Source organism: Xenopus tropicalis, chromosome 1 (assembly GCF_000004195.4).
Source record: "Xenopus tropicalis strain Nigerian chromosome 1, UCB_Xtro_10.0, whole genome shotgun sequence".
Lineage (NCBI taxonomy): Eukaryota > Metazoa > Chordata > Amphibia > Anura > Pipidae > Xenopus > Xenopus tropicalis.
The window spans coordinates 181,846,976-182,135,333 of record NC_030677.2 but is presented as its reverse complement, the minus strand read 5'-3'; the positions used below and the strand labels follow the sequence as shown (position 1 = coordinate 182,135,333).

The 288,358-nt window shown below is 40.2% G+C and overlaps 6 protein-coding genes and 1 long non-coding RNA gene across 10 annotated transcripts in view; 3 read left to right on the top strand and 4 right to left on the bottom strand.

The window, feature by feature from the left end:
• The window catches only part of LOC100486206 (dihydrofolate reductase), a 9,829-nt gene extending 2,248 nt beyond the window's left edge, over nucleotides 1-7,581 (bottom strand). Inside the window, exons 1-4 of the mRNA XM_002942360.5 lie at nucleotides 7,209-7,581; nucleotides 4,714-4,763; nucleotides 2,737-2,842; nucleotides 1,506-1,632 (exon numbers count right to left, since the gene is read on the bottom strand). Of these exons, the coding sequence (XP_002942406.1) occupies nucleotides 1,506-1,632; nucleotides 2,737-2,842; nucleotides 4,714-4,763; nucleotides 7,209-7,300 (375 nt within the window). The 5' untranslated portion in view covers nucleotides 7,301-7,581. The remainder of the gene's footprint in view (nucleotides 1-1,505; nucleotides 1,633-2,736; nucleotides 2,843-4,713; nucleotides 4,764-7,208) is intronic.
• Nucleotides 7,582-7,679: 98 nt separating this feature from the next.
• On the top strand, nucleotides 7,680-77,489 carry msh3 (mutS homolog 3). 2 transcript variants are annotated; one of them, XM_002942361.5, is made up of 24 exons: nucleotides 7,680-7,826; nucleotides 10,108-10,225; nucleotides 11,056-11,249; nucleotides 15,494-15,691; nucleotides 16,394-16,510; nucleotides 19,763-19,880; nucleotides 21,150-21,295; nucleotides 26,381-26,547; nucleotides 29,291-29,406; nucleotides 32,299-32,413; nucleotides 34,038-34,122; nucleotides 38,965-39,074; nucleotides 39,617-39,749; nucleotides 41,403-41,590; nucleotides 42,917-43,085; nucleotides 46,938-47,002; nucleotides 51,059-51,175; nucleotides 53,523-53,630; nucleotides 54,365-54,479; nucleotides 63,216-63,373; nucleotides 70,005-70,191; nucleotides 72,117-72,243; nucleotides 73,873-74,047; nucleotides 75,576-77,489. In XM_002942361.5, the coding sequence occupies exons 1-24, from the start codon at nucleotides 7,701-7,703 to the stop codon at nucleotides 75,655-75,657; spliced, it is 3,234 nt and encodes a 1,077-aa protein (XP_002942407.2). In that variant the 5' UTR covers nucleotides 7,680-7,700; the 3' UTR covers nucleotides 75,658-77,489. The 2 variants fall into 2 exon arrangements, with proteins under 2 accessions (XP_002942407.2, XP_017946276.1); XM_018090787.2 differs by lacking the exons at nucleotides 72,117-72,243; nucleotides 73,873-74,047; nucleotides 75,576-77,489 and adding an exon at nucleotides 65,860-65,998 and having other exon boundaries at nucleotides 70,005-70,094.
• An 8,018-nt stretch (nucleotides 77,490-85,507) lies between these two features.
• LOC116407697 lies at nucleotides 85,508-92,667 on the bottom strand. The gene is made up of 3 exons (XR_004220505.1): nucleotides 92,232-92,667; nucleotides 90,580-90,654; nucleotides 85,508-89,113 (listed from the first exon to the last, which is right to left on the bottom strand). It is a non-coding gene; the product is annotated as an uncharacterized LOC116407697 (long non-coding RNA).
• Nucleotides 92,668-100,734: 8,067 nt separating this feature from the next.
• Nucleotides 100,735-224,167, top strand: rasgrf2 (Ras protein specific guanine nucleotide releasing factor 2). Of its 2 annotated transcripts, none has more exons than XM_031893539.1 (27): nucleotides 100,735-101,923; nucleotides 157,286-157,392; nucleotides 160,933-161,080; nucleotides 164,516-164,605; nucleotides 165,245-165,498; nucleotides 170,239-170,318; nucleotides 173,482-173,675; nucleotides 173,974-174,083; nucleotides 179,230-179,348; nucleotides 180,236-180,396; nucleotides 182,349-182,415; nucleotides 184,279-184,415; nucleotides 184,915-184,997; nucleotides 186,059-186,259; nucleotides 186,638-187,011; nucleotides 188,584-188,712; nucleotides 191,470-191,562; nucleotides 194,350-194,456; nucleotides 201,197-201,309; nucleotides 202,054-202,114; nucleotides 202,646-202,749; nucleotides 204,161-204,245; nucleotides 205,065-205,262; nucleotides 211,260-211,339; nucleotides 213,211-213,328; nucleotides 221,738-221,806; nucleotides 223,335-224,167. In XM_031893539.1, the coding sequence occupies exons 1-27, from the start codon at nucleotides 101,648-101,650 to the stop codon at nucleotides 223,425-223,427; spliced, it is 3,651 nt and encodes a 1,216-aa protein (XP_031749399.1). In that variant the 5' UTR covers nucleotides 100,735-101,647; the 3' UTR covers nucleotides 223,428-224,167. The 2 variants fall into 2 exon arrangements, with proteins under 2 accessions (XP_031749399.1, XP_002942408.2); XM_002942362.5 differs by having other exon boundaries at nucleotides 100,736-101,923; nucleotides 186,011-186,259.
• Nucleotides 224,168-251,304: 27,137 nt separating this feature from the next.
• On the top strand, nucleotides 251,305-255,680 carry avd (avidin). The gene is given in 4 exon segments (NM_001112934.1): nucleotides 251,305-251,402; nucleotides 251,789-251,990; nucleotides 252,521-252,641; nucleotides 255,422-255,680. Coding segments are annotated over 4 exon segments (447 nt in total). The 5' UTR covers nucleotides 251,305-251,333; the 3' UTR covers nucleotides 255,477-255,680.
• Nucleotides 255,681-256,534: 854 nt separating this feature from the next.
• Nucleotides 256,535-261,175, bottom strand: zcchc9 (zinc finger CCHC-type containing 9). Its single transcript, NM_001011465.1, is given in 5 exon segments — nucleotides 256,535-257,122; nucleotides 258,682-258,750; nucleotides 259,461-259,553; nucleotides 260,174-260,324; nucleotides 260,842-261,175. Coding segments are annotated over 5 exon segments (741 nt in total). The 5' UTR covers nucleotides 261,154-261,175; the 3' UTR covers nucleotides 256,535-257,006.
• Nucleotides 261,176-263,880: 2,705 nt separating this feature from the next.
• On the bottom strand, nucleotides 263,881-284,366 carry acot12 (acyl-CoA thioesterase 12). Of its 2 annotated transcripts, none has more exons than XM_012957014.2 (15): nucleotides 283,310-284,366; nucleotides 282,480-282,549; nucleotides 277,620-277,680; nucleotides 276,623-276,724; nucleotides 274,089-274,224; nucleotides 273,274-273,430; nucleotides 273,020-273,139; nucleotides 271,690-271,840; nucleotides 269,504-269,559; nucleotides 268,431-268,494; nucleotides 267,601-267,684; nucleotides 266,514-266,647; nucleotides 265,420-265,548; nucleotides 264,756-264,882; nucleotides 263,881-264,261 (listed from the first exon to the last, which is right to left on the bottom strand). In XM_012957014.2, exons 1-15 carry the CDS (start codon nucleotides 283,515-283,517, stop codon nucleotides 264,118-264,120), a joined length of 1,743 nt encoding a protein of 580 aa, XP_012812468.1. In that variant the 5' UTR covers nucleotides 283,518-284,366; the 3' UTR covers nucleotides 263,881-264,117.
• Between the last annotated feature and the right edge of the window lie 3,992 nt (nucleotides 284,367-288,358).

The following is a 288,358-nucleotide window of genomic DNA, read 5'->3' as shown; positions in this document are numbered from 1 at the left end:
CCGATGGTAAGGCACTGTGCTACAGCAGGACAGTCACTTAGTAAAGGTGGGAATGGATGACCAAGTTCTACTGAGTACATACTCAGGCACCAACTGAAGACAGCTTTGGGATGAAGGAGGTATTTCCTAAGCACCACTAGAAACAGCTTTGGTCCCACCCTCATGGGTTGCTTTGGGAAGTCGCTATGGTGACTTTATCCCCAATATAAGCAACAAAAAGGTGTTCCCCTGCTTATGTTAAATCCTTTTTTTTTCACCTACATTGGGGAACACTGACCTTCCCTCACTGTCGTACTGTTGTTCTGGTTACATAATTATTTAAGCCTTATTTTGTGACATTTCTATCCTATATATACAGAATAGTGTGAGTGGGCCCCTGAGCTTTGACAGCAGCACAGAATATGGGCAGAGAATCAGCAGAAAGGAAGATGGGAAACTACTGGGGCATTTCTGGGAGCACAGATCTTCCCTGCTGTGGTTGCAGCAGTTTTACCCTATTTCCTTGTTAAAGAGGATCTATTGCAAAAATGTTGGCAGAAAAACTGTTTCTCTACATGAAGGATTTATGCCAAAGTCAGTTATTTTGTTAGATTTTGCTTGTGCTGGAGTCAATTATTTGAGTTAGCTCTAATAAACCTGCGAGGAAAGGGAGTCCCCCTAAAATACATATTGGGACTTCTGCATGAAGACAGGATGAAGAAAGACAGGTTGCTGGGAGTGGGACACTGAAGAGTAAATGCTTTAATTGATAACATTTAGAAAGTCTCATATTTCCATGAGACAATTTTTTGCAATAGTTCCCCTTTAAGCTTTAGGTTTCCTTTAATGACTTATTATGATACAGTTTCCATTGTAACCAGAAACACTGCAATGAAACAGACTCTAGCATTAAAAACAACATACCTGGGTCATTTAATAGATAAAGTAATGCACATAATAAAAAAAAAGCAGTGAACATTGACATTTTGTGTATTTGAACAGTGCAAGGATATCACATTTTTTTTCCAGTGTAAATATTAGACTCATGCAATATTAGCTCTATTAAATACAGTTTTGTCAGATTCGTAGTGCTGGGCTGTCCACCTATGGACCTAGGGGTGACCCACAAATGCTGTGGTTCTAGGTTAGCCCCAGGACTTTATAGGGGTCATTTACTTACAGATCAAAAGTGTGCAAAGAAAACATACTGATGCAATCACCATGTTTTCAACCCAAAATGCAGTGTTTTCCCCATAATTTCAGTGCCATTGTTGTCATGAGGAGACAGTGAGTCTGATGCAATTACCCATTTACATATAAAAAAAAGTACAAATATTTTGTATTGGGTAAACAACACAAAACAACACAAAAAGTGCCCACTCCACTCAATGAGGTTTTTTTAGGCCTACAATTGACTGTAGCAAACCAATGCAATATTTATAGTTACATGGGTTCAACTTCCAATCTCTAACAGTGAATACACTGTGAAAGTCTGAAACTTCCACTAGCATTTTAGATATATATACCTGGTAGAGCGAACTGCCACCAATAACCCAAACAAGGTCTACTTTGTCTTTTAATTCAGGATCTTCCAACAGATCTATAGCTTCAGCCAAACTTTTTGAAAGATAGTGAGCCCCAGTGGGTGGTTCCCTGAAAGAACAACAACAGAAAATACAATGTATTAAGTCCCAAGAGGTTATTAGATTATATTTATACAATTATACAGACATGGGATCGGTTATCTGGAAACCTGTTATACAAAAATCTCTGAGTTAAAGGAAGGCCATCTCCCATAGACTACATTTTATTTGAATTATTACATTTTTAAAAAAATATGTTATGTTTCTATGCTAAAACAATACCTTGTATTTGATCCCAACTAAAATATAATTAATCCTTATTAGAGGCAAAATGGCCAATTTGTTTAAAATATTTTTTGAGTAGACTTAAGGTATGGAGATCCAAAATACAGAAAGATTTTTTAATCAGAAAACCCTAGGTCCCAAGCATACTGGATAACAAGTCCCATACCTGTATAACATTTCTAACATCTGTGGTTAAAAAGACTAGATATTTGGGGTAAATGTAAAAATGTATCCAATGGTAGTTTTAGTTTATGTGTGAAGTTTGTAAACGTGTTACCTTTTTTTTAGTACAACATTATAGACAGCTGATGTTTTTAAATAAATGTATAAATAAATGTATTAGCTACTAAAATACTGTGGGAAAAAAGGAGTTTTTTAGCTATTAGAGGTAGCAGGAAGTAAAGCAGTAGAGATATGTAAGGTCAATGGCACATAGGTAATTTTTAGTATTTTGAGTAATGTGGTTTTAACCAGCCCCACAAGGATTGCCAAACAACCCCCACTGACTTTGTATGATTTTTCTGCAAGAGTTCCAGTGTAGTTAGAATATCAGAGTTTGGTAGTTCTAACCAAGGCAGTTTAGTTGAGAAGTAAACTGATTGTTGCCAAGTGATGAGACATGGAAATATTATCTTCAGCAGAAGTACATTTTGTGAATGATGGAGTCCATATATAGAAAGGCATTTGCTCCATCTGTTGCATTTAGGGACCCCCTTATCAATTCTGGAAGAAATATATGGGGCTTCTAGAACATCTAGAGAGCATGCAAACGGTGTGTCAATACCTGCCCATTAGGTATAAAAGGGCCAGGTGCCCAGATCATAAGCCTTTGTGTCACAGGCAGTAGATTATATCAATTGTGTTTTTGATAGGGTTATGGTATACTTACTTAAGCTCTTTGCTTAATACAATATTAATTCTTTCCTTCAAAGGTCTGTTCTTCTCTGGGATAGAAAACCATGTTTTTCTGCCCATTATTACTACATTCTTCTTATCTGTGTGAAGATACACCAATCTTATAAGTCAGTGCTGTAAGAGCCCCATCTACTGGCACTTGCGGATACTGCTCACCAAACAAATAATTAGATGTTAAATATTAAAAGTCCAAAAAATAAAATCTGAATTAAACAAATACTTTAAAGTGCAACTATCATGAAGCAGGGGAACTATCAGTGAAGCAGTGCACTGAAGCTACTTTACACATGCATTTGAGGGGAAAAGGGGTTAAAAGAGAGAGCAGGAGTTTTTCTGTATCAATATGGGAACAGAAGACCAATGCCGACTTTGCACATGCCTTTTGGGGAGGGGGTGGTTCAAAGGAAAAGCAGTAGTTTGTGTGTGTGTGTCTGTTGGGAAAGTCTTTAAAGCTACTGAACTAGAGATGCTGCAGAATAACAGATGCAGAAACCAGGACCGGTGATGTAACTAAATGGGCACAGGGAGTGGAACCTGCAGTTGGCCCTGCGGGACTAATTCACTAATAAAAAAATACATGTTATGAAATATGTATGCACAATATACATTTTGGGTTCTTCAAATACCAAATACTTTGGTAATCCTATGTACAATGGGCATCAAACTGGTGAAACAATTACTATTTAGGATGTTTTATCTTGGTACCTAATGACATGTGGTAAATACAAAGTAAAAGTTTTGAGAGTATTTTTCAGTATTTTTATAGAAACAGCTAAGTTCAGAAAAGCTTTGATGTTTGGTAAAATTACCCATTTTAAATTTAGCAGAATGTGTCCTTTTCAAAAACATGGTTTCTCAGGGTGAACCTACACATACGTCATAAATCTTCTTAAAACTATACACATCTGGTATTGGCACGTTCGAGAGACATAGGGCTTTCCAAATCAGTTGGATTCTTGTGCATTAAATAAAATGGTTTTTTTTGGGTAAAAATAGCAGTTTTTTTGATGGGAGTGTTCTGGTTTGGGGCTGCTTTGCTGCATCTGGGCCTGGACAGCTTGCTATCGTTCATGGAACAATGAATTCTGAAGAAAATGTCAAGACATCTGTCCATAAACTGGATCTCAAGAGGCAGTGGGTCATGCAGCGAAGCAATGATCCTATACAGACAAGTCATTCTACCATTCTAAGAATGGTTAAAGTAGAATAAAGTGAATGTTCTGGAATGGTCAAGTCAAAGTCCTGATCTCAATCCAATTGAAATGTTGTGGAAAGACCTAAGGTGAGCAGTTAATGTAAAGCAGTGATCCTCAAACAGTGACTCGCGAGCAACATGTTGCTCATCAACCCCTTGGATGTTGCTTCAAAGCAGGCGCTTATTTTTTAATTCTTGGTTAGAAGGCAAGCTTTGGTTGAATAAAACCCATGTGTACTAACAAACAATGCCTCCTGTAGGCTTCCAGTCAACATAGGGGGTTATCAAATAACCAGTCACAGCCCTTATTTGGTACCTCAGGTACATTTATCATGCTTGTGTTGCTCCCCAACTCTTTTTACATTTGAACGTAGCTCACGGGTAAAAAAGGTTGGGGACCCTTGATGTAAGGAAACCCACCAATATCCAAGAGCTGAAGCTGTTCTGTATGGAGGAATGGGCTAAAATTCCTCAAGTCGATGTGCAGGACTGATCAACAGTTACCGCAAACATTTAGTTGCAGTTATTGTTGCACAAGGATGGGGGAGTCACACCAAATACTGAGAGCATCATTCACTTACTTTTGCTACACGCAATAATTTTTGTTTCATTTGTTTTCTTCATCTGCTTTTAGGACTAAAAATCAGATGTTTTAAGTCACATTCATATAAAAATATAGATAATTTTAAAGGGTTTACAACTTTCAAGCACCATTGTATATATACATATAAATATATATAACTAAAACAAGCCTACCTTCAACAGTGGGTGTCATGGTGAGCCGCTGGAAATGTTTGAATTCATTCCTGCAATGAAAATAATGATAAAGACAAAGTAAAGACATAATGATTTCATCAAAAGGCTTGATAAGATAGCAAAGAGAAAGCAGAGACCTCAATTAAGGGCTCTGGCACACGGGGGAGATTAGTCGCCCGCGATAAAACTCCCTGTTCGCGGGCGACTAATCTCCCCGAGTTGCCTACCCCTGCCATCCCACCGGCGAACATGTAAGTCGCCGGCGGGATGGCAGACGCGGCGGCGCGATTTCGCGCAAATCGCCGAAAAAGACTCGCGAGTCTTTTTCGGCGATTCCCTGAAATTGCCCCGCCGCGTCTGCCATCCCGCCGGCGACTTACATGTTCGCCGGTGGGATGGCAGGGGTAGGCAACTCGGGGAGATTAGTTGCCCGCGAACAGGGAGTTTTATCGCGGGCGACTAATCTCCCCCGTGTGCCAGAGCCCTAAAAGTCTGTTGCAGCAATGAGTGATAAGGAACAGACCTGGAGATTTCTGTTTTTTGAGGGGGAAAAGGTGTTCTGCTGTTAAGGTCACCATACAGGGGACGATTGTAGCTGCCAATATCGGTCCTTTGGACAGATTCGCCAGCTTATCGGCCCGTGTAGGGGCAGAAACGATGGCCATACCCGACCAATATCTGGCCTGAAATTGGCCAGCTATTGGTCGGGCAGGTTAAAAGATTTAGTTGGATTGGGGACCGCATCGGCTGGTTGATGCGGTCCCCGAACCGACTGCCCTATTGCCGCCATTATAATTCGATCGTTTGGCCCCCAAGGTCAAACGATCGAATTAGCCTACATGTTCCCCGATATTGTCCACCTGTAGGCGAATCTTCACGTGTATGGGCACCTTTACACTACAGCTCCCTGTATCCCCTTAACAGCTGATGTTGAACGTTATAGTTGAACAAAATGGCATGATAGTCAGCACTGCTCCCTTACAGAGTTGGGGTCCAATTAGTTTGCATTTTTTCCCCATTGGTTTCTTCCCACACTACAAAACATCCAGGCTCCTGATAAAACTGACCCTAACATGTTTGTAAATATATGAAGCTTAGATTGTAAACTTCACTGGGGCAGGGACTGGTGGGAACTATGTTTAATGTCTGTAAAGGGCAGCGGAATATGTTGGTGCTACATAGCAGCTGAAGGGCCCCAGGATATAGAAACTATTACTTTTTATATGCATGTCACCCCCCTAAGTGATACCCAGGCAAATGCCCACTCTGTACTGATAGGAAAAACAGTTTTTATTCAGGCAGTTCCCTTGTCTGCAACTTGTTGCAAAGCCCTGATTTTCCAAACTGATATTAAGTGTTGCCCCTGGCTGCACACAGGAGGGTGGGTATAATGGCATGTGTGTGTGTGATGGCATGTGTGTGTATAATGGCGTGTGTGTGTATAATGGCGTGTGTGTGTATAATGGCGTGTGTGTGTATAATGGCGTGTGTGTGTATAATGGCGTGTGTGTGTATAATGGCGTGCGTGTGTATAATGGCGTGCGTGTGTATAATGGCATGCGTGTGTATAATGGCATGCGTGTGTATAATGGCATGCGTGTGTATAATGGCATGCGTGTGTATAATGGCATGCGTGTGTATAATGGCATGCGTGTGTATAATGGCATGTGTGTATAATGGCATGTGTGTGTATAATGGCATGCGTGTGTATAATGGCATGCGTGTGTATAATGGCATGCGTGTGTATAATGGCATGTGTGTATAATGGCATGTGTGTATAATGGCATGCGTGTGTATAATGGCATGCGTGTATAATGGCATGCGTGTATAATGGCATGCGTGTGTATAATGGCATGTGTGTATAATGGCATGTGTGTATAATGGCATGCGTGTGTATAATGGCATGCGTGTGTATAATGGCATGTGTGTATAATGGCATGTGTGTATAATGGCATGCGTGTGTATAATGGCATGCGTGTGTATAATGGCATGCGTGTGTATAATGGCATGTGTGTGTATAATGGCATGTGTGTATAATGGCATGTGTGTATAATGGCATGCGTGTGTATAATGGCATGCGTGTGTATAATGGCATGCGTGTGTATAATGGCATGTGTGTATAATGGCATGTGTGTATAATGGCATGTGTGTATAATGGCATGCGTGTGTATAATGGCATGCGTGTGTATAATGGCATGCGTGTGTATAATGGCATGTGTGTATAATGGCATGTGTGTATAATGGCATGTGTGTATAATGGCATGCGTGTGTATAATGGCATGCGTGTGTATAATGGCATGCGTGTGTATAATGGCATGCGTGTGTATAATGGCATGTGTGTGTATAATGGCATGTGTGTATAATGGCATGTGTGTATAATGGCATGTGTGTATAATGGCATGCGTGTGTATAATGGCATGTGTGTATAATGGCATGTGTGTATAATGGCATGTGTGTATAATGGCATGTGTGTGTATAATGGCATGTGTGTATACCTGAGGAGAGGCCATGGCAGGGATCCCTCTTTGCCAATGCCCTGGTTGGGAGGGCACACAGCGACTACGGCGTGAAGGAAGGGATTCCTCATTGCAGCCACCTCACAGCACGATGTCAGGGCCGTTCCCAGGCGGAGGCGCAGCAGGAGGGCAGGGCACTGGGAAACCAACGAGATTATGAGAATCTAAAGGAAGCCTTTTTTATTCGTCCCTATACACTCGATACATGGAGCTGATATCAAGTGGGACAACACGGCCTGCTGAAGAGATGGTTCAGTCCAAAGGTACCGCACTTTGCACCTCCCGCCCCGCCCCTTCCCTGTTTCACCGTTTTAGCGCGACTGCTACAGTCCCCTCCGCCGGGTTCCTGCTTAGACACGCCCCTTCTACCAGAGTCAGCCAATCGTTGACCAGATTGATGAGTTCTAGACTTTCTCAGGGATGTCATAACGAACCGCCGCTGCCCCTTGTGCTGTGGGTATTATAAGTGGGATGCGGCGTCTGAAGCAGGGCAGCCGGCAGGGCAGGGGCTCTTCCCAGCCGATGATTAGTAAATTCTTCAGGCCCAAGGAAGGGGATGGCAGCCAGCCATGTACAAGTTCAGCCTTCTTCCCAAAGGTGAGGGAGGATAAGGCGGGGTTAGGAGCTGTTGGCCAGAACTTTGGGGTCGCTTTAATGTAAAGCAGCTGCACCGTGTGTCCTGCGCCTCAGTAGCTCTGAGGTATATGGGATATACTGAGCCACATAGTGTATACCGCTTGCTATATATATATACACCTGAGGAATGCCCAGCTGGGGGAGTGGTTGGGGCATAATAGGGGCGTGGCCAAGATGCACCCAGAGCACAAAAGCGCAGGACTGGCATTTGTATATTGTTTATAGATGGTCTAATGGCTCTCTGTGATTGCTGCACAGATGGCAACCTGGTTAACTTGACCATGCCCATTCTATCAGGACTACTCTGTGTTTTACCTGATTCTGAGGATTTTTGTTTGTTTCATTGGGAGTGGGTGAGGTGGGTTAACTCCCCAAAATCCACGTTCCTATGAGTTGACATGTCTGAGTATATCTCTGGAGTAAATGATTCTTTAGTTGCTGAAAGTCGGAGCAGCCGTGTACAGGTATCGGACCCGTTATCCGGAAACCCATTATCCAGAAAGTTCCGAATTACGGAAAGGCCATCTCACATAGACTCCATTATAAGCAAATAATTCTAATTTTTAAAAATGATTTCCCTTTTCTCTGTAATAATATAACTGTACCTTGTAGTTGATCCCAACTAAGATATAATTAATTCTAATTGGAAGCAAAACAGTCCTATTGGGTTTATTTAATGTTTAAATGATCTTTTAGTAGGCTTAAGGTATGGAGATCCAAATTACGGAAAGATTCCTTATCTGGAAAACCTCAGGACTGGAGCATTCTGGATAATGAATCCCATACCTGTACAACATATTCTCAAGCTTGTCAAGCTACTGGCAATGGAACACAGGTGTTGGCATTACTTGTACCAGTAGTCCAATTGGCCACCATCTACAAGGCATGGCTTCATGTTGACTTAAATTGGCAGGGCCATGGAGCACCCCTTGCCAATATTCTTCTGAAACACACATTTTTTAAGATAAATAGGAAGTGACCATCAGCAAGTATGGGCTATTTATATGCTGTGGAAATATAAATCACATATGTATCATAAGCCTTATATTTACACTTTAGCACACAATTTTATATCCAGACTCTCATATTTACATAAACCCTAATTATGTTCTCTTGTTTTATTCACATTCTCAAATAAGGTTCTTAATTTCCAAAATAAAAAACTGTCGGTGAACTTTGTATAAAATACTTGCGAAAAAAAGCTCCTAGTTGTTGCTCTGTGCTGCAACCAAATACAATTGTAGAAATCCAAAAAATAGGAAAAAAGCTTCAGCAGGTTTGCTGCAAAAACATTTATAAGGTTCTTAATTTCCCTCTCATTTACTCTTGGCCTCCTGCTTTAACTTAAAGCAGTGTTATACAGCCATAGGTACAAGAATACTGGTATTGTATTGTCTTCACACCATACCTTACTCTAAATAACGTTAAAACTGTATTTCCAGGAGTGCCTAGAAGAGCACATTCAGATTTTTACCAAATATCATAATTGTTTTTCAGGTTGCCCTCCATAGGGTCAGATCTTTGCTTTAAGTTTTTAATTTGTAGTAGACTTTCCAACACTAATTGCTCATCCATTGCTATAGGTCACTAACATATATGATATTAAATAGAGTAAATAGGTAAAGAAAAGTGCACCTGTGACTGAGCATATGCAAAGCCTCTCTTACTGACCTAGGCGAGGCAACTAAGTGACTGTGATGAAGAATTGGTTTCAGTAAAGAAAGAACAAACCATTTAAGGGAAGATCTTTTTGCTGTGATTCTCTTCTCTCAGTGCCAGGTAGCTACAAGAGCCAGGGTAGGTTCTTCCTCTACTAAAAACCCTATTGCAAGTCCAGGGGGGGTCACATTAAAGAACTTAAGGACTATGGGTGGTAACTTTCCTGAGAGATGTGGCCCAATGGCATAGATGTCTTACATTTGCTTTTACTCCTGGTACTGGTTCAGTCCATTTGAATGAGAAATATGTAATGTGCCCATGCATTTAGCTGGTATCTTTCACTGTTGTTGGACTAAATATGACTCCGTTTCTAAAACTTAAAATATTTTGCTTCATGGCAACAAATTGTTGGTATTTAGTCTGGGATTTCTTGAACATTGCTATCTTCTTTAACCCGTACTATACTGGGATGACTATACTGTGGGATGACTGGGATATTTTCTGGATTATGCATCATAAGTTTAATAGGGAGAAGTATTTATTTTGGTAAGCAACACTGATTATTTTTGTTTATTTCTTTTAGCATTCTAGATGTAATTCGAGAGATGACTCTCCTCATAGTGAAGAACCAACTAAGAAGAGAGCAAAAAGTGGAGAAGGAAATGAATCCATAGCTAGCACTTCTACAGTAAGGGCTGCAGGTAAGTCAAGTTTTGGTGTATGATGACTTACCAGATAAGTCTTCCCCTAAGCAGTAGGGGGTCACTGACCCCCCCCCCCCCCTGCACTATGTAAATTCTGAGGCAGAAATCATCATTGAGATCAGTACAGCTTTAAGGGCTCTGGCACACGGGGAGATTAGTCGCCCGCAACAAATCTCCCTTGTCACGGGCGACTAATCTCCCCGAACTACAATCCCACCGGCGAACATGTAAGTCGCCGGTGGGATGGTACACGCTGCGCAGGCGATTTCGGCAAATCGCCGAATTTGCCTCGCGAGGCAACTTTGGCAATTTGCAGAAATCGCGCCGCCGTGTGTGCCATCCCACCGGCGACTTACATGTTCGCCGGTGGGATGGCAGGTGATGGCAACTCGGGGAGATTAGTCGCCCGCGAACAGGGAGTTTTGTCACAGGCGACTAATCTCCCCGTGTGCCAGAGACCTAAGTGATACTGTGCTTGGCTGATCACTCATCATTCATATGCAAACCAGAAATCCTATTGGTCGCCACATGAATGAGGACAGGTATAAGTAGTAGCTGATAAAGCTGTAATGACCTCACTGATAATTGTTTCCCACACTTAGTTTCTGCCTCTGCACAGTTATCTGGTAAGCATATACTTTGATTTTAAAGATCAAGACAAGAAGCTCTTTTTGTTGGACTTTTGTAATTGGAAAAGTGATTGTTTTGCAAGGTCCTTTGCAAAAAGTTGACATCCCCTTTAAAGACACCTTAAGACAGTACATTATTGTTGCCTTGGTCTCTGGTAAGAATGTCTATTACTTTACTGTCTGTTGTTTTTATTTCAGATCCAAATAAACCATTGATTTCTTCTCAAACTCTGCACAAACTGAAAGAGTTCTGCAGTGAAACGGGGCAATCAAACAGTAATGCCGTTTTTGAAAATATACCTGAATGCCTGCAGCCTTGGTCTAGTTTTAAAGATTTTGCCGGGAAACAGGAAATCACACCTGAAAATGGAGGTTCGCATTCTAGTTTTGGGGTACGTGAAAATCTTGGGTTCAATTGTAGCAGCAAGAATCATACTGTGGCATTAATGGGGGAGGTATTTGTTGTGAAAATCACCTCAGGCAGCAATGCCCAGAGAGTTACCAGGGTCAGCAAAAGCCCGTTCCTGATAAATTAAAGAGCTGAAACTTCAATTTTAATTTAAAGGGTTTTAAATACATTGAAAGGACACCTGTTACCCTAGGAAGTAATTCCAAACCCTTTTCTTTTTTTAACGATTGTTTTTATTAAATCAGCACTGGTACAAATGGTGGATTGATCCACAATCACAGCAAGCAAGCAGGCGCCATTCTGTGGACACTGTTATTAAAGAGATACTGACAACAGAAATGAAACCTTTTTTACATCTGTCATAACATTGTCTTTGCATGCTATTTATAATTTTGCCATAAAAGTATTTGTCCAAGCTTTTACATTCCCTATCTGATCCCCCATGTTCCTCTATGAGGGGGCGGCCATATTTGTCCAGCAGGAGGCCGTTAGCATTAGAAGCTGTAACTGACAAGCTGAGAAGGGACAGTCAGGCTGGCAAAACAGTCAGGTTTTGGGATTTCAAGTAATAAGTACTTACAAAAGCAGCCATATCAGCAAAAAAATGATCAACACGAACTATAGGCAACTTTTTATGTAGATTCATATTTTAAAAAGTTGTTTTTTCGTGTCAGTATCACTTTAAGGCAAGTTTTGTATCACCCCAAAATCTTGCATATGGGCCAGAATTGGGGACCTCATACTCATGCCCATACACAGGCTGTGCAATTATAGGTGGTGAGGCAGGAGAGTGAATGTGAGGAGTGACAAAATGGAAAGTAAAAGTAACTGCCTGCCCTATCTCTATGCCTGAGTCATAGAGGCAGGGCAGGCAATATATGATTGACAGCTTAGAATTTTAATACATTATGGATGATAGATATGGATGTTTTACTAAAAAAAAGAATTTGTGTTTCATGTTTAATTTGCAAAGGACTTTTGTTATACAGTTTTTATGTGCGGGTGACAGGTCCCTTATGAATACAAATTACTTTTGTCCTGCACTGGCAAAAGCTCTGTCTTTGCTTCAGAAACACTACTACATTTTATATAAATAAGCCACTGAAGTTGAAATTGGGCTATAGAGCATACCAATACGTACCAGATAAAAGATTTGTATTTTTAGAACCTACTGAGAGAGGTCATTTTTGTAGGATTAACTGATACGGTCTTTAAATTTAAAAGTGTATATTATTTTTATGGCATTACGGATGCTTTCATTACAATATTTTTTACTCCGTTTACACTCGCCTATACACCTATATGAAACATATTATTCAGAATGCACTGTACACATATATTGGCCTTCCTGCTATTCATTAATGCAACGTAAAGGAACAGTATCGCCAAAAAACATATTTGTATCAAAGTAATTAGAATATAATGTACTGCTGCCCTGCACTGCTGAAAGTTGTGTGTTGCCTTCCGAAACACTACTATAGTTTATATACAGTGCTTTGCTAAAGTATTCACCCTCCTTGGCATTTTTTATGTTTTGTTACATTCCAACCTGTAATTAAAGTGTTTCTTAATCTTATTTTATGCGATTGATCTTCACAAAATAGTCTAAGTTGGTGAAGTGAAATGAGAAAAATATATATAAAGAAAAAAATAAAAAACTGAAAATTGGCATCTGCATATGTATTCACCCCCTTTGCCATGAAGCCCCTAAAAAGTCCTGGTGCAACCAATTACCTTCAAAAGTCACATAATTAGTGAAATGAAGTCCACCTGTGTGCAATCTAAGTGTCAAATCTATGAGGATCCCCTGGAGCACCATCAAATCCATCATCTTCAAATGGAAAGAATATGGTACCACAACAAACTAGAGCTGGGCGGTATGACCAAAAATTTATATCACGGTATTTTTCAAAATTATATCGGTATCACGGTATTTGACGGTATATAAATAAAAAATAAATAATAAATATTGGTGGCCCCCCACCCCCCCCAACAACCCCAACAACAACCCCAACAACACCAACCCCCCCAACCCCAGCCACAACCCCCCCAGCCAGCCCCCCCAACCCCAGCCACAGCCCCCCCAACCCCCCAGCAGAACTTACCCAACTTGTGGTTCCTCCAGCTCCAGCGATGCGTCCTAGCGTCGTCGCGTGCGCGCTGACGTCACATGCGCGCCGACGTCACGTACGCACGGGCGCAACCCGGATGTGATTGGAGAAAAACAGCAGGAGGCGTGCATACCGGTATAGCGGTATGTTTAAAACTCATACCGTTTTTTTTTTTAAAAACCGGTATACCGGTTAAACCGGTATACCGCCCAGCACTACAACAAACCTGCCAAGAGAGAGCCGCCTTCCAAAATTCACAGACCAGGCAAGGAGGGCATTTATCATAGAGGCAGCACAGAGACCAAAGGTAAACCTAAAGGAGTTGCAGAGTTCCACAGCAGAGACTGGATTATCTGTCCATAGGACCACAATAAGCCATACACTACATAGAGCTGGGCTTTATGGAAGAGTGGCCAGAAAAACGCCATTACTTACCATTAAAAATAAGAAAGCAAGTTTTGAGTTTGCCATGGGGGTGTGTGGGCGACTCCCAAAATGTATGGAGGAAGGTGCTTTGATCAGATGGGACTAAAATGTAACTTTTCGGCCAAACCCAACACATCCCATCACCCCAAGAACACCATCGCCACAGTGTAAAATGGTGGTGGCAGCATCATGCTGTGGGGATGTTTTTCAGCAGCAGGGACTGGGAAACTGGTCCAAGTCGAGGGAAAGATGGATGGTGCTAAATACAGGTATATTCTTGAGCAAAACCTGTGTCAGTCTGCCTGTGATTTGAGACTGGGACGGAGGTTCACCTTCCAGCAGGACAATGAGCCGAAGCATACTGCTAAAGCAACACTTGAGTGGTTTAAGGGGAAACATTTAAATGTGTTGGAATGGCCTAGCCAAAGTCCAAACCTCAATCCAATTGAGAATCTGTGGTCAGACTTGAGGATTGCTGTTCACAAGTGAAAACCATCCAACATGGAGGAGCTGGAGCAGTTTTGCCTTGAGGAATGGGCAAATATCCCAGTGGCAAGCTCTAGAGACTTATCCAAAGCGACTTGCAGCTGTAATTGCCGCAAAAGATAGCTCTACAAAGTGACTTTGGGGGTTGGTGAACAGTTATGCACTCTGAAGTTTTCTGTTATTTTGTCGTATTTGTTGTTTTCTTCACAATAAAAAAAAAAAAGATACACCTTCAAAGTTGTAGGCTTGTTCTGTAAATGAAATGGTGCAAACTCTCAAAACAATACATTTTAATTCCAGGTTGTGAGGCAACAAAACAATGCCAAGGGGGTTGAAGCAAAGCGCTGTAAATAAGCTGCTGTGTCATCGTGGGAGTAGCTGTTAAAATTAAAATAGGGCTCAATGGTACAGGTTACATAGCAGATAACAGATAAGCTATGTAAAACACCATTGTTTTTTACAGAGCTTATCTAAACCTGTGTAACCTGTGCCTTTTCTCCTTTTTTCCAGCTTGAATGACTGCCCCCATGGCTACACAGCAGGGTATTTATATAAACTATAGTAGGGTTCCTGAAGCAAACACCAATTTTACCAGTGCAGGGCAACAGTACATTATATTTTAATTACTTTAAAACACTTTCAATTTTTTGGTGTTACTGTTTCTTTAAACATTTAAGCAATAAAAAGACAGCATTGTTTAGTTATCAAAATAAATTTATATGCTGAGTTGACATCAAGTACAAGTTCCTGCCTGCAAATCAGTGAAAAGGGATCCGGGGTGATAGACCTCATGTCTTTAGGACAAGTCTAACATTTTTGTACATTTCTTACTGCAGTGGGATATATAATAACTAGGGATGCACCAAATTCACTATTTTGGCATTTGGCTGAACCCCAAATTCTTCATGAAAGATTTGGCCAAATACTGAACGTAACCCTAACTTAAATTAGACCATTGAAGGGTTAAAGAGAACTGCGCACATAGAATGTGGCTAAAAATGTTCAATATGATGAAAAGCCATGTAATTTTAAAGTTTCAGATTCAGTTCGGCCAGGCACATGGGTGCGGCTGATTCCAAATCCTGTTGATAAAGGCAGAATCTTGGTTGAAACCTGAACTGAATCCTGGATTCCATGCATCCCTAATAATAACCATTTGGCACTATTTCTGAGAAACAACTGATGCCATTTTTTATTTTTACAGCTGGAAAATGTTAAAGGGAGATCTTCATCCTTGAAAAACAGTGAGAATCCAGGTGAAATGAAAATGCCCTGCCGCAGAACAAAAAGCATCTACACACCCCTGGAAGAGCAGTACATGGAAATAAAAAGCCACCATACGGATGCCATTTTATGTGTGGAATGTGGCTATAAATATCGATTCTTTGGAGAGGATGCAGAGGTTAGCCATCTTTTGCTTGTAAATTTTAATTGTCCATACAGGTTAAAAGCAACAACTGACATATATTATTTACTATACAAACCCCCAGCATTCTCTGACATACTGTAAAACCCGTGTATGTGTGCCCAACCTTTATTTTTCATGTTATGATTAAGTTGATTATGATTAATTCTCTGTGACGTTAATATAGGTTATGCCTTTGTCTCAGTTATTATGCTTACACAACTACAATTGTTCATCAGTCAGATACTGGATTTTGACAAGGATCTACTTTTTATATACATAAATATCTTGTTCTTTTATGTTATTCTATGTAACTTTCCAGTATATATAAATTACACATTTTCATTGGTCTTTAATTTTTTGTCAATTTCACTGCAATTGGTAGCTAGCACCATTGTCATATTCTTATAGCAAAAATCAGATATTGTATTGTAAGATCTTTTAGGCAGGGCCCTATTTACTTCTTGTATTGGTTGTGTTTTTGTTTGTAATCTGTAAGTTCAGTGTATATACCTGTTGTATGTACAGCGCTGTGGAATTTATTGGCGCTTTATAAATAGATGCTAATAATAATAATATACAGGTTCTTCAGCTACCAAGTGAAAACATGTCTAGGTTAATTATGATTATTGTCGCCTGATCTAAATATATTATTATAGCTCCTGAATCAAAAATATGATTTTTGTAATTTCTTGTTAGATTGCATCTCGGGAACTTAACATTTACTGTCATATGGACCACAATTTTATGACTGCAAGTATTCCTGCTCATCGTTTATTTGTTCATGTAAGAAGACTTGTTGCAAAGGGATATAAAGTAAGATTTATTCCATTTTTTAAGATTTCATTAAACATTTATGTAGTACTCATGTTTTTTTATTTTGATTATGTTGCAGAACAAGTTTAATTGCCTTCTATGAAAACAAGAGCAGAAACCTAGACTTTGAAATGGCAGACTTTGCTGAAGCATTTGATACAGTACCACATAGACGGTTATTGGTTAAATTAAGGAATATTGGCCTGGAACATAATATTTGTAGGGAACTAGCTGAAAGACCAGTGTTGTTAATGGAGTACCACAGGAGTCTGTCCTTGGTTCATTGCTTTTAACTTAATTATTAATGACCAGGAGGTGGTCATTGAAAGTACTAGCTCTGTTATTTCTGATTATGCTAAATAGTGCAAAAATGTACAGTTTCATGCAGGATTCCGCTACTTTGCACAGTGATTTGGTAAAAGTGGAGAACTGGGCAGCAAACTGGCACACATTAAGTAGTATTGTGTTGGGGGTATCCTTAAGTAAGAAAGATTTGGGTCTCTTTGTGGCTAACAGCATAGGGCAGGCAGAGTAAGGCACACACAGGCAGTATAGGGCAGGCAGAGTATGGCACACACAGGCAGCATAGGGCAGGCAGAGTATGGCACACACAGGCAGCATAGGGCAGGCAGCATGTGTGCCATACTTTGTATGCCCTATGCTGCCTGTGTGTGCCATACACAGAGGTGTGAACAATGTGTGGTTTACATTCTGAGCCTTGGGTGTGAACACTGCAGGGGGTAAACAGTGCAGAGATTAAAAGGTGTGAACAATACAGGGAAATAACAGCCTGAATCTGAGGTGTGAACCATGCAGGGTCCAGTTAATCTCAGTACTGATACCATTTAAATCTTACATAAAGGTAAGCCTTCAAAGCAGCCAGACAGGTGGGGGGCCACACAGAGGGGGGGGGGGGGTTGTGGGCTGCCAGTTGGACAGCACTGCTCTAGGTGATACACAGTCTAATTTATATATCCAACAGGCCTCTGTTTTGAGCAAAGCTTTATCAAAATCTTTCCCTTGGGCTCTAATAGGGATATACTCCATTGGCATACATCTAAAGGCAATTGAGCTATGCTTAGCTTCTGCTTAATTCTTAGCCACCAATTGTTGGCAGTATCTTGTTTTTTCTTTTTCCAGGTTCAATGCTGCCCTGATGCTTGTCTTATGCATCCCAGTATGTTCTTTGAGCTGTCTCACCATGTTACTGCAGCAAATTAGGCTGCAGGGGCATTTTATAATGTTCACCACATTTGTGGTGGTGCATGTCATTCTCTGCCTAATAGTATATGTCTTGTCAATACGTGGATGGGTAAAACTATTTTCCAAGATAAGACTGCTACACACAACACAACTGCGGCACTTTTAAACCCCAGGGCGTTTTTGAAATTTTACATATTTATCTACAGGATCTGAGGGACTCAGACTCTCCTTTAGTCTTCATCCTCTCCTGTGCCTAAATATATATATATTGAAGTCCGCACTCAGTCCTCTTCCCAACTTAGGGTGCACAGTCAAGTTGTAATTGTAGAAGAAAAAGACCAGCACCTCATTTCTCGTGAATAACGATTATGTTCGTATTTTACCATCGTGCTGCAAATTCCAACATTTTGGTCCCCCGGGGAACCTTTAACACACAGTGAATACCAAGTGTTTAAATAAGTACATATGTGCAGAAAAGGGCGCCAAAATGATGTCACAGAGCTGTGCATTCATCACTATCAGTCTCCAATATCCATTTCAACCACTAGATGTCACTATATTACCTTAATGGTTAAAATGTATATTGGAGACTGATAGTGATTTTTGCTGAGGAAATTGCTGCTCTAAACATTGCTAAATTGCTTATTTCATCAATCAGTATTCTGGTTGGTAAAAAATGGATAATATTTTGAATCAATAAATAATAAAATTCAAATAAAGGAAATTCAGTAACAAGGTATTCTTTACGAGGTACGGTACTATACACATGCTAGTGTTAATTTCTACGCTCTGGAGAATGCTGGGCAAACAAAACCATTGTTTATATAAATCATTGTTTAGATAATTAGAATAATAATAATACATTGTGTCTCTCTTGGATGGGGAAATAGTGTGTAAGGGTGTACGGAAACTTAGACTGAAAAAAATATTGACAATCAAGATGTTTTTGCTGAGGAAATTGCTGCTCTAAATGCTGCTAAATTGTTTATTTAATCAATCAGTATTCTGGTTAGTGAAAATAGATCACTAAATAATTTCAATAAATAATGAAATTCAAATAAAGGAAATTTAGTAACAAGGTATTCTTTACGAGGTACAGTAGTACACACATGCTAGCCTTAATTTCTACACTCTGGAGAATACTAGGCACACTCACCTCTGATTTAAAGGGGTTGTTCACCTTTGAGTTACTGTAACTTTTAGTATGATGTACAGAGTAATATTCTGAGACAATTTGCAATTGGTTTTCAGTATTTATTATTTGTAGTTATTTCATTTTCAATTTAGGGGCTCTCCAGTTTGGAGTTTCATCAGTTATTTGGTTACTAGGGTCAAAGTTAACTTAGCAACCAGGGAGTGGTTTAGATGAGAGACTGATATATAAACAGGAGAGGAACTGAATGAAAAGAAAAAGACGAAAAGTAACAACAACAATGAAATGTGGCCTCACAGAGCAATAGTTTCTGGCTATTTTAAAGCTTTTTTTTTTTAAAGGAGCAGTTCAGCATAAAAATGAAATAAAATAAAAATTGTTTTCAATATAGTTAGGCAAAAATCTATAAAGGCTGGAGTGAACAAATGTCTAACATAATAGCCAGAACACTACTTCTTCCTTTACAGCTGAAAGAACTGAGAACTGAAAGCAGGAAGTAGATTTCTGGCTATTATGTTAGACATCTGCTCACTCCAGCCTTTATAGATTAAAATTTTGCCCAAATAACTATATTACAAATATTTTTTTATTTTGCGCAGTCTATCCATTTTACCCAGTTTCATTTTAACACTGAAATGTTCCTTTAAAGAAGAAGGCAAATAATTCAAAAACTATAACAAATAAGTAATGAAGACCAATTGAAAAGTTGCTAACCACCCATTTAAGAACATTTCTTATATTTCATTTACTTTATGTTTCTAATCCAAAAAAGCTCTGTAGTGTGTATAGTACAGAGGGAAAGGGAGCTGTTTAGATTTGAATTCTATATTTATCCAGTAAGGGGCACTGCTGCATTTCATACTAAGACGCTAGCTTGTTTTCTCTTTCCCATGCAGGTTGGAGTTGTAAAGCAGACGGAGACTGCAGCACTGAAGGCAGCCGGGGAAAGCAAAAGTTCTTTGTTTACTAGGCAACTCACCGCACTATACACAAAGTCAACTCTCATTGGAGAAGATATCCTTTAAAATCTTCTCATTTAGTGTATTGATTGGATTTTATTTCTGTGGCAGTGTAGACTTCCTGCTACATTGTTATACTTTTTATAATTTATTATTAACTGCTTGCCACCCATGCCTATATGTATTACTAGTACAACCTATAGCTATGTAGAGTGTATACATAAGTACCAGTACAGCATATTCATAAGTACCAGTACAATGTACACATAAGTAGTCCCAGTAGGTACTTGGGTACCAATACAGTGCATACATAAGTTCCAGTACAGTGTATAAATATGTGCCAGAGGGTACTTGGGTACCAGTACAGTGCACACATAAGTAGTATCATTGGGTACTTGGGTAACAGTACAGCATATACACAAGGAGTACCAGTATGTATTTAGGTACCAGTACAATGTATACATAAGTAGTACCAGTACAGCATATACATATGTAGTACCAGTACAGCATATACTTAAGTAGTATCAGTGGGTATTTGGGTACAAATACAGCTTATAAAAAAGTAGTACCAGTACAGCGTATACATAAGGAGTTCCAGTGGGTACTTGGGTACAAGTATAGCATATACATAACTAGTACCAGTACAGTGTATACATAAGTACCAATGGCTACTTGGGTACCAGTACAGCGTATACATAAGGAGTACCAGTGGGTACTTGGGTACCAGTACAGCATATACACAAGGAGTACCAGTGGGTACTTTGGTACAAGTATAGCATATACATAAGTAGTACCAGTATAGTGTATACATAAGTACCAATGGCTACTTGGGTACCTATACAGCGTACATAAGTAGTACCAGTACAGCATATACATAAGTAGTACCAGTGGGTATTTGGGTACAAATACAGCGTATACATAAGTAGTACCAGTACTGCGTATACATAAGTAGTACCAGTGGGTACTTGGGTACCTGTATAGTGTATATGTAAGTAGTACCAGTACAGCTTAGACATAAATACCAGTGTTTTCATCTCATTTAATCTGTATTAGGTTGTTGCTGCAGATAGAATAATTATTGTTTCCCACTATTTTGTTTGACCTCCTGTTAACCAAAACCAAACGGAGCCATCCACGGCTCAGAAAATTATGTGGTTGCTAACTGGTTAATTAAATCATTCATTAGTAAAGCACTTTATGTACTATGGCAAAGCAAGAGAAAATGGACAGGAGTTTCACAAAGGCAATGCTTTAGAACTGATTGTCAAGGGTGCCCTTGAAATAAATTGTTTTTATTGCAAACAACTTCCTTAACATTTCCCAAATGTCAGCCCTTTGATAAATATAGATGACTCACTGGAGGTCGAATGTATAATGGCTGATGTCCCAAGCAGTTATCTTTTGTGCATCTTTGAAAATATTGACAGGACTAAAAATAAGAAGTCAGCAGACGCCGTCTTTGGACTGGTGGTAAGTCTCTTTCTTTTTCTTATGTGCTTAGTCCCTCAGGTACAAAAGCTGACTATTTGGAAGGTGTTCTCACTGGAAATGTTTCCGATTTTTCCGAACTAGTTACTGTGGCTGCACCAATTTTCTAATAGGACACAATTGTGGAACTTTTTGGAATTGTAGCCTGGAGATGTAGTTTATGGTCATTCTTCCAGCATTCTTTATTTCCCTGCTTTTGACTCATTGTCAGACATCCAGATCACTTGTACACGGGCAAAGTAAGGTGCCGCTCGGGGTCTGCTAATATGGCAGCTGCTATCTTAAACAGAGAGCTTCTAAGGCTGTTTACTCAGGTATGGTAAAGTATTCTACAGAATACGTATAGCATTCTAGCTTGCACTCTTGTTAATAAATATATTGGCAATAAACTACCTCAGTAGCGTCTTTGTTCAGTACCAAGTGCTGCCCCCTGGGATCATATTATTCACGGTGCACAGTTACATGTTAGATCACTTGAGCCAATGAATGCACACAGTTCTGCCTTTTGCTCCCACACTACTTCCTGTTAAAGTTAGAGCTGCATTGTTTCCTGTCAGGTGATTTCTGACATATCTATTCCAGTTTGGTAGATTCTTTAATATCACAATATTAGAGGAAGAACTAGCGGAACAAAACAAGGAAGCTAACACAGTCCAGTGTCCAGTTGTAGCTACAATAATTTGGGGGCTTAACTTACTTTATAAATGTAAGGCCTGTATAAATATTTTGCTATTTTCTGTGGGCATGGTTTTACCAAAACAGGTGTTTCGTGAAAATGTGGATTGTGTTAATATATCAGATATTTCTCTTTCTAGTCAGCCCTCCAACAGCAAAATATATGGCCCTACTTAGGCACCACTGACCTAAGCCGCGCCAGTGCTTTCATCTCTGCTGCTAGAATATTTTATTTGTGGACTAATATTGATTCCACTCGCTCATGTTTGGACTGTTCCTCTCACTCTCTGTGAAGGTGAAAATGATTGGAATCCATCTCAATTTAAAATACCTCTAGGGAGAATAATGAAGCATTTGGTTTACTTCAATTGCAACCTGGATACCCGAATTTCTGTCTCTCACTATTTAAGCACAGTGAGACTTACTTTAGTGCATTTCATATAACACACATAGTTTACCTACTGAAGAACCACAACAAGCTCTTTGTCAGTCTCTCCTATGGGACTTTGGGGGTGTTATAAATGCACATCATCTTGACCCAAACATAAAGCTAACCATCACAAAGTGGCAAAAGGATCTCTGCCTTTTATTGTAATCTGTTTATCAACCCAAATTAAACCGGCAGAGCAGACCACCAGATCTGTCCCCAATAAAATGTCTATGCAGCAATTCTTAAACAATATCCCTTGGGCGTCCAGTGTTTACATATGGTAGATGTGCTGTAGCCATAGCTATGGTAGCAGTGGAGGATGCACCTTGATTTTTTTCCTCTTTATGAAATAAATTATTTCCTTTCATGGTTTCTAAGTTCATCCTTCATCAGGTGTAATTATGAACCTGTAATGCAGTTCCTAAAAATACATAACCTTTTACCCGAAAGGTAAGGGTTACATTTCTTAATTAGACATCTCACCACTAGTTTCTGTAGGAACTCCAAATTTGACATGGACTAATTAATTAATTATTTATTTAGCACCATGGTTACAGCAAGAGGTAGCAAACATGGGCAGGGTTAATTGACTACTAGATACTATGCAAAGCTTATATCAGATGGTACTGTGTTGACATAGGAAAAAAATAAGAAAATGTATTTGAAGAAACCAAGAAAATAAGGGTCTCATTTACTAAATGACTGCAGCCCCGTCTAATGAAGTATGACATTTTCTTGTATCATCAAGTAATCAATGAAGTCATCAAATTCATTTTCTATAAACACCAACACTAACATATTCTGCATCACCTTAGTCTATGTCCCATTGGAGCTTACAATCTATAGTCCCTGTCCTTTTCACACAAACTATTTTTATCAGGAACCAATTAACCTTCTTTATATTTTTAGGTTGTGGGTGGAAACCAGGGAACCTAGAGGAAACCCACACAGGCTACTAAAAAAATGCTTGTTCTTCCAAATAAATGTTTTTGGAAAAGATTTTTTATAAAGCAAAAAGATGCAGGATTTATATTCAGTTGAATCCATAGGTTCTGAAACAAACTGCACGCCAGTGCCATTAATAATCTTGCACTGTATCCCCTGGAAATGAAGCCACCCTCACTGTGACAATGCTAACCTGCAACTTGTTTGCAATACACACATGCACAACTGGCATTTTGGAGTATCACATGCATATGTGGGGGGGTGAGACTTGGCACATGGCCGCAGAGCTGCTGGAATTAAAAAAAAAAAAACCTGTATCTTGGGGAAGAAATATTGATTTGCATGCAAATACTGCCCGTAGTAGAAATGGCCTGCTTGTTATTCTGTTTAGTGTCTACAAATATTAATGTTTTCCTTTTATAGCTTCATTCCACTCTCGAATAGAGAATATTTAACGCTGAATGTCTGCTGGAATGAACAATGCAATATTCCATATGTAAATTAAAGTTGCTCCTGGGATTGATTGTTTAACAGATGGATGTTAAAATGCAGATGCCCAGCATTTAGAGGGCTCGCACCCAAGGGATTGTTCTTGAGAAATCAGTCGCAGCAGAATTTCAAATGGAAGCTGGCATTAAACATAATGGTGCGCAGAGTTGCTTCATTAGATGGCATCTAGCTCTTTGGGTTTTTCTGTTCTGTTTGCCACAACTCAACTAAAGTTATTAGGCCTTAAGTATAACTGTCAGTAAAGGATGCTTGCCATATCTGCTAATAAATACACGTACATGTATATAGTGGGAAAATGGCCTGTTATATAGACGCACACATGCGTGTTCCAGCCCCCTACTTTGGTTTAGTTCAATATATTTATAACGATCAATGGCAAAGCACTCATGGCATTTGACACAATATTTATTGTTTCATTAAATTGCCATAAACATTGATGCATTTCAATCAACCGGGGAAGGTTGTCAGGATGTAAACCAGGAAGTCATATCACTTAAAAACCCACACACCAGAATTACCTATGCCCATAAATATTTAAAGTGCATTTTACCTACAAAAAAATTGTGTCAAAAGCACTAACACTGTAACATTTTAGACAATCAATATAAAAAATAATTCATATAAAAATACAAATGTATCTTTCATTGTTGTATCAATCTAAATAAGTGCAGCTTCTACCAAGTAGAGGCTAATTATATCCCCAGTGATACTACATATGTGCATGTGCTCTAGAAGTGAAGATAAAAAAAACCATGCTCCAAATAAAGGCCATACTAAACATAAAACATGATTAATAAGCATGGATCAATGCCATCATATTCTCACAAATCAAACAGAAAATTGTTTTATTTACAAAACTTTGTTTGAGAAGTTCCCATGAGTACAGTCCTGTGATTATGGTTTTTATACCAGTGCCCAGGCCATTGTTACCGTTTGTGGATGTGCAGCCATTGTGCTGTCTGTATATACATAGACTGCTACTCTAGTTGGCAATCGTCTGTCTAGAGCACATTGTACCAGACATCCAGGTCTTTGCCTAGGTGATTACTGGCAAACCTTACTCATGCCCTGCTCTACTTTCCTGGACAAAGGTTTCCCCTAGCACAGCTTTCATGTTAATGTGTGCAGCCTGTTGTAATGGTAGAAGCATACGCTTTGACATCAATAGTTGTGAGAGCTATCTGTAGACCCTGTGATGACATTTTGCAGTTATTAGAGACTGCAAAATGGTTTTTTTTCTACTTTTGGGCTGAACTTGTTGGGACAGTTTGCCCCAGGCAAGTTGGAAGATGTAAAACTGTTTGGGGATCTCTTTAACTTCGTTCCCAGACTCATAGGCATCAATAAACTTCCTTCTAAAGTCTTCAGAGAGCTCTTATAATCTAGACCTTGTGATTGCACACAAGTGTGTGTCTGCCAAATTTTGAATCTTAAAAACCTCAATTTTTTATTTTTATTTTTCACACTAAATAAATCTTGGAAATTGTATAAGAATGTATTGCTTGCGTTAGTACTATGTCCAGTCAGTCACATGTATGTGCAAACGGTGATACCACAATGGGTTTCCGTGTGGGTAATAGATGCACAACATTGCGCAATCCACCTTGTGGGGCCTTACCCTTAAAGGTGGCCATACATGTACCAATAACGATCTTTCCTGCGACAATTAGTCATTTGTTTCCCCCACTAACATTCAGGGCTGAATCGTCAGATATGGAGGTAGAAACAATCTTTTGACCCACCCGATTGATGAGACGGTTGATATCCGAAGCTTTTGCAGTATCGGTTGTCTCGTTGACCTGCCATACACGCACCGAATATTATGCGAAACTAGGAACAAAAGGTCATTGCAAATTTACCAGCAAGGCCCCTTAGCCACTATAAATACCAGCTGGGTGGCAACGCAGGGGGAATCCTGGAGCTTTTGCCACCTCAAAATGTGGTGATAGCTCCTGGGTTTCAACAGTGGCCAGCATGCACGTAAGTGCCAGAAGTAAAGCCTACCAGACAGCACAATTGTATGCCAGTCACGTCAAATGCTTTATGGTGAAAAACATGCTGATGGAATCAGAAATTGCACTTTGCAGTGACCTTGTATCTTTTAATTCCTTCTCCTATTAGATTGTAAGCTCTATAGGGCAGGGCCCTCTGTACCTTCTGTATCGATTAGTATTTTTATATAATCTGTGTGATGCATACAGCCCATTATTGTACAACACGTTGGAATACGTTTCACCTTTTTAAATACCTGTTAATAGGAACAATAAGTTAAAATAAGTATTCTATTTGGGTCGCAGTAATGACTAATAATCTGTGAAACGGAATATTTGCAGTGTGTGAGGTTTTGGAATAAACTAAGATGGCGTTCAATTTCTGGATAATAATGTTAGCACATGATTGTAGTTGGAACAGCCAGTGCACACTCTTGGGAAGTTTTTGAGAGTCTTTATTATTACTTGTATCTGGTATTACCCCATTGAGGTCTATCTTTTCTGTTATTTCTTGAGGCGGTCCAACCCTCCACAGGGGAAGTCATGTATGACCGTTTCCATGATACCAAATCCCGCACTGAGCTGGAGACAAGGATACTGAGACTGCAGCCGGTGGAAATCCTACTTCCCTCTGACATTTCCGATTGCACTGAAAGGCTCATCAGCAGTTTAACTTCTGCCAGGTAAAACAAACATCTAGACCAAAATAGAGGTTTGTTTTTTTTTTAGTCATAGTGAACTTGGTTTAAATTGACTATTTTTAAAGTACAATTACAGCAGAACCTTCAAACTATGCCATTTATTGTAGGCAATCCCATTATCCAGAAAGCTTCTAAATGCAGAAATGCAATTTCCTATATAGAGCCTTAATTTTTTTCTCTAATGATCAGACACAACCTGCTACTAAGTAGCAGATGATAATTAGGCTAGCATAAATTCATACTCATAGCAAAGCAGCTTTAAGGCAGATGGAACTTCAGATTCCTTAAAAGTTCCCAGGTCTCAAGCATTCCGGATTATATATCCCATACCTATACTTAATAAAATAAAAGCAAAATACAAATTTATCTCAGCATGCCACTGTCTACATTGTCCTAAAAATAATTTCAAGGTAACCTGTCCTTTTAAATGCCATATAAACTTGGCATTGATTCAAAAAAGGAAACTTACATTCAAAAAAATGATTTAATATATATTTGAAAGTAATATGTTCTGTTTATTTTTAAAATGATATATCTGCTTATTCTAGTTGCATAATGGAACATCTACCGTACATTTCCTCTTACCCTTGACTGCCAACAGTCTTCTGCTATATGCTCCCTGGGCTGTGTTTGGTCTTAGTGAGTGTGATCTCCTAGTAATCTCGCTGGGGTTTGATCCCACATATACTCAGGGGATGGCTAATCATTCTTCTTCTGGGGTTTGATCCCACATATGCTCAGGGGATGGCTAGTCATTCTTCTTCTGGGGTTTGATCCCACATATGCTCAGGGGATGGCTAATCATTCTTCTTCTGGGGTTTGATCGCACATATACTCAGGGGATGGCTAATCATTCTTCTTCTGGGGTTTGATCCCACATATGCTCAGGGGATGGCTAGTCATTCTTCTTCTGGGGTTTGGCTAGTCATTCTTCTTCTGGGGTTTGATCCCACATATGCTCAGGGGATGGCTAGTCATTCTTCTTCTGGGGTTTGATCCCACATATGCTCAGGGGATGGCTAATCATTCTTCTTCTGGGGTTTGATCGCACATATACTCAGGGGATGGCTAGTCATTCTTCTTCTGGGGTTTGATCCCACATATACTCAGGGGATGGCTAGTCATTCTTCTTCTGGGGTTTGGTCCCACATATACTCAGGGGATGGTGTGAGTACTTGAAATTTTTGTTATCAAGTGCACAGACTTTCAGCAATACATTTATCCAGGAAGGCAGGGTGGAGGAAAATTGCAAGACTTTGTAGATGACTGCTTACCTGCATTGGGCTGTGAATAAACAACATAATTTTCAGTTTCCGGGTACATAAAATCAGGGTTAAACTGTACGTGCCAATTGTAGGGTTACTTGCCAGCTGTATGATTAATAAAAGGGTTTTTTATTCATTTATTTTTAACCTGATTTTTTTTCAATAAATGAAATGGTAGTTTGCCTTTTCTCATTTTATTCGTGAAAATATAGGATTTCACCCTCTCATATTTTTTTCTGTCTTTTTTACAGTGGGTGTATATTCAAGGTTCTAGTGTAGGCTGGAGTATAATTAATGTGCTAAAATAAAAGTATAGGTTGCTATCACCATCATTTTAATTTAGGTGACAGTAATAGCTTGGTGGAAAGAGTTTAATATTTTAAAGCGAATTAAGCACTGAATTCAGTATTATCTCTGGCTTTTAGAATAACGTTTGGTCATTTTGTTTGTGTATATTTCAAGTATTGGACATCTTACATCTATTTTGAATGTTTGCCATAAATGGCTAGTATACTTCTGGATTTGTGGTTTCCCTGGTTATAGTTTTAAGGAGTAAATGTACTTTTAATGTACTTTATAGAGTGTTTGTTTCAGTTACAAAGTTATGGTTCTAGGAGCCAGAGATACTGTCTAGCCCCTTCAGCACCTCTCACTATAGAAAACTGCCCCTAGGGATGATTATGGGGCTGGCCACCTGAAGGAGTGGCAGAGGTGCTGGTGATGAAGGAACACTCATGGAGGGTGAAGGAACGCTCATGGAGGATGAAGGAACGCTCATGGAGGATGAAGGAACGCTCATGGAGGATGGAGGAACGCTCATGGAGGGCAAAGAGCAGAATTGGCAGGCAGGCAAAACTCAAGGTTAAAACAGGCAAAGTTTGGTACAAGCAACAGTGGCTCACAGGTGGGCAGAAGTCAATACCAGGAATCATAGAAAAACACAATGGAGTGTACAGGCATTGACTATGACACATGCCACTGACCGCTTAGAGATAACTGCGCAAAGAAACATGTCCGTGACAAATACTACTGCACTTGCGATAAACTGGATATTCTTTGTTGACTGTCACAATAGCCTAGAGTAGTGATCCTAGAGTATCATTGGCTTTGGGTAGACCCACAGTTACTGTTGCCTTGTGTAAGAATAGTAGTTATGGTAACAGTCCAGCCCAGCAGATCTTGAGGACTGGGCCTTTAAACTGCATTAGTTAAAGGGATGCTGTCATGATTTTTATGATGTACTTTTTATTTCTAAATGACACTGTTTACATAGCAAATAATTCCCTCTGCCATTTATTTTATTCTTCAACCAACAAATGTATTTTTTTAGCTGTAATATTGGTGTGTAGGCGCCATCTCAGTGCATTGTGCCTGAGTCTGAGCTTTCAGAAGGAGCCAGCGCTACACATTAGAACTGCTTTCAGGTAACCTATTGTTTCTCCTATTCCCTTGTATTCTAGTTTACGTGATGATGACCGAATACGAATCGAGAGAATGGACAAGAGCCATTTTGAATATAGCCAGGCTTTTCAGCTCATTAGTGAGTTTTATGGACAAGAACAACACATATCAGCAGGTAAAGTCCTATGATATTTCTCCTTATCAGTATTACATTTCTTTTTATTTATATATTATGTAATGGAAAAAATTGTCTATCACTTAATGAAAATTGGACACATCGCAATGTGTTGCAACTGGAACCAAGAATATTGGCCTAATTGGCTTCCCTTCAGCTGATGCAATGTGAGACTATGATACAGTGGAGGGGCATTTACAGAGATAAGTGGACTAAGATACAGTATAAGTCAGTAATACTCAACCATATGATCCTAGATTTTGCTGAGCTTTAACTGGCAGCATACACTAACTCATATTCAAGGGTCAGAACTAAACTCAGTGAGAAAATAGGCTATAAACCTTATGATTTGGGCTCCAGTCCAGTTAACACATAGGGGCCCATTTACTAAAGGTTGTGGTTTTTTTTCCCCACAATATGTTCAGTGCAAATGGCAATATTTGCTTTCCAACACTGTGTGAGACGGATACAGAAAGTGATCACAAAATGGTGGTGTTATTCTGTAGCCTTTATGTTGGTTGACAAATGATTTTTTGTGTATAAAGTTGGCTTACAATGTCCCACCATTATTTTTCATTCAAATGCATTATTATCCCATTCATTTGTATGAAAACCTAAGCTGTGACATACGCATTGGATGCTGTGTAAAGCCAAAACATCAAAACAAGTTTGCTCCATCTGTATATAAACTGCTCTGTATATCCCAGTATGTTTTGTTGTCACTGACACCAGTTTAACCTGTCTTTTATGGGGATATCGGTAGGGTGCTATGTCCATTGTATCACACACAGCTCTGACATGTACCAAAGCCATAGGCAGTTTTTCAGCATTTGTTTCCCCTTAAAGGAGTTGTTCACCTTTGAGATATCTTATGTATGTTATAGACTGCCTAGTTCTTAGTAACTTTTTTATACTTGAATTATTTGCCTTCTACCTCAAATGTGGGTCACTGACCCCGAGAGCCAAAAAAACTATTGCTCTGTGAGGCTTTAATTTTATTGTTACTGTTGCATTTTATAGTTTATCTTTCTATTTATTACTCCTATTCAGATTCTAGTCTCTCGTTCACACCACTGATTGGTTGCTGGGGAATTTTGGACCCTACCAACCAGATAGCTGTTGAAGTTCGAAACTGGAGAGCTGCAAACCAAAAAGCTTAATAATGAAACAATCACACATAATAAAAAACAAAGACTAATTGAAAATATCACTCTCACAGCTTTAACATAAACACAGGAAGGATATGTAATCATAGAACTAGATCCATCCTTATAAAAGCCATTTGGTAACATCAGTGATTTTCTGAATCCATAATTTTTTTAGCTTCTGGAACAGATTGTCAAGGAAATCTATTGAAGTATGTGAGTAAGGGCTATTTTTTTCCATATTGTGTAGAACAAATCTGTAGTTCTTACAAGGAAGTTATTCCCACACTGTATGATTTCTTTGTATGGTTTAGTCTTGGATTCTGTTGCACAAAAGCATTTATTAGGGGCTTAAGACACGCGCACGCGAGGACCGGTTGCTCTGCGCTGCTCGTCATGATGAGGTTATTCTTATTAAAAATCCAGTTTCTCATGTTTTATTTCTGCCTTTTCCTGCTTAATTACTCCCTCTGAGATTCTAATTCTCTTACAGGAAAATATCTGTAAGACTTATGAAATGGAAAACTGAGGCTCATTATTTGAAGATAAATCAAAGGGAAATTTAATTATGTAAATGTGAAAATTCAGTTCTAAATTTAGCTCCTACATTAGCCTTGCACTTAGCATCAAACTATGGAGGTTCAAGGATTGTGTAGTACCACCCTGGATAGAAAACATTGCCCTTGCCATGATCATCCAGGGCATACGCACAATAAGGTTTTTTTTTTTTCTCCACATACCAGCTTGTGCTCATTGAACCTGCTGGGCTCTGCTTGCAGTAATTGTGTATACAGTATGTATTTGTGTATTGCTCATACATCTATGTTCATATTCGCCATGGGTTACTGTTGCTCCCAATCCAGAGTCAGTGCTTCACTCAAGTTGTGTTCTCCTGCCTTCAGAGAATACATCTACCTGCCTGCACATTCTCAGTGCTTCCACCCAGCTCTGGTTGGGAACAGCCACAGACTGTCATCAGCTGCCCTTTTCCCCATCCAGCAGCATGTTGTTTTGCCTCTGGTTCTCTCCGCGTTACCAGGCATGAATCTGTTCATTATCAGAGAGGCAAGAGTGTAAAGGATCAATGATCTGAAGCCCTGTTGCATCTTTTTCCTTCTGCATCAAAACTTCAGCTTGTGTGGAATCCCTTTGGGAGCTGCTGTTGATAATGTCATCGCTAAGTAAATATGGCCTTGTGCTGTTTACTTTAACTTTGTGTATTTCTGCTGGTTCCTGGCTTCAGACCTGGTGCTTTTTGGGCTCTTTTAAGCTGGCCCTTACCTGTCCATGACTATATTGAGGATTTGACATGAGAACTTTTAGCTTAATATCTTCTCCTGACCACTGGTAAGTCTTGGGGCTTGGAGACAAGAAGTTATTGTTGGTAACTGTCTTCTCACTAATATATTATTTGTTTCTTGTTGCACCTCTGTCTGCTTTCTTCTTCTAGAAAAATGGCTACATTTAGGATGTAGCCATTTCTTGGATATCCGTGGATATTCCTTTATATCAGTCTTGATAGTAGGACTACTGAAGAGCTTTGAAAGAGGTGTCAAACAAAAAATAGTTTCTAAACTTTAGCTTTTTTGGGACCTGGATCTGCCCCTCCTTATACATGACAATTTCAATATACACAGCAGAAAGCAGCCCTGAACAGACCCTCCAAGTTTCATCAGATTGCTGCTTTTATTTATTTTTTCTTCAGATATACTAAACCTGCCTGTGTTTAATCAATACTAATTTTCAGGTTCTCAAAAGCTGACGGAAATCCTGACTTTCGATAAGTCTGTAATTTGTTCATTGGCGGCCACAATCAAATACCTCAAAGAATTTCATCTGGAAAAGATACTGTATAACTCAAGGTAAATGCACCACAGCCATATATATAACTGCCTAGATAAGATTATTTTTTATTTTTTTAGCAGAAATCTACAGTATTGCATCTCTGCATTCGGCACTGAATGCAGAGATGCAATACTGTAGATTTCTGCTAAAAAAATAAAAAATAATCTTATCTAGGCCTGAGTTGTGGAGCCATGAACATGTGCGCTATTCCTTTCAACTTTGCATTGATTATAGTTCAAAAGATCTGAGCTTTGCCTCTTTCCTTTTCTGATGTTGATGTGATCTGCCTGCTCCAGAAAGCAAAGGATCCCTCTTAGAAACAATAAAAAGAGGAAAGAGATGAGTGGAAGACACACGGTCTTTGTTCATTGCTCTGCTGTATAACAAAATAAAAGAAAAAAAAAAGAGACAGTGTTATGGCAATCTAGTAGCATTTTATCAAAAAGAGGATCCCAAATGGCTAGTTAAATAGGGCCAAAGTAATTGGGACACAGCCCCAGATTTAAAGGGAAAATCAAATAATGTACCAGTTGTATCCCAAACTTGAAAAAAAAATCAAAAAGAAAATCACATTTTTATTTGAAAATCCATATTAAAAACATATGCGAACCCCAAACTACGCTGCCTTGCGCGTTTCGTACCCCATTGGTACTTAGTCATAGGCAGTTCTCAGAACTGATTTTTTTGTCAAGTTTGGGATACAACTGGTACATTATGGCAATCTAGGGCTAATAACTGCCACACGTATATTTACTGTATACACCAGAAACCTGTTTTCCAAAAAGTTCTGAAGTTCCTAATTATGGAAAGAGCATCTCCCATAGACTACATTATGAGCAAATAATAGTCATTTTTAAAAATGATTTTCTGTAATAATAACAGTACCCTGTACTAAGATAATGTATCCTTACTGGAGGCAAAACAATCCTATTGGGTTTATTTAATGTTTAAATATTTTTTGGATATTCAAATTACAGAAACATTCCTTCTGGAACATCCCAGGTCCCAAGTGTTCTAGATAACATGTCCATACCTGTATGGGCAAAATAGGAATGTTTAGCTTATAAAAGTAAAAGCTAAAAATACAAAATATATTGCAGAGCTGCTTGATTCAGTTTGGTGATCCACGTAACCAAATACGTCAGGAAATCAGTTACTGGGGTTTGCTGCCCCATTCATCCTGTGGGTATTGGTGGTTGCACCAGTACACTTTTTAGTGTGGAAAATCAGTAACAGTATTGAATGGCTTAGTATATGGGGAGAGTTCAATAAAGTCAAAAGATTGAGGGATCATGCACTCAGATCCAGAGATTCATGGGTCAGACACATTAACCCCTTCCAGAGAAATAGCTGGACATGCTCTTACCAATTGGGTCAATTACCTAAAAGTTAGATACATTTTGTCAGTTACCTTACATCCCTCCATTAGCTGATGACTCCTTTTTCAGTTTTGAGAAGAGACAGATTCTTCCAGTCCTGTTATTATTGTTATTGTTTTTTAGGTTTGTTTGCATCAGAGGCTATCAGACTTAAGTTCAGAGTAGGGCCAACAATAAAGGCTCAAGGCAGGCTTAACTGTGTGATATCACTGTACTTATTATGATCTGCATTTACCCAAGCAAACTTCATTTTTTTCCATAGCAATTTCACCCAAATGTCCAGTAAAAATGAATGTTTACGGATGAATGGGACAACACTGAAGAATTTGGAGATCTTACAAAACCAGGTACGGTTGTTCCTTATAAAAGCTTTGTTTCATATTGCCTTGCTAATTAATAAACTTTATGTACGAATTGCCAACATTGTCCTCTGCTTTATACAAACTATTTTCTAATTAGATTACCCTAAAACACTGCATTTAAAGGGCTTGCTCGATATTTGGCCTCATGGAGAGCTAGGGTTAACTTTATTAAAATTAACGTAATGGACAGACTGTTTAATTAGTTTTAGGCATTCGTTTTACCGATACCCATAGATTACTGTAGAACCATTGTTAAGATCATAGGACTTCACACAGCAGTATGGTTGCCACCTTTCGGCTTTAGCAACTCCGGGCAGGAGGTGGGCGGTGACAGGGCGGGTGATGCTGGGAGCAGGGCCATGACATCAGGGGTGGGGGCTATAACATGGCCTAATATGGAAAACTGGACAGGCAGTTTTGACCCAGGAAGCCACCAGTCCAGGTCAAAACCAGACAGGTGACAACCCTACATTGGAGGAAACCCAATTGTGAAAGAAATTTTTCTCGCAATTAATCCAAACTCATAAACTAGCCTCATCATGCTCTGTATCAGATTAGACAGATCTAGTACATAGGCCAAGCTGATATGAAGATTACCCTGCTCTGCGCATTTGTTTGGCGAGGTTGACAGATAAGTGGATCATTCCCCAATATGCCCCCCATGAGGTGGGAGATATCGGGCTGATCCCTTGGGCCAATCGATCAGATAACAACAATGGCATATGCAAGTGGCCAAGTCGAGAAGTGCGATTCTATCTAAATATGGCCAAAAACACTAGACTGAGAAAATGCTCCTAACAAACCAATCCATTTGCCTTAAGTGTATAGTTATGTAGTTATAATGGAGTATTTGCTGTTAGGCACAAGCTTTCCTGATCCTGCTTTGGATCTGACTTCATAAGCCTCTTAGAAATGGCGTCACATTAGTAAGTTATCACTGTAATAACAGGGAAAGGCAAATCTATAATACAGTGTGAGCCTAACTCTCTCACTGCTCATGTTTATACATTGAGGCTTGGCTAGGAAGTTGTATTCATGGCACTCACATTCTTTTGTAGATTTAAAATAAGATTTTGTTTTTTGATGAGTAACTGCATTGTGGGAACAGGTTTAAAGCATAAGTCAGGCATGAGGTTATCTTCTGAATGGGCACAGCAGCCTTACAGGGTTAAACAGTGGATAATCTACATACACTGGAGAAAAGCATTAATGTCAGGGGAGAAGATATAAACATATCCCTAGGTATCCTAACCTAACTAATAGCACTATTGTCTGGGACTGATCATTACCTTGGAAACCACTCGCACAATGTGATTTATTAGAAGCATTGATTGAATTACAAAACAGTCCTTTAACAGGAATCGTTGTTATGGCAGTAGAATAGGTTTCAAATATCAAAGCCCTGGGCAGCTTTCTGTAAATGATTATTATTATCCGGAGAGGCCCATTTAGCAACATTCTCATTTTTGTGGTTTTTTAAAAACCATAACTTAACTCATTTCCACTAAAACCACGAATGTCTAGTCATTTATTAAAAAATATGAATTGAAAAAGCATGAACGGAATAAAAGGGAAACTACAAATTTTTCAGCGAATGGAGTGTACAAAAAATCTGAAAACCTCTTATACCGTGAAGCAAAAGAAGATCTTCCAGTTGGAAACAGGGCAGCTGCCCACTGACTTCTACATGGCCTTGACAGCTTTTAGATGGCAAAGTTTTGTATTAGTGGTTTTCATGGTTATTGACACTTAATAAATCACTAAAAATGAATGTTTTTTTTACACAAAAAAATCAACTTTTAGCTAAAAAAAACCTATGGAAAAAAAAAATGAAATACAAACGATTGTAAATGTCCCTCTTAGTGTTTGCAAATTCTTTGTATTCTGTGTATGACACAGAGCTCATTAGCCCCAGACATACTGCCCTAAGCCATCCCTAGCCCAGCATTGGTCAAACACGGCAGGGAGGTGTCTGAGTGTGAGAGATGGTTCTGCATGGAGGTGTCTGAGTGTGAGAGATGGTTCTGCATGGAGGTGTCTGAGTGTGAGAGATGGTTCTGCATGGAGGTGTCTGAGTGTGAGAGATGGTTCTGCATGGAGGTGTCTGAGTATGGGAGATGGTTCTGCATGGAGGTGTCTGAGTGTGAGAGATGGTTCTGCATGGAGGTGTCTGAGTGTGAGAGATGGTTCTACATGGAGGTGTCTGAATGTGGAGAGATGGTTCTGCATGGAGGTGTCTGAGTGTGAGAGATGGTTCTGCATGGAGGTGTCTGAGTGTGAGAGATGGTTCTACATGGAGGTGTCTGAATGTGGAGAGATGGTTCTGCATGGAGGTGTCTGAATGTGGAGAGATGGTTCTGCATGGAGGTGTCTGAGTGTGAGAGATGGTTCTGCATGGAGGTGTCTGAGTGTGAGAGATGGTTCTGCATGGAGGTGTCTGAGTGTGAGAGATGGTTCTGCATAGAGGTGTCTGAGTGTGGAGAGATGGTTCTGTTGGGCTGGAGGCAGCCACAACTTTTCTTTCCCATACTGCAGCTGAGAGGAGTTGATCCTGATAGTGCTGGGTGCTGCAAAGGGTCTGGGGGGTGGGCAAGGCACATTGTGGGCAAGTATATGAACCCTTTTCACTCATATAGTTCTAGGACTCATCTCTAACCACACAGCCTTAGCAGTGGTTCTATTTGTGTGTATTGCATTTATTTATAGGTGTGTGCAATGTTTTACAAAGATAAAACACAAGTGGAATGAGGTCCCAAAGATTTTATAATTTGTGTATTTCTTGGCATCGTGCAAGGCTACAAGGCAAAACTGTGCTATCCTACAGCAGTACAATCATAATGTTAGCTTGGACTGACCCAAAAGTTGTCTTGTGAATGCCCCTTCCATATGTAACCGCTTAGCCTTTTCTGTGCGGGGGTACTAAACCTTAGTACATAGAGCTCATTTTATAATGATGGCCAGATTTACTCTATTGCGGTAACCAGCTGCTACAAGTTATCAGTTGCAGGTAGAATGATTAAAGCAAGTCTCTGGATAGCGTGGATTAGTGAATAGGTGCATATTTGCTAGCGTTTGTAATAAGCCACGTTGCCAGCATTCACGGTTTGGAAGACATTATTGAGTACGTTGATAGCTGCCTATTTCAAAGTAGACAACCGCATCTTTCATAGCAAGTCAATCTATGAAATAATCCTCCTTGGTGTCTATTTTTAGAGGATTTACTGTTGCTTTTCCTTCCCATACACATCAGTGGAGTAAGATTACACTGTGTGACATTACCCTAAAGGCATTCTGATTTGAACATCTCCTTGAAATACAGGTGTTCATGTGCTGGAATAATAATAAGTTACGTGAATCACAGACTGGCCCAAAGCTATACTCTAAAGTGTCACCACATATAATTCTTCCAGCTCCAGCCATTGCCCCTGTCACACTGAATAAAACCCATAGCCGGGAAGTAATTGTGCAAAGCTTTCCGACAGAAACACAGGACTGCAGTAAAGCATCTGCCCAGCATGATATAGTATTGTTCAGGTATAGGATCTGTTATCACAGAATCATTGGGACCTGATGTTTTCTGGATAGGGGATCTTTCCATTTTTCTGCTAAAAACATTTCAGTACTACGTAAACCCAATGTAATCTTTTTGCCACCAATGCGGATTCATGCAGCTTAGTTACTATCAAGTACGAGGTACTGTTATACTATTACAGAAAAAAGGAAATCCATTTTAAAAAATCTTATTTGCTAAAAATGCATTCTATAGGAGATGGACTTTCCATTAAAGGAGAAGAAAATGCTAACTTACTGTTGGAAAAACTGCACCGGCCAGGGGTTATTTCAAGCGAGTGAGCCTGTTGGGATCCATATATAGAACATGTATAGAACATGTATAGAACTTCCATGTATAGAACATTAGCTGTAGAACCATTTGTGTTCAGGTTTCTATAAACATCCCATGGTTATTTCTCAGTGCTGTCATTGTAAGACACTTCTTGCTGACCTGACCTTTTCCTCTCCATCAGCTTTGCCTTTACTCATCCCATCCCATCTTCTGCCCCTGCTCACACAAGCACACATCTATGTGATGATAGCAATTGTGTTGCCTATCAATCATGGATTGGGGATTTGTTTGCTTGTGATACAGCATGGTGATATATTTAAACTAAAGCATTCTGTTTCATTGCCAGGAAAACACATGTGGGGTACAGCTTGGCAAATGATACTTTGTTAAACACAGATGTTAAGCATTTTGATAATGAATTCATACTGCTTTGTATAACCGGGTTTGCCAAAATATAGGAACCTACTAGGGTTATTTATCTGCATCACACTATATTAAAAGTAAAAATGGCAGAAAAGTGTGTTGGGGAACCAATCAATAGTTGGAATATGTGCTGACATTCAAGGTAATTGTTCATTAAATCTGATGTACCAGTGTTATATGGTACATACATATTGCCCTATAATCTGAGTAAGAGTGGGGTAAATGCTTGTATTACATGGATGAACCATATGAGCAGGCTGAGTATCCCATTTTCAGATTTTGGGCGGATAGGGATCAAGAAGTGCGTTACTTTCAATCAACTCTGTAAAATATATCATTAGGCTGCAGGCTACGCCTGAGTACCCCAATCCCGAGCCTGTCCTTAAGGGGCACACTCCTGGCACAGACAGCTGCTGGGTAACAGTACCAATAGATGGCAAACCAGGTAGCACATCAGCACTAAAGCAGAGCTATTCTCTGGGTGATGTTTTATTTATTTGTGTTATAGAATACCTTTTCACCTGTATGTTTTAAAAGCCCTTTTTTACTTTAATATGCAGACAGATTTGAAGACTAAAGGCAGCTTGATATGGGTGCTGGATCATACCAGAACGTGCTTTGGGAGAAGAAAGATAAAGCAATGGGTAACACAGCCACTGGTCAATACAAGGTATCCATTTCTTATTCTTGGCTTCTCAGCAAAATGATTGGAGTAAAACAATTCAGCTTGGCAGTCAATAATAAATACCCCCAGTCAATAATAAACACCCCCAAAAAATTATTTAATCTGTTTTGTCATTGATGTGAAGGGGTACTTTTCCTTTCATATTAATATGCAATAGCTTTGTGCTATAGAATAATAGTCTTTTTTAACTAAGGTGGGAGTTGGCATATTACAAGGATGCACTTTAATTTCCTTTTATTTAAAACATTTGAATAACTTTATTGTGAAAATGCAGCGATTCCCTACAGGTGACAAAGCACACCATGTGCCATCACCCTTAGGTCTCCAAAAGCAACCCTGACTGGCCAGGAGGGCATCCGAGTAATTTATATATTTTAGTAAGGTTCAGATTAAGTAATAATCCACATTGTGTATAGAAGACTTTATCTGTGTGTTTGTAAGTATGACCTCAAAAACACTAAATACACTAAAAATGACAAATCTGTTATTAAAATGTGTTTTCTGCATTTGTGTTTCTTCTCTTACAGGGAGATCAATGCCCGACTAGAGGCTGTATCAGAAGTCTTATTATCAGACAGTAGTGTCTTTACTCAGGTTCGCAGCCACCTCTCTAAACTGCCGGATTTGGAGAGGGGGGTTTGCAGTATTTATCACAAAAAGGTAAGCTTCTCTAGAATTATAAATGTACCAGGGGGTTCCAAGCATGGGAAGATAAGAGGGGCGGGTAAAGGGAAAAATGGAGAACTAGGACTACACTCTTCACATCTCCATACAGCCACATAAGGCTGATCAACGGTTGCATGTACCTGCAGCCGGTGCCACTGTGTCAGCCTGGGTGTAGGCAAATGGAGTGGATTTCGGCATTGAAACACAGAAGTATGCATTTTGGCGCTGAAATCCCTCTGTGTGCAGGCACATCCAAAAGCAGGTTTGCCCCCCCCCCCCCCCCTACTGTTAGTAGTTGGATATAATTAGCTCACAGTTAAAGCATATTGAATAAAAAAATACATATTTAGGCCGTGACAACATATTGATTTTTTGAAGGGAAAACAATTGCCTTACATTACTAACTATGGCCACATTTGCCCCCACAGCAGTAATCCTACTGTTAGCAAATAAGTTTAGATGTCCCTTTAGGATTTCAAGTGATTTATACAGATATTTAGAGTTAACCTTTTAACCTTTTTATGTTTGAACAAAAATTTCATTGATTTCTAATGATACTGCATTGCTGGATGGATACTATAGATCAGGGCGGCTCAGCTGGAGGCCCTGAGGCTGAATGTGGCACCTCCAAGGGATTTCTATGGCCCCAGTATGCTGAGATGCTTCATGGTCTCTGTTTAATGACATAATCATTTCGTTGTAGTTGGCCCTTGGACATGTGGACATAATTGGCCCATTGTTTGTAAAAAGTTTTTAATTTTTTTTCTGTAGATTGTGGCAAGTTATTAAGAAAGCTCAAGCTTCCAAAAAAATTTAACTAAGGAATATGGATGATTCACATATGCTCATAGCCAATCAAGGTTGGAGATCACAGGGCCATGACACACAGGGTGCTTTGTTGCCCAATGGAAACTTTTACATAGATTTGTGGCACATCAAGTTGTTTTAAGTTTAAGTAAAAGGGAGTCAGAAGTTGGATTTGAAGTACAATATAAGCTCAATGACTAAGGCTTGTGCTGAATATACTTTTTACATGTTTTAGTTATGAAATATCCATAGTTGTTGTTATTGCTGGCACTAAACAAGCTGATAAAACAAATTACCGGTCCACTGAGATGCTCCTGATAATCAGCTGCTCAAAGGCTGCTGCTTAGAGAAGAAGGGGTTTGTTTGTTAAAAAGTAGATAGGGAGCTCTGAACAAAGTGTCCTGTTTATAAAGGAAAGGGTGGGGGCTAAGTTTAGTAAGGATAACTCAACTTTCAAATTAGTTCTTTATTATGGCAGAAAAATAGGAAAATATTGATTTTCTTCAGTTAAAGCAATAGGCAGAATGTAATTTCAACACAAGTCCTATTTATTGTTTTCATTTTCAGCAAAAGTGTTTTTAGGTGTATGCTGTCCCTTTATAAAAAATAAAGAAATAAAGAAATAAAGATATACATACAAATCAAATACACATACTGTAGACTATATGTTATATTAGCAGTGCTGTGGGTGAGGTATATGCACCTTTGAACACACAGGCACCTTGAGACTGCAGCACAAAGAATAATATGTGAAGTGCCCCACTAAGGGACCAGCATACCCATAAAATGTACTCCCTTTATAGTGCTAATGTTGGCTTAAATAATGTCTTTTCTTTACAGTGCTCCACCCAGGAGTTCTTCCTGATAGTCAGCACTTTGTGCAACATATCCAACAACATGGAAGCACTGATTCCTGCTATAAAATCTCAAGTAAAATCCCCCTTGCTGCAAACAATTTTTGCTGAAATCCCCCAGATGCTGGAGCCAATGCACAAGTTTCTAAATGTGTTAAATGAAAGTGCTGCTAGGTAAGTTGTGTTCGCTTGTACAGGGGTGCAGCCTGACACGTGATTCCCATGTTCTTGTACAGGGGTGCAGCCTGACACATGATTGCCATGTTCTTGTACAGGGGTGCAGCCTGACACATGATTGCCATGTTCTTGTACAGGGGTGCAGCCTGACACATGATTGCCATGTTCTTGTACAGGGGTGCAGCCTGACACATGATTGCCATGTTCTTGTACAGGGGTGCAGCCTGACACATGATTGCCATGTTCTTGTACAGGGGTGCAGCCTGACACATGATTGCCATGTTCTTGTACAGGGGTGCAGCCTGACACGTGATTGCCATGTTCTTGTACTGGGGTGCAGCCTGACACGTGATTGCCATGTTCTTGTACAGGGGTGCAGCCTGACACATGATTGCCATGTTCTTGCACACTTGTACAGGGATGCAGCTTGACAAGTGATTGCCATGTTCTTGTACACTTTTACAGGGGTGCACCCTGACACGTGATTGCTTGACTATGCTAGATCACACTGTGCTGGGGGAATCGTGTTGTGGGAATTGTGCTGTGCTGAGGAACAGTCGCCAGTAGCGTTCCTGTGTGTCACATGGGAACACATGTATACAGTACATGGGTCACTTACTTACACAAGTGCAGTGTTCATATCGCCATGATTTTTCTCAAAATTCCAGCATCATGGCAACTGGGCGAAGCTTTGTGTTGGTTGCAACTGTGTCCACTGCTGAAAAACAAAAGCAGTGGTGGGAGCGTTGGTCCATTAATCTGGCTCACATTGCGGCAACATTTTTGTAGTGAGGATTGCACCACTTCCAGTGTTAGAATAGTATTAGCATGTGATTGTTTGGGAGCAAGCCTGTTACACTTATTGACACAACTCATTGTGGGAGCCCTGGATTACTCCAAGTTCAGGGTGGCAGTAGCTCCAGGGTTACCTTTTTTTATTACCGCATTTTTGTAATGAACAAACAGGCATTCAGCATAAAGAACACGTTTGCATCCATCTAAACTTAGGCACATTTGCACTTGAGTGTGTAAGTGACTACTGAAGGCAAGTTAAAACAGAGGACCCAGCAAAGCCCAGACCGCCATGATTTGGAGGTGAAGCAAATATTTGCTGTGGGGCCCTGTAAGTTATAGTTACATCACTGGACAACCCTGCCTACATTTTGATTTTGATTCATACTAGGGTTCATTTACTAAGGGCCTTAAGCGCACTATTGACATTGTTTAGTTCTGCATAGGGTTTTGCTATAGCGTAGGAAATAGCATGATTTTAGCTCTTTCTCTCCTCCTGAGCCAACCTAATATATTTTTTCCTTCTTATAGGACTGGAAATAAAACAGAATTATTTAAAGATCTGACTGATTTCCCGAAAATATCTGCGAGAAAGTTGGAGATTCAAGAGATGCTTCTAAAGTTAGAAGCGCATCTGGGAGACATCCGTAAAATATTAAAGAATCCTGCCGCATCCTATACATCTGTGTATGGACAGGAGGTATTAAACATGCCTTAATTAGGTGCCAGTGCTTTTGACCCTTGAATTATAAAGGCTTCAGTGCTTACATCAATAGAATAATGAAGTCTCATTAGGAATATTGTCTTAGATTTCCCAAGTCAGAGAAGTATCACGGTACATTAGTTAGTGCTGCATAAATGCACATGGATATTGTGTATCTCTAGCCATCACTGTTATTAGCTACATTAAAGGCTCACAAAAATATATTTGCATGCAAGCAGTTTCACATCAAAGGATAGAGTTTCGCTGGTGCTAGGATATAAATCTCATTATTTAGAGGGTACCTTATATGGACCCAGGAAAGCCGTTTTAATTGGTTAGTTCACCCTTTTCCTTCTTGACTAATCATACAACTGAATTATTGTATTGGTAGTCAGATCTGCAATCAAGACCCTATTTTATATAATGCCTTTCAATTCTGTGATAAACAGACCCAAGAAGAAAGAGAAAAGCACAACTGGGCAGGGCATTATGGGAAACAGAATCTTGCCAGAATTCTTACTGCTGGTTCCTAGTTCCGGCAGGTATGGCACAGTAAAAATTTTGTGGGTTGACCAAAACGTACCACCCTCCTACATACACACACACTTACTCATCTTCTGCAGCCCCTGTTCTGGGCAGTAGGAAAGGACTGACAGACACATTTATATGAATTGGAAACTTTCTTAGAATAACATTGTCCTTCATTTAGCAAAAAAGTTAATATTGGGTGGCCACGCCCTTAAAGGGGACCTTTACTTACACTAAATAAATTAATTAAATTTTTTCCCTTCAGCCTTGGAATTCGCAATCATGGCCAATGTAGCTAATGTTATTAAGTCAAGCTTTGCATTGTCCCAAAATCTTGTTTATGCTGCAGAATCTGGCACCTGATGCCCAGGCCCAGGCTACACAATTATTAGGTCATGAAGAAGGCGGGGGAATGGCAGGAGTGCAGTGACATCTAAGAAGTGCAGAATGAAAAGTGAAAGTAAGAGGCACAGAGGCAGGGCAGGCAATCTATGATTGACAGCTGAGATTTCCAGTACAAAAGGATTTGGGATTTATCTTTAAAGGAGAAGGAAAGGCTAATAAAGAGTTAATCTCAAGCTGCAGGCATACCTTCAGTTCTCTCAATAGTGCCCTTAAGTCTCCCCATATTTCTCCCGTTCAGAAGATCAGAAGCCAAACAGGAAGAAAAAATTCTGAGCTGTGTAAAGAAAGTTCCCATAATGCTTCACTCCTGCACCAAGACCAAGGGGTATATTTATCATGCTGTGTAAAAAGTGGAGTAAAACAACACCGGTGATGTTGTTTATAACAGCCAATCAGATGCTTTGCTTTGATTTTCTAACTGTTGAAATCTAATTGCTGATTGGTTGCCCTGGGCAACATCACTGGTAATGCTTCACTCCACTTTTCACACAGCATGATAAATATACCCCTTAGTGTACATGCTCAGTTAGTAAGACTATGAGGAAGCTTCCTGCTGATTGGCTCAGATCCACAATTCTAAGGGGGGGGGAGTGAGTTCTTAGCATTCTTCAGGGAGGGGGGAGCAGGAGAGAGGAGAGAGCTGTGTGTCTCTGGCACATGAATTACAGACACAACAAATCTTTTGACAGAGAAGTCAGTGCAGCGTTTCTGTGAGTGCTTATGGCTGTATTTACTGTATTACTTTCTGATAAAGCTTACTTAGTTTTTACCTTTCTTTCTCCTTTAATCTGAAAACAGCTTTTTATGTCCCCTTTAAATATTGATATTTACATAACTGTTGGTAAAAGGCCACTGCAGTCTCATCTTCTTTTTCCTTTTCATCATCTGTCTCCTTGAGCTGAAATATGAGAATTATGAGCCCGAGCTCTTTCTTTTCTTTTTTTGCATTTAAGAGGCAGTCCCAAAGGGCAGAAAATATTCTCTTTGTCTGCGGACACAGTTGCTGCTCTGAGAAAAAATGTCACTTGAATCCATTTTGATTTGGGACCGTGGCCTTTCTTCCTATGCTGGAGTGGTTACACTGTTGGAATAAGTAATGCAGCTCTCACTGAAGCCTGACCAGGCTGTCTGTACTAGAGCTTTATATGCTGAGGAGACCTGCGGGGTGCAGCTCTGAGTCCATCTGTTTGCGCTGGCTTCCTTTGCCCTTTATTCCTCATACAGATTTATTTATTTGTCTTGGACAAGTTTACAGAAATACTCTGATCCATGGCTGATATTAAAGTACTGAATGTGATGTTTCAGCACCTGATGTGTTTACATTCCCTATCTGATCCCCCATGTTCCTCTATGAGGGGGCTGCCATATTTGTGTAGCAGTAGGCAGTTAGCATTAGAAGCTGTAACTGACAGGCTGGGAAGGGACAGTCAGGTTGGCAGAACAGTCAGGTTTAGGGACTTTAAGTAACAATTACTCACAAAAGCAGAGCTATCAGCGGAAAACGATCAACATGACCTATAGGGAACTTTTTAATGTACATTAATATTTTAAAGAGTAGTTATTTAGTGTCAGTATCACTTTAAGGTGTGATATAATAACTATTTATAAACATATAAAGGGATGATATAATATTCTCTCTAATAGTTTATTCAACAGTAGGTGCTTCCAGCATACACCAGGGCACCAGAGGAAAGGGGGTTCCATCTTAATATTTAGCAAAAGGGGAGGGTGTACTGGCAGATACATTAGATTGCTTCAAGAAAGGGTTGAGTGCATTTTACCAAGTTACTGAAATCAATTCAAAGCTGATTTTTTTCTCCCTTTGAGGCAAATTAGAGAGGCTTCAGAAGGGGGTTTTGCCTTCCTCTGGATCAACTAGCAGTTAGGCAGGTTTCATATTGGCATAAAAGGTTGAATTTAACCTCATCTACTATGTTACTTAACGGGGCATAAATGACCGATGCAGTTGTGCTGAGCATGCTTCTAAGTGCTATAAATGTTATCCTTCACTAAACATTAAACAAATAGTTTGATAAAGCTCTATTCACTGTATGTCTGAGGAAAGATGGGCCTGCCTTGTCAGGAGCCTTGCTGTGTGCAAGCTGAAGCTGCTCATATAATTATTTAAGTGATGAGTGGACGTAAGATTGATTATTCCAATAAACAAAATAAAATCATGAAGTATTGATTAGACTGTACAGAAAGCAGATATTATCATTAGCAGTTACCAAAATACATGCCTGGAACCTAGGTTTGAAATTACCGCTATCCATGGGATGATGGTGCCTCTTCCATCCTGAAAGTGGTATGATATAGTGACATTGCCTAATGACCATATTGGGAGCCATTTACTGGATGGTTAGTAGAGCGGCTGTGCAGAGGTGCATACGTGCGCAGTGCTGCAGCCCATTGATCACATACATGCATCACCGGGGCTCATTAGCCGCCCCACTGTCCTGCTGTACCGGATCAATGCTGTTGCTGTCAGCTTATTGATTGCCAGTGGGGATTATTTTTTCAAGTAATGTCTAGTGCTTCATGGCGTGGTGTCACTAAGTTCCAGCTCCTGATATCCACTCTGCTCACTCACGGATAAGCTTTTGCCTTCACAGTGACGGAGCATTAAAGGCTTATATACAGTAGTGTCTTTCTTACAGCGTGCCCCTCCAAGACAATATGCCATTACTTTAATGGGATTATGTAATAAGGCACTAAGTTTGCCCAGGAGCAGTAACCCATAACAACCAATTAACGGTATTATTTACTGGTCACCTGTTTAAGGACAAACATCTGATTGGTTGCTATGGGTTACTGCTCCTGGGCAAAATGAGTGCCTTTTATTACATATGGGGGTGAGAGTCCAAAAGGAAAGGACATGTAATTATTTCAGTGTTTACAAATCTGCTTCTTTTTCAGTTTTTAATAGAAGTTAAAAATTCCTTGGGGTCTGTTGTACCACCTGACTGGATTACCGTAAGCAGGTAAGTTGTTCCCTCTTCCCATATCCTTCTAAATTAACAGTGCCCAAAGTTCAAGCTGTGCTTTTAATTGTGCAGCGTGTATTACAGGGGACATTTACCTTTACATTAACTTTTAGTATGTTATAGAATAGATGGACCAATTGTAAGCAATGTCTTCATTATTTATGTTGTTCGGTGTTTGAATTATTAGCTTTGCTATCCTATCTGCAAACAAACAATGGCTGAGGGGTTTTATTTTACTTGCTATTGCTTATCTTTCTTTTCAGGCACTTTCCCTTCAAATCTTTAAACCAAGGTTATACACTGAAAACAAATAGCTTACAGTCCTGTAAATGTTCTCACTGGTGCTCCATCCTCTGCTCCATGTAATCCAATTGGTAATTAGTTAGTGATGAGAGACTAAATGGACAAATGCAGATTTACTGCTATAATGCAACTTTATTGCAACCCACACAACATGTTTCTGGCATTACAGGCCCATTTTGTACCCGAAACATGCCGTGTGGGTTGCAATAAAATTGCACTATAGCAGTAAATCTGCATTTGTCCATTTAGTCTCTCATCACTAACTATCTCCCTTAGAATCTGCCATTCTAATGTCAAACTGCTGCCTGGTTGCTAGGGTAATTATACCCAATTGTTGCCTGGTTGCTAGGGTATTTACACCCAACTGTTCCTGGTTGATAAGGAAATTAAGCCCTAGCTACCAGATAACAGCTGATATCCCAGGACTATATTACGCTGTTCAGCATAGCTTATCTGATCTGTAGCTTTCTATGGGAGGATTTCATCATGTTTTGGGGCAGAATCGATAAGGTCAATCCTAGGTTAGTGCCCCAGTCGAGCAGGATTAATGGCATGTCACATAAGGAAATGCCAGTACTCTCTTCCCTTGTTTTCTTATCAACCATAACAGAACATGCAGCTCGTTTCTGAGATTCCTCATTTGCACTTTTCACTTCTGACCCAAGCTGCCATTTCTAACAGAAGCGGACCTGTATCGTGGCTCTAGTATGTTTAATGACAGATGTGGTGTCATTTTGCCAGAGCAGCATGTAAAATCTCCTTTCAGCAGTGCAAAGCAGATGGTTGCTGTTGGATTAAATGATACAGTTTCATTATCAGCTTCACAGCATTTTATCAGGCCGCTGCCACACTTGCCAAGCCCAGGCTCTGCTGCACTAATAGCCCGAGTGCCCAGTGTAGGGATCAGTGGCTGAAAGGAAACTTCCATAAAGCTTTTCTAGGTTTCAGCTGAAATATTACTGCTTACTGTATAATCACATTTTCCCTTTCGTCATAATGGTCACTTGCTCTTTGGGTCACGTATCTGTCCTGCAAACAGGTTTGGTTTAACTACAATAGAGCACCACTTTACTGGCTGGTAAGCAGCACATAGGGTGATTTTACCACCACTGCCTTCCATGGTGAACGCTCTGTCTCCCTGCTACAGCTATCACTCTTAATACCCTTGAATTACAATTGTCCTGTTGGTCACACTTGAAGCAGTGACAGACAGACCAGGGGGCCAGAACGCCAGTAATTTAGAAGGTTTTTGTTTGACTGCTCTTAAGATACTAATTGCAGATCTTGGATAGTGAACGCATATTATGGGTGCTGTGGTATGTTATAGAGTCATATCCCACCTTAAATATACAGGAATGGGGGCTTTCTGTAATTTGGATCTCTATACCTTTAGTCCAATAAAAATCATATAAACTTTTGATAAGCCCAATAGGGTTGTTCTGCTACCGGTATAGATCAGTGCCGCTTAGTTCCCATCAAGTACAAGGTGCTGTTTTATCACTACAGAGAAAAAGAAAACTGTTTTTAAAAAGTAGAATTATTTGCTTAAAATGGTCTCTATAAGAGATGGTCGTCCTGTAATTCTGACCTTTCTGGATAACGAGTTTCCGGATAAGGGATTACATATTTTATGTAAATTTTTGGAAATTATCAAGCAATTGCTCTTCTATTTAACCCCTTTCACTGCCAGTCGATTTGGTAACTTGCGGTACTTTCCTTGTTGAGACTTTTAGTTTCCCCAGGAAAACCATATATTGTTTTTTTTCCAGGACATCATAAGCTTTTGTGTAATTCCACTTCTGGAATTACACAAAATTTTCCTTAATATAAACACATATACCAGAAGCATAAATTGTTTTATGCACCTAAATACAACTGATTTAGAAATCACATGTCTCCTGAATGCGCCAATACCAATTATGTATCATTTTATGTAGAATTCTCACTTAAATAGGTCAAAAACTCCCAGCAGTAAACTACCAAATTTTTGAAAAATCGCTTCTATAGCATCTTATCTCCTACAGGTCATTATGTACTCATATAAAATACATAGGTTTATCAAAGCACATGGCACTTAGAGACCCCAAAATATAATTTGTGCATTCTGATTTCATGGCTTACATTTACTTAATTCATAAACCCAGGGGCAGTTTTACTGTATGTGGGGTAAAAACTGCAAAAAAGTAGGGTAATCCCTGAAACCATATATTTTTGGAAAAACACATTCAGACAAATCCAAAATGGCTGAATATTTCTTTCTACCCCTAATGGCAAAGTTTTCCTAAAGTAAGTGGTTTTTATGCCGTTTCTGAAAAACGCCTAAAAATGTTGCAATTTGCCTCATTTATCTCACAGAGTTTCTTACATACAAAGGCACATCACAGATAATGTGACCAGTTTGATGCCCAATATGCATAGATATACCAAAGCATATGATATGTACGGACCCCAGATCAACCCAGAAAACCATATATTCTCAGAAAGTACACATTCTGATGAATCCAACATGGGTAAAGATGCCTTTATATACCAAAGTGCCAATTTTATGACTTTTCTGAAAATCGGCTAAAAATTGTTGCAATTTTCCACATTTATGTCAGAATTTATTACATACAATGACACATTACCCTAAATATGAACGCCAGAGGTCTACAGTTTGATGCCCAATATGCAAAGATTTACCAAAGTATGTGATATGTACAGACCCCAAATGAAAAGAGGGCATATGGATTTCTCACCTGCCAAGCTTTTGCAAACAGAGCCCTATGACTGCATATAATGTGTCGTAAGACCCCCTAACTGTACAGAGACACCCAGAAACCATATATTTTTGTATAGTACACATTCTGACGAATTTAAAATACGTAAAGACGTCTTTCTACACCAAAGTACCAGACTGCAAAGCAGTAAGTATGCAATAAAACCACAAATATTGCACAAATAAATGAAATAACAAAAGAAGTCATACGGCAGCATAATTAGTGGTCAGAATACCACATCCAATAGTCACGCTGCCAAAATAAACCGTTTTAGGGGAAAAACAAAAGACAAAAGGGCAAAACGAATAAGTAAAAAATAAAGTGTTTGTGAGTGAGTGTGTACACACCTAAAAGTTGTGTAAAACTGTATATAAGCCTGAAAAAAGCTAAAAAAAATTAAATAAAAATATATGTGGGTGCTGTATGTGTGTGTAAATGTGCGTCAGAAGCCGCCTCTGCAGAGAGAAACCTCTATCTGCCCAAGAACGTATGGGGTAGGTGCTTGGTGGTTAAAGAGTTGAAGTAATAAAACGGCCTTTCTAGCTTGAAATTTGTGACTTGCATCATTGTTGGAAGGTGACTATTTGGGATGCACTAAAGATTCAGCTGAATGTTAAAGACAGAGATATATACCCTGATTCTCTCTCTGTATATAGATATATAGGTTGTGGAGCATATGGGTAGGTCAGTTGTTGGTTAGGGGGTCATAAAATGTCAAATACATGTTATGAAACACTTCTAATAAGAATTTTCTGTGCATTTCACCATAGTAACCCGGCTCTCTATTTATACAAAAAAAAAAAGAAGAGGATATCTGAATGAACAAAGCTTTAGCTTGGCCATAATGGAGCTCTCCTTTTTCTCTTTGCCACTAGTTTATTTCAAGGCTCAATGAGAATGAAAACAGCCTTCATCTAATTGTCTCCGGCGATTACATAACTGATTGCTTAGTAACCTTGATTTCTTGTGTTCTCTCCACTTCCTCTTACAGTACAAAAGCTGTCAGTCGCTTCCACTCTCCCTTTATTGTGGAAAATTACAGACATTTGAACCAGCTCCGGGAGAAGTTAGTCCTTGACTGCAACACTGAGTGGTTACATTTTCTTGAGTGAGTTCCTCAGTCACAGAATATTTCATTAGTATCTGCCGACATGCGCAGAGGTTTTCTCCATCATGTTCATATATGTTGTTATTGGCATGTGGCAACAGCACCCCGCCCACACCTGATATTTATTTACTTTTTAAAGGGGAAAAATACCCACTATGTTGACATGGGCTCATTCAATTGAGCTTATCGAAAAACTATCTGAACTGATAAAGATAAATATACAGGTAGGGGACCTTTTATCCAGAATTCTTGGAACCTTGGGTTTTCCGGATAAGAGATCCATCTGTAATTTTGATTTTCATACTTTATAAGTTTACAAAAAAAATCATATAAGCAGTAAAAGGCATTCTGTCATGATTTCTATGACATACTGGTACTTTTTATTTCTAAATTATACTGTTTACATAGCAAATAATTCACTCTACCATTTAAAATTTTATTCTTGAATCAACAAATGTATTTTTTAGCTGTAATATTGGTGTGTAGGCGCCATCTTATAAAGTCTGAGCTTTCAGAAGGAGCCACTGCTACACATTAGAACTGCTTTCAGGTAACCTACTGTTTAACCTACGCCAATGTAACTAAAGGAGTCCCAAGCCAGACTTGGATTTCTTACTATTGAGTGCTATTCTGATATCTACTGGGAGCTGCTATCTTGCTACCTTCCCATTGTTCTGCTGATTGGCTGCTGGGATTGGGGGGGATATCACTCCAACTTGCAGCTCAGCAGTAAAGTGTGACTGAAGTTTATCCGAGCACAGGTGACATGACTGTGGCACTTAACTTGCTGGCACTGTATAAAGAACTGATGATGGCTATTAATTCCAAACCAAATCCAAACCTTGACCTTAATTTACATATGCAAAGTGGGGGGGGCGGGAACTTAGCACCTTCCATTGTCCAGTAATCCAAAAGTCACCACTAACTGTATTAAATTAATTAAACCTATTGAACCGTTTCTGATACCTTCATTTGGATGTCAGCGCTCAAATATTGATGTTACATCAGACACTTTCCAAGTTCTAATAAAAATAAAATAAACACAAAATGAGCTGTATGTTTGCTTGCTGCTGTTTCATTATCATGAGCAGCAAACCTGAGAATCAATTAAAAGAGATTGATATGTATAAGAGCAGCGTGTAGCTGCCTGCACTCATTTACCCCATGCACTTTTATAAAGAGATACCCGCTGGTAGGGCTCCAGGCCATTTACTCCTTGATCTTCTAAATTCTAGTGAATTGGGAAGGAATCTGATTGTAATCAAAGCTACGATTAACTCTTTGTAGGGAGAGAATTTTTAGCATACGTGGCAAAAAACCAAAAGGATAGAAATGCTGTATTTTATATACTGTAACTTACTGCACCAGCCAAGCGGTTCAGCAGCCCCATAACAGTAACGATCCAGGTTCTTATATTTGGCCACAAGAGCTCCCTGTTTGTTAGCTGGAGTGTCTGTGACTCTGTGACAGTTTCCATTCTCTGGGCTTTGGTTGAGAAACTAAGAATGGAACTATTAGCAGAAAGTCACTGCCATGTAACATAAATCTGTTATAAATAACAATAAATTAGTTTTGTATTGTGAATGTCACAGTGTGTATATTCTGTATATGGAGTTTTGCTCCCTAAGCTCAGGTATTGACAGCAGCACAGAGCATGGGCAGGGAATCAGCAGAAAAGAAGATGGGGGGCTACTGGGGGCATCTTTGGGGGCACAGATCTTTCCTGCTAAAGGGCTGGGGTTGTCGTCTGTTGGTACAGAAGCCCATGTAACTTTCTTAAACTTGAGCTCTACAATAGTCTCCATTAGTAATAGCCACAGCAAATACAGTAAATGGGCATCTGCCCAGGGCGCAATAATGAGGGGGTGCCTAGCAGGTACCCTCTGCCTACCCCTAGTCCATGCTATCTTGCCCCCATGCACCCCTGGCAATGCCGCTGCGTGTGTGCACACAGAGGGAGGGTGTGGGGGCAAGGTGGGAGTGCCCGGCCAGCTTGGCCCACCTCTGGCAAATATATGGCAGCTTCAGCTGCTTTTTATAAATGTGAATTTGCAGAATGGAAACAATGCAGCTTGCTGTGTATTTAACAGAAAAAGGAATGCCAACTGCTTTATGCTGATGCTACATGGGGCAAATTCTTGGCCTGCATTTATCTGCCCCTACACTTGAAAAATCTGATAGTTGTGGCTGCCGCCAGAACCATTGGGTCGGCCTAGGTGCAGACACACTAAGCAGAATTCATTGCGAAACTGGCTGCACACGCATAGCATAGCATAGTTTGTTCCTTAGTGATGTGATTATGTGTTGTAATAATTACTTGCAAATTTTATTTCTAATTCATTTACAGTAAGTTTGGAGAAAATTACCACTCAGTGTGCAAATCCATAAACCATTTAGCAACTGCCGACTGCATTTTTTCTTTGGCTGAAGTGGCCAAACAAGATGGATACTGCAGGTAAGTAAGGCTTGTAGCTACTGAATGTATTACAAACATACCAATGTACCAATGTTACAGTGAAATGTGCAGCTGATACATTTATTTTGTAATATAAAACACAGGCTGCCATAAACCTTACACAGTTCCACAGATACAGATAAAAAGAACAGCAAAGGCATCTCCTAAAAAATATATTCATGTTAAGTTCAGTGTTCAGGGAACATACAGTATAACACAATAATGCTGTTATTCTCACAATAAAAAGCCATGAACATGCTGTGCAGAATAGTGAGTGGCATCTAAATCACCGAGGCAGTTATCAGTCCATTCTGGGTATACAGCAAGCATGTCGTATGGAATAGCTCCAGGCACGCCATAGTCATCCCAGTTGCAAGCTCTGCATTTCCAGCCTTTTGCTAAATACTTGCCTCCTTGCTACTTACAGTATGGTGCCCCCTGTGGCTCCTCAGTAGGATAAATGTGTAAATGATAGATGCGTTTGTCTCTCTGTTCTTCTATGATGTATGCACATAGAGTGGCCCAGAAGGAATCTGTGCCAAGACACCCCTTGGTCATATACCCATTATGATAACATCCGCATTGTACTTTACACTAACAGTACTTGGTTACTTAGCTGTAAATGGCAAGTAGGGAAGGAGCAATTCCATTGTAAGCAGGAATTCAGTGTGGGGAGTCGAGTGGAATTGTATCTTTATGAGAAGTCATATCACTGTTTATCTTTGTACTTCTAGGCCAGCTGTACACGACAGTGGAAGTGAAATAATTATTAAAAATGGCCGCCACCCTGTGATTGACTTGCTACTAGAAGAACAAAGTCAGTTTGTTCCGAACAGCACCAGTCTCATGGCAAGTAATCTGCATCATTTTAAACTTGATTTATTTGTATCTCCTGTGCCTCTGGCATTATTGTATTTAGGGGTGCCCAGACCCATTGCTTGTGCAATCTGAGAAACACCCAATCATTTCAACCATTTTTAAGAAAAAATGTTACATTCAGTTGTCCGGTTGGGCTGAACACTTGGGATTCGCCTATATCCAATTCCTGGGCTAAGTGATCACATTTGTTAAAATCCTGGATTGGGTGCATCCTTAATTGCAATCTCGTGTTCCAGACATGGAGACAGTTGTGTTTTTGGAGGTATAATGATGCAATTCCGAAAAAAATGTATTACTCTATGTACGGTGTTTTAATTGTGTGCACTTCTGCTCCCATTTTTGTACCAAACAATAGCAAATGAGCCCTATATTCTTGAAGCACCATATGGATGCTGTTAACAATTCATTTGTACAGTTTTAAAATATCATTATGTTGGGTTGAAAACCCCAACATACTGTTCTTCCACTTCTTCTTCTTATTATTCTTAGCGCCCCCCATTTTCTAAACGCTACTCCTCCTACAGTTTAGGGGTACAACACCCAAACTCCCCACACTTCTTCGCCCTATAGTGGAGCAGGTTGCTTTTGCTTTTCTAAGTGATCCCCTCCCCCGTCTTTTTGTGGCGCCGCTCCAAACACCCCCAATTTCCCACCCCCCAAACATGAATAACATAATAATGGGGTCACCCCGAATGAGACAAACTTTGCACATTTTGTCACTGCTTTCTGCCTTTCAGCCTTTCCTTCTCCTTTAATATTCCATGTGTAAGTTTTTTATAACCCAAGAATATTTTAATATACATAAAATACCTAAAACATCCTATTATCTACCACATTTCCCCTGTATAAGTTGCTTAAAATGGCATTTAAAAATTCTTCCGTTGCTGCTATGTGATAAAAGCTGCGCAGTCTATTTCCACTTTAAAGGAGAAGGAAAGGTTAAATCACTGGGGGGTTGATTCATGCCTCCCCCAGTGATTATATTTACTTATGCTGAGGGCACACTTGTGGGCTTATTTATCAATTTTCGAGTTTGTGATTTTTTTTTTGTGCTTTTCTACATCGAATAAACTCACATATCGAATGGTCGTTTATTTATTAAAAAAGAAAACTCGTTCAAATAAAAAACTTTAAGAACTTGGCTTGACTTTGCCTGTGACAACTCCCATTGACTTCTATAGAAATTTGCAAGCTTTTAAGTGGCAATTTTTAACATTTTTCTGCACAAAATACCAATACATGAGGGTAAGGAAGTAAAAGCAGAAAAGAGATTTCTCTGTGGTGCTCGCTGAAAAGTACCCCAGGGCGGTGCAGTTTTCTGCTCACAGGCGCTCCAACCCGGGGTATCCGGTAATAATTATAATTCATGGGTAGCAGGTCCTGTGATAGATGCACGTACCATCGGCCAAATGCTGGATTTCTAGTTTAATCTGTGTTTGTAACAGGCAACTTGACTTTAAACATCTACCAATATCTGGTCTTTGGGTAGCTCCTATGACAAACAAACTCTTCGTTTAACATCCATATAGTATATTGTACTTTAGCTTTGATAAAGGAAATATTAGTATGTTTCCTTACTCTGTGTATTTTCTATTTTATTTCTCTCTTCTTCCTTGCTATGGTAGATCTATTAGTTTTATGCTTTGTGGCTTTCTGTGTTCATTTGTTACATCTTCCTGTCCCATTCTCACCCTCTGACCTTCTGTGTGCCAGATATTGCCAGCAATGTAACAATGGTAAGGCTGGGGTTGAGCATGACTGAAGCTCACTTAAGGAGGCACATTGTGTGTGCTTGGCTGCAGGTGTACTGCTTATTTACCACCACTAAACTCCATAACTATTTCAGTGCTAAGACCTGACGTGTATTCTGGTACCTACTGGGTAATTTTAGTAGGTAAATACTGTGTGTGAATCAGTCCAGTGTCATTCATTCATACACTATAGAGTTTGTATTGTGCCCCTAGGTTCTGCAAGAATTAAACTCACCCACCCCTGGGCCAATACAAGGCAAAACTGGAAATGGCTTTTGGTACAGTGTGCACTCAGCAATGTAATTTCAGTACTTTGTCATCAATTTTGCCTCTGAATTAAAAGTTGGCTCTCAAATACAGCGCTGCGTATATATGTAGCACTATATAAATACAAATATACATACAAATACTGCTCTTAGAGACGGCAAAACAAACAGCACTCTGTATATAAAATATGGCATTTATTTTTAAAACTACCATGTAATGTCATTTTTAATTTTTATTATTTTACTTCCATTGTACAGGTATAGGACTTGTTATCCAGAATGCTTGGGACCAAGGGTATTCTGGATTAGGGGTCTCTCCATAATTTGGATCTTCATACCTTAAGTCTACTAAAAAATCAATAAAACATTAATTAAACCCAATAGGATTGTTTTGCATCCAGTAAGGATTCATTATATCTTAGTTGGGATTGAATACAAAGCCCTGTTTTATTTTTACAGAGAAAAAGGAAATCAATTTTAAAAATCTGAATTATTTGATTAAAATGGAGTCTATGGGAGACAGGCTTTCCGTAATTCGGAGCTTTCTGGATATCGGGTTTCAGGATAACGGATCCCATACCTGTATTCTTTTTTTTCTACGTTTGGGTTAAGACATGCTGGTTGTGTTACAGTCTTTGCTATTACTTTTCAGATCATTATGGATAGTTGTAGATTTTTCATTATCAGCAGTCCTGCCGGTACAATATGTGTGCCCGATACAAACAGTCCCCTTAAATAGCCTCCTGTCTCTGAGCCGGGCTTGCCAGTTGACAGCATTCACTATACTCTTTATGTGCTAAATATTGTCATTCCTTTCTTATAGCTATAATGGGCTAAATGGCAGTCATTTTTCAATTCGTCTGAGGATCCAAAATGATCCTTTTTATGCTAACTTTCAGACTGATGGACACGATCATTAGCCACCTTTAAGAAACACAGATAAAATCATTATCAATTAATGGATTGTGTCAGTTGTGTTACTTAGCTGTTCCTGTAAAGGAGTGAACTTGACTGTCAGTTATATGTTCTGCTTTAATAGCTGTATGAGTACAGAAGAAATCTGTTGCTATGGGGAACAGAATCCTCCATTTGAATGTCTCTTACAGTCACCTTACTGTTTTCTAAATATATAGTATTTTAGACGAGTTTGTCATTTAAATGTATATTATAATGGGACTTGTGTAAACAGAGTTTAGCTACAGTGTCTAGAGAATTGTCTCCAGGACTAATGGTCCAGCACAATGTCGGGCATCATCCGCTTAGTTCCTTCCAGATGACGGACTGGCCAACACCGTATAACATTCACATGCAGAAAGCCATTCTCACAGAGAAAACATGAAAATAGCAGAGATCTTTCCCTGACAGGCATAATGGTTCCAAAAAGGGGTTTTCTGCCCAGAATGGTTTAAATGGGCGTTATATCCCCTTGTTTAACATGAGTTTGATGAACAGGGCTTGTGATGAACATACCTTTTCCTACTGTTTTGTTTAAAGGAGAAGGAAAGGCTAAGTCACTTGGGGGTGCCAAAATGTTAGGCACCCCCAAGTGACTTAGAGCGCCTACCTTGTACCCCGGGCTGGTGCCCCTGTACGGAGGGAACAGCACCAGCCTGGGGTAGCTGCCGGCGCTTCCTCCTTCCTCCTCGCTTGCGCGCGCATGCGCAGTAGAGTGAAAAGCCAAACTTAAACATTAAAGTCGGCTTTTCACTCTACTGCGCATGCGCCGGCCGGCGGATTTCGCCGGTAGCGCGCAAAGGAAGGAGGAAGCGGTGTCTACAGGTGCCCCGGGCTGGTGCTGTTCCCTACGTACAGGGGCACCAGCCCGGGGTACAAGGTAGGCGTTCTAAGTCACTTGGGGGTGCCTAACATTTTGGCACCCCCAAGTGACTTAGCCTTTCCTTCTCCTTTAAAGGAACAGTAACACCAAAAAATTATTATAGTTTATATAAAAAAAGCTGCTGTGTAGCCATGGGGGCAGCCATTCAAACTGGAAAAAGGAAAAGGAGAAAAGGCACAGGTTACATAGCAGATAACAGATAAGCTGAGTAGACTAGTTTGAATGGCTGTCCCCATTGCTATTGCAGTACATTATATTTTAATTACTTTAAAACACTTTAATTGTTTGGCTTTAGTTTTCCTTTAAGTTTAACAGGGCAAACAGGAAAACTAAAGCTCCTCCATGTTTGGTCCTTGCAAGGTAGATTATTAGATCACCCTAAACCCCTTGCAGAATGGATTCTTGCCCATCTGTAAGCAAAACAGTCACAACAAAGAGTGACAGTAGCAGACACATCAACTTTCCCGATTTAGCCGGGAGTAAAATTATTTTGACCCTCTCCCCCTGGCCAACAGTCACCTTATATCGAATCTAAGCATCTACCTTGCATGGACTAAATACAGAGCCCCTTTAAGGTTCCAGTGACATATAGTAATAAACCAAAGAAACTAGCCACACTTACATGGTGGTGGCACAACGGCTCAGTGGTAGCACTGCCTCATTGCTGTGTTTATGTCCTGAGTTTGATTCAGACTTAGGGACTATCTGCAAAGGGGGTTGTACGGCCTCCTGTGTCTGAGGGGGGGTTTTGCTTTCCTCCCACACTTCAAAAAACCTATAGGCATAAATATATAGTTTTGAAATGTAATTTTATTTCAATAGGTTTTGGAGAGTTAATGCCTTTTTTTTTTTTTTTTTTTTACATTTTTTGAACTAGTTGGTATCCAGTTTTTTTTCACTTATCCTGTAAAAAAATGACAACTACTAGAAGATAATGGGTTTTTAAAGGAGAAGGAAAGGCTAATTAAGAGTTAATCTCAAGCTGCAGGCATACCTTCAGTTCTCTCAATAGTGCCCTTAAGTCTCCCCATATTTCACCTGTTCAGATGATCAGAAGCCAAACAGGAAGGAAAAAACTCTGAGCTGTGTAAAGAAAGTTCCCATAATGCCTCACTCCTGCACAGACACCCAGGCCAAATGAACATGCTCAGTTAGTAAGACTATGAGTCAGCTTCCTGCTGATTGGCTCAGATCCACATTCCTAAGGGGGGGAGGGAGTTCTTAGCATTCTTGAGGGAGGGGGGAGCAGGAGAGAGGGGAGAGCTGCGTGTCTCTGGCAGAGGAAAACAGACACAACAAATCTTATGACAGAGAAGTCAGTGCAGCGTTTCTGTGAGCGCTTATGGCTGTATTTACATAGACCTTTCTGATAAAGCTTACTTAGTTTTTACCTTTCTTTCTCCTTTAAAGTCAGAACAAATTTCAGTAAAAATTTGGTCAGAAAGTCTAGCCATGTACCCTATAAATAGGTAGGAAATGGTTCAGTTGGAAATGCACAGGTGCTCACAGGTCCCAGATGCAGTAAGAGAAAAGCAATGGTTATTGTAGAGTAAATGTCCCCTAGAAATAGGCAGTAGGAGCAGCTGAATATGAGAATTACTATAACATTAATGTTTGGTTGAAATAAGTGACAACACTGAACCAGGTTTGGTTTTCCCAGAAATATGCACCATAGCAACACTGTGGCTTTGAGGAAATCAGTAAATTTGCTTTTCTAATAGAATAGACTATTGTATGTCTAGTAATATTCCAAGACCCCATCTCAGATAACTCCAGATTAAAGGAGAACTAAACCCTAAAAGTGAACATGGCTAGAACTGCCACATTTATATACTGAATGTGAACTGAACTTACTGCGCCAGCGTTTCTACATAGCTGCTGAAATTGCAAACTGGAGAGTTACTAAACAAAAAGCTAAATAATTCAAAAAACAGAAATGATATAAAAATGAATATCAAATGCAAATTGTCTCAGAATAACACTCTCTACATTATAATAAAAGTCCATTTCAAGGGGAACTATCTCTTAGGTTAAAGATGTATTTGTATTTGTTAATATTCCTGTATTTTTATTCTTATAGCATCTTACATTTATGTAACCATTAAATGTAATATTGCATTCAAAACCTCTATGCTTGTTCTAATGCAGGAAGGCTATTCTCACGTTGCTCTTTTGCCTATGGCAAGAACTTATTGAAGAAAGCTACTTATCTAGTTTTCAAAAAAACAACAACAAATCAATAGTTATTCAATGAAATACTGTTGTTTTATCTCGAAGGTCAGTAAAGAAGCAGGGAGAACTGAGGCAAAGTGTATTGTGAAGCAAAGGCCAATCCAATCGATCAGCTGAGTTGTTATTACATTAGGGTGCACAGCTGCCCACGTTGTGCCTCTCAGTTAAAATGTAAAAAATACGTTTTTGATTGCAAACTCTTGTGTAATTCATTCTAGTTGGTAAATAAAATATATCTCCGTGTATGAAGTATGATACAATTCAGTACAGAAGTGGATGTATACATGTATTTGCCACATATCCAGGAGAGCTGCAATGACCTGTACTAACTACACGCCAGGCCTGGAACTCCTGCCGAGTGGGGACTGTATCTCAGGGGTCTTATTACGCTTTTTTTAACTGCAAGTTACCTTGTCATTCTAAGCCACTCAACAGCCACATACATTTTCATCTTTCTAATGCCATACACTAAGGGGCATATTTAATAATCCACGAATCCGAATCCCGAATGGGAAAAAATTTTCTTTGCCGTCGCATTTTTTTTGTATTTTGCACGATTTTTTCGTTGCTGTCACAACTTTATCGTATTTTGCGCAACTTTTTCGTCGCCGTCGAGATTTTTTCTTATTGAGTAATTGTAAACGGCGGAAAAACCAATCCGATTTTTTTCGCGACAGCGGCGAAAAAGTTGCGGAAAATATACAATAAAGTTGTAACGGCGACTAAAAAGTCGTGCAAAATACAAAACAATCGCAGCAACGAAAAAGTCGCAAAAATACTGATCATTACGAAAAAAAATGCATTCTGACGCTTTCGGACGTTCGTGGATTAGTAAATGTGCCCCTAAGAGGCCCATTCATAAAAGCATGAATTTCTGGTTGTTAAAAGCACAATTGGAAAAAAATTTGGAGTAACCACGATAATTTCTGATGTGCGGAAATGTCACAAAAATGCCATTCTCGGTCGTACGAAAATATTGTGGTTGCGATCCCAAAGTCACAAAATTTTCGGAACTGAACGATCGTAAACAGTGCGAAAACCTTTCTGGTTTTAAAACTTCAATGCATGATTTTGGAAGCCTCCCATAGGACTTAATGGCACTCTGCAGCTACAACCTAGCCCAAGGAAAGTCTCCCATAGGGCTCAATGGCACTCTGCAGCTACAACCCGGCCCAAGGAAAGTCTCCCATAGGGCTCAATGACACTCTGCAGCTCCAACCCGGCCCAAGGAAAGCCTCCCATAGGGCTCAATGGCACTCTGCAGCTCCAACCCGGCCCAAGGAAAGCCTCCCATAGGGCTCAATGGCACTCTGCAGCTCCAACCCGGCCCAAGGAAAGTCTCCCATAGGGCTCAATGGCACTCTGCAGCTCCAACCCGGCCCAAGGAAAGTCTCCCATAGGGCTCAATGGCACTCTGCAGCTCCAACCTGGCCCAAGGAAAGCCTCCCATAGGGCTCAATGGCACTCTGCAGCTCCAACCCGGCCCAAGGAAAGTCTCCCATAGGGCTCAATGGCACTCTGCAGCTCCAACCTGGCCCAAGGAAAGTCTCCCATAGGGCTCAATGGCACTCTGCAGCTCCAACCCGGCCCAAGGAAAGTCTCCCATAGGGCTCAATGGCACTCTGCAGCTCCAACCTGGCCCAAGGAAAGTCTCCCATAGGGCTCAATGGCACTCTGCAGCTCCAACCTGGCCCAAGGAAAGTCTCCCATAGGGCTCAATGGCACTCTGCAGCTCCAACCTGGCCCAAGGAAAGTCTCCCATAGGGCTCAATGGCACTCTGCAGCTCCAACCTGGCCCAAGGAAAGTCTCCCATAGGGCTCAATGGCACTCTGCAGCTCCAACCCGGCCCAAGGAAAGTCTCCCATAGGGCTCAATGGCACTCTGCAGCTCCAACCCGGCCCAAGGAGAGTCTCCCATAGGGCTCAATGGCACTCTGCAGCTCCAACCCGGCCCAAGGAAAGTCTCCCATAGGGCTCAATGGCACTCTGCAGCTCCAACCCGGCCCAAGGAGAGTCTCCCATAGGGCTCAATGGCACTCTGCAGCTCCAACCCGGCCCAAGGAAAGTCTCCCATAGGGCTCAATGGCACTCTGCAGCTCCAACCTGTCCCAAGGAAAGTCTCCCATAGGGCTCAATGGCACTCTGCAGCTCCAACCTGGCCCAAGGAAAGTCTCCCATAGGGCTCAATGACACTCTGCAGCTCCAACCTGGCCCAAGGAAAGTCTCCCATAGGGCTCAATGGCACTCTGCAGCTCCAACCTGGCCCAAGGAAAGTCTCCCATAGGGCTCAATGGCACTCTGCAGCTACAACCTGGCCAAAAGATAGTCATGATACCAAAGTTTGAATGAATTCCAAAATGGTCGCAGTCTTTGCGAAAAATACCACTTTTTCGGTGGAAGTTAACGAAAACCACAAAAAAGTTGTGAAATTTTAACGATCTTATCGTGGTCATTACGAAAAGTTCTATAAATTAGAAAAAATACAATTTTTTCTGAAATGAATGGGCCCCTAAATGTATTTAGTGCTTTCCTTTTCTCCATATCGACTTTAAATGTTTTAATTATTTCATAACAAGAAATTCTTTCACTGAAGTATTTTAAATTGACTTTCTCTCTTTAGGCAGACAAAGAAAGAGTGATGATAATCACAGGACCGAACATGGGGGGCAAAAGCTCCTACATCAAACAAGTTGCCCTCATTACTATTATGGCGCAGATTGGCTCATATGTTCCAGCGGAGGCGGTCACTGTTGGCATTGTGGATGGAATATTTACAAGGTATAAGAATAAGAACTCGGATAAATTAGATTACCCTACTCTTACTTATGTAAGATGGCCTGCCTGGAGAACCACAGGTTACCCAAGTTACCATCTCCTTATGAGCCACAGGTTATCTACTGGAGAGCCACATGTTACCATCTCCTGGAGAATCACAGGTTACCCATGTAACTATCTACTTAGCAGGCAAAGGTTACCATCTCCCAGAGGGCCACGGGTTACCATTTCCCAGATGCCCACAGGTTACCATCTCCTGAAAGGCCACAGGTTACCATTTCCCAGATGCCCACAGGTTACCATCTCCTGAAAGGCCACAGGTTACCATTTCCCAGATGCCCACAGGTTACCATCTCCTGAAAGGCCACAGGTTACCATTTTCCAGATGCCCACAGGTTACCATCTCCTGAAAGGGCACAGGTTACCATCTCCTGAAAGGCCACAGGTTACCATCTCCTATAGAACCCCGGATTGCCATCTCCCGGAGAACAAAGCTGTATCAGTTAGTACAGGCCTAGCAGACAAATATACTAATATGTGCTTTGAGTGATACTTTAGTCCAATGAATAATTTAGGAAGCACTGGGATATAAATAGCTGGAAATTAGTTTTTTTTTATTTATTTTTTCATTTTGTCTGATTGATTGGAACATTGACAAGCAAATGCCAATAGGGAATGCTAGCTAGATAGATGGTGATTTAGTGGGAGGTATAAGTGGCTAGAATAGAAACCCACTTTGTAGACCCCTTTGCTGTACCTTAAGCCATTTTGCTGTGACTTATAATTTAGGCTGGTAATCAGTAAATGTAGGTGCAAGAGGAGCACAGACCACACAGATTCTCTGCATAACTATTTCCTAGGAATATGATGGATGTCTGGTCTCTCTGAGTCCTTTATAAAGTGACACTAAGGACAGCACTCCCTTGCCCCCAGTGTGCTGCTCTCTTTGCCTTACAGTACTAATCTAGAGCAACAGACACAATGGCACAAAGGATACAGCAAGCAAATATTATATTAATGGTGTTTTAATAGCTACAATTGTGTGCACATGAGTGCACCTAGTGTTTGTGCCTAACAGCCCTGTAGCTGCTGCTCAGTGACTTTATTGTCTGTATCACTCATTTTCTGACAGTTTCACACACACATCTTAGTGAACCCATTCCCTCCCAAATCCTGTGTAACTGTAGAGGTGATCTGATGTTGATTATTATGTTTATAGACACAAACTGTGGTTTGTTATTTAATAAGCTAATAGTCTCATTTATCCACCTGCTAATTCTTAATGAAATATTACTGGGTGTCATCTTTGCATTTGAGTTGAAGGGGAGTTTGCTTGTTTTTCTTAAGATGTTTTGATGTAGAAATATGTTACCATTATCTTTCCTGTTTTGGGTATAAATCATGGGCAGTACCTAGCAGGTCCAGACTGAGATTCAAAATAGGCCCTGGCATCTTAAATACACAGAGGCCCAAGGTTTGTTTTCCTATATTTTTATGTTTCTTCCCTATTAATAACATTAGCACCAAGCTTTAAATGCCAAGTAAGTGGCAACTCTAGGCCCAAACAGCCCTCACAGGCCCACTAAATAGTGACTGACTATGGCATCTTACAGCAGCCCCTCTGGCATTTGCCTGAACCCACAGATTGCCAGTCCGGGCCCTGTACCTAGCTGTATGAACCATGCTTGCCCACCTACTCCTCTCTTCTCCAGCTTCCCTTAAACTATCAGGTTTGATTATAGTTAATTGCTTTTTATTCATTTCTTCATATATGTTACTTTTATAAGCATATGTTTGAGCCTTTTCTTCTGTGGTGTTTACTTATCACAATCAATACTGGAAATGAGTTCAAATCTCTGACACACTGGGTTTTGTAGTCAACATATTCTGTGCTATTTTCCCAAGGAAAAGGGGCCAAGACAAAACACTTAGAATTGTGTGAACAAGAGAAACACAAAAGGTTTTTAGCTTGTGGCACTTGCAAGAGATTGTAGCCTGAAGCTGCACACATCAGAGTTTTGATGCACAAATGACCTGTGTGTGCCAGAACTAAAACAATGCACAAAGACTTCCCCGAGAGATTATTGCTAAGCAAAGGCAAGCTAACAGCAATGTTCTCTGTATCATAAGGGCAATAGCACGCAGGGTGCTTGGTCCTTTGGCTCTTTGTAGTTGGGAGCATAAACCAGTCATTCCCCATTTACCTCCGACGGAAGTCACCTAAAGGTGGCCCAGTATAGTTCCAAAAAAGCCACTAAACTAAGAGTTTTTGAACATTTAGTACATTTAGCTATATTTGTGGAATCATGCCCATAATATCTTGCTCCCCTGTTGACAGATATATCTATAAAATATACCCTATAGCTGTTTCATATACCCTAACAGCAACCTGCATTTTTAAATTGGTGCTCTTGAATGCATTACAGACTGTAAAGGAGACAAGCCTTCAATATTAGAAGCATTATTTGTGTCATTTCCTCTACCTCCAGCCCAGGTCTCTCATCAGACAGGAGCAACATCAATAAAAAGAAAAAACAATCATTTCATCCCAGACTGTTTACAAAATGTGTTGGCTTCTTCTTGGCATAACGGATGGAATGGCGCGGGCAGGAAAGATTGTGAGCTTCTGTGAGTTAGAAGTTTATTTTAGCAGAACAGTGTTGTTAGTGCTGGTATAAACTGCTTGTGTTCTGCCACTAAAGGATAAACACTCATATTAAACACTTTAGATCAGGTTTAACCTTTCTACTGTGCAGGTATCACTTTTCTTTCAAATGGATGAGCTAAGGACAGTCGAGGCTACGCTAATAAAGATCATGAGCCTAATGGTTCTCCAGAGGGAATGCTGCAACATAAAACAAGCACAATACATTAGATTAGAAGGGCAAGTCCCCTGGCAGCTTTCAGCTGTTGGTAGTTGCAGGTCGGATTCCTCTCATGTATGTGCCAAAGATTACACAATATAATGTGCCCTTTCCAGATTAGCACTGTGCTATAAGATACATTTCTGGCTAAAGGAAATACTTAGAGTTACCTGTTAATTTGCTGCCATCTGAGGCAATGGTCCCCCCTCACCTTATTGCTTGCATTCCAGGGCCAAATGATCGGATCAACCTGATATCGCCAACTTCAGGCTAGGTACATCAGAAAAATACCCGCTCATTTGGTGACCTCTCTAAAGAAGCAGATCATTCAATGTATGGCCAGCTTTAGAGATTACTTTTTGTTTTTTTATAATGCACGTATGAAATCCCTTAACTGGAAACCCATTATCCAGAAAGCACCAAATTACAAGAAGGATATCTCCCCTAGAGTTGATTTTAAGCCAAAAATTCTCATTTTTAAAAATAATTTCCCTTTTCTCTGTAAAAAATAAAACAAGAGCTTGGAGTTGACGGTAACTAAGCTGCATGTGAGATTGGAGTTCACACAGAAAAACTCTTCATTCTATTTATTCCTATGGGATTTTTAGAAGCATATTTATCAATGAATGAACTCACCATTTGATAAATTACGCTTCTAAAAATCTCATAGGATAGGATCCTTTGCCTGTATATATAATGTGCTTCATTCCAATATAAATCAATTTATTCAGAAAAGTCTGAATTCATTCTAGACATTGTATAATATAAAGTACAGTAGGTTTATTCTGTGCTGTTTATGTTGCTGCAACTTTAAGAGCTACATTGGTTCTGCTCAAGAGCAAAACTACAATTCTCCACACAGATCTAACAGTGGAAATGAAAATAAATCCCTGCTTTACAGGTCTGGGAACCAATGATCCACGCACCTTGCAAAGGACAAGATAGTGAAAAGAAAATATAACAGAATTCTGTCCAGTTTTGTGTGTGCGGAGCTTTCAGCTTAAATCATTGGTTAGTAGGAAGCAATACATAACTGATATATTGGCTTGATGAGTTTCTTAAATCTTGTCGATACGAAAGGTAAATCAGTGAGTAATTTATATGCAAGAGCAAAGCCTGATAAGCGCAAGAAATAGCTGCTATAGCTAATAATATCTTATAGGGAGAAAATACAAGTATTTCATTGAAAGCTGTCAGGTGTTTGACAAGTGAGATAGAAATGACTTACCGGTACATTTCTCTTAAATATTCACGTGAACACATTCAGATATGTATGTGACTCTAGTATGGGTGTGTGTGTGTGTGTATATATATATATAAAAATAATAATCTCTTATCTGCAATCCCTTTATCCAGAAAGCTCTGAATTACAGGAAGGCCAGCTCCCATAGAGCCCATTTAAGCAAATATTTCCAATAAAAAAAAAAATAAACCAGAAATGTGGCTCTTCTAGTGCAGGGAGTGCAGTTGCGCTCTCTGCTTTAGTGATGTGCCCCCCCTAGACCCCCTGTGGGGTGTGTGTATACATGAATATATTTTATACATTTATGTCTGCCAGTTGAGTTAACATAGGCGGAACATAGCAGAGGCTAAGTAGGGGCTAAATACAGATGCCTTTGAGTCTTTTGCCTTCACAGCAATCTCCTTAATGTATTCTGCAGAGAGCAATTACTAGGAAAAGAATATAACATTGGCTGCATTTTGAAATGTTCGAGTTTGACCTAATCATTGCATCATTTTGTTCTGATTCTTGAATTATGATCAAATGAGTTCTCAGCAATTAGTACAGTGTATCCAAATATAATCCTGTCATTCTCCCCATGCCGACCTCAGGATGTGCATCTTTATTGTTCTACATGATAAGGAGTTAGTAACAGTTGGTTCTGTATAACAATCCTATACGCCTGAAGCCTACACATTCTCAGCCAGACGTCCCGTTGTACTGTATTGTATCCATGGTATGCATTGTGTAAAAGTGCATCTATGTGACAAATTCCAAAACCTTGTGTGGGAAGGATTTGTTGCAAGTTGTACATTGCCAAGTGGTTAATAGGGATTCCATGGTTGGTTAAGTAGCGAGCACAGGGGTAGGGAGGCAATTGATCGGTGGTAAAGACTTGGGCACCCTTATTTACTGGCCCGGCACAGCAGGCCTGACCACCTAACTTCACTACTGGCCCTTGTGCTACTGTGGGTGTTTTGAAGATCTGAGCACTGCAATGGGATTTCACATGAAATCAATGTATAAATTATGTGTATCCTAATAAAAGAATGTTACTGTTGCTAAGCTTGTACCTATAACTTGTAAGGGGAAGATGGAGTTGTTTAGCAATAGGATGTATTTACTTTTAATATAAATATGACTGATTTATTTAAAAAACACGGAGGGATATTGTTGTGGGCATATTGTAATCTATGTACTTGCAGATAACTAGATATATGTGCCAGTGAGATGTAGGGACTCTGTGTGAACTGACTGTGTTCCTTCCAACCCGTTCCCCCTTAGTGTAATTAGGGCTGCTATACAGCAACTCTGCCTTTTGCTTAAAAGAATTTGTTCACAATGGCTGAGAAAATAAACATGACACTGAGGGTTCATTTTCAGTTAATGAAAGCCATTTAGTACATGCAGCTTTCCCAATTTACATGAATATTTATCTGTGGAACAGAATTCTAGTTTAGCAAAGTTGAAGTCTAACCTTGTAGGATAAACAGCCAACATGCAGTAAAAAGGAGTGATTTGCTCCATTTGTCAGGCAACGATTCTTCAGAGGAGCTCATGGAACATGGCAACGGGGGCTGCAGCTGTGATTTCAGAGCAGTCTGGGGGTTTTGGCTGAACGGTGCCTTAGTAAATAGCCTCCGAGGTCTGTTAATGTCCTGCTGTATATTGCATACATATTTCAGATGAACCTGTAAGGCACAAAACTTATAGCAGCGATAAACCAACTGAGATCTGAGCAGTCATTTGAGGGGTTTTCAGTATCTGTAAATTTGTGGATGTTTGTACAATGATATTTTTCCATAATAACAATAATGGCTTTTATGGGGCTCTTAATTTGTATTTGTAGAAGTATAGGAGGCACACATGTTTCTACCCTATCTATTGAAACCACAAGTGTACCATCAGTGTTTCTGGGAGGCACTGGGCGTATGCAGCTCCTATTCCTACAGATTAGTGCTGTATGACTTATTACATCTAGCGTGCCATTCTCATACAGTGTGTTTGTGGGCCTGATTATGATAAAATGGCTGTCATATAATGAAGTCTGTGGAGCCCATAAGAATCCATTGGAGGGCCACATCTGGCCCCAGACCTGCTCTAGCTTATTGATTTGATGATGGCCTAATGTCTAGGGAGTATCCAGCACTACTGCAAACCACCGCTATTTCAGTGGCCTTTTTAAAACCGTAGGCCCCCTTATGAACCATACTGAGGATCACCCCATTTTCCATACATATTCATTAAAAGTACAGTGAGCACAGTGAGGTAGGTGGTGCCATCTTGCAGTGCTTGATGCGCTCTTCCGAGGGATCCTTGGGCCAGAAGCATTCACATTTGAAGCTGACCCAACCTGACTGGACCTGCACAACTCTCCTTTTTATGAATAACTACAGCGAATAGGGCAGTGGTGTGGCTCAGTAGGGGGGAAGCAGTCTATGGATAGGGCCCTGGCTTTTATTTTCCTTACACTCAAACACCAGCAGTGTCTTTGTTGCAAGCAATAATGTCAGATTCATTGATATAAGGACTCTTGTGTTGCTTTCAGGATGGGAGCTGCTGATAATATATACAAAGGACGAAGCACATTTATGGATGAACTATTGGACACAGCAGAAATATTAAAAAATGCAACCCCTCGGTCCCTTGTTATATTGGATGAACTGGGGCGCGGGACAAGCACGCATGATGGTATAGCGATTGCGTATTCTACACTTGAATATATTATAAAAAGCGTAAGTATTCGTTCTCTGAGTCTTGCTCTTATAAAGGAGCTAAATAGAAGAGATTTATTTATTTATTTATTTTTAAAGATTTTATTTTGCATTTTTAAATTTGAACAACATTAGAACAGTCCCTTTAAGTCGAGGAGTCGAGAGAAAAGAGAAAAAAGAAAGAAAGAGGAAAGTGAGCTGGGGGGGGGGGGTGTAAAGTGAGTGAGAGGACTACATTTGTACTGCCCTTTTTTAGCAACACAGTATCCTTTTGCTATTCAGAGTCAGTTAAGGTGGTGTGTTGGCCAGGAGCCATGCCCCCCATATGGCCTTGAATTTGTCTGGGCATCCGTGGGCTTGATACACCAGTTTCTGTTTTGGTAAAGAGTCATCAATAAGCTTTTTCCGGAAGTTCAGCGATGGTGGTCCTGTAGATTTCCAGTGTAATAATAGTGCCTTTTTGGCATAGTATAGAAGTTGTAAGTAGCATCATTTAGCTGGAGGTCTCAATTGTAGGGTTTCCAGTATGCCTAGTAACATAGACTGGGTGACAAAATATTGGAAAGTGCCAATGCTGACTCAGCGTAGCTAAGCACCTCTTGCCAAAATCCATTTATTACTGGGCATTCCCAAAAGACATGGTAAAAGGTCCCCACATCATTAAGACATTTAGGGCACAGATCAGAGGCCCCAGGATATATTCTTGCAACTCTTTGTGGGGTAAGATACACTCGATTCAGGAACTTAATCTGTACCTATCTATCTCTACTGGAGATGGTTATTTGGGGTACCTGCTTAAGGCATCTTTCCACATCTCTTCCTCTACATAGTTACATAGTTTTTACCAAGGCAGGTTGACGGAGATATCTCTCCAGTGTAGTTTCAGTAATTACTAGTGGCCTTATGGGGAATTGTGACATAAAATAACATGTTCGCTGGAAATTGATTCATCATTTTTTTTAATTAGAAAATAAATATTAAGCATTTGGTGTTTATCAATTCATTTTCCGAATATGGAAAGAAATTGTTTGACAATTGAATCCCTGTTTGCAGTAAGGATTAAAGATTTACAGCCCTTTATCAGACAAATACATGATCAAGGAAGGATCATATACCCCTTTCTACTACCTAGCCAACACACTGGCTTTATTTCTACTGGTGCCTTGCCTGCCCAGGGCCTAGCACTATTCATTATGCTAGTGTGCCCAGGTATTTCTTATATACGTTACTCTCACTATTAGTCTGAGCCTGGGATGGAGTCATGGCACCTCTCCTCAAAAAGGAAAGAAAACTGATAGGGGAACCATGATTTTATAGTAGAAAATAATTTTGTTCCAATACTTTTACACATAATTTTCCCAGTTCAGTCATTAAAAATACACTTTTTTTACAGTATGAATGGGGCACGAAACATTAACCCTTGTCCTAATAAATGAGTTTTTAACTCTATTTTTACTACTTTACCATTTTGTACTTTACGGGAACCCACACATGCAATCTTCCCCTATTGTTTCTCACATTACTCACCCACAGACTGGGGTGAATTGAAATGTATTACATTTATATTTTTTGGGCACTGGTCACCGCTCTCCTTTATCAGATGTTTGCCTTTATTGTTCTACCTGCAAGTAAACAAATCACTGATTGGTTGCTGTGGGTTACTGCCATACTTACTGGAGAGCAGAGTATGGAGGAAACACTTGGTTTAGGTTACAACTTTTGTTTTTTTAAATAAAATGCCACTGATTGGCGTCATCACAGCACAGTTACAGATGATTTTCAGACAAATGTGGTAAATATTCTCTTTATTAGAGCCATGAAGTAGCGTAGAAAGGTACTGGTGCTATGCCTTGTGTACATCTTCCCTCCTATGCTTTTGATATCCAATAGATTATCTTTAGTGACAATTAAAGTGGTCTATATTTATTATGTTCTGGTATATTCAGGTCACATCATTGACACTGTTTGTCACTCACTATCCGTCATTGTGTGAGTTGGAAAAGGCCTATGCTGAGCAAGTGGGAAACTATCACATGGCATTCTTTGTGGATGAAGAAGAGGACACGGACAGCGGTTTGTGTATTATAACTTTTCAAATTGCAAAGTCTACAAAATCTACTGAAAAGCAAATAATGTTACCTTGGGAAGTAAAATTAGTAAATGTATTTTTTTTCTTGAGTATACAGTTCCTTTTATAGCTTTCTAATCTTATCAAGCCTGCTGCCATAACAACACAGCTATACATGTTTGCCAATATTCTCTAAGGAAGAACCTTTAATTCTAAATGCCCATCTCTGCCTCCTCCTTTGGAAGGCATGTGAATGCAAGCCCCATCCAGATCACTCGGCAGGTATTTAGCCCTAGGTTGCCTACACACAGAGCACTGAACATTGTTTAGCATGGGTATGGGCATTAGGTCCCCCATTCTGGCCTATGCACCAGATTCTGGCAGGATGGAAAACTTAATACAAGTGTGAAAAAAATGGGGCCTGCCTGCTTACTGTGACTAATTGAAATAGTGTAAGTAAAGCTATTTTGCTTATCTTACATGATAGGAAAGGATTTGGAATTATTTCTTAGGGTGACAGGTGCCCTTTAAGGAAAATGTGCCTTGATTAATGCATATTTTTATGGTATACAGCACTTAGGGGCCAATTTAGGAACACTTGAGCCTTAGGACTCGAGCATTTGGATACTAAAACCACACGAGAGTTACCAAACTGTGTGCTTTCTTCATTCGAATACCACACTTCATGCACATCAGGTTTTTCTTTTGTACCAACAAATAAATACCAAGTTGGCAGGTTTTAGCAGAGTTTGGGAACTGTCACAGGGTTTTCTCTGAAGTACTCCATATGCGCAGGAGGATAGGACTGGTGCTAAGGTTCCACCTTCCTGGACCCTCTGGTGTGTTCAGGAGCCAGCTAATGTTATAAACGCACATTAGAAACCCATAGCAGTCAATCCGATGTGTATTTCAAACAGCTGACTAGTAAAGGGTGAGTAGTAGAGAGGGTGAGTCAAATTTTAAGGGGTTCAAATCTCTAAATATTTGTCATGGTCTGAATATATTTATATTCAGTCAAAGAAGGCTGGGCAATGTGTCTGTCATCTGAGACAACTGTGGAATTTTGGTGTTTCATCAGAGATTGTTTTTATTTTGATAGAGAATATTACCTCATGGTTTGGGAATAGTTACATACAAGACGGCAAGGACATAGAGTGGTATGTGCAGCAGAACGCTGTGTAAGATCTGCATTCCCATCTTTACTGGATATTTACATTAGGAGAAATAGGGTCAGAGCAACTAGAATTTTTAAAGATATAACTTACCCTTGTAATTATTTGCTTGAGTTATTGGAGTCAGGAAGACTTTTTAGAAGCCTTAAGACTAAATCAGATTGCTTTATTTTACACCATAGGTTTATACACTTTAATTCGGGCACTTACATCACTGCCCCATAGTTAAAAATACTATTGCTCTCTGGGCTTATAATTGTATTCTCATTACTTTACCACCTTTAAAGTCTAGTACATCTTTAGATCCGTATGACTTTACATCAAAAGTATTAGAGGTTACTTTTTTCTTTCTTTTATTTTGCCCGAAACCTACCAAGAGGCCTTTAGGTTTGCTTTGTAAAGAACTTAAGAATTATTCCCACAATAACTGTCAGTAATAATATTAACTATCTCCCTTTACAGGAGCTGAGAGCCTGCAGCAACCTCAGCACGTAACCTTTTTATACCAGATCACACAAGGGATCGCTGCTAGGAGCTACGGGTTAAATGTGGCTAAACTGGCAGATATTCCACACAGTGTCGTAACAAGGGCAGCTTGTAAATCTAAAGCTCTCGAGGAGCTGGTGGAAATGAAAAGGTAGGCACTATATACAGTATATTTATTTTACTAGTGTCAAAAACTTGTTCAAGACATCTCAGATCGTAGTATTTTAGTAAGATACATTATTGAGAAACAATGCTCCCAAATACAAACCAAGAAACGTGACTTGGTATCAGCAGCAGTTTCATTCACTATTCATATATTAATGTCGTCAACGTTCCTCTCTGTATTTCCAGACTTTGTCATGTTGTCACTGACCCACAAGAAGATCCGAAATAAAGATGTAGCCTGGGCAATAAAATGACCTACCTACGTGTATATTTGAGCCACTTGGTAGCCATTAAATGCACAAGTGCATGTTTGTAACTGCCAAAGGACTTTTTAAAAGGGAGCTGGGTTCCATATTTATGAAATAGGGAATATATTTAGTATAGGAGGTATTATGGCAGCATTGCTACTATTATAGTTCTTCTTGTAGTGTTCAAGGTGCCTGCTGCCCATTCTGTGCCCCACTGAGTCTAGCTGCCACTGAAGCAAAACAGGATCCTTCATGTGTTTTTAAGGCATTTTTTACTAAAGTGTGTTATATTTTTTTACTAAACATGTGTTATAGGCGCATTTATTCTCTGTGTTTCCATCTACTGCAAACTTTAAAATGTACCTATAGCAAGTCAGAACATGTTTGCAGGTCAAGAGGCAAACAGTAGCCATACAAATATATAAACCATTTCAGCCATAGAAAAAGCCAGCTATTACATGTAATTTACCATTAAGGCTCTGAATGTGCAGTAAATAACTAAACAAACCATTTAGCAGTGCCACGCACAAAGACATTTATTGGTTACTGATAATTCAAATAAGAAAATCAACAAAAGTTCCTACCAACATCAAAATCGAAAAGGTGCATTGTAGCGCCACATGGCCCCTATGCGCTGCAGTTCTTATGCATTTCACACCATTGGGCATAGGAGGAGGTGTGGCTTCCCAAAGTCATTTCCCTTATATACCCTTCAATTAGAATTATTCATAGAGTAGAGACCCAACATAGCCTGCATTAAGCACATTAATGATTCAGTTCTATAATATGTGCAATATAGTGCAGTAATTCTTAAACAATAAAATACCTACATAGTGAGCAAGCACCCATAAAATATACACCTGTACTGAAGCAAAATAATAAAGGCAGATAAATCACAGTACTTTATGTAACACAACCTGTATATATGTTATAATCCCCATGTATCTTTCCTGGATATCTACTTTTTTTCTCTCATACATTATATATATATTACTTATTACTTATTCCTTCACCCTTATACGGTGCATAGTAACCATAGCATGAAAGTGATCAGAATTTAAAAGCTAAAAAGCCAGTTGCAAAATGTTACTTTGTAAGAATCAAAGTTTAGACTCATGTTTTTTATTGTTACATTTCCCTTTGTGGTGTTGTAACAGCACAGTGTTTGAATGTAATGAAGCATTGTCATTAAGGTGCAAGTGTTAAACTGTAACAAGGAGTTTATTGCAAGCCTAAATAATGTGGTCCCAATTTTTTATTTTTCAGAAAGAAGCTGAAAGCATTTCAAAGCGCTTGGAATATCAACAGTTCCGAAGAATTAAAAGAGTGGTTGGAAATAATACAGTGAAGCATTATGTAATATAATATGCAGTATATACTGTTTGTGCAGAACTTGAGGATTGGATGGTAAAATTACTATATAATAGTGTTTGTGTGAGTGTGTGTGTGTATATATAGTGTATACAAGAGCCATGAATAGCCTTTAAATGATCCATATAAACGGTGCTTAGTGGTATAATTGGTGCTTACTGATGTTGTTTCTGTCACATGACTCACTTGTGTAATATAATAAATAATGTATCCCCTGTTGTAAAATATAAGGATATAAGAAGTCAACTCGGAACCTTTTAAATGGTCCGGGAAGTCTTTGGTGACTTATCCTTTACACAATAGAGACATCAGAAATGCTGACACTCACGTATACAAGATCAAGGAGCCGGGGTGCAGTTCCACAATGGTGTAAAAATCAACATTAGAAAGCACGTCTCCATTCCAGGTCTTATAAAGACCTTTAGATTGTATATGGGACTATCCAATTATTAATAGTTCAAAACCAAATTAGGCTTTTTTTGCCCCGTTACTGCATACAATAAAAAATTGCCTAAAATTTACTGGGCGGCCAGAAATGAAGAACTATGAATATTTAAAAGCACTCCGTAGCAATATGATAAGCCGCTTAAATTATTAAAAGAAATTCACCCACATTAGTCAGAGAAAATCAGATTCATTAAGAACTTGATCGTTCCCTCAGGCAGTGCCACACTCCTCCCGTGTCTGTCTGTAACAGCGCACTTCTCTCCTACTCAAGTCTCCTCCGGACCAGCGCCAACTCACTTCCTCCCGCGTGCGCTCCGCTGCGTAATACAAACTCCAAATGTGCACCAATATTTCTTAGAAAGTCTTATCAAATTAGAATCCTTGCAGCTACTATTTTTCAACATTGCTGGAGTGCTTCTAGTAACTCTCTGCAACGCATTTCGCCTCAAAAGGCTTTATCAAGACCTTTATAAGACCTGCTTTCTTCTATATTATTCTGTACAACATACATGCCGCAATAGGACATTTGAATAGGTCTGGTAAATTAATATAAGAATGGGTATGTATCTTTTGGATAGTCTATCGTGAAGTACATCCGAGTAGGGTTATAGAACTGAAGGTGAATAAGTGATTGTGTGCTGTAGGTCACTGAACTGATGCCCATTGGAAATGATAGGGTATAAGCCCTATATTACGTACTTACATTGTCCAACCAGCTGTCAGTAGTTGTTTGCTTAGATTCCGCCAGCCGAAGGTTAGGAGTTAAAGTTCAGGTTTCACATCCCTAATTATTTTATGAACCCCACCTGAATGGGGAAATGGGGCACCTGATTAATAAACTTATAATATCTAAAACTGTTACACAATAAAAGATGTCTCTGTCAGATTTTATTACTTATGGTTTTTTAATTATTGTAATTTTAGTTTAGCAACTCTCCACTGTACAGATATCTGGTCTCTAGGGACCAAATTACCTTAGTAACCAGTGAGTGGTTTTAATTAGAGGCTGGAATATGAATAGGAGAGGGTCTGAATAGAGACACATCTAAATTAAGAAACATAAGTAATAAAAAGTAACAATACAATTGTAGCCTTGCAGAACAATAGTTTTTGGGGGGGTCAGTGAAAAGTTGATTAGAACATATTAACTTAAAAGTGAGCCACCCCTTTAAAAAACTGGAATAGGGAGTCTCATAAAAATAATTGCTGGGTTTTATAGATTTGTTTTATTCAATTCAAAACTTTGAATGCAAAAAAATGATGAGTCTACAATTCATAAGGTATTGTAAATATATCCTTGTATTTGTATGAGTCCCATACGCTACCATCCTGTAATGAGCAATAAATTACATGGAGCAACAAGGTGTCTTGCTTTCCGTAGGTACTACTCACCCTGCGACTTCCAGTTATAAGAAGTCAGTCTCTCACAGAGTTTTCAACTTAAAGATGGATGATAAGGTCTCTAAATCCCGATGAGATGGCAAAGATTATAAAAACATAATACATATCCATGTATTAAGCTCTACAGTACATTTTGATAAATCTGCTCTTAAGTGTCTGCACCCCAGCAGTATGATGCATACAAAGGCGGAAATATGACTGATAAACCAGTATTGGCCAATACATGAGGCAAGGTATAATGTGCTGCATATTGTCGGGTCACTGCATGGCCCCCTGTATATTGGTTATAGTTAGCAGATAATGGCATGATTGCACAAAAGTGGAGCAGACAAAAGTGAAAGATCTGATCACGTTGAGCTGTGAATTTAATATAACAGGCACAAATTTGCTCCCAAGGGAAGATCCGATGCCTGTAATCCAGTTTATGGCAGTCAGACAGCTAATGCCCAGACAGACTCTGACTTATAATATAAGCACAGCTGAGAGGATGGGTCAGATCAACTTATTTTGTAAAGCGTTAAATTGAAACATTTATGACATCTATCTCAAGTCCTTGTCTTTTATTTGAATGACGTACTGAATAAAGGAGATTTGCCGTTGAACTCTTACTGGAAACCTGACCTGGGAGCAGCTGAGGAGCCCCATAGCACATTGTAGCTTCATAACAAATAAGTCACAAATACTTGGTGTTGACAATGGGTCACTGCATCATATCAAGTGCAAATCATGATGGCCTTCCCTTCCTGTATTAGTGATATGGGGACCTGATTCTGCTTGGGGGCCCATACCAACGACAAAGACTTCTCATTGCCTTCACATATAAGAAGAAGAGGACTCCAGTTACTGCTAATATACATTGCCTACGTGTGTAGTAAAAGCCCATAACACTAAGGGGCCCATTTACTTACTCACGAACGGGCCGAATGCGTCCGATTGCGGTTTTTTCGTAATGATCGGTATTTTGCGATTTTTTCGGAAAATTATCGCAACTTTTTCGTTACCAATACGATTTTTGCGGAAAAACGCGAGTTTTTCGTAGCCATTCTGAAAGTTGCGATTTTTTCGTAGCGTTAAAATTTGCGCAAAAAGTTGCGATTTTTTCGTAGTGTTAAAACTTGCACAAAACATCGCGCCTTTTAAGTTTTAACGCTACGAAAAAAGCGCAACTTTTCGCGCAAGTTTTAACGCTACGAAAAAATCGCAACTTTCGGAATGGCTACGAAAAACTCGCGTTTTTTAGTGCAAATCGTATTGGTAACGAAAAAGTCGCGATAATTTCCGAAATGTCGTAAAGGCGCCGAAAAAAATCGCAAAAAATACGAAAAAGTCGCAAAATGTTCATTTTCCAATCAGAATTTTTCCAATTCGGTCGGAATTCGTGTCTTAGTAAATCAGCCCCTAGGTAGACCCTAGAAAACTATATATTTTAAGTGCATATTGTGACAAATTCAAAATGGGTCGCATACTTGTGGGTTTGAGCCATAGAATAAGGAAGCCTGCTATACAGCATTAGATAGAATGCAACAAGTAACCGAAGTCGGACAATATCAAGTGTATCTGAATGGAACAGTGACTGCCCTGCTGATATACTTTGCTGATCTACATGCTGTAATAGCACCGGCATAGTGTTTCCGATAAAGAGCTAACAGGTAGATAATCATGTCTGTTCCCTGCCGGCTGCAGTTTTTACATAGAGTACAAAAGAAAATAGCCACCTACTGCATGTAATTCAAGGCCCTGAGTACACAATAGTGAATGAACATCAAATTAGTGGTGTCACATACAAACACATTTATTGCTTACAGATAATCTAATTTAATAAATCAAAATTGTACTTACCAAACAACATACAGGTGCATCCCAGTGTCTCAAGCTCTTCCCTCCTCTTGCCATTGGGCAATAATGCATAAGCATACCTTACAACTCTCCCGATTTTTGCAGGACAGTCCCTCTTTTAACAGCTCAGCCCACAGTCCTGGATTCTTTCTGAAAAGTCCCTCATTTCCCTTTGACCTCCTGCACTGAATGCTAAAAAAAAAAAAAACAATGTTTCTCAAACTTAATTAAATAAGTAGCTTTTGGCAGAGAGCCCAGAAAACCTAACAAGCTACACCTACAGTTGTAACTAATAAGCTAAACAGGTCTCTTGGGGGAACTGAGACTCGCAGCTTAAAGGGCAATTTCACCTTTTATAGCAAAACTGTAATAACACATAGAACAAAACCTCCATAAAACTTTAAATTATCTGCCAAATTTTATAAAATGGGAGTGGTATTTAGGGGGTGTGGTCGCAAAAATGGGTGTGGCAAAAAAAATTCACTGTGCTACGCACAACATTTCTTTTTCAAACATTGAGGTATGTGTAAGGATGATGGGGCATGGGGGCCACCTGGTACTTGGATGCACCCATATGTCCTTGGAATACACCATTTTCATTTATTACATTTGATTATCTGTAAGCAATAAGTATTTTTGTATGTGGCACCACTAATTTGATTGTTTATTGAATCTCCCATACTGTACCAAGCAATATGTTACAGAATAAAACCTAGCAATACAAACCAACAATTACCAGTAATGAAAACAAATCAAGCCTTAGTACTTTTGCAAATAAATCCCAGTTGTTATCGAAACTTTGAGTTGAAGTTGCAGGACTCTCACAAGCCTTTGGCCAGTCAGTTACTGATACACTTGCTGCTACAATTGCTGCTACACTTGCTGATACACTTGTTGCCACACTCGCTGATACATTCGCTGCTACATTCACTGCTACACTCGCTGATACACTTGCTGCTACACTTGCTGCTACACTTGCTGATACACTTGCTGATACACTTACTGATACACTTGCTGATACACTTGCTGCTACACTTGCTGCTACACTTGCTGCTACACTTACTGATACACTTGCTGATACACTTGCTGAACATCTAAATCCCCACGCCAAGCCTCTTTAACAGCAGATGTGTTACATGGAAAAGATTGATTTCCTAATAGAATATTAATGTATTTGCAGGATGCTTATCAGATAGGCACATATGGCAGTTTCAATCAGAGTATTGCTTTCTAAGAAGGATTTAAATGAAAAAAAAAGGATTAAATTGCAAAGTGTGCCATTTGTATTCGTTAAGACACCATAATGTGCTTATATCCTGGCATGGCTTGAACACAAACTGCAAAGAAGCATATTGATAAATATATGTTATAAGAAAGGAACTAAGGTCTCTCTGTAGAGTTCCTTAAGTCTCACAAATATTACTGTATTAGCTGTAAAAGCACAACTGGTGCCCATATCACAATAACAGTAGCACCATACATGTAAGGCCCGCGGCACAGGGCAGATTAGGGCTAAGCCACATGGTTTCCCAATATGAAACAGCAGGCCCAGTGCTTTCAGCCTTGCACAGGGTTCACCTTTTCACTCGGCACTATGGCATTGGGCACTATGTCACCATTCTGACTGCTTTTTTCGGGGATCCCTTGCAGCTGTCCAGGAAACTTTACTATACTGTGCAGGTACCGGCGCTGGACAATAGCAGAACAGAATGACCAGCACAATCCCCTCTATGTTTATTCAGTCACACACATAACTCAGGGGAGATCTCCAGACTGCACAGTGTTGTGCCGCTCATTCTGTGCTACTGCTGTAACTGGTGGGGTGCCAATCACACTAAACCAAGAACCAGACTGGAATTAATCATGGTAAACCTGGGTGGTTGCTCTCTCCTGTACCATTTCTGCATAAGGGATCTGTGGGTGCAGTGCTCAGCCCTGGGGTAAGTAAGGAATTGTATTCCCTATCACGTGCCTAACAAACCCCTGTGAATTTCACTTTCCTTTTAATTTCTCCACTATAATATGGTACAAATAAAACATCCGATGTACCATTGGCCTACAAACTGCTACACAGCACTAAAGCCTTGGGTAAACACTTGAACTTCATGGCCGCATCTGTTCCTTTAACCCCACTGATTTATAACTAACAGGCAGATTTATCAAAAAAAGATTTGGCGTTATTTTCTTTATTTGAGATAAAGTGCAAATATACACGCAAGTATTTTCTGAAACATGGAATAGTTAGGATTTATTAAAGAAAAAAAAAACTTAAATAGTGGCCAGAAAAACAAAGCAATTAAAAGCTGGCAAGTTTCTATAGAAGTCAACAGCAATTGTCTCCAACTGCTTTATTTACCCATTTAAAACATTCAAGATTTTCAGCCTAATTATGAATGAAGGGATCAATGCCTTTTTAAGCAACCTTGAAATAAATGGGCCTCCCTGTCTCAGTAAGTATGAGTGGAGCACAAAGCATGTTCCCAGGTCTCTCCCACATTCCCCCAATGGCGCTGGTAGGTGTATTAGTAATAAAGGTGTCACAATCCTCTGGCCTTTTATTGATCCATCAGAGCTTCTGTGCCGATGTCCTGGGGACAATATCGGGAGTTTATAACACTGATATTGAGTGACAAGCTCTCACTAAGGATTGATTAAGAACCTCAGCAACAGAACAAGGTAAGAGCTTGGGCCTATAGATATTCTGCTGGAAAGATGCAGCAACCTAATACCACCTTGTTCCATTACATGCAGAACGACAGTACTGAAGCAAAGGTTTGGGGGAAATGCTTCACATGCCCATATTGTTTTATTGTCGGCTCAGCTACAATAGATAAATGTACCCTTGGGCTATTTAGCTGGAATTACAGCAGTCATTATGGATTCATTTAAGTTCTGTAGCTATAGAAACTGAGAGCTATATAAAAAAGGGCCAAGTATTGTGCTATGCTCAACTCTATTGTTAAATACAATATAAACAGGATGAAAAAGAACATCATTTTCTTTTACATCCATAATTAATTACATAACAACTATCAAAGAGTAATTTGTCTTTTTTTAAGGAAATTAAATTGCGTGTGTGTGTGAAAACTAAAAAAAATGGGTAAAGATATCCTACAACTCAAATCTACTTCATAAAAAAAGTTTATCCAAAGCATCACAGTAATAAGATTTTCAAGCAGACCCCATGGTACTCTACCCTACGCGTTTTATACCTCTGGCACTTAGCCCTTCTGTTTTTATGAAGGATATTTGAGTTACAGGATCAGGGGTGTATTTAGGACTGGTGCTGCCCTAGGCACTTCCCTCAAAGCCCTCGACCCCCTACCCCCCTCATCCCCCAGCTCTGTCGCCAAATTTCCTAGGGAAATCCATTGCGGGGGCTGGGGCATTTTTTATTTTGCCTTAATATAAATACACCCCTGTACAGGATATCTTTGTTTAATTTTAATCTGCCCCCAGTTCTAAGGGCTTTATGCTGTACTTTTTGTCCTTTTGACAAGTCATGTATACTCCCCACTAATAGTAATTTTGTCTGGTGTGTGTTAATGTTGGTCAGTACTGGTTAGTAGTCACTATTGTACATAGGGTAAAAACAGCATTTATATCTCCAGTTTATATTGCAGCATTTTATATCTCCAATTAAATAACAAGAGCTATTATCCTTAGCAAAGATATGGCCCAACTTGAATCATTTGGGTTGGGCCACTTGGCCTTTGCAGTCCCTTATGTGAGAAGTCAAAATGATCCTGTTCCATTGAGGAGAATGGCAACAAACGCAGCCCCACAGAGCTCTGATACTGTCAAACCTGAAAGTGATCCTAATTGGTGAAACAGCTTCAATTAGCCTGTAGGATGACCCTGTAAAATACACAGATAATCCTCCTGCATTATGGACAAACAAAACAATAACAACAAAGGCAGGGGGAGATAATCAAATGATCTGCTTCGCAAAGACCAAACATGGAGTAGCTTCAGCTTACCTGTTTGCCCTGTTTAGTTCAAGAAATAACGAAAAAAGGATTTTTTTCCTGATTAAAACGATAGGCATTAAGTATGTCCAACACAAGCCCTATTTATTGCACTCATGTTGAATAAGGAGGTATATTGACCCTTTACTTTTCCTTTTCACTATACATTTTCATTATGTACCCATGAAATTGTACTGCATCATTAATAATGAACTGTATTTGTACATAATTCATACAAACGAGAGGGAATTGATCACTGCACATTTCCGGTTCCCATTTCACTAGTAATTCAGTATCTGTGCAAGTGCATATCATTTCAGAAAAAGGGTTTCTTTCATTCAAATGCTTAATTTTATTGGAAGGAAAAAACAATGTTATACAGTAATGAATAATCACGTTACATGTTACTAACATGACTCGTGTGACTAAAGCTGGCCATACACGTGGCGATCTGACGATGTTTCGTGCGACCGTCGGTCGCACGAAACATCGTCAGATCCGCCACACATCATTCAGGGCTGAATCGGCAGGTAAGGAGGTAGAAACAATAGGATTTCTACCTCCTTCTGCCGATTCAGCGCTGAAGGGAGATTTTGGTCAGGCGTCTTCTATGGCGCCCGATCAAAATTTTCCAACTGGTCCGATCGGCGAGTCGGCCGATATCAGCAGCTTCCTGCAATATCGGTCGACTCCATACACGCATACCATACACGCACCGAATATCGTACGAAGTGAGGTTTCGTACGATATTATCGGTGCGTGTATGGCCACCTTAACATTATTGAGGAAAACAGCAACCACTGTATTGCAAAGGGTGTCACCCCACACTTAAAAAGGGGGTGTTTGGTTACAAATGATGATTATAAGGCTGACAAGCCACTATATCATATCAATGTCATTTACACAGTCACATGGCATTAAAGGGGACCTGTCACCCACACATAACAAAACTGTATAACAAAAGTTCTTCTCAAATTAAACATGAATCCCAAATTCTTGCCCCCGCCGCTTGTCTAGTGCGACACAACCACACATACACACCCTGCAATGTCCCTGCGCATGTATGTGCTTCTTCACATGCCGCCTTGCCAAGGAAGGGTGCTGGGGAGAGGTGCCGACCAGGTTGCCCAGGGGGCCCGGTCAGCTTGGCCAGCCTCTAGCAAAGGGTAGAACAGAATAATCAACTAACTTCTACTGCACCGCAACCTGCTCTGGAGAAGTAGGGAGGTGGGATCAAATCACTGTTTATTGCAACAAATACCACAAAACTATTCATATTTGAATCCGTTATTAAGCTGTACTCAGTGAAAGGGAAGAGATTACAACACCAACATGGAATAGGGGACACTGACAGTAGAATGAGTTACAGTAAATGTCACTTTGAAACATAAAAGACAAAACACCTATTCCTTGTGAATAAACAGGCATGAAGTAAATATAGAAGGTCTCGTGTGAATAACAAATGACTGGGTTGAGTTTAGTTTAACACCATGAATAAGAGTAGCAAGTCTAATGAATGTATTATCATGGGATTTTGCATGGGATTTCCAATTATTTTTTTAAAAAGGTAGAATGCAGTTCAATGTGATCTCGATTAATTCAGCAGAACACTGGTATATGGCACCCAATGAAAAGATTTCAGTTAAATTAGTTTATTAAAGGGGAACTCCACCAAAACACAACTTAAGTTTTTTGAAAAATAAACATAATTTTAAGCAACTTTGCAATACACATCAGTTAAAAAATATGCAGCCTTTTCATTATTTTTAATATAATAATATGGTTTGGAACAGTTCCCTAAGCCCCGCCCCCTGTTCCCCTGCTGATCTGGCCGACTGCTTTGTGACTCAAATAAAATGTAACAGTAGTCGCCTGTCCTCAGCCTGCCTTCAGCCTGCATCCTCCCAATCCCACAATCCCTTGCACATGAGATGTCAATACGTAAAGGAACATCCCAGTGCAATGCATTATGGTTTATGTAGTTCCTGCATGCTGTCTGTAAGCTGTGGAGAATTTGTTACAAATTGTAACATCAGTGTTTTAGTCCCTCCTCCCCTGCCAGGATTTCAAATGATGCAGAAAGAGAACTGTTTTGCAGATGTATTTCAGCATATAAAAATGTATTTATTCATACTTTTTGAAGGAACAGATTACAGTAATAAGTGTATTGGGGGTTTCTGTATTGTGTGGGTCTAGTTAACAAACTATGGTTTGGAAGATGGAGTTCCCCTTTAAATATACACCTGAATAAATAAGCCAGTTTCATGTATTCATGAAAAAATTCTCAACAATCTCATTTATTATGAAACTGCAGTTGAAAGTTGCTTCTGTCTGTCCTTTGTTAATGCATGTGAGTAATGGGAGTCATTTATGACCACAAGTGCATGTGCAAAGTGCAATTTTGGGCACAAGTCGCCATCCTTTTTTACCCACAATGCAGCGCTGCGCCCATAATTCTAGCATAATTGCGATGGGGCAAAGCAAATGGTATTGTGGTAAAATAACATGTGACAAAAATAACATTTCCAACTTCGACGTGCAGACCGCTCCGGGACCCCTGGAGCTACTGCCACCTTCAGTAGTGGCGCAGTGATTCACCTCTGTCAGTAGGGGCACTTGCACAAGATTTAGAGCAGCAGGCAGGACAGATTGAGCAGCAGCAGGGACAGCTACATGGATCACTTTTTGGCACAAGTATCTTTAATGAAATTTGTACAGCCACAACTGCACTTGTAATTGACCACCACCACCATTATCTATCCGAAATCGCTTTCCCTCAAGTCAAGACTCTAGTTTTCACAATGCCTTGCAAATGTCTGTTCTTCACAGATCTATAGAATACACAAGCTTTGTGGGGGGAAAGCAACGGCATGAGTACTCTGGGAAAGGAGAGGAGAGAATTGTAAGATCTGCCATCAATAACGTTTACAAATAACTATAACATATATATTGGATATCTGAATTAAACTGCATTTCATTAAGCAAGAAAAAACAAAAAACTGTTTTTGGGTGGATATACTCTTAAATGTACAAGCTGTATATTAAAGGATTTTCTAAATAGGTTAAATATTACATGAATTCTAGAAACTGTATTATTAACCAGGGTCCTTTCATACTAAGGCCAATAACTGGTTTTTCAGCTATTCCATCATTACATGATTTCATTGTAATATAATTATATCCGGGTTACTTGAGTGCAGGATGTGACAGTGTATAATTAAGCACTGCTGTCACCCAGCACAGAAATTCTTGCCATGAATTTTTACACCACGATGTAACAAACAGTGAGGTGCTGGAGTGCAACAGCTTGGCAGAGAATATATACATTCATCAAAATGTGACACTTGTACAATAGATGATATGGATATACTGAAAATAATTGTATGACTTTTTGTGGGAAAGCTGTTCTCTATAGCCCCACACACAACCTTAATAACTCCAGGGAGACAGGCAGAGAGCAGTGATCCCAATGGCTTGTGGGCAACATGTTGCTCAAAAACCCCATTAAAGTTGTTCCCAGAAGCCTCAAAGCAGGAGCTTATTTTTGAATTTCTGAATTAAAGACAAGTTTTAGAGTCATAAAAACCATGTGCACTTGCGACCTCCTGTCGGCTTCCAGTCTAAATGGAACAACCAAATAGCCAATCACAGTCCTTATTGGGCACCCCTTAGCATTTCGTTTTTCATGCTTGTTACTCCACAACTTTTTTTCCTACTAAAGAGGTGTGTGGGACTTCCCAGAAAGCAAAAAAGAGCAGAAAAGGGAGCAAGTTGCCCCATTGGATCTGACAATCTTGCTGTTGCATTAAATTTTACAAAAAAACTTCGTATAACAACCACGGACCACTCAGTGGTTTAATAGCAGACCTCCAAATGTGGCAGGTTCACACAGGGTAATTTTCAGGACAGCAAAAGTTTCTTAAAGAAAAATGCCTTTTATTTCAGCTGGCAGCAGCAGGTGGAAAAACAAAGGCAGTTTTCTTCCATAAACAATTCAAAAACACAAAAATAGATTTACAGGTTTTGCTGTACAGGTTTTAGTAGGTTTTGCATTTGGTTGACACTGTTTACTCTGTGTCGTTCTCTCAAAGTCTCAGAGAGACTGAGCAGTACTGATACCGCCAACTAGAAGCACTTTACTCTGCTACACACTGCGTCAATAATAAAATAGCAGCTTTGCAACTCAGAGGAATATGTTCAGTGACCCTGAACTGTGGAAATACTTTCAATATAAATGATCAACTTTACAAGAAAATATATTATGTTCATTGAGCAGCTAAATTTGCAGCTATACCAGCATTTACACTGAAGGACTGATTTTTTTTTAGTGATGTGGAAAAAAAATATTTCTTCTGCAAACTGAATGTTTATCAATTTTTCTCATGTCTTCTCGCTGGCATTTTTAGAAGTTCAGGATCTTAGACCTGCCGAGATGCATTCAAACCAGTGGGTGTGGCAGCGTTTGTTTGAATGGAATTCTAACACTCCACTTACTCAAGAATTCTTAGGAGTTCTTAAGAATACTCAGGTTGCTTTACTATTAAAGTCTAAAGGAAACTTCTGCAATAAAAGAAAAACTTCTAGTGCATCAGAAAATTCAAGTGCAATCAGAAGCAATTGTGGCAAATGTTTTCTGGTTGGCATTATTTCTGGTATTTGTTGTCAAAATGCCTAGTCTAAGTATAAGTTAAAAATTAAATCAATATCTTTAAAAATATAATCTTTACTGAATCTCCTCACAGTTTACGTATATGTCTGTGTTATAAATGAGCTATAGATATGCCCTTATTGTCAGTAAGAAAGAGACCTTTGCCCTCACTCAAGCAAACTGCAGTCCCCTGTCAGGTCTGCTGAGCTGCTAGTTGCCAGGCCACCAGGTGGGAATTGGCTGGCATCCTGCAATGAATATTGGCACCATCTTTCCTGATCAGCCAGGGAAATCAGTCAGCAGGACATGTTTGAAAGGAAACTTTGAAAGGTTCTTTACTTCTGTTTTAGAAGTATGTAATGCAGTGGCTAATACTTGCTCTTAAAACTATGTACCCTGTAATATTGCTGAGATTTTGTCTTTCTTTAACAGAGCACTCTATTGCATTTGTCATGGAGTCGATTTGATTTCTACTGTTTCCATTACTATAGACTTTTTGACTGCAGCACATGAGCCAGGGGATTGCTGCAGATTACTTTATATTGACAACAATTGCAACACTTCCCACTGAAAGAGATTCACAGTAAACCCCTAAGAGTTTTTGCTCTTTGCTACAAAGTCTTGTGTGATTGTTCAGTAGTAAAGATATAATAATGACCGACGCAAGAGAAGCCCAGAGCACTGTAGTTTTAAAAGCCATTATGTGCCTGATCTGTAAGAATAGACTTATCTAATGCTACAACATATATTTTACATAGCCTCCTGCTGTTCTTAAACTAAAGCGACAGATGAACACATGCTTCCCAATTTTGTCTGCAATAACTTGAAATGTATTGCTAAACTGAACCTTTAAAACAGAAATAGCTTAAATATTGTAAATTGCAGACTTGTGTATGAACACGTTTCTCACATGAATGAAAGTTCTTTATAGGTGAGTCTCACTCACAGGGGATAGTAAGCCCACACTGTCTCTCATTAGTAGGGCGCACAACTGTTCGTACTAATTACCCTAACTCACACTCATAGAGCATGATTTTCCAGGGACTTTTCCTCATTTAGGGGGATCCTCTTCTTGATTTCCACATAAGCGCTCTCCTTCCCTCGGGCCTAAGGGCTTCCACATCACTCTCAGTCTGTAGAATGACAAATGACCATTTGTTATTCTCTGTATAGTGCAAATAAATGCAGCTGGGGCTGTACAATTATAAATCAAAGTGTAATGACCAATGATTCTTAGGCATGATACGAAGAATTTATTGAAATTGTGGGTTGCTCATGTAAATGAGTTCATACTGTGGCAAGATTTTTGAAATGGTAGGCAAGCTAGTTTCTTGTGTAGCAGAAAAAATTACCATTAATTTATTCAACTTAAAATACACATCAACAGGGTGATTATCTTTATATGGCATCAAAAATACAGAACCGTCTTTTTCACAGATAAATGTCTCCTGACTAACTCAGGTCCTCTCCCAGACTCTGGAACACCAACAGGTTAGCACTCTGTTATTTAACAGTTTACAGATACCTTTATCAGCCAGGCCACACAGCCTACATCAAGGCAGCTTCACTGCTGCATTTACCAAACACTGCCTTGCTCATTGGTTCTTGGACTCTCAGTCTCAGGCACTCTCTCTGTCTCAAACTCCACAGGCCCCTTGGTTCTCTCTCAGACTTCTTCTCAGTCATTGGGACCAATAAGAACCACCCAGGCTCACATGCAGGGAACAGCCAGGACTGTGTCTCTTCTGCAGACACACAAGAGATACCCCATGCATTGGGAGAACATCCTTTTTACCTCTACATGCAGCTCCTCTCTTAATTTCCTGACTGAGGGGGAATATTAACCCTATCTGTACTACGTAGTGCAGGGCCCTGCAGCCCATATCTTGCACCTTAAACGCACACTTTCCTGTACATGTTACACTGTTACAATACCTTTATGGAGCATTTTTGGATGTATATTTGAGTATCATGTGTATCACACATATATCGCATTAAAAAGCAAAGCTTGTAAATCCTAACAGCCAGTTTGCCCTTTTAATTCCCTGGGTGAATTCAGCGCCCAGGACATTAAATGAGAAAGAAAGATAAAAACTAAGCTTTATCAGAAAGGTCTATGTAAATACAGCTATAAGATCTCACTCTTCTCTATCAAAAGAAACACGTGATTTATTGTCTTCTTTTGTGTACATATGTTCTTCTGTGTCAGACTTCCTTCAGGGCAGGGGCACAAGTTTGCACAGCTCTCTCCTCTCTGCCTCTTCCACTCCCTTCTCCTGCTCCCCCCTCCCATAAGAATTCACTCCCCTTCCCATCAGAATTTGCTCCCCCCTCCCAACTCTGTGTAATCTGAGCTACCAGCAGCTAGAGCTGCAGCACCCAAGCTACTGAGATCAAGCTAAAATGGCAGCTGCTATCTTAAACAAACAAAGGGAGCTTCTAGGGCTGTTTACTCAAATATGTTAAAGCTTTCTGCAGAATTAATATAGCATTCTAGCTTGCACATGTGGCTAATCTATTGGCAGTAAAATTCCAAAATGCCTTTCCTTCTCTTTTAAATAAGTAGAAAAAAAGATTTAAAGTTTGAAAAGGTCAGTACCTTTATGTCAGTACAGTTCTTCCTGTCATAAGAGAAATGAGAAATGCTGTGTAGCCATGGAGGCAGCCATTCAAGCTGGAAAAAAGGAGAAAAGGCACAGGTTACATAGCAGATAGAAGAACTTCTGTAGTACAATGGGAATCTGCACAGCTTATCTGTTCTCTGCTTTATAACCTGTGCCTTTTCACCTTTTTATCAATTTAAATAGCTAACCTTATACAGCTGTTTTGTTTTAAAGCAAATACACAAGTTTTACCAGTGCAGGGAAACAGTATATAATAAATTAATTATTCTGATACACTTTTATTTCTTGGTGTTACTGTTGCTTTAAAGTCCACCCAAAAACAGTGATTTTGCCTAATAAAAGAAAAGGTAATTCTACATCTTTCTGATATACATTAAATAAAAAGTGTTTACTGATTTTAAAAGTATTTGTAAATTTAATTAAAATGAAAAACAGTATTTGTTTATCCCTCTCTGTTCTCTGGGTCTCACTCTAAACCAGTGTAACAAGTGTCAGTTCTTCTCCAAATTGTTAATTAGCCAGCTTGCAACATTATTTCAGGAGTCAGGAGTGCACATAATATAACCACATATACAGCTTTTAATAAACAGATCTCTAGCACCCAGGGCTGTATTTATAATGGGGCACCCGAGGGCCAGTGCCTAGGGCGGCAGCCTTATGAGGGAGAGGGAGGCCTTCGGGTGCATGCATTCTCTTTTTTTTTTTTTTTGTTACTTAAAACAAGAAAAAAATGCCCCCAGGCTTCGGAATGGATTTCTATAAGGAATCCGGCAACGGGCTGGGGGGGTGGGGGGTGATCAGGACTCTCTTTGTGAGTAATGTCACACGCATGATGTAGGGGCCCAGGGCCGCACCAAAACTAAATACATGCCTGCTAGCACAATCTGTAAATGTTAACCAAATGCTCAACCTGCACTGGGTCCCACTGTATTGGACCCCAGGATATACAAAAAAGCAAGAGTGTAAAGGGAGCAACACAAAATGCAGTGCTTTGATTCTAATTTTCTTATTATTATTGGTCTCACATGTTTTGGGTCACAAGGACCCTTTCTCAGAGATATTGGTTTTAATAGCAATTGCATTTGCAAATAACTTGAAAAACACTGAAAATGTTTAATGAATGTATAATGGAAAGGTGCTTAAAATTTCTTTCACTGTGTATTGCTTTTAGGTGGAGGAAGTGTAAAGATAGGCTAGAGGATGTAAAATGTGCTGTATGATGGTAAGTACTTTACCCCTTCTGCTTACGGGTTTAAATATTATCCCCCTTGATGTCCTATTTTTCGCTTGTACATGGGTAATGGTATGGGACCAGTGCTCAGTGCTCAGCCCATGCAGTGAAAGTCAGCAAGAAGAAAGATGGAGATATATTTATTTTAATCATTCATATGTGGTTGATGCCGTTTTGTGAATCCATTGCCACATTTCTTCTTTACCCAAAAAGCATTTTATATGCATTGAAGAAAGGGTTTTTGGACAGACGCAAGCTCAGTAATCCTTTTTATAAATCTCTAAATTTGGCTTTTAATGCTACATTGTATTCATGATTAAAGTCAATTTCTCATACAGATAAACCCATTACATGAGAAAATGGAATAATACCGCTATTTGCCTTTCTGAGCTGTACCTGTGTACTTTGAATCATCTCCTTTGTCAGAAGCTGCTCTAAGCCCCTTGAGGCATTTTGGCTGCAAACGATGTCTTGCTGTAGTGTAGAAAGAGTAAATATTAAACTTAATTTCCTTCTGCCTGAAGATTCTCATAACAATCAGAAAGACTGGCAATTTGACGATATACAAGAGGACAGACTTAAAGAAATAGACTGAACACGCTTAATTAAAAGAAAACACAAAATCTAGGGACAAAAGAAAACAAGACAGCAAGGCGTGAGATGAGCTCAATGGCTAGAAATGAAATTACTGCACTGTGCTTTATTGTAACTAATGTGCTTTTTTTTACTGATTTACTGCTGCAGTCACATTTGTTTAAAGCCTTCAGAATAGCATCCTAAAGCTAGCTTCTACCTGGGTTCATTCATTGCATGAGCACAATTTACCTATGATCTCTCTACACCACTGTTTTACCATTAACACAAAAATGTATTGTTCATATTTAAGCACCTGTTTCTGACCCATATTATGCTTTGCATCTAACATTGCCTCAACCACTATTACCTAAAGGTGGCCATACATTGAAAGATCCGCTCATTTGGCAAGGTCGCCAAACAAGCAGGTCTTTCCCCCAATATGCCCACCTCAGGCCTAACAGTTTGGACCACATCAACGCTCAGATTTGGCTCTCGATTCAAAAGGAAAATCAAATCTGCCTGAATTACATCTGCCCACTGGCAGCTTTTATTCACCTGTGCATGGCAGACTTTAGGCTTGGTATCAACTGTGGTTAGTTTTCTAACATTAAAGGAGAAGGAAAGGTAAAAACTAAGTAAGCTTTATCAAAAAGGTCTATGTAAATACAGCCATAAGCACTCACAGAAACGCTACAGTGAGTCCTCTATCAAAAGATATTTCTTGTCCTTTTTTGTACCCTATGTTCATAGGGTATCTGACTTCCTCTCTCAGAAAAATTCTTCATTCCCAGGGCCAGAGTCTGCACAATTCTCTCCTCTCTCCTGCTCCCCCCTCCAGTAAGAATTCCTAAAACTCACTCCCCCCCACCCCTAGGAATGTGTAATCTGAGCTATAAGGGCTAGAGCTGCAAGCAGGAAGCTATGATCACCAAGCTAAAATGGCAGCTGCAATCAGAAAAAGGTTACATGGCTCTATACTTAGGTATAATAAAGCTTTCTGCAGAATAAATATAGCATTCTAAGTGGCACTAATGTGGCAAATCTATTGGTAGTAAAATGCCAAAATGACTTTCCTTCTCCTTTAAGGTATCTGGTCCTATTAAAGAGTGATGGTCGAATCGACTATTTGCTCGAACAATGGGAGACATCTACAGATTAAGTTTTGTCCCTAGAGATGAACTGCAATCCTGTTACTATCATTCATGCTTTTGAAAATGCAACTTGAGTGGCCCACACATTGTAAAACAGAACCCTACATCCATCCTTTAGATTGTAAGCTTTAATGAGCAGGGCTCCCTTTATCTCCCGTATCTGTATGCTTGGTGTATATATCTTTCTATTGCACAGCACTGTGATATATATTGCTACTTTATAAATGTGTTTTAATAATTACTTAAAATGTCTTAGCAACACAGGAAGGTGGAAACTTAATATAAAACTACCCTTACTGGTTTATTTTGAAAAAATTAGTGGATTGTATGCAATTGATAAATGACCTTATCATGAATTGCATGCTCTGTGGTTATGCTTCTTAATTTAGTATAGAAAAAATATTGCTCACATACACGCACACAAGTGCAGTATTTATAACAAACTACAACTAACACTGTTAAGAGCATATATAGATGTTATGGTTTGGGAATCGCTGGAAAGGCTGAAACTTATTGCTAAAATACAAGTTGCTTTTAAGTAGGAAAAAAACAAGCAGAATAAGATTTGTCTGATGATGAACGCAGGTAGACTTTCTTGTCTGTATAGGCTTTCAAATTTGCAGGAATGAGGGATTCATTGAATGTAATAATAGCTTGGATGTTTTTCTAGCAAGGGAAGATATTTGTAGCTATTGTTACTAAACAGAAACCAATATGATCCAGGGTTTTCCTTGTTTGTCTGTTTACTCCATCCTCTAAACAAACACACTAACCTACTGGTATTGAAATAGATGCTCCGCAGATTAATGTTAAGCTGCTTAACTATGTTCCATGACCTTCTTAAGAGTCTGCACTGTGCTACAAAATCAGACTACGGTTGTTGCTCTGTGTATTCTAACCATGCTTAAAAGCCGTTATTAAATAAAAGAATTAAAAATCACACACACATTTATCTATATATCTATCAATACACTGTGGGGAAGATTTATTAAGACGCGAACGCTCTGAGTGTATTTTTGACAATTTTTTTCATTGCCCGCACAACTTTTTCGTACGCTTGCATGACTTTTTCGTACACTTGCGCAAAAAATTCAGAAAGGTTCTGCCGCTGTTTACAATCGTTTGGTACGCATTTGGTAAGCATTTTCCTGATATTTGCAATCTTCAGAAATTATCGTATCCAATCCGAATTTTTCTCGTGTTTTAATGAATCGTCCCCTGTGAATTACTCCCATTAAGTTAGTATTTAGCAGCTAAATGTTGCCTCTTTTTTCAGCATCAGTCTTTGCAATTTCAAGGCATTAAACTATCCAGCTACTCTGCACCTATATCATTTCACCCCTACCCTAGGCACCATGAGATGCAATGGTTTGGAAAGACAAATAATACACAAGCACAGCTCACAAATTACACATAGTGCTAAGTTGCGAGTTTATAGCCCAGGAAGCTGTTATCTGCATATTATATATTCCCAACTCTGGCTCTTCAGTGGCTTTTGAATCTGCCTTTTTCCTGGTTATTTTTTCCGTTTTGTTCTTGGTTCGCACTTTTTTTCCCTTACACTCCTGGTTTTAAATCCTGTTTTGTTCCTTGATCCCAGTTTATTGCCCTGTCCATAGACTCTGTTTCTGTCCTGTCTTGCTTTTAGTCTATCTATACTATTTTTTTTATTTTTGCATTTTACATAAGTGTAATGGCGCTCCTTCCTCTCCTCTTTGACAGTGAGTTGAAAATGGCGGCACCCATGGCTGTCATATAATGATACACTGCCAGGGTGGTGACGTCATTGCGTCTTGCTTGGCACGACAATTCAAAATGAATAGACATCAAAGATCCTTGTTCAATGCCCTAATATAAGTCTTACTCTGGAAGTTTCTGGGTGCGGCTAAATTAAGCTATTTCGACTTGATCTTCTGGTTGCTGCCTGTCCTGATCTTTTGCCTGAAATATGACTTTGAGCTATCCTAATCCCTTGGATACAGCAAACTGGACAATTTGAACACAGCTTTCTCCTTGGTCCTGACTTCCACTACGGTAAGGGCCATTGGGCCTTGGCAATAAGCTGGCAATATTAAAGGCTGCTGTTAAAAAGACTGGGATTTTCTTTACAAAGCTAAAATGTTCTGCTCAAGCGCACATTAAGCAGAAACTGAAACAACATGGTTATTTGTAGTATATCACCTTTAACAACTGTTAATCAGTCAGGAGCTCAGTCACTGTTGATTGACTTATCTGAGTTCAACCAGAGATAATTTTCAGGACCATTATCATCGCTAAAAGAAAACTCCCACGTTTGCTCTAGTTCTCTGAATGAAATGACTAGTGATATTTAGTACTTCTGACTTTAGAATAATCTTAGTATTTCCTAGAACTGGTATCTAGGTAACAAACCATAAGTGACAGCACTGTTTTCTCTGCTTGGCAAGAGTAGTTTTAAGTACAAGATTATCAGGCAGAGATCACCACAACCTGAAAATGGAACTTACTCTGTTATTCCATCAGTTACATCAGTCAAAATTGATGGCAATTTTGAGACCAAAATGTGGCATGTGAAAACTTTGGGCTCCAAGCCAATCAGTACTTATCACCCCCTTTGGCAAAAATCATAGTTCCAAATGTTTCCTATAGCCTGCTTACAGTCTTAAGGGCCTATTTAGCAATTTTCAAATTTGTGAATTAGATTTTGTTTTTCTAAATCAATTAAACTTGCATACTAAATGCTCACTTATTTGTTAAAGTGGTTGCAATTAAAAAAAACTTGAATACTGGAATTTTCGAGTTTGAAACTCAAATATAACTCATAAACATAAAAAATACAAATACAACTCGGAAACTCAAAGTGACAATATGGCTTCTATAGAAACTCACAAGCTTATACTGTATATGTGAAATTTTTACATTCGAGTTTTTGGGGTTTTTGCACTTAATGGAGAAGGAAAGTTAATAATTAAAGCTTTATCAAAAAGGTCTGTGTAAATACAGCCATAAACACTCACAAATAGAGAGTCCTCTATCAAAAGAAACACAGGATTTCTTATCTCCTTTTTTGTAAACATGTTCTTAGGGTATCTGACTTACTCTCTCAGAAAAATCCTTCATTCCCAGGGCCAGAGTCTGCACAGTTCTCTCCTCTCTCCCCTACCATAAGTATTAATAAAACTCACTCCCCCCTCCCTTAGGAATGTGTGATCTCAGCTATAACGGCTAGACTGCAAGCAGGAAGCTATGAAATCCAGGCTAAATTGGCAGCTGAAATCTTAAACAAACAGAGAAAGTTTCTCTGAAAAAATTTTTTGAAAAAATTCAATAGGTCACATCACATCTGGGCCAAGCCATACTGGTACCCAAGGCAATAAAACTTGGTCCAGTAAAGTTGGAATTTTGGGAAAAAATGTATTGTGGGTAAAAAGTGGTGATTTTTCTGTAATAAATTAACCCTTTAGTGTTCAAACAGTGCAGCCAGCCCTCTGTACTTGTACTGATAAAGAGAAACCTTTTTCTATAGGAATGGCATCTGTAGTAATTGTGCATTTAATGGAATCTTCCGAGCTTTCTGAGTTTGTTTGCATTAGATTAGTACTAAATAGGGATAGGTAGATAAGAACAAAGCAGGCAAGATAACAGAAATATAAAAACATTTTTAAAAGATATTCCGAAGCAGAGGGACACAGAAAATAAGTGAAACTCCTTGTATCTGACTGAATCAGTCACAGTAACAAACATAAAGTAGAAAATAAGAGGTATCCAAAAAGCAGACAAATGTTCCATACGTAAACAAAGGGCTATAGCACATGGGGTGGTTTGACATCATTGCGATGCAGCAGAAACTTACTGTTACTTTTTGTTTCTGTGATTGTTTCTTCCCCTTTAATTAACAACCTCAGCTGTAACAGCTGCGCATAACCAGCTTTATGCTCTAGTCTAAAGCTTGTCACGTGCAGGCAAAAATGAGCTGCCAATAGGGCCACTTCAGGCCAACATGGCCATATATTTATCATGGCCAGATATTCATCGGGCAGGTTTACATGGTGCTCAGTCTGCCTTGGGCAACTAAAAGTTGTCCCATGTTCTAATGATCAGGTCAGCCTTATTTGGCCCATCAGGCTCCTGGATCACATATGTTGGGCTCTGAAATGGCATTATTCTGTGCACCAGGAATATAAAGTGACAGTGAGTAGGTTAGCTAAGAATGATTCCTCCTATGTGAATGCCACTCTCTGATTTCAACGGTAACCATGAGGCCTGACTGGCAATCAGTGGATTCTTGCAGATGCCAGAGGGGCTGCTGTAAGATGCCATAGGACCTATTGCGCTGAATCGGGCCCCGCGCAAATGGGGGCCCCGCACTGCATTGAAAAAAACAGGAGCTTTTTCTTCCCCCCTCCCCTCCACCCACAGACGTCGAAGCTCCAGTTATTTAAAAAAAAAAATATGTAAGTGCACAGACTGCTACTTACATATACAGCATATAATCTTATCTAAACAAAAGGAAAACTCCTTCACAGGGGGCTGTGCTCGCAATGCGATTTGACAAGTTTGCACTGAGTATTAAGTTTGACCCTCTGCACTCACCGTCCTAAGGCAGAGCACACACAGCCCCGTGAAGGAGTTTTCCTGGGGAATGGGAGTACACTGCAGGTATGCCTGTATTAAGCACAATTCAGCAGGAACAGCCTAAAAAACTATAAAACTATGGCAGCATAGGGATTCCCCTGTAGTAAGCATAATTTACAATGTACTAAGGGGGCCACACAAAACTGGCTCCAATTGGGCCCCGCAGTTGGTAAGACCGGCTCTGATTATTGGTCCTTTGGGGGTTGTTTGGGCCTCTGTGTACTTGAAATGCCAGGGCCTATTTTTAATCCCATTCCAGGCCTGGTAGACACTCAATAGATAAAAAATGAAAGAATGTTAAAGCAATATAAAAACCTCATTTATGCTATAAGGGGTATTATAAATAAGCATGGAGTTCTGTTCCATTTCCATTGTGTCTTAACAGAAAATGTTTCTATACATAACTTTAAATGACGGATAAACAGACAACTAAGGATATTTCATTACAATGTAACTTTCCTTTATTACATTGTACTTCTACAGTCAAATGTTCAATTCCATGGCTGGAATCAAAAAGACGTTAAAGGGAACAGTAATACAGGTATCGGACCCCTTATCCGGAAACCCATTATCCAGAAAGCTCCGAATTACGGAAAGCCTGTCTCCCATAGACTCCATTATAATCAAATAATTAGGATTTTTAAAATTGATTTCCTTTTTCTCTGTAATAATAAAACTGTACCTTGTATTTGATCCCAACTAAGATATAATTACTCCTTATTGGATGCAAAACAATCCTATTGGATTTAATTAATGTTTTATTGATTTTTTAGTAGACTTAAGGTATGAAGATCCAAATTACGGAAAAACCCCTTATCCGGAATACCCTTGGTCCCGAGCATTCTGGATAAGGGGTCCTATACCTGTACCAAGAAATTAAAATGTTAATGTTAAAAATTAAACAATAATGTACTGATGCCCTGCACTGGTGTGTTTGTTTCAGAAAGACTACTATAGATTATATAATAACCTGTGTATTCAGGGGGCAACCATTGAAAAGGAAAAAAGGCACAGATTACATAGCAGATAATTGATACATTCTGTATAATACTAGGGTTTATCTATTTTTTATCTATTATCTGCTATGTAACCTGTGCCTTTTCTCCTTTTTTCCAGCTTGAATGGCTGCCCCCATGGCTACACAGAAGGGGATTTATATAAACTATAGTAGGGTTCCTGAAGCAAACCCACCTGCTTTACCAGTTCAGGGCAGCAGTAAATTATATTTTAATTGCTTTAAACACTTTCATTTTTGGTGTATCTGGTTAATTCTAAATAACTTTGTAATTGGCCTTCATTATTTATTTTTATAATTTTTAAATTATTTGCATTGCTTTTCTAACTCTTTGCAGCTTTTAAATGGGGGTCACTGACCCCAGCAGCCAAAAGAATGATTGCTCTGTGAAGCTACATATATACTGTTACTTTTTATTACTTTTCTTTCTATTCAGGTCCTCTTCTATTCATATACTATTAAAACCACTCCCTGGTTGCTAAGGTAATTTGAACCCTAGCAACCAGATATCTGCTGAAACTCCAAACTGGAGAGTTGCTGAACAAAAATAGAAATTATTAAAAAAAAAAACTGCAAATAATAAAAAAGTAAGACTAGCTGCAAATTGTCTTAGAATATTACTCTCTACATCAGTGTTCCCCAACCAGTGGCTCATGAGCAACATGTTGCTCCCTAACCCCTTGGATGTTGCTCCCAGTGGCCTCAAAGTAGGTGCTCATTTTTGAATTTTTGGCAAGGAGGCAAGTTTTGGTTGCATAAAAACCAAATATAATGCCAAACAGAGCCTTCTGTAGGCTGCCAGTCAACATAGGGGCTATTAAGTAGCCAACTATAACTCTTACTGGCACCTCCAGGAATCATTTCCATGCTTGTGCTGCTCCCCAACATTTTTTCCACTTAAATGTGGCTCACGGGTATAAAAGGTTGGGGATCCCTGCTCTACATTATACTAAAAGTTAACTCAAAGGTGAACATCCCCTTTAATCTTGTGTAGCTATACCTTAGCATCATGGTAGTTCCTATGATATGAAATACTGTAAATATGCTTTATTTCTGTAATATCAATGCTTGTAAAGTTGCAGTTGTACCGACATAAATTGCTGTCCTTTCCTACCTAGCAAAATATACAATAAAAAACCAAGCCTAATAGAGCCATTCTATATAATCCACTGCATCTTCACTTGAAGGCCATGTTATAAACATACATCCTCTGTTAGTCACTAGGCTACCCACATGCCAACCACATTTTGGCATATGTTTAATGTGTCACTGAAAGGTTTTCCTGAAATTTGTCACAACAGGATGAAGGGATGGCCCAGGATGAAGGGATGGCCATCATGAGGCTCAGTTTGTAGACAGTAATGGAGTAGGTGCCACCTGTAACTGGGAGCGGATGCTGGAAAATGTCAGGCAGGACTCCCTCAGGTGCCCAGCTACAGGGCGTGGCCTACTACTCTGTTACACATCTTAACCACGCCCCCATCTTTTACCTGCCTCAGAATACGGGCTTCCTCGGGGTTGGGTGTAATGGCCCATCCACTCCTTCCAGATGCACACACATGTTTACTTTCTTTCCAAAACTCCTATAACCACTGTCGTTGGCACAGCCACACCTGAGAGCTGTCATACACACGACAAGGCGGTACCAACAGTGCGAGAGACTTAGCGCCTCAGAGGAGCCAGCGAGCCGTGCCCTACGCACAATGTACGGAAGCCAATTGGGCAGTCACTCTTCCCACGTGACCCAAGAGCCACTTTCCCTACCAGTTAAGCCCCCCGCACTTGCGCTGGATTTTGCGAGGGGGCGGAGTCAGCAGCAGCGCTTTCTGTGACAGGGAACTGGGCTTTGGGGGCGGGACACAGGCTGTGCGCCCAGGCACATGTGCAGAAGGGAGGGAGGTTAGAGCCGGCAGCGCTACTTTAGTACCTCAGGCTGATGCCAAGAGAGATGCGGTACCTCTTGCTATACACTGGCACCGGGACGCTGGCACCATAGCTGTTGCAGGCTGACCTGGCAGCCCCTGCAGGAGCAAAGGGCTCCCAATGCCCTACTCTACTGAGTGCAACGGAGTGGAAGCACCCACTGCGCCCTATGTGTGACTGCACTGTGTGATGTGTGTGATTGCGCACGGAGGGATAGAGCCAATTTGAGCGCAGTGTGCAGAAGAAGAGAGGAACCGCTCAGGTTAATGCTTTCAGCTCGCCCGTATCGCACAGACAGTCGCAAGCTGTAAGTGTCGGGCAGTGCATGGGGACAAGCGGTACGGGCTTAATGTTTGCCACCAGTCGGATTAGAAGCGCAGAATCCCCTTGTATGTAACTTTGTTCGGTGGAGGCGCTGCCTGCACTCCCGCTCCTATCAGTACCAGTGCAAGTGCCCCTGCTTGCCCCTGGCTGTGCTGTTTTGCCCCGTGTCCTTCCCGGGGGAGCATTGCCAGCATGCCCTGAGGAGCGCCATGCAGAAGACTGTGCGCCTTAACGAGGGCCACACTCTGCACCTGGCCCTGCTGGCCCGCAAGGAGGGGAGCAAGAGGGGCGCCCTCAGCAAGAAAGCCACGGAGACCAACAGGTGGCACGAAAAGTGGTTTGCCCTCTACCAGAATGTCCTCTTCTACTTCGAGTCGGAGCAGAGCGGGAGACCCTCGGGGGTTTATTTGCTGGAGGGGTGCAGTTGTGAGAGGGTCATAGCACCCATTGTGGCCAGCGGGGGCAAAGACACCATGGAGAAGCAGGTATTCAGCTAAGGGGGTGTTTCACAAAGGTGTACTGGTTGTGCATTGGTGAAAACCTTCACTGGGTTCTCTATTGCTCTGCCCTAACCAGCATCCACAGGTGCTGCGCTTATTGCAAAGCTGCCAATATACCTGTAGATTTTAAAAGATCTTTTTATCAAAGGACCAAGCTGATCCTGTAGATTTTAAAAGATCTTTTTATCATAGGACCAAGCTGATCCTGTAGGTTTTAAAAGATCTTTTTATCATAGGACCAAGCTGATCCGTTTAAAAGTGCAATTTGTCCATCAATAAAAATGACAGTTTTAACCATATCATCTAGTTGAAGCCAGGGAGGACAATAGTTTTCAAACCTGATGATTCGCTTGAGTTAAAATGCAAGTTGCACTATATTAGGCTCTGAGGTTGGGATACTTTAAATACTTTACATGTTATTATGGGTCTGAGTCCCTTAGTTGTATCAAACCTAAGGATATGTACAGAGGGAATCCAGGTTCATTATGATGTGGTTTGTTGGTTGGCAGCTGGTGTTGAATACTGGGGGATTAATTTTGATTAAAAAAAACTGGCAAAGTATCATTTTCTTTTTTCAGCTCTGTTATCTGCAGTTGATTGTGGCAGAATTCTGAATATTCCATCACCATACATTATTGTTTAACATTAGTGAGCATTACATATCAGCTATGAGTTTTACCCTTACATGTGTTTGCCCTTGCTCATGCCTCATGTAATGATATGTAGCTGCTACTTGTAGCTTGATCAGTATGTATTGCAGTTAACTCCCCTAGTAAACAATGAAATTCATTTCTAGCTATTACAGCTACAAGCAGAACATTAATAGATGGAGATACACATCTCCAGATGTGACATGGACCTTAACATTGATTGTGACTGGCCGGATGGGAGAATATGCTGTAAAGAGGTCTTTAAAAGTGCTGTGCAGGACTCCACTAGTGATGCAGCAAGGATGCAGGCAGGTGGAGTTATAGTTGGCACACAGGCTAGGAAATACTGTAAGACAAGTTGCACAGATGACATTCTTTTCTCACCCAGGGTACACTCAATTGTAGATGTCTGTTGCTGTCCTTTGGCTTGCTTTAGATCTCAAACAAATATGATATACTACAGTATAATATATATTTAAAGGAACAGTAACACGCATTGCTACAACTGGTGTGTTTGCCTCAGAAAGACTACTATAGTTTATATATGTTAGCTGCTGTGTAGCCATGGGGGCAGCCACTCAAAGGAGAAAAGGCACAGGTTACTTAGCAGATAACAGATAAAACCCCATTATATGGGGCTTATCTACTAGTTATCTGCTATGTAACCTGTGCCTTTTTTCCAGCTTGAATGGCTGCCCCCATGGCTATACAGCAGCTTACTTATATAAACTATAGTAGTCTTTCTGAGGCAAACACAGTTGTAGCAATGCAGGGCAACAGTACATTATATTGTAATTACTTTTATACACTTTCATTTTTTGGTGTTACTGTTCCTTTAAGTCAGCCTTCCTATGTAGACACTTTGATGTCAGAGGGTCCCATCATGGGATGCCACCTGCTACACACTTGCTCTCTATAGAGTAGCAAACTCCTCAAAAAACTAGCTTAATCAGTTAGGGCCCCACAATGCAACTTACTCCCCTTGAGCACCTCTACTTAAAAATAGCCATACACAGGCAGATTTTGGCTGCAAATTTGGCTCCTTTAGTCCGAGGTGGCAGATTATCTGCCTGCGTATGGGACACTTTGATGAGTTATCCATGGGATATCTGGCTGAATATTGGGCAGATATCAAACAGACAAGTTTAAAAATGTAATCAGAGCAATAAGCGCATCGACTTGTTAATGCGGTCCTCATTCTGACAACCTGTGTCCCCGTTGTTATTATCTGATCATTTGGCCCTAGGGCAAAACATTTGAATCAGTTCAATATTGTCTACCTCAAGGTGAGCATACCAGGGAAAGATGCTCTTGCTTGGCCACCTCACCAAACAAACTTCTCTTTCAATGTACAGCCAGTTAACCCTGTCGGTCTGGGCTGTCTAACATGTCATTCTCCAAACATTGTTACATTTTCAATCCCTTTTGTCACCTATTTAGTTTTTGTTATACATTTTGGTGATTGTTATATAGCAGGGGTCCCCAACCTTTTTTACTCGTGAGCCACAGTTAAAAGTAAAAAGACTTGGAGAGCAACACAAGCATCATAAAAGTTCATGTCAGTGCCAAGTAACGGCTAATATTGGCTATTACGTAGCCTCTATGCACACTATCAGCTTACAGGGGGCTTACAGGGGGCTTAGTAAATCTTGTTTTTATTCAACCAAAACTTGCCACCAAGTCAGAAATTCAAAAATAACTACCTGGTTTGGGGGCACTGAGAGCAACATTCAAAGGGCTGGTGAGCAACATGTTGCCCCCGAGCCACTGGTTGGGGATCACTATTATATAGGTTTCAAATATTCAAACAAAGAATGCTGCTGTAGTTATTATTTGACAGAAGTCACACATTGTTACTAGGAAAAAAAGAAAACAGAAATAGGGAGGCTGGCATTTCTTTTATACAACATGGCATCCATAATTACAGATCACTTTTGGAGATGCTTGCAGTGTATATAGCATTCATTCACATATCTCAGCAGGCCTAGGCAGGTATGAATGTCAAGCTGCGCACATTCCAGGGAGAAATACTTTGAATTGTGGATGTGATTGTTGGAGGCGGGGGGCACAGAGTCTCCAAAGAATTTGTGCAGCTCATACAATACAGCTTTTTAGATATTCTTTTCATTTGCATATTTATTTACCCACTCTTTTGATGCCAGCTTGATGCTAAACTAATGAATTTATGTGGTGATATCTCAGAGGGTATTGTTTACAGCCACAAAGAACTACAGAAGGGATTCATAACCTATGGCCAGACCCAAAAATGGACCCCTATTGCTTCCACCAATATACTATTTAATACAGGAAAATGTCTTTCTGCAATAAAAAACAGTATTTAAAATATGGTGCATAATTTGGCACTCCTGGGAAAGGTTTTAAAGATAATGCTGTAATGCATTAAGTCAGTAAATAGCCAAAAAAGGCCTGTAAAATAACAGATGGCGGAAACCTTTTTATTATTTCAGAGCATCTGTTTACTCTTCTTTACCTGTACCTTCTTTTCACCTTGCTTGCTAAAGGCCCCCATACACGGGCCAATAGAAGCTGCCGATATCGGTTCCTTGGACCGATTCGGCAGCTAATCGGCCCGTGTATGGGCAGAAACGAGCGGCCTGGCCGACCGATATCTGGCCTGAAATTGGCCAGATATCGATTGGCCAGGTTAGAAAATCCAGTCGGATCGGGGACCGCATCGGCTCGTTGATGCGGTCCCCGAACCGACTGCCCATCGCCGCAAATGTAATCCGATCGTTTGGCCCTGGGGCCCGTAGGTGGGGATATCGGCTAAAGATCCGCTCGCTTGGCGACATCGCCAAGCGAGCGGATCTTATAGTGTATGGGGACCTTAAGTCAGCTAAGGTACAGTATTTTAAGCTACAGTGTAGTGAACATTAAAAGGGATTAAACAATAACACCCAGAATTGAATACACTTTCAGTTTACAATTTCTGTCCAACTGTTTCTGATATATTTGTACGTTTAGACTGCTAATAGCAGGCAGCAGAAAGTCAGCATTAAAGTGATACTAACACAATAAAAACTAAAGGTATGGGACCCATTATTCAGAATTCTCTAAATAAGGGATCTTTCTATAATTCAGATCTCCTACCTTAAGTTTACTAAAAAAATGAAACAGTAATTAAACCCAATAGAATTGTTTTGGCTCCAATAAGGATTAATTATATCTTTGTTGGGATCAAGTACAAGGTACTGTTTTATTATTACAGAGAAAAAGGAAACCATTTTTAAAAAATGTGATTTATTTGATTAAAATGTCTATGGGAGATGGTTTTTTTGTAATTTGGAACTTTCTGGATAAGGGGTCTGATACCTGTACTACACTTTTTTGGGGTTTAGATCCCATTTAGAGTTTCACATGAAAGTCTGGTCCCGCCTTCTGGTGTGAGAAACTGATTCTAACCTCCATGTGTAAAAAAAGGAACTAAGTTTGCCCAGTAGCAGTAACCCATAACCCATATTACAAGCCCATAAGTGTGTAAATCTAGAATATCTGCCATGAAGCAAGTCTGGGCTTCTCTAGGTTGCCAGAAAGGAAGAAGAAATAGTCACTACTAAGTAAAGGATCTTTCTATGCAAGCAATCTGAGCGCCAATCACTTTTACAGCATTATAGCAGATATGTGAACATGAATTTTTGTGAGTTAGACTAGTATGTACCCCCTAACCTGTGTGCACCCCCCAAACCTGGTCACCCACAGTAGCAGCCCAGTCTTCTAGTCCTAGTACTTTAAAATAAAGTGAAATAAGTGAAAGCATAAAGAGTGCACCAGAGAGAGGATGCATTGGGCAGAGTACTGGGTGTGATTGTGGGCATAGCCAGGGTGAAACATAGCATGGGCAGGGAATGGTCAAGGCACACCTGAAGTATAACAATTCTGGGTTATTGTTTCTGGTAAAATAAGCATTTTTTCCCCAAGACTACACTACTTTACTCAGTATTCCATGAAAAGATGATAATACCCCTTTTTGGCCTGAAAAAATGCATGGTGTTTGTGGGCTGAAAAATGTTCACGGGATCGCTGCTCCGCTTTTCCACCTTTTAAAAAGTATCTTATGTGTCATTAGCCTAAACTGACTTTAGCAGAGCAGATATTAGTATTGAAAGAAAGTTTGCAGTTAGTCTCAGAAGTAACAAGAAAGTCTTTGCAGTTAGTGTCAGAACAGGGGGAGCCAGATTTTCTAAACCTGGTTGATGTGGGCAGTTAGGTGGGTAAGTGGAAGTTAAAAAAAAGTTCACAATGGTCATTCTTCTAACATCTGCCTGAAAGAATAGGCCAATATCATTACAAATGTATTTACTTACCCCAAAAAACTTTTAGCATCCGTCTGTCTGTGGACACGGGTAGATTTTAGGTAAAAAATAACAATAATCTGCAGTATGTAAGCAGTGATGGGGATCCCATTTAATCCTGTAACTACAAACATGGGGAGACGTTGGGTAAGATTAGCAATTTTCCCACCAGCAGAGAAATGCATTGTGTGACATGATCCTAATGGTAGTGATTAGTGAAGTGCATGTCCTGCTCCCCAACCTCTCTGTGCTGCCCCAGCCCACACTTGCCACACTTGGTCAGGAGCAGGTATCAAAACGGGCACAACTTGGGAGGCAGCGTGGATTAGAGTCAGATGCAGGTCAATATATTTTAATTTTCTACTCGTCCACCACTAGTGAAAATACGTAAAGCCCACTCAGTGTCTCAGAACTCACTGAAGATTACTCTAATATGTTACTAATACATTTAAGATTCTTTTCTCTGTAATACCTTATCAATCTAGCTATAATTATGTCAGATTTTTCTTCTGGTTTGGGTATGAGCGTTGTAATGTGCACATCTTACTAAATCAACATTTTGTGCAATTACTGCTGTTAAGTAGGAACAATTCATGAAATACGTGTAAACTGTAGTGAGTAGTAGTAACCCATAGCAACCAGTTGGAATTTTGCTTTATTTGTTGCACTGCAGCTGATGGAGTAGCTGGTTGCTGAGTGGTTGCTATGCAGTAACACTTAGATGCATGTCTAGCTAAGGATACAAATAGCTGAGTTTGTGTAATGGTAAGTGCTGGAGGATTCATGTTGATTATAGTTTATATAGCTTTTGGGGTATACCTCTAGATTACACTGCTAATTGCATTATTTCCAATATTTGTACCTCTACCTTTTTTTTAAACGATCAAACAATGGAACTGCCTTATTTTTGCCACATTTATTAATTATGAAAGAATTGGGGTTGTTATTTATAGGACACTGATCAGCAAGACAGGTGCAAGATTTGCACAATGTCCCACCATGGCCTCAGATGCAGGTCCTCGCCCTCCATGGTTATGGTTATTTCTTGACTCCTGACAAATGTCAGTGGATGGTGAGTTGATAACTGCTCCTATCACTACTCAGATGTCTTGTGTGCTTCAGCCCAGAGACAGTGGCTTTGACCATGAGTTTATATCTAGTATTGCTGCCATAAATCAAGACTAGATTTGTATTCCTTGGCAGTAAGACTGAGGCTGACATCACATAAAAATGCCAATCATCCCCTCTCCACCCTGGCTTACAGCCATACCTTCCAACTGTCCCAATTTTCGCGGGACAGTTGGAAGTCTTTGCAGCTTCTAAATACAGATTTTGACCATTTAGACATGTTTTGCACATTGCTGAAAAATGTTTTTTTTATCTCTATATTCAACAAAGGCAGAATAAATCAGGCATCATAATTGTGATGAGATGGACCTGTGACATATGGCTGCCTTATTTTGAGTGCTTGGTATTTCCAGTGAACTATACATTTTTATATTTGCATTTATTACATAATGAAGAGAATGAAATCTCTGTGGCAGATGCAGTTCCTCTCGTGTGGCTGTGCCTCTTTCACACTCTTTGGAGGCCAAAACACTGCAGAAGAGCAATCTGTTTCTGGATTCCTGGTATAATTATTTATTCAGCTTACAGTATTTGTTATTCCTATCTTTCTGCTTCAGTGCTCACCAAGACTTACCAGTTAATAAACAGTGTCCCTAAACCTGGGATAGCATTCATCCTCTTGATATCTAATGCTCTTGTAGTCAAATGCAAATGTAGTAAACACACCATAAAAATACGTTGGGCTCATTTATCAACAATGGGCAATTTGCATGTGAGTATTAACCCATAGAAACTAATCAGTGATTGGCTTTCTTTCTCAGCCAGCTCCAGGTAGAACAACGAATGCAACAATTTGATTGGTTGCTATGGATTGCTGCCCATGAGCAAATTTGCTTAGTGTTGATAAATGTCCGCCACTAGTACTAGTGATTCATTGTGTGAATGACATGCAAATAACTGTTGTAGTGTTACTATGTTTAACACTAGACTCTGATGCATGTAGGGATGCTTCATCTTAATATAGGTAGGCATCCACCAAACTCATAATGGCAGTACCCCTTGTATTAGTCATATGAACAGTATATATATATATGGTGCCAATAAGCCTTCTCAAACCAGTAAAGTCTCTTCAGCCTCATGATGTGCTCTTGTCAAATAAACTGCTCCATTTTAATCTTTGGCTATAGTAGACTGATCCAATGATTAGATCATAATAGGAGCTATGCAGGTCATCAGGAGCCTGATCCGACAATGTGAGGATAGGTAAGTGCTCACACAAGGGCTTAGTTGGGTGATCACAATTATTCCTAAAGAAGAAGGAATGGTTAAAATCACATATTGATATATAGTTAAAATAACACATTTGTATCTGAGCATTTCATTAGACCTATACAAAAGGGACATAAAAAAGGTTATTCTTCTGCTATGTGCGACTTTAGTTTTTTTTTTTTATATCTTCTTTCTGCCAGAAACTGAAAGAATAGGCATAATTACTTTTCACTATATGCTAATTTGATCAGAAATTCACAGAATTGATATTTCAGATGGGTGGATTCATATTTCAGTTACAAAGGGAGGTTATGTCAATATATTGAGAGCATCTTTGCATTGCTAAGCTAGGAGTAGCAGAACATTCATGACATCCTTGTCAGGACGCCAAAGAAAATGTTGTGTTGTGTGAAAGACTGGAAATGTATTTTTGGTTGCACTTTGTGGTGTACCAGAGAGATATTCTTGTACATTTAACAGGTAGTGCAGAAAAGGCACAAGTTCAGCTAAGTGGACATGCTGTTTTCAGAGACAACATTGGATTGTTTTATGAAGACAAACTCTTCAAATGTGAACTGTGTTGTACTGATTCATGCTTTTAATTTACTGAAACAATCATTTTATTTTAAACCACGGCAGACAACAAAGTTACTTTTATAGAAAGGTCAAAACCAAAATGTCAGCCAGTTATGTTTGTTTCTTCTTGTGAAAGGTTGAATAACTAATATTAGATAGGTGAATGTGCAAGACAGCAATGTTCCAAATTATGTACAACAGGGGTTTCCAACAGCTAGGATTTATGTAGCACCTGGGCATGAAGAGTTGGCATTCCTGATACTGTAGCACCTGGGGATGAAGGGTTGCCATTCCTGATACTGTAGCACCTGGGGATGAAGGGTTGCCATTCCTGATACTGTAGCACCTGGGGATGAAGGGTTGCCATTCCTGATACTGTAGCACCTGGGGATGAAGGGTTGCCATTCCTGATACTGTAGCACCTGGGGATGAAGGGTTGCCATTCCTGATACTGTAGCACCTGGGGATGAAGGGTTGCCATTCCTGATACTGTAGCACCTGGGGATGAAGGGTTGCCATTCCTGATACTGTAGCACCTGGGGATGAAGGGTTGCCATTCCTGATACTGTAGCACCTGGGGGTGAGAGGTTGTCATTCCTGGTATGAACTCAAATAAAAGGAAATATTGCTGCAGTGTGACTATGAGTACCTCTTTGTGTTTAGTGGTTTAGTGGTTGGTGAAGCCTTTCTAGGCTAGGTGCACATCTATTCTTTTCAATTGTCTAGCTATGGTAATTAGAGCAGTCATTATTTAAAGTGCTGTCCAACTCCCCCCCCTCTGTGCGGCCCTCCACCTGTCTGGCTGCTGTGACTGCTTACCTTTGTGTAAACTTTAAATGATATCAGTACTGAGATTAACTGCCCCCCTGCATGGTTCACACCTCAGATTCAGGCTGTAAACCCCTATATTGTTTAAACATGCAATCCCCTGTAAAGTTCACACCTTTCAATCCTTGCATGGTTCACACCTCACACTCACACTGTAAACCTCCACATTGTTCTCCTGTTCACACCTCAGACTGTAGGAACAGTGCCAGCATTGTGTCACACACAGGCAGCAAATGGCAGGCAGAGTATGGCACACACAGGCACACACCCTATGCTGCCTGTGTGTGCCGTACTCTGTCTGCCTTATAATGTCTGTGTGTGCCATACTCTGCCGCCCTACCCTGCCTGTGTGTGCCATACTCTGCCTGCCCTATGCTGCCTGTGTGTGCCATACTCTGCCTGCCCTACCCTGCCTATGTGTGCCATACTCTTCCTGCACTACCTTGCCAGTGTGTGCCATACTCTGCCTGTCCTACCCTGCCTGTGTGTGCCATACTCTGCCTGCCCTACCCTGCCTGTGTGTGCACCATACTCTCCCTGCACTACCTTGCCAGTATGTGCCATACTCTGTCTGCCATATACGCCTGTGTGTCCAATACTCTGCCTGCCCTATGCTGCCTATGTGTCTTACTCTGCCTGCCCTATGCTGCCTGTTGGAAGTGAACCTGGAAGGGGTTTGTTCTGGGAGACTGTTAGCATTTGGAAATAGTCAATATATGGTCCCTAAGGTGTGTAATTATATGCTGGGGATTGCTGTGCTATCCACAGGGGAGGAGCAGGCATGCAGATTTAAGGGTGTGTCTTAATATGACATAATATAATTTTTTCACCGATGAATGAAGGATGATATCCCTACACAAACCATTTGGGTTTTTGCTGTGCTACCACCATTAATGTGGGTATGGTCTTAAAAGGTCTTGTGATAACATGGGTGTGGTTTAAAGTGCAGTTTTTAAAAAGGGGGAGTGGTCAAAACTGGTTTCCATTATCGGCCATCCACCATGTAGGCCAGAAAATTCCGGCCCTTGGTACCACAGAAGTCGGACAACACTGATGTAGAGAGTGCTATTTTAAGACATTTGCAATTAGTCTTCATTTTTTATTTGCAGTTTTTGAATTATTTCATGTTTTGTTCAGCAACTCTAGCAACCAGGCAATATTTGAAAAGAGACAGGAATATGAATAGAGGGGGGCCTAAATGGAAACATTAAGTTATAAAAAGTAACAAACTCAATAAAACTGTAGCCTCACAGAGCAATAGATTTTTTACTGCTAAGGTCAGTTACTCCCATTTGAAAGTTGAAAAGAGTTGCCTAGAATGGGCCATGCTATTACATTCTAAAAGTTAACCTGAGAGTGAACCACCCCTTTAAATCCTATGCTTCAGGTGCTAGAGCACTAAGGGTACAGAATTATAACCCCTGGTGACTATTTACAGAGCAGCGAGCCTGTACACATTCCATATGGCAGGCAGCTGGGCCAATTGACTACCAGCACTGGTAGTTGGGCCTTTGTCTACCAGTCTAATGCATAAGTTAGGGGTTGGCTGATGCATGCTTATATCAACTCTTTCTTTCACCATGCTCTGCTAATATGTTTGCTAGGTTGCTAGGGAACCAGTAAACCGCATCCTGCATCTGCTTGTAACAACAGGACTCCTCTGTTGGATTGTTATAATGGATGCAACTGAGTTGCTTGCTTCTTGGGCCTCTTGCAGACAGAATATGTTTCCCTGCCATGGATCTTTCCTGTGCAGGGGAATGCAGAAAGAAGTGCAGGACTGTATTTCCTCCAAGATCATTCACATTGCAGCCCAGGCAACTACTGAACGCAGGTGTAATGCAGTTTGATGTGTTCCACTTGTGTTTGGCATTTGCCTGCACCACAATCCATACGAAATGCAGGCCTGCGTTTCCTTATGCTGGAAGGCAGAAAACATTAATCGCAGACAAGTTGTGAATGTAGGTAGAATAACTTAGGGCTGATTCTCTAAAGTGCGTTAAAACGAGCGCTATTTATAACATGCGGTAAAAATTTTATTGCGTCTAATTTTTCACGTCTTAACGCACGATTCACTAAAAGTATGTTTGTGTTAATTTAGACGCAATGCTGTTTGCGTTATTTAAGTCGCAAAGACTATTTTCGTGCGGTATTTGACGCAACGCGTGCAAATTAACACATGTGTGCTACTTTTCACACACACGCAATATTAGCCATACACACCATTACGTTCGTAAAACTACTTTTTTGAAAATGACCATTTCGCTGCAAACTGGAGGCTGCATCACTCTAGGGCCAACACAAACTTGAATAAATCACACTGCAAAGTCCATATTTTGTTGCCAAAAGCTCATGAACTGTACTTTTCTATAATTACCGCCTGCTCCAAGTAGGTGTTAATTTTCGCACAGACTAATGCGATATTTAGCGCGTCTAAGTGATTGTGAATCATGTGTTAGTATTATTTCGGCGCGCAAATTAACGCAATGCGGTAAAATAAATGCATTCGGTTGCGTGCTAATTAACGCACTCAATATGCGACTTAACGCATGCGATAATACTTTAGCGAATCGCACGTTTTTTTCGCGTCAATTTTAACGCAAAAAAGCATGCGATATGCGTTATCGCACTTAAGTGAATCAACCCTTTTATGTCTTCCACCTGTGTTTGCCTCCCCCACTGTGTACGATTCAAAGCACATACAAGCCTGCATTTCTTCCTACTCAGGCACAAACCACGTGTAAGAGGTCTAATACCATTACCGACACCATGTACATTGGCTCAATAAAAACACCATCTCCACTATGTAAAAGTGTGCCACTACTTGTGTGTACATTTCTCAATTCTGTGTAAGAAACGTTGCACTGTGGGTAGACAACATTGCGATTGGCATCTGAGTAGTGCACTTTAAATTCTGTTAATAAACAAGCATAGGTTTCTTAGTATATCCTGAAGAGCAGGTCTTTCCTATTTAGTCCTTCCTGTTTCTTTATGATGGATAACATGGATATGTAGTCTTTGTTCTTGAAGACTTTCCTACCTACAACTCCCAGATAATTGCTGATTTACAGAGACTGCTGAGCGAGGTGGAAAAGATCCACAGGTATATAGGAATAGCTTTGCCCTGCAGAATATCCAGTATTTAGTTTAGATAAACACAGAGTTTGGTAGAAGCAGATTAAAGACTTGTTATACTGCATTAGCACTGCTTGCATCTCGGAGGCCAGCAATCTGTCACAACCTGGGGATTAGATAAGAGGGATATGGTTAGCATTTGGTAGGTTTACAGTAAGGCAGAGCATGGGATCAGCCACAAACACGCTCCCTTTTAACTAGAACAAAATATCTATATTTCCAGCCTTATAAGTCATACTTTGTATATCATTTGAATATTTTCTTCCTCATTATGGCATCTTGCAAACAAACCCTAACTGATGGTGCATTAGGAAAACTGTATCTATTTGTCTACCTTGCTTAAGCTTGCCCAGCTAAAGGTATAGCACACTGCATCTGGCAATGACAGCTTTTTGCTACATGTTTTTTAAAGGAATAACTAAAGAAAACAAGCCAAATGGTAGACGATCAAATGTTTTTCACATCCTACATTTTGGAGCACTAGAAAATTGTCTGGTCTATCTTGCCACTCATAGGCCAATGCCCAAACCCTTGTGCACATTTATGTCCTATTTGTTCTTGTATACTATGCCTGCCTTATGCTGCCTGTGTGTGCCATACTCTGCCTGCCCAGTGCTACCTGTGTGTGCCATGCTCTGCCTGCCCTATGCTGCCTGTGTGTGCCATACTCTGCCTGACTTATGCTGCCCATGCGTGCCATACTCAGCCTGCCTTATGCTGCCTGTGTGTGCCATACTCTGCCTGCCCTATGCTGCCTGTATGGGCCATACTATGCCTGCCCTATGCTGCCTGTGTGTGCCATACTCTGCCTGCCCTATGCTGCCTGTGTGTGCCATACTCTGCTTGCCCTATGCTGCCTGTGTGTGCCATACTATGCCTGCCCTATGCTGCCTGTGTGTACCATACTCGGCTTGCCCTATGCTCTCTGTGTGCCATACTATGCCTGCCCTATGCTGTCTGTGTGTGCCATACTCTTCCTGCCCTATGCTGCCTGTGTGTGCCATACTCAGCCTGCCCTATGCTGCCTGCATGTGCCATACTATGCCTGCCCTATGCTGCCTGTGTGTGCCATACGTTGCCTGCCCTATGCTGTCTGTGTTCCATACTATGCCTGCCCTATGCTATCTGTGTGTGCCATGCATACAGGCAGCATAGGTCAGGCAGTACATACAGTGACACAATGCTGGCACTGCTCCAATACTCTGTTTGAGGTGTGAACAGGTGAACAATGTGATGGTTTACAGTCTGAGGTCTGAACAATGCAGGGGGGCAAACAATGCAGGGACTAAAAGGCGTGAACAGTAGAGGAGATTACATGTTCAAACAATACAGGGGTTTACATCCATAATCTGAGATGTGAACAATACAGGGGGCCAGTTAATCTCAGTACTGATACTGTTTACAGTTTACACAAAGATAAGCAGTCACAGCAGCCAGACAGGTGGAGGGGGCACACAGAGGGGGGATAAGTGGGCCGCCAGTTGGACTGCACTGCTTTAATATAACAAGCCAAACTAAAAGGTAAGATGCATCCAAATGCATTGATCCACCTCTGCCTCTCTTTATAAAGAGTAAGCCTCCCAAGAATGTACATATTAAGAGCACTGCTAAGTACTTACTCATGTGTATGCAGCATTAATGGGAGGAGGTCAACCTGCTTTGACTGTAGTGTTGAGCTGTTATTAGTATCATAATAACGTGAGCCTCCTGCCATGACTGCTACTTTATACTGCTTGGCTGTGCATTATAATATTGACTATTTAATGTTGTTCTAAATGTTTGCTGGAGACAGTAGATATAATTTCCTGTGTAGTTTTGTCCTTTTGCACTTGTCATTATACCACCTAATTCAAAGCTGTCATTGGAAGACAATGGTAAAGGCTGATGTGACCATTGACTTTATCTGTGTATTGTGAAACATACACAAACATTGAGAAGGAGCAAGATGAATAGTTGGTTATTAAGTATCTCCAGAAATAAATCTGCTGTGATTAATTAAAGATTGTCCTGCTGGGATACTGGTGATAGACATTGGAGAGACCTTTATGTCTGTCACAGGCCAATTACTGAAATACATTGTCAGGGCAACTGTGATAACATTATATTGAATGTCTTTATTTGCATAATGCTGAGAGAATAGGCCCACTAAATAGTGGGGTTGTCATTTTTTTCAGGCTACTCATACATAGTATTGGGCATCACCAGTCAGTCGGTTACAGGAGGTTTTCTTTGTATGCTACAGAAATACATCATTTTATATACATTTTAATTAAGAATTAAACCAGAAAGTATATTTTCTTTATATTTTCTTTAGTATATTTTCAAGAGCATATTCCTATGCAATCATTTAAAAATTACTATTTCATGTATTTAATAAAATATATGCCGATATATGCAGATGCCTATATGGTATCCAGAAAATACATCATTAAAAAAAAAACTTCTAGTGGCCACTGGAAGGTTGAATGGAGCCTGCAATTCAGTTTAGCATAACCTACTGTTTATAACCTCTGTAGTCTGTACATAACTTGTGGATGACAGCATTATTATAGTCTTGTAATGATGATTTATGGTCCTTATATGACATCATTCTGAGTTTACTTTTGAATGTTTGTAGTAAACAGAAAAAATTAGTGGTTATTGGAGGACATCATTATAAAAAGGTAATTCAGGATATGAAATTGTGCAGGCTAATTTGTTTATGAATGCATAGTAAGCTTGGACTTTTATGATTTTTTCAACTGATGTTTAGCTGGACTGATATTAATACATTGTTAGTTGTTACAAAAGAGGTTACTGGACGACCAGTTATCATTCCCATCATAGCTTTTTACCCAGATAGCATTAGATGTAACTTTGAAGGATTACCTATTAAAATTACAAATGGGGGCATCAGAGATTGATAGAGAGGACACGTAAACCCCCACCAAAAACGTATTCAGTGAACAGCCTCTTTGAAATCTTTACATACCTGCCACTCTGGTTGTTAAAGGGGGAAGACATAATGAGCTACATAGTAGCAGCTACTTGTCACAGCTACAAAACACCAGAATACCCTGCCATAGACAATACTGAGAATTGCCTCTGCTAAAACACACAGAGACAATCATCACTAAATTATCAGCATTGTCTATTTTTGTATCTGTGACAAGTAGCTGCTACTAGTAGCTCTGTGTGTTTTCACCCAGAAGGTTAATTGTAAGGCTGCAGCATCCCCTTAATCATTTAGGATTCCTTCTCCTCCTCAAATTCACTCTGCCCCCTCCCATAGGAAATTACTTTGGCTCTTGGCTACTGAGCATGCTCAATTCTTCTCAAGTCAGGCTACCAAACATACCCTCCACTCTAGCAGCCAATGAAGAGATGGCATTGCTGGTTTCTCCTAATCTTTTCTGAGCTCAGCTTAAGCACTAAAGTACTCAATCCAAAAAGACTTTTTATCAAAGTAAGTTCTGCTGTGTAAGCATGCATTCTTCATTAAATGAACTTTACAGCACACATGTGCTGTTTGCAGATGAAAATGTCACTGAAGATGTGTGAGAGGGAAAATTGCCAATGGGTGAAATCTGCTAATTGTTTTATGAAAATGTGATGGTGCTGGCAAACAGAAGGGATACTGTATACGCAGTACAAATCATGCAGTGTGGGTGGAGGGGACGTGTCCAACTTATGTACATGGTAGGAAAATGTAGGGTTTACATATCTTTTAAGGTAAATAACTGGATCAATACAGTATGTGAAGAATTTTGACGCCCCAGCTCAAGAATATATTAAGTTGAAAAGTTGTAAAGGAGGACAACCCCCTTGTTTTAAACAGTTAAGTTGCCCTACCACAACCATGAACTACTCCCCAAAAGTCAGCCCCCTTTTCCCATACCTAATGTGTAAATGCTAAGCACCGTAGCAAGGTTAGTGGGTGTCATGTTTGGCCATGTTACATCCAGTTTCCAGGCTCCATGATAGTGATTGCCAGGCCATGGCATGTGCACTGTTTCTGACAAGGATTTGAGGTCTAGAATTTGGTAATTGAACCCCTTATCTATTCCAAAGAGGGAGAAGAATAGGACACCAAAAGGTGTTTACCCCAAATATCACCCTACCTAACCTTAAAGTTGGTGTTCTAAGTAGGCAAATAGGCATTTTTCATAAATCTCTCCCCAGACTGGGCCCCCTAGCAACTGCCCTGGACTCACCTAACAGTTTAGGATAACTGGGGTAAGGGCTTCATGTAGGAACTGTGTTGTTTGCTATTTCAGTACCAACATATCGTAACTTTCCATCTTCTCGAAGGTAGCATTGAGTCATGGTTTTATGTGGTAACTCCATTTATTGATTTTACTAACCTAACCTTGTTTTTTATGATCCTGTATTTACTCCTACTTTACCAATACATACCAGAAACAATATGCATTATAAATATCTTTATTTTATTCAACTTGAATAATACCTGCCACCAGTAGCTGTTTTACTAACCTGTATTGGTTAGGTGGTAGAGAAAGCACAGGGAAGTAGTCTTGAATCATAGAGTTAGAAATGGTAATTCTTAACTGAATAATAAATAGGCACTGAATGAAAAATAAATGGTTATTGTTTGTAACTTTGAAAATATATATTTTACTTAATATATATTAAATGAATGTGCTCTCCAGATACTGGAATTTTCCCCTGAAAAAGCCTTGAATTACCAGTAGGCACTAAGATTGTCCAGGAGCAGTAACTCATAGCAACCAATCAGCAGGTAGAATTTACTGGTCACCTGTTTAAAAGTGAACATCTTATTGGTTGCTATGGGTTACTTCTGCTGGGCAAACATAGTGCCTTTCATTACATGGGGCGGTGGGGTTAGAGTTCCAAAATTCTAAAAGGATTCTGAAAGGTCCAATTCAGGAGAAGGAAAGGTATTTTGGTATTTTACCGCCAATAGATTAGCCACAATAGTTCAAGCTAGAACACTATATTTATTCTGCAGAAAACTTTACCATACCTGAGTAAATCCAAGCCCAAGAAGCTCCCTCTGTTTGTTTAAGATAGCAGCTGCCTTTTAGGCTTGGTCTCAGTAGCTTCTGTGCTGCAGCTCTACCTGCTGATAGCTCAGATTACACTGCTCACTTGGGAGGGGGAGCAAATTCTGATGGGAGGAAGGGAGGGGGAGAGGGAGAGTGGAGTAAATTGAGCAGACTTGTGCCCGTACCCTGAAGGATTTTTCTGAGCAAAGATAGTCTGATACCCAAGAACATATGTACACAAAAGAAGAAAAGAAGTCCTATGTTTCTTTTGAAAGAGAAAAGCTTACTTAGTTTTTACCTCTCTTTCTCCTAAAAATGACAGGTTATCAGAAGAAGGGAGTTTCTGTTAGAGGTTCTTAGTAGGTAACCAAACAAAATCAACAACCTTTAAAAAGAACTAAAGCGCACCAAAGAGTAAGGCTAATTAAGTGTTTTTGCACTTTCTTTGTAAGGGATCCCTATTTAATCCATGTCACTGGGGAAAACAATCCTTGTTTAAATGTTTAGTAGCCTCTTAGAGGATGGTACGTTACGTTACATAAAGACCCCGTCTAAAAAACCCAGGCCCCAAGTATTCCAGTTAGTTCTTCTTATTGTATTATAAAAGTAGTAAGTTACCCTTATAATGTCAAACGTATTAATAATCTTACTTATACAGAGGCAGTGTATTGATGCAGCTGCATACCCATTGAATGCATTTCCCTTTTGCATTACAATGTTTTCCCTTTTGCATTTCAATTATTTTCAGTCTTACATATTTTCCATAACATGCATTTCCTAATACTAGTTGCTATGGAAACGGAAATGTCAGATATAATGAAAAGTTGATTTCTGACTTTAATACAAAGTGTTCAGTAATCCTTCTATGACGTGTCCATTTGGTTTCTGAAACAGCTATTGTACTTGGTGACAGCTAATGTTTGAGAAATACCAAACAAAAATACAATGGGGCAAATTTATCAAAGGAAAATGTAGCATTTTCCCCAAAAGTTAAATTGTTTTTACATTTATGAAAACTTTGCACCACTTTCCCTCCATAAAATTTGGTAATGATCTACTTCAGTTATCAAAGCAAACTCCCTTTCCCATTGGTTCTTTTCGCAAATGGTTGTTCCCCAAATTTAAGCAACTGAAAGTCTGTTCAAAATTCTGTTTGACTGAGATTTTTCAGATTGCATGAAAATTCAGTGCAAAGCAAATTTTTGGGGAAAATCTTGCAACCTGTAAAAGGTTTTTCCGCTGACATGTTTTCACTAACACAACATTGGCACAAGCACTGTTCACTTAAAGGAGAACAACACCTTCCCCGAATATAAAAGCCCCCTTAGGCTAATGTCACACCAGTCATAGGGCGTATGTTTTCGGCAAGCTGAAAAACACTTGCCGGGAATACCGCCCTATGCCTCCAACATGTGCCTGCATCTGAATAATTGAGATACGCTCAGGTGCAGGCACATGTAGCCAATATACGCATAAAAATGCAAGACTTTGCATTCTCTTGTGTTTTTATGCGTATATCGGCTACATGTGCCTGCACTCGAGCATATTCCATTCATTCAGGTGCACGCACAGGTAGGAGGCGGATGGCGCTATTTTCGGCAAGCGATTTTCAGCTTGCCGAAAATATACGCCAGACGCCTCGTACAACATTAGCCTTAACTGGCCTGCCTCAACCCCCCCTCACCTCTCCCTTATAGCATAGTCTCTAACTCTTAGAACTGTTCTGATTGCAAACACCAACCTAAAAGAGCAGAGTAGCGCAGCTGTGTACCTGGCCAACATCTTCCGTTTGAACGAACATTCTTCAGGTCTCTCCTGCTTGCGCATGCGCAGTTGGTGGTAGCAGGAAATCTGCGTAAAACGCGCATGTGCAAGCAGGGTTCGTGTCGGCGGTGAGGGCCAAAGAATGTAATTCTCCTTTAAAGTATGTTTTTTTGGTGGGAGCCACACAAAAGCCTGACATCACCATGTCATTTGTACTTGGGGAATGCCAGGTGCATAGCATACCCCATTTTTCAACATTGGTGCTATTAATAGAGCTTGTGCTGCAGTTGCCTTTTGTCTATTCTTTTAATTGGGATATATCTGTGGTTTATGTGATTTTTTTTGCACTAAACAGGGCAAAATTTGAAAATGAAAACTAAAGCCACATTCTGCTTCCTGGTTCCAACAAGCAAAATCAAAGAAACTGGAAGGCAACTGAGAAACCTCTGTATAATTAGTTGATTAATATCTAAAAAGTAAACAGGTTGTAGCTGGGCAAGCATGGGTTTTATTTATACAGAGGGCTTCTTAGTTTACTGCTGTTTGACTTTGCAGGAAGCAGAATGTGACTTTTCAAATTTTGCCCAATTTAGAGCAAGAAAAAACAAACTGTAGAAATTTCCAGTTAGAGCTGTAGGCAAAAAGTATGTGCAACACTAGCCCTGTTGAAAAGGGTTATGGTGCCACTTTAAGCAATCAAATAATATTCTACATTGCCTGGGTGTTGAAGCATTTATAAATGAAAATGCCAGAGATTACTTGGTTGCCATACTGTACATAAGGAGATAGAGATGGTGTCAGTGCCACAGAACTCCCACCAGGCCAGCACTACAATGGAATGTACAGCAGAACATTGCATCTCATTCAACAAGATTTACAGAGGCTTCATTGTTCTCTAGCCCACAAAGCTCCAAAGTGTCAGCATATTGATCAGCAAAACATAACAGCATGTAATTCAAGACCTTATTATTCAGCCGCTTATCCCTCTTGGGAGTAAAGCAGATTTCAAAAACAACAGGCAGGCACCTTAATGAGTTGTATAAAATATATTTGAGCCAAACTTGTCAGCGTGCTGTGTCCAGCAGGAATAATTTATGAGAGTCCAAACTTTCAAACCCCTTGGTATACAAAAACATAAAATAAGACACAGCACAAAAACAAAAACATCTAAAAAATGTAGTATATTGGGAAAGAGTTTATACAAAAAGAACATTTGTTGCAGATTAACTGTAACTGGATAGACGTATTTGCATGGCAACCAACACTTGCAATCTCATACATTTTTAGGCAATGCAGATTTTAAAGGAGAAGGAAAGGTCACCTTAGTGGGGGGTGCCAAAAAAATATAACTTTCTGTTTTGCTGTTAATTCAAGTTTTAGGAATCATTAAACCTGATGATGTGTTATATGTGTATTTATTACAGAATCTATTTTGAAAGCTTTTTTGCAGCACTTCTTGACAACCAGTAACAATAAAATGAAAGTTTTCCAAAAGTCTGCATGTAACATAATAATTGCATTGAGATATACTGAATGTCATATACCAGGATAATTTTATGGCCCTTTTTATGTGAAGTAGATTACAACAAGCACCAGTTTTATCTGCCTACATCCATTAATGAGCTATTATTGTTGTCGTGCCATTTACTGCGTTCTTTCTATATTATGGCTAGCTGCTGTCACTTCTTGCATTAGTACATGATGCCCCAGTGTCTAGACAACTGCTGGCTCCTTAGTATAATGAAGTTCTTCTGTATGTTGTCCTTAAAAGCCAATAATGACTGTCCTAATGATAAAATAACCCTATGTCTTTATACTGGGTTTTTAAATGAAATGTAGACATGCATAGATATATTGTGATATAAATTGCACCTTGCTGTGTGTGCTCAATTGCAAAGCTTCGAGAGAAAGCTTAAGGGTAATATATCATGTTTAAAAGACAGGGTTAAGGTTCCATTTATGTTTATTCAAATATAGACAATTCAGTAAGGTCCTGAATATACACTAATGAGCAACAAAGCAATTTAGTAGTGCAACACAATAACATTTTGGTTACAGATAAATTCACAAAATTTATACTTTACCAAACAACATACAAAAGGTGCAGTCCAGTGCCACATGTGCTGTTCTCCTTAGATGTTTTGTGCCATTGGGTTCTTCATTAGAGGAGGTGTGGCATTATTGAGACATTTCCCTTACATACCCTCCAATTATATTTTATTATTTTATACAAAGTGCAGGGCCACGTTTTAGCTCTGCACCAAGTATATGCCACAGATCAGACTCTTTGAGAAGGTGAATAATAAGGCAAGAGAGAAATAAAAACACAATAAAATGCACATTGCATATATCAAAAAGTGAATAAATATATATATACACACACATACCTCCCAACAATTTAAAATTGGAAAGAAGGGCGCACAGCCGGTGAGATTTTTTGACCATGCCCATTTTTGTGAACACACCCCTAAATGCCACTCCCATTTGAATAAAGTTGGCAGGTTAAAGTTTGAACATATTTCTGGGGGTTTTGGGGTCTTGTTTTATGTGTTATTACAGTAATTAAAGAAATTATTTTGTTGAGAATCCTTTTGGATTTAAAGGTTGGAAACAGTACAACCAAAAGGTCTAAATTCATACTTGTCCTAAATGCTTTTTAAATGTCAGATGGTGGATATGTTATGTGTTATATTTAGGGAAGGGTTGTTCATTGGACCAGCCTATTATTGGGGGTTCTTAATGTTATGATATAAATGTTTGTTTCAACACTTGTGATGTGTTTTTGTCCTGAGGAAGACACCTCTCTGTGGTGTCTAAACATTGATATAATAAAGAATGTTTTTACAGTTTTAATACAAAAAATCCTTAGTGCATCAGAATTTTTTTTGGACGTTGTTATTACAGCTTTGCTAATGCAGGTGAAATTGCCCTTTAAGCTGCAAGTCCCCCAAGAGACCTGTTTAGCTTATTAGTTACAATTGTATCTCAGTGCAGGGAGGGCTTTTTAACTTTCTGGGCTCTCTGTCAAAAGCTACTTATTTAATTAAATGTGAGAAACAATGTTTCTAAGTGCAGGTAAAGCTTGTTAAGATTTCTGGGCTCTCTGCCAAAAGCTACTTTTTAATTGAATTTGTATCTTTTTAGTGTTCAGTTCAGGAGATCAAAGAAAATGAGGGGCTTTTCAGTAAGAATCCAGAACTGTGGATTGAGCTGTCAAAAGAGGGTCTGTCCTGCAAAAATCGGGACACTTTGGAGCTATGTATACAGTGGAGGAAATAATTATTTGACCCCTCACTGATTTTGTAAGTTTGTCCAATGACAAAGAAATGAAAAGTCTCAGAACAGTATCATTTCAATGGTAGGTTTATTTTAACAGTGGCAGATAGCACATCAAAAGGAAAATCGAAAAAATAACTTTAAATAAAAGATAGCAACTGATTTGCATTTCATTGAGTGAAATAAGTTTTTGAACCCCTACCAACCATTAAGAGTTCTGGCTCCCACAGAGTGGTTAGACACTTCTACTCAATTAGTCAACCTCATTAAGGACACCTGTCTTAACTAGTCACCTGTATAAAAGACACCTGTCCACAGAATCAATCAATCAAGCAGACTCCAAACTCTCCAACATGGGAAAGACCAAAGAGCTGTCCAAGGATGTCAGAGACAAAATTGTAGACCTGCACAAGGCTGGAATGGGCTACAAAACCATTAGCAAAAAGCTGGGAGAGAAGGTGACAACTGTTGGTGCGATTGTTCGAAAATGGAAGGAGCACAAAATGACCATCAATCGACCTCGCTCTGGGGCTCCACGCAAGATCTCACCTCGTGGGGTGTCAATGATTCTGAGAAAGGTGAAAAAGCATCCTAGAACTACATGGGAGGAGTTAGTTAATGACCTCAAATTAGCAGGGACCACAGTCACCAAGAAAACCATTGGAAACACATTACACCGCAATGGATTAAAATCCTGCAGGGCTCGCAAGGTCCCCCTGCTCAAGAAGGCACATGTGCAGGCCCGTCTGAAGTTTGCCAATGAACACCTGAATGATTCTGTGAGTGACTGGGAGAAGGTGCTGCGGTCTGATGAGACCAAAATAGAGCTCTTTGGCATTAACTCAACTCGCTGTGTTTGGAGGAAGAAAAATGCTGCCTATGACCCCCAAAACACCGTCCCCACCGTCAAGCATGGGGGTGGAAACATTTTGCTTTGGGGGTGTTTTTCTGCTAAGGGCACAGGACAACTTATTCGCATTAACGGGAAAATGGACGGAGCCATGTATCGTGAAATCCTGAACGACAACCTCCTTCCCTCTGCCAGGAAACTGAAAATGGGTCGTGGATGGGTGTTCCAGCACGACAATGACCCAAAACATACAGCAAAGGCAACAAAGGAGTGGCTCAAGAAGAAGCACATTAAGGTCATGGAGTGGCCTAGTCAGTCTCCGGACCTTAATCCAATAGAAAACCTATGGAGGGAGCTCAAGCTCAGAGTTGCACAGAGACAGCCTCGAAACCTTAGGGATTTAGAGATGATCTGCAAAGAGGAGTGGACCAACATTCCTCCTAAAATGTGCGCAAACTTGGTCATCAATTACAAGAAACGTTTGACCTCTGTGCTTGCAAACAAGGGTTTTTCCACTAAGTATTAAGTCTTTTTTTGTTAGAGGGTTCAAAAACTTATTTCACTCAATGAAATGCAAATCAGTTGCTATCTTTTATTTAAAGTTATTTTTTCGATTTTCCTTTTGATGTGCTATCTGCCACTGTTAAAATAAACCTACCATTGAAATGATACTGTTCTGAGACTTTTCATTTCTTTGTCATTGGACAAACTTACAAAATCAGTGAGGGGGTCAAATAATTATTTCCTCCACTGTATATATCATTTTTACACCTATTTATGCAATTTTAGAACTATGAACAGACTTGTTTTTGAGATACACCACTGAAATCTTTAGAACTCTATTAAAACTACCAGAATATGAAATAAGGTGCATAGCTATTTTCCGTCTGAATGGAGATCAATAATGTTTTTTCCTAAAAGCAAAATTATCATTATCAGTAGTGTGTGTCTATTTGTGCTCTTTTTATAATAGACTTTTAAGCATCCCTAAAGCTAAATGATGTGTTTGCTTGTAAATCTCCTGTGGCCTTTCTTTCCTACGTCTTGCTGGAAAAAGGAAAGCATATCTTGGACGTGAAATATGAATGATTGTGACCTATTACCATTATCATTGCGGTGGCTAGCAAATAGCCCTAACTGAGTGGATAATTCCATTCGTGGCCTTGTGTTGGCTACTACAGCTTATACCAGTTGAAAGTGCAAGCAGTGTCAGTATGTGCTATGGTACAAAAAAGCATTTGGGCACTGCTGAATATTGCCCTAAATTGCAAACAACTGCTGTTTAGCCTTGTTCCCTGAATTTCCTTGCAAACATTTAGAGAATTTTAAATTTATGTTTATTAGGCACAGTATACACAAGAGGTTGATAGACATTTTCAGTTACATTTTCAAAACAAAGTTTTGCACATCCAAAGTTAAGGTTGTATTTATTATGTACACGGCTTTTAGCCCCTCGATTCCTGCAGTCTGGTTGAGTGAACAATGTTACACGAATGTTACACAAATGTCCCACAGTTTCCAGTGATAACCTTTGTGAACAAACACATTTAATATATATCCAATCATGTATCATTTGTCTGTGTACAAACAAAAAGTATTTAAAAAAGGGAAAGAAAGAAAATGAAACAGCTAAAGGTATGTGTCGACTATAAAGAATAAGGGATTGCATATCATGGAGATTCGGATTGCTGCATTAATGGTTCATAATAAAGCCAACATAATGGATAGAGACATTTCTATACAGTAATGATGACATGGGTGGGTCTTCCTGTTACACATCGTAAGAAAAAACCCTGCGGGGGGTTAGGGAGGCTCAGTGGGGGCTCCTGTGGGGGGTTAGGGGGTGCGGGGGATACGGCCGGCGGGGGCACCTGCATAACCGTTATGCCCTTCCTACCTACTACAAATTCCAACAACTTGTGTGGATTTCCACCCGATGAAGATGAGCCTATGTCATCTATTACCTCTTGCACAGTAATAGGTGCTTCAAGTTCGTGGCTTTTGTTAATCTCTAGGCCTGGCATATCAATATTTTGAATAAAATCCCTAAATTCCTCCTCACCGATGTTGAGTTTGGATTGGTATAGAGCAGAATAGTAGTTATGAAAAGCTTAATTTATTTACTCAAGCTGTGTGTTGAGTTGATAGTTATCTGTTAGTATGTGTGTTATCATTGTGGATTGAGACCAGTTTCTTTCCAACTGGGTTTGCCTTGCTGGCAGCAAGTTGATTACTGTTGAGATTTATTGCGGCGGCAACCTTCTTGCTTTTGTCTTTAACCAGAGAAGTCCTTTTTTCAGTCTTGCAAAGAAATGAGGTTGACCTCCTCCTTGTACTCTCAGTTTTGGCATGAAACAGAATAGCAAAGGGCAGATTGTGCTGCTGCAGATTATTTTTGGCCTCTACAAATTTCAGGCGTTGTTTATGAATTTCAGTGATGGTAAATGGTGACTTTGGTGTTCTTATGTGTGATCTCTTGTTTTTTCCAGGCTTTAGTTAATTAATAAGCAGCACTTTTAAGGGTCTTGGTGGTGCTCTTGGAGGTCAGGGGTGGTTTGGGATGTGGTGAGCCTGTTCCAGAACAAAGGAGGATGAGAAGATTTTGATGCCCAGTTGTTTCCAGAGCCAAGCTTCGGAGGGAGCAGCCTTTGCATAATCTTTACAAAGCGGAAACATAAAACTATATTAGTATTTCCTGTGCCTATGCAACAGGGAAATGTTAAGGGACAGTGACGTCTAAAAAAGAGTAAAATAACAATAATCTCCTATACAGTGTATGCAAAGTGTGTATGTCATAGGCAAATTCAGAGATCTGGCGCTGAGAAACAATCTTTCTATTCAGTCAAGGAAAGCCTGTGGGAAGGGGGGCCTTGGAAAACAACTGCTCTACGCATCAATGGGCCTGCTAGACCAATATCTGGCTGCAAATCGACCAGATATCAATCAGGCAGGATTAAAGGAGAACTAAAGCTTAACTAAAGAAGTAGGGCAGATGTTGTATATTTTGTTTGGGCTTTTGTACCAGCTAAAGGCAACCACAGATCTGTGTCTCTAAATATGTTCCCAGTAGCCCCCCATCTTCTTTCCTGCTGATTCCCTGCCCATGCTCTGTGCTGCTGTCACTTACCTGAGCTTAGGGACTCACTCACAGTATATACTGTATATACAGAATATAAATGTCAAATACAAGGTAATACATTCAGATTCTCATTGCATGGCGGCTCAGAAACCAGTGCAATTAGCATCACAATGCTTAATGTTTATCCCCGTAGCCCAGCTTCATTTTCTGCTTGATAATTTGTGATGACCTCTAAGCATGTGAGGGTCACTGACATTTCTAATAAAATCCAAGAAGAACCTAGATAATTGTTGCAATTAACCTTTAGGCTGGTGCAATAAGTTCAGTATAAATATGGCATTTCTAGCCATATTTATTTTTAGGGCTTAGGGCATTGAAGCACTGATGCAGTTTTCGTATGATGGGTCATTGTAGCCCTCTCTGAATGATTATTCGATGTGACCCAGCATGTGGGTATCCAAACAAGGTTTCTGTGTATGGCCAGCTTTAAACCATTGGATTCTACAAAGCCCATATGTAAACATGCTCTGTAACCCTGTTCAGTGGGAATGGCCGCTGCCATGACAGTTTAAATCAACTATAGTAGTGTTTCTGAAACAAGCAAACAGTTTTCCCATGGCAAGGCAACTGTGAATTATGTTTAAATGCCCATAATTATTTTTCATTATTAATTCTTACTAGTAACTAAAGCCAAAATGCCTTTAAAAGATTATGGCACATGTATGTTAACCAATGGCTATAAAGCAAAGGGTATATTCAACTACAACCAATGCATGTCAAAGGTCTGATTCCATTTAGAACCAGCTCAGAACCCTACCGGACTTGTGACGTCATCATTATATATATACTCATAGGCCTGCCTATCTCTGACACCACCAAGGGAGCGGGGCAAGCAGACAGAAGTATTTGAATATGACGGCTGCTGGGGCAGTTTACTGTACAATAAAGTCACAGGTAGGGTGGGCCTTTGGCAGAGTTCAGCCCGCCCGCCAGTCTGCCATCTGTCCACAGTCTGCTAAAGAAGTGCTGAGCCAGCCCACTCATCACTAAAAATGGGGTAGTTGCTTTTGAGGTTTCAGTATCATTCTTATAAAAACACTGCTATGTAGCTATGGGGCAGCTAGCAAAATAGAAAGAATGCCGCACACACAGAGACTTGATGCAAAATAAAAAGTGTTTTTATTGAAATTGGATTTTTTTCAATAAAAACATTTTTTCTTTTGCATTAAGTCCCTGTGTGTGCGGCACTCTTTCTATTATATTTGTGTTTTTGTCCTGCACCAAGGGCATTTGGACTTGTATAGGGTGTGCTCCTCTTTGTGTACTATATATATATATATATAGTACACAAAGAGGAGCACACCTGTATATATATATATATATATATATATATATATATATATATATATATATATAAAAGAACAAATGGAGCACACCCTATAGAAATTCAAACGCCCAGGGTGCTGGCAAAAAATTATTATACAGACAGTGAGCCGCACACACAAGTCCCTGTGTGTGCGGCTCACTGTCTGTATATATATATATATAAACATATATAAACAAAGGATGGCACACCGCTACATAACATACCTCGAGTGTTCGGTAAAGGGTTCCATATATATATATATATATATATATTATAATATATATATATTCGTTCACTTGTATATACTTTTACATATTATCCTATACAGTATTGCAACTTTTAATAAGAACTTAAGCAAGCCTTTGCTCTTATGTTAGAGAGAATGTGTGTACTGAAAAGCTGAGCTGAAGGCAGCTGTAGGTTTGAGATAAGAGAATATCAAGTTGACACTGAATTGATCTTTTTGATTGGCAATTTCCACTCATTTTGTCAATAAACATCAGCACAGAAGTGCCTAGACATTCTCAGGAAAGGCCACATCAGATATGCCTTTCTACCAGAGGTCTGTTGGAGGTGATACAAGTCAGGAAGGATGCAGAGGGTGTAGTGCAATTGGAAGAGCAACCCGCTAACTGAAATATTTTCATTGTGATGTTGTTTTTCTTGAACACAATTAAAGCACAGGCAAGATATATTCAGAGCTATAGAGGCCCTGTTAGACAGAAATGGGAACTATGTTTTCCTTGACGGCAGTCAGTAGTGTGAATGTACCTAACACAATGTGTTTAGAGCCACTTATGCCCTGATGTTTACCATAATTTATAGGTGAATTGCATTGTTGGTGGGAGTTGCACATCAACTGGCATTCCATTAAATAATAAAGTCTTTCGATGAATCAGAATCTCAAGTAATATGGATATGATGACCAACTGGAATCCCAAAAGATTCTTAAAGGAAAACTTAAAGTTTCTATTCTTAAAGGAAAACTGTACTCCCAAACAATGTAAAAATCGATTGAATAAAACAGCCCTTATGTAAAACCTTCAATCATCTAAATAAACCATTTTCATAAAAATACACTTTTTTATTAGTATGTGCCATTGGGTAATCCTAAATAGAAAATTGCCATTTTAAAAACTAAGGGCTGCCCCCATGGGATCATACAATTCGCGGTGCACACAAACTGAGAGCACTCATACATGTTAGGTACATCAGCCAATTAATAGACTAAGTTCTGTCTTTTAATTCCAAACTTATTGTAAAAGTTAAATTCTGATGGTAATTACCATCACTGTTTTTGAAGCTGCCATGTTATGTGAATCCAAAAAAAATTGGGATATTCCCAATTTTAACAGCTCAAGCAGTCCCAGATTCTTACTGAAATGTCCCTCATTTCTCTTTGATCCCCTGCACATAACGTTTCTCAAACTTAATTAAATAAGTAGCTTTTGACAGAGAGACCAGAAAAGTTAACAAGCTACGCCTGCACTGAGATACAATTGTAACTAATAAGATAAACAGGTCTCTTGGCTGAACTGAAACTTACAGCTTAAAAGGGAATTTCACCTTTTTTAGCAAAACTGTAATAACACATAAAACAGACCCAAACATCCCCAGAAATGTGTTCAAACTTTACATAACCAAAGCCAAATTTGGTAAAAATGGGAGTGGTTTTAAGGGGTGTGGTCACAAAAATGGGCGTGGGCGAAAATTTTCCCGTGCTTTGAGCAGCATTTCTTTTCATCCCTCTTTCCACTATTCAAATGTTGGGAGGTATGATTTATTTACTTCTCAAAACCACTGTTCTTTCTTTATATTAAATAAATAGATATATAAATATATATTCTTACATCCGTTTAATCCTGGTATTGCTTTTATTTGGGCCAATATAGTAAAGCTGCTTTGTAGTTGTCTTTTTAACTGTCTTCATCTCTTCGCTGTGTTTATGTGCCCTTGTGGCAAATTCTTGACTATTCAATGACCTTTACTGTTATTGTTTGTCAAAAAAAATAGCTTTCAGGGAATATCTTAGAAAAAAACACAAATTAAATCTGACAGACAAGGCATTATATGAATAAAAGCTTTCAGTATTTTCCCTTTGCTAAGTGCAGTGCTGTTTATGTCAAGCAGATATGTTGATGCTGTTATTATTTTGTATGCTGCCGTAGCTATAAGGTTTTCCATTTAGCACAACACATCCACCAAAGTGCTTTCATATATCAGCACAAACTAAGCAAAAATTCTTTATTTGCCCCATGTACTGTGTAATTTAGAATTCTACATGCCATACCTAACAAGCAAAGAAAAGCAGAAATTAAAGTATAGCTTTGTACCTCTTCAGTTTTATTTAATAGAGCAATTGACATTAGACTGATAGCATGAGAACATTTGCAGTTCAACTTTTTGTGTTTTTTTTTATTCTTATTCTCTCCAACCTGAAATTGAAAATGGGTTTTCAGGATTAGCAGCCTGGCTGCTTGAAAACAGATTAATAATGAGGATAGATTTTAATGCTATTAATATATGTTTCCTTTTCACTTATCTCTTCTGTTAGTGCCTCTTATTCATCTTACAGTCAGCCATTTAAACCTTATCAACCAGATAGCATAATAAATTCCAAATTGCAGAGCTACAGAACAATTTAATAATTCAAAATGGGAAAAACAAGTACTTATACCCAGGTGTCAGCATATGCAGGCACACAGAATGGCTTCTGAAAAGTGAGGATGGGGGAAAATAACTGAAACAAGAGAGAAAGTGGCCTGAAGAGGGGAAAGAAGAAGATTAGATCAGGAGAGAAAGTGGAAAAGAGAAAAAGGGTAGAAAGAGCAGCAAGGCACAAGAGGAAGGCAGAAAGAGTAGAAAAAGGGATCCAGGGCTCAGTGACTCACAGCATGAGGTTACAGAAATAAACTGTTAAATATCGAAAAACAATTAAAACTGTTTGGGAAATTCATTGATTAAACATTCACTACAACTGTTGACCTTTAAATAAAATGAAAAAAAAAAATGAGACTGCTCATTGCCACGCACCATGGGCCCCATTTATGTCTTGATTTTTGTAAGGTTTTGTAAGGGGTTCTTTGGGTCTTGGTACCTAACTTTCCCCATTAAGTACAGCACCACTGCATTTGCATAAAAAATATTTTTAGCACAAAATGAATATACTTACTCCCCACTATTAAGCCTTGGTTTTTTTACATTTTTTTTGTACATTTCTATTTTAAAAACCTTCTAACAGAAAAGAAGAATCTGACATCCCATTACATTTGTAACATTAATATAAGTATATAGGGTTGCCACCTAGGGCTGTATCTAGGTCTAGTGCACAGTGCGCATAAAGTAACTTTCTCTATGTGTCACTGCCCTGCCCAGTATCCCCTTAATGTGTGGAGATCCAAATTAAAGAAAGACTCCTTATCCGGAAAATCTCAGTACCTGTACCAGTTTAAACAAAGTTAAAGGTAAATGAAGGTAGTTGATTAAACATTTCCTGCATAGATCATTTGTGACATACTAAGAAAATGATGTATTCCAGTAATGTCCAATCAAATATTGAATGTTAAATGGCTGTTGCCCTACTACAAAGCTAGTGCCACATACTGGCTTTTCTTGGCATGACTCTGGTACAAATAATGGGTTTCCGAATAAGGCGTACGATACCTGTACTGTGAAATGATTGCAACATTATTCAGCAGAATAAGATTATAGCATACATTTGATTATTGCAACGAAGAGTGTTGGCCTGGACCAGCAGGAGAGGAGGAGAATACCAGGAAAACTCCTGGTATGCCCAGGTGTAAGTGGGCCCTCCTGCTGCTGACCATTTGGCCTGTTTCATTCCCTATTTCTGAATGGGAACAAAGAGGAAAAATAGGTGGAAGAATAGATGCTAGCATGTAAATAAAAGAGACTAGGAGAATGAAGAGGTTGGGTGAGGAAAGGAGGAAAAATAGTTTGAAAATTGGGCCTAGGCTCTAAGGTTTTCTGGTGGGCCCCTGGGGTCCAACACTGGCAAAGAAACAATAGTAGCATGTTTTACATACCTGCGGTATTTCCCACTGATTAAAAATGGAAAGTGCATATATGTATGGCTTGCACTTGTTACTTTAGTGGCATGATTTCTGAGGCAGAATGCCTTCGATGAATCCCCAACCAATGGCTCTGGAGCAACATGTTGCTCACCACCCTCTTTGATGTTGCTCCCTGTGGCCTCAAAGTAGTTGCCCATTTTTAATTTTCTTTGCTTTATGCTTGTGTGGCTCCCCAACACATTTTATATCTGAGTATGGCTCACAAATTTAAAAGGTTGGGGACCTCTGCATTTGCATAATGTAATTTTTCAATCCTATGGACTGTATAATGGCATACTCTGACCACACACATATAAATGGATGAGAAACAGGAGTCACTAGAGTACTGCAATCATTTCAACTTTAACAAGGTCAGTAACCTCTGACTTGGACTGACTGAGAGCATCAGCAAATAGATTTTTGTTTTACAGCTGATACATAGCCATTAAGGGCACCTGCCTCTATTTTTGGAATGGATTGGGGTGCAATTCCAGTAAATGGTTTAGGTTGTCAAATCCAATTAATCAAAAACCATATATCTTTATATAATGTCTAGTACTGTGTTCTTTGTCCCACAGAAAAAATCTGACCCAATCCTTTATACATTTGTATGAGTAGTAAAGGTTTATCAGGGAGCATGCTCGGTAGGGACTGAAGCTATAGCAGCTGCTCAGAAGTGTTTTTCTCTCCAGTCAAGAATTTCCCAGAGGCCTTAGTTGGGTTTTTTTTTTGGAGGGGGGGGGTCAGTATTAGAATTAGAAAAATTCTTAATAAATAAGACAAACGTATTCAATGTGAAACTTTTCATGCATAGAGAACACAGTTTGTTCCCAAAGTAAGTATGTAGTTTTTCATGGCGGGGCTGGGAATGCCCAATGCTGATGGCATCAAGAAATTTTGTGTAAAAACCCACACCCTATATACAATGACTGTGAATCTCATGGAGTCGGCCTAGTGCAGTCCTTGATATATAATTTTGTACAAATATGGGACCTGTTATCCAAATGCTTGGGACCTGGGTTTTTCTGTTCAAATAGTATTTCTGTAATTTGGACCTCCATACCTTAAGTCTGCTAAAAAATCAATAGTACTTTAAATAAACCCAATAGGATTGTTTTGCCTCCAATAAGAATTTATTTTATCTTAGTTGGGGTCAAGGCCTTAGTTGGGTTTTTTTTTGGAGGGGGGGGGGTCAGTATTAGAATTAGAAAAAATCTTAATAAATAAGACAAGTACAAGGTACTGTTTTTATTATTAGAGAGAAAAAAGAAATCAATTAAAAATGTTAAATTATTTTCTTAAAATGGAGTCTATGGGAGATGAATTTTCTGTACTTCAGAGCTTTTTGGATAATGGGTTTCCAGAAAACAGATCCCATACCTTTACAGCAATGTGGTGGTAATCAAAACATTTACGTGGCTGTTTTATACCAGAAAATAGACTTTGTAATGTGCCACTTAAACATTTTCTATTGTGTTACAAAGCAACCGTAACAAAAAATAAAATTCAAATTCATATCATGATACATAATAGCAAATGTGCCAGTAAATAATTGTTAACTACAACACGTGAGCACCTGCTTTCAAACTCATGTGCCTCAGATCCAGAGAAACCTTTCCCTCAGACTTTTCAGTTCGAATTCACAGCCGTTAATCCAGGGAAAGCTAAAACAAAAAGGGGAAATAGTTTTGCATATCCTGTAACCATGCTTTTTCTTATGCCGCATGTAGGAAGCTTTGCCAAGTCATTGTTTAAATAATTTTTTATGGGTTTCTCAAAATTATGATGCATATAAACTGAGAATTATAACAGAGGAAAAAAAAAAAAACAAAGTACCCAAAGTGCTCTGAATTATAATTTAAAGTGGTTTTAACCCCGCCCCATTTATTCCTCCTTTCTCTGTTTTTTTTATTGTGTTCAATACACTTCTTATTAGTGCTGGGCAGTACAAAATATGCACTGGCATGAAAGATCATTCCCATCCTCCACTGACGTTCAGGGCTGAATCTTCAGATATGGAGGTAGAAACAACAGAAATCCTACCTCCTTCTGCCGATTCAGCCCTGAACGTAGATTTTGCTTGGGCGCCTACAATGGCGCACGATCAAAATCTTTTAACCTGGCCGATCGACAAGTCGATATCCACAGCCTTTTGCTATATCAGTCGCCTCGTTGAGCCGCCATACAAGCACCGAATATCGTACGAAACGAGGTTTCATATGATGTCATATGATTGCCTTAAGTCAGCCAAATCTTCCTGCAGCTCCTTTGCAGTCATATGAAGTTTGCCTTTTGCTTTCTGGTCAGCATACAACCAGTTCTCTCTGAAAGTTTGACTTCCACAGTCCTTAATGGCCTTAACTGGCAGTGAAAATTGGGAGCTAAAAGAGTTTTGCAGTCTTTTCATAGGCATCAATTAACTTCATTTTCAGATCCTCACTTGGTTGTTGAGCAATGGGCCAATGTTTGGGGTGTCACAGACCGTGCCACTGTTGACAACTTCTAATGGCTATTAAGGACTAATGAAGAAAATTAAGGCATATTCATTAAGTGTACATTTGCATATTTAATGGCATGGAACCATGATAAAAGGGGAAACAGCAAAGAGAGGTCATTTGGTTTTTCATATTTAATAACTGTTAGAAAAATCAAAGGGAAATGTTAGTGCAGATGAATTTAATCAAAAATAATAAAATCTTAGGTTTTTCCTAAGGGTTCTTGTTAATTGTACTCCAGAGCAGGAGCATAACAATGGACACTGCAGCTGTCTGGATAGTTGCCGCAGTGCAGAGTCTGGCAGAAAATAAATAAAAAAAGACTTCGCAGCTTGGCGTGAGGATTCATAAATAAACTGCAGTACTATTAATTAAATTAAGATAATTTTTCATGGGTATGATTTAGAGACTGGTTTTAACATAAATATATAGCAGCCATCCTAGATATACCCAGACAGATAAAACAGAAAGATGCATCTGGGAGCGAGGGAAACCCAGGAGCGCACATCATGTACAGATGAAAATCCAGAATAGTTTAGGGATTTATGTATGTAGCAGTAGATGAACAACAGTATAATCAAGCTTTATTCCATAGAAATATAAAGAGGCTAAGCTGCTCATGTAATCAACAGATAATATATAATACAGATTCTAGGAAATCTCCATAAGACAGAGTCATTGGTGATTCCACAAAATTGACTTGACTTACAAGTAGATGACTCAATGTTTGCGACTTCACTATAGTACATTAATGGATTAGATCTTGCCCTTGGGCATTTTGCTTTCAAGGTTAGATATGATAAAGAGTTTTTAATATATAGATGCAAGCTGCAGAAATTATATTTGTATTTTTGTTCCTTATCATATTGTACAAATTTCAAAACCCATGAATGGCTTCAAACAGAAACATACAAAGCCTGGACTGGTAGGCAGTAACATAAAGGAAGCATAAGGTCTGCACCTTTCCCTTTCCCTTTCCTTCTCAGATAAACAGTAAGTAAAGACTAGCTAATATTTTGTCCATAGTTTGTGATTTTTCAACAAGAAGGCCAAATAGAAGACAGTAAGGTTGTAGTGGGGATATACAGTATACAATTAATGATGGCTTCTCTATAAAACAGGTATAAGACCTTTTATCCAGAATGCTCAGGTCCTGGGGTTTTCTGGATAAGGAATCTTTCCATAATTTGGATCTTCATACATTGTCTACTAAAAAATTATTGAAACATTAAATAAACCCCTATACGATTGTTTTGCCTCCAATAAGGATTAATTATGTCTTAGTTGGGATCAAGAACAAGGTTCTGTTTTGTGATTACAGAGACAAGGGAGTTTTCTTGATAACGGGTTTCCGGATAATGAATCTCATACCTGTAGTATGGTTCATTATTGTACGTGGAACCCATGCAAGGAGGTGCGCTGTGCAATTACTGATATTCAGACCCTGACACACCACTGGCCTGTTCTCTGTCGCCGATACCCTGTTTCCTTTGTTTTGTGTATCACAACTAGGGATGCACCAAACCCACTTTTATGGATTCGGCCGAAGCCCCGAACCCACCCTGATGGATTCTGCCGAATCCCGAACCGAATCCGAATCCTAATTAGCATATGCTAATTCGAATCGGAAGGGGTTCAAAATTGCCCCTGACCATTTAACTCTTTCTGAATGCTAATTAGTATATGCTAGTTTTTGATAATTAGGATTCGGATTCGGTGCATCCCTAATCACAACACTGTTAAAGAGCCTGTTAAGTTAAATTTTATACTAAATAGCTTGCCAGCTGTTTGCTAAGTAAATTGAGGTTCACAGCTCCAACAGCTATTGCACAAACAGTGCTACTAGCACATGTATGGACAGGGGTGATCAAACCAGTATGGACCACTTCTAAGCTCTGCACTTTGATGGCAGTGGTAAACATCACAAATAATCCAACATCTACAGTTATATTGGTGGTAACTGCGGGTCCAGATCTGCTCTCTGCACTTTATATTTCTGTCACTGGAAAGCAGCTTATGGTAATCCACTGTTTTTCTGTTGTTGCTGCTAGCAGTTCAAAATGAAGGACCTTTATTGTAGTTCTCCACAGATAATGCTTAAAGAGCTTATAGAAGTCATGGATCTCATATTTCTTGCCAACCAGAGCAGGTATGTGTTAATATTGGCTTGTAGTATAGGGAAAACCAGTTGTTCCCAGCTAGATATTAGGTGGCAAATTTTAAATGGAATAAATGTTACTTTTGATGAAGTATGAAGTTGCCACCTAATACTTTATCTCCCATTGTTAGTAATGACTTGGTGTTTAAAGCCCTCTTATTTAGTGGTCACTTAAATATAATCAAGTGCAGACCCATCTGTGGCCTCTACACTTTTATTTATACTTTTACAGACATTCACTTACATTTAAGTCCCTGTTCGAGGGTCATTCCCCCCATGGCCAAAAACAATGTTACAAATATAGGAACACATTAGTGTGTCCGGTGTTCAGCTATAGTTACAAGAATATCTAGTTAATATCTATCTCATAAGGTTTCTCCACAAATCCCAAGGTGATATTCAAGGTTGGCTTTCAGGTATAACTAGGAAAAACAAGTAGACATTTTTTCCAAATCCAGATGAGTCCCCCCTGATACTGCTATATGTCACTAGGGGGACCAGCCCCACAGTTTGGGAACCATGGAACTGTTGTTATTCTTACTTTTTCTTACTTAGCTTTTTATTAAGGTCCTCTTGTATTCATATTCCAGTCTCTCATTTAAACCACTGCCTGGTTGCTTGGATAATTAGAGACTAGCAACCAGAAAGGGCCTGAAATTCCTGGAGAGTTGAACAAGACACTAAATAATTTCAAAACCACAAATGAAGACATACTAAAAGTTAGTTTTAAGTTGAACAACACCATTAAGGACTTCTTATACCGCAACTGCATGTTGTTTAATTTGTGCATAGTCTTCATGCAGGAAACAAAGGTGGTTTAGGTTTGCCTATTAAACGGTGCTGCTTGCTGATGGAAGTGACTATGATACTATTTTGACAGAATGTCAAACGTTGCAAAACTCACTCTATTGTCACTAAATAAATAACTCATAACAAGTTACGTCAAAGTCAGATAATCATGTTTCTTTCATACAACATAAATACATATAATTTTCCTTATTAAAAAAAGACATTTCAGTAATTGCCATTCTAGTTGCATGTTTATATAGATATTTTTGTGACTTGCAGTATTTGTCAGCCTTGGAATACGATATTAGAAAAGTAACTTTACTGTCAGTGCTGAGACATGTCATCAGATTCATCCATTCCTAAAAGCAATGCTTTTTCCCCTGTAATCATTTCACAGATGCAGTACATCTGCTTGTATTACAATGCTGACAATCTTGGTTAGTAAGTAAGCTTTCATCTGCCAATATGCATTACTTGAATTGACAATTGTGAAGCTGTAATGTTGCCTAGTAGCCATTCATAATTGTGATAAAAATGGGAGCTTAAGTACTCCTCTGAAATCACAGATGGTTTCTATAGATACATTTCCGATGTATCTGTACTCTACAATTAGTCTTTAATGAGGAAGCAAATAAGGACAGTACAGTACAGAATGCTGGCTATGATAAAACCAAATCCTGAAATCTTGATCAGGCTACAAACAGCAGCCATTCACCAAGACAAGGAATAGCAGCTAATAGTATAGGTATATAAAACATAAACTTGAAAACAGATATAGTAATGTTTGTCTGTGACCATAGTCTACAATCACAGCCTTTTAATTAGGCTTTTGAGTTTTTGAGATTCAAGTTTTTTTAATAAATAAAGCACACATTTGAGTTTGGTGAGTTTTTAAGTTTTTTTTAATAAAAAAAAACAAACCAAAAAACGATTCTTTCTTTTGAATGGAAAAAATATAGCATTTAGCATATTTTTAACACAAACCTTAATTATATGGCTAATGCTGAACATACAGTAGGTTTGTATTATTCCTTTTAACAGCTGGTTAGATTTAATTTCAATGTTTAAACAGTATTCCCTTGGAACCAATGCACGTTGAGCATGCAGAGGTGTAATTGCAGCCGAAGGCTGCTCTCTGATAATTTGTTTTGTGGAAATGAATGGTACTAAACATCAGTCAGAACATTGCTTAGTAATATTATTATGCACCTCATTCTGGCAAATGAAACTTTAAGGTTGATGGTACACAGGGAGATTTTTGTACTGAAAAGAACCAGGACTGGCACGGTCATGCATATCCTATAAAATTGGCAGGGGGCAATATCAAATATCTGACTTAAAGGAAAAGGAAAGATAAAAACTAAGTAAGATTTATCAGAAAGGTCTGTGTAAATACAGTCATAAGCATTTACAGTAATGCTACATTGAGTCCTCTTTCAAAAGAAACACAGGATTTCTTGCCTCTTTTTTGTAAACATGATGTTCCAGTGTCTGACTTCCTCTCTCAGAAACATCCTTAATTCCTGGGGCCAGAGTCTGCCCAGTTCTCTCCTCTCTCCCCTCTCCTACTCCCCCTCCCACCAGAATGCTAAGAACTTCCTCCCCCCTCCCTTAGGAATGTGTGATCTCAGCTATAACGGCTAGAGACTACAGGCAGGAAGCTACTTAAAATGGCAGCTGCTATCTTAAGCAAAGGGAGAAAGCTTCTAAAGCTGTTTACTCAGGTATGTTAATGGTTTCTGCAGAATAAATATAGTGTTCTAGGTGGCACTAATGTGCCAAAATGACTTTCCTTCTCCTTTAAATGTCCCCTATTTGCCTCAGGCTTTGCCCTACAGCACACAGAGAGTTCTGACCACTGTTAAGCTCAGGCAGGAAACAGAAGCAGTCAGAATGCTGCTTTCCGTCAATCATAGTTATATGAAAAATTCATATTGAGACAGTACTGAAGACAAGGTATGACATGAATGTAAATGCCATTTATTGCAGTCATTTAGAAGTTTGTCATTGGAAAATAAGGTATGCACAATGATTACAAGAGATTAACAAACATCTCTGGGCACCCATTTTATTAAACACACATCCGCTTTAAGCATTCATTACCTCCACTCCTTATTATAAACAAGTTATTTTCTGCAATATTTAATATCCTCTCTGGGAAATTCAAACTCTTCTTGGAAGCTTTGCTTATAAAATAAAATAAAAAAAAAAAAAAAAAGATAAACAAAAAGAGCTTTATCACAAGAACGCCGGTCCCTCTATCCTTAGGATATTACTGTGCAAATAAATATCAGTAAATCAAATTACAAACCAAACCTAATGAAATACAGATAGCTTTGTAGCTCTAGGTGTCTGTGTGTATGCGTGTTTGTATGTTATTCTTTTATTAATAAATTAATTCCAAAGCTACCAAAATTAGGGTTGCCGCCTGTTCAGTTTTGGCCCTGACAGCCAGGTTTTCAGAAGGGCTGTCCAGGCCAAAACTGCTTGGTTTTCCTAATTTGGAAACTGAGGCAGAATTTTCTAGATTGCCGCAGTGATCAGCCAATCACCCATCACCATGTCATAAACCTGCCCCCAAAAAACGCCCTTCCTGTGATATCACTGCCCCACCCCGTGACGTCACTTCTGACCCCCCCTGCCTGGCTTCTGGTAGGGGGAAATGTGGCACCCCTATTCCACCACCCAAAAACTTTGTATGGTGGAATAAAACATAATTCTGTAATTAATAATAAAAATGGTTTATTGTGTTTTACCCGATTTTGCTCTTCTGAAACTTTTATTTCCAACATTTCAAGCTCTTTTGCTTTAGGGGCCTTTCATTGGGAGGGACTTTTAGTTTACCCAGGAAAATGATATATTGTTTTTTCAGGAAACCTAAACTTTGAAAATATGCTATAATTTTTGTGTAATTCCACTTTTGTAACAAGATTTAGGCTTCTAAATGTCTAAAAAAATTAAGAATCTTTTTTTCCATAATATAAACACATATATCAGAAACATACTGATTTGGAAATGTTCATGTCTCCTGAATGCACCAATACCATATATATACAGTATATGAGTTTTGTGAGATTTCTCACTTGTATAGGTCAAAAAACCCCAGCAGTACACTATCAAATTGCCAAAGCACTGCTCCAGAAAGCTGCATACTTTGGATTTCAAGGCTAAAAATTCTGCTAACAGAAAGCTTACCCTAGAAACCTATACATTTCTAGAAAGAAGAAATTCTGACAAGTCCAATTAGGTAAAACTGTCTGTCTAATCCAAAGTACCAAGTTGCAATTCTTTCCTAAAGTTATTGTTTTTTTTTATTCAATTAATTATTTATTTATTTATTTTTAAATCGCTTCAGATCTTTCATTTTATAGCATCTTATCTCCTACAGGTCATATGGTAACCAGATAAAACATCCTAAATATGAATTCTAGGCGTCCACTGAATGGTCTGATGCACAATGTGCTTAGTTTTACGTAAGTATGTGGCTTTTATGGGGCCCAAGGTGAAGATGCCACCTATGATCTTTCATTTCTGTAATTTCAGTTACTGCAAAATAAAACTTTTACATCATTTTATGTAGGATAAAGGCATAGCTAAGTATGAGTCTTTCAGGGGCCCCAAGGTGTACAACCCCCTAACTGTACAGAGACCCCCAGAAAACCATATATTTTTGAAAAGTACGCATTCTGACAAATTCAAAATAGGTAAAGACATCTTTCTACACCAAACTAGGAAACAGCATAGCTAAACTTAAAAATGTATTACAAGCATGAAACTGCAATAAAATTAGAAAGAAACAAATACAATTAGGCAAATCAATGAAATAACAAAATAACTGATTTTACAGCGTGATTAGTGGTCAGAATACCTGATCCAATAGTCACTCTGTGAAATAGATAGTTTTTAAAAAAAAGTATATGTGTTTGTTTGTATATGCATGTGTACATTTTTAAAAAGTGTGTGAATGTGTGTATATATGTATCTGTGTGTAGGTGTTAAAAATAAGGCTACTGTTTTTGTGAGCAGGAGGGTCCTTAGCAGAGATGAGGGTCCCAGGATCGCAAAGTCTTCCCAGCAGGATGTGCGTGGTGGGCGCTGGGGAGGGGGGGCGGCAGTAGGAAGCACAACAGAAGCTACAGCAGATGCATGGGTGATCGCGTAGGACCGAATTGGGAGCCCCCCCTTGACTCGGTGCCGATGGGGGTTGGGGGCACACCTAACTCTCTGCACTGGCGGCTTTTTAAAAGCCTTAAAGTGATACTGACATGAAAAATGTAGTCCTCAAAATAATGGTGTACATCAAAAGTTAGCTATGGGCTATACTGATTGTTTTTTGCCCAGATGTCTGCTTTATTTAGTAAAGTTACATGAATGTCTAAAACCCGACTGTTTTGCAAACCCGACTGGCACTTCTCAAACTGTCAATTACTGTTTCACTTCACTGACGTCAGCTGAAGCTGGGCGGTTCTATTCCCCTTACTTCCTTGCAGTCTGTGCCTCCCCCACATCACAGACATCAAGATACTTTCACCGAGCGAGCGCTGCCTGTAAGTGTCTTCTCAATAAATCTTTGCACCAGAGCTATACTAATTAATCCTGCTGTGATTTATTATTTGAAAGGAATGCGCTCCCATATAGATAAAAAGTATACACTCTGCGTGTGTCAGCTATAGAGCGTACATGACAGAGACGGCCAGTTCAAAGGGTATCAGAGCAAATATGCTTAGAAAGGAATACAAATACCTCGTTCCTAAACACCACTGTCCACTGTTGTACCTCAGCATTAAAAGATTTCATTAGAAATAGTTTGTATGTGCAGCACTGATTCCGATTGGCTAGGATTTTTAAACTAAAATTAAGGGGAGTGTTTTCAAACAACAACAAACAGCTACTGCCCAAACATGGCAGCCCCCTCAGAAAGAAACCCATGAGACCAGAATGGCATTGTAAAAGTGATAGCTATATGGTTATAGGTTGAAATTAAAGAGATAATACAATGATAAAGCAATGAAAGGTTTAAAAAACATCATTATTTTTGGTGTCAGTATCACTTTAATTGTGAAAAACGTAGGTACTATGTTCTTGACAGGTAAAGACCTGTCCTGGAAGAAAGTACAGGTATGGGATCCCTTATCCGCAAACCCGTTATCCAGAAAGCTCCGAATTATGGAAAGCCCGTCTCCCGTAGACTCCATTTTAATCAAATAATTCAGAATTTTAAAACTGATTTCCTTTCTCTCTGTAGTAGTAAAACAGTACCTTGTACTTGATCCCAACTAAGATATAATTAATCCTTATTGGGGGCAGAACAATCTTATTGGGTTTAATTAATATTTTATTGATTTTTTGTTGACTTACGATATGGAGATCCAAATTACGGAAAGACCCCTTATCCGAAATACCCTTGGTCCCGAGCATTCCAGATAACGGGTCCTATACCTGTAGTACCTACATTCTTGGCAGAGAAAGAGTTAAAGGTCATTAAATACATAGAGGAGAACCGACTCCTTTTATATTCTTTTATGAGTCAGCCCCAGAGAACAAAAAGCCATAAACAAATACTGCTTTCTTAAAGTCTAAAAAGCAACTTGCGGCTAATAAATGGCATTGTACACAACATTTAATTCCACTTTGCAGTGACATTGTAAATAAGCCCTTGACATTTATTGCTAATTTACTTTTTGCAGGTCATTACTCCAGCTGCAAACATGGTATGGCTACAGAACAAAATTCTGACTGTTTATAGAAATGAATTTCTAGAACTCGAGACTAATGAGCAGATCGTCTGTCATATTTTTACATGGAACTGTTTCTGTAATAATAAAAAAAAAGTCAATAACGTGATTGTTTTTGAGAACACTCATTAGAGCAAATTTAAATATTGTGACAAGTATCGAAGAGTGTAGTCAGCAGCAGCAAGAAGCTAGTATCTCAGTTTGTGTATCCTTTTGTATCAGAGGAATAGAGTTGAGCAAATACATTTTTATCAGTACATTAGGAGCACAGAAAAATAGTACAATTGGAAACAAAAAGACATTTACAATCAGTTCTGTCAAAGAATTAACTACATTGATTAAAATGGTAGTGTGGTTTGAAATAAATTCATTTTATGTGAAAGGAAAGACCTGCAATCCCACCCTCATAAATTATGTATCCTGTGGGGAAAAAGGGGGCATGGTTTAGGGGCAGTTTCTAATTTCTGGTGTGACTGAATGAATTTGGGCTTGGCCTGGATGGATCAACATGGCTTGAACTGGCTTGGAGTCCAGTATGGGATCGCTTATCTACAACCGTAATCAAGAAAGGTCAAGGAAGTCCATCTCCCATTTTAAGAAATTAATTTTTAGATATTATTTTATTTTACTCCTTAATAATAAAACTTAACCTTGTACTTGATCCTAATTAAGCTACACAAATCCATATTGGCAGCAAAACAGTCCTATTGTGTTTATTTAATGTTTTTACCCTCTTTCTAAAGCCTTTCAAAAAATCTTCTGAGCGTTTCAAATAAAAAATCCTATACAGGTATGGGACCCATTATCCAGAATGCTCGGGACCTGGGGTTTTCCAGATAAGGGATCTTTCCATAATTTGGATCTCCATAATTAAGTCCACTAAAAGATTATTTAAACATTAAATAAACCCAATAGGATTGTTTTGCTTCCAGTAAGGATTAATTATATCTTAGTTGGGATCAGGTACAGGTACTGTTTTATTATTACAGAGAAAAGGGAATCATTTAACCATTAAATAAACCCAATAGGGCTGTTCTGCCCCAATAAGGGGTAATTATATCTTAGTTGGGATCAAGTACAGGTACTGTTTTATTATTACAGAGAAAAGGGAATCATTTAACCATTAAATAAACCCAATAGGGCTGTTCTGCCCCCAATAAGGGGTAATTATATCTTAGTTGGGATCAGGTACAGGTACTGTTTTATTATTACAGAGAAAAGGGAATCATTTAACCATTAAATAAACCCAATAGGGCTGTTCTGCCCCCAATAAGGGGTAATTATATCTTAGTTGGGATCAGGTACAGGTACTGTTTTATTATTACAGAGAAAAAGGAAATCATTTTTAAAAATTAGAATTATTTGCTTATAATGTAGTCTATGGGAGATGGCCTTTCTGTAATTCAGAACTTTCTGGATAATGAGTTTCCGGATAACGGATCCGATACATGTACCTGTGCAAGGAAATAAATATTGATATTAATACTGGCACTGTTGTTGCGTATATTGTGATATTGTACCTATAAATCTATATAGTATAGTATAGGTACACATGGGCAATCTAATCTGCCTCCATAATCATCATAACCCAGGGAGTCTTGTTCCTTGCCTTTAAAGGAAATGTAACACAAATCTTTTTTAAGTAAAAAAGCTATTCTACCCTGCACCAATAACTGCCCTATCCTGCAAACCACTTAGTATTTTAAATGCTTTAATAGAAAATACCTGCTAAAACTTGGCTTCCTGTCAATTGAACTACGGCGATACGGCGAAGGAAGGAGCTGCATCCACTATGCGACGATCGATTGATCGAGCCTAGTCTGACTCCTTCCTATACAGAAAGAAGGCTAGGCTCGATCAATCAGCAGCAGCTGGCACATTTGTATTCAAAGAGGCTAAAAAACTTGAATTTTTTAATAACTGGGAAATAAATAAAGTTGTTAGAGACATCATTTATGTATATTGAACCTCGCCATCTTTTCCTTGCTGAGTTTTCTGGCCACCCTTTGCAGATTTTTTCTTTAATAAATACTGATTATTCGTGGTTCTTAAAGGAGAAAGAAAGGTAAAAACTAAGCTTTATCAGAAAGGTCTATGTAAATATAGCCATAAGCACTCACAGAAACGCTGCACTGAGTTCCCTGTCAAAAGATTTGTTGTGTCTGTAATTCCTGTGCCAGAGACACGCATCTCTCTGCTCTCTCCCCTCTCCTGCTCCCCCCTCCCTCAAGAATGCTAAGAACTCACTTCCCCCTTTAGTAATGTGGATCTGAGCCAATCAGCAGGAAGCTGACTCATAGTCTTACTAACTGAGCATGTTCACTTGGTCTGGGTGTCTGTGCAGGAGTGAGGTATTATGGGAACTTTCTTTACACAGCTCAGCATTTTTTCTTCCTGTTTGGCTTCTGATCATCTGAACAGGAGAAATATGGGGAGACTTAAGGGCACTATTGAGACAACTAAAGGTATGCCTGCAGCTTGAGATTAACTCTTTAGTAGCCTTTCCTTCTCCTTTAAGAATGTTCTTATTATTATTTTTAAAAATTAGATTTGCTTATAATGGAGCCTATGGGAAATGAACTTCCTGTAATTCTGAACTTTCTGGATAATGGTTTTCTGGATAACAGATCCCATGCCTGTATTGTTATTGTCCAATACCCCATTATAGGCTTCAATTCAATCCATATCAAATGCATCATTATTTTTTTTTTTTTTTTTAAATATAGATAAAATATGTCAGTGTTACTCTGAATTCCTTGTTTTCACCAATAATCCCCAACAAGTGAAAAATGACTAAGCATTGCATTCCTTAAAGGAGAAGGAAAGGCAAAGTCACTTGGGGGTGCCAAAATGTTAGGCCCCCCCCAAGTGACTTTAATAGCTTACCTTGTACCCTGGGCTGGTGCCCCTGTTAGGAGAGAACAGCACCAGCCCGGGGTACCTGCAGCGCTTCCTCCTTCCTGTATCGCTCGCGCATGCGCAGTAGAGAGAATAGTGGAATTTTAACAGAGAAGTCGGCTTTTCACTCTACTGCGCATGCGCCTATTGTGTTAGTCGCAGCAAAACGAAGGAGGAAGCGCATCGCTGCAGGTACCCCAGGCTGGTGCTGTTTTCTCCTAACAGGGGCACCAGCCCGGGGTACAAGGTAAGCGATTAAAGTCACTTGGGGATGCTTAACATTTTAGCACCCCCAAGTGACTTAGCCTTTCCTTCTCCTTTAAAGGAAAGCTATACCTTTGAACAATGTAGTTCTTTATAAAAATGTATCACATAAAATCACTCATTCACATCACTCCTCTTCCCTTCTGTTAGGGGACAGCTTTTGGATGTCCCCTAATGTCTGCACTGACAGGAAAGGGCTACTAGAGGAAAAGGGGATTTTGGACTTACTGGACTGTCAGTGCAGTAATCCCCCACCCTAGAGCAACAAAGACAACAGAGCAACAGGGGAGACTAAAGCATTGTAGTCCATATGTGCCTGCCTCTCTCTCCTCCTTTCTTCTGTTCCTTTTCATCTACTCTATACCTTTATACTATACTATACTTACTCCTATACTTGCCAATTAACTGAAGAGGAGGAGTAGTGAATTGTTGTGAAACCACCGGGGTAAGGATGTCAAAGCGCCATTGTAAGTTGCTGACAAGCGGTGTCGCAGGCCCCCTCCTCTGTCCTGGGATGGTATTTCCAGTCTGGCATAAATGGCCTCTTTCACACCGCTTTCAAATCATCCCTTAATGGGCCTGCAACACCGCCTGTCAGCAACTTACAATGCTACTTTGACATCCTTACCCCGGTGGTTTCACAACAATTCACACTTCCAGTCATATACTTTGAAAGATTAACACCTGCCTCAATGAAAATCATGGTACCATTGTGACTGAATCATACTTTCTTACACCTTTGAGTTTCAGCCAACACCTAACTGAATAAGTTAAATGGAACCATTGTGATTGGATGTCTGTGACTGTACTACCCCCGAGGGTTTAAATGCCAGAGAATTCCCTAACAGTCATTTGAACTAAAGAAGCCACTCACATGAGTGGTGAACCATTTTCAGGAAAACTTATTAAAGTCCAGTTGTTTTAGACTTAATTCTACTAGGTACTGTATACATGTTAGGTCACATCGCCAATTAATGGACAAAGTTCTGTCTTTTACTCCAACACTACTTTCTGTTATAGTTAGAGCTGCATTATTTCCCATGGGTAATGGGTCGAGATGTAAAAGGACAATATTTGAGATTTTTAATAGGCCACTTAATATGATTTAAACTATCTGTTGGTTAATTATTCATTTGGATGGTATAGTTTTCCTTTAACTATATATTGTGCTAAAAGCTTTGGATAGCCATAGTAGATTGCATTCTGGTTAAATAAACTGTACAAAATACAAAGTTCTCTGTTTTGGCCACACTGAGTAATGTGTTTACCACTGATTATGACTTTAAAGTTAGTGTTGGGAATAATAAGATTATGCAATGTGCAATTTAGAATATTGGTCCTAGAGTACAAGTAAATGTAACAATCTGCATAACAGTGGGGAGTCTTTTGTACTTCTGTGGAGTATTATTTCTCTTTATTTTCTGTTAACGGCTGCCTTTCTCTGCATTCTCTTGTTGCACAGTAGTTATCTAAAAATAATTAGTGTAAAGTAATAACTGCTTTCAAAATGGATTGTATTTGCCCATGGGAAATGCTGTGATAAACCACAGAGAAGTTACAGAATATGACACAGTAAATGACTAGAGTGTGCAAAATATTGGGCAGAGGTTGTGGTGACATTGTCTCTTTAATTCTTGATACTTTGCAAAGCTTAGATGAGCTGTGAAGCAATATTAGTTGCTTTAAATGGTTCACCCACTGGCTCTGAGCCTTCTCTTGGTGTAAGCAATGTGCTTGGCCCTGTACCATGAAGCAAGAACAAATTTGGATATTCTTATTCACAAAGGGGAAACAGTGAAGATCTACCTAGTTATACAGTTATAAGATCTTTTATCCAGAAATCTTTGCATTACAGAAAGACCATCTCTATAACACTTCATTAGAAACAAAGAATTCTAAAAATGATTTCCCTTTGTAATAATAAAACAGTACCTTGTACTTGATCCCAACTAAGTTACAGTTAATCCTTACTGGAGGCAAAACAATCCTATTGGGTTTATTTAATATATAAATGATTTTTTTAGCAGACTTATGGTATGGAAATTCAAATTCAAACGGAAAGACCTCTTATCTGAAAACCCCCAGGTCCAGAGCATTCTGGATAACTGGTCCCATACCTGTACAGAATAGCCTGAGTGAATCTAATGTTTTCTGGATGCAAGCAAAAGTTTTTAAGGTAACCTCCCTGTAGATCGATGGAGTGTATACCTTCTACTAGTACAGGTATCAGACCCCTTATCCGGAAACCCATTATCCAGAAAGTTCCAAATTACGGAAAAGCCATCTCCCATAGATTCCATTGTAATCAAATAATTCACATTTTTAAAAATGATTTCATTTTTTCTCTCTAATAATAAAACACTAGCTTGCACTTGATCTCAACTAATATATAATTAATGCTTACTGAAGCCTAAACAGTCCCGTTGGGTTTAATTATTGTTTAAATAAATTTATTAGCAGACTTAAGGTAGGAGATCTGAATTGCGGAAAGACCCCTTATCCGGAAAACCCCAGGTCCCGAACATTCTGGATAACGGGTCCCATACCTGTACATTTGAAGTTGTGGTTAGGACTTGTTTTTAATACAAAGAAGTTACTGAGGGATATTCACACATTTAAAGTATAAAACAAGGAATGCAAAAGAGGCCCCAGTATCACAGGGGAACCACAACAAAAAAAAGCGCTCCAAAAAATAAGATAAAAAACAGCTTTGTTTATCCATTATATAAAATGTACAAACCCCGCGCTTCTTGGCCTTACACGTTTCGGGCCCATATGGCACTTGATGATATGCAGCCTATGCTTATGAGTAAGGGCCATATGGGCACGAAACACGTAATGCCAAGAAGCGCAGAGTTTGTACATTTTATATGATGGACAAATAAGGATGAATAAAGCTGTTTTTTTATCAGGACTTGTTTTACACAACTATCAATTACCTGGAATACCCAGTTTGTGGCTAATATCGTGGATGCTTGTGGGCTTATTTATCAATTTTCGAGTTTGTGAATAGAAATTCTAATTTGAATAAACACAAATTTCGTTGCTTATTTATTAATATGGAAAACTCGTTAAATTATAAAAACTTGTACACTTCGAATTTATGAGTTTACAGGCTCAAAAACCCCCTCAAATCCTGAATAGAAAATATGGCTTTGCTTCACCTAGCACAACTCCCATATGACTTACATAAACTCTGCAAGCTTTAAGATGCTGAAGTTATACATTCGAGTTTACGGGTTTTTTGCACTATAACTCGCATTTTGGGAGTTTTAACACCAAAAAACCCGAATTGTGGAAACAATTCAAATTTTATTGTCATCCCCTAAATGCCATTGTAATTAATTATACACGGAATCCATTATTTTTATAGGTGGTTAAGAGTCCAAACTCCATTTTTTTTTTTGTAACTTAGATTTTTATTGGTTTTTTTATGCATTTTAGTCATGACAGGCATTCAATAGATCAATAATGGCAATATAACAATACAATTGTACAGGTCTGGAAGATTGACCATATCACAAAGTATAGAACAGGCCTATTTCTCTACAGTTGGCAGCAATCATTAGCAATATAATGTAAAAAGTAACAGTTGCAATTGCAAATAATACTGAAAAGGGAGGAGAGGAGGAGGTGAGGAAGAGGGGGGACAAAGGAAAGGGGGGAATATACAGGGAAGGAGAAGTATGGGTCCCTTGGGAGGGGGAGAGTGGAGGGTTATGGTTGTAGGTCAGATAAGGGGTAAGTCCTTTATAGGGTGTGTCTTACTTTATCTCCTTATGTTGGCTATATAATAATCCCATCTGGACCAAACCCTCTCCCATTGTTTACGTCGGTCGTAAACATTGGCCGTCATGAGTTCCATCTCCCTCATGTCCCTCACCCTCAGAAGCACATCCCCTAGTCTAGGGGGTACAGGGTCCTTCCACTTTTTAGTAATCGCCAGTCTAGTGGCTGTTAGCACGAAGTTTGTTAGCTTCTGCTCCGCGGCTGTATTATCTAAAATTGGCCTACCCACAAGAGCAGTATAGATGTCAAGTGGAGTCTCTTTGAACAGGATTCGAGAGAGTATGCCCTCTTTTTCCTTCCACAGTGGTGATATTATGGGGCAATGCCACATGATATGCTGTAAGGTTCCCTGTTCGCCACACTTTCTCCAGCACAGTGGAGAGGTGCCCGGGAACATATGGCTAAGTTTAACGGGTGTATCGTACCAGAAAAACATAGTTTTATATATGCTTTCCTTTTGTCTGACACAAGTCGCCGTTCGTCTCGCATTGTCCCAGATATCTGCCCATTCATCTAGGGGAAGGGTCGTGGAAGTGATTTCTTCCCACTTTAGCATATAACAATGTTTGGGGAAGGGGTCCTCAGGGAGGATAGTTAAGAGACTATACAAAGTGGAGATCAAGGCTCTCCGTGGGAGGCCTGTCATGCAGAGTTTCTCAAAGGTGGTGAGAGACAGGAGGGATGGATCTTTTGGAAGGTTAGCTTGTATAAAGTGGCGAATTTGTAGGTATTCAAAGAATCGTGAGTTGGGTATTTGGTATTTGTTTTGGATTTCAGCAAATGACCGCTGTTTCAGCGTCAGTGGGTCTAGTAAGTCATAAATCCTAAATACTCCCCTTGGGCCCCAATAGTTTTTAAAGCTCTCAGACATTCCCGGGGTAAAAGAAGGATTAGCCAGGAAAGGTTTCACCACTGAAGCCTGGTTTGCTAGGCGATATTTGTCTTTGCATACTTTCCATAGAGTAAGGGTAAAGTGCATTGGGTATAGAATATCCGAGATGCCCTTTCCTTTTCCATCCCATAGTAGTGAGTTAGGGTGGGTTGAGGAGATCCAGAGGGATTCAATATGTGCCCATTTGGTGGAGGGGGCGAAGGTGGTCCAACCCAGTATCTGGCGTAGGTGAGAGGCTTCGTAGTAGGCTTGCAAGTGGGGGACTGCCAGACCCCCTTGGGGTTTGCTAGCCATCATTACTGTTCTAGCTATTCTATGCCTACGTTTACCCCATATAAATTTGAAGATGGCTGCTTGCAAATCCTTGAGGGTCGTTTTAGGGACTCTGACCGGGAGGGTCTCAAACAAGTATAAAAGCTTTGGGAGTATTGCCATTTTAGTTACGGTGATGCGTCCTAGCCAGGAAATTGTGAGAGTATTCCATTTATGTAGGAGTGATTTAATTTCTTGTATGAGCGGGGGGAAGTTGGACTGGTATAGCTGGTGATATGTTTTAGTTAGCTGGATTCCTAAGTATTAGAGTGAATGGGTTTTCCATTTGTAATGGAATTTCGTGCTTAGGGCTTCCCTAGTTTGGCTGGGGAGGTTAAGTGGCAGGGCTTCTGTCTTATCGACGTTTAATTTGTATCCTGAATGTTTGCTGTATTGTGTTAGTAGGACATGTAGATTGGGTAGGGATATCGTAGGATTCGTTAATGTTAATAGAATATCATCAGCAAATAGAGAGATAACAAATTCTTGATCTTGAATCTTGGGGCCAGTTATATCCTTATGATTTCGAATGGCCGAGGCTAGGGGTTCAATACTAAGTGCATAAAGGAGAGGGGACAAGGGGCATCCTTGTCTCGTGCCATTGCTGATGGGGATTAGGCCATGGGATGCTTCAGGGAGTTTGAGAGTGGCCGTGGGTTTAGAATATAAGTGTTGAATTGCTCTAAGGAAAGGTCCCTTGATGCCAATTTGTTTGAGGAGTTCGAACATATAGTCCCAGTTAAGTCGGTCAAATGCCTTTTCGGCGTCTAAACTGAGTAGTAGTGCAGGGGTCTTGGTTTTATTTAGGGCATCAATGAGGTCTATAGCCCTGCGGGTGTTGTCTCCCGCTTGTCTGCCATAAATAAAACCCACCTGGTCTAAATTGATAAGTTTTGGCATTAATGGGCCTAATCTGTTGGCTAAAAGTTTGGTAAATATTTTGAGGTCTGAGTTTAGAAGCGCAATTGGTCTATAATTACCACATAAATTCGGGTCTTTGCCTTCTTTAGGTATTAATGTAATATAGGATTGTAACATTGTGTGTGGGATAGTATTATTGGACATAAAAGAGTTAAAGAGCTTTGTTAGGTATGGAGACAAAAGAGGGGAGAACTTCTTATAATATGCGTATGTATATCCATCTGGACCAGGGGCTTTTGAGGTTGGGAAGGACTTAATGACTCCTGCCACTTCTTCCTCCAGTATTGGCTTGTTTAGTTTATCTATTTCGTGTTGCATAAGAGTGGTGTGTAAATTCTCTTTAAGGAAAGTTTGTCTAGCTGCGGTTTGGGATTCTTGTGACTGGGCTACAGAAGTTGGTAGGTTGTAGAGTTTAGTATAGTAGTCCTGGAAGGCTTTTGAGATCTCCTTAGGGGAGAATGTTCTATCGCCATTGGCCTTATCTATTGATACTATGGTAGAGCGGGCAGTCTGTTCTCTCAATTTCCTGGCTAATAAAGAGTGTGGTTTATCTCCCCTTTCATAGAATTTTTGTTTGGTCCATTTTAATGCTTTCTCTATTTCCCCTGATGCAAGCATTTTGAGTTCCCTACAAACCTCAAGGATTTCTTTGCGTAGCTTAACGGAAGCGTCAGTGTGTATCTTACATTCAAGCTGGGAGAGTTTCTGTTCCAAAGTTATTTTAGTAGACATTTTCTTTTTTTTCCTAGCAGAGGCTATAGACATAAATTTGCCCCTTAATACAGCCTTATGGGCCTCCCATAGTACGGAAACATTCTCAACTGAGTGAGCATTGTCTATGAAGTAGTCTTTTATAGTCTGAGCAATGGAAGAAGATATTTGGGGGTCATTTAAAAGTACCTCGTTTAAGCGCCAATGGGTGGGTTTCCTTATTGAGGTAGAGAAATGGATATCTAAGGCTACTGCATGGTGGTAAGTCCATGGGATAGGAATTAAATCGGAAGTAGCAGGGTACATAAGTAGGTCCCGGGAGCCCAGAAATAGGTCGAGCCTTGAATACAATTGATGGGGAGCAGAATAAAAGGTATATGCTCTTTCGTTGGGATGGTGGATCCGCCAGAGATCCCGGAGGTCCAGTTTCTGGAGCAACTGCCGAAATTTCTGGCATTGATCTTTGTATTGTTGGAGCTGAGGTGGGTGCGAACGGTCCAAACTCCATTTTTTATATTCCAATTTGAAAAAAAAAAAAGTAAAAAGTCTGATTCAATGTGTAATGCTGGTATTGGTGGTCTGTGAAACAAAGCACTTGGTCTAGAGTTAGACAGCACTGGGGCTATGGAAAGCAAATTTCCCTGAAGTGGTGCCACACGCTTCTCCTCTGGTGCTCAGCTGCTCTAGCACTTAATGGGTTTCTACTATCTTTTCTACCTAATTTTCATCTTTGACCTTAACCTGTCTAACAGACTAGCAGTTCCCTTTGTGTCCTGAACATGCCAGGCTTAGTACCTCGGCATTGGAAAGCCTGATGGATTTCTGTAATACTTTCTCAGATACAGCAGTAAATGTTAGAGGCTATGTCTTTGCAAAATGGTCCCTTTTCAGAAGTTTTTTATGGCAAAATGATGTCAGGATTTTACAAAATAACTGCTAATTCAAATCTTGTTGAATTGAGGCCAGCCTATTATCTGAGACCCCTGGTTTCCTTCTCCCAGTGAGCTTGCTGTGCAATTTAATGGCTCTTCACATCACTATGATTGCACATCGTTTTTGCAAGAAAATAATAAACAGAGATTGATTGCACTTGTTGTTTTTTCATTTGTAAAAACCCAGTCTTGCTTAAACATTTGTCAGCAGGTTAAAAATAAAATACAATTATCTTCCAATTGTGGTGACTTTCTGTCTTTTTCATTTTCTGAAACTGACCTGTGAAGTCATCCAGCAGTGTTCCAATTCAGAAGGATATTGAAGTGAAATAATTGCTGGCTTTCTGTTACCACCTTTATTATTACAGATACAAAAAGTCAAACACTACTACAAGTTTATTACATACAGAATAGAAAGAGAACTCTATCCAGCTATAAAAAATTTGGTCTGTACTGTACTGATTGCTCTATGTGTCATTTTGGCACACAAGGCAACATGTCCTTCTAATGGATTGTTGTTTAGTAACTCAGTCTTCCACCAGCTATTCATTTCTTCCCGTGTTTATTTGTATTTATTATTGGGGCATAGAATTAGCAAGTAAGCAAAACCATATGAACTGGCAAATTTGTTGGCAGAGGCAGTGAAGCAAGAGAGTGTATGGAAAGGGTATTTTTGCCTTAGAGGTAAAATTGAGTGAATTACAAGCCTTATCAAAGAGAACATATGGTCCATGCATTGGCCAAACCTGCATTTATTTAAGGCTTGGACTAATGTACCAGAATACCAGAAGATGTTTCAATGGGTCCTGGCATTAGATGTTTCCATAGATATGGCTAGAAGGTGCATATCCCACTGCGTTCACTTCCACAGGTCTTCAAACTTCTAAATCTAGGACAGCACTTTAAAGCAGCTTTCTCATATGGTTAAATGCCATTATTTATCAAACTGGCAAAGACGAACACAGTTGGCCCCTATTCTGGGACTAACAGTCTCACTAATTCCTAATTCCTTGCTTGCACTGCGGGCTTAGCATACTTAGCTTACATACTAGCAGCTTCAATGCAGTTATCCCCTATATACACACGCACACCACCCATATATATATGAAGGAGTGTGTTTCCACTGCGGTTATCAACATTTTTGGGAAAAAAGGATATCTTTTGTTTCATAGTTCTGTTTCTAGCATGTTTGGGTTCACTTTTCTGTTCTGTATTGCTTTGCTTTTATTAACTGGTATAGTCACTGATGCAATTGCTTAGCAGGACAGTGCTTGCATTTTATTTTCTGGGCTTTATGTGTATGTTTTGGGGGAGCTGGTTACCATATATATATATGTATATTTGTTCTGGATCATGTGAAGTTCATTCAGAATGTACATACAATATTACTAGATGTAACTGTAATCCACCTAGACAACTTCAGCCGTGTACCACACCACTCCTCTTTAAGCTCCACTCGTTGTCAGGTTCACAGTTCAGGACTGTCCTAAAGCTAATATTCAGAATTAAAAAAATTATATTAAAGCATGATTTATACTGTGACACAACACTGTCTTTAACATTATTTCCCCACATTCTTTGTTTCTGCATAGTTACATTTTTAAAGGGGCAGTACACTTGTTTAACTTGAGTTCAGTGAATAGGGCTATTGCTGAACATACATTTTGCATATTGTTTTAATCACAAAAACCCTGTGATTTTTGTTATTTCTTGATTAAATAAGGCAAAAGGAAAATTAAATATACTCCTTGTATAAAAACGTATCTCTTATATCAATGTTACATTTCTTTAGACGTCAACTACATTTTAGACTGTTTCTTTGAGGCTGTGTCTTGATTTCAGCCTGGTACAATATGCTTATTAGAATCTGCAACAATGCTGTACAGTTTCGGAGAACCCAAACAGTATACCAGAGTAACAAAGGGTCCTGCCCTTGAGAGCCTACAATCTAGTGGATTTCAGGTTCTGCTTGTTGTTTATTGTGTTAATTTCCTTATCTCAAACAGGAATTTTTAAAGTGCTTGATACATATTGAGCTTGATACATGTCGGATTTTGGGGTTTTGCAAAAATTAATTCATGTTCTGAATTTACATTTTCCTGGAATTGTAAGCTCTTCCATTATATAAATTTGCTTTTGATGTAGGTGACAATACCCAGGAAGCCTACTAACCATGGTGTTCTTTATCACTCCAACAGCATTACTTCACTGTTACCTTTGGTCATGAAGCACAGAAGCCTTTGGAGCTACGCTGTGAAGAGGAACCTGACCGAGATGAATGGGTGGAAGCCATACACCAAGCGAGGTCAGCAACAAAAATGCACACAATTTTTTTTTATAATCCCTTTATTTAACAAGTTTTATACATAAATTGTTAACATTATTGGTAACATAGGTATCTAATTTAGTATTGTAAGCAGGCGAGGAAAAATTAATTGGAGTAATTTTATGCGGTTAAGTATAAATAAAATCAGGAAATCCGACACCTCCTCTGATGAAGCACCACATGGTGCGAAACGCGTTAGGAGAGTGGGTAACATGAGGCACTGGGATGCACCTATCCATTGTTTGGTATAGTATGTTTTATATGTTAGTTTTTTTGTTGATTTGTTAATTTGAGCCAATAAATGTTTTTGCTTTTATTCCACTGAAATTTCTGCTGTTTATTCATGTGTTGATTCGGGACCTATCAGTGGGATATAACTCTTAGAATCCCTTTCTTAACCTAATTTATTGCTTAATAATCTGAATGGTCCATAATAAAATTTATATGGTTGGGTTTAATATATTTGGCAAAATTCAATTTGTATCCAGTGGAGTTTGTTGCTGAAGTTCTTGAATTCTGAGTGATGTCCAGGAGTCTCAAATTTCCTTATGTTGTTCAACTGTTTCCGATAGTATAGCAGAGAGGTAATGCATCATATGTATATAGTCCAGTCTGGTTTTTAACTGAGAAATAGCTAAATGTGGGGCAAGCCAGTTCAGAACAATCACCCAGCAGGCAGCTGCTATAAGTTTGAAAGCAAGTTTATTCTGAATTGTAGATACATTTTTTGAGGGAAGTGAAAATAGCACTAACTCTGGGTCAGCTGTAATTTCAGTTTGAAGCACTTGTGTAACCAGCTGAAAAGTTTTGGTCCAGAAGGTATGTATTTCTGCCACAAATGAAAATAGTCTGCAAATGCGCACAATTTAATCCTGCTTTGCTTCAGCAACTATACAAGAGATACTGATATAAAGAGCAAGATTTTCTAGAGGGGGGGCAGTCACTTGCTTTCACTTTCCATTCAGCACTTCCTATAAATTACCGCACTCCTCTCATTCCCCCTCTCTCCTTGTGATCTATAAATTTATGTAGCATGGGCATCTATGGTGCCCCATTCTGGTGCATACACAAGATTTTAGGGCAATACAAAACAGTGTTCGCAAAATAGCTCCTACCTGCTTGCTGTGATTGTGAATTCCAAGACTGAAGGAAACAAAATATAAATAATTTATATAGTGTAAGTAAGGTTTATTTTCCTCAGCTAACATGATAGAAAAGGATTTTTAATTATTTCTTATGGTGACAGGTTCCTTTAAAATCAGACTATAGATCACTGTGATAGTCCCTCTTTTTTTTCTTAAGCTATTGTTGCAGGTTTTGTGTTTGTAAAAATAATCCCACAGTATGTATTCTCTTGCATGCTTCCTTTTGACATTAATTTGATGTATCTTGGAGAAACGTGTATTTTATTAGCCTCTGGAACCCACTAGTCAGCCTGCTCTCATGAGGTCTGTCATTATTAAAATCCGGGGTCAGTAACCTCATCCCAGAACGTAGCTGCTTGTCACTCAACATTTAATCACCGAATATTTCTAGTTAGCTGAATTGACTTTGGATGACAAGTGACACTAAATGGTTTGTCAGATAATTTCATCTGATGTCAGTATAGTTCATACGCAGCATACTTGCACTCGCAGAGCATTCTTTTCCATTGTAATGCAGCATACAGTACGTATCTTGTTATACTGTATGTTATGTACTTGTATAGGAAAAGGTCCACATGGCAAATAGTCTTTGAAAATTAGACAAGATTGAAATAGCATTGTTATCATTGTATTACGTAGCTTTTTAACCTACTTATTGTTACAAGTAAACACTGTGCAGTAATTTACTTTTTACAATCAGCAGCTTAAACAAAGAATATTACTAAAAATGATGTTGTTTATGCATTACCTTTACTATATGAGCCCTGTAGTTTAGAATCTTTGTTATATTGATACTTACAAATATGTCATGCTTTCCCTTGTTTATTAAGTTGCTTCCCATTTTTCACAATATTTTCAGTTCAATTCCCATTCCAACCCCATTTATTACAGGGTAGGATTAATTTATGTTGGCACCTCTACTGACTTTTTAACCTGAGTGAACAAAGCCCTTGTTATTGCACCCAATACAGGCATTCTTTACTTATAGAATTTTTTTTGGGTTCTCTACCCCTACTGTTCAAGCCCATGGGGTTGAACACTTTTAGCCACCACACACTGTGGTCTAGATAGTGCGTCAGTGTTCTGTTGCCACTTGCCCCAAGTTGAACTGTGAAGCTGAATTTTTGTAAGGAAAGGAACCACTCTGCATGCTTGCATTCCTTGAATCATCCTAGTGAATGGGGCATGGTTTATAAAAAGCTTAAAGTGACCATCTAACAAATATTTTAGAGAGTCTCACTTAGACGTGCAACTAAACTGGCAAAGGGGATGGAGGATTTAAACTATGAGGTTGGGGTTAGGGTCCCTTCACACTCCCTTCGTTCAAGGGGAACTATAGCAAATATGAAAATTTGATAAAAACTTCATCTTATGGAAATAAGAAATTTTCTAAACATAGTCAATTAAAAATGTTGTTTTATTTTCAATATATCCAAGTTCTCTCTCAGCTATTGTCTCTTCTTATTCCTTCTCATATAGTTTTTAAGGGGGAACCCTTTCCTAGTAGATGTATAAGAGCTCACTCAAATAACTGACCCCCAAACAAAAACAAACTAAGATGATGAAGATGATGACCTAACTGTCACAATCTGACCCTTTCTCCAGCATGAAGACAGAATGAAGAGAGACAAATTGCTGAAAGGGGGATAGTGAAGAGTAACTTCACATTATTTGAGGAACAGTACAGAATTTTAAACTGATTTTATTTAGAAAGTATAATTTATTTCAGTTAGATTTAGCTTATATTAAATTTTCATTCATTTGCTATAGTTACCCTTTGATTAGGAAGGAGGCAGGTAGCAGCTACCTATATCTGAGTTCAGCAATGCCCTAGAATCTAGCACTAAGGGCACCCCCTAATGCTCATTTACCTGCACCTTGCATCTAGGATGTGAGGTGCAGGGAAATGAGCATTAGGGGGTGCCCATAGTGCTATAATACTTGCGTCTAAGCCCTTGAAAATGACCCAATTTGTCTCACAAGTCACTCTTGCAGATTTATCTGATAGGCACATTTACTTTCTCAACACTTCTGCATCTGATGAGCTGTTACTAATTTAGCTGTGGTAGGAGAAGTGATGAGGGTTTTGTCTGAGGCTAAAGAAACAGTAAACATAATTGTAAATTGGCTGATTTTATTTTGAAAAAGTTATTTATTAAATTATGTGATGAGCGTACCCTTTTTAATGTGTATGTTTAGTTTGTTTGGTGTTGTCCTATATTTCCTATTGCTAATACATTCCATTGCTAAAGATAATTTCTCATGCCCTTATCTCTGTGTTTTCCTCATTGAACCATTTTTAAACCTAATATAAAATGTTTCTCTCTTTAAGGACTGGACCATAATAATAATGCAGATGTGTTTTTTTTTATAGTTACTCTGATGTCCTGATAGAGAGAGAAGTCCTGATGCAGAAGTATATTCATTTGGTGCAAATTGTAGAAACCGAGAAAATTGCTGCCAATCAACTGCGACAACAGCTTGAAGATCAAGATACTGAAATAGAAAGGCTTAAATCCGAGGTATTTACAGAGGTGGCTGCATACTATTATTATGGCTTTGCTAATCAAAAGATAAACCATCTGTATATTTCCCCAGCCTGAAAATGCCATGGGATGAAGCCTAGAAAAATAAGGCTGCCTGCAGTGTCTTTTAATAGGAATTTTTAAAAGTGACAATATTTGGGCACAACTTACCAGCTGTGTGAGTTTGTCCTCCATGGAAATTGTGATCTACAATACCCTAAAATTATTTTTTCAGGTAGTTGTTCCTGGTATTATTACAAGCAGTCTTTTTTTGTTACAGTTTATAAGTGCTATATAATAACTGCTTAGATGGGGAGCTCCATATACTGCAAAATAAAGGAACTATAAGGCCGACTAGAACAGGGGAGGTTATTGGCATAAGACCATGCCCCTTTTGCAAGACATAGCTTTACTTTTTTGCTTGGTCTCTTCCTTTTCCATTTTTCTCACACTTTTACATTTATTCTCCCACCCTCTATTTCTGATCTCCCCTTCTCTCCCTTGGTGCCATTTGGTATTCTCCATTTAACTTTTTGTGGTTCCTTAAATTTTCTGTTCTCCCATTCCTCTTTCCTCTTACCTTTCTATTGTGAACTTTCCTCTCTGCTTGTATCTTTTCTCTTCTGTCCCTTATATTCTGCTCACTCTTTAACCTTTTGATTATTTTTCTTCAGCTCATCCTCCACCTTTGTCCTTCTCTTGCCCCTTATACAGTTAGGGACCTGTTATCCACAATGCTGGGGACATAGGTTTTTTGCCTTAAGTCTGCTAATAAATAATTTAAACATTAATAAATATGATTGTTTTGCCTCCAGTGGTGATTAGTTATATCTTCGTTGGGATCAAATACAAGGTACTGTTTTTTTATTACAGAGAAAAAGGACATCTGTTTTAAAATTTTTAATTATTTGATTAAAATGGAGTCTATGTGAGATGGCCAGGGAGATTTAGATAGGTTACTGTTACAAGTTGAAGCACGGTGGATTTATAATTTAAGAACCCTGGCCCCTGGTGGGTTGAATAAAGGAATTATTGCCGAAGCCATTCATTGGGTGTTAAATGTATGCCATATTGGGGGTAGAGTTTGCTACCTATATACATAATTGAGAATCATTTTTGTTGTTAATAATTGCATTTATTTGGATATTTAAATGCATTTATCATGGAATGTACCTTTGGATATTCTTCTGAATGTTACTAACAAATAGCTGCTTGTTTTTAATATAGATTCTTTTAAATGCCATAATAGGCATAATTTACATACAGCAGTTACATAGTTAAGTTGGTTTGAAAAAAGACCATCAACTTCCACCCTGCCAAGCAAACCACAGCTCACATACATAGACCCATACTGACCTATCTATACACTCACATACAGACCCATACTGACCTATCTATACACTCACATACAGACCCATACTGACCTATCTATCCACTCACATACAGACCCATACTGACCTATCTATACACTCACATACAGACCCATACTGACCTATCTATACACTCACATACAGACCCATACTGACCTATCTATCCACTCACATACAGACCCATATTGACCTATCTATCCACTCACATACAGACCCATACTGACCTATCTATACACTCACATACAGACCCATACTGACCTATCTATGCACTCACATACAGACCCATACTGACCTATCTATACACTCACATACAGACCCATACTGACCTATCTATACACTCACATACAGACCCATACTGACCTATCTATCCACTCACATACAGACCCACAATGACCTATCTATCCACTCACATATAGACCCATACTGACCTATCTATATACTCACATACAGACCCATACTGACCTATCTATACACTCACATACAGACCCATACTGACCTATCTATGCACTCACATACAGACCCATACTGACCTATCTATACACTCACATACAGACCCATACTGACCTATCTATACACTTACATACAGACCCATACTGACCTATCTATACACTCACATACATAAACCCATACTGACCTATCTATACACTCACATACATAAACCCATACATGAAATACTTTAATTTTGCTCTAAGTGCTAGTTGTCTGGTGCAGATTTTTTCCATTTTACGTGGAGCTGCCTCACAATTACACCTTTCTGGACACTACAATTCAGATTTAAACTCTCTGAAAATATGTATATTGTGGGATTTAACACATCTCACTAAATTCAACTATCTTTTAAAGTCTATTAGAAAAATCTTTGTTTGTTACTCGTAAATGTATTGCCCTCAAATGGTTCTTGAATAATCCTCCCACTATTGGTGTATGGAACTCTCTTTACCGAGCATGTTACATTGGCCTGTCTGATCTATATTCAAAGGGGTGTTCCTGATAAATTTGATCTTGTTTATCAGTGTTGATCACATTTTTTAAAGAAAGCTTGATATCAGTGTCTGAGATTTTATACAATATACGGTAGGTATAATTCTTACATGTACCTTCACTCAAGAATATTTTTTTATGATGTACCACTTTGGGTTTTTTTTGTATTCTTTGTATTTTTGTTTTAAATTGAAAACAAAAAATATGATTTTTTTAAAAAAAGGCACAAAATTTGCCAAGGTGCAGTAACCTATAGCAACTATATATTAAGATGTTTGATTTAAAACAGGTGACCAGTAAATGCTACTTGCGGATTGGCTGCTACATATGACTAGACCTGTAGCTTGGTCTAAATATGTTATTGCATAATCCCAATAATTGTTTAATTCTAATTGATTTTTAAGTAAAACTGCCAGGAATCGGTCATTCAAAGGTATTTTTATAGTAGGTGTATTTAAATAAAACTTAAAATATGCTTAAAATATGTCTTGTGATATTACAAGAAGGATACATTTTGAATTAGATAACTTTTTATAAAGATGTCTTCATATCTCCTTTTTGCACGTCAGAATTTGCTTTTCTAACCAGATCAGAATATACTTAAGAATATATAAGAATATATTTATTCTGAATATTACATTACAGTTTAAGGAATCTGATTAAATGTCAATTGACCTGTGCAGCTAACCTCTCTTTGACCTCAATAGCCATTTACAAGAGTTGTTATTGAAGGTTATATTAAATGATAGCTATATACAGAATGGGAATATTAACACATGAAATATTATTCTTCGTAGAAAGTGCAAATGGAAGTCTATGCCAAGCCAAAGACTTCCCTTGTAACTCCAGAAATAAAGAAAGCACTGAAATATGTACATGATTGGTTGGTGGCCTACTGTTCAGGATGAATAGAAGCCTTTAAAAATATTATTAATAAATTGAATAATTGTAATAATTGTTATATTCATATTTATTCTTTCTAGACTTTTATATAATTTCTTAGAATTTGTAAAAGCTTATCTCTTGGAAATGTAACTCATGTTCCAGGTGATGATGTTGTCTTATATGTTTTCTGCACCAGATTGTAGCCCTTAATAAAACAAAGGAAAGAATGCGTCCCTATCAAATGAATCAAGAGGACGAGGATCCAGACATTAAGAAGATAAAAAAGGTAATTCAAAAAGATCTGAGAGTGTGTCTGGAAGTGCGCATACTGTAGATACGGTTAACCTGCTTGCAAGTAGAAGCACCTGCTGTATGCTATATGCTATTCCTTATTAGATGTAGTGTTTTATGTTCCTACCCCATCCCTCAGGTCCATATCCTGACTCATTTACCTATGGTAGGCACAAATGTTACCTTAATGAATGCAAAAGTCCAATAGGGGTTTTAACTTGCACCAAGGAATGGTATGCTTGTAGATGCCCAAGGGTTGCCCACATGCCTTCTCTTACAAGGTTGGTGGAAATCATGCCTAAATGTGCATTATTCAGTACAGATATTTTCTCACACAGAATTGGGAACAGAAATTTGTGGCATGACAAATTAAGCATCAAGCATTAAGTGCAGAAAAAATGAATATTGCCCTAATTGTTAATAAAATGTACTGTTGTCATTTAGAAAGCAAAACAAATGTATGTTGTTTAAAAACAAATGTTGTTAAACAACCATTAAACTTGTATTTTGCAAAGCTATAAAGTTGCTTTATTTTGCAAACATAATATAAAATTGAGAGAAATATGTATACCTTTTGTTTGTTAGATATTTTATATATACTGTACATGAGGTGTATTTTATTTTTGTTTTTCAGGTTCAAAGTTTTATGCGTGGATGGCTTTGCAGGAGAAAATGGAAAACAATTGTGCAGGACTATATCTGTTCCCCCCATGCTGAAAGCATGAGGAAACGTAACCAAATTGTTTTTAATATGGTGGAAGCAGAGGCAGAATATGTGCATCAGCTTTATATACTTGTCAACTGCTTCCTTAGGCCCCTCAGAATGGCAGCCAGCTCCAAGAAACCCCCAATAAGCCATGATGATGTAAGCAGCATCTTCCTAAACAGGTAACATCTCCATAAAATCTTTGTAAAACAGTTTGGACACCTTATCCATCAAAAAGCTATCCACTGTCATCAATGCCAAGAAGTACAATAGCTGTAACAGATAAGTATCCGGTCTGTATATAGATTCTATGCAGATACTATGGGGATAATGCATTGAGAAGTGCAAATTCCCTCCAGGTCTATTAATCCATAGCAACTGATTGGCTCATTGATTAAAATATTACTGGCAATTATTTTTACGCAGTGTTTCACTTTTCTTCAAGCTTTACTTGATATTTAAAACTAATTTAAAGGAAATAGCCTTGTTATAGATGTGCGTTTAGATGTCATGTCATGGACTGGCACTTGATTATTATCAGAAGAGGCTGAAATTACTCAGAAGAGGCTCAAATGGCACAAGAACATTCCCTGGAATGCACCAGGTTTCAGTTTTGGACCCCTTAATGCTCTTCTGCTTGAGCCCAGGGCAATGACCAATGAGCCCCTTTGTGTATGGGCTGATGCAGTTCTGATACAGCCAGTATTGTTTCTTGGGTGGTCAGGTTCATTTTTATTTTTTCTTTGGGAAAATTGCCCATCTGACTAAGGTCACTTTAGCTAACTTTCAGCTGCACTTTTCATCTAACTTTAAAATCCAACTCTAGGGGAAGAATATAGTACCAACAGGACCAAGGCAACCCTGCCCTTACAGCTCACCATAGTGAGTACAGGCCTCAGTTGCTTAAATAATGCACAAGTTAGATGATGGGTAGTCAAGACACATGGAGCGACTAGTAGCAGCTACTTGTCACAGCTACCGCAGTAGACAATGCTGATGATTTACTGATAATTGTCTCTACATGTGTTTTGTGTTTTTTCAGAGGCAATTCTCAGTATTGTCTATGGCAGGGTATATTCTGGTGTGCAGTAGCCATGACAAGTAGCTTCTACTAAGTAGTTCCATGTGATTTCACCCTTAGGGCAGTGGCAGGTGGGGAGATTAGTCACCCCACAACAAATCTTTGTTGTCACGGGCGACTATTCTCCCTGCAATGCCATCCCACCGCCAAGAATGTAAATCGCCAGTGGGATGGCATACGCGTTGCCTTGAGAGGAAACTCCCTGTCTGTCACTGCCCTTAGGGCCTATTGCCACCTGCCCCATGTGAATGCAGCACCCTTGTTGCTTCAGCAACTGATCCATTGCAGATGATTTGTTCAGTTACCCAAATAATGTATCACCTTTTCATTTTACTGATTTGTTTTGCCCCCTCTTTATGATTATTAGCAATTATTTAGAAAATGCCTGAATGAGCTCCTCTTTTATGCATGGGAGGTGGGGTTTATCTGAGTATAAAGTAAGTTTTCAAATCCACCAATAAGTTTAAGATTTTGGCAGGAGTAAGTAATTTACCAGAATTACTCAAAAACAAAATGCTAATTAATGCCATATGAACAGGGTTTCTGCCACACTCGAGATAATGCATTAAAAGTTGGGAAATGAATGTGCATTGTCCTATCGGCTGGTGTGTAATGCATAGTTTTCCAGAATGTCACAGACAGCTCTGATGATTACAAATGATAATAGCAGCTGTCTCTGCCTGATTAAATTATACTCTTGTCATTAGAGTTAAGCAGATCTCCAGCTCTGGGAAATTGGGCCTGTTAATAAATGAGGCAGCCATCCTTGTGTGATGTCCATGTATCGCTGTTAGCAGTCCTTGCTAATGTAAAACTGATCATACTTTCCTAAGTATAAGCTGCTTCCAACAAACTGCCATTAATAGGGGGATGATGTCAGAAGTATTTTTACATTTGAATCCACAAATAGACATGCCATTTACATATGTGAAAAGAAATCATTTCAACAGAACAGCTGGAATGTTATGCTCGTATGTAAAAATCTGATTTTATATGCGACATGCAGACTATAAAGTGAGAACTACTTTTCACAACTGAAAAAATGTGTAATACTTTTTAGTTGTGCTTTGTCACCCAGCACGGCGATCACAAATAGAAAATTGTGCAGCGTCCAATATACAATTTTCGTTTAGCGTAGATGAACAAACCTTTCCAGTGCAGTCCAGATATCTATAATATCTATTTACCCAATTAAAACGTTGTGACTTAGGCTCTCAACTGAAGAAAAAAGTGACTTGGGATGTAGCAATAAGCAGTGTGTAAAAATGCTGGCCATCTATACTTTCTTTAAAACACCACTCAAGTTACACAATTCACTGGGAGAAAGTTATAGTGGCCAGTTGTACTAATGGTGGAGTTTCCGCTGGTATAGGATCCCTTATCCAACAGTTATGGGAAGGCCATCTCCCACTGAGTGCATTTTAAGCAAATAATTCAAATTTTGAATTTGGTTTTATTGTATTTAATCATTTTGTTTATAATAAAACAGTACCTTGTACATGATGGTAACTACAGTAACTAAGCTGCATGAATCCATATTGGTGGCATAGCAATCCTATTGGGTTTATTTAATATTTAAATGATTTTTAGCGGACATAAATGATGGTAATTCAAATTATGGAAAAAACCCATCTGGATTCCAGATAATAGATCCCACACCTATTTATTAGTTATTTTGCTATTTACATGCTGTGCAATGCCGTCCTGATCACACTATTAATTTTGTTATGTTAACCATACTCGTTGAGCTTGCCACATAAGCAGATCTGGGCTAGGTTTGGCCACCCCCATTCTGGGTTAAATTGGGTCTATTTTGTGGGTAACCAAATCAGGTCCAGATTAGGATCCTATGTAGACCTGTTAAATGATATACCTTTTTTGTTTTTTCCCTAGTAATTACATAGAGAGGTGGGAATCTTTGTGCTGATGTGCTTCTCATCCTACAGGATTTTGCAAGCTGTGTGATATCTTGGCAGTTTTTGGCAAGGCAGCCAGGGCTGTTGTGGGCCCCATACACAGGCAAATAAGCTGCCGACTTGGTCTGTAGTGGCCGTATTTGCAGCTTAAATCTGTATAGCCACCTTTCCACAGACTTAATTGTGCAAACAGTCCTCTTTAGTTTCCCAGTGTAAACACATCCTTGGCAGCTGTTTGTTTTGGTTTCCTGCCTTTTTAAGATATGAATCTAGGTAAATGGAAAAAAAGAAAATACACCATAAGTTGCCAAGTTAATATTTATCTGGTTTTCAGTTCTGTCTGTACAATGAATATCCTGTTATTAAATGAAAAACTCACAACCTAAGAAGTGACCACAGACTCGCAGCAAAATTTTGTGCTCTTGGCTTCTATGATAGGTGATATCAACAACTGTGTTATGTCTTTAGAGGCAATTCTTGCTGAATGCAGTAGGCAGCTTTTCCACAATGGTAACTCGCAGATGTAATTCTGAATGCCTTACTATAAGGGTCATTTTTGACCCCATGGAGGCACAGATGCAAGAGAGCACCACTTAGTGCTTATTCTAGAAGCACTTTTCCACCCCCTGTGTGCCGGATGAAAAATCTGGGGCTCAGTGCAGAGAGCAGCACCTTTGGGCAAGCGGTAACCTGCGCAAGGTAGGGACCTAGCGCCTTTAAATGTTTTACAAGGTAGGGGATGTCTTCTTGCCTCCCCTAGCCCACCTCTCTTGGATTCTGCTCTGAAAAATGCAGTAGCGCTAGATCCAAAGGATGTGCCGCTGGTCTCTGTCGTTCACATTCATTTTCTTAAAACTGAAATGCAAAGTGCAAAAAAATGCCAGACTGTGGTCTTGTTTTGCACTTGCACTCTGCGTTCGGCTTTGCAAATGTATATATGTAACAATGAGAAGCTTTGCAACTATTTTTGCACTTGTGTTTGTAAATGATCCTTCATTGGTTCAATTAATTACTGATAATTATAAATTAGACATTAGGGGGCCCATTTAATAACCATCAAGAATTACTATGTGTCTTAACGGCTGAAAAAATCCAAATCTGACATTTCACCATTTAAAACTTAACAGGTTTATGTAGTGGTCAATGGACGCTGTTTTTTTTGCGATAATTCAAAAAGTAGTGGTTTCAGAGTGACAACTAGAAAAATTCTATTTTTTTGCGACTTTTTCTTGCACGGACATTTCCTGTTGGATTTTTTTAGTAAATGTTAGACATTCAAGAAAAAGAGTTTTGTTGAGTTTGAAAATGTAAAAAAATGAGGGAAGTGATAGAGTTTTAGTATATGTGCCCCTAGGCCTTCAAAATCTGTTTTTGGATTTAATCATTACTGTAGTAATTCCAGAATGACTGTGTATATGGCGTTTCCCTTGTATCTTCTCTTTATCTGTAATTCATATAAATGTGCAAAATATTAGAAAAAAATATAATTAAATTATATAAAAATATAATTAAAAATATAATTAAAATTATAATTAATAAAATTATAATTATTTTAAAATTTGACAATAATTTGAAATATTTTCACATCATTATAGAGACCTTCATCCATTCACCTCCTAATTAATTTTTTAAAAGTCGCAAGCTGTTCTTGGTTTAGTGGAAGGAGACTAATTAATCCTAACCTTTTTGATTAAGTGACCTTTGGATGGACCTTCTCTTTCATTCTTCATTCATGTATTGTTTATGAGCTTTCTCATTTATTCCTTCAGCTCCCATGTATTATCTCATACTAAATGAACAACAGAATATGTCTATTTATTTGATAAAGAAACTGAGTAATGATGATTTTAATTGGATCTTTGAATAAGCTGGGCTAGAAATGTACCATTATCTGTTTTATCTTGCATCACTTTTGTTTCCTCTAGTGAAACTATAATGTTTCTTCATGAAATATTCCACCAGGGATTGAAAGCAAGAATTAATAATTGGCCTACTTTGATTTTAGGTATGTATAGCTTATTTCCAATTAGGTTTTATGTCTGATGGTAGAGGTTATTGGAGAAATAAGCAGTAAACTACAGGTATGGGATCCCTTATCCAGAAACCCGTTATCCAGAAAGTTCCAAATTACGGAAAGGCCATCTCCCATAGACTCCATTATAAGCAAATAATTCAAATTTTTAAAAATTATTTCCTTTTTCTCTGTAATAATAAAACAGAACTTTGTACTTGATCCCAACTAAGATGTAATTATTCCTTATTGGAGGCAAAACAAGCCTATTGGGTTTATTCAATATTTAAATGATTTTTAGCAGAGTTATGGAGATCCAAATTACATAAAGATCCCTTATCCGGAATTTCCCAGGTCCCAAGCATTCTGGATAACAGGTCCCATACCTGTACTTCATGTCTTGTGCCAGCAACACCATTGGAAGTAATTTGCTGTAGAACACATTTATTCTTTGTTACAGTGATTGTCTATCAGTGTTTCACAAAAATATTATCAGTTTTTGCACAGTAATGTGGTTCTTACGTCAATGGGTTAAGGTGCCCATACACGGCCTGATGTGGCCCCTTTAGACAGATTTGTTTAATGCGCCCTTGCCCTTATATGGTAAGGGAACACCACAGTGCCTTATAATATCATTATATTTTACATACCTAATATACATTATAGAGCTACATAACGTGCATATCAGCACAAAAACGATAATGTATGCGTTTGGTGTTTGCACTGGTATATGCTCTGTGTAGCTCCACACAGGCCCATGTAGAGCCTGTCAATGGATCAACGTGAGTGTGAGCATAAGAGCGGATCCATCCGCCTTTCTCTGCCTCTATTAAAAACATCTGCAGAGAAAAATGGACTATCAGCATAGTTTGCTCATTTGGAACGAGCCTGAAGGCTGAGTGCTTTTATACAGGTCTTGGAGTTCACAGTTCAGATGAATATTTATATTTAACACGTTTCAGTGAGTCATGTGATAGAAATTACATCATTAAACCCCGATAATAAACTGATGAAAAACTAAGCTCCATTTATAAGGATATTATTTACAGGATAGTCTTGGCTTTTGTCTGTTACACTATGGTATTGTACTGTTACATTTATTACATACAGTTGTATAATGGACCCCCCATGACAAGACAAGCCTACTTATGCATTTTGAATGTAAAATTTTTAAAATATAAAACAGTAGAAACATGGAAAGCACTGTGTGAGGCATTAGCAGTCTTCTTTGGCTGTTCCTGCCTGTATCTGAGGTGTGAATAGAGATATTTCCACTTGTATGAAGTCTTCCAATCCCCTGGGTTAATGCTGCCACAGAGGAAATACGGATAGCAGTCTGAACTGCCACACAGATAATCAAAGGCTTACATCAAAGGAAATCTAATTTAAATTCAAAAACACATTGATTGTTTTGTGGCTTCTCCAGTATGGTCAGGTTTCAATTACTCTTCAGTCTCACAGTCTAATGTTTGGTTTCTCTTCTGATTGAAAATAGAATAAGAGAGTGTCCGTAAAAGCAAAAAAAAAAAATACCACTTAGTTTTCTAGTATGCCTTTTTCTTGGTTCCCAAGAAAAGGGCTTGTGACAAAGGGACAAAGTACTCTGTATGTATATACCATGCCCAACTGGCCTGGTTATTACATTACTTTTAAAAAAAAAATGCACCTAATAAGCCAGATAATTACATTGGAAGTGCCTTTGTGGTTAAATGTCTTTTAAAATACATAGTAAACTGAACTGGATTTCTTTTTCTTTTGAAGAGAAACAGATTCATCGGTCATCACCAGAGATAAATAATGTTCGACAATTATGTATGTGTAGGCATATGTCCTGCGATTATTTTTTATGTCGATAACCAGCATTGCTTAGGGGTAATAATGCATCTGTTTAAGAGCTCAGTTTGTGGCACATATACAAAACTAGGGGACAGGCATTCAATTCAAAACAAAGATGTTAAGAATTTGTGAAGAGGGAAACAGTATCCCTACTCCCTGCCCTTTGAATTGCAGATTTCTTTTTTTTTTTTTTTAAATAATGTTACAGGCTTGTTGAGCTGCTTGCAAACATAAAGGTCATGGGCATTGGGACTGAACACTTAGTTTGCTCTGAAACTAAAGTTTTTGCACATAAATCGATCCCTACCCCATAGCTCATGTTCATAGTCATATTCTCTGATATTTTTGGTTATTAGTCTTTAAAGAAGCATGAGAATTACATATTAACATTCATCACATATCTTATACTGAGTAAGCAACTCTGCATACAGTTTATATTTTGGTGTCACATAGAAAGAAATAATGTATGGGTGATTGTCTCTGGTCTGTAGTTTTCAAATTCTTAAACCCTACCTTTTTTTAGCTGGGTGTTATTTGTTGGAGTCTCCTCTTTGAGAAAGCAAATATTAAAGGAGTAAACAAGCCTTTTATCATAAAAGCTCCTAAAAGACTCTATACAGCCCCCAGAATAACATACCTTTCTCCCTGCACTCAGTTTCATGTAGATTCTGCATCACAGGCAGATCAAACTTCTCAGCTACTTCCATCTAGCATGAAGCTCCACCCTATTTTCTTTGCTGACAGTGAAGATGGTCGAAGAGGTGTCTACTGCACATGCCCGATTGATTTCCATTGGAACAGAGGCAGCAAGCATTCACCTCTTCGACCATCTGCATAGTCATAGTCTGCACAGAGAAGGAGCTGAGAGAGCTGAAGTTAAGCTGCTTGTGATACAGAATCTACATGAGACTGAATGTAGGGAGAAAGGTTTTTTATTCTGGCCACTATTTAGAGTCATTTTAGAGATAGACAAAAAAGGTTTCTTATTTATTAATAGTCTTTAGTTGTAAAATTGTAAAAATGAATCATACATTACCATTCCTAGAACATTTCATAGAGACCACATGGTCCTTTTGGATGCTGAGGACATTTGTCTGAATACCTTAAGAATTAATTAATTTGTAATTATATTTTGAAATAGATGCAATAGTACAAAGCATATTATACTAATAGCTTTTCTCACACTTCCACTCAAGGTTTAAATGATCTGTTAAGTGTTTCTTAAAATACTGAATATTTACTAACTGTATATTTAATTACCTACTAACATTTCTTGGCTTGCCCTTTGAAAGATCATCTGATGTTTTGTTATTTTGTGCAGCTGACTTATTCGATATCCTGCTACCAATGTTGAACATCTACCAAGAGTTTGTTCGTAATCATCAATATAGTCTGCAAGTGCTGGCGAACTGTAAACAAAACAGAGATTTTGACAAACTCTTGAAGCAATATGAAACCAATCCAGCTTGTGAAGGGAGGATGCTCGAGACATTCCTTACCTATCCCATGTTTCAGGTATTTCTTTCTCTCTTGGCCTGGTGTTTCATCACGCAGTGCTTTATTGAGGAGCTGGGGTATCAGTTTGTGCTCCTGCAGACTGGATATCCCCGCTGTAAAGATTAATTGGAAACAATTAGACACAAGTAAGTGGACACCTGCCTGTCCAACATCTCGTTCCAAGATAATTTTAATGTAAGTTTCCAATAATAAGTATAGTTAATATGAACTGAAATCATAAATCTAAGTTGCAATATGAAGGTGTATCCATCCTTCCCTAAACTGCATAATTAATATAAGCTTTCTCTTCCTAAAGATCCCTCGGTACATCATAACACTCCATGAACTTCTTGCCCACACACCCCATGAGCATGTAGAGAGAAAAAGCTTAGACTTTGCACAATCAAAACTGGAAGAGCTGTCAAGGTAAGGCTTTTAAAAAAACCTGGGCAATATACTAATCAGTCTTGTATGGTAATGATACATGTGGAAAATACTTGCGCATTGTCTTACCCCCTTTTCAAAATGAATGGGGATCACTGTGGATGATAGGAATGGGAATTGTGCCTTGTCCTGTCTAGTTCCAGGGGCATTACATGATATATACTGCCACTAGACAGGACAAGGTACATTGCAGCAATTCACTTTAAATGAGGGGTGGTTTACAGATTACTCCCCCCAGTGACTAAATGCTGGTGCGACAAAACGCAAAAACTTATGGTCATTGCCCTTTGAGAAATTAAATGAAATTTTTGGCATGCTTAATTTACACATATCTAGACTTTTTCAGCAGTTACCTGGTCATCACCATTATATGTCAGCAAGGCATAGAAATGTTTTCTACCGTTTACATCACTTATGTATTTTGTTATACTGTAGCAGCCGTTTACCGGTAATTCATTATTTAGCTGTAGATCTAGCAGTTAGCATTCAGCCTTCTTCTGAATGAACAGATTTATACAAATTCAGCAGTTATGCATCATAATGACGATTTGTGGTCTGATCTGTGTGTTTATAGCACTAAATCCAAGTGTCTGCGATGATTAATGTTTCAAGCATGCATTGTGCTGTACAAGGCTAGTGACATGAAATTGTGTTGTACTTGTAATCAGAGTTAGTATTCTGTGTTCCATGTCCTCATTGTTCTTCCTCTAAGTGGATTGGAGGACAGAATGTGCTAACTATGAATGGATGAGTGGATGGTAGGAGTAAGGCAGGGATACTGGAAGAATAACGATGGGAAAAAAGAATGTAGGTGAGGGAGAAATATACACAGATATAAATGTATGTATAAATATGTAGAGAACTGGAGGATTTTATATTAAAAAGTGATATTTTGGATGATGTCTCCTGGTGCCTTGTTGACACAAAAAAAAGCTCAGAATTATGGAAAGACCATCTCCTATAGACTCTGCTATATTCAAGTAATTAAACTTTTTTTTAAAAAATTTGTCCATTTTTCTCTGTAATAGTAAAACAGTACCTTGTACTGGATCCCAGCTAAGACATAATCTTTATTGGAGGTAAACAATCCTACTGGGTTTTTATGAAGGTTAAATAATTTTTTAGTAGAGTTATGGTATGGAAATCCAAATTACAGAAAGATCCCTTATCCAAAAAACCCAGGTCCCCAGCATTCTGGATAACAGGTCCCATACCTGTAGTAGGTTGGCATAAACAACCTCAGTTAAAACCACAACATTTTGAAGTTGTTAGTCAGACCTGTTCATTAGAATAGGACTGGAATAAAAATAATATTAAGTGCAGCTGCACAAAACGGTGATTTAGTGACTGTGAGTCAAACCTCACACTATGAGGGGGCATTTGCCATATTAATGTCAATAGCATTGGTGGAATTTGCAGAATCTACTGGTGTGCCATAGCATGGCAGGTCACACACTTAACATGGGTACATCAAGATCCAGAAAATGTAGAATGTCCCTGTAAACATTATATTTCTTCATTAGAAGCATTATAGAAATAACTAACGGTAGAGCATATAAGGATAATGAGTAGATGCATTATTGTGGGAATTTTAAATGACATCTACCTTGCTATTCATTAGATGTTTTTATTTTTAAAAATGAAATTCATGGATGAATAATCAGGATATTATATGATGTACTGTATGTTGTAATGCATGTGTACACACAGCATATGGTACTAGTGAGGGTGTGTAGCACATAACCAAGCTATAAATATAACAAATAACTGTGCAGAAAGGGTAAAGGTTTGGGGTAGAAAGAAGTGAATACAACTGCCTTTTTTAGTGTCTCAAAAAATGAGAGCATAGTTAAATATCCTAATATATATTTTGCAATCAACAACTTTTATTACATTGTCCTGTAGGTCTGCTTCTGTATTGTATTCTTCAAATAGCGATACTGTAGCAATACCGTACTTCCATCCAGAAACACTTGCAACTTGCCATTAAACTGTAAATTCTGAGCCCTACTTAATACATAGGGTCCTTCCCACTATATTTCCAGCTGCAGGAACCAGTTTCATTTAGCATAAACCATGGGTGAAGATTTATTAAATTAACACTAGGGAATCCTGAGGGATTTTATCACATTTCTTAACACTTTTGTGACTGTAGGGAAAGGTTTAAAGTGATACTCACACTAAAAAGCTACTCTTCAAAACATAAATGTTTTTTAAAAGTTAGGTCAAAAGTTATAGGTCAAAATTGTAAATACCATGCAAAGACAATGTTATGATGAAAACAAAAAAGTATCATTTATTTAAGTATTGACAGGTTTGATATGTGTACCAGTTTATCAGAGGGCTTTGAATAGCAGAACTCTATTTTGTACGTTAGGGTGTTAGAATTATTAAGCCCCAGGTTAATGAGCATTGTGTTAAAATGAATGCAGTACAAGTGATCAGTAAATGCTTTGTGTTGATTGACTGTTATGGGTTACTGCTCTTGGGCGAACTTAGTACCTTTTATTACATAAGCCCATGAGAAATTAACAGGAGGCTCCACATGACTCATAGTTGAACTTCATTAGTCTCCAGTATAGCTTCCACAGTGTTACTTGCAACTCACAATCTTCCCCAGTAAAGTATAACTAGAACTCAGAATCTCAGGCCGTGGGCCCCACCAGTCTACCTTCCCTGCCTCCTCCTTGAGTCAGGGACACTATAACCTTCAACAGACTTTAACAGGAGTCTGCCTTATGTTGGGGGTTCTAGATCCTATCTACCATAGTCCCTTTTCCTCTGGGTACTATCTGGATGAGGTACCTCCAGGACACCGGTCCACTCTTTCCTTGTTGAAACCCAGCTGCTCACCTGCCCAACCATCACCATCTACAGCGTGCTCAGCCAAGCTACCCTTATGCTACTTAACCTCTCTAATTACTCTCCTCAGTCCCTCTCTGAGGTGGTAGGCCTCAGGCTCTCCAGTGTCATACTCTTAATCTTCTTTTCAGCCAAAGAGGGAGTGATGCTCTGCTTTCCCCCTTATATAACTTCTAGCTGGGACTTACTTTTTTCCAACAGCACCAATTAGAACTAACAACACTAATATAAAATCAGTTATTCTACTCCTTACCCATTCCTCTCAGAAATAATTGGCTAACCCACCCCTTCCAACCTGGTTACTCTATTACCTTCTGCATCACGGTTAACTGATAATCATTTATGAATAATAACCTCTTGTTCTTGAGCATTACTTCCTTAATGCAAATTTTGTTTTCCAGTTGGCAACCAATTGCCAATTAGTAAAATGAGAGGCAGCTGCTGCCAGGATAGGGTATTTTGATTGGTATGGAAAGAAAACAGCCCCAAATTTGAGCTCCTTGGATTTGCTATTCTGCTTGACTTAATGTAAATTAACTCAACTACAAATATACAGTGGAGGCAATAATTATTTGACCCCTCATTGATTTTGTAAGTTTGTCCAATGACAAAGAAATGAAAAGTCTCAGAACAGTATCATTTCAATGGTAGGTTTATTTTAACAGTGGCAGATAGCACATCAAAAGGAAAATCGAAAAAATAACTTTAAATAAAAGATAGCAACTGATTTGCATTTCATTGAGTGAAATAAGTTTTTGAACCCTCTAACAAAAAAAGACTTAATACTTAGTGGAAAAACCCTTGTTTGCAAGCACAGAGGTCAAACGTTTCTTGTAATTGATGACCAAGTTTGCGCACATTTTAGGAGGAATGTTGGTCCACTCCTCTTTGCAGATCATCTCTAAATCCCTAAGGTTTCGAGGCTGTCTCTGTGCAACTCTGAGCTTGAGCTCCCTCCATAGGTTTTCTATTGGATTAAGGTCCGGAGACTGACTAGGCCACTCCATGACCTTAATGTGCTTCTTCTTGAGCTACTCCTTTGTTGCCTTTGCTGTATGTTTTGGGTCATTGTCGTGCTGGAACACCCATCCATGACCCATTTTCAATTTCCTGGCAGAGGGAAGGAGGTTGTCGTTCAGGATTTCACGATACATGGCTCCGTCCATTTTCCTGTTAATGCGAATAAGTTGTCCTGTGCCCTTAGCAGAAAAACACCCCCAAAGCAAAATGTTTCCACCCCCATGCTTGACGGTGGGGACGGTGTTTTGGGGGTCATAGGCAGCATTTTTCTTCCTCCAAACACAGCGAGTTGAGTTAATGCCAAAGAGCTCTATTTTGGTCTCATCAGACCACAGCACCTTCTCCCAGTCACTCACAGAATCATTCAGGTGTTCATTGGCAAACTTCAGACGGGCCTGCACATGTGCCTTCTTGAGCAGGGGGACCTTGCGAGCCCTGCAGGATTTTAATCCATTGCGGTGTAATGTGTTTCCAATGGTTTTCTTGGTGACTGTGGTCCCTGCTAATTTGAGGTCATTAACTAACTCCTCCCGTGTAGTTCTAGGATGCTTTTTCACCTTTCTCAGAATCATTGACACCCCACGAGGTGAGATCTTGCGTGGAGCCCCAGAGCGAGGTCGATTGATGGTCATTTTGTGCTCCTTCCATTTTCGAACAATCGCACCAACAGTTGTCACCTTCTCTCCCAGCTTCTTGCTAATGGTTTTGTAGCCCATTCCAGCCTTGTGCAGGTCTACAATTTTGTCTCTGACATCCTTGGACAGCTCTTTGGTCTTTCCCATGTTGGAGAGTTTGGAGTCTGCTTGATTGATTGATTCTGTGGACAGGTGTCTTTTATACAGGTGACTAGTTAAGACAGGTGTCCTTAATGAGGTTGACTAATTGAGTAGAAGTGTCTAACCACTCTGTGGGAGCCAGAACTCTTAATGGTTGGTAGGGGTTCAAAAACTTATTTCACTCAATGAAATGCAAATCAGTTGCTATCTTTTATTTAAAGTTATTTTTTCGATTTTCGTTTTGATGTGCTATCTGCCACTGTTAAAATAAACCTACCATTGAAATGATACTGTTCTGAGACTTTTCATTTCTTTGTCATTGGACAAACTTACAAAATCAGTGAGGGGTCAAATAATTATTTCCTCCACTGTATGTATAATAATGCTTTAAAATTAAAGGGCAATAATTTGTATTATACTGTCAGTAAAGTCCTGGATGTAAATGACTTCTTTCTACATCATTTATGTAGGGTTATGCACGATGAAGTCAGTGACACAGAGAACATTCGCAAGAACCTCTCCATTGAGAGAATGATAGTGGAAGGCTGTGATATTTTATTAGATACAAGCCAGACATTTGTACGCCAAGGTAAGCTTGTTTCCTTGCAGTTGTCAGGATCCTGATAAACCCTATGATACAATAAATTGCTGGCACCAGTCATTCTACTTTTAAAGTAGCGCTCCTCACTACATTTGTATTTATTAACAAATATGTAATACAACAAGCATATCTACTTGATACAAATGCTGCATGTGTCTGAAGCACACTGGGCGGACATTTGGAGCAGTGTATAGGCTGTGATTACATGGAAAACCCCAAATAAGTCCATGACTTAAAGAGGAGCAAGCCTCTTCTAAGGTTTTTTAAACATGACCCCCAACCCAACCACTACCCTGCTTTGTAGCTCTGTACTTGGTGCACAGGTAAGGGGGAACAGGGTTAATGTTTGGGAGTCTTAATGATGCTTGGGTGGGGGTCTGTTCCCACTTATAGCTAGATATACAAAAGTATTTTAGTCATATTGCATTGTGTTTAGGAGTGAAGAAAAAAACAAGATACCTGCCCAATTCCGAAGAGTAGAGACAGTTTAACCCCTTCTTCCCAGTCTTATACCATTTGGCCAGTAATTATTTTGCAGTGATAATTTGCAGCTGATCTCACAATAGCTAATAAAGGATACCTATATATTACTTACATGGCACTTTGAATAATGTGTTTATTACACTGTTTATACTTATTTACTAAAGCAGCCAATCGGCAGTTAACTTTCATTAGCCTAAAAATAAAATGCAAAGCTTGGTTGCTCTAGGTAACTGCATATTGTACCAATTTACTGTTTGTAAATCAGCCCCTATGTTAGTCATTTTGCCCCCCCCCCCTCATCTTGTTGCCAGTGTCACTGACTGAATTTCTGAGCTTCACGTGACATCCAGTATGCAGCACACTTTTTCACAAATGATAACTTCTGTTTCTAGGTACTCTTATTCAGGTTCCTTCTGTGGAAAGGGGGAAACTTAGTAAAGTCCGCCTGGGCCCATTGTCACTGAAAAGAGAAGGGGAACGACAATGCTTCTTATTTACAAAGCATTTTTTAATTTGCACTAGAAGCTCAGGGGGGAAACTCCATTTACTCAAGGTAAGAAACTCTTGTATCTAAAAAGCTGAGCACTGAAACAAGTTAGAAGTGTTCATGTTGACAAACTCCCCACACGCTGATATAAAGCTCTGCAGTGGGAGCAGCACCACTGATTTCAGGTTCATTTCAGGAGATGTAATGATGCTCTAAAGTGGACAGGAGACCAATCCAACCATGCTTTGCCTCTAAAAAATGCTGGAGAGTCATTTACTGCAGAGTTTCTACTGTAGTTAACACCGCATGTGGCTTAAATATGAAGTACAGCTATAAAAGTACAGCCTAAAAGGAAAATACATTTCACATACTTTTTTTGAATAACAGAGACAGAGAAAATAATATCAGCCCTTTGATATTATACTTGATTTCTTGACTTAATCTTCTCCCTGATATATCCCATGGTCAACCTTCTATCCCTACGGTAGTTGGACTCCCAGCATCCCACAGGTCACTGCATTCTAACAACGCCTGGAGGGGTGGGCATGGGGGGATTTATTAAGTAAAGTATTATTATATTTTGTTATTTATTAGATATATATAAAGTATATATGTATGAAACTTGTTTCTTCTATTCACAATACAGGTTGGTTTTAATGAAATACCTTTATTTCCTATAAAGGTGTACTGCCAGCATTTATTTTATTTTCTCTTTCTCTTCTTAGGTAACAAAGAGGAAATTCTTTTGATATAATTATGTATTTAAGGCAATCATTTTCATACTTTGTAGCTCACACCATTGCTACGAACCCCTCCCCTAACTTTTAAAAAGGTTAAGGTTATAGGAAAATATTGCTGCATCAGTCATTCAGATATAACTAAGAATATCTAGGACAGCAAATATGTTTTCAACCCAAATCTCATCCCAATTTCAAGTTGGGCTCTTACATATATCTAGGAGAAGAATTATTCATTCATTCCAAGTCTTTCCCTAAGTGGCGTTCAGATTGAGCCCTTCCTGCCACTGCTCCAAGCTCCCTGAGGAGGGCGGCAGCTCCACATTTTGGGAACCACAGCTTTAAGGCAGTAGAAACATGCTCTGCAGTAACTGATCATCTGAGATTCATGATATAAATTATCTCCACCCCTTCCTATAAACCATCAAAAGACTTCTTTTTTATAGAAGGTTACATTTAGTCTTTCCAGTATTAATTAAGTTACCTATTGTGTAATTCTTTTCTTTTTTATTTAGCATTGCATAATGGATCCAGTTAGAAACATGCAAGCCATCTGCTTCAGTAGTTTTCTACAGCAGTTAATCCGCCTCTCTGACAACTCTCAGTGGTGCAGCCCATTATTAATGCTTGGCAGAAATAATTAACAGAAATTAATTAGACTCCACTTCAGGGGAATATTAATATATAAACAGGGGAAGTGTAGGAAAAATGAACAATTATATATTAGTCGACTGAATGAAATATTCACAGATCATAGGGGGCATCTGTCATGAAACAGCTATAGAAATTCATCTCATTCTGTATATACAGGTATTGGATCCATTATCCAGAAAACTCCAAATTATGGGAAGGCCATCTCCCATTGACTCCATTTTGAGCAAATAATTCTTAAAATAATCTCTTAATAATGTTTTAAAATAATTTTAAAAATGATTTCATTTTTCTCTGTAATCCTAACTAAGGTATAATTAATCTTTATTTGAGGCAAAACAATGATTTTTTAGTAGACTTGTGGTATGGAGATCCAAACTACAGAAATATCCCTTATCCAGGAAACCCTAGGTCCCCAGCATTCTGGATAACAGGTCCCTCACCTGTACTACTGGTGAATCAGACCTCTTTAAGAAGCAAGCACAGTAATTCATGGAGACTAGCTGCAAAACCCAGCATTTGCCTGCTGTACCACATCATAATTCACATACCAAAATTGCCTAGCATCAGTGCTCTGGTTACTGTATGTTGATGAAGGGATGATGTTTGTAATTCATCTTTTTTGTACAGACAGGGGGAGTTCTGTCCTTGATAGAATGTACATTGATTGAAGAGCCAGATCTGGGTGAAGATGACAGTAAGTATCTGTTTTTTCTTCTCTGTCTCATAACATTTTCCATTACTGGTTCCTGTCCATTTACTTGACTGCCTCACTGAGCCAGTTGCTACCTGGTCTTCAGAAATCACCACCACTTTTTTGCCCTTTACACATACATACCTAAAAACACCTTTCCTAAAATGAGCACATCAAATAGGACTTAAGTTGAAATAACATTCTGCCTATTGTTTTAATTAAAAAAATCCATATTTTCCTTTTTTTTGCCATTATCAAACACTAATTTGAAGGTTGGGCTATGTTCACTGAACTCACCTTTGTCAAGGACAGAACGTTCTTATAAATGACGCAATTTGTTCAGAGGTCCCTATACACCTTTAAACAAACAATCCCCCCTATGCAGCAATATTTGAGCAGCACATTATCAGGGGCTTCTCATTGGGCTGATTTTTATGTATATTTTATGAATATTTAGGCACATGAGGTGGCACGTTTCGGGGGGTGGCCTATTTTTATTTTTTATTTTTATTGGAAAAAAACGGGGCCAGCCTCCGCCGCGGATTTCCCTAGGTGCAGTGTGTGACATCACACATACAGTGTAGTGGTGTATATAGGTCCGGTGCCTAGGGCAACACCAGACCAAAATACGCCCTGGGTGACAGGAAGCGCTAAAGTAAAACTGGCTTCATATTCTTGTTTTGTGCCAGAAATAACAGAAACCAATTCTTAATTAAAACAATAGGCAAAAGGTATATTAATCACAAGCCCTATTCATTGAGCTCATGTTGAAAGGGGGTGTATACCGTCTCTTTAAACATAGTTAACCTTGTCCTGGTCACTCTGCATTCCTTTTTTGTCTGTAACCACATGTTTGTGTTAAATACAAGAATTTTGAGGCATGGGAATTGCAGAGAGTCTAAGAAGAGAAGACTAAGATGAAAGAGTAGCAGGGTATAAGGGAAATTTACCACGTACTGTACCAGTGTATCTATTGTGTCTAGCTCTTATTAGGTTTTGCCTCACATCTACAAGACAGCATTTATATTCAGGCATTTGCTACAACCGCTGTCATGTTTAACAGATAGAAAGAGCACCTTGCTGTGCATGCCGCAGTTGCCATTGTTATCGAAAGTTGGCAAACAAATGATCTATAAAAGCCATGCTGTTTCTTATTGTTTAGAAAAAAGTATGTATTTCAGCAGCATTTAATGATGCTTGTCTGATTTCCCCATGCCTTACTGTCTGCACTGCGGTGTGTATTATGTGGGTATCACTGCAATACAAGCCCTGGTACCTAATTTGTCAGTGCCACTCCATTGCTTAGTCAGCAGGAGTTAACTTGACATTTTGCTGTTGTTGTTTTGCTTTTCTGTGCTTTCTCTATTATTTAAAGAAAGGCTAGTACCTACAATTTAGTACAGTTCTTGGGCAGTACTTATCTGTATAGTTCTTTAGTCTGGGTTACATAATGTAAACATGTTCGACGTATGTGGCCAGTACCAGTTATCCATGTGCCTCACCATTAACATTTACCCTTGAACTTACCAACAGAGCACTGTATATTGGAACCCACAGGCATCCATTTAGAAGCACTTCACACAAAAATGTGGGTTTCATAGATGCCTCTGCACTCTTGTCCCTACCTACAATACAGTTTTAATAGGAAATGCTGTACCTGTAAATGGCAGGTGAATATGTTAATATTCAACTCTGAAAGCTGCAGAACAAATATAATTTAAAAACTACAAAAGTATAAAAAAACAAAGACCAAATGCTGCCTATCTCAAAATAATTACTGTTTCCATGATTCTAAAATTAATTTCAGTGTTCCCCTATAATTCCCCCTGTTACTGTTCTTGCAGTAATGCCTTCCTCTCTCTTTAGCAAAGGGTACAGGGTATGTTTTTGGACATTTGGATTTCAAGATTGTCATAGAACCAGTGGATTCCCCTTCATTTACTGTGGTCCTTCTTGCACCATCACGTCAGGAAAAAGCTGCTTGGACAAGTGATATCAGCCAGGTACATTGCCATGTCTTTTTGTTGCTGGTTTGGAATTAGAGCAGTATGTTTTGAATGGCAGTGTGATAATGTGTGAAGAAAATCTTGCCATTATTTGTGGATTTCCCACTTATATAGGCTTATGTGCATTCTCCATCCTCCCAACATAAAGTAAAGAATACTTATATGCAAGTAAAATGAATAAAGGCATAGCTTTTGGATGTGCAGAAATCCCATCTCTGCAGATTTGCTTTTATTCATACGCTGGAATTGTCTTTGGGGACAATTCCTTTCCATATCATGCCCAAGTGATCAAAAGAAGTATACCAAAAGGGCCCCTTTCCACATTGGCAAAATGTTTATAATCCAGCCATTAAAGTCCATTTAATGCAAATGTGTACATACTATTTCCCCATACAAGCAAAGAATTTACAGCTGTATTTTACACAGGCACTGTACTACCCTGATTTCACTCCATGTTTACAGTTCTTTCCATCACTCTTCTGTATTTTCACCCTAGTGTGTAGAGAACATAAGGTGCAATGGCTTGATGAGTAATGTATTTGAGGAGAACTCCAAAGTTACAGTCCCACACATGATCAGGTAAGTACTACACTGCACATTTCCTAAGAAAATATGAGTCCCTCCGATTCTGCAATAGAGACAAGATACAATATCGATTAGCTGGGGATAACAGTTCACATTCAACTATTAATCTATGATAATAAGTCTTTCAAGGAGCAGAAGCTTGCTATAGATTTATACATGTATAATGTAAATCAGTGATCCCCAACCAGTGGCTCAGGGGCAACATGTTGCTCACCAACCCCTTGGATGTTGCTCTCAGTGCCCCCAAACCAGGGAGTTATTTTTGAATTCCTGACTTGGGGGCAAGTTTTGGTTGAATAAAAACAATATTTACTACCAAATAAACCTCCTGTAAGCTGATAGTGTGCATAGAGGCTGCCTAATAGCCAATCTTAGCCCTTATTTGGCACTGACATGAACTTTTATGATGCTTGTGTTGCTCTCCAAGTCTGTTTACATTTGACTGTGGCTCATGAGTAAGAAAGGTTGGGGTGTAGATGGTTACTAATGCTGCTGTTTATGCATTTTGCTTGCTTACTGGCAGATGGATACAGTGAAACCTATATACTCTCCTATTTAGCATGAGCCCAGTTGATATGGTTTATATTCAAAACACTTTTAAAAAAAAAAAGAAAAAGTTCTTAAAATTCTTTTTAATTTAGAGGACAGATTGATCATGGACTTCAACCCCCACTGCACATGCATAATAACAAATAATGATTTATTTTTAATAACCCCTCTATATATCTCAGATTAAGGATTAGTAATTATTATACATTTATTGTTATTCAAGGGGTAAATAGGAGTGACAATCTGACTAAGTATCTTCCTCTCATCTCATGTTTGCTCTGACATTCTTGAGGTGTATTAATTAATGTAAAACTAGTTATAAATCACAAGAGTCATAAATATTCTGTAAATTATGTAACGTACTGTAAACAATAAAGCCTCTTATGTCTATGAGAGTTGAGAGTTGAAAATGGCCATTTTTATGGAGTGAAATTGCAAATGCTCTGTGTGTATTTTAGATCAGATGCACGATTACATAAAGATGATGTGGATATCTGCTTTAGCAGAACACTGAACTCGTGCAAAGTCCCTCAGATACGATATGCAAGTGTGGATCGCCTGTTGGAGAGGTTAACTGACTTGCGCTTCCTTAGCATTGATTTTCTCAACACATTCCTACACACCTATCGGATATTTACTGCTGCATTTGTGGTGCTTGAGAAGCTTGCTGATATTTACAAAAGACCCTTCACATCAATCCCTGTCAGGTAAAGACATTTGTGTGTCCCAGTTTTGCCAATTTTGTGTCTCATGTATATTAGTGTATATAAGTGAAGCCTTGGCATTCCTGGGTTTCTCCTAAGTATGTCTATTACTCATAAACTTACCTTGGCAGCCATACATACATGAGAGTCTTTATCTCCATTAGTTTGGTAATGAAATGTATAAAATATCTCCACTTGGTCTTTATATAAACCAAGCTATGGGGCAGACTAGAAGGCCCATAAGTACGGTATTGTGTATAATATAAGTACATTCATGTTGTTCATTAAATAGGCTTATATTGATGCTAGTCAACATACCTATTAATATCAATATCTATTGAAGCTTCTGGTGCATTATTTGACAATTTTATTCTTTCTAAGATCCCTGGAACTGTTTTTTGCTACAAGCCAAAACCTCAGTGATGGGAAATCACCACATCTCTGTCGCAAGTTCTCCTCACCACCACCCTTGTCTCTTTCAAGAACCTCTTCTCCAATCAGGGCCAGGAAACTATCACTTAATTCTCCACTGAACTCAAGAATTGGAGCTTTGGATTTATCCACTTCATCTAGTGCAAGCAGCCCTACCTCTGTTTTCAGCCCTGCCACTTCTCCACCTCCCACAACTGCTAAAGTACCTCTTGATCTCAGTAAAGGACTCTCCTCTCCAGAGCAAAGTCCCGGATCCATTGATGAGAATTCTGAAAACCCTCGTATTGATTTGTGCAACAAATTGAGAAGAAGTATTCGAAGAGGTATATTCAGCTTTATGTATTAGTAGAAGTCATAAGTAATACAGGTATGGGATTGGTTATCTGAAAACCAGTTATCCAGAAAGCGCCAAATTATAGGAAGCTCATCTCTCATAAAGTGAATTTTAATCAAATAATTCAGATTTTTAAAAATGTTTTCTTTTAATATGTAATAATAAATCAGTACCTTGTGCTTGATGCCAGATAAGATATAATCAGTACTTATTGGAAGCAAAACAGTCCTGTTGGGTTTAATTAATGTTTAAATTATTGTTTAGTAGACTTAAGTTATAGAGACCTAAATGATAGAAAAGCCCCATATCCGGAAAACTCAGGTCCCATACCTTTATAAACTCTACTTTCTCTACAATAGGCAAAAGGGGCATTTGCCAGGATCCCTCAGGACATCTTCTTGCATCACATCTGCTGTAACTTTTGACTGACGCATTCACTATAAAAGACACACCCCTCATTTTAGGCAACTCTTATACAATACCTCAATTTTAATTTATTTATTAATAATTATTATTTTTATTTTACTTTAGCCATCTTTTGGAGCAATCTTTGGTGGGAATGTTTATTTTTGTGGGATTCCATGTAAAGGTGGGCTGTGAGGCTGCTTAATGTCCACAAAATGGAGAGGTCTATTTGTTGGCTTCTTTTTTTGTTTGGTACGCTTTTGATAGTCAGCACCACCAGGACCATCTCTTCTAAAAAGTCTTTATTAAACTATGGGTTCTAACCTGGGCACTAGCAACTTTTCAGACCAACATTGGTCTTTTTTCAAGCTTTTTTTGTTTGCCTTGTTATATTTACGTTTACCTGCTTGGGGGCAGTTTCTCAGGGTGTCTGCAGGGGCCTTCCAGTGTTCTGGTACCTTAAAGCGGCCCTATCCTCTAAGAAAACACAGAAAAACCCTTTATTTTGCTGTATGCTGAAAAACAAGAAACAACACAAAGCCATCAAAGCCATTAACACTTTTTTTTATTTTGTATTCATTATACAAAGTGATACACAAGTTACCAGTCAGTTGCCTTTATAAAACAAGGTAATGTGAAGTCAATGGGTTTTTTTTTCTGCTATAACATCCTCTACTCCGCTGTGAAAGGTTTCCTCTAGATTTTAAAATATTGTTTATAGGATTTACTCCCACTTAGCCATAAGGGCATTAGTAAGGCTGGGCACGGATGTTAGGCAAGGCTTGCTCTCATTTAGTGCAAGTTTAGTTTTCTGCAAGCTGGAAGAACAAAAAAAATTTTCAGAGAAGCCCACAGGCCCATTGGGCAGACTGCCACAAGTAGCGGTGCTTTGCTTTACATAGATAGAGAAAAGCATAGGTGCCTGTAATAGGTGCTGCTCTCTATGCAAGGGAATACTTGAGACAGCTTGCAGAGCACAGTGCTTTGCTTGCCACAGAGACACAGCAGCTTCTGAGAGTAAGAATACCTTAGAAGTTAATGAAAGCCAAATGTGTTATCAGGAGAGCAGGTTGTAGCAGAGCATACTGAAAGCAGACTGAGCTGGCGGAGAATGCTTAACTTATTATGCTGCACTTATTATATTATTATTTTACAGCTGCGGTTTTAGAATCTGTTTCACTGGATAGGACCATTCCTGAGAGCAGCCAGTCTACAGATACAGCTGAAAATTCACCATGTAGGTCCCCCTCAACTCCGCGCCATCTCCGGTACCGCCCAACAGGAGGTAGGAAAGATACCCCAGGTACAGAATGCATATTAGAGTACACGGCAGAAGGAATTGCTCAGAGGTTAACTGAGTTGATCTGATGTTTGATTTAATTTCCCTGCACCTCCAGCCTGAAACTAAAGGCGGCCATACACGCACCAACCCATACAGCACAAGACCAATCAGCCTGTGCACTAGTAATAAACAGATATTGTAGGAGTGGCTATGCATGTGTATGGCGACTTTTCTGCAAGTGCTGCTTCTCGTAGAGAGAAAATATAACCTCCTTTTTGACATGAGTTTATACATGTGCATTTAGAAAAGGTACATAATCACTGTCTGAACTTCCAGATATAAAATGAACATGTATGAACTCATGTCAAAAAGGAGATTATATTTTCTCTCTAAGAGAAGCAGCACTTGCAGAAAATATATAAATATGTCTTATTTTTTTTGTGCACAAAATATAGCTGATTCACCCTGATAACACCAGTGAGCTATTCAGAGCCGGGTCAGAGAAAATAGGCTCCCAAGGCAAGGGCTCAGTGGGGCATTCATGGCAGCCATATAGTTGTACCCTATAATGGACCATTTGTATAAATACAAAAGTACAAAAGAAAAATAAAGTCCAAGGTTGTGTGTATAGTAGCACTTCCATGATTAGATTTATTAAGATTTGGTTTCTATAATATGCAACAGAAATGCATACTCAAGGCAGTCTCTTTCTGAGCAAGGCATATGGGAACACACTTCCACTTTCTTGCTTGTGATTTTATTTTTACTTACATTTTTTATGAATTTTTGTAACTGTGACTTTGTAATAAAGTGAATATTGTGTATATATTAGATTGTACATATCTTTCCAGGACTCTTTTTATCTTCTATTTTATTGCCTGTGCACCTTTTCCCTGCTAGATATTAAAATTATGGTAGGTCTGAACGTGAATTAGGTGGTCAGTTGTATGGCTGTTGGTCAGTTGTTTGGTCAGAGTCTAAATTGGCCGAACTACCTGCCTAAATCTAGGCATGTATGGCCAGCTTTAAGCTTTGCGGGACAGGGAGTCATGGTACATAGATATCTGTACAGTGCTACTTATATACATATAACTGTAACGATATAAAGATTATCATTTTAATACCAATAGGAATTTCCCGTTTATAAGCAAAGAGGTTATTATCTAAGGAAGCTTTCTGCACATAGCCCTAGTAATGTCTGGGCTGGGGCCAAATGCTCAGTGCCCACCATTGGAATGATAAAACTCCTGTACAGGCAGATGTATGCTTTTAGCATTCAGAAGAACACTGACTGGCTATTCTTTTGTGTCGGGCCCTTCTATTATACTTACAAGAACAATAATGAGGAAGCTTGTGGGATAAACATGCAAGTAATAACTGGGTCTTCATGTAGGTAAATAGTAAGCACTCACGCAGGATATAGAACTTCCTTTATAGCTCCATGGTAACTGCAATTCAAGGTGAAAAAATCATTTCCATCAAATGACTGATTATAAAGCTTTTGAGTGTTTCCATGGTGATGTTCAGCGACTATATTGTGTATACAGACACGGCCATGAAAGCGAGAAAAAAAATGACATTAGTTCTGTCTATGTCCATGCTTCCTATGTAACTTGCAGACTTTATTTCAAGTTTGTTTCATGTGACAGGACATAGGATATAAGATGTAATCAGTTAAAAAATGAGGAGATGTGTCTATATAGTAACCAGTTACAGTGGTAGGTAAAGCAAACGGCAAAGCAAAATCAGCTTTTGATGCTATTTAGTCACATCAACCTATACACTCATTAATTACTTACTTTAAAGGGCAGATAAAGCATTGTCCAGAGTATTTGTACAGGGGACCATGTTGGCTTGTAAGGATGGCTACATTCCCAAGGCTGAGGTGTGGAGTTGCTTCTGTTTCCCGGCTCATTACACATTCCTACAGCTTATGGTGCCCTGTGACTTGTTTCATGCCAAATCGTCACTGTCACTGTATATATGGCAGCTCCACTTTTCCCAACATTTAATGCCATGTGCATAAAATATATTTTTATTTAGCAAAAATGTTAAAAGGATATTAAAAATATAAGTGTGTGCTTGTGCCTGGATGCAAAGGGACATTTTTACTAAAGGACAAAAGTGTAAATTTGGAGTATTTTCACCAAAACAAAAAATGCCAGTTTACTAAAGGGGAGTATGACAAGTTTTGATGAATTAACTTTGCATTTGATGAATTAACATTCCATTCACACAGGGTGAACATTCACACTTTTTAGTCAGGTAAAATATCTCCAATATTCGCCAATTTACCTAGAGCACAAGAACACATTTTTGCCATGAGAAATTCTCCAGGTTTAGGCCGGCAAACTTCCATGATAGAGACAGAGCAGCCCCTTTTTCATCTCACTTTCTATGTCACCTCCTCCATGCTTATATCCCACATACATCATTTCTATATGATATTCTATATATGAAGTAAAGTTTATGTGGGAAATTACGGTTAAAAGTTCCCCTTTAATTTCTGAAGGTTTGTTTTCCATACTGAGAGAGCATGGGCACAGACATGGGTGGATTCTTATAAGCATCTGACATCCATAATTAACCTGTGCCTCCAAGGATTGGGAAACCAGAAGCATGGCAACTATGCAGGACTGGCCAGTCTGTATAGCTAAAATTATAATTTATAATATAATACATGTATAATATAACCAGTAGAATGGCTATGTAATACAGTTTTTAGCAGTACTAACCATAGCATGTATCTTATGGTTACAGTGCAGGCATCTGACAACCAGCGTGGATGTTCTGTCTCCCCAGCCTCTGCCTTTGCCATTGCTACAGCTGGAGCTGGTCATGGAAGTCCCCCAGGTGAGGAAAGAAAAATAAATCTATAAATGCGTATAAGGCTAGAAATTTGTGTAATGTTCATGGGCATATTCAGTGTTCTATTCTTTTAGCAGCCTATGTACTGTAGTCCTGTAACTCAGAAGAGATGTTGAAGTCCATCATTTTGAAAGCCTGACTTCACATCCCAATGTGTTTCACTGTTTGAGATGACTTTTATTTTCCTATTCTATTGACTAGAATAAGAAATGACCTTTTTAGGTAACCATTTCTCCTTTTGGAAGGTAACCATTTATCTTTTTGGAAACTGTAAGTGGCAACTGATTGCCTACCAACAGAAGTTCATCTGCAGAAGAGCTTAAGTACATTGAACAGGCAGAGCACTGGCAGCCAGCCCATTATACAGAGCAGTGCTCACATTATGCAGGTACAACAGTGGTTACCTGGGGCAGTCAGGGGACCATAGGTCAGTGCTGGACATCATTATACATTAGGACTAGCAAGTGAGGCTTTCATCGGGCTACACCATTACAAAATGATGGGCTTCCATTACTCTTTTTGTAGTTGTTTGCCTTCTTTAAAGGAACAGTAACACCAAAAAATGAAAGTGTATAAAAGTAACTAAAATCTAATGTGCTGCTGCCCTGCACTGGTAAAAGTTGTGTGTTTACTTCAGAAAGTCTACTATAATTTATACAAATAAGCTGCTATGTAGCCATGGAGGCAGCCATTCAAAGGAGAAAAGGCACAGGCACATAGCAGATAACAGATAAAACACTATTGTATTCTACAGAACTTATCAGTTATCTGCTATGGAACCTGTGCCTTTTCTCCTTTTTTCCAGCTTCAATGGCTGCCCCCATGGCTACACAGCAGCTTATTATATAAATTATAGTAGTGTTACTGTAGCAAACACACCAGTTTTACCAGTGCAGGGCAACAATGCATTATATTTTTATTACTTTAAAGCTCTTTCATTTTTTAGTGTTACTGTTCCTTTAAGACATTGCCATTGTCTTGTAATTTCTCTTTCTGTACACAGACACTTGGCAACAGATAGGTGTGTGTGTGTGTGTGTGTAGCAGCTGCAGATACAATAGACCACTGGTGATTCTGTAGCCGAACCATGCTATAGAAATTTCATTATAATTACATAGCAGAGCTAGAGAAATATAATTGTGCTTGCATCATCCTACACTGCAATTAAGAAAATTGCAGGGGAAATGCAGACATACATTGTCGGGGATCTGTTTATATACATTTTGCTTTAGCAATAACATTTCAAAGCAGCAGTGATTAAATGTGCTCAGGTAAGAGGCTGCATAATCACTGTCAGTCTCTGGCAAAGGTGATAACATGGTACGTGACCGGATAATTGCAGCTTCTATTGCAGCATCTTGGGGTAATTTACATTTCAGACTTTGTACTTGTCTTTAGTTCTAAACTCGCAAGTAATTATTGCAGATATAGTATCATTATGAGACATAGAAGATTCTCTTACATGTATTTGGATAGCTATATACTCCACGTGTCTCCTTTTATTTACCTTAGGTGGTTGATGGCTAAAACTCTCTGTAATAAATGAGTAATGTGTACTTGGTTTTAGCACAATTACAGCTGAAGAAGCTTGTGTTGGATGTAATGCTCAGGACTTTTAGAGATGCTTGAGGCCACCAAGCAACAGATGAAGCACACTTCGTTCAGACTTGTGCCTTATACTACTACTTATGCAGTTAGTATTCCTTATCAACTGTAAGCCAGATTATATGGGGAAAATAAAGCGTTCTTTATCTGTTATTTCAAACACGCTCATAACTTATACATGTTCTCGTACTTAGTTCATAACTCTCACTCTGACTGATGCAATATGGGATATTGGATATCTCCATTGATTCATTTTGATTCATATGCAATAAACTGAAATGTGCATCAAAAACTAATTGTATGTTGTCTTAAGACATAGAAATGTATTTAGAATTATTTATGTGCTAGTTCACCTTAAAATGAACTCTTAGTATAAAGTATTCTACAGTATTCCAAGACAATTATCAAATAACCTTTATTTTTATGGTTTTGAAATATTTGGATGGGGGTTGTTCTGTAGCTCTCAATTTAAATGCTATACCTGTAGCCCCTGCCTTGATGCACAGTCAGAGACAACTAAGACAGGCAGGCAATATGGCAGCAGGGATATGGCAAGAGATCTGAATTGCAGCTTTTAGATGCTGTTATTCCAAAAATGTCCAGGTTTTATTAATTAATACAGTATAGCAGTTTGGTTGAGGCTTTATACTGGTGTAAATTGTTGGCTTACCTAAGGGCAGTGATCCCCAACCAGTGGCTCGGGAACAACATGTTGCTCCCCAAACCCTTGGATGTTGCTTTCAGTGTCCCCAAACCAGGTAGTTATTTTTGAATTCCTGACTTGGTGGCAAGTTTTGGTTGAATAAAAACAAGATTTACTACCAAATAAAGCCCCCTGTAAGCTGATAGTGTGCATAGAGGCTGCCTAATAGCCAATCTTAGCCCTTATTTGGCACCTCCATGAACTTTTATGATGCTTGTGTTGCTCTCCAAGTCTTTTTACATTTGACTTTGGTTGGGGACCCCTGCCTTAGGGTATAAGATAGATTACTAGAAAATGCAGCAAAATGAGAAAGAATGAATATTTGATTACGCAGCTATTAACCCTTGTGTCTTTTGAATCCTAAATCATAACTATATAACCTTGATAGCACGACTGTAGCACAATTGTATTTCCTGTGCAGAATGGATTGACTCTTACTGTCTGTCTCACTTTTTCCCACAAAGGCTTTAATAACATGGAGAGAATATGCGACAAGGAGTTTATAATCCGCAGAGCTGCAACAAACCGAGTATTGAATGTTCTTCGTCACTGGGTCTCTAAGCATGCACAGGTATTTAGAAAATTTCATGGCCACATCACTGTCACCCTTGTACCAAATTGCTGCATATGATGAGAGAAGCATTCCTGCAGAACGTGGGCAGTCACAAAGGGCATCATATATATCCTATATCTAAGCATTTTATGCAAAGAAAAGATTAAAGGGATACTGCATATATAACAGAAAGTTACTGTAAAATTGTTTTACTTTTATATATACTGTTAAGTCCTGAAGTGGTTTGGAGTTTTTGGGAAAAAAACACTGCTTTTTGGGTTAAAAAAATTGTGACTTTTTTCCAAAATTGCACTTTGCAAACTGCAGATGTAAAGCTTTTATGATTGTAATGTAATAACAGTGCAAAGTTTGCCCCACAGCAACCTATCCACAGGCAGCATTTATTGGTCAGCTGTTGCAAAGGAATCAATGAGTGGTTGCTATATATTACCAGACCTGAAGGAAATGTTTTATATAAAAGGAATCCAGTATCGGAAACCCCGTTATATAGAAAGCTCTGAATTACAGTACCTTGTACAACTAAGATATAATGAATCCTTATTGGAGGCAAAACAATCTTATTGGGTTTATTTAATGTTTAAATAATATTTTATTAGTTTTAAGGTATCAAGATTCAAATCATGGAAAGACCCCTTATCCAGAAAACCCCAGGTCCGGAGCATTCTGGATAACAGGTCCCATAGCTGTAGTTTGATATAAGTGAGGAAACAGGAAAAGAAAGGAAATAGAATGCAATGGTATTGAGTTGGGAAGTAAGTAAAAAGGAATCCAACATACTGTATATCAAGAATTCAAATCTGCAGGTTCATGAGAAAAGATATATCTGTGCTCTAATAATAAAGATCCAGAGAAGGGTATGTGTACTGTGGTATGTTGCACATAGAATTACCAGATCATTTTGTCTATAAAGTAGTACAATTTGATATAAAACTGAACAACTGTTGTTTATAGGGGCTAATTATCATACAATCATCTGATTCTGAATAGCTACAATAAGGGTTTATTTATTAAGGGTAGGCACAGGCACTTAATACAAAGGAGCGCATTGTACCTTGTGCCAGTTACCTGTAGCCTGTGTGCCGCAGAGAAAGGAAAGGAAGACACAGGTTAATTAAAGGGAAACCATTGACATCTGCATCGTTTATTTATATATTCATGAACTGGACAATACTCTACTTTAGCAAATAGAGCGATACTGTGCCACACAGAGGGTGCTCCAAGATCTTTTCTGCCTCATCCTCCTGTACCCACTGTGCACTCTAAACACCATTTCTACCTAATACATTGGGGCTTAGCCTCTAGAACCTACTATGCTGCAAAGTTTGCTCCAAGAGCACTAAGCACTGCACTAAATATTGCCACTAGTTTCCTGTGAGAGGGTCTGCTCTGCTTAAAGGAACAGTAACACCAAAAAATGAAAGTGTTTTAAAGTAATTGAAACATAACGTACTGTTGCCCTGCACAGGTAAAACTGGGGTGTTTGCTTTAGGAACACTACTATAGTTTATATAAATAAGCTGCTGTGTAGCCATGGGGGCAGCCATTCAAGCTGGAAAAAAGGAGAAATAGCACAGGTTACATAGCAGATAACAGATAAGACACCATTGTATTCTACAGGGTTTATCTGTTAGCTGCTATATAACCTGTGCCTTTTCTTCTTTTGAATGGCTGCCCCCATGGCTACACATCAGGGTTTATATAAACTCTAGTAATGTTTCTGAAGCAAACACAAATCTTTTACCAGTGCAGGGCAGCAGTACATTATAGTTTAATTTCTTTGAAATATATACATTTTTTGGTGTTACTGTTCCTTTAATAAAGAGGGTGTAAATGCTCTGGCATATGCTATCCTGCCTGATAAATGGGGTGTTAAATTCCTTGTGCCTGTTATTCTGTGTGTCATTGTATTTTAAAAACTTGCCCAGCATTATCAAGTTAGTAACACAAGGGTTCTTTTGAAACCCTGAAAAATAAGACATTTAGGGGGTAATAAAACACACTAAGGGATATATTTATCATGCTGTGTAAAAAATAGAGTCAAGCATTACCGGTGATATTGCCCAGGGCAACCAATCAGCAATAAGATTTTAACAGTTAGAAAAACCATAGCAAACCATCTGATTGGCTGCTATGAGCAAAATCACCGGGAATGTTTTACTCCACTTTTTACACAGCATGATAAATATACCCCTACGTTTGCCAAGGAGCAGTAACCTATAGCAACCCATCAGCAGGTAGCATTTACTGTTCATCTGTTTAAAAGCAAACGTCTTATTGGTTGCTATAGGTTACTGCACTTGGACAAACTTTGTGCCTTTTATTACATATGGGGATTACATTTTTATTCATCATCCAATACATTCTGTACTATATAAATAGAGTGGGCCTCTGTGCATTTTTCTGCCCTAAATATACAGCACATATAATATATGACTATATTTTCTTAAATAAATGTTGGCATAACCTAAGATCATTAATGATGCATGAATTACCACCATTGCTTTTACTGGCTTGTTTAATCCTTTGGGACCTAACACTAACAATGAGCAGGGTTCCAGTGCCATCAGTTTTAGGGAAATTTGGGGCTAAATGGTGACCCAGAAATGTGCTTTATAATCTCTTGCTTTTGGCTCTGGGAGATTGGCATGGAAGACCAAGAATAGCCATTGACACTTTAGAATGCTTTGCTATTTGTAAGTAATTAAGAGATGAATTCTCTCTTTTTTCTGTCGGTTTCTGTTTGAGCGGGTTTGTTATTCTTGAGTGGAATTATTCCAGATGGTTTAGACAAAACAGCCTTATATGTGCTATGCTTTGGGCTGATGTTTGTGTGCCTGGGGGTGTTAGTGTCTCCAACCTCAATTGTGTATGTTTGGAGCTGTCTCTTCTGTGCCAGTGGAAATGTGTTTCCTCCCCTTGGATCCAATCTGTTTTTGCAAGTAATGCAAATTTCCTGGTTAAACAGTCTGAAACAATTATTATATGTTGAGAAAAATATACAGTAAATAGGCAAGGTAGGTAATTTCTAGATTAGCAACCCATTTTTCTTTCTTTTTCTGTTGTTGAGATAATTGATGCAACAGTGTATTATTGTACAGGTATGGGACCAGTTATCCAGAATGCTCGGGACCTAGGGTTTTCCGGGTTTCTGTAATTTGGATCTCCATAACTTCAGTCTGCTAAAAATCATTTAAATATTGAATAAACCCAACAGGCTTGTTTTGCCTCCAATAAGGATTAATTATATTTTATTTAAGATCAAATACAAGGTACAGCTTTATAATTACTGAGAAAAGGTAATCATTTTTAAAAATTATAATTATTTGCTTATAATGGAGTCTATGGCAGATGGCTTTTCCGTAATTCGGAACTATCTGGTTAACGGATATGGGATCCCATACCTGTATTGACATGACCATAATGGCATATTCATTGTAAACTGGAACATGATAAAATCCTGATTTTTTTATTTTATACCTCTTTATTGCTTAAGGTGATGACGAAATTTGCAGTTTAACAAAGATAGTTAATGAAACTATTGGGGCTGGAGCTATGGAAGCAGAGACACCTGGCAATGCAGGAAGGCTGGGCCCCAAATCGGAGGTAGACAGTACATCAGTAGTACAGAGCCTTACAGAAGCCTATAGAAACTGGGATAAGTCACCAGATCCATCATTTTCACAACATTCTTGCAAGATGAAACACAAGTTTGATTGCAAAACTAAGGGTGCATTGTCGCTTTTCACAAAAGTTAGTTGTAGCCTAGCAACTTGTGGCTCCTTGCAGGGATCACCAGAGAACAAATGGACACTAGGGACCCTGTAGCTGGCACTGTTTCTCTATGCAGTAGTGTCCAGTGACCCAACCCACTAGCACCCAGTGAGCATGGCGCCAAGCCAGACACGTTTCCCACTGTCTCAATATGTTTGTTGTATCTTTGCCCAGTTTGTCATAATGGATGCTTAATTGCAGGGAAATGTTGCATTGTGGGTAAAAATCATGGCAACAAAAAAGTGTGTTGCTTGTGATATCTTCTTAATAAGTGGACTGCTTTGTGTGGATTTGCATATGCTGTCAATTTGCCACTAATGACATTACCCTTAAAGCATTTGGCTGGAGATTCAGGCAATGTTGCAAATTCATCATTTCTTTGCACATAATGTGGGCAAATCAATTTAAGCAATAGGTGAGTGCAATTTTTAACAGGGGATGTGTCAGGAAGGAAAGACAGGAGAACAGACAGTAAAGAGGACTGGATATATTCTACCAGCAACTTGTGGCTCCCTGCAGGGATTACCAAGTGCACGAATGGATACTAGCGGCCACTTATCAGCTTTAACCTTTTGTTTCCTGGCCTTTTGCTTTTGTCACACCCTGACTTTAGCTGTGTTTCTCTCTGCAACATTTCTCTCTGCCCTCGTTCCTACACAGACTATCATTTACACATGCCATAGTAAACTTGACGAATATTACATTTACAGGGGGATGTAATAAAAGTTGTAAATGGAATAAAATTTACACAAAAACAAATAAGAATAACATTTCAAATTTCGCAATGAAATATTCTTTATTACAAATGTGCCTCTGCATGAATTTAATAAAGCTTTTATGAACATGGAAACTGTTTAGCATCTACTTTCAAAAGTAAAAATATATAAAAAAAAGTTTTTTGAAAAAAAGATTACAAAGCAGGATTCTGCTGGAGAAGCTCTATTAACTGATGGGTTTGGAAAAAAACATGTTTTCCTATTACAGTATTCCTTTAACCTTATTAAACTTGGCACAGACACTAGTGAACACTTGGCCACACACTCAGTCCTTATCACTATTTAGGGATTTACTTAGAACTTAGAGTTTCCAGTTAAAAGTGCCAGTCTGTTGCATACACAAAATCAAATAACATACTTAGCAATCTATAAATACCTTTTTGTTTCCAAATCATTCATTTATATTTCATATAAAATGTGAGAAAAATAGCTGTAGTAATGTACTTACTAAAAACAGCTTTTTTTTAATATAAGTGTATTAGTCAAAGGGCATGGATTTGCTGGTGCCATCTAGTGTAAATTCCTGAGAAATATCTATTTTATATAAATGTATTATTAGGTGCACTTTTTGTTATTTAATGGGGTTGTTAGTTGCACCATTAGTTTACTTTTAATATGTTATAGAACACCCTATCACATTTCATCATTATTTATTTTCTTTAATTTTTGAATTATTTTCCTTCCTCTTCTGCATCTTTCACATGGGGGTCACTGACCCCAGTAGTCAAAATCTCTGTCCTCACTGTGAAAAACCACCTACTCTGCTTCAAATGGAAGCTCCGTTCCTCTAATCTAAAGGGGGGGCCTCTTGTGCGCTGATCGCTTTTATGGGAAAACACAACACTCTCTATCTGCCTATAATCCCCTCTAATGTACTTGTACAGAGTAATCATGTCCCCTCGCAAGTGCCTTTTTTCCAGAGAAAACAACCCCAACCCTGACAGTCTAACCTCATAGCTTAAATCTTCCATCCCCTTAACCAGTTTAGTTGCAGTCTCTGCACTCTCTCCAGCTCATTAATATCCTTCTTAAAGGACAAGGAAAGGCTAAGTCACTTGGGGGTACCCCGGGCTGGTGCCCCTGTTAGGAGAGAACAGCACCAGCCCCGGGGTACCTGCAGCGATGCGCTTCCTCCTTCCTGTATCGCTTGCGCAGTAGAGTGAAAAGCCGACTTCTCTGGTAAAGCTCAGCTTTTTCACTCTACTGCGCATGCGCTCGAGCGATACAGGAAGGAGGAAGCGCTGCTGCTACCCCGGGCTGGTGCTGTTCTCTCCTAACAGGGGCACCAGCCCGGGGTAAAAGGTAGGCGATTTAAGTCACTTGGGGGTGCCTAACATTTTGGCACCCCCAAGTGACTTTGCCTTTCCTTCTCCTTTAAGGACTGGAGCCCAAAACTGCACTGCATACTCAAGGTGAGGCCTTACCAGGGACCTATAAAGAGGCAAAATTATGTTCTCATCCCTTGAGTCAATGCCCTTTTTTATACAAGACAGCACTTTATTTGCTTTAGTAGCCACAGCATGACACTGCCTGGAATTAGACAACTTGTTATCTACAAAAACCCCTAGATCCTTCTCCATTAAGGATACCCCCAACACACTACCATTCAGTAGATAGTTTGTGTTTATATTATTTCTACCAAAGTGCATAACTTTGCACTTATCCACATTGAACCTCATTTTCCAGTTTGCTGCCTATCTCCTTATCTGTCTATTCAGGTTCTCACCTATGTATCTTCCAGTATTTCATCTGCCTAGTTGCTAGGATTTGTGATGCTTTTACAATGTATATATTAGACACAGTGTAGCTAAACCTCTGTAGTTCATTATGTTGAATTATAAAAAGGCTCATTGTTTGGTAACGGTATGCATAACTAATTACCGTCATTTTCTGGTTTACATACAGCACATACAGTTACATAGTCTATACAAGGAACGTGGGATCTTCTGTTCTTAGATGCAATTTTGTTAGGAAACAAAAATCTTTTCTTTTTCTATCACAGCTACTGTAAGTGTGGGTTTGCCCCAGATTGGACAAAGACTGTTATTTAGTTCCAAATGTAAGATTCCATTCATTCCACTCCTGAGCTATTGCTGTAACAACAGAATTGCTTTTCATGTTGTGATCTCTAAAGGGAATTCCCAGTGCTTGGTTATTGTTTTTCTAATGCTTGTTGCTTTTTCTTAATAGGATTTTGAGTTAAACCATGAAATAAAAATGAATGTTGTCAATTTGCTGGAAGACGTTCTTCGTGACCCTGACCTGCTACCCCAAGAGAGAAAAGCAGCTACTAACATATTAAGGTAAAAAGAGGCTTTCCTTCAGCTTATCCCTGAGAAATCCCACTGGCACACAGGCCTTAATGACAGGATGCGGCTTTATGGTCTCTGTGACACGGAAAGAATCAAATCCAGTGATTTTCCTTTTCTGTGAGAATATTTGATGATAGGCAGTGGGCATATTTAAATGTCTTACTTTTTGTGTTTCAACATCACTCATGAATTCTACTACTTGCTTTCCCATTCTCTTGTATGATTATATTTTACTCATAGGGGTCATCAAGGCACAGACACTGGTTGACCAGCAATGTGGACTTATGGTTTATCCCTGGGTCTGATGGGGGCAAGTAGATTTTTGCACCCGGGGGGGACAAAATTTGATCACAGATAATGCAATGTTTTAATTTCATTTTTGTTAAATAAGGATATGTAAACTATGTATAGGGTTAAAGTCAACAATTATGGATCCAGCACATCCCTACTCTGTACTAGTGCACAATTTATATCACTCCCAAAAAACTTGGAATATTGGAAACAACATTGGGGAAGGGAAATGCTGTTGGCAGGGCTGGGTTAAGATTTGGTTTGTGGATTTAGTAAAAAATGTTTACAGCTTGAAAAAGGAACTAAAATGTTCTGAAAACTTGTTATCTTAGTTAGCCAATAAAGGTATCACCTTTATACCACTTTTGTTATTTTGGATTTAGTAAATGAACCCTTTTTAATCACTGTCACTAAATAACATACAAGAGAACCTTTTACCTTTAGTGCCCTATCTCAGGAGGAACAAGATGACTGCCACCTAGTCTTGGAGGACATTATAAACATGGTAAGTATATAGTAATTTGTTTATATTTTGCTTTCCCATCTTGTCATCCAATGTTATGTCATTTCCCAGGACCTTTCATCTTAAGATGCCTTAATGCCACCTTGCATTCTCCCCTGTCTTCATTTTCTTCCTCCTCTTCCTGACTTTTGGCTGCAGTTTACAGTTTGCTGTAGTAATTTTTGAATTCAGTTTATATTTGCTAGTGTAACTCTATCCACATACATGGATCAGTCTCCGGGTCAAGGATCAAATCACATGTAGGGCCCATGGAGACCAATTACAAGAGTACAATATCCATGACCCAGTGAGGGTCTTGCCCAAGGGATTTTCCATCCTGCCCTATTTTTATCTGGAAGAATTGCAATATACTCTGACAAACTATTTCAATTTCATATCTAATCTATCATTAAAAAATATTCATTGTAATTATGCTGTGATAATTTTCCAATTGTCAGCAGAGATTAGTTCAGCTCTGTCCGTCACTTTGCAGACATTGCATTATTACTCAGTCATTTGGTCTTTATTTTGCAGTCAGAGAGTCCCAGCTCAGAGTGCCTGGAAACCCTATCTGCTATGGAACTGGCAGAGCAGATAACCCTCTTAGATCACATAGTGTTTAGAAGCATACCATACCAGTGAGTACTTCCGAGAGGAATTGTTTTCTTAATGTACAAATGTTGTCTTATAAAATAAATTAAAGAAAACTGTAGCAGTGATTATGAATCCATCATAGCCATTTACCTGTGTATTTATTATTCATTAGCAACAAAGGGATTGTGCTCCTGTATCTATACATTGCTTCACAAGGATGATCAGTAATTATCATTATACCCAGACTCAGAGATCCATAGAGCACTCAGATCATAGTTACACACAGCATTCAAATGGACCTGTATTACTACGAGACAGTTACACTACCCCATCGGCATGTCATAGAGACCAAACCATCCTCAAAATATTTGTTGCAATCAGTTTATCATCCACAGTCTATAGACACATTCAGAATGAAACAGAGAACTGTTCTGATTTTGCTCTGCACAGGAAAGGCATAAGAAAGGGATTTTTGATCTCTTTTCTGAGGAAAGCAACATCAGAACAGTTCCCTGTCTTCTTTCTAAACATGTCTTGACAACTGTCTCGAAAACTGACCAGCAGGTGGCGCTGTTGTTGCAAAGTCTATTATATTAACTGTTCATTAGCTTACTCACTTTGAAACATGATAAAAAGTCATGTAAATTGCAATAGTGCTTATAAGAGCACCATGATCACTTGGAGTTCATTTATTTCTTTAGTTTTAAATATCCTTTAATATACCATATACAGGATTAAAGGGGGGTCCATTAATAAATCACTTAATGTGCCTGGATTTTTTTTTATTTCATTATTGATACTGTTGCAGCCTGCTAATGATTATTTGTAAATATTATGGGCAATGGGGTGTGTGGTGTAGTAATGGCAGGTTTAATAAAGGGCTGCTTGGAGGTTATGTGTGTCTGGTCTGCATAATGTCATTTTTATTTAATTAGATATAGCATGTTCCTAAGGCATAAGGACAACATTTCTTGTAAATGCTTCAGCTGTGCAATGCTGCTCAGCTGCAACAAGAAAAACCTCCCTATTTGGCAATATAAATGCGGACAGTGCAATTAGTAGTTACACACCACTATAATGTACAAATAAAATCACAAAACAGGAAGTGCTGCACAACTGAAAGCATTACAGAATAAATACAGATATACATTGTTGTGTGAATGTGTCCAGTAGAATGCGGTCAGACCAGGGAGCCCAGTGGATACAAGGAAAGGAGAGACAGAAGATAATTCATGGCACACAAATGCTTTAAATTCATAAGTCCCATCTTATAGGAGAAGCACATATCCTCACCTAGCAGGATATTAGAAATATAGGCCCTAATGAGCATACTTACAGCAGAGTTGGTTGATGATCTTCCCATTAAACCAGCACTTTCAGCTATTTTGATCAGTTATTTGATCATTTACGCTTGTATGTAATGTTATAATAAATACAAACCTTGATATTTCCCAGAGAGTTTCTTGGTCAAGGTTGGATGAAACCAGACAAATCTGAGAGGACGCCATATATAATGAAAACTAGTCAACATTTTAATGATGTAAGTATCGGTCCCACTACAAGTGTTAATATGATGCTGAAGCCTGTAAGATGCTGTTTTGTTGAAATAGTTTGGAAAAACATCCAAATGTCAGATTATCCCAACTGATAAATGCATATAATAAACAATTCAACATGGTTAAATCAGTACGGATTTTTGGATGTTTTCCAGACATTTAAAGCAGTGATGTAGAGCATGGGGACCATTCAGAGATCTGATAGACTGTAGCACTGTTGTAAACAGCATCCCCTACCTATTGGGACATATAACCTGCCCCTAAGTCCTGTGTCAGAGCTGCAGTAGCCATGGCAGTGACAATGTTGACCAGTGTCGGACTGGCCCACCAGAAAACCTAGGTGTCAGTGGGCCCTCCTGCTCACACAGCCATTTTCCTTGTATGCCTTTACCATAGCCATTCCTAATTTCTATATGAGAACAAAGAAAATAAATAGAAGAAAGAATAAATAATAATATGTAAGGGGAAGTGATTAAGAGAATAAGTAATGCAAAGGAAGAGAGAAGGAAAAATTGTTTGGAAACTGGGCCCACAGTCTAAGGTTTTCTGGTGGGCCGCTGGCATCCCAGTCCGACACTGATGTTGACACCTGCAAGTAATGTGGGCCTGGGAGGGGGTAAGGGTTTAGTTGAAGCATATTTTTATTCTGTGTTTTGGAAACTTTGCAATAGTATTTTTATCATCCACAATTTATTCCTTCTCTTTTGTCAGTGAATAATGTGCAGAAATACAGTGTATACCTGTGCAATGTTAGAGCTGATCTGAATGAATCACATTGCATTGTTGGGCTTTATATCTATCAGATGAGTAACCTTGTTGCCTCGGAGATCATGAAACACCCTGATGTCCCATCCAGAGCAAGCTCAATTGAGAAGTGGGTAGTGGTAGCGGATATATGCCGATGTATGCACAATTACAATGGAGTGCTGGAGATCACATCCGCCTTGAACAGAAGTGCTGTCTACAGACTCAAGAAAACTTGGGCTAAAGTTTCTAAACAGGTGAGTACTGACACAACAGGGGATGCTATAGACTCTAAGTCGCATTTATGAGCAATGGCAAAACTAAACTGACAGCCCCCTCCTTCTCTTTCCCAGCATGCTCACCACCCATTTGTTTGTGTCAGTGGGAAATTTAAATAGGTTGAAGGGGCTGGAGAGGGGGAACAATCCAGCATGTTCTATGATTCTCTAGTCCCCCTGTCCCTAAGATCCCCTGCAGTCACAGGGTCGGCTGTATGGTAAACTGAGTACATATTGACTATTTTAAAAGGCATGTGCATGCAATTTACCAAGAGATACAGTAATTTTCAGCTATATACGTGGTGCACGTTATGCTAGAATTTTTTGAAAATGTTGCACTGAAAATGAAAAAAAAACACGGAGATTTGAGTACAAATGTTGCACTGTTGCAAATTGCAATGCATCTGTAAATAAGGGTTCTAAACATAAAATAGTAAAAGTATGAAATTATTGAACCATACCTCCCAACTGTCCTAATTTTTGAGGGACAGTCCCAATTTAAACAGCTCAGCCCACAGCCCACAGCTTTCCCTTTGATCTCCTGCACTGAACGCCAAAAAACTTAATTAGATAAGTAGCTTTTGGCAGAGCCCAGAATACTCAACACCTGCACTTAGAAACAAATGTAACTAATAAGATAAACAGGTCTCTTCGGGGAAACTTGCAGCATAAAGGGCAATTACCTCCATAAGCAAAACTGTAAAAACATATAAAACAAGACCCCAAAACCCCCAGAAATGTGTTCAAACTTTACTTAACCTGCCACATTTTGTAAAATGGAAGTGGTTTATTTGCCACACTACACACAGCATTTTTTTTGTCCCTCTTTACATTTTTCAAATGTTTGGAGCTATGATTAAATGAGTTATTACATTGGGAATAGCTTATAAAACCACATTTGGAACAGCTCTTTTACAAAACGCAGAGGTAGATACAGATATATGTAAGACTCTGAATTGGTACAAGTTATACATAGAGATTAAATCTGGGCTCACTCAGCCTGCATTTAGGCTTTCACTGTTCCCATACCGGCACACCAGTTTGGAACATGTAAACATTTGTCCTGCTAACTCATTCCTCCAATTTAAAGAACCCCAACCTGGGTACATTATTTTATAGACTTGGGGTGGGTGGGTTTTAAAATTGGGCACACCAAACATGTTTATTGTCAACTTTTTCCTCTCCGAACCCTTTGCACCCTACACCACTATTGTGTTCTAAAGGTGGCCATATACATGAAGATCGCTTGGTGAGGTCCCCAAGCGAGCGGATCTTCTCCCAATATCCCCACCTACAGGTGGGCGATATCGGGGAAAATGTAGGCTAATTCGAAAATGTAGGCCAAACGATCAAATTATATTGGTGGCAATGGGGAAGTGGGTTCGGGGACCACATCAACGAGCCGATGCAGTCCCCGATCTGACTAAATCTTTTAACCTGCCCGATCGATATCTGGCCAATTTCAGACCTGATATCGATCGGGCATGCCCCTCGTTCCTGCCCCTACACGAGCCGATAAGCTGCCAAATCGGTCCAAGGGATATTAATCGGGCATGCCCCTCGTTCCTGCCCCTACACTGGCCGATAACCTGCCGAATCGGTCCAAGGGACCGATATCGGCAGCTACAATCGGCCCGTGTATGGCCACCTTAAGAGTCAGCTACACCACCCAATCTCTTCTCTGTTCCTTCTTTATACTCTTCCTCTTTTTCATCCCTTCCTTTAAAATACTGTAAGCTAGATCAGACAAGCAGACAGTCCGTAAGGTGAATAAAGTCACTTTTATTAAGTACCATGACTGACTCTGGTATCAAGCAGGAGCATAAGTAAAACAAAAGTAAACAAAACCCTTGCCACACTTGGGCTCTAACTAATACATAGGGTGCTTCCCTCTCTATTACTGGTCCCCTACTGGGATCACCGGCTATAACAAAACACAACTCCCCAGAGTGACAGTACCTTGAGAGAGTCCTTTTGGTTGGGAGACAATGCTCCAAGCTGCTTCAGGCAGGCACAGACCCTCACACACCAAGTTCAGTCCTTAGTCTCAGCCCAGCCCAGTGTAGACAGCCAGTACCGGCTGTCTACACAAGGAATTTTAAGCTCTATAAAAGCTTTCTCAGCCTCTGCAGACCACTTGATCATCACTGAGTTGTTCCCTTTTGTAAGGTCTGTTAGAGGAGCTGCAATGGAAGCAAAGTTAGGCACAAATCTGCGATAGTAGCCTACTATCCCCAGGAAGGCACAAACTTGCTTCTTTGTCACTGGTTGGGGCCACTTTTGTATTGCCTCTACCTTATTTATTTGAGGCTGTACTACCCCTCTTCCAATCACATAGCCTAGGTATTTGGCCTCTTCCATCCCTATTGCACACTTTTTAGGGTTGGCAGTAAGTCCAGCTTCTCGTATTGAGTCTAGCACCACCTGCACTTTTGCTAAGTGAGACTCCCAATCGGTGCTAAAGATGACTACGTCATCTAAATGGGCTGAGGCGTAGGGTCTATGTGGCTTAAGGACCCGATCCATTAACCTTTGGATCAAAAACTCTTTTACTTCCTGTTTTTGTGAAACTGACAGGGTTTCTGCGATTTTTACTTCAGGAATCAGATTATCTCCATGAGGCAAAGGTACTGGCTCTGATGCAAGGACCTCTTGCTGCCTCCATGGCTTTAACAAATTCACATGATAAAGTTGAATTTGTTTCCTCTTATCAGGTTGTCTTACTTTATAGTTCACCTCACCCACCTTTTTAACTATTTCATATGGCCCCTGCCATTTGGCCAGGAACTTACTCTCAACTGTGGGAACAAGGACCAACACTCTGTCCCCAGGATTAAAGGTCCTTACTGTCGCAGACCTGTTGTAAACCCTGCTTTGGGCCTCCTGAGCGTGTGCCATGTGTTCCCTTACTATGGGTAACACAGCTGCAATACGCTCCTGCATTTGCGCGATGTGTTCTACCACAGTCTTATAGGGGGTAGCCTCCTGTTCCCAAGTTTCCTTGGCTATGTCTAGCAGCCCCCTTGGGTGTCTACCATACAGTAGCTCAAAGGGTGAGAACCCAGTTGAGGCTTGAGGCACCTCCCTGATGGAGAACAACAGAAATGGTAACAGACAGTCCCAGTTTTTCCCGTCTTTGTCTACAGCCTTTTTCAGCATGGCCTTCAGGGTTTTATTAAACCACTCAACTAGCCCATCAGTTTGAGGGTGGTAAACAGACGTGCGTAAGTGTTTAATACCTAGGAGGCGGCACAACTCTTTGGTTACCTTGGACATAAATGAGGTACCCTGATCTGTCAGGATCTCTTTTGGTATCCCCACCCGGGAAAACAAAGGAACCAACTCCTTGGCAATACATTTTGACAAAGTATTTCTCAGGGGGACTGCTTCAGGATATCGGGTGGCGTAATCCAGAATAACCAGTATGTGTTGGTGCCCTCTAGCGGATTTTGGCAGGGGACCTACCAAATCCATGGCAACCCTCTGAAAGGGGACCTCAATGATTGGAAGGGGAACCAACGGACCTCTGTAATGAGGCTTGGGTGCATTTATCTGACAGTCAGGGCAGGAGTTACAGTATCGCTTAACATCCCCCGCTACCCCAGGCCAAAAGAACCTCTGGAGGACTCTGTCTGCAGTTTTATCAACTCCCAGGTGTCCCCCAAGCACATGTCGGTGTGCCGTATCTAACACCACCCTCCGATATTGCTGAGGCACCACCAGTTGCTCTATAATTTCACCCCTTATCTTGCTCACTTGATATAACAGATCCTGGTTCAGGACCATGCGTGGGAACACTGTTTCTGCCCCAGGAAACTGGGGTTCCCCATTTATTTCTTTTACACCCTCTCGGGCTTTGCACAGAGTTGGGTCCCTCATTTGGGCAGTACCAAAATTGTCTCGGGACACCTCTAAGTCAGGTACCACGTCACCCTCCTGTACTTCCTCTTCCAGGCCAGCAAACACTTCTAGGGGTGAGGAAATATCAGGGGTTACCCCAACCTCTCCAGCACTATCACCGGATGTAAAGGGTTCTGGGGACAAGTCAGGCTTCCCTGCCTCCCTTGGGGACCCTTTTCCATAGTTACTCCCTCCACCCCACAGCTGCCAAAACAACTGAAAATCTCTTCCCAGTATCACAGAATGCATTAGGTTTTTAACCACCCCAACCTGATACTTAACATTTCCACATGGGGTTTCAATCATAACCACAGCAGTTGGGTATTCCTTTGTATCCCCGTGTATGCACATAACCCCAACCTGAGAGTTCAGAGAGTCAGTTGTGTCCACCAAACTGGCACGAACTAATGTTACCAAACTCCCTGAGTCCAGTAGAGCCGATACCTGCTGTCCTTTTATGCCTACCAGGCAAAATTGTTTACCAGTCTCTTCCTGTTGGGAAGCAAGGCATGCAGGGTGTGCATACAGGGACTTCCGTCTTCCCCAGCTACAATCCATAGGCTCTGTTGTTAGGGGGCAATTAGCTGCAAAATGACCAAACTCCCAACATAGGAAGCATTGTACCCCCCTTCTCTCTCTATTAGAGGCCTCTTGCCGCTGACTGGGCACCACTCTAGGCTTGGCGCCTGAATTAAGTCCAGTGGCCATACCGGAGTTTCTGTCCCTGTTACTTTGGGAAACCACCCCTTTAAGAAATGGAACAGTCTTACCAGGATTCTCCTGCAGTCTCTGAGCCTTTCCAGGGCGCTGTGGGGAAACTCCTTCTCCGAGGTAACCCTCCGTAGCCACAAACCGCTCCACGAGATCCACCATCTGGGTCATATCTTGGGGGTCTGCCTGGCCAACCCACCGCTGGAGATCCCAGGGTAGAGCTTTTGGGGTTCGCCTGTCAAGTAAGGGGCTACCACCTCTGCCCATTCCTCTGGCGGTAACTTTTCCCATGCTGCAACTCTCTCAAACACAGCCAGGTAGGCCTCCAAATCATCTGCTGGCGTCATCTTTTGCAGAGACCTTTGCACTGCTTTGCGGATATTTATTGGTGCTTGCACCAGGGCGGTACTACCCTTTAACCTCTCAGCCAGTGCTTGGATGCACTGCTGTAAATGCAAGTTCACTTGCTGCTGTTGTTCTAAAGTAACTTTACTGGCTTCCGCCTGTGCATTAATTTGTGCAATTAACAGCTGATTAGTTTGTTGCTGATTAGCATTACTCTGCTGCTGGACCTTCAACGTCTCCTGTTGGTTTGCATTATCTTGCTGCTGGGTTTGCAGCATCACCTTTAATAAATCCTCCATTTTTGGAGATAGAAAAAAAACTTCACCTTTAAGAGTGTCTGTCTCTTTAAATTTTTGCCTTCACTATGTTCAAGACAAAATAGCCTTTGCCCGCATCCTCCACCATATGTAAGCGAGATCAGACAAGCAGACAGTCCGTTAGGTGAATAAAGTCCCTTTTATTAAGCACCATGACTGACTCTGGTATCAAGCAGGAGCATAAGTAAAACAAAAGTAAACAAAACCCTTGCCACACTTGGGCTCTAACTAATACATAGGGTGCTTCCCTCTCTATTACCGGTCCCCTACTGGGATCACCGGCTATAACAAAACACAACTCCCCAGAGTGACAGTACCTTGAGAGAGTCCTTTTGGTTGGGAGACAATGCTCCAAGCTGCTTCAGGCAGGCACAGACCCTCACACACTAAGTTCAGTCCTTAGTCTCAGCCCCAGCCCCTTCACTCTCTGACTGCAGGCATATCTAGCCTGCTAATTATTCCCCAGGTGTGATTCCTTTAGGGAATTAACCCACTCAGCACCACTATACATGAGGGAGTAGGAGATGAACCTAGGGGAAATATATCTCCCTTCCACCTGTTTACCTGTTACCGCTTCACAATACCTACTGGTTTTTCTTTTCTGAGCACAGTGCATTTACTATTTCTGTCACTATATCTAGCTAGGAACTTTTTATTATTAAGCATATGGCTTATGGTTTGGTGTTTTTTTTTACATTTTTAGACAAAGGCTCTAATGGATAAGCTTCAAAAGACTGTATCATCTGAAGGAAGATTTAAAAATCTTAGAGAAACCCTCAAAAAGTATGTATATATAAGAAATAGCGAATATTTGTAAAGGCAATAGCGTGGAACTCCAGGCTATGACTACACTGGGCTGATACTCAGGCTGCAGATAAATGAAGGGTGAGAATCAGCCCCTACGCTCTGATCAATTTTCTGATGTGCCTGAACCTGGAGCCACTGCGTCAGCCTGGGTGCAGGAACATGGAGTAGATTTTGGTGCTGAAACATGCAAGTATGCATTTCACTGCCTAAATCCACTACGCGTGCCTTACCCGACACAACACATTGGCCCCGGGTGAAGGCACATGGAAAGGCTGGTTGGAGCATAGCAGCTAATTTTCAGCCTGCGTTTAGCCCCAAGCTGAGAATTAGCCCTGTGTGGCCATAGCCTTAGCTAAAGCCTGTTTATTCATCCTCTCTTCTGTTTTGCTATATATTTTTACCTTTTTCTATCAGTTCTGTAATTTTCAGTTTTCCATGGGTGTGGCCCCAGTCAACTGATGATTTAGCTCGGCACACGAAGAGGGTCATTAGCTGGGAACTGCATGGGCCCTCACAACCCAAAATTGAAAAAAGTGATCCAACCATGCAGCCATTCCATTCAATCATTTCTTTTTTGGTCATCCTCCATGTGTGGGAACAATTGCACAAATATGCTGCTGAAAGTCCTGCAGACAGATCCATTGGATATCCTCCAATGTAGCCCATGGGGCCGATTCACTAAAGGTCAATAAAACGAGCGCTATTTATAGCATGCGTTAAAAATGTTATCGCTTCTTATTTTTTGCGACTTAACGCTCGATTCACTAAAAGGACATGTGTCATAATTAAGAAGCGATGTTCTTTGCGTTATTTAAATCGCGATGACTGATTCTACACAATATTTAAACGCCATATTAGCCATACACGCCATATTAGCGCAAGCTATTACGCACGTAGCAGTTACTTTCTGAAAACTACTGTTCTGAAAATGACCATTTCCCTGCAAACTGGAGGCTGCATCACTTTAGGGCCAACACAGACTTGAAAAAATCCCACTGCAAAGTCCATGTTGTGTTGCCAAAAGCTTGTGTTGCCCCAAGTAGGTGTTAATATTCGCACAGACTAATGCGATATTTAGCGCATTTAACGCTTCATATGTGTTTGTGAATCATGCACGCAATGCGTTAGAAATAACGCTTTCCGATTATGAGTTTTTTTCCACATGCGATATGCGTCTTAACGCATGCAAAATGATTTTCGATCATCGGTACTTATTTATCGCGTGCTTTTTAACGCAAAAAAGCATGCGATAAGCGTTATCGACCTTTAGTGAATCGGCCCCCATGTGTGGCCAGCATAAGGGAGCATAACGGTTTGATTTAGTGGCCTAAATTTGGTCCTAGTAAAAAACCTTTTTGGTGCCCTGTTGCAGGTGTGACCTATGCACCCCTGTAATTACATTTGTGTCTGGAGAAACACAGCTTATATCTGTGTTTGAGCATTTTAGCTTTTCTGGCCACTTTATATCAATAACAAAATAATAATGTAAATCATCATTGGATAGAAACACAATATTTTGTATTTAAGCAGACAAATGGTACTACAGCTTTAATATAAACAGCAGCTGCTAAATAAAAAGAAATGTGTGTGAATCCATCATGGGGAGGCAAATTTATCAAAATGTAAAAATGCACTCATTTCTTTAAAAACTTGATTAATTAAAAACATGTAAAAAACTTAAATGCAGCAAAATTGCATTTCATTCATTATTTCAATGAGTCTGCCAAATTTAAAATAAAAAACTATTGAAAAGATTGTTTACATTGTGGCTAGGGCAAATCAGTGTGGCAAATTCTAAGGTGCATATTACAAATGGCCTTCTGTTTTTTGTCTTTTATGTTCTGCAGCTGTAACCCCCCTTCAGTGCCCTACCTTGGAATGTATTTGACCGACCTTGCATTTATAGAAGAGGGTACCCCAAACTTCACTGAGGAGGGGCTTGTAAATTTTTCTAAAATGCGAATGGTAAATATAATTTTTCTTTTTTTTTTTTACATTTCCTGCTAACAAACTTACTGCAAAGTAAATAATCTATTGCTTTTGGGGAGAAATACATTCATACTTCTTAATGGTCCCATTTTCGGAAATTCAAATTTAGGGAGGTATGTGTACACACAGTACACTGTTATCCTATGATGCATTGCTATTCCATGGTTATCCTGTGATGCACTATTATCCCATGGTGCACTATTATCCTATGGCACACTATTATCCCATGGTGCACTATTATCCCATGGCACACTATTATCCCACGGCGCACTATTATCCTATGGCACAATGTTATCCCATGATGCACTATTATCCTATGGCATAATGTTATCCCATAGAGCACTATAATCCTATGGCACACCATTATCCCATAGCGCACTATTATCCTATGGCACACCATTATCCCATGGGGTACTATTATTCTACGGCACACCATTATCCCATGGCACACTATTATCCCATGGCATACTATTATCCCATGGCGCACTATTATCCCATAGCGCACTATTATCTTATGGCACACCATTATCCCATGGCGCACTATTATTCTATGGCACACCATTATCCCATGGTGCACTATTATCCTATGGCACACTTTTATCCCATACATTATTCTATAGCACACCATTATCCCATGGCACACTATTATCCAATGGCACACTATTATCCCATGGTGCACTATTATCCCATGGCACACTATTATTCTATGGCACACCATTATCCCATGGCACACTATTATCCTATGGCACACTATTATCTCATGGCGCACTATTATCCCATGGTGCACTATTATCCCATGGTGCACGATTATCCTATGGCACACTATTATCCCATGGTGCACTATTATCCCATGGTGCACTATTATCCTATGGCATAATGTTATCCCATAGCGCAGTATTATCCTATGGCACACCATTATCCCATGGCGCACTATTATTCTATGGTGCACTATTATCCCATGGTGCACTATTATCCCATGGCGCACTATTATCCTATGGCATAATGTTATCCCATAGCGCACTATTATTCTATGGCACACCAATATCCCATGGCACACTATTATCCTATGGCACACTATTATCCTATGGCACACCAATATCCCATGGCGCACTATTATCCCATGGCGCACTGTTATCCCATGGCATAAAGTTATCCCATAGCGCACTATTATCCTATGACACACCATTATCCCATGGCGCACTATTATCCTAAGGCACACAATTATCCCATGGTGCACTATTATCCCATGGTGCACTATTATCCCATGGCGCACTATTATCCCACGGTGCACTATTATCCTATGGCACAATGTTATCCCATGGCGTGTTATTATCCTATTGCACACCATTATCCCATGACGCACTATTATCCTATGGCATAATGTTATCCCATAGCGCACTATTATCCTATGGCGCACTTTTATTCTATGGCGCACTATTATCCTATGGCATAATGTTATCCCTTAGCGCACTATTATCCTATGGCACACCATTATCCCATGGCGCACTATTATTCTATGGCACACCATTATCCCATGGCACACTATTATCCCATGGCGCACTATTATCCCATGGCGCACTATTATCCCATGGCATAATGTTATCCCATAGCGCACTATTATCCTATGGCACACCATTATCCCATGGTGCACTATTATTCTTTGGCACACCATTATCCCATGGTGTGTTATTATCCTATTGCACACCATTATCCCATGATGCACTATTATCCTATGGCATAATGTTATCCCATAGCGCACTATTATCCTATGGCGCACTTTTATTCTATGGCGCACTATTATCCTATGGCATAATGTTATCCCTTAGCGCACTATTATCCTATGGCGCACTATTATTCTATGGCACAATATTATCCCATGGCGCACTATTATCCTATGGCACAATCGTTTCCCATAGCGCACTATTATCCTATGGCGCACTATTATCCTATGGCACACTATTATCCTATGGCACACCATTAATTTATGGCGCACTATTATTCTATGGCACACCATTATCCCACTATTATCCTATGGCACACCATTATCCTATGGCGCACTATTATTCTATGGCACACCAATATCCCATAGCGCACTATTATCCTATGGCACACCATTATCCCATGGCGCACTATTATTCTATGGCACACCAATATCCCATGGCACACTATTATCCTATGGCACACCAATATCCCATGGCACACTATTATCCCATGGTGCACTATCATCCCATGGCGCACTATTTTCCTATTGCACACTATTGTCCCATGGCGCACTGTTATTCCATGGCGCACTATTATCCCGTGGTGCACTATTATCCTATGGCACACTATTATCCCATGGCGCACTATTTTCCCATGGCACACCATTATCCCGTGGTGCACTATTATCCCATGGCGCACCATTATCCTATGGCACACTATTATCCCATGGTGCACTATTATCCCTTGTTGCACTATTATCTCTTGTTGCACTATTATCCCATGGTACACTATTATCCTATGGCACAATCTTATCCCATGGCACACTATTATCCCATGGCGCACTATTATTCTATGGCACATTATTATCCTGTGGCGCACTATTATCCTATGGCACACCATTATCCCATGACGCACTATTATCCTATGGCACACCATTATCCTGTGGCGCACTATTATCCTATGGCACACCATTATCCCGTGACGCATTATTATGCTATGGCACACCATTATCCTGTGGCGCACTATTATCCTATGGCACACCATTATCCCGTGGCGCACTATTATCCTAAGGCACACAATTATCCCATGGTGCACTATTATTCCATGGTGCACTATTACCCCATGGTGCACTATTATCCCATGTCGCACTATTATCCCATGGCGCACTATTATCCCACGGTGCACTATTATCCTATGGCACAATGTTATCCCATGGCGTGCTATTATCCTATGGCACACCATTATCCCATGACGCACTATTATCCTATGGCATAATGTTATCCCATAGCGCACTATTATCTTATGGCGCACTTTTATTCTATGGCGCACTATTATCCTATGGCATAATGTTATCCCTTAGCGCACTATTATCCTATGGCACACCATTATCCCATGGCGCACTATTATTCTATGGCACACCATTATTCCATGGCACACTATTATCCCATGGCGCACTATTATCCCATGACATAATGTTATCCCATAGCGCACTATTATCCTATGGCACACCATTATCCCATGGTGCACTATTATTCTTTGGCACACCATTATCCCATGGTGCACTATTATCCTATGGCACACTAATATCCCCTGGCACACCAGTATCCCATGGCGCAATTCTCTTATGGCACAATGTTATCCCATGGCGCACTATTATCCCACGGCGCACTATTATCCTATGGCACACTATTATCCCATGGCACACTATTATCCTATGGCACAATATTATCCCATGGCGCACTATTATCCTATGGGACAATCGTTTCCCATAGTGCACTATTATCCTATGGCGCACTATTATCCTATGGCACACTATTATCCTATGGCACACCATTAACTTATGGCGCACTATTATTCTATGGCACACCATTATCCCACTATTATCCTATGGCACACCATTATCCCGTGGCGCACTATTATCCTAAGGCACACAATTATCCCATGGTGCACTATTATCCCATGGTGCACTATTATCCCATGTCGCACTATTATCCCATGGCGCACTATTATCCCACGGTGCACTATTATCCTATGGCACAATGTTATCCCATGGCGTGCTATTATCCTATGGCACACCATTATCCCATGACGCACTATTATCCTATGGCATAATGTTATCCCATAGCGCACTATTATCTTATGGCACACTTTTATTCTATGGCGCACTATTATCCTATGGCATAATGTTATCCCTTAGCGCACTATTATCCTATGGCACACCATTATCCCATGGCGCACTATTATTCTATGGCACACCATTATCCCATGGCACACTATTATCCTATGGCACACTATTATCCCATGGCGCACTATTATCCCATGGCGCACTATTATCCCATGGCATAATGTTATCCCATAGCGCACTATTATCCTATGGCACACCATTATCCCATGGTGCACTATTATTCTTTGGCACACCATTATCCCATGGTGCACTATTATCCTATGGCACACTAATATCCTCTGGCACACTAGTATCCCATGGCGCAATTCTCATGGCACAATGTTATCCCATGGCGCACTATTATCCCACGGCGCACTATTATCCTATGGCACACTATTATCCCATGGCACACTATTATCCTATGGCACAATATTATCCCATGGCGCACTATTATCCTATGGCACAATCGTTTCCCATAGCGCACTATTATCCTATGGCGCACTATTATCCTATGGCACACTATTATCCTATGGCCCACCATTAACTTATGGCGCACTATTATTCTATGGCACACCATTATCCCACTATTATCCTATGGCACACCATTATCCTATGGCGCACTATTATCCCATGGCACACTATTATCCTATGGCACACTGTTATCCCATGGCGCACTATTATCCTATTGCACACCATTATCCCGTGGTGCACTATTATCCCGTGGCACACTATTATCCCATGGTGCACTATTATTATTATCCTATGGCACAATGTTATCCTATGGCATACTATTATCCCACAGCGCACTGTTGTCCTATGGCACAATGTTATCCCATGGCACGCTATCATCCTATGGCGCACTATTATCCCATGGCGCATTATTATCCTATATCGCACTTTTACCCCATGGCGCGCTATTATCCCATGGCACACTATTATCCCATGGCGCATTATTATCCTATAGCGCACTTTTACCCCATGGCGCACTATCATCCCATGGCGCACTGTTTTCCTATTGCACACTATTGTCCCATGGCGCACTGTTATTCCATGGCGCACTATTATCCCGTGGTGCACTATTATCCCATGACGCACTATTATCCTATGGCATAATGTTATCCCATAGCGCAGTATTATCCTATGGCACACCATTATCCCATGGCGCACTATTATTCTATGGTGCACTATTATCCCATGGCGCACTATTATCCTATGGCATAATGTTATCCCATAGCGCACTATTATCCTATGGCACACCATTATCCCATGGCGCACTATTATTCTATGGCACACCAATATCAGAGGGGGAAAGAATTGCCAGAACTCAGGCTGTGGAAAGACAAAGCAAAGAGATCAGCAGGTAAAAGAACAATTACCTGGAGACTGCAAAGCTCATTTTTCCAAGTCCTGTTCACACCACTCCCCAAGACCCTGTAAAGTACCCATAATAGCAGTTAAGTTGCTTAGGTACCAGGGTGGGGGTAAGAGAGGGAACAATCAGTAATGGGCCAGCAGTCCCACGATCAGGTCAGTCATCAATGTGCCATTTGCAGTTTTGTTAAGGTGGGGTCACAAATTTAGAATTGTTGGCAGCTGTTATATGTGTTAGAGTTTTCATTACATAAACATTATGGCACTTTATATTGAGCTAATTGCATATTATGGAACATTAACAGTAAGATTCATGGATGTAACAGGTGCAACTGCATATTTATTTCTTTAACAGAGCACTAAATGGTTTGTTTCTTATTATTTTAGGCAACAGATACATTCCATGAACAAATGTTTTCCAGCATAAAATGCCAAAATTCTTAACATTTGAGGCAATGTTGGCCATGCAGCCATGTTGTTTTGCTTCTTCATGCCAGATACCACATTAACAGATGGTGACTAACATGTGGGAAATAATCCTAGGTATATGTTGGACCAATCCAGTATTTGTGTTGCTCATGATATTGAGCTATTAATTAATAATAATAATAGCATCCCATATGTCTGATTTCAGAGTCATACTTTGTAATTCTTTGGGATGAATTTAACTTATTTAAAGTGCTCCTAGAGCTATTGTCACTTAATTTCAAGTTGCATTTATCTTGCATCAGAAAGACATGGGGAGATGTTAAGGAACAGTGTGCCAAGCACAGCTAATTAGAAACAAACAGTGGAAGAATTTTGCTAAGTGAACTACCAGAAACTTTCCAAACTTTAAAAAATTGTCAAGAGACAAACCAACAATAGCAGCATGGAGCCTGGTACAGATGGTACAAGTAGAAGACTATACTATACTATATAAAACTATACTGCACGACTCCATGGGAGTGATTATTCTGCATACACCACAGACAGAACTAGCAGTGGAATGGATGGATAGGGTCTCTTCACCAAGAACACAACCTGAATCAGCCCCATGTGATGTACTTACCAAGTTGTAATTCTGCCCTACTATGTGAAATGCATATAAAAAGAAATCAGACCAACAATAATCCCAACATAAGCAAAGATATGAAGGAAATAGAACAATTATAGAAAGCTAACCCCAATAAAACAATGCCACTTATAGCCAGCCCCCCCCACTAATAATACATATTTAAACTTGTGAAACACACCCACTACACAAAAAGGAAAGAAACAACCCAGATAAACTTTTACAAAGAAGCAAACAGGCAACCTATATAGCCATACAGTGGCAGGGAGCCCAGAGCCACCAAATGCACCAACCATTTTGAATCTCTCAGAGAAACTGCTATACCAGTGGTGCGTAACAGCTAGGAAAACAACAACCTATCCACCCTTATACTGGAGGAACTACGCTACATGATGGTGACTACATGATGGTCATCTGATCTGTCAAATCTTTAAATGTTAAAGGACATGTAAACCCCACACACAAAATGTTAATCAGTGAACAGCATCTTTGAAATCTTTCAATACCTGCCACACTGGTTGTCCAGAGGTTAATAGTAAGGCTGCCAGATCTACTTAATCACTTAGATTTCCTTCTCCTCCTGTAACCCACTCGGCCCCCTCCCTCAGGAATTTGCTTTGAATTCTTGCTGCTATCTCCCCTGTTGCCCCCTCCCTCAGGAATTTTCTTTGAATTCTTGCTGCCATCTCCCCTGTAGCCCCCTCCCTCAGGAATTTGCTTTGAATTCTTGCTGCCATCTCCCCTGTAGCCCCCTCCCTCAGGAATTTGCTTTGACTTCTGGCTTGTGGGCATGCTCAGTTATTCTAAACTCAGATTACTAAACACGCTCTACAGTCTAGCAGCCAGTGAAGAGATGGCATTGCTGGTTCCCATAGAAACTCAGCACTAGCTGTCTGCTTCCATTTGTTTCTCCTGAGCTCCTCTCCTGAGCTCAGCTCAAACAAAGCAGAACTTTTATCAGAGACAGTTGTGCCTGTGTAAGCCTGTATTCTTGATGAAATGTATGCTGAAGGGTCTGTGTGTGTGTGTGTGTGTGTGTATGCTGTTTGCAGATTTAAATGTATCTGTTTATGTATCAGAGGAAAAATGGCCACCGGGGGAAAGCTATTTGCTTTAGGAAAATGTGATGGTGCTGGCAAACGGAGGGGATATACAGTATGCAGTATATAATTGGGTGGGGAGACTTACCCAACTGATATACATTGTAGGCAAATATAAGCTTTACATGTCCTTTAATGTATCTTTTCAACCTACAAGCAAAATATTCCCTTTTTTAGATGAGAGGGGTTATCATTCTGTAGTAGCCGTAAATATTAGCGACCCCTGTTTATCTCCCGTATAAGATAGTACACAAGTTGTTATTTATATCACCTGAAGTAGTGTGTCTGAAGCAAATACAGTTTTTTTTTCCAATGCAGGGTAACAGTACATTTTATAAATATATAAATACCTCAAACTTTTTGATGTTATATAATTAAAACAGGAAAATGCCTGACTGGAGTGCAAGATTATTGTTTCATCTTTGCTGTCCCACCACAACAGCTAAAGCAGATAATTGGAAACCAGCAATTCCCTCCTGCCTATAAGAAATGCTCCAAAAAGACCATAGGTGGAAAGAATGGCCACACAGAACGATAGGAACCCACAATTAAAAATATGCAATTTGGACAATATAGTGACACTTTATCAAGGCTCAGCCAGAGTCACCACAGCCAAATACCACAGGAATAGCTGCCTGATCCTAAATTCACCTGAGACTTATCTGGGCCTCATATTTCTCTTTTGCACTATTTCTCTCTCTCTTCGTCATTCAAACCTGCTTTCCCATTTTTCCTTACTTAGCTATGCAGTATCAGTGTTAAGCACACAGGCCTGTATTGCCACCCGTTCGTTTGTCACTGTTCGGTATGGATATGTAAGACAAGTACAATTAAAGTTAATCTATAGAGAACTATAACAGAAGAATAGATACCTACTGTAGCTGGACAAATGTGGCATGAAACAATGCAATGGAATATGCAATGCTTGGAAAAGTTGTGTTTAAATATATATCAGTGATAGAGTGAAGCTAAATATTTCCACTGTTTTTTTACAGATATCGCATATAATTAGAGAAATACGGCAATTCCAGCAGACCCCTTACCGCATAGAGCATCAGCCTAAGGTAATTCTGACAGCAGTATTGTGGCAACCTTACCTGAGGCATAATAACATTTTATTAGTCAATGGCCTCTTCCTTCCTTCTTACTCTCACTGAGTTCCAAGGTCTTCTTTCCCCAAGTATCCCCACCCCCAACGCAGACAGTGTTTAATACATGTATTGCTTGCTGTGTCATAATTCAGTCATAAGTGAAGAAGCCAAAAGAAGAAACATACAAAATGAAAGTATAGCACTGGACAGTACTTAAATAAGAACTAAACCCTAAAAATGAATATGGCTGGAAATGCCATATTTTATATACTGAACTTATAGCACCAGCCTAAAGGTTCAGAATCTCTATATTAGTAATGATCCTTTAAACTTGTCACAGGAACTCCCCATCTTGGATTTTGTTAGAAGTGACCCTGCACATGCTCATTGCACTCTGAGCAGCTGTTGGGAAGCTGAGCTTAGGGGTCGTTGCAAATTATAAAGCAGAAAATGAGGCTGGCCTGTCATATTAACTGGTGCTACAGGGCTGATTATTACATTCTGATGCAAATTGCACTGGTTTCTGAGCTGCCATATAATGTGAATCTGGATTAATTACTAATCAGCCTTATACTGTGACATTTATATTCTGTAGTTGCCTTGGGCTGGTACAGAAGCCCAAAACATTGTATAACACTCTGCCCTATTTCTGTAATTAAGCTTTATGAATCCTGCTGTCATTTTTTAGGTTGTATCTGTAGAGAAGATTTTCACTGAAATGCATTTAAAGCGGACCTGTCACCTCCCATGTGTTTTTAAAAAAACATATTAATGTAATCCGCATCTAGAAAAGGACTTCTAATCCCCCTCTGTTACCTATATCCATTGATGAAAAATCCACCATTGCTTGCAATGTACCGACGATGAAGGCGCCATCTTTATCCTCCATCTACTACCCTCAAATCTCGCGCATGCGCAGTACACAGTTCATAGGCACCCGATACAGAGGTCGTGCTCATTAGAGATATGCGCGTGTACTGCACAGTCACATGTGCGCGTTCCACTGAAAACTGCGCGAGATTAACAAAATGAACTAGGGGGGAGAAAGGAGCAGTGACGTTTACTATTAGAAGAAGAAGCCTCTATGCCTAAGGCATAGAGGCGGAGCTGATTGAATTTGATTGACAGCACTTAAAATTGAAAAGCTATATCTTAAGAAAATACGCTAAAACAAGAAGAAAAAAAAAAATGGAATGTCCATTCTACCAATAGGCGATTTTTAAGGTAAGGGTGACAGGTCCGCTTTAAGAACAAAACAGAGGTGTAATTGTAATTTTGCTTGAATTTATTGTGATTCCTTTGCAATTCCTTGCAATACAGTGAATAGTCAGGAAGTACAAAAGCTAGAACATGCTGCAGCTCAGATCCCTAGTTGAGTGAAGTTGAGTGAAGTTGTCAATGTGAATGAGCCCCCAAGCATACAGTGAAATCCCTAAGCCCAGAACTGAAGGAAATGTTGGCTGATGGAAATCATAGTCAACTGTGACTTTGTTTTTACTAGGTTACTCAGTTTCTTCTGAACAAGTCTCGCATTCTGGATGAAGATAATCTATATGAATTGTCATTGCGAATTGAACCGCGTCTCCCAGCATGAAGAGTATTAAGGTCCCTGTCTGTTTGCACAGCGTGCCTCGCAGAGCACGAGAACAAGAGGAGGTAGAGCGCGACCTTCAGTGCCGCTGGGCACCTTATTTCATTTTGAATCATGGCAGGAAGATCAGAACTCTAGAAAGTGAGCATAAAGGCTTCGGACCTTGATTTGCTGACCATAGGGAACAACTGGCAGAATGGCATGGTAGCAACACCGTGACAGGTTTACTAAATAGAAGTAACATGTGACTTTGATGTGTATATGGGTCTAACCAAGGATGGTTTCTACAGCAGGTTCTGCAAGGGAATGCAGATAAAGCAACACTGGCTGAGCACTATGGATATCCCTTGTACGACTACCAGAATATGTTTGGGGCCAGAGCCTTGCTGGTTGTGATGTGCTTTTGAATTTCACAAAGCTTTCCTTGTTATAGGGAAAAGCTGGCACCGCCATCATGAAACTACAAGGAAAGTCCAGAAGAAATGGAGAAATGTTTCCATATTGCACCATTTACTTAATGAACATTTAAACCGAAATGTAAATTGAATCTTGTGCTTGGCTATTCATGCAATTCAGTGTCCCAGAGCGCAGTGACGCGCAGGAGCTGGCGAGGAACTAAATCAATTGATTTTGTCATATTTATATGTCCCTTTTTTCAAATGTCTCGTTGATATTTTTATTGTAATTTCTTCATCAGGATCATGCTTATCTCACAATACATTGATATTTCTCTGTTCTACACAGTAAGCTACCCTTGTTTTCTGTCTTACGTGTGTGCCTTTATTATCCAGTCTTTTGAAAATTTTGATCAACCTTCAGCTTGCTGTTCCACCTTATATTCAGCAGTTCTGTGCCTCCTTTACTTCTTGCAGCCCCTGCTACAGCTTCTCTCTTTTAGACCCTAGCAGACCCCAACTCACTGCAGCTTCAGCCTTTATTAGTACCATAAAGCCACAAAGCCTCCCTTTCTGTTCAGAAGATTAATTAATTACGCCCCCTTTTCTCTGACCTACCACAGTGTAGAGTGGGAATCTACTTGTGTCTATGAAGGTTTTCATTTATCCAGGTCATGGTATATCTACTAGAAGTAAACCTAGAGCAACTGGACTTGCTGAGTAATCATTGAAGAAATTTCACTACTCATACAAGCAGCTTCTTCAGTTCAACTGACTGGTATGGGAAGTCCTCAGCATATAAACTCTTCCACTAATCCAATCACAATGGTGATTAATGGTGTGTTAATAGAGAAATAGTTGGATCGACTGGGACACAACAGTCATATATTTGTGTATGTGGCATCAGTTTGAGAAATAACATACAGTTGCTGTGTCTAAAAGCTGAAGCTTTGTTAAAAAGTAACTGTGGTTTCATATTAAGTTGATGCTGATGTTTCTGATGTGCCTCCCTAGGCCGTGCTTATCATTCTCCCTGTCCCCCTATTGGTACATAGTGATGGTTTGCATGCTCTGTGATGGATGCAGCTGAAATCTAAAGTAAAGGTCAAGACAAAATATACTGGGGGAAATCCAGCTGCTTTGCATGGCAACTGCATGACTTCTACACGGATTCCATTTGTGGTCCCATAAATAATGTATTTATTAAGGAGCTTTGTCTATTTTTATTTGTATGTTTTGAAGGCACAAGTAGCTTTTGTAAATCAAGAGCCCCACAAATCTATTCTGTTACATGGAGCAAGCAACGTAGCACTTATATATATAGAGCTTAGGGACGACTGATTCAGCACAGTGGTTCATTATTAAATGCAAAATGGTATATAAATACTGCTCTTGTTAATGTTCCCTTAAATACAAATGAAAAGGAAAATAACATCCAAATAATATGTGCTGTTAAAGACAGAACTGACCAGTTAAACAACATCACATTTTCCAGTACAGTAAAGTAAGAGCGATGTATGCAATGTAATGTAGAACAGATGAATTTCCCATTTGAAATACTCTCACAGGCCATTCTTAGATTCTTGTTAGTAAATACTTGCCTTGCGTTTTTACAGGAAAACCACAATGGTTGATATTGACAGGATGCCCTGTTATGTCATATTAAACCCCACCCCATGTGTGGCTGTAACTCTCTTGTCGGGTGTGTATAGTGAATATTGCTCCATAACTATATAAAGCACCTCATATCCTCTTATTGTACAATAGAGGAGGTACATATATATATATTTTTAATTCACAAGTTTCAGTGTGTAACCCAGTGATCCCCAACCAGTGGCTCAGGGGCAACATGTTGCACCCCAACCCCTTGGATGTTGCTCTCAGTGCGCCCAAACCAGGGAGTTATTGTTGAATTCCTGACTTGGTGGTTAAATAAAAACAAGATTTCCTACCAAATAAAGCCCCCTGTAAGCTGATAGTGTACATAGAGGCCCCTAATAGCCAATCTTAGCCCTTATTTGGCACCTCCATGAACTTTTATGGTGCTTGTGTTGCTCTCCAAGTCTTTTTACATTTGGCTGTGGCTCATGAGTATGAAAGGTTGGGGTCCCTCTTGTATCCCAAAACAATGACATCATTAAGCACCATTTATAACACTGTTTTTTAGTATAAAGTGCTTACTTATGTCCCATGATGCTTCAGTGTTCAGCATTGGCAAGAAAATGTAGTTAATGGTGGGAGGGTTTTATAAAATGTAAAATGATTTTCATATACAACATTATATTGTACAATTAATAGCAGGACACTTCCCTTCCTCTCTATAGAGATTTCACAGGGCATTCTCTCTCTCTTTTTGTTTTTAATAAAATGTCCATGCACAGCAGTGAGTGGGGTTTGAATGCGCACCCAGCATGTGGCAATAGAAATATTTCTTTGTCTTTATTTAAGAGATTTCTGTATATTTATTAAAGGCTGATGAATTTTACATTTAAATGTATTGATTTATTTTTGTACCAGGGCGGGGGAGAGTGCGTTTGTACTGGGGGCCGGGAGAGTGCGTTTGTACCGGGGCGGGGGAGAGTGCGTTTGTACCGGGGCGGGGGAGAGTGCGTTTGTACCGGGGCGGGGGAGAGTGCGTTTGTACCGGGGCAAGGGAGAGTGCGTTTGTACCGGGGCAAGGGAGAGTGCGTTTGTACCGGGGCGGGGGAGAGTGCGTTTGTACCGGGGCGGGGGAGAATGCGTTTGTACCGGGGCGGGGGAGAGTGCGTTTGTACCGGGGCAAGGGAGAGTGCGTTTGTACCGGGGCGGGGGAGAGTGCGTTTGTACCGGGGGCGGGGGAGAGTGCGTTTGTACTGGGGGCCGGGAGAATGCGTTTGTACCGGGGCGGGGGAGAGTGCGTTTGTACCGGGGGCGGGGGAGAATGCGTTTGTACTGGGGGCCGGGAGAGTGCGTTTGTACCGGGGCGGGGGAGAGTGCGTTTGTACCGGGGCGGGGGAGAATGCGTTTGTACCGGGGCGGGGGAGAGTGCATTTGTACCGGGGGCGGGGGAGAGTGCGTTTGTACTGGGGGCCGGGAGAGTGCGTTTGTACCGGGGCGGGGGAGAGTGCGTTTGTACCGGAGCGGGGGAGAGTGCGTTTGTACCGGGGCGGGGGAGAATGCGTTTGTACCGGGGCGGGGGAGAGTGCGTTTGTACCGGGGCAAGGGAGAGTGCGTTTGTACCGGGGCGGGGGAGAGTGCGTTTGTACCGGGGCGGGGGAGAGTGCGTTTGTACCGGGGCGGGGGAGAGTGCGTTTGTACCGGGGCGGGGGAGAGTGCGTTTGTACCGGGGCAAGGGAGAGTGCGTTTGTACCGGGGCAAGGGAGAGTGCGTTTGTACCGGGGCGGGGGAGAGTGCGTTTGTACCGGGGCGGGGGAGAATGCGTTTGTACCGGGGCGGGGGAGAGTGCGTTTGTACCGGGGCAAGGGAGAGTGCGTTTGTACCGGGGCGGGGGAGAGTGCGTTTGTACCGGGGCGGGGGAGAGTGCGTTTGTACTGGGGGCCGGGAGAGTGCGTTTGTACCGGGGCGGGGGAGAATGCGTTTGTACCGGGGCGGGGGAGAGTGCGTTTGTACCGGGGCAAGGGAGAGTGCGTTTGTACCGGGGCGGGGGAGAGTGCGTTTGTACCAGGGGCGGGGGAGAGTGCGTTTGTACTGGGGGCCGGGAGAATGCGTTTGTACTGGGGGCCGGGAGAGTGCGTTTGTACTGGGGCGGGGGAGAATGCGTTTGTACTGGGGCGGGGGAGAGTGCGTTTATACCGGGGGCCGGGAGAGTGCGTTTGTACCGGGGCGGGGGAGAGTGCGTTTGTACTGGGGCGGGGGAGAGTGCGTTTGTACCGGGGCGGGGGAGAGTGCGTTTGTACTGGGGCGGGGGAGAGTGCGTTTATACCGGGGGCCGGGAGAGTGCGTTTGTACCGGGGCGGGGGAGAGTGCGTTTGTACTGGGGCGGGGGAGAGTGCGTTTATACCGGGGGCCGGGAGAGTGCGTTTGTACTGGGGCGGGGGAGAGTGCGTTTGTACTCAAGAGGTAACATTTTACCTTTTCCACTGTAATGTTTGTGGGAAAAGAGCCTAAAGTTCGTCAAGGTAAGTAAATGATCCTGAGATCACTCCCTTCTGCCCGGTATATGGAAGCAACTGATTTCAAACTTTCATTCAAATGTCCCTGCCCAACTTCCAGTTGGAGCGGATTCCTGCAAAGGTAGCACTAAAGCTCTGTTTAACATCCCATGACTTAATTAGTGTTGCATTAGGAAGGCCTCTAACCTTCTGTCACATCTTTCAATTTTGCTTGACAACATTATCAATGAATGAGACTTTTAAAATGGTTGTGAATTTCAACAGTAGAAATCAGTTATACAGCACTCACTGTAGCATAGTGAGGCGTAGTGTAGCATAGTGAGGCGTAGTGTAGCATAGTGAGGCGTAGTGTAGCATAGTGAGGCGTAGTGTAGCATAGTGAGGCGTAGTGTAGCATAGTGAAGCGTAGTGTAGCATAGCATAGTGAGGCGTAGTGAGGCATAGTGTAGCGTAGTGAGGCGTAGTGTAGCGTAGTGAGGCGTAGTGTAGCATAGTGAGGCGTAGTGTAGCATAGTGAGGCGTAGTGTAGCATAGTGAGGCGTAGTGTAGCATAGTGAGGCGTAGTGTAGCATAGTGAAGCGTAGTGTAGCATAGCATAGTGAGGCGTAGTGTAGCATAGTGAGGCGTAGTGTAGCATAGTGAGGCGTAGTGTAGCATAGTGAGGCGTAGTGTAGCATAGTGAGGCGTAGTGTAGCATAGTGAGGCGTAGTGTAGCATAGTGAAGCGTAGTGTAGCATAGCATAGTGAGGCGTAGTGAGGCATAGTGTAGCGTAGTGAGGCGTAGTGTAGCGTAGTGAGGCGTAGTGTAGCGTAGTGAGGCGTAGTGTAGAATAGTGAAGCGTAGTGTAGCATAGTGAGGCGTAGTGTAGCATGGTGAGGCGTAGTGTAGAATAGTGAGGCGTAGTGTAGCATAGTGAGGCGTAGTGTAGCATAGTGAGGCGTAGTGTAGAATAGTGAAGCGTAGTGTAGCATAGTGAGGCGTAGTGTAGCATGGTGAGGCGTAGTGTAGAATAGTGAGGCATAGTGTAGCATAATGAGGCATAGTGTAGCATAGTGAGGCATAGTGTAGCATAGTGTAGCATGGTGAGGCATAGTGTAGCATAGTGTAGCATAGTGAGGCATAGTGTAGCATAGTGAGGCATAGTGTAGCATAGTGAGGCATAGTGTAGCATAATGAGGCATAGTGTAGCATAGTGAGGCATAGTGTAGCATAGTGAGGCATAGTGTAGCATAGTGAGGCATAGTGTAGCATAGTGAGGCGTAGTGTAGCATAGTGAGGCGTAGTGTAGCATAGTGAGGCGTAGTGTAGCATAGTGAGGCGTAGTGTAGCATAGTGAGGCGTAGTGTAGCATAGTGAGGCATAGTGTAGCATAGTGAGGCATAGTGTAGCATAGTGAGGCATAGTGTAGCATAGTGAGGCATAGTGTAGCATAGTGAGGCGCAGCATAGTGAGGCGTAGCGGGGGCGGGGGGCTGGCCCTTGATTTCTGTACAACAAGTATTCTTAGTATATTCTGTTCTAGACAGGACACTCTTTAATGTCTGTGGAGGCTGAATTAATGACTATTGGAGTCTTAATCCCTTTCTATGATACATTCTTTAATTGTGTCCTGTCCTGGTCAGATATTTTAGAGGTATTTTAGAGATTTGAACCTCTATAAGTGGGTTTGAACCTCTATAAGTCACTGACTGCACAGCGAGTGTGGGAGCTGCTAAGTGAGTGTTGCATGTAATCTAAGGGGGAGATTTACGAATCCGAAACCTGAAAGGGAAAAAATCGGATTGGAAGCGAAAATTTTGCGACTTTTTTGTCGCCGTCGCTATTTTTCGTATTTGTCGCAACTTTTTTGTCGCCGCCGCGTCTTTATCGTATTTTGTGCGACTATTTAGTCGCCGTCGCGATTTTTTCGTATTGAGCGACTGTAAACGCCGGAAAAACCAATCCGATTTTTTCGCGACATCGACGAAAAAGTCGCGGAAAATATCCGAAAAAGTTGCAAAAATACCGATCATTATGAAAAAACGCATTCAGATGCTTTCGGTCCGTTCGTGAATTAGTAAATCTCCCCCTAAGTGTTGCATGTGAATTAAGTGTTTAGCAGGCGTTAAAAACAAAAAGGCGTTTAAATCTAAAAAGGCACTATACGAGGGATTGCACTCGGGAGACTGTAAGTACCCAGTGGCAATATGAGTTCCAGTATGATTGCTGGTGTTACTCAGTGCGCATCTTGTCACATGTATGTGGTCCTGGAGCAGCAGTTCCATGCAGCATTTACTTGTGAGAGATGCAGGTGGGTTTTCCTCTTGGAATCTGAGGTGCAGAATCTAAGGGGGGAACTGGCAGCACTGAGGGCAGCTGCAAACATGTTGAGGGCGAGGACTTCCAAGGTAATTTTCTCAGAGATATTACCTGTGCCACGAGCAACATTAAGAAGGCAGCGGGAGCTCAGGGAGATTAATGCGTGGCTGAGAGATTGGTGCAGGGAGGAGGGCTTTGGGTTTCTCCAGAACTGGGCTGATTTCTCAATCGGCTACAAGCTCTTTGCCAGGGATGGGCTGCACCTCAATGATGATGGGGCAGCTGCTTTGGGGGAAAAGATGGCTAGCGGGTTGGAGGAGATTTTAAACTAGGAGTGGGGGGGGAGGGTGCAGCGGGAAATTCTGTGGTAGACAGGATAGATGAGGTAGTGGGCACAGTAAGGGAAATTGGGGGAGGAGACTTGCTTCGGGATACTGATAATGGCAGGGAGGCCCATAAGTTGTTTACACGTCATTCTCACGCCGGAACCAGTATTAAATGTATGTTTACCAATGCAAGGAGTCTGACTGGTAAAATGGGAGAGCTGGAGGTACTGGCGTTGGAGCGGAAATATGATGTGATTGGAGTTGCTGAAACTTGGTTGAATGAGTCTCATGACTGGGCAGTTAATATTGGGGGGTATACATTGTTTCGGAGGGACAGGGGCAATAGAAAAGGAGGAGGAGTGTGTCTGTTCATTAAGCAGGAATTAAAAGCAAATATTAAGGAGGAAGTGATGGGGTTAACAGAGGGAGCTGAATCCTTATGGGTTGAGCTTCTCACAGATAGTAAAGAATCTACCAAGCTAATTGTAGGGGTATGCTATAGACCCCCTAATGTAAGTGAGGAGGAGGAGGCCCAGCTCCTGTTGCAAATAGAAAAGGCTGCTAGTTTGGGGCAAGTGACAATAATGGGGGATTTTAATTACCCTGATATTGACTGGGGCAATAGTACTGCCAGGACAGTAAATGGGAACAAGTTTATAAACTTGCTGCACGACAACTTTATGTCACAGGTTGTTGAGGAGCCAACCAGGAACCATGCTATACTAGATCTAGTGATCTCTAATGACCCAGAACGTATAGCAAATGTGCAAGTGGTTGAACCCCTGGGTAATAGTGACCATAATGTTATTTCATTTGATGTTTGGTGCAGGAAACAAATTTACACGGGGGCAACAAAGACAATGAATTTTAGGAAGGCAAATTTTAGCTCCTTAAAGGACAATGAAAGGTTAATATAAATTAAAAGTAAGTCTAAAGGCATTCTTTTGAAGTACTTACTGCATATCTAAATTCCCAGATCCCTGCTTGCTTCTCTGAGATATGGTGCTGGCAGCCTACAGCAGTGTGAAGCCTACAGTGACATCACTGAAATCTCTCTCCCCTTCCTGTAGGTGCCAGCGGCAGCCATCCTATTCTCTGAGCATGTGTGTAACTTGATCCTGTCTCCTGTTCTGAGCTACACATGCCCACCAGCCAATCAGAAGCGGATCTGGCAGAGGGGAGGGGGGGAGGGAATGAAACAAATGTGCAGTATGAAGCAAGGAGGGAAAGGAAGGGAGAATACCTTTTTAGAGATGGCTGCCTGTTCTAGAAAATGTGAGTAAATGTGACTGAGTAAATATTTGATTAGGTGAGCCAAAAGTGTGGCGTTTTTACTAAACTATAGGAGGACTATTGGGCAGTATGCTTTTTAAATTTTGATTTGCATTCTCCTTTAAGGGCAGCGCTTCAGGGCATAGATTGGGGCATTATGTTTTCTGATAAAAACACAGAGCAGAAATGGTTGTCATTTAAAATGATATTAAATCATTACTGTTCTCAATTCATTCCATTAATAAGAAAAAGTAGAAGTGTTAAGAATCACCCTATGTGGCTTAATTCTGAGGTAAAGAAGTTAATAGGGAGGAAAAGGAAAGCTTTTAAGAAATATAAGTCAGAGGGGACAGTAGCTGCGTTTAATGAATATAAACACTATAACAAGTGTTGTAAAACAGCAATCCGGAAGGCAAAGATAGAAAATGAGGAGCGCATCGCGGCCGAGGCCAAGACTAACCCCAAAAAGTTTTTTAAGTATATTAATAGTAAAAAGATGCAGGTTGAGGGTGTGGCCCCATTGAGTTATAATAACAATATGGTTACAGCGGATACAGAAAAGGCAGATGTGCTTAACCAGTTCTTTTCTTCTGTGTATACAGTAGAGGAGCCAGTGGGCCAAGTCCCACCCAATAGCTGCACTGTTGCCTCAGCTCCAACTACACAGTGGTTGGCACAGGATATGGTGCTTAAAGGGTTACACACGATAAATGTAAACAAGGCACCTGGGCCAGATGGAATACACCCTCGGGTACTGAGAGAGCTAGGGGCAGAATTGCAGTGGCCCCTGTTTCTGATATTCTCAGACTCTCTTTCATCAGGTATGGTACCTAGTGATTGGAAGAAGGCGAATGTCATTCCCATATTTAAAAAGGGAGTAAGATCTCAGCCTGGCAATTATAGGCCTGTAAGTTTGACATCCGTGGTGGGCAAGTTATTTGAAGGCTTGTTAAGGGATCACATTCAAAATTATGTAGGGGAGAATGGCATTATGAGCAGTAATCAGCATGGCTTTATGAAGGACAGGTCATGTCAGACCAATTTAATTGCTTTTTATGATGAGGTAAGTAAGAAGCTGGACAGTGGGGATGCAGTAGATATCATCTATTTGGATTTTGCCAAAGCATTTGATACCGTTCCCCACAAACGACTGCTTTCTAAGCTAAGGTCTATTGGTCTTAGTGAAGTCGTTTGCACATGGATAGAAAACTGGCTACAGGATCGGGTACAGAGGGTGGTTGTTAATGGTACATTCTCTACTTGGAGTAAGGTTCTCAGTGGGGTCCCTCAGGGTTCTGTACTGGGTCCACTTTTGTTTAATTTGTTCGTAAATGACTTAGGGGAGGGTATTATGAGTAATGTATCAGTGTTTGCAGATGACACAAAACTCTGCAGACCAGTCAATGCTATCCAGGAGGTGGCATCCTTGCAGCAGGATCTTGACCAACTGGCAATCTGGGCAGCTAAGTGGCAGATGAGATTTAATGTGGATAAATGTAAGGTCATGCACCTGGGATGTAAAAATATGCAAGCCCGGTATACCCTTAATGGGACTGCACTAGGCAAATCCATAATGGAGAAGGACCTTGGAGTCCTTGTAGATAATAAACTTGGCTGTAGCAAGCAATGCCAGGCAGCAGCTGCAAGGGCAAACAAGGTTTTGAGCTGTATTAAAAGGGGTATAGATTCACGGGAGGAGGGGGTTATTCTTCCCCTTTACAGAGCGCTGGTAAGGCCCCATCTAGAATATGCTGTTCAGTTTTGGTCTCCAGTGCTCAAACGGGACATTATTGAGTTAGAGAGGGTCCAGAGAAGGGCAACTAAGCTGGTAAAGGGTATGGAAAGTCTCAGTTATGGAGAAAGACTGGCCAAGTTGGGTCTGTTTACACTGGAGAAGAGGCGCTTAAGGGGTGACATGATAACTATGTATAAATATATAAAGGGATCATATAATAACCTTTCTAATGTTTTATTTACCAGTAGGTCCTTCCAACGGACACGAGGGCACCCACTCTGTTTAGAAGAAGGGAGGTTCCGTTTAAATATTTGGAAAGGATTTTTTACTGTGAGAGCTGTGAAGTTCTGGAATTCCCTCCCCGAATCAGTCGTGCTATACATTATATAGCTTTAAGAAGGGGCTGGATGGATTCTTAGCAAGTGAGGGAATACAGGGGTAGGGGAGATAGCTCTCAGTACAAGTGAGGGAATACAGGGGTAGGGGGGATAGCTCTCAGTACAAGTGAGGGAATACAGGGTTATGGGAGATAGCTCTCAGTACAAGTGAGGGAATACAGGGGTAGGGGAGATAGCTCTCAGTACAAGTGAGGGAATACAGGGGGATAGCTCTCAGTACAAGTGAGGGAATACAGGGTTATGGGAGATAGCTCTCAGTACAAGTGAGGGAATACAGGGGTATGGGAGATAGCTCTCAGTACAAGTGAGGGAATACAGGGGTAGGGGAGATAGCTCTCAGTACAAGTGAGGGAATACAGGGGTAGGGGAGATAGCTCTCAGTACAAGTGAGGGAATACAGGGGTATGGGAGATAGCTCTCAGTACAAGTGAGGGAATACAGGGGTAGGGGAGATAGCTCTCAGTACAAGTGAGGGAATACAGGGGTATGGGAGATAGCTCTCAGTACAAGTGAGGGAATACAGGGGTATGGGAGATAGCTCTCAGTACAAGTGAGGGAATACAGGGGTAGGGGAGATAGCTCTCAGTACAAGTGAGGGAATACAGGGGTAGGGGAGATAGCTCTCAGTACAAGTGAGGGAATACAGGGGTAGGGGAGATAGCTCTCAGTACAAGTGAGGGAATACAGGGTTAGGGGAGATAGCTCTCAGTACAAGTGAGGGAATACAGGGGTAGGGGAGATAGCTCTCAGTACAAGTGAGGGAATACAGGGGTAGGGGAGATAGCTCTCAGTACAAGTGAGGGAATACAGGGGTAGGGGAGATAGCTCTCAGTACAAGTGAGGGAATACAGGGGTAGGGGAGATAGCTCTCAGTACAAGTGAGGGAATACAGGGGTATGGGAGATAGCTCTCAGTACAAGTGAGGGAATACAGGGGTAGGGGAGATAGCTCTCAGTACAAGTGAGGGAATACAGGGGTAGGGGAGATAGCTCTCAGTACAAGTGAGGGAATACAGGGGTAGGGGAGATAGCTCTCAGTACAAGTGAGGGAATACAGGGGTAGGGGGGATAGCTCTCAGTACAAGTGAGGGAATACAGGGGTAGGGGGGATAGCTCTCAGTACAAGTGAGGGAATACAGGGGTAGGGGGGATAGCTCTCAGTACAAGTGAGGGAATACAGGGGTAGGGGAGATAGCTCTCAGTACAAGTGAGGGAATACAGGGGTAGGGGGGATAGCTCTCAGTACAAGTGAGGGAATACAGGGGAAGGGGAGATAGCTCTCAGTACAAGTGAGGGAATACAGGGGTATGGGAGATAGCTCTCAGTACAAGTGAGGGAATACAGGGGTAGGGGAGATAGCTCTCAGTACAAGTGAGGGAATACAGGGGTAGGGGAGATAGCTCTCAGTACAAGTGAGGGAATACAGGGGTAGGGGAGATAGCTCTCAGTACAAGTGAGGGAATACAGGGGTATGGGAGATAGCTCTCAGTACAAGTGAGGGAATACAGGGGTATGGGAGATAGCTCTCAGTACAAGTGAGGGAATACAGGGGTATGGGAGATAGCTCTCAGTACAAGTGAGGGAATACAGGGGTATGGGAGATAGCTCTCAGTACAAGTGAGGGAATACAGGGGTAGGGGGGATAGCTCTCAGTACAAGTGAGGGAATACAGGGGTAGGGGAGATAGCTCTCAGTACAAGTGAGGGAATACAGGGGTAGGGGAGATAGCTCTCAGTACAAGTGAGGGAATACAGGGGTATGGGAGATAGCTCTCAGTACAAGTGAGGGAATACAGGGTTATGGGAGATAGCTCTCAGTACAAGTGAGGGAATACAGGGGTAGGGGGGATAGCTCTCAGTACAAGTGAGGGAATACAGGGGTAGGGGAGATAGCTCTCAGTACAAGTGAGGGAATACAGGGTTATGGGAGATAGCTCTCAGTACAAGTGAGGGAATACAGGGTTATGGGAGATAGCTCTTAGTACAAGTTGATCCAGGGACTGGTCCGATTGCCATCTTGGAGTCAGGAAGGAATTTTTTCCCCTCTGAGGCAAATTAGAGAGGCTTCAGATGGGGTTTTTTGCCTTCCTCTGGATCAACTAGAAGTTAGGCAGGTTATATATAGGCATTATGGTTGAACTTGATGGACGTATGTCTTTTTTCAACCCAACTTACTATGTTACTATATTGAAGACTGCACTGGTTTAAAGGAACAGTAACACCAAAAAATGAAAGTGTATAATAGTAATTACAATATAATGTACTGTTGCCCTGCATTGCTACAACTGGTGTGTTTGCCTCAGAAAGTCTACTATAATTTATATAAATAAGCTGCTGTGTAGCCATGGGGGCAGCCATTCAAAGGAGAAAAGGCACAGTTTACTTAGCAGATAATAGACAAACCCCCATTATATGGGGCTTATCTACTAGTTGTCTGCTATGTAACCTGTGCCTTTTCTCCTTTTTTCCAGCTTGAATGGCTGCCCCCATGGCTACACAGCAGCTTATTTATATAGTAGCTTTTCTGTAGCAAAAACACCAGTTTTTTGCAGAGCAACAGCACATTATATTTTAAATACTTTAAAACACTTTAATTTTTTTATGTTACTGGTCCTTTAAGGGTTAATGCATCTCACAGTAATAACTGGTGGGTGGGATTCCTGTGTAATTCCTTAAATGTCTGTTTTTCACTGCAGTGTGTTTTTCTGACACATTTGAGGAAGGGCCCTTGATGCCTGAAACATAGAGTAGACTCACAATAAAAATTAAACCAGCAGTTATTCTGCCCTGGTCTGTAATTCTACTAATAAAGGATACACTTTATTGGATGCCAGTGACAGAACATCTGGGGAATTACAGCACTGATATCCCTCATGTAATCACTCGCTATTGTGTGTTACTTCAGTGTTTGTTATTAAGAAAACTGACATTGTACCACAGAATGTGCCCTTCAGAAAATGCTACAGTGACATTTACACAGAGACACTGCCTGGCCGGTCAGGGAATAGTGAGTGACGCGTATTGGTGGCCTGTAGCTAGGCATCAGGCAAAGATCAAATGAAAGCCACAACTATGCTTCAATACACACATCTCAATAAGTCTCCATTGAAACAACATCACCATTTATTTATATAAGTTACACAGCGCTTTATAATTAATTTATATACTGTATTTTAAAAACAAGAGTTATAGAATAAAAAATAGGATCAGAGAGAACATTTATGAATTATCTTATATATAACGAACTATTGGCTGGCCAACCTATACACCTATTAACAATACATATAAGAAGTGTAGGAGTATACCTTCATTTATTAAAGGAACAGTAACACCAAAAAATGAAAGTGTATAAATGTAACTAAAATATAATGTGCTGCTGCCCTGCACTGGTAAAAGTTGTGTGTTTACTTCAGAAAGGCTACTATAATTTATATAAATAAGCTGCTATGTAGCCATGGAGGCAGCCATTCAAAGGCGAAAAGGCACAGGCACATAGCAGATAACAGATAAAACACTATTGTAATCTACAGAACTTATCCGTTATCTGCTATGTAACCTGTGCCTTTTCTCCTTCTTTCCAGCTTGAATGACTGCCCCCGTGGCTACACAGCAGCTTATTATATAAATTATAGTAGTGTTACTGTAGCAAACACACCAGTTTTACCAGTGCAGGGCAACAGTGCATTATATATTTTTTTTTTTTTTTGAGTTTTAACTTTTTTATTGGAGATAGTAAAGTACATAACATATACAATAACATTTCCAGTTGTAAATAATTATGTCAATAAAGAGTACCGTTACAGATCAAATTTGGTTTTCGCGTGTTGTTCCTTGAGGGGGGAAAGGGGGGGATGGGGAGGGGGATTAGATTGGAAGGGGGGGAGTCAGGGTCTTGTTTTTCCAGTTTCCTGACTTGCCGGGGGAGGGTAAATATGAGGAAAATATACATGCATATAAAAAAGAAAAACATTATGGTTTTAACTAGTTAAGCAATAACTGAACCGTAACTAAACCATGCTGGGTGGGGTGTTTCTCCTTGCTCCTCTCCATTTTTCATTTTTCTCCGGGGTCCGGGTCCAATCTGGATATTATTTATTTCTACTTCCATCGTGACCTATCTCTGGGGCTCTTGGATCATTATCTTATTTGACCTTATCCCTTCTGCTTCCCCGTTCTCCTGCTGGAGGGGTGATTATATGGTAACCTTCTATAGTTTGTATAGTTGAAGTATCTCACATAGTTTCTGTGAGTTATATATGGGGAAGGCATGGTTTAAGTGGTGGAAGTAAGGTATTGTTCCCAGGGGGCCCACACTTTTTGGAATCTTTCTTGTTTATCAGTTAAGATACTGGTTAGTCTTTCATTAACGTAGATCCAGTTGATATTGTTTTTTAGTTGTAGAATAGGCAGGAATGGGGATTTCCATGATCTTGCTATTGTCAATTTGGCTGCGGTAAAGATTTGGTTTATCAGCTTCCAAGTGTATTTATTTGCATTAGGTGTTTTCTTCCCCAATAAAGCGTGTTCTGGGGATTTGGGTAGGTTAACTCCTGTAACTGAAAATATCATTTCATGGACCCTAGTCCAGAATCTTTGTACCCTGGGGCACTGCCACCATATGTGATAAACCGTGCCTTCCCCTCTACAGTTTCTAAAACATTGGGGGTTATATTGGTTATTTATTTTGTGTAGCCTGGCTGGGACCAGATACCAACGTAAGAGAACTTTGTATCCCGCTTCCAGCAGGGCGGTGTTGATTGAGTTATGCGCTGCTTGGTCCCATATTTTAAGCCAGTCCTTTTCATCGATTGTATGGCCCAGGTCTTTTTCCCAGGCTTTTACGTACGGTAAGGTAGATGGGGTATTGGTTTCAGATAGAATGTTGTTTCGACAAGACTCCTTTGGAGTATGGGTATTTGGTACATATTGTTTCCAGGTACGTAGAGGGTGGTGTATTTGTATCCTTGAATTTGAATTTTAGGTAATGTTGTACCTGTAAGTACCTGAAAAGTTCGCCGGGGGGGGGGGGAGGAATACAATTGTTGGAATCTATCCCACTTCAGGGGGCCAGAGATTCCAAACATATACCTTAGTACCGTGAGACCCTTGGATACCCACCACTGGAAAGATCCCTGGTCTAGTCCTGGGCTGAATTCCGGGTTTCCCACTATCGGGACAGCTGGATAATGGGGGGAGAACAGTTTTGCTTTATGCTTTATTTTGTCCCATATAGTTAGAGTTTGTTCTAGCATAGGAGTTAAACCTTCAGGTCTATGTACAAAGGGAAGCCATATGGTCGCTGCCAGCTTAGCTGGGCTGATGAGTGATTCCTCCATGGTTACCCATTTTGGAGGCGGATTGGCGTATAGCATGGGAATGGATACTATTTGAGCCGCCTGATAGTAATTACCAAAGTTTGGAACTCCTAGACCTCCCTTTTCTCTTGGTGCTTGCATTGTTGCTTTTGAAACCCTGGGGGGTCTGGTGTTCCAGATGTATTTCATTACCTGTTGCTGTAGTTTTTCGATATCGTGACTCGGTATTGAAATGGGTAGGGTTCTGAAATAGTACAGCACTTGTGGTAAAATGACCATTTTAACTGCATGGATCCGGCCAATCCAGGATGTGTCCTGTTTTGTCCAGGTCTTTAGGGTAGTTATCACATTTTTCCACAAGGGGGGGTAGTTAGTTCTGTATAAATCTTGTATATGTGGAGTTATTTTAATACCTAAGTATTTTAAGTGTGCTGATTGCCACTTGAAATCAAAGTTTAATTGGAGAAGCTTGAGTTGTAGGGGTGGAAGATTTATATTTATAGCGTAAGTTTTTGTGTAGTTTATCTTAAGTCCTGATATCTCCGCATATCTATCAAATGTGTTAATTAAGTTGGGTAATGTGGTGAGTGGTCTGGTTATCATTAATAGAATGTCATCCGCAAAGAGGCATATTTTGTGATGGTTGGAGTCTGTTTTTAGGCCTGATATGTTGATGTTGTTACGAATTTGTGCGGCCAGTGGTTCCAGGGCCAATATAAACAAGATGGGGGATAAGGGGCAGCCTTGCCTCGTATCTCCTGATAATGGAAAGGTCTCTGTGTAGTATGGGCCCCATCTAACATATGCTTGGGGGTAGTTATACAGTGCTTTAATGATGTGTTGGAACTTTTGTTTAAATCCCCATTTATCCAGGATATAGTGCAGGTAGGACCATGAGACTGAGTCGAAGGCTTTGCTTAGATCAATGGATAGTAATAACCCTGGTATTGCCTTGGATCTGATTGTATGTATGAAGGTCAGAGCCCTTCTAATGTTATCTGTTGCTTGACGTTTGGGGACAAAGCCCACTTGGTCGCTGTCTATTATAGTAGAGAGGAAAGTATTTATTCGGTCTGCCAGAATTTTTGACAAAATTTTTACATCTATGTTCATGATTGAGATTGGCCTATAGTTAGCACAATTTAGTGAGTCTGTGTCTGGTTTTGGTATTGGGGTGACCTGCGCTAGGAGTGAGTCTCTTCCCCAAAATCCTCCATTCAGTATTTCATTTAGTGCATTTGTTAACTGGGGTGTCAATGTTTTAGCATATTTTTTGTAATATAAGGCCGTAAAGCCATCTGGGCCAGGCGCTTTTGATGTATTAAGTTGTTTGATAGCCTTAAGGACTTCCTCCTGGGTTATCATATTTTCCATAAGATTTGCTTGGGATTCTGCCAGGTGCGGAAGATTTGCCGCTTCTATGAACCTGTGTGCTTTTTCCCTGGGGAAGGGTGTGCCTGAGGAGAATAACGATTTGTAAAATTTACCAAATTCCTCTATTATTTTAGTTGGGTTCCCGGAGATCTCCCCTTGGGAGGTTCTAATTTTATATAGAGCTGTATTTGGGGTTGGTGGTTTTTTCAGTTGTTTTGCTAATAGTGTTGTAGGTTTGTTGCTTAAAGGAGAAGGAAAGGCTAAGTCACTTGGGTGTGCCAAAATGTTAGGCACCCCCAAGTGACTTACATGACCTACCTTGTACCCCGGGCTGGTGCCCCCGTTAGGAGAAAACAGCACCAGCCCGGGGCACCTGTAGACACCGCTTCCTCCTTCCTTTGCGCGCTGCTGCCGAAATCCGTGGGCCGGCGCATGCGCAGTAGAGTGAAAAGCCGACTTTAATGTTTAAGTTCGGCTTTTCACTCTACTGCGCATGCGCGCGCAAGCGAGGAGGAAGCAGGTAGCGCCGGCAGCTGCCCCGGGCTGGTGCTGTTCTCTCCGTACGGGGGCACCAGCCCGGGGTACAAGGTAGGCGTTCTAAGTCACTTGGGGGTGCCTAACATTTTGGCACCCCCAAGTGACTTAACCTTTCCTTCTCCTTTAATGAATAATATTTTTGGGATCTCCATCGAAGGGTGGAGGCTGCTTTAGCTGATAACTGTAGGTCTAGCTCTGTCCTTAGTTTAGACAGTTGAGCTCTTAATGTTGGAGAGGAGGCTTTTTTGTTCTGTTTCTCTAGGTCCTCCAGTTTGGTTTGCATTTGAGCTGTTTGCTGATTGGATTGTTTTATTTTGTAGGAGATGGTGCTTATGATATGGCCCCTTAATACAGCTTTATGTGCTTCCCAAAGACTGACCTTTGAATTGACACTGTTTTCGTTCTCTTTAAAATATTGTTCTAAATGGTTTTGTATTTTTTGTTGGATCTGTGGGATCTTTATAAATGTATCATTTAGCCTCCATTTTCTAGCTAGGGGCATGTGGTGAAGGTCTTTTAAAGTTAAGGAGAGAGGTGAGTGATCTGACCATGTGGTTGTGTGTATTTTTGATGAGATAGCCTTTGGTAAAAGGGTTTGTTGTATCGAGATATGGTCTATCCTTGAATATGTGGAATGCGGGTTGGAGTAAAAGGTGTAGTCCTTTTTCCTAGGGTTCATTTCTCTCCATACGTCTATGAGCTGCATGGAGGATAGTGTTTTCTTTAGGAGCGTTAGGTCCCTGTGCGTGGGTGGGCTGTTTTGTTGGGGGGTCCCGGTCTGATTAGTCAAGTGTTGTTGTGTTGAGGATGGGTTGTATCTATCTAGTGTTGGGTCTAAGCTTAAGTTTGAGTCCCCGGCCATTAAGAGAGTCCCTTCCATATGTTTGTTGACTGTGTCGAGCAAGTCTATCAGGAATTGTACCTGTTCTGTATTCGGACTATAATAGTTTACAATTGTCATTTTTTGGTCTTGGAGGTCCCCTATCAAAATCAGGTACCTGCCTTCCTGATCTTTAATCTCGTTCCGGATCGTTAATGGGAGTCCCCTTCTCACACACACTGACACTCCTTTTGTTTTTTTTGGCCCGTTTGCGGAATAATAGGTAGGGAAGTAGGTGGAGAGGAACTTGGGGGCTGATGTAGCTGAAAAGTGTGTTTCCTGTAATAAAAGGATGTCTGCTCTGGTTGAGTGGTAATATTTAAAAGCTTTAGTCCTTTTATTAGGGGAATTAAAGCCTTGTACATTATGAGAGATTAATTTCAATTGTACTGTCATTTTTTGTAGTTTGTGTAGGTTATTACGTTGTGGGCTCGAATTCTATATTGGGTTTGTGGTCGGGACACAGCCTGGCTTTTCCCTTTAGATCGAGATTTGTCTGTGGTTACTATAGGGGGGCTTGAGGTGTGTGCTGGTGATGTTATCATGTAACTCACGTTTTGATGATTATTGTCCCTGGATGGTGGTGGCTCTTGACCTGATATACCTGGGACCCGGATCAGTAAGGACTGTACATCGTGGAGGTTGAGAACACCCGGCATGGGAATAAAAAAACAGGTTATTATTACATTTAACCAATACAAAAACATTTCCGGCCAAATTGGCCAACTTTCAGGTAATGCAAAATCTTTTTACTCTATCTTTCGATAGGTAAAAAGGGGTGTGCAGCTTTCTCGGGGGGCAGCCATGCTGACACACCGGTACTTTCATAAGATTATTATATATCTGTTTAAGGTAGTGGTTTCCCTTTTACTGTAGTAAAAAGTTCGTTCTCAGTCTCGTTCGGGGGCGGTTAGTTTAAGAGTCCAGGGTAGGTTTTCCCCTTTCTCGTGGGGTACGTTGGGTCTTTGCCCATATCGGGGATAGATTGACTGAGCGAGCTGGACTCTGTGACGTTGGGGGAGACTGCGTTGTCGGTTCCACCAGGCGAAGGTGTTGCAGGACTTCCATGGTGTCTCCTACTAGTGCATTATATTTTTATTACTTTAAAGCTCTTTCATTTTTTGGTGTTACTGTTCCTTTAAAAGCATAAAGAGGGGTCTCCAGGTTACTGAAATTTTGACACCAGATATAGTTCTGCATTAATATCATAATGGCAGTTTATCCAGCTGGAGCTCATAAGAAACTGTATGTAGAAGGCTGGCCAGACAATACATTTTATTTATTTTGTGTTATTCATATAGCGTTCACACATTTCCATGGACATTCACACTATGGATAATTTAGCCAGAAGCCAATTAACCTGCCTGCATGTTAAACAGACATGAGAAAAACTTTCTAGCAGATAGTGCTTTGGCTGGGATTAAACTCAGGCTTTCAGAGCTACAAGCCATTTGTGCTACTCACTGAGCCACCATATTATCTATCTAGTAACATCATGGTTAGTTTGGTATTTTGTAGATATTTACTGAGATACTTTGGCAGCAGAACTGGTAACATGGAATGGAAATCAAAATGTAACTACTAATCAGTGGAGAGACTGACCTGAAAAATACATTCTGTAAAGTGATATTGAAACATTAAAACATACCTTTATTTAATAGAAAACATTATTAAGGGGACTTGGAGCCTTTGCCCTTTCTCTGATTGGTGGAAAACAAGATACCCATGCATCTCACAGCATTTTGCCATATTTGTCTCTTCTACAGACAAAAAATATTTAAACACTTGCATCTCGCAGTCTGCCCTTCATTGTCTGGAAAATGAAATACTGTGCAATTTTTTTATTATATTATAATATAAGAGAAAATTATTTCATACTTACCGGAATTTTCTTTTCCTGGCCATCTTCCCTGTCAACATAAAACACCAATGGGTTAATCTCCTGCTGCTTCCCAGCCTGGACAGAGGAAATAGTTAATTTTCTCACCCGTAAAGCCCACCCCCCTTGCTAGCTTGCATCAGACTAAATATAAAGTCACAAAAAGGGCGGGTATGTTGACGGGGAAGATGGCCAGGAAAAGAAAATTCCGGTAAGTATGAAATAATTTTCTCATCTCCTGTCAACATAAAATACTACTGGGTCATACCCAAGGGAAATGATGCTTAAAGTCTATTTACAGGAAAAAAAAATGACTGCCCAAACTGGGCTTGACAAGAAGACATAACATCCAATCTATAATGCTTGATAAATGTATTAGGAGTAACCCAAGTTGCCTCCGCTGCCCAAGAGGCTGCCAGGCCACGTGTAGAATGTGCCTTCACTCCCTTCAGTGGAGGATTGCCCTGCTCCTGATATGCTTTTGTTATGGCCTTGACTATCCAGGAACTTAACGTAGACTTGGAAGCTTGCTTCCCTTTTCTCTTTCCGGCTGGAATGACAAACAGCATTCTGGATTTCCTCAAACTCTCTGTTTTATTGATGTCCACCTCCAAACATCTTCTGACATCCAAAGTTGAATCCCGTTCCTGAGAAGCTTTGGATGGAACCAAGGATGGTAAAACAATCGGCTCATTGAGATGAAACTTGGTAACATCCTTAGGCAGGAAGCTAAGAACTGCTCTAAGGATGACCTTCCTTTTATGGATCTGCTGATAGGGCATGAAGCTCGCAGACGTGAGGGCCACTAGGAAGAAGGTCTTTAAGGTAAGTAACCAAAATGAAACCTGATCCAAAGGCTCAAAGGGAGCGTCAGCCAGTGATTTCAGCACTAGTGGAAGATCCCAAGTTGGACACATGGACTTGGTCGGAGGACGAATTCTGATAACTGCTTGAAAGAATCTCTCTATTAATGGATCTAGCCCACCTTCTCTCCAAGACTGCAGACAATGCAGAAAGTTGGCCCTTCAAGGTGTTGAGACTTAATCCCTTCTGAAGTCCTTCCTGCAGGAACTCCAGGATATCTGCTACTGAGGGTACTAAGGGATTCAGGCGTCTCTCCGAAGCCCAAGTAGAAAAAGTCTCCCAAACTTTGTGATACTTTATGTTTGTATTATTTTTTCTTGCTTTAATAAGTTTCTCGGGAGTCAGAACAGCCATACTCCCTCAAAATCCTCCTCTCAACCTCCAGGCCATCAACCTGAAGGTCGCTGGATTCGGATGTTGCCATCTGCCCTGGACTAGAAGACCTCTGAATATTGGGAGTGGAAGTGGATCTTAGGAGTGGATACCAGGGTCTCCTGGGCCAATATGGGAGAATTGTGACTACCTCCATCCTCGTGCAACAAATCTTGTTCAAGACCCTCAATATCATTGGAACCGGAGGGAAAACAAAGGCAATAGTCCATCCCTCCTGCCAACTCCCCTGCGCATAATGATTTTGGAAATGTGCTCCCCAACCTGCTCCTGAGGCATCTGTAAATACCTCTATCCAAGTAGGTTTCCTGAGTGGAAACCCCTTCCGGAGATTGCTGGAAATTCTCCACCAAGCCAGATGCCGTCTGCAGTTTCTGCTGATTCGAATCGGCTGTGACCAATCCTGAGTGATAGGATCCCACTGTCTGAGAAATGATAGCTGCACAGGTCTCATCTTCCATTTGGCCCACTTCACCAGGCCTATTGTTGATGTTAGAAGCCCCAGAAGACTCATGAATATTCTTGCTGACATCCAGGATCTCTCTAGAAATTGATCCACTTGAGACACCACATGCTGGATCTTGTGCAGTGGACCATACCCAGAAATGTATCTATCTGGGCCCCCAAATATATCATCCTCTGAGACGGAATCATCTGACTCTTGGCTATATTAATTATCCAGCCAAACTTCTCTAGAACATCCCTGGTCCTCTGGACGTGGACTAACAAGGTGTTTGGATTTCTCGCCACCAGCAACAGGTCAGCTAAGTAGTGATAGATCTCTATGTTCTCTTGATCTCTATGTTCTGGGGGAGGTGGCCAGGCCAAAAGGAAGGCAGTAAAAAATGAAAATGCTGATTCTGGAGACAAAAGCGTAGGAACTTCTGGTGTTCTAAAGCAATTGGGACATGTAAATAAGCATCCTTGAGATCTACAGATGCTAGCCAGTCCCCTGGCAGAATTACTGCTTTTATGGTAGCCAAAGTCTCCATCTTGAATGTTTGTCGTTTTAGAAATTTGTTGATCTTCCCCTCATGAGACATTTTGCAAAGTGATTTTTGGAGGCAGTGTCAGCAAACCATGACTTCACCCAAAGAGCTCTACGAGCTGCTACTCCAAAGGCCAATGAACGCGCCGACAACTGGACAAGATCTAAGGATGCCTGAAGACAAAAGTTCGATGCCAATCTAAAATCTTCCAGACCCTCCAAAATCTTGTCTCCGGGCACTTTATCCTTAACTGCCTGTTCTAGATTCTCTGACCACAGGTAGAGAGCTTTAGTGACGGACACCAGAGCCACTGCCGGCTTACAGGCTGCCCCCGCTGACATGTAAGATTTCTTTAATTCGGTCTCCATGCGACGATCCATAGGATGCTTTAAAGCAGAAATATTGTCTATCGGTAATGCAGTCTTTCTAGATAATCTTGCCATAGGGGCATCTACTGAGGGAGGAGTGTTCCAAATCTCTTGCATGTCATCAGAAAAGGGATACAACTTTTCAATTTTTTTCTCCGCCGGAATTCTCTTAGAAATCTTAGATCATTCTACTTGAATTAAGTCTTTAACTTCTTTATGGACTGGAAAGGCCATTCTCTTTTTCTTGGTAAAAAGAACGGAGGAAGTTGGCTGATCTGGATCTTCCAAATTAAGTGTGTGTCTGATAGCTTTAATAATAAAAGGATTCAAATGCTTTTGATCAAAAACAGAAAATTCATCTTCCATTCCCTCCTTTTCAGATGATTCACTCTCCTCAGAAGAAATTTCTTGCACAGAAGAATCTTTACTAAGCACGGAAGTCAGAGGTAGAGAGTACTGTCTCTTTAAAAGTTTGGGATACAGCTGTTTTAATCCAGGACATTAATGACTGTTGATCTGGAAAGGCAGCTGAAGTAGATGGAGGAGCTGAATCCTGAGAGACTTGCTTATAAACAGAAGAATCAGACATATTCATTGAAACAATATTCATTGAAACATTCTTTACAGATTCTCTTGTCCTTCATAGCAGTCCTATGGCAAGTTTGCAGCGTGTCTCCACATGCTTTTCTTTCTTCCTGCTTGGCTCATCAGAAGGAGCAGAAGCACTGGAAGAATAAGGGTAGGACATGAGTGCCTAAGACTTGGGGAAAATTATTTTCGTAGGAAGAAGAAAATGTTCAGTACTCACATCACCACGCTGGGCTCTCTTAGACGCAGCCGAATCCATTATCACACTAGCAAACAGCGACAGGGGCAGAGAAGGATTGGCACCACAAATTTTTAAATTTTTAAGGAGATTGGCCACTGATTATGTCATTGTGCCGCCAGGAAGTGCACAGCGCACAGGAGCCGCAGACACGGACAGTACCCCAGCCGCACAGGGTCCTCCTCCAGGCAACGCAGTTGCTTTGTTGGACGGGCTTAGGCCGGTCATCTAAAAGTGAGTACTCTAGGAAGCATCTCCTACTGCTCTCCAGGCTGGGACAGAAGAAAAGACTGATGCAAGGGGGTGGGCTTTATGGGTGAGAAAATTAACTATTTCTTCTGTCCAGGCTGGGAAGCAGCAGGAGATTAACACATTAGTGTTTTATGTTGACCATTATATAACATTAATATAAAAAAAAAAAAACATAGTCTGATTTTTCAGGGGTTTTTGGAGCACTTCATGACTATGTATGATCTGAAACTCTGTTGACACAATAGAGCAGGTTGGGCTTTGTTTAGACAATAAGCAAAAGCTGTAGGAACATATGAGAGCTTGTACCAAACACATCATAATAAGTTTATCAGAGCACAGGTCACATGACTGTGGCACCCTGGGAAATGAAGAATATGGCCAGCCCCATGTGAAATTTCAAAATTAAATGTAAAAAATCTGCGTTTTTGAAACACAGATTTCAATGCAGGATTTGGCTGGAGAAGCTCTATTAACTGATGTGTTTTGAGAAAAACATGTTTTCCCATGACAGTGTTCCTTAAGGATAATGGGGACTATATTGATATGTGTGACAGAATAGTTATAAAAGATCTAGAAGAAGTTTTTCTAGGATTGAAATGAAGAGACAGATTAAAGCTGGCCATACACATTCAGATTTTAGCCTTAATGAAACCAACATGTAGATTCCACACGGTCCGAAAATCGTACAGTATGTTTGTTACAGGTATAGGACCTGTTATCCAGAAAGCTCGGGACCTGAGGCTTTCTGGAAAAGGGATCTTTCCGTAATTTGGATCTCCATACCTTAAGTCTGCTAAAAATCATTTAAACATCATTTAAACCCAATAGGATTGTTCTGCCCCCAATAAGGATTAATTATATCAAGTACAAGGTTCTGTTTTATTATTACAGAGAAAAAGGAAATCATTTGTAAAAATTAGAATTATTTGCTACTGCCTTACTCTATGTATATCGCATTTTTCACTTCTCACATTTAAAGGTGAGCCTTGGCATGTACACCAAAATGGGTGCAGAAAACACCTGAAGATTTAGTGGATAGGAACTAAGCAAATGATTGGACCAAATCAGAATGTTACTTATAGGAGCTTGTGTTTAATTAATAACGCTCAACAATGAAATAAGCAAAGTAGGGTTTAAAGCTATTCAGATTGTTAACCCTATGGGTCCCTGGTAAGGCCTCACCTTGAGTATGCGGTGCAGTTTTGGGCTCCAGTCCTTAAGAAGGATATTAATGAGCTGGAGAGAGTGCAGAGACGTGCAGGAGGTTACCTAATATCCTTTAATTATCATTCAATTTCTAAAGTTAAACTTTAACTGTAAATACTTGTGACATTAAGAAGGTTATGTAATATAGAGACCAAAGCTTGCTCCAATACTTATTACCTACATTCCATCAATCCAATATTGATCTGAAGGGGGCCCGGCTACACTTGACCAGCAGCAGCTGAATTGTAATAAACCCTATGTGTGAAATGAACAAGCCAAGCTCAGTCTGCCCATACAGCACCCACAGTGATGCTCAGGCATTTTGTACATAATTCACAAACTGGCAGGCATGTAACCACCCCAGAGACTGCAGAGGGGCTAGTAGCAGGGGCCACCATTAGCACAGACAGGGCATGGGACAAAGAAGACTTTAACACTAGACTTTAATACAAGAGATTTAGTGAGACCGCAAGTCATTTAGGTAACTAGGGAAAAACCAGTAACTTTCCTAGAAACTTACGTAACTTATGCAAACTCTACTGCCCCAATGAACTGACTGACTGAACATTAGTTAATGGAACTATCTATATGAGCTGCTTATTAGAGAGTAACATCAGCTGTTTATATTGTGTTCTATTTACTTAATGATATGAGCTATCTCCTATTTCAACTTTCCAGCAGTGGGTATGAGTAGTTATTGGGCCCCACAGCAAAATCATTGGGACCCTAAACTCTGGGAACAAGACATTTTCCATGAACATATATTGAAGTTGGTGATCAGTCAAGGTCCCCTATAGTTCCTGGGCCCCCGGCAGTTGCACGGTCTCTTTTCTCCAGTGTTTCTCCCATCAATCAAGTTCAACCTTTTGTCCTAACAGAACAACCTACCAACGTAGTTGAACTTTAGTTTAACACATACAATGGGCGTGACCAAATATATTTGTACTACATGCTTGTGTTCATGTGGGGGGCAAATAATTTGTATGGTGCCCCAAAGTATAGCAGTCCTCTTACCTGTAACAACCAATCAGCAGGTAGCATTTAGTGGTCAGCTGTTTAAAAGCAAAACCTCATTGACTGCAACGGGTTACTGCCCCTAGAAAACCTGGTGCCATTTGTTACATATGGGGGTATTGTTGTGAATATGGTGACATGAGCATGATGTAAGTGGAACAGATAACAGCAGAGCTATACTGAGCTGCATGTGTGCTGTATGTGCATATAGGAGAGAGCCATATTGATATACTATTATAATTTTGATGGAGTGATGAGTGATTATGTGAGTGATGAATGGCTATGCTTTATTTTATTCAGATTAGCTTGTATAGTTAAATACCGGAGAGGCTAAATGTAAACAAGAGTGCATGGCGGTACAAAACGGAATGACCCAACGCTATTTTCTTGGCAATAAAAGGGCACCTACCTTACAGGAATCGCTTCCCCCACCTAAGGAATGGGCTAATAGAGCCAACGCTCTGCTTCATGGAAACAATGATATTTTTTCAAGAAAACCTGCTTGGTGAGTGCTATGCGACCCCCTGTAGTGGTACGGAGCTCTCAGTGGCTATGTTGGGGCACACGGCATTATGATGCACCCATATGTTGTAGAAAGCATGTACTATTCTGGATAGGGAATGATATTTGTGTGTAGCCCAATCAGCAGTGACTGTCTATGGCACCCTACAGTAGCCCCTCTGGGTCTAATAGCACGCAGTTTATAGGGCTTATTTATGACCGGTGCAAAGTGCAGTTTTTTGGGCAACATGCCACAGTTCCAGTGTTATAGGGGCTTTAAGGTAGGAATGCACCACCTTTGCCGTGGTGGTATCTTCAGGGCCCTTTCGTGCTTAGCACTGCAAAGACTGCAGAGAGAATCTTTAGATGTAAGTACATTTAATGACTGGCTTCGATTCGTGCAACAACTGCATGATTGTATCTGCAGTAGTTCTTTCTAAATGACCCTATAGGCCTCTCCATAATAAACATGATGTGCATGCATGGCCATATGTATAGCTACATTGGTGTGTGTGTGTGTGTGTGTATATATATGTAGTGCTATGTATATAAAGAAGTGCTGGTGGTTTTTAGTTGATTTCACTTACTACACACTTTTTGCAATATTATATGCTTTTTATATGTACTATACAGTAAGGCTTTTTGTGAGTAGGTGTGTCATATCACACCTAATCTGATGAGGTGCCCTGGAACAGTGAGACCCCTCTGCTGTGCGGTGCTCTATGCCACTTTATTGCTTAATAATAATGGAATCTGAGAACTTGCTAAATCACTTTGCTCATTATTATTCATCCTTTAAGAATTTGTTTAACCAAGGAAAAAGCCAGAGTTGCAAAACAGTTTCTGTGAAACTAATGTGAGAATTTGCATGGTGCAACGGTGAGCAGGGAAGTACGACAGAGAGAGAGAGTATAAATAGTGAGAGGGGGAGACTTGGGCACAACCATTCTCCTTAGTGTCCCATTGGCAGAGACCCCAGGATGAACGCTCTCACTCTCCTAGCCGTCGCTCTCGCTCTCTATGGCTGCATTTGCACTGAAGCTCAGAAGGTATGAAGTCTCCTAAGCAAGGGGTCTCCTTTATCACATCATTGGTTTGATAGTCAGAATGCCCATTAGTATGGTGCTGTTATATGAGGGCCTGAATGATGTGAGATTGGGGCAATTATTACAGGGATCCCTAGCCTATGGGTCCTGAGGTTCTTTGTGTGAGTCCTTATAATCTCCATGAAGCTGCCACAATTCCTTCCTATGGCAGATAACAGTATTTCAATTGGTTTATTTAACTAATGATAAACTAATTCTTGGGCCCAAAGTTCATTCTTAGAATTAATATGGATCCTTGTTAAAAAAAGTTTGAGCAACACTGAATTATTATATTGTATGTTTGGATTCTTTTCTATCAGCTAACTATTACTTTTCTTTTCCCCATACAGTGCAATTTGCAGGGACAATGGAGAAATAAACTGGGATCCAATTTGATAATAGAGAGCGTTTCTCAGAACGGAGAGTTCACTGGTACCTACTTCACCTCTGTATCTTTAACCAATTCTACTATTCGCATCTCACCACTCACTGGGTACCAGAAACTCACTGAGAAGCCAACATTTGGATTCACAGTACACTGGGCATTTTCAGGTAATAGAAATTTCTATACTTCACATAAGATACCTGCCATAAGTTCCATTACACAGTTACTTTGGGCAAGAGAGCAGGCTTGGTTTAACTGACTATGCAGTGTGCCATTAGATTCAAGTGTATTGTGCATGCAAGAGAACTTTGGACTTTTTGGGCTCAAGTTAAAAAAAATAGCCCTGAGAATGACACTTATTATGACAGTTATTCTCCTATATTTCCAGGCATAACCAAGATAGTAAATTTGTATTTACCTTCCAGTTTCACGAAAATTGGCCTTTACAGTGGTTTCCCTTTTCAGTGCTTTGAGCCCCCCAAGTGGGTAGAACCACTGTGTTATTGCTCTTTCAGAACTGAGGATATAAAGAACAGCACATTTCAAAGGGTGGTTAGGAATGAGAGATATGATAATGCCAGGAATGTCTCATCAGCCAAAGACCCGCATCTGAAAAATTGATTAAATGGCACCAAGGAGACAGTTGGCACTGAGAACATTGAGTAGACATGGGTTTATATCTGTATCTTTTTTACAGACTCAATAACAGTTTGGACAGGGCAGTGTTTCCTGAATGAGAAGGGGGAAGAGATTCTACACACTATGTGGCTGCTGAGATCCAGTCAGGAGAAAGAACAGGACAACTGGACAGGAACCAGGTACTTGTGAACTGATGCAGGCACATTGTACTGATATAATGGCACATAAGAACATATAAAACATGTAACAGGGGGTTCTGCTATTAGTAGCCTTTCCAAAGATTTCCACACAGTGCATGCACCATGTCTTAACTTGCACAGGGGATACCTGGGTAAAGATGGCTGCGGCCCACTCTGCAGGAAGGTACCCAGGGTCGGTGTGATTTTTAAAGAGGAGCAACAGCCTAGCAAGTAGGTGATTAATTGGGAAGGGGGTAATGTAATAAAAGTTTGCCTACATCTAGTAGCTCCAATCAGATTGTATTCGTTTGGCTGACCAGTAAATGCTGCTTTCTGATTGGTTATTATGGGTTACAAAATGCATACTATCTGATATTATGACTGAATTACCATTTAGCCATGGGTACATATTATGTAAAATGTAGCGAGAATTAGAGCAGATTCTGCAGTTCATGGGCATAGGAATTGCATGGCATGAAATATTAAAAGCTACCTACCTTTTGGCATTTATGTATTATATATATATATTTAAGTTAGGGAAAGGTGAAATTACTAGGAGAGAGTCCCAAAAGTTAGGCACCCCCAGTGATTGCAATCACTTACCTGATACCCTGGGTCAGTACTCTATTAGAGGTTCATCTTAGCGAGCACCACAGACCTCCTATTTTCTGTTTCTTCTTTCTTTGCGTGGGTGCATGTGTGCAGTAGCTTGAAAAGCTGTCAGGTAAGTGATAACAATGACTGGGGGGATGCCTAACCTTTGGCACCCCCACCAGCGATTTCACCTTTCCTCTTCCTTTTAACCTTTTGTGAGCATTTTGGCAGTCCCTAATAAAAAGTGACATATTATATTTAGTGATTGTGACTCCTTATGGGTGGACAAGGCAGTTAGAGTCGTCTTAGATACGGACTGTTTCCCACTTCCATATAATCTACATGTAATTTATCAATTTACATCACTATCAAGCATATAATTCTGTAGATTATTCAAAAGCCATTAATATCCTGTAGTTTGCATCCTTATTAATGGTGCTTACTGTTATAATTTGTGTCACGTTTCTATGACTAGACATTAGAAAATTATTATTTTATATATTACATTAAAAATGTATTATAAAAAGTATATCAGGAGTTATGTCGGAGCCCCATGACCTGTATAAATGCATTGTATGGTGAGAGAGCTCCTCAGTGACTTATATTATCCTTGGTAGTAAGGGATTGCACCTTGTTAAGGTCCCCATACACGGGCCGATAGTAGCTGCCGATATCAGTCCCTTGGACCAATTCGGCAGCTAATCGTTCCGTGTATGTGCACTCCCAACGGGCCTGCCCGACCTGAAATCGGTCAGATCTCGATCGGGCAGGTTAGAAAATCTAGTCGAATCGGGGACCGCATCGGCTCGTTGATGCGGTCCCCAGACCAACTTCTCCTATGCCCGTCGTTGTAATCCGATCGTTTGGCCCCAGGGCCAAATGATCGAATTAACCTGGATTCTCCCGATATCGCCCACCGGTAGGTGGGGGATATCGGGAGAAGATCTGCCAGTGTATGGGGACCTTAAGCCATTGAAAAATGGAATTCACCTCACAACAAGGTGCTAATTGCACTAGTATTTACATCCTTGGCAGAGTGAAGCTAAATTGTGCATTCTAGGAGGCTTATCTATATCTGGGCAAAAATATGATCTTGTCTTTACATGTCACATTTCCCATTTGTAGTTTATTTATTACAGTTTGATATGGATGTGTGAAGTAGATAAGATCTGGTTCCACTTGTTATCCAGCCTAGTGGACCATTATCTTATCTCTTTACTTTCTTCTTGTCTAATTCCCACATGGGCACTCTTTTGTTAACCCCACCCTATTCTGTCTTTATGTGTATGAATGTCTCCTTTTAGAGTTTAATTTAACGTAACATCTTTAAGCCTGAAGAAGAGATGTAATACTATCATCTTGAAAGTTTGCAATTTTTACTTACTCAGTTAGCCAATAAAAGGTATCACCTAATCTTATATTATCCTTATAATATGAATTCCCTTTATCACTATGGGCTTAGGATGGATGGTGTTTCAATCACTGTTTTGTCCTTGGGAAAAACTTTGCAGGCAGTACCTTCTAGCACTAAAGCTGGAGATTTCCATTCCCAGTGATGGGAGGTTAGAGGTTCACTTGTAGACATTCTGGGCAGTGACAATGCAGGCAAGGCTAAAGGTGGCCATACACGTGGCGATCTGACGATGTTTCGTACGACCATCGGTCGCACGAAACATCGTAAGATCCGCCACACACCATTCAGGGCTGAATCGGCAGGTAAGGAGGTAGAAACAATAGGATTTCTACCTCCTTCTGCCGATTCAGCTCTGAAGGGAGAATTTTGGTCAGGCGCCTTCTATGGCGCCCGATCAAAATTTTCAAACTTGTCCGATCGGCGAGTCGTCCGATATCGGCAGCTTCCTGCGATATCGGTCGACTCGCCGACATGCCATACACGCACCGATTATCGTACGAAACGAGGTTTCGTACGATAATATCGGTGCGTGTATGGCCACCTTAAAGCTAGATGGGATAGTGACAGCTCACACATTTGTTGGGTGCAGTCCCACTTGTTGTTAACACATTTCCCAGCTTTGTAAGGAGGGAGGGGGTCAGCAAACTTCATTGGACACTGGCGATTACCACCTTACTTACTTGGTTATAGTAATTATGTTGTCTGTATTCTGTGTTCATAAAAATATCAGAGTAGGGAGTATATTTACAGGTTCTCGGCTTGTCCTTTTCAGGGTTGGTGCCAACACATTCACCCGGCTGAGTAAAAAAAAAATCCGCAAGGAATAAGATTTACTGTGACCCACCAACAAGGAAAGAAGAGCAGCACCGGCACCAATATGAAGATTTAGTTATGGAGCCTTAGGCCCTGCTTATATATCCCCTATACCTTTACGCACTGCGCTTTTAATTTACATACACCGATTCATTTCAGTTCTCCCTTAGATATTTCTCACCCCTTTTGTGCTTGTAATACATTTCTTTTATCACAAATTACTGGACATTTTATTTTCTTATGCTGTACTTCCTGACCTTAATAATAATAATCTTACATACCAAGAGCAGCCTGCTAATGTTCTCACCTCAGTCTTTATGAGTGAATCCTGTTTAATGTAAAGTTGGCAGCCTGCTTGTTTGTTTGGCATGGCCTCATCTAGCCACAGAATCCCCAGGCCTGTTCTCACATGGTTCTTTTTGAGTCATGGCATGATTTGTGGCACCTTCCCATACAATGCAATGTTACACAATTATGTATAGTGGTGGCAGCACCATGCTGCAGGGCTGCTTTAGATCAGCACAGATTGGGACAATGGGGCAGCTTAAAAACAAAAAAGGTGAATGTCCTTTAATAGGCAAGTTAAAGCCATGATCTCAGTTCAGCTGAGACTCTATGTTACTGGTTGAAAACTAAGGGGCACAAGCATCTTCCAACTAACCTGCTACAGAGAAAAGTTTCTGGAAAACCAGGCCGAGATTACTCCAATTGTGCAAAGATGGTATGTATTAACCACAAAATACTTACTGCTGTTTCAAAAGGTATCAAAAGGTAGCTTAACAAAATGTTAGGCTGTGAGGACATCCTATTTCATTGATCTCACATGAGGTTGTTGCTCAGGAGACTCCTACTATGACTCTTGAAATCAGTGCCACATCTATGTAAACCATCCAGTTCCCAGCTGTACTTATATAAAGTGTGGGGGTTCAAGGTTCTCAAATAAATGTTAGGCACAGTCTAACAATATGGTGTAGTATTAAACCAGGTAAGGAGGAATGTTTAGCAGCCATTCATGCCTAAACTAAAGGCTAAGCATAACAATGCTACCCAGAAAAGAAGGTGCAAATAGGGGTTATGTAACCCTGTTTATTAAGGCAAAAACATAGACAATTTTGAGGGTCAGTGTCCCTTCCTAGGGCTCTTCATTCATACTGACAGACCCCAAAATTCTAAGACAAATGAAGGCCTTAGTTACATGAATTCAGCAACAGCAACACAGTACTGGCACTGTTTATATATATTAGCTTTTCTGATCATTATTACAGCAAAGGTATGTGGGGCAGCTTCCTTTTGTAGAATAATGCTTCCTCTTACTCAATGCATCAGTGTTACCATGGTAACTGTATGCTGCCAATGCCCATATCCATTGTAAGCTCTTTTCTTCCCACATGAGTTCTCCATTGATCCATTCTGAGTGGAGATGATGGACATTGGAACGTTAGCAGCTTGTTACATTTTATAAATCCATTTCAGTAGGTCCCAGGCCAACTTACTGAGCCCACTGGAAGTGTACTGGCAGAGGTCCAAGGAGAGAAGGGCACACCTTAGAATGTGACAATTTTTGGTGATTTTAGTTTTGGTTTTTGCACTTTTGGAGTTACAGGAATTTCTTCATAATCAGCACTCATCCCTTTTGACCATCTTTTAACGGTTATTTGAGCTGTAGATAAAAAAAACAAACCAAAACCAAATTAAAGCACTGGTCAAAGGTCTGAAGACTTTAGCAAAATGCTTTTATGTACCTCATCCTGCTCATGTACCTATCGGGCTCAGTGGTATCTTTCATCAAGCAATTGTGTCTAACTTACAAATGTGTGTGTGTTTAACCCACTTTGCTATGGAACATTATTTGTTTTTAATCTACTGGCCAGGATTATCAACATACCTACATGTCACACACTACATCTGATATGATGCCATCAGGGGCACAGGGCACAAACCTCTTCTGCCTATTTACCCCCAGGTCTGGCCGTTCTGTACCTCCGGAGGCAAATTCTGCACTGCACAGGAAACAGGCGGAGGCAGGACAAGACAGCATTAAACTCTCCTGCAAGAGTTCGGGAAAGCTGTCATACCCTGCCTCTGCCTGTTACCTGTGGGGCGCAGTGAATCATTCAGATTAATGCCTTCAAGTATTTTAATTATACAGATTTGTGCCGCAAAGGAAACATTATATGGGTAATTCTCCTTTAAAGTAATTTTTTTTATGATGCAGACAGTGATTTTGAAATGAGAATTTGAAACTGGGATTCATTTTTTATGACTTTTTTTTTCGTTTAGCTGGTTGCTATGTTTCAATTCATCCTAGCAACCAGAAAGTGCTCTGAATGAGACTGAAAAAAATAAGATAAGTGATAAAGCTTGACCCCTATTTATTTGGCAGAGAAAGAGGCAGAAAAGAAATGCAAATCATTTAAAAACTATAATAAAAAAAATATAAACCAACTGAGGAATTGCTTAGAATAGGACACTGTATAACATATTAAAAGTTAACCTAAGGTGAACGTCCCATTTAACACTTTAGTGACTGAAGATTGTAGATGCTCTTTTTTCTGTATGTATGCATAGAAGGGTCATTGCATATAGGGATGCACCGAATCCACTTTTCTGGATTTGGCCGAACCTCCGAATCCTTCGTAAAGGATTCGGCCGAACACCGAACCAAATCCTAATTAGCAATTAGATTGTGGAAGGGTCACATGTTGGCACACGGTGAAAAATTTTCAACTTCTGTGTTTATGTGAAAAAAAGTCACGTGATTTTTAGTAATCGGTTCGGCCAGGACTGTGGATTCAGCCCAATCCTGCCGAAAAAGGCTGAATCCCGGAAGGGGGTTGTACAGCCAAATACCCAATTCTGCAGAATGAAAGCAAATGCAATTCTCAGAAAATTTCCAATATACACTACAAAGTTTCAATGAAATATGCAAGGCATTGTGGGAGAATGAGTCTTGGCTTGAGGGGAGCGGAAAAGTTCAAAACTGTTTCAATGGTTCATGTAATCATGAGCAGCAGTGCAGAGAATAGCAAAGACAGACAGATACTGCTTAATAATAACTACATTAACATAACTTCAATGATTGCATATTTAAAGTTGCTTAGACTGACATTTGCCTTTATTATACAAAAGGTTATATTTGGCTTTACATCCCCTTTATGTTTTTTAGGTTTAATTCACATGCAAACAAATGACTGCTGGGACTCAGAGTGTTTATCTCACCTGAATTCTGATGCTGTGGGCAGTCCCGCTGGAAATGTTCTACAGAACCACAAATCCGACAGCTTCCACCTGTAGGAACAGCACACACTACTGCTTCAGGGCATATCCCAAAACTTACAAAATGGAAGAAATTAATATATAGGTTACACAGTATTGTCTCTTTGTAATGTTTGAGAAATAAACAATGAATGTAATACATCATATAATCTCTAGCAGATTGTACTGCTGGCTGCACACTGGATACTCACTACCCTCACTGGTTAAGAGGTAAATGAGGCTGCGCTGGGGGTACCCAGAAGTGTGTGGAGAATGAAATCTGAAAATGAAGCTGCACCGGGCTGCTGCCCAATGTTTTATATCAATAACATTTTATTCGTAAGATCAGAGCAGTACTGAACAGTCCCACTAAATGCTCAGAATGTGCCTGTTGCATGAAGCAAAGGTAAAACTACTCTCAAAATATTAATGTACATTAAAAGTTACCTATGGGTCATGTCAATAATTTTTTTGCTGACAGTTACTTTTGTAAGTAATTGTTACTTGAAATTCCTAAACCTGACTGTCCCTTCTCAGTCTGTAGCTTCCAATGCCAATGAACTACTGCTGCACAAATATGGCAGCTCCCCTTATAGTGGAACATGAGGACCTGATAGGTAATGTAAAGGCATCAGCAAAATTATAAATAGTAAGCAAAGAATATGATATATGTAAAAAAAAAAGATAACATTTCTGGTGTCAGTATCTCTTTAAGATATAAAAGGTAACTATAAACAACCAACCTTCAGCATACAGTCCTTTAGGGTTATCAGGACACGACCGTGACAAATGTCCCATTTCACCACATATGAAACATTTTGCAAAGGGAAATTCTCCTGAAAGAGTAGGAACAATGGCAAGTATGTTAAAGCTGGGAAGTTTCATTTGTTTTTAAATCAATGAAAAACACACAACGTAACAATCCAGTGCCAACACGCACGCACGCACCGGCGGCCCATGCATCTATTTCTGGGGATGAACTACAGGCAGAGAAGGTCCTGGTTCATATAACCAACCTTTAATACACTAAGGGGTATATTTATCATGCTGTGTAAAAAGTGGAGTGAAGCATTACCAGTGATGTTGCCCAGGGCAACCAATCAGCATTTAGATTTCAACAGTCAGAAAAGCAAATCAAAGCATCTGATTGGCTGCTATGAGCAACATCACTGGTAATGTTTTACTCCACTTTTTACACAGCATGATAAATATACCCCTTAGCAACAGGATTGTGATTATGTGAATAGTCGGTGAACTGGCTGATCCCTGCATACAGTCAGCCTACTTTGTTTACTTCCCCCATTTAAACAGAGAGGGGCTACCCCAGTACAAGCATAGTGAAATATAATAAAAGGTGCAAATGCGATGGTGTTCATTGGTGTAGTCACCCACTGCAACACTGAGTTACTACACCAACAAACACACTGTAAATCCAGACATTATCTCTCACATGTACCAAGGGCTGGGTCCACTTTAGCTCTGCATTTGGTAAGTTCATGCTCTGTAGAGCCACAACGAAAACAGATTCCCGTGCCCGACTCCTGACATCGTAGCACTTCAGCACAATCCGCCATGCCGTGACCCGGCTTCCGACAATGAAAACAAATCTAGAAATAGAAAGATATCAAGTTAATCAGAGAGGGAATGACTCCAACACATTCTGTAGATCCAAGCAATTCAGCTGGTGTCAGATCCATGGGAATAGGGTCATGGATTTCACTGCAATTCTTAATGTTATACATTGGAAAAAACTGTTGATTCTCTAGGCACAGACTGACAGATATGCAGCCCAGGCCTAGCAAGCAGGATGCATTCACAACAACTACAACTCCCAGAATCATCTGATAAACTTGGGAGCCCTTTAACAAATGGCAAATTTACACCTGTAATCCCAAATGCACCAATCAGATGTTTGCTTCCACTGTTTTTCATGCTGCTGCTGCAAAAAAATCTCATCACTCATCCCTGATTGGTTGCTATGAGATAGTGCCTAGGCACCCTTGCCCAGTATGTATAAGCCAGCCCCAGGGGCTGTATGTAGAAGGGGAGGTACCCTGCAGTTTACAAAAACCCAGTGGCGCTGGCTATCCCATTGGGGCAGGTTTATGGCACTGGCCGCCTTACCATCCTGTCCTTCTTATGGGTCTGTCTCTTTAGCCTCCTGTCCTCCCTGCGCTGCTCCTTCCTTGGGCTCTCCACACCGCCCAGTTCTGCTTGGTACTGCCCGAACCCGTTGACATCTTGGTTCACATACACATCCTTCTTCTTCTTCTTGTTGTTGGGAGGCGGCTGTGGGACAGGGGCTTTGCGCTTGCCGGCCCCGCCCTCCCCATGTGGCCGCTGCTGCTGCTGGAGTTCTCCCCAGGGGGAGGCCGCACACACCTTTCTGTTCCGTACAGCCGCGCTGCTGGTACCGGGCCGAGCCCACCGAGTCATGTCCAACTTCTCTCCACCTGGGCTTCTGCCTCGCCGGATACTTCCGGAACTACGTCACTAATGGCAGCCGGAAATGTACGAACGATAAGGCGCCATTTTGCTTAGTGGCGTAAATTGTACTCAGTTACAGGGAAATGTGTCGGAAACAATGTACCAAACTATGGGGAACGTTATTAATAAACCAGTTGCACAGAAGTTTGTATTGTTATGTTATATAGTATAGTTTTCTAAAAACTGGGGTATGAACTCCTTCTGTTTCTTCAGGTATAATGTTTAATAGAAACAAAACCTTTATTGCTGGAGAATGTGATTTAAGGCAAAGCAATGACTTGCGTTAGTTCACACAATATCATAGACTAGATGTAGGTCAAGAGACTAGGGGACCCCCAACCTTTTTTACTTCAGAGCCATGTTTATGGTCACTGCCTGTATTATACCAGCCCAGCTGCCTGTTCTGCCCCCAATTCCTGGCCCTGTCCTCTCTAAAACCACTCTCCTACCTGCCCCACTTATCATTAGCCCAATCCATCCCACACTGGCCCTTCCACCCCACAGCCCTGCCCCATTTTGCTCCAAAACCACACCCCTAACTGACCCGCCCCTCTCCCCTGACCACTATTATTTGGTAAGAAAGGTGGCAAACCTAGCCTAGCCACACAAGCATCAAAAAAGTTATTTGGGGATGCCAAATACTGACTGTGATGGGTTATTTGGTAGCCCCATGGGGGCTGCTGGCCTGAAGGAGGCTCTGCTTGGAGTAAAACTGTGTTTCCGTGCTTCAAAAACTTGTCTCCAAGCCACAGGTTTAAAAATGGGCACCTATTTTGAGCTGAGCTACTGGTTGGGGGTCACTGTACTGGACAACCAGACTTATCACAGCAGTTTCTATTGGGTATCTCTCATAGTACCACAGGTTTTAGGGTCGATTCCATAACAGACTGTTAGGGGCCATTTACTCATTTTTTGTTCCATTTAAAATTTTTAGAGCTAAAAGTTGTGGGAAAAAAGTTGCATCTTTTTCAAGATTTACTATATGTCCAAACAGCTAAATATCCAAATCATGTAGCGAAGAAGTCAACAGCAGATGTCCCTTTCCTGAACGATCCTTCTTTTGCTCAAAAACTTTAGAGGTTTTATATTTTTGACACTGGTTTTTGACAATTTGAATAAAGTTTTCAAATAAACAAAAGGAATTATGGGAGTGAATTCCAAACAAACTCCTAAATAAATCCCATACTGACTATACACACTTCCACAAGTCTGTGCTTGCCACCTGGGCAGTATTTTATTGGCCTGGCAGGTAAAAATGATGTTTGATGTCAATGGTAAAAAAAAAAAAAAACAACCCTAGTTACACTCCAGAGAAGGTTTTTTACAAAGTTGGAGCAAAGCGAAATTGGAATTAAAAATAAATAAAAAAAAAAAATGACTGGGGTAATTGGTGGTGAAAAGAATGTAATTTTCACAAAAGCCTTACTTTTGTACAATTTTGGTCCAATTGTTGTTCAGGACACCTCTTAAATGATTCTGAAATATGATTTAAAACTCACAAAAATCCGTCAGAATGTAACAACAATGTGAAGAACAATTTTGGCATAGAGCAGTGTAAAGAACTGAAGCTAGTGTTAAAGGGATTGTGAATTAGGTGTTAGATAATTTTCTGGCATAAACCAACCCTTTACTCCACTTTTTGTACCTCAAACAATTATCAGATTAAAAAGTGTTCAATTCCCTTAGAACTGTGTAACTGGCCTAGCCAAAGCAATTGCTGTTATCCCCAATAGTGGGTTGGAAAAAATACATGCCAGAGAAACCAACGTGTCCTCACCTGTGCGAGGGTCTGTTATGTTGAGATTTGGGGCTCAATTGTTGTCCTAGATATTTCTGAAACTGTACCTGAAGGAATGATACCAATATATTTCTAAAGCTATGAATTATATTATGTTAAATTAGGTGTTATAAGCCAAGGCTTGGGCTTAAATTGAAAAGGTCTCTGCTATATTCAATCTTTAGTCTGGGATTTCATATTTCCTTCTGCTCTACATACAGTACACTGCAGACCACAAGGGGTACACAAGAAGATAGGCCAGAGGGCTATATCATTTAACAGCATTAACTACAAATGAATTACGGCAAAGTGCTTAGTGGAGCATGAAGGTTCACACACTTGATTTTTATAATCCTTACAATCTTCATACGGTCACCCTCTCCTGGCCTCAACGTCAGCTTTCCCTCATTTGTGCATCACAAACCAAATCAAAGCATTGTTCAATAAATGCCCAAAACACTGCTATCTAAATGTGCCATGGCCCATACTGTATTAAGTATTACAGTAAGGCTTTACATTGCCTATTAAAGGCGGATTACAAAAAACAACTGCGCTCTCTGTCCTAGAATGAAATTATTAGAGAAACTAATAAAACATACAATCAATCTGAGTGAAAGCAATCCTAGCAGGTTATAAGCTGCACTTCAGGGAAAGCAGAATACATCTAAATTTACAATTCAAACTTTAGCACTAGGACACTGCTCTAGCTGCGTCCTATTTATCGCTAAACCAGCACTGTACTCAATTATGTAAAAGACATAGACTGTAAATGGTTAACAGATTACTTGCTTTAAGAAGTGTAAGATACTCCCTGCATTCAACAAGTGGGGTTATCTCCAGGAGCTAGAAATCCACAGCTTGGTGACCCATGCCATTAAATAACACCATGGAAGCAAAACTACATAAATTGCTTTTAATATTGTAAATTCTTACACTGGCCATTAGATATTACAAAGCATCCATACAAAATCACAGCTTCATTAATAAGAAAAAATTCAGTCTTTGTACAAATGCCTCATTTATAATAAAGTGCAAACCGTGTTCAAGGGTAAACATTAATCGTTATCAAAATTACTGCTACATAGTAAGTGGCGATATTCTACAGGAGTCTCCTCAGGATCAGTAGTGCTGGGAGATCATAACAGTGTTGTGTAAACCTGTGTCGTTTCTAGGAATTTAATGCAGGAAGAAGCCGTCTCTTCAATAGAATTGGACCAGCCGGTGAGATTCTCTTCTACATAAGGCAGAATTCCTGGCGTCAGCTGATTTAAGTAAGAAACCTAGGGGTGGAAAGGGGCAGCGTTAGGTCTTTCAAAATAACTTCATGACCGATACCAGAAACAATAAAGGTAACAGGGTTATATATGTTAGACATTAGCTTTTCTTATTGTTCCAATAGAATGAATGGTAAGTTAAAGGGACACAGACAGGTGTCAGTATTACAGAAGTGTTTCGGCAACCCATTGGTCCCACAAAACCACTCGTAGCCCAGCGGCACTTACATGAGTGCCATTCTGAGAGGGCAAATTGATCCTCTGCAGCTATGTCAATCACATAGGCCTGGGGTGGCACAATCCTTTCATAAGCTGGAGTACTGTTTACATTTTTAATTAGCCAATGGAAGGATCCCGCAGCCCTAGCCCAGTGTAACATATTGAAAAAACAGAAACCAATCAGAGCTTTCCTTCTGTAACTGACAGCAGACAGATCAAAACGTATTACTGGTTGGACTTGTAACACAAAATGGTGAATTCAGAAAGAGCAAGACACAAACCCGGCAGAGATCCTTCCCCTGGCTGTGTATGAGAAAGCCTGCACACTGCACTTCACTCCTCAGGTATTCAGTGGTTGGTGGATGCGATGCTAGGGTGACCGATCTCATAGCTACTACATATGGATCTCTAGGAGAACAAAAGAACCAGAAGTTATGGTTTAATTACCTATAAATCAACGAGCAAAAGGTTAAAATGACATACTTTACCATTTAAAAAAATAGATATAGGACATAAACTAACCCCATAATAAGGGCGATAATCCAGTCCTGGCACATCCCCAACCCCTATATTTTCACAAATTTTCCTGGCCAAATAAACCTTCCGAAAATACAGAGCTGCATAGTGGCATTGGTGGCTACTGCCTTTAGCCAAATCATTTCCATTCCAAGCTTGGATAACAGCAATATGATTAATAGATCTGAGATACAGTTAGGCCTGTACTAACAATCTATGGATTCTGGCAAATGCCAGCGGGGCTGCTGTAAGATGCCATAGACAGTCACTATTTATTGGGCTGGTGGGGGTCTGTTTGGGCCTTTTTGTTTTGACATGCCAGGGCCCATTTTGCATCCCAGTCCAAACCTGGGTACAGATCAGTGGTACAATAGATACATAATTACAAGGGTGTAAAGTTCCATGATATAAGCGCAATATTAAACCTACCCTTGCTTGCAGGAATACCTTCGAGACATCAGGATCACAAAGTCCCTGGACTTACTCTGCTTCACAGGAGGGCTGGTAATGTGAAATATTTTATCATCCTCTCCGGCTGTTTCTATAACATCACAGCTCCTGCAAAGAGAAGTAGGATGTCATCTTGCACTTCTCAGTCTCTAACATTCTCACTACTTACACAAGTGACCCAACTTTAGAACAAAAGCTTAATGATAACCAACATTGTAATGGCACGATCGACACCATTACAGATCTGGCACAAACTGCATTACCTATCCAGGTTAGTCGTATATGTTTCTACCATCAGTCACTCCCATAAGGTCACACTCATGAACCCCATGATCTGATTAACCCATTAACTCATTTGTGAATTAGTACTGCTGACTATGTTACTGTGCTATAATAATTAAATAAGTAAATAATAAAAATAATCATAACCATCAAAAAAAAAGGTTCTATACTGCAATTCCCATATTGCCATCTTGTGGTTTCCAGTAAAATTACATAAAATATAATAAAAAAATATACGTATTTATAAAGTGCCTAATTAGTTATGTGTATTTGTAAAGTGCCGTATTTCTGGGGGCACATAAAGGCTTTATTATTCAACCCATGAATGTCTTGTCACAAATGTTCTTAGTTCCCATTTTGTAATTAAATATCCTTATGTTAATTATGGGACCCCCGGTAAGGAAAACCATTTGTTCTCCAGGCGGTTTAAAACCAAAGGACCCATGGGCTAGGGAAGACTTTTGCACAGTTCTTGCGGGTCGTGGGTGAGTTCAACCTGAGTCCTTCCTTACACCCTCCCTGCCCATGGGGGAGGGCAGCGTGCTAGGGCTCCGGAACATTTCTGCTGCTTCAGGGACTACTGCCTGTTTATCAGGGCTGAACACCAGCCACCTATGAACAAACTCAAATGTAAAACAGGACATTAAGGAATACCAAGAGCAGTCACAAAGCCCCCTGCTGAAGTCCTACAATGTCATCAAACCAAATAATTAAATGATCTATTCCCAGTCAGGAGCAAGTATACCAAACCAGACAATGTCAGAGTGGCAAGGCAGAGATGGTTTCCTTACAAATAGTGCATATCCCAGTTTGGCCGCAATCCAAGGTCAGACAGCAGAAAATAAGCTTGTTGCAACTGAACTTTCACCTGCATCTCCACTTTTATCGACAGGATGTCATTCTCTTCATGAGTAAATATTCTGATCTGAAAGAAAGCCAATATTATTATATTTATGTGTATCAGTGGAAATTCTTAACTTTCATGGTATCTTAGAAAATACCTTGAATTTAGGACAATCTCCATTATAAACAATGGTTAGTGATGCCATTGGTTATAAACAATGCTTAGTGATGTCATCGGCTATAAACTGCAGATAATAATTTCATCTGTATCACAGGACTCATTTCAGCTTGTGTAATAACCCTATCCAAGTTCCAGGACATTATTATGGACATAAAACTCCTCGGTGCCTTATTATTATTTAAAACAGTTGGTGCATTTACAAGAGGGGTTAATACATTTATTTATAACAAGAAGTAGGGTTGTTGCTATAATTAACAAGTGGGAAAAGGGTTAACATGTTATTTTATTAATTGGTTATTACTAAATGCTTTAGCACTAGATAATGTTCTGGAAGCAGACATCCATCAGTGTCAACCAGGAGGGTGGGGGATTGCAATGGGAAGTCTATATAAGGGGTGAGTAGCGTGCCCCATCCTCTTTATAAAGAAGACAATGCTAATCATGCTAAGGGGGATGAGGCTGAGTTGACTAAGGTGAGCCACCGGTGGGTCAGTTAGCAGTAGGCCAGATTCCATGTGGACCTCCAGTTATTCTACTGGTGCCTTACTATAAGTCTCACAATCTGTAAGAGTGGTTAATTGGCCTAAAGTGATACAGTACTTTATGGCACCTCCCTCATTACACATTATTCCCCATATCACATGTTGTCCATAGATTTCCCAGCCTACTGAGCTTAAGCGCTAACCTGGGGGATTGGAGAATGCATTCTGGGACAACCATGTTAGCAAGGGGGACGCACAGGGCACCATCTGGCAGCACTGCCCTGTATAACTGTTGTGCCCAGTATTCATTACTGCAAAGTGCTGCTTAATAAAAGGCATAGCATTACATTTTGTTTGAACTTGTGCACTTACATTGGGCAGGGTGCTGCTCAGCTCCCATCCAGTATTTGCAGCCAGGACAGTCAGCATGGCTATGTTATTGTAGCTGAGGTAAGCCTTAAACATCATGAGGGAAAGGAAAAAAAAATGTTAGCATTTCATTAGTGACAATTACCCCAACATATTCATTGATAAGCTGGCCATACATAGCAAGATACATTCACTTATGCAGGTCCCCACTACTGGACTACCGTCACCCAATTGGTAGCCCAACTTCAGCTGATTTTATTTGGCCTGAGGGCCAAAGTTCATACTAATTATGAGTGCTAATTTGTTTCAAGCAGACGGAACTTTCCAGCCTGCCCTATTAAAAATCACTAGTCTGTGTGTTATGTGCACCAGACCCAACATCAAGTCTGCTCATCTGTGCTTCAGTAACAAAAAAAAAATAAAAAAATTAAGATTAGAACTGGCTTATCAGTCCTCTACGTCAGTGTTTTTCAACCTTTTTTGGGCAAAGGCACACTTGTTTCATGAAAAAAATCACGAGGCACACCACCATTAGAAAATGTTAAAAAATTTAACTCTGTGCCCAGCAGCAGTGCCCCCCTAGTACATTGGTGCCCAGCAGCAGTGCCCCCTAGTACATTGGTGCCAAGAGCAGTGCCCCCCTAGTACATTGGTGCCCAGCAGCAGTGCCCCCCTAGTACACTGGTGCCAAGAGCAGTGCCCCCCTAGTACATTGGTGCCAAGAGCAGTGCCCCCCTAGTACATTGGTGCCCTGCCTACGGCACACCAGGCAACATCTCTAGGCAACACTAGTGTGCCGCGGAACAGTGGTTGAAAAACGCTGCTCTACGTACCTGGTTGCCTTTATCCCATGGGTGAGAGACGGGTCTTTCTTGTTTAGTTGAGAAGATATATTTCCTAGGAGCCAAATACATCAAGCATAAGAGAAACTCTAGTATGCAAGAAGTAACTGTGCACCTACGGGTACTGCTCAACCAGGCAGGTATGCTCTCTACATTCACTTGCTTTCGTTGGTGCTCCGTTTATTGTACAGAAAGTGCATGACAACAGCCATTACAGTTTCATAAATAACTGTTAGTGATTTTTTCTACCCCATTTTAACATTCTGAGTTACTAAAATGTGTTTTCCCTGCTGCAAACAAACCACTTTAAGCCGAGTCACAAGCTGGTTCCACTTGCAATCAGTGATTTGGAAGGATATTAGTCCATCTCAGAAACTCTGATAAATTACTAAAGCTGATGGATAGGGTCTCCATCTAAGGCAGGGGTCCCCAACCTTACTCGTGAGCCACAGTCAAATGTAAAAAGACTTGGAGAGCAACACAAGCACCATAAAAGTTCATGGAGGTGCCAAATAAGGGCTAAGATTGGCTATTAGGCAGCCTCTATGCACACTTACACACAGCTTACAGGAGGCTTTGTTTGGTAGTAAATCTTGTTTTTATTCAACCAAAACTTGCCACCAAGTCAGGAATTCAAAAATAACTACCTGGTTTGGGGGCACTGAGAGCAACATCCAAGGGGTTGGGGAACAACATGTTGCCCCTGAGTCACTGGTTGGGGGTCACTGATCTAAGGGCTCTGGCACACGGGGAGTTTCCCCTCGAGGCAACTTCTGCGATTTCAGGGAAATCGCGCCGCCGCGTATGCCATCCCACCGGCGATTTACATTTTCGCCAGTGGGATGGCATTTCAGGGAGATTAGTCGCCCGCAAACAGGGAGATTTGTCGCGGGCGACTAATCTCCCCATGTGCCAGAGCCCTAAGGGTGTAAGTAAAGGGGAGGCCAACCTGCAGCCCTCCAGCTGCTGTTGAATTCCTGTAAGCCTCTGGCAGCTACAAAGGAGGTGAAACAGAATAATGCAGGATTTATACTGAGAATTGGATTAGCCCACACAAGGGTTACCTTGCTACACGGATTTTCCTCCTTGCAATGGCTCCACGGAAGCGCCTGATGCTGTCCTGTGCAAATACATGGAAAAGTGAATTACAGTGGGTACAGAAGGGACGAACAGGATGAAAAGACAGGTGAACAGGGAAAGGGCAATTGCATAGAGTTGTGTTTAACTTGATTGGGATTCAATTCATGCAGAGATGCACCTAACGCTGCTCTAAGGGAAATTATTGATTGGAACACTAGAGGGTGCTAAAGGCAAGGGTTAAATAAAGGAATGGCTTTTACTTCCCCTAGTGTTGCTACCTTAATAGAGTAATAAGGCTCTGCAACACACATATTAAAGAGGCCAACAGTCAGTCACTGATAAGTAATATTTTTTTTTAAATTAATATAAAAAAAAATGTGAACAAGAGCAAGCAAGTAAGTAAAATGAAAAATATATAAAAATCGATCTCTGAAACCCATATGGGAACAACTGGTATTTCTATTCCTCATTACAGTATTCAGTTCCAGTTTAGGCATGTCTGTTCATTATACTTACACACAACAAGGCCCTCCCTTCCCTGTGTGGAACATGTTTTTCTGGATACATTACCCTGCCTGGAAGCACTCAATCCTGTATTCACCACTTGTATTTGTGCAGCAGTGACTGCTAGCATTAATATGCTATAGGTAAATGGGCCCCTTATTTCAGGAATGGTGAACTGGGGCCTGAGCAGACCAGCAGAGCTTTAGCATTTTACAAGCACAATTAACTCCTTTCCTACTTCTTATATGTGAGTCTGTTCAAAGGTATGGAAACTGCCAACAGAACGCTGAGGGGATAACTCAGAAATAGCCTCTATGCAATTCCATTTATAAAAACTGCATTTTTTAAAAAAAAAATAAATAAATATAGAATTACATAACTTAAAAGTACTGTACTGTTTCCTTAATCAACCAAGCTGTCCAAGCTCACTTTCTGGCAGTCTATAATATATCTGCGAAAAGAGAAAAATAAAGCCCCCAAAAAAGGCCAAAAATCCACCTCCCAACCCAATAACTGTTTAGTGTGTGAGCACCCCATAATACTATCTCAGATCTAACATTTACTCACAAAGTTCAAAATGAAAAACAAAATCTTAAGTTAAAATAACATGAAGCCACGGATGAGTATAGGGGTAGGTCAGAGTATATAGTTAATTAGTGCTCATTCTCTGGAAAGGTCATACCTTTGATAAAGAACACAAGTTGCGAGTAAAACACACATAGGGTGGGGATTTATTATTGTAAATGTAGGGCTATTTCATGTCAGTAATATGCCGCACACAGATATAAACAAATGGACAGCATGATTATATGGGCACTGAGATAAAGGCTTGGTACTATGTGCCTGCATATCCCCACGCTTCAGAATTTAGGCTGAGGGTACACAGAGTGTTTGCTTTACAGCTCTCAGTCTGCATTTATTTTTTAGGCTAAGAGAAGTAGATCCGCATGCTTACTTGCTACTAAGGCCCTGGTCACATGGAGCATTTGTAGCTGCAGTGACAATTACAGAGCGGAGATTGGCCCAGAAATGCAAAAGCAGGCTCCATGTGGCTGCACGCAAGAAGAAGCTGTGATTGTTAATGCAGCTACAGGGCGATGCATATTATAGATGATACACTTCTCTCCACCTGACTGAAAACCACAGGCAGAGAGAAATGGTGCTGACACTCCATGTGACCAAGGCCCAAGCCACTGCAGTCAGTTTTCCTGTATCCCTGGCATAGACCAAGCAGTCTTTTAGTACCATTAATAGTCAAGAGCATTATGATGCAAAGGGCTGGTTTGAGCTTATATTAAAAAGGCAATGTGCAGCTTATTGTTGGGTTGCTAACCACAGATAATTAAATGGCTAATATTGGCATGGTTCTATCCTTCAGGCAGTAAGTACTAAATAATGATATATCCTGCTTCACCCTGTATGGGATTCTAACTTTAGATTTTGTTTATGCATTTAGCAGTGAATAACTGGTATTAGTATTGTGGCACAGTTATTAGGTCAGAAGGTGCAGATCTGGTATCTCTTCTGAAACATATTAACCTTTCTTGTATTGACTTTACATTTCATTTAAATCACCTTCTGGCAGTTTATTCAGCACTGTTGGAAGGAGCAACAGTTACATAAGAGTATTCATTCAGCTTGTTGGATTATATTTTTCCTTTTGTACCTTTGTAGAGGCTTTGACTCGGGGGAACATACAATAGTCTCCCTTGCTGTTTAATGCTTGGTAAATCAGGAAAGCACTGTTTATGTGACGTCCCTTGGCTTGAGTCCACTCTTCACAGTTGAAAGCTTCAACCCGTACGCCAACTTCAACACTGGAAGGACCACAAACAGGTTTAAGTTGTTTAATTCGGGCCCGGGCTGTCAATCTGTGGATTCTGGCAAATGCCAGAGGGGCTGCTGTAAGATGTCACAGACAGTCACTATTTATTGCATCTCTGGGGTGCTTGTTTGGGCCCCTGTGCACTGGTATTGAACTGCCAATGCTTTGCTGCGAAACATCATGTCCTAAGCCCCGCTGGACCTGAGGAATAGCTGAATAAGCAGCTGACTATTTATTCAGACTGGTAGAGTATTTATAAGGAACCAGGTCAGAAACCCTGCATGACCCTATGGAAAATCCTCCCTCCCTCCAGCTGTTATGTAACTTCTCTGGCATTAGTTTCTATGTGGTTGGTGGAAAGTAATTCCTCCCCTGCTCTGATATTTTGAACAGGATTATTATCTTGTGTTCCACCCATTACCAATAGGAAACAGGAGGCCAGTGTATGCTAGGGATTATCTCATTCCTACTTATAGCCACCAAGCTTGTTTAGGCTGAATGCTAAAGTGGAGGGTCAAACAAACCATAAACACAACCAAATAATCTGTCTGTATAAATGATGGGATAGACTTACACATTCCTACATGGATTATCTAAATGAGAGAGTTACATCACCTGTGATCTGTGTGGGCACGAAGAATTCTCAAATCTTTTTTATTCATTAATTACCCTTTTAATTAAATATTTCCCAAAACTGTGTTAGACTCAGTTTTCTAATTTATATTTGTATGGGGGTGACATAATGCAGACTAGTATGTAAATGTATCAGTCCCTGTCTTGCTGGAGCTTACAATCTAATTTCCCTATGGTGAGCAAATGCTTTTCCATATATAAAATACATAAGAGCCATGAATATCCTCTAAATTATATCCTTATAAATGGTGCTTAATGACGTCATCAGTTATAATCAGTGCTTAGTGATGTAATTTTCTGTCATATGACTCAATAAATCTTGTGTATTATAATAAATAATGTACTCCCTGTTGAAGTCACCTTGAAGTTCCATGACCTGTATAAAAAGTGGCCATTAAATAGTCATGTGACTCCTTGGTGACTTATAATATTATTTTTTACAATAGGGGGTACTTTATTAACTATATACAGGGTCATTCCAGGAATGCCGATTGCTATAAGAGCTTGAAGCAAGGGGTTAGAAGGCCCAGACACTTACCTCTTCTGAAAAGTGTTGTTAACAATTGCCCGAAATAACAATCTATCCCCCACGGTAGAAGGTCCTCTGAACTTAAACATGTCCACAGACTTCAGGGTTGCATGAGTATGACACAGCCGACTACAGAAACAAAAACAACTATTATCGCCTATCAATGGGATGTAGTTTATAAAAGTAACACATATAAACAGTTTAACACTGTTCCGTTACTATCCTGGACAATATGTTTGCAAAAAAGCTAATAGCCAGGGCACCTTGCTGAAATATTGGCTACGGTTTCCATCCATGCCATGATTTGCCCTCCAAACGTGTTTCCTTGATGGTTGGCATGGGGCGGCAGCACAAGTTCAATGCTTTCCACACGGGTGGAGTCTGTCAAGATTTTATTTTGATCTTTTTCCCACTCTGCATCTGAAATAAAAATGGGGCTTTTTAGCTTATCGACACAATGGAATTATATAAATTCACGGCAGGGCTGCCTTAAATTGTGGCGGCCCTTTGGCCCAATGGGGTCTCATTGGACAGTAGGACTGTCCAACCTGTGGCCCTTAAACTGCTATTAAACCTCCAGGCATGCTGGCTTAGTAGTTTTTATGTTGTAGACAGTGCTAATCTAAACAATTTGGAATTGGCCTTCATTTTTTATTATTTGTGGTTTATGAATTGTTTAGCTTTATATCCAGCAAATTCCCAGTTTGGAATTTTAGCAGCTATAAGATTGCAAGGATCCAAATTACCCTATCAACCAAGCAGTGGTTCAAATGAGAAGCTGGAATATGAAGAGCAGAAAAAGGGTCTAAACACAAACATCAGAGATACAATTTACAATAGCAATGAAATTGTAGCCTCAAAGAGCAATAGTTTTTGCCTGCCTTTTTAAATGCTTGAAAGTGTCAGAAGAGAAAAGCAAATAATTAAAAATAAAAAATGAAGACCAAATGAAAACCAAGTGATTGGTTTTCCTGCCTCTCAATGGTATTTTGATGAAAAGTCCAAGCTTCCCTTAATGACGCAAACAGTTCAAGGCAATCGGTAACTGACCTGATAGGGAAAATGCAGTCTCACTAACCATAAATTGTACAGCCCTCCTCCATAAGGTTGTTATAAGCATCTTCATGATAAAGCCGAATCCGCCTTCTCTCTGCTGCCAGGCTGTATTCCAGATGATCCTGAGAAGACTGAAGTCTCACTGGTTTTAGGAAAACCTGCAAAAGCCCCACAGATGTCTCAATCTTTTCTTAAGGAAAATGTATTAAGACCTTTACCAACAGATTAAACCAGAGATTGCAGTGCTGATTTGGCTAATGAAATGTGGGTATACTTGCACTGACTGGGGTGGGTGTAACTGCTGCTGGAAATTCTAGGCTTTATTTTGAAAGGAACTGAAATGAGGAGCTGCTTACATTGTGCATTTCGTATCAGGACAGGATCTATTGTGCAGAAATCAGCATCCTTCCAAAACCATCAGTCATTTCCCATAGTGTATTGATTAAATAAACAATCTCCATTCTAACCAGATTCACCGACTACTGACTACTACTACTACTTTGCAGTTGAAACTAGGGAAGGAAGGGAAACTATCCCTTCAGAATGAATTCTGATCCAAGAGTTTATATCATATTAAGTAGCCTATTAAAGGATCTTATCAATCTGAAATATATATCGGTAAATATTGTCCATTTATATCCTTTCCCTTGAGCCACCATTTAGTGATGGGCTGTGTGCTCCCCTAGAGATCAGCTGACGGGAAATAATGCAGCTCTGACTGTAACAGGAAGTAGTGTGGGAGTAAAAGACAGAACTCTGTCCATTAATTGGCTGATGGGACCTAGCATGTATTTGTGCACCACAAATCTTAGTACTTAAAATGGCACTTTTCTATTTAGGATTACCCTATGGCGCATACTACTAAAAATGCATATTTTCATGAAAATGGTTTATTTTGATGAGGCAGGGTTTAAACATATGGGCTGTTCTATGCAATATACTTTTATACAGACCTACATCATTTGGGGTATAGTTTTCTTTAACCCAGAGTAAATATATATTACTATATATAATCTAAATTACTAAAGTACTATAATTACTATTGGAGTGGTGCTACCAGTTACAGAGAAGGCCCTTAACTTCAAAAAATACTGTCCCAATTTCTTGCTGTCATGGCCTCTGAACATTGTTTATAGAAGCAGAGACTTTCTATCACACACACTTACATAATGCCCTAAAGATTGTCTGTTTTGAACTGAGGAATTAGATAAGAATTGATTTCTTATCGCTGGGATTAAGTTTATCACAGTTAATCATTACAGCTTTACCCCAGAGTAACCTGAAGTAACTTTGAACTCTGACTATAAACAAAGATGACCAACAGATCATAGGTCATACGGAATGATCTTTAACATACTTAGATTAAAATCTTCGCGTCAAGCAGTACAAATGAAACATTGCCCTGAGTAGTAACAGTTTAAGTTATCCTGTAAATAATTTCAATATATCTTATAATAAGTTAATAAAGGGATGCCCGGTTAGGAATATTGAACTTTAGGCAGAATTACTGCTTAAGCATCAGCCACCGAAGAGAAGGATGAGTACACTATATGGCCAAGAGTATTCAACACCTTATTCCCAAACAGTATTAATATGAAATTAGTCCTCTCTTAATTGCTGTAACAGCCCTCTACTAGAGTTTGGAACACTGAAAGCAAATCCCACCAACATTCAGCCACAAAAGCATTAGTGCTGTTGGGGGATTAAGCCTGGCTTTCAATTCATCCCACAGGGGTTTAGTTAGGGTGGGGGTCAGGGCTCTGTGCAGGCCAGTCAAGTTCTTTACTCCTATTTTAGCAAACCCATTCTGTACAGACCTCACTTTGTGCAAGGGGGCATTATTGTGCTATAACAGAATGAGACTTCCTCAGATTGTTGCCACAAAGTAGTACGGAATTGTAGTGTGTTATTGTACACTGTAGTACTATTACTCTTCCTCAAGAGGAAGCCAGTAGCGATGCCATTGCATAATGTGCTGTTAGGTTTGTATGCCTTGGCCTTCCCATAAAACCCCACACTCCTTATAAATAATAGGTCTTTTGCAAACAAGTCGTATGAAGACAGCTTGGAACATAGCAGGTAGAGCTCCCCAACTGAGGACGAATCCATGTAGGGGAAGTGCCTACTTATTCTCCTGAAAATGTGTCTGGAAACTGGCCATATTGTGTATGTCAGATACAGGAAAAATCTACTTGAAGCCCCATTTGGTGAACAGGAGCTGCAGCTGTCCCACATACAAATAATGGCATTTAAAGCATTTTGTGCCCAAAGCCATGGTTTTTGGGGTACACAGTATGCATTGTTTGCCCTAGATGCACTAATGAAGCCTATATCTGATGGGCCAAATAGTTATAATAGGGATAATACAGCCATGGGGGAATAATTACATACAAAGCAGTCTAAGGGGCAGGCAGACAGAAGGCCATACTAATATCATGGAAAGCGGTTTACAAAGATAACATCAAAATGACCTATTCAAATACACCAGCCTCCTGTGGCACAAGTAGTGACTCTAGTGACTCCCTACTGAGTGGCTGTTATGGGAAATCATGTTACCTTCTTGGAACCAGCTGGCTTCGCCACATAGGTAGAAAAGGCTGCACAGACATGTTTCTGTAGATTTGTAAATGGGTCTTCTATTTCAACTTTAATGCCAACCTTAAGAGGGCAGAAAAGAAAAAAAAAAAAAAAAAAAACAGAACAAATAAAAGGTTTAGGTCAGGAATAGGCAATGGTTAATGCTGCAGTGGGTGGGTGCTGGGAATTGTAAAAGCCAAAGGCTACACCCATCAACACCCACATGAATGTGTCTACTTCTGAAGGCCTGTCTGGCGCAGAAAGGGTAGTGCAGCCTTGTTCTACCCAGTTGCTGGCATCATAGGAGATATCAAGAGAGTCCATTATTAGTATTGTACAACTCACTGTTAAAACTCAATTTAAAATGATTAATTGTATATACATTCATTATGCCACATCTTTAAAATTTTCCAATGCATTTAACTTTTATCTTAAATTATAATTTCCTTGATATATACTTTATTCTTAAATGACTGTTCTATATTAAGAAGGGCCACTGGGAACTTTTACTTGTATCACATGCAGCTCATAGGGCATATTAAAAAAATGATGGTGTACTGTATGATCCCACTGTCACCGACTGTCTCCCACCAGCAGCCCACTTATCATACTTTGCTTTTAGCTTCTCCATACAGTTAAGACAGTTTCTTACTAAACCTTGGTGAGTGGCATCCCCTAGTATTGATTTGAGTAATCAGCATCTGGTACAATTGGACTGTAGCTCATTATCTAAAACTGGGACCATCCAATGGCACCAAGGAAGGAATAGTGTCATTGGTCTGTGCAGAACTGCACGGGACCTGTACTTCTACCTAATGATCTTACTGGCTGACTTCCAGACCTATCCACTGAAATGGTACAATCTGCCAATCACGTGTAGCCAAGGTTGCACAACTGTCACACAGGTTGGGATTAGTTGCCTACATGTGTTGCCAGTCTAAGATATTAACGGCAATGCATTTACAGTATGGCTTACCTCCATGCTTGTGTTGAAAGCTCTGTTAACTTTAGCTTTTATGCAGATATTTTGTCCAACCCTAACAATGAAGAGACAGTATTAGTATTGTGTTGAGAAAACTCCATGCTTTAAATGGCTCATTGGATAGAGAGAGACATTGTAAACTTATATGGGAACACTGGTATAAAGAACACGCAATGGAACATCCAAATTTAATCAGTTTGTTTATCTTACTAATCACAAACTGCATGTGTACTGAGTACTGCCAAACTTAGCCATGACCTTTAATCATTCTGTTCTGCTTTCTGTTAGTCTTATTAAATGGTGCCCAAACTCAAAGGTAGGGCTCCCAATTAACATTTAAATAGAAAGTGGGGGACAACCCTAAAAATATGCACACTGCCAAGTCTGTGCCTACCTCCACTTTTAGAATCCAAACCTGCTCTAAAATGTCAATCTTTTTGTATATCGTTAAGAGAGGAGTCAAGTCACAGGGTTAAAGGAATGGATTTGACTCTCCCAGATACTGATCTAAAAAATCCTATGATTCTTCCACATCTGGTTTGGGGGTGAGATCCAATGCTATATTCAGATGTATGAATCTGTTATATGAGGCACTGGCAATGTCAGAGGCCTTGGCACAGCACGGAGATGATCCTTACCCCTCAATAGCTGCATCCAACTTTTTGAAGCTGGTGGAAAGGTCAGAAGTATAGTATCTGTTACATGATGATAAGGAAAGCTGATAACAAAACTAATAATTTAGAGAACTGTGCCAATTTTCCATTAAACAGGTAGAACTGACAGGCAGTGTTCTCTATAGCCAAACTTTGTGATTATTGTGAGGACCATATGTTCTAGCACAACATTTAGTGCAAGACACGCCTTCTGTCACCCACACCACTGAATTTCTTTACTACATTACTGCAATACTTTAATGCCAGGTTACAGTTACACAGGGCAGGGCACCTTGTTCAGGTAGAAACCAGCTGTACTAAAAAGAATAGTACCGAGAACTCCCAATATAAGTAGAACTTCTGTATGTACTTGTGCGCGTGTGTCTAACATCACCATGTGTAATGCCAAGTGTAGCTGGAGTGGTATAAAGGTCACTGCCAATGGACTCTGGAGCAGTAGAAATGTATCCATTGAAGTGATAAATGGCATTGTACCATCTGGCAGTTTTGTGCTTCCTACTTGGAAAAGGCTCTTTCCAGCACAATAATACCCCCTTGCACAAAGCTAAGTCTGTAAAGAAGGGGGTTTGCTGAGATGGGAGTGGAAGAACCTGACTGGCCTGCACAGAGCCCTGACCCTTACCCAATGGCACCCCCTGGGATAAATAGGAATGAGCCAAGCCTGATCCCAATATCATTGCCCAACCTCACTAACACTTGAGGTTGTATAGAAGCAAATCCCACCAACAATTTTCCAACATCTAGTGGAAAGCCTTCCCAGAATAGAGTAGATACTCTAAAGCAGCAAAGGGGGAACCAACTTCATATTAATCCTCTTAGTTTGGGAATGAGGTGTTGGGCAGCAGGCATCCAGCCACGTAGTGTACTTTAAAAGCTGCAGAGCTAAATTTTAACAATCCCCCAATGCCAATGAAATGGAAAGAAGTCTGAAAGTTCAGGGAGTTGCTTGTTGCCTTTGCAGTTAAGGGAAAATTCAGTTTCTAACAGAAAAATGGGGCAAGAAGACCCTATGAAGGACTGAAGCACTATACATAAAACAATATATGTATTTCTATACATATATAAATAAGGGACATTGATTGCGGTTTATCACCAGGGTTTCTAAAGAAATACATTTTTGAAACCTTTAAATACCTGCCACTGCAGCATCCCCTTAATCACTTGGGGTTCCTTCTCCCCCTCTAACTCACCCAGCCCCCTCCATCAGGAACTGACTTTGGCTCTTGGCTAACTGAGCATGTTCCCTTCTCAACAACTCAGGTTGACAGTGCTCAACCCAAGCAGGACTTTTGATCAAAGTAAGTTCTGCCTGTTTAAGCCTGCATTCTTCACTGCATAAATTTACAGTGCAAACGTGCTGATTGCAGGTGTAAATGTCACTGATGATGTCAACTGTTATTTGTTTTTGGAAAATGTGATGGTGCTGGCGAACAGAGGGGATTTATGTGGTACAAATGATGTTGTGTGGGTGGGGGAGATGTGCCCAACTTATATACATAGTAGGAAAATGTAGGGTTTACATGTCCTATAAAATGAGGAAATGTAATCTGAAAGGGCCTGGATAAATGTTCATGTACATAATAAATAAGCTCTCAGCTGGGCTGGCAGAGCATGGATGCTGCATGTAGATCTTCCCAAGTGCATCCAGAGACATACTTTGAGCATAACTTTCATAACAGCTCAGATTAAAATGTTACAATGAATGGTTAACCCAATAGCAACATTATTTCCTCTTCAGTTTGTTTGCCCCCCCCACCCCACACCCCACCCCAAGCTGTCCTTCAGTTTCTGCTCTGTAACACATTCAGTCCCCCTTTCCCATGGAGTAGCATTTCATTCAAACATTCTTTTCCTCTTGGAAACCAGAACAATTCTTGCTGGAAACAGGAGAGGCTGTTGGAGAAAATAGGACACAGTCTATCAAAGCAGGGTGAATAAGTTTCCGTGCCCCCGTGCCAAGGCTTGTTAATCCTCCTGCGAAGAACCAATGGCAAGAGGGGTGGTGCCTTCATTTGATCTACCATTTGAAATATGGACAACAGTGCTGAGCATTTAACCAACTAAAAATAAACATTCTATGTATCATTTTATTTCAGCCCAATAAGGCTCAAGACATAAGAATACAGCACATTTCCTGCATTACTATAGTAGAAACACCCTCTTGAGCTGGGACTCCTAGGGCCACTAGACATCCTGAAACCTTGGACTCTCAGGGCAATTAGATATAGGTAGTGCCAATTGGTATTCAGGTACACTGATCAGCCAGTCCAACCCTGGTGCTGTCTCACAACCAGAGCTAGTAAATAAAAAGTGCCCAGCTAATAAAATCCCACTGAGTGAGCACAGACCCATACACTGAAGTGTAGGAAAGAAGTTTATCTGACAGAGAGTCCAAGGGTTTTTATGTTGTTTATTGAAAACTTTACAATATATAATTAACAGAGCTTAGGTTGACATGTTGAATAACAGCACAAATATCACAGAATCATATTGCACAGCCAAACTTTAACAAAAAAGGCTGGCTTTCATTGTACTGGCATACATGGGCCCTGGGAGTGTGAAGAAAGAAGATAGAAGGAAGAGGACCGCTCACTCTCAGGTACCCCGGGCCAGGGCAGGTTTCCGCTAACAGGAGCACTGGCCCCAATATCAGGCAAGTGATTACAATCACTGAGGGGTGAGTAACATTTTGGCAACAAAAAGTTAAATAACAATAAATAATTAAAAATGAAGATCAGTTGCAAATTATATTATATAGAATATTACTGTCTACAGCATACTAAAAGGTAACTTAAAGGCAAACAAGCCCTTTAACTTAGTGCTTAAAGTAATTTTTATTCCTTACACCCCACAGGCCTTATGTCTATGAGACACATGGCACTGCTATAGCCACGAGCGGCACCTTCTTTATATGTAATAGCCATGAATAACCTGTAAATATATGTGAATAAATAGTGGGTAGCGGCATCATTAGTTATGAATGATATTGGTTGTCTTTGTCACCTATCACATGACTCACCGACACTCAGAGATCCATGCCCTGAGGCTCAAGCCTTTATATTATTATGGCTATCCTTGATCTTTCCTAATATTATGAGCTTTGTATCAATCTCTGGAGACCTATGGGACCTGAATAAAAGCACTTAGTTGCCATGACTAAAAGCATTTGGGTGCCACGTTTCCGAAAGCATCTTGGGAAGGCTATGAGGAGACTCATGTTGGATATGAGTAGAAGTGTCTGTGCAAATGGCTTGGCCCAGCAGATTGTTGCACAGGCTCATGTACAGATGCACTCACAGTACAGGTATGGGATCTGGAAACCCATTATTCAGAAAGCTCCGAATTATGGAAAGCCCATCTCCCATAGACTCCATTTTAATCAAATAATTCAGAATTTTAAAACGGATTCCCTTTTTCTCTGTAATAATAAAACAGTACCTTGTAATTGATCCCAACTAAGATATAATGAATCCTTATTGGATGCAAAACAATCCTATTGGGTTTAATTATTTTTTTTAGTAGAAGTCACCCTAAGAAATAACTCCAAATTATTTTCTATATTGTTAGTTGAGCAAAATAAACTTTTCTTACTCTATATAAATAATATAAATCTTGTTTCCTTCCGTCTTGGAATTACTCAATCAAAGCAAGCAGGCAGGCACCATTTTGTGGGCACGGTTATAAAGGCAAGCTTTGTATCATGCCAAAATCGTGTGTATGTGCCAGAATGGGGGACCTGATGCCCAGGCCCATGCACTGGCTACACAATTAGATGATGAGAAGGGAGGGGAAAGTGAGATGTGCAGTGACATCTAGGAAGTGCTGAAAGGAAAGCTAAAGTTATTGTCTGCCCCGCCTCTATGCCTAAGGCATAGAGGCAGGGCAGGCAGTATATGATTGACAGCTGTGATTTTTAAATGCCTTTATAATGGGTTTGGATGTGTTAATATAAAAATGAATTTGGGTTTCATGTTTAAATTGGAAAAGACTGTTATTATACAGCTTTTTATGTCTGGGTGACAGGTCCTCTTTAAGGTATGGAGATCCAAGTTACGGAAAGACCCCTTATCCAGAATACCCTTGGTCCCGAGCATTCTGGATAATGGGTCCTATACCTGTACTGAGAGTTAATAGCAACACAGGTTACATTGAGACAATCACTGGGTCAAAAGGGCAGTACCTGGCTGTCTCTTCAATCTGGATATCATCCACAGATGCTGTAACGCAGGAGACCCCGGCATGCCTTTCAGCTTAAAGAGAAAAACTCTGTTAGGAGTCGCAACAATCCCAGAATGTAATTTATCTAACAATGTGGCACAAACAATATGAATCAAGCACATGGGCGCATATAGTGGCAGGGCTACACAGCGACAAACTGAAATATGACAGTGTCTCTGCTAAATCTTATGTCACGTGGGGCGACAGGAACATAACACAAAGCCCTTGGTTAGCGGCCAGACGTCTGTGTCAGCAGAAAGTCACATGAAGCGGAGGTTGCACGGCCGATACAGGGAAAGTCTATGGGCCAGAATAGAGCAAGTTGTAGCAGCAGCAGAGAAAGGGAAGCATCGGCACAGACAGGGAGGATACAGACTCAGTGTTACTTGCACAGTTGCACTTCCCCTTATATAACAAGAATAGGGAAGGGGTGCCAGGTCCCAGGGTGTATGTGCCACTGTCTCTGCCTCCACCCAAAACTACTACAATGTGCACCCTGTGACAGACACTGGTGGCTGATAATTGGCTGATGCCTGGATCCCAGACTGGGTAAAGTGGGGCCCTCTATGGGCAGATAGGGGGCAGACTGAAGGGCCAATAGGCTGACCTTTGGGGGTGGATGCTATTATGTACTCAAAAAAAAGAAAACAAAAGGGGGTTATGTGTAAAGGACATAAATGAATTCAGCCCTGCTAACTGCATGTAGTAGGGGGTCTCCCCAGTCCAGTCACAGGGGGCCCCACTTGGCTCCATTCCCACTGCAGGGAAGAAGAAAGTAACTTGCTGCCTTACCTGCCAGGCAGGCAGTGGTATCAATCCATGTGAGGAGCTGCCCAGCACTGAGCTCCCCCCGGTGGTTGGAGTGCCAGGGGAACACTGTGTGGCACATCTGCACCTCTCCTCTCTCGTACCCAGAGCTCAGGGCTGACCCGGCTGAGCATTCTCTCCATGGCCCCCCAACCCAGCCCAGCCCATTCGGGGCTCCCCCAGACAGCAGCATGCAGGGCAACCTGGGGATGTGAGAGGGATGGGAGTAAGGGCAGGGGCGGCGCTATAATCGCAGTGCAGGGCAGTAGCGTCTGTTCAGTTTGTATGTATGTCTATGTGCAGCGCAGCCGCAGTATTAGCGCCGGCAGGTTATAGTAATGGGGCAGCGCAGCCGCAGTATAAGCGCCGGTTGGGGATAGAAATGGGGCAGCCGGTAACTTAGCGGCAAGTGGAGCAGCGAAGTATTTGCGCTGGTTGAGGATAGTAATTAGGCAGCAGGTAACCTGGGAGTAAGTGGAACCGCAGTATTAGCGCTGGTTAGGGATAGTAATATGGCAGCGCAGCCGCAGTATTAGCGCCGGCAGGTTATAGTAATGGGGCAGCGCAGCCGCAGTATTAGCGCCGGCAGGTTATAGTAATGGGGCAGCGCAGCCGCAGTATTAGCGCCGGCAGGTTATAGTAATGGGGCAGCGCAGCCGCAGTATTAGCGCCGGCAGGTTAGAGTAATGGGGCAGCGCAGCCGCAGTATTAGCGCCGGCAGGTTAGAGTAATGGGGCAGCGCAGCCGCAGTATTAGCGCCGGCAGGTTAGAGTAATGGGGCAGCGCAGCCGCAGTATTAGCGCCGGCAGGTTAGAGTAATGGGGCAGCAGGTAGCCTGGGAGCAAGTGGAGCAGCGCAGCCAAGTGCCTCCGTATCTGACTCCTGCTGCTCTGTGTCGCGGCTGAGCCGGCAGCCCTCAGTCACAGGATTAGAGGTTGGCAGCTCTCCCAGGTGGCACCCAGCCACCCCTCAACCGGCACCCACTTTCCCTGCACCCGTCACATGGCTCTCCCAGTCCCACTCGCAGCCTCTTATGCACCTCCGTCACATGACCCAGGCTCTTGTCACACTCACCTGCGCGTCTGTTTGTGGGAGGAGCCTGAGGGGCCGCACTGCATATACGGGAGATGAACTATAGTGATCCCCAGGCCGCTCCCCATTACCCTTACATTATGGGGTGGGATATCTTGCCCCGTACATTACAGCTTTGGAAGTCCTGTTTTCCTATTGACAATTCAGGGGATTTGTTTGTTGTGCGTTAGCTGAGCTCTCCCGTCACAGCCGGACTATTCCCACCAGAAGGGCAGCACCATTACAGCAGAATTCATCTTGTCAGGTGTCCTGTGGGCTCCGAGCCAGAGTGTATAGCTCAAATCTCTGCCGTAAAGCGAGAAGGGGCTGTGCTGTACATTACCAGAATGGAAATAATAGACCTGTGATTACCGTGTCATTCATTCCCCCATTGGAAGCAAAAACTGTAACTATAACTTTTGGCAGAAATAAGTTATATAGGGTTAGATCGAAATATTCCCTGGCATTTGCCTGAACCTACAGATTGCCAGTCTGGCTGGATTATGTTCCACAAGTGACACTTATGTGCCTTATATCTCTGACAATTTTATTTTGCTCAACTGCTGTAAATAGTAAAATCCGTGATGCTGTCTGTCAGGGACCTAAATACTTTCCCTGAATTCTGGGTTGGTCTCAGCACAGGCCGGAGAATGGGGTACCCGGCGCAGGCCAGAGAATGGGGTACCCGGCGCAGGCGGGAGAATGGGGTACCGGGCACAGGCCAGAGAATGGGGTACCCGGCACAGGCCAGAGAATGGGGTACCCGGCACAGGCGGGAGAATGGGGTACCCGGCACAGGCCGGAGAATGGGGTACCCGGCGCAGGCCGGAGAATGGGGTACCCGGCGCAGGCGGGAGAATGGGGTACCCGGCGCAGGCCAGAGAATGGGGTACCCGGCACAGGCGGGAGAATGGGGTACCGGGCACAGGCCGGAGAATGAGGCACCCGGCACAGGCCAGAGGATTAGGCACCCGGCACAGGCCAGAGGATTAGGCACCCGGCACAGGCCAGAGAATGAGGCACCCGGCACAGGCCAGAGAATGAGGCACCCGGCACAGGCCAGAGGATTAGGCACCCGGCACAGGCCAGAGGATGAGGCACCCGGCACAGGCCAGAGAATGAGGCACCCGGCACAGGCCAGAGGATGAGGTACCCGGCACAGGCCAGAGAATGAGGCACCCGGCACAGGCCAGAGAATGAGGCACCCGGCACAGGCCAGAGGATTAGGTACCCGGCACAGGCCAGAGGATTAGGTACCCGGCACAGGCCAGAGGATTAGGCACCCGGCACAGGCCAGAGAATGAGGCACCCGGCACAGGCCAGAGGATGAGGCACCCGGCACAGGCCAGAGGATGAGGCACCCGGCACAGGCCAGAGGATGAGGCACCCGGCACAGGCCAGAGAATGAGGCACCCGGCACAGGCCAGAGGATGAGGCACCCGGCACAGGCCAGAGGATGAGGCACCCGGCACAGGCCAGAGGATGAGGCACCCGGCACAGGCCAGAGAATGAGGCACCCGGCACAGGCCAGAGAATGAGGCACCCGGCACAGGCCAGAGAATGAGGCACCCGGCACAGGCCAGAGGATTAGGCACCGGGCACAGGCCAGAGGATTAGGTACCCGGCACAGGCCAGAGAATGAGGCACCCGGCACAGGCCAGAGAATTAGGCACCCGGCACAGGCCAGAGAATGAGGCACCCGGCACAGGCCAGAGAATGAGGCACCCGGCACAGGCCAGAGGATGAGGCACCCGGCACAGGCCAGAGGATGAGGCACCCGGCACAGGCCAGAGGATGAGGCACCCGGCACAGGCCAGAGAATGAGGCACCCGGCACAGGCCAGAGAATGAGGCACCCGGCACAGGCCAGAGAATGAGGCACCCGGCACAGGCCAGAGGATTAGGCACCGGGCACAGGCCAGAGGATTAGGTACCCGGCACAGGCCAGAGGATTAGGTACCCGGCACAGGCCAGAGAATGAGGCACCCGGCACAGGCCAGAGGATTAGGTACCCGGCACAGGCCAGAGAATTAGGCACCCGGCACAGGCCAGAGAATGAGGTACCCAGGTTGGGGCAATGTTTTTACTCCAGCCCTGCAGCAGCCAGGGTTCCAGGGAAGGTACCAGTCAAAGCTCAGGGTCCTTCCTCAGCCAAAAGCTACAGTAAAGTACTAAATAGGACTTGTGGGCAATATGAATGGCATTTTGGCAGCAAATAGCAATGCAGTGTGGGTTTATTCTACATCTAGAATTAGCAAGGGTCCCATGTGGTGTTTAACCCATGCAGCGATAACTATATACCAACTTAAATTGCCAGCTGCCAACCGATTAACTATTCTGTGTGGCTTGTGTAGCTGCAGCGCCATAGGGAAGAGTGGAACAAAGTGATGTCTGAGAGAGTTAGACTAGATGGTTAGCATGATGATGATGATGATATTACAACACTTCTTATTCTTGCTATTTTTTATTTTTTTATTTATTTTTTATTAACAAAATCAGATTATAATAAAATGATGATGCCATTCAATACAGGTAGGTCAGTGGAGCATTTAAGCAGTGTGGGAGGGCCACATCCTGACCAGGGGCCTCCAATTGCGTGACAATGGAACTGAATAGATTCATGTTATAGCTTCATAAAGTTATAAAATACATACATACTAAAGTGAATCTATTTGTTCATTATAAAAAATCAGCCAACTGCGCCATCTAGTGCCACCAATAAGCGCTGCAAAGGCAGAAATTTCAGCACATTCTACCATCTCTCTCTGCACAAGGTCTGCTAAGCTGTGTCTATCTCTGCCAGCATGGCACCACAAACATCTGTGTTCTACTCAATAAAAGAAAGTGTCATTCTGAGCAATGTTCCCGTATCATTTCATTTAAAAAATGTCAGTGGCATCAAAGTTATTTTTAAGCTTAATTGCTACGAAAAGCAATATCTGGCTGTTTATATTTCTGTACTCCTGAAGCAATGTAGCAGCAGCAGCTGTAGGGAAAGGGATTAACCAACTTGAAGAAGAAATTACAAAGTGCTTTCAATTGCACTTACATTTACACATAACTATAAAATCAGTGTAAATGTATAATGAAGGTATATTGGAAAGCTGCTTAGAACTGCATTTTCTTTCAATTTGGGCAGGTAAATTGCAAAAGTGCTTAGGCTGATGCCACACAGGGTTGATTCTCAGCCTGTGAAAAATTCAGGCATCAGCTTCCTACCCAGCCTGCACTTAAAAGCACGTGGCGGATATTAGCAAAAAAAAAAAAAAGTGAGAGTTGGTACAATACCAGCACTGGGGCACATTCTCAGCCTGCGTCTTTCCGCTGTGCAAGAATCAGCCCTGTGTGGCATCAGTCTTAGAATATCACTGATATTTAAATTTTACAAATCCTATGTTAAAGCACCCCCCCCCCCCCCCCATGCCACCATCTTACCTTTATTTCCCTGGCGTTCCTCAACAGACTTTAGGCTATTTCACAGTCAGCAGAGGGGGCAAGGGGGTGCTGAGGAACAAGTGGGGGTGCTGAGGTGCAGTAGGACTGTGAGAAGGTACCCCAGCTTGGTTTACAATTGCTAAAAGTGTGCCCTCCCTGGTGGTACTGCTACAGAGGCAAGCAAGCCATGAGTTGTGTGATGCCCCTGAGAGAGAGGCCATGCCATTCACTGGCACTTCAGTTTCCCACCCCCAGGAGTGTGCTTTGTGTATGTTATGGGTACAGCAATGGAACAACCAAGAGCACATAATATGGTAGGAACCCACTTACCTCGTACCACTATGAGACCATTCAGGCCATGCCATCCTGATATGGAAATGTTATGCTAAAAACTATCAAAAAGAATCTTGGCCACTGCCCAACTGCATTGCTTGTACAAAGTGCCATTGGGCTCTGTTATTTAGTTCAGTGCAACATATTATAGTGCCTGCTAGCACTAGCTGATCAGCCTGGCACCCCTCTTCCACCC

Coding starts and splice junctions, on each gene's coding strand:
- rasgrf2 (XM_002942362.5), top strand. CDS start 101,648: ATGCAGAAGACTGTGCGCCTTAACGAGGGCCACACTCTGCACCTGGCC. Junction 194,457..201,196: donor GGGTCTCTAAGCATGCACAG/GTATTTAGAAAA, acceptor TTTTCTTAATAG/GATTTTGAGTTAAACCATGA. Junction 205,263..211,259: donor GGGCTAAAGTTTCTAAACAG/GTGAGTACTGAC, acceptor TTACATTTTTAG/ACAAAGGCTCTAATGGATAA.
- msh3 (XM_002942361.5), top strand. CDS start 7,701: ATGCGGCGTCTGAAGCAGGGCAGCCGGCAGGGCAGGGGCTCTTCCCAG. Junction 43,086..46,937: donor CATCTGTGTATGGACAGGAG/GTATTAAACATG, acceptor CTTCTTTTTCAG/TTTTTAATAGAAGTTAAAAA. Junction 70,192..72,116: donor TTGAATATATTATAAAAAGC/GTAAGTATTCGT, acceptor TGGTATATTCAG/GTCACATCATTGACACTGTT.
- acot12 (XM_012957014.2), bottom strand. CDS start 283,517: ATGCTGCTGTCTGGGGGAGCCCCGAATGGGCTGGGCTGGGTTGGGGGG. Junction 266,648..267,600: donor TGAGCAGCACCCTGCCCAAT/GTAAGTGCACAA, acceptor GCTTTCTTTCAG/ATCAGAATATTTACTCATGA. Junction 264,262..264,755: donor AGGGGAAGGATCTCTGCCGG/GTTTGTGTCTTG, acceptor TTCCACCCCTAG/GTTTCTTACTTAAATCAGCT.